Below are 260955 nucleotides of genomic sequence, written 5' to 3' on the forward strand. Positions count from 1 at the left end.
TGTGTGCATGAGTGTGTCACTCTGTGTTCCTTTCTATGTGTGCCTATGTGGGTTTGTGTATCTCTGTGGATGTCGCGTGTCTGCTTTGTATATTGAGTATGTATGCGTTTGTGTGTCTGTGCGTGTGGTATGTTGTTTGTGCGTCCCCATGTGTCCATGCGTGTGTATCTGTGGGGACGTCTATGCATGCCTGCATGTGTGGTGTGTGTCCTTGTGAACATGTAGCATCTGCATGTGTGTTTTCTGTGTCTGTACGTGTAGTATCTGGGTGTGGGTCTGTGCACGCATGTAGTCCGTTTGCTGTCTGTGTGTGTGGTGTGCGTTTGTGTCCCTACGTGGGTCTGTGTGCGCTAGGTGTGTTGCGCGTGGGTGTGGCGAGTCCTGCCGCGCTGACACTCGGGTGAGCCCGGCTGGGTTCCAGGCCTCGTGACGGTCCCCAGGCCGCCACCCCGGGGCGCGGCCTCCCGCGAGGCCGGGCGGGGAGGAGCGCGTGGCCGGGTCCGCGGGCTGTGCCCCCAGCTCCTCCCCGCGGGCCGGGCACACGTGGGCCCCGGGCGCCGCCTCTCCGCACCGCCCGCCTGTCCCGCGCGTCCCCACCCACCTCGGGCCGCCCCCGCCGCCGAGCCGGCCCGGGGATAAAGTGGCAGCGCAGACGCCGCGCCCTGTCGCCGCGGAGCCGGCGGCGCGCAGCTTGGCCCGGCACCGGCCCGCCGCAGACGAGGACCCGCGGCGCTCGGGGAACGCGACAGCGGCGCTTGTGGCCCCGGTAACTGCCTCCCGGCCCCCGCCCCAGCCAGCAAGTGCCGTCCCCAGGGGTGGGGAGCAGCCTCGGGGGTCCCCCGCGCGCTCGGCGTGGGCTCCCGCGCCCCCTGGTGCGCGCGCGTGTGTGCGCGCGTGTCTGTGGTGCGCGTGTCTGTGTGTGCGCGTGTGTGCGCGCGCCCTCCCCTGCTCCCTCGCACCAGCCCCCAAACCAACTTGTCCCCGTCAACTCCATCTTCCCGGTCCCCGCCGTCCCCGTGCACACGCCCGGCGAAGTCTCCTGGTTTTTCCGGTGGCTTTCCCAGTGACAGCTGCAGGGCTCCATTCCCTGCGCTGTCGGAGACAGGCAGGAAGCAAAGTTTGTCAGGAGCCTCGGGGGTGACTTTGCCTCGGGGACCCGCATTTGTGCATGTGCGAGGTGCCTCGGTGTGCGCGGAGCTAGTTTCCCAGTTTCCCGGGGCTCGCGAGCCCCTCTCGTCCCCGAACCCCTCCATCGGTTTGTGCAAGGAAAGTAATGACCTAAACTAGTAGTGGGGCATCTCAGGCGCCTGTTCCCCCGCCCCTGGGGAAGGAGGGGAGCCCCGGAGAGCTTGTCAGTGCGAGCTGGTAGCAGGCTCCCGGGCTCCGCACCCCTAAAGCCCGAAAGGCAGGCTCTGGGGGCAGGGCGCGGGGTAGGGGACAGGGGCTCCGGAGCTGCTTGAATGCTGCCCTGTGACGGCCGAGATGAGGGAACAGCCCTTATTTGCCTGGCTCTGATCCTTCATGCTGTCGTGGTTGTGGAATGCAAAAACCAGGACATGATGGAAACAGGTTTGTCATGGAATCTTTGGAATTTCAGACAGGAGGAATTAATTGGAGTATCATCCACCTCATTATTGTGCCCCTTTGAAACTTCCTTGGGGATTTTAAGATAGATGGGTCTTCTTGCAGCTGGGTCTTTATACCCACAGAGCTGACTGTAATTTCCACTTGATTACAGCTAAAATAGTCTTTAAGATGAAGTTTCCTGAAATGATTTAAAATAAACACAGATGGGAAGGGGGAAAAAGCTGTAATGAGGCACTTAAAAAATAAAGTGAGCATTTTCCTAAGAACAAATGGGATTTTTCAGTCTCGGAGAGATTGCAAGAAATATATGGGTTTTTAAAAATCTTTGAAATGGAGGGTTTTTTGTTTTTTTTTTAACTGCTTAAAAAATATTACTGACACCAAACAAGGCTTTTCTCCCCATCTCTATGTGTTTTGCCATATTTCTGACTTTGAAATATGTCCTCTTTTCTTTCAAGGACTTGCAGATCCTTTCAGAATGCCAGAGGAAAGTTCTCCCAGGCAGACCCCGCAGAGCGTTCCATACCAGGACCTGCCTCACCTGGTCAATGCCGACGGACAGTACCTCTTCTGCAGGTACTGGAAGCCGACGGGCACACCCAAGTAAGTCTGGCCCACAGTGCTGCCCCAGATGCCCACGGGCACATGCTCACCTGCCTCTCCTCCTTCTTCATGTAGCATCTCCTCTGGGGCCACTTTCTTCATGACCTACTTCACGTCAGGCACAGCAGTGCTAACAAAGCTGAGATTTATACTTGATCTTTTTTTTTTTTTTAATTAAGAAGCAGGAGTTCTATTTTCATTATAACAACCAGGATACGGATTCCACCGTATGGCAGTGTTCAAAAATTCCACATGACTTTATTTTTTGTACTGAAATTGATTTCCTGTGGTACAGGCATTCCTTTAAAAATCAAACCCAACAACTCCAGAAAGCCACCTAAGCAGATAAGAAAATCAAAACTGTATCAATAGAGTAATCTTCGTTCTCTTTCCTGCTTGATTATGAGCTTCAGAGGTCTCATACATGTACAACTAGGAAGAAAGGGGCCTGGGTATTTCCTTCTGAGTTCTTGCCAGCTCAATTACTTTGTACATTTTCCATCAAGGATTTGTCTTGCTATTAGAAACAGGCGTTGGGACTATACACCATCAGACAGCTGGTCTCCGGCTGCTCCCCTCCTCTTGTGCAAAATAGGGAAAACCCTGCTTGTTTGTGTTATTCAGGGAAAGAAATTATTTGTGGTAACCAATTGGCCTGGTGACGGGTGAGCATCTCCTGTCCCATGGATATTTTACCTGCCTCGAAGGCCTCTGGTCTCCTAGGGGACACGGTCTAATGTGGATTATGTCTCTCTTTGTGTTTCAGTAATCACCTGACCCTAGCACAGCCAGAGAGTCTCTCCTATATTTTCAACAAGGTAATCCAGGTAGCTGCCCATTAAAAACACAGAGATGGGGACTTTTAAAGACCTGGTTTAAATCATAGCTTCAGGGCAGCTGTAAACTGGCTCTCATAATGGACTGGTAATAATTCCTACCTGTTCTGGCAATACCTTTCTTGAAGATTTCCTCGAGAAGAGAGTGTGTATGTCTGCATACGTGTCAGATGGAGAGAGTGGGGACGGGAGGGAAGGAAGGAGGGAGGAAGCTGGGGGTGGGGAGAGAGAGGGGGAGGGAGGGAGAGAAAGGGTTGTCAAGCATTATCATTAATTCTCCATTCTGACTTATTCTCCACTCTGACTTAACTGGCTGTAGAATTGCATATTCTCAGTTCAATTTTTAAGAACTTTGTGGTATGTGGTGCATTATTTGATCAATTTACAAAAAGAGGACAAAGAATTGGAAGTACACATTTTTAATGTCCAGGTCCCGGACTTTGGGAGCTTTCCTTGGTTGAGTGGGGAGGCCATCTTAGTTCGAGGTCAATGAAATAAGGAGGGCCTTGGGTGTCTGGCTGGGGCCTCGCAGGGCGGTGGGCGAGTGGGTCGGGAATGGCCGAATTGGCTGCCCTTCCTTGGCCGTGAATGGTTTTCACAATCTCCACGCTGACGTGGTGCTGTGGGGAATTCTGTCTGCTCCTTAGCTTTTGCTCCACTTAGAAGCAGCAACACCCCCACACCCCGTAGTTTGAACTGAGCTGTCTCTGGGAAGTCAGGGTTTGCGTTGTAGTGGTTGCCGATGGCAGTAAGAAAGTAGGTGGGTGGCTGAGGCAGTTGGGTCCTGGGAGTTGGGAGAGAAATGTGACTGGGGGAGGGGCCACCCCCCATCTACTCTGCCTCTACTCCATGGAGATGATGCAGATCGTAGGGAGTTGGGGCCAATGTCAGGGGTGATCTTCAAACCATTTCACCAGCAGTCCTGACCAATCAGAAATTCCGGGAGGCCCCCTGTGGCAGGTGTTAACCCTGTGGTGGCATCTCTGGATCTTGAGGAGGGCTAGGGCTTCCTGGAGGAGGGATCATGGCAGCCAGAGTGATGGGGAGTGGTGAGGGCCTCAAGGCAGAGGTTTATACCAACTGCTATGAGAACATGTCCATGTCTTAATAACTGAGAGCAGCTGCTCGGGCAGCCAGCAGCTATTGTGCAGCCCTGCCTTCCTGTGCGCTCTGCAACATCTCCACTGTGGAGTTTCAGCACTGTTGCCTGTTGCTTTCAGGAAGGGGGAGGGGACAGCAGGTCACCACTGGCCTCAGTCTGTACCCTCTGGGGAATGTCCTCAAGGCCCTTTCCCAGTTAAGCTCAGGGCCTTCTCTGTTCTACCGTCTGTGGGGAAAACCCAGACAAATGTCACCTTCTCTCTGTCCTTCCACTCTGCTCCATTAAAAAAAAAAAATCTTTCTCCCAGAGGACCTTGAGACCTCCGAAGCCACCCCAGGTGTCACCTTACACAGAGGGTCTGTGTGCACCCCTCTTGGTTGCACTGCTTTGCATTGGTTTTATGGTCAGCGAGTTGCCTCCAGCTCCTGGGGCCTGCCTCAGAGCACCTGGAACTTTCTGCTCTCACAGGACTTGCTGGGCCCTAACACCAGCCCTGCAGGTGGCTCAGAGCAACACTGGGTCACAGGTGTCAGCCACAGCTGGGAAACTGGCCTAACCTGCTTATGGAAACAGATGATGTCTTTATAAATGCCAGCCTCTCGAACTGGACCCTGAGAAAGAAAGCATTTCTTGGGATCGTCATTCTAACGTGTGTGTCCAAACACGACGCTGTTTTTAATATAGCAGGCCAGAGGCTCAGCCTTGAATCATTTTGTGCCAGAGATTTTTTTTTTTTAAGATTTATTTATTTATTTATTTGACAGAGAGAGACACAGCGAGAGAGGGAACACAAGCAGGGGGAGTGGGAGAGGGAGAAGCAGACTTCCGGCTGAGCTGGAAGCCCGATGCGGGGCTTGATCCCAGGACCCTGGGATCATGACCTGAGCCGAAGGCAGATGCTTAACGACTGAGCAACCCAGGCGCCCCATGTGCCAGAGATTTTTAAGCCTACGTTTGGCAGTGTCAAGGCAAATTCATGCTCCTCTGGTGTTATTTCCTGTGATAACAAATGTTATACTTAAGGTAGAGCAGGATTATATCAGTTGAGTTTCTCATATTAATGGAGTATCAAATATGTTCCGGGGTCTGGATTCGACTGTCTACACACACGATCTCATCTGGACCTCACATCAACCTGTGAGGTAAATGTTACCATGACTCTTTCCATTCTACACGTGGGAGAACAGGCCCAAGATGACCCAGCTAGCGTAGCTGGATTCAGTTCAGAACCCTCTGGCTCCAAGTCAGTTGCTCTTAATGCACCACTGAGAAAGACAGACCTTCGTCTTTTTAAGTAGCGTCTTCCTGATCAATTCTTGCATTTCTCATTAAGGTTGAAGATCACTTCACCCTGCAGTAAAGAGTAAAAGAATAATGAATTCTCCCTAATCGTTTGCTCATATTTACTGGAAGTGGGAAATAGATGAAAGATACGGATCGTTTGGAAACCAAAAATCTTGGGAGGCCCTGGGGGGCGTGGATGCTTTATCCAGATGCGGTATCTCGGACTTTGACGATACCGGTTCTTCAGCACATTTCCAGCCCTGATGTCAGCAGGGAGACAGAGACAGCCCCCCGCCCCTCCGCCCGGTGGGGCTTGGGTTGCCTTGTGAGCTCCTGTGCACTGGAGTAGCATTTAGCCCCTTTGCATTCAGTCTGCCATGTGACCCTTAGTCTATTAAAGGACAACATTAAACGTCAGCTTCGGCATGTTACCCCACCACGCTCAGAACAGTGAAGGTGCGCCTGCCCCACGTGCTCGGAAACCATACTCAGTGTGAGGATTTCAAGGCTTCCTTTGATTCTGTGTGATGAGGAGGGCCAGGGGGCCCCCTGCAACTGTGTGATGGTGCAGCTGCGGTCCCCAGCAGATGCCTAGTTCTAGACCTGGGCCACAGCGTGTTGGCCTGATTATCCGCAGTGGGCGTGTGTTGGCTACATACGTCGGTGCCCTTCATCTTTCTTTAAAGCTGATACTTCCCTCCATGCACTTGGTCTCTGGGCAGCCCCTCAGCTCTGAAGAGCTGACAAGTGTTCCTGTCTCTAGCTTCCATGGTGATAACAACTGGTCTATTAGGGGAGCTGTTCCAAAGTGTGGTTGTCCCTTGTCCCTCACTCGCAGAGGTCCCGATGCACACACCCTCCCTGGAGACTTGCTGGAATTCACAAGGGACTCATTTTTGAAAATTTCATTTAGCATTTTGTTCCAAATTCCCCTACATTTTCAGAGACCTTCCAGAACAGAAGCCCCTGGAGTTCCTTCTCCAGACCTTGCTGGCTTTGTGCTCTTTGCCTTTCTGGCGTCTGACTTCAGTCTCAGTAACCTGGCTTTTCGCCACCAGTCGCCCCGCAGCCACGCCCGCACGTGGGAGCCACCGCCTCTCCCCCCGCCGTTCCACCAGCCTGGGCTGCATCCGAGGTGGTGTGCAGTTGGTGCGGTTTTCAGGACTTTCCTCTTGGTGACATGGTGTGGAGGCTGGAAATGGGGCATATGGCAGGAAAGGGACTAACGAGGGTCACGTGGCATCGTTTCTGGAACCTCCCCAAGTTCTTAGCCTTGGCCATTGTTAGTGGATCTAGAATCAATAAACCCAGGTCCCTGCTCCCGCTACTCCTCTCCTTATCCCTTATTCCCCAGAGAGGGGCTCAGCTGACATCCTCTACCTCTGCCCTGGGTCGCACTGATCCCTTTCTCCACGAAGCCTTCACAACCTGTAGCCGCAATTTTGGGCAATGCCGCTTTAGGACAATTCCTCCCACCTATGCAAATTTACCTGGAGAAGAAGTGATTCCTCAAAGCTGGGATATATTTAAACGTTACAAAACATACTCCCTTCCTGCCACCCTCATAATGTCCTCCTCACATCAACCACCAGCCCCTTGGGCGTGGCGCCAGTGGCCCCAGAAGATAAGGGCTCCTCCCAGCCAACTGGATCCGGACCCTGGGGATGCAGCGTCTCCACCATCTGGCTGGACATAATTTTGATCCCTATTGCCTTCTGGAATTTTGTTCTCATAGATCAGACTGGCTTTTCCTGTGCTCCCCTCCCCCTTCAGTTTTCTAACCAGGTTGTAAGTCAGTTATTTAGTGTCCCTGTCCCTGCCCCCAGCCTAGGGCATTAATCGCGTGTTCTGGGCAAGATTCCACGAGTTCTGCTTATAGCTTTGAGTGTTTCCGCCTCCTCGTATGTCCCCTGCTGCCTCCTGCAGCTCTCATGACCTCTCCCCACTCTGAACTCCTGCCACCTGCGGGACTAGGTGTCACTGCATCACTTACCTTTGGTTGCTACATCCTCAGGGTGGACCAGATCACATCCCTTCTTTGTCCCTACAAGGAGCCATTTTGAACTCCATTCTGTTGGTCTCCATGGGTGTGAGGACAGTCCAGCTCCCCCCACGCCCAGCCCCTGAGACCTGCCCCCTAGCTGTAAGGCGCTAGCATAGCTCTTGGGCTCTTCGGAAGCCTCTGTAACAAGACAGGCTGTTAGGGCTCACCTCCCTGCTCTTCTTGCTCAGCCACAGTCACGCTCCCATTCAACCAGCCCGTTCGGCCAACGTTTAGTTATTGACGTCTACATGCTCAAGGCATTGTGTTGGGCACCAGGGTGGGGAGAGGGTGGCAAAGACCGCTTTGTTTGCTGTAGGGGTGGGGGTAGGCGAACACATGGATAATTGTGATGTGATGTGGCAAGCCCCGAGAGATAGGAAACAGCTGGGCCCTGCAGAGCCTTTGTGCAAATGAGGAAAGGGGGTCCATCCAGGTAGACCCAGCCCTTTGGGTGTGTGGCTTGGGAAACAGAATGTGGGCTGGATTTCAGCTCCTACTCATCCTTCCAGCTAGTGCCCTTGACCTCCAAGAAGGGCATGCCAGGGAGCCGAGGCAGGAATGCGTGGGCTGCATGAGATGTTCAGGAGCCTCAGCAGTGGTATTACTGGGGCAGAAGGCAGGAACCTAATGAAGCTAGAGAGGTGGTAGGGGACAAAGCCCTGGGGGGTGGGGTGGGTGGGGGAGGCTGCGGGCTGAGCTATAGGCTTGGTCTTGAACCTTCAGGGGGTGGGGGCCCTGTTGGTAAGTTTTAAGCCAGAAGTACTGTAGTCAGACTTGTAACTTGGACAGCCAGCTGGTTGGAGGTGTTTGCCATAATCCAGGGGACAGGTGAAGAGGGCTGAGTCCCCACATAGTAGTGGTTCCATGTGATAGCAGTGGAAGAACTAAAGTTGCCCACTCCTGTTGATGATGGCGGTAGAGACAGGGAAGGATAGCTCCCAGGTGCCTCCCCAAGTGACAGGTGCATGGGGAATACAGGGTTCTCCTTCCCCACACACCCCTTATTATCTCTGCTCTGAAGATGCCCGCTCTACTCTCTGACGTTGAGGACAGGTGGGACCCCATGGGACCCTTCCCTGGAGCATCCCTGGAATAAACCAGTAGGAGAAATGGAGGAGAGGGAGCATGGCCAAGCAAACCTAATTCCCAAGAAAATATTAATGACGGGGACAAGTTCATTTTCATGAAGGTGAGAAAGGAATTCTGTCTTACATTGGCTCTCCACAAGGAGGACTCAAAAATGAAGCACCTTTGACTTAATGTGTTGTTTTACGAAATTTACACCTAAACTCTGAGAAAGTGGACCTCATTCTGAATTTATAGCAATGACACAATTTTCGATCAGATCAATCAGCTTTTCCCTAGCAATTTGATTTTCTTTTGCCTATTTTAAGAATTTCCAGAAGTTTCTTTCTCTTATATGAGCTGTTGTTTCTCTTTCTGATGTTTCTGCCTTTGTTATAGCATAGCAAAATGTCTTATTTTTAAATAGGGCATCTCTTCTGGGCGGGTTCTTTTTTTTAAGACTCTTCGAATAGCAAAGATCTTCTGATGGCCAGAGGAAGGGCCGGCTGCTATTCTTGCAGTTGATTTTTCCAACAGCTTCGTTAAGGGATAATTTCTTCCAGTTACTATAAGAATGTTCTGCAGATACAAATCTGGCTTTGTTTTGCAGTGGAATCTTAGAAAAAAATAGCAAAATAAGCTGCTTCCTGAATAGCACCCATTGTCCACCACTGTCTGTTTATCGACACCTTCGAGGTTTAGATCTTAATCCCAGAAGCACTCTGTCCGTGAATGCAAGCCAAACCATTGGTTATTATATAAATGGAGGAAATGGTCTTCAGTGGTGCGAATTTTTACAGCTGAGATTACAAGACAACCCTTGTCCCATATTTTAGGGTCATCCAAGGTTCTTGTTGGTAGGAGGTTCTTTTCATTTCACACAGCCTTGTTCATTGGGGGTGGGGGTGGGGATGTTGATGGTGGTCACTGAGGGACTGGGGGTGACATTGTTCTCTCTGTGTTGGAGACACACACAGCAGGGGGCTGTGTGGAGCCAGGAGGGCCTCGACAAGAGCTGTGAGCCCTGTCACTCCATTTGCAGCTGCCGGATGTGCTGACCATTCATTTCTTCTCTTGGCGCCCAGCAAATTCTCCTGTGTGCAGTGATGAAACACCATGCCTCCCCTTCCTCAAAAAGGTGTAAACAAGCTGTTTCTCATGGGATCACAGCTCTATCCTCATTTCTGGAAGGAAGGAAAGGAAGGAGGGAGGGAGGGTGGGAGGGAGCAGGGAAGAGGAGAAGAGGGATGAACAGAAGGAAAGAAAGAAGGTTTGGAAAAATATATTTTCAGTTGGTGTTAGGATTGAGGGAAATTGGACCTTCCTTTTCCTTGAACAAGTTTCCAAAACCAGAAATATTTACATTTCCATGGGGCAGGATTCACAGTGGTCAGGATGGAAATGGATCACTTTGTGAAGGCACACCTGCGTTACTTGAGGACACTCACGCGTCTGTCCCCTCATGCTGCTCCCTCCAGAGAGCAGATGTCGGGCGCAATGGCCCAGAGCAAGGCTTAGGTTCCTGAGATGGTGGTGTGCTTCTCCCACCAAACGCAGGTGTGCATTGTGCAGTGTTTGGTTTCTCTGCGCATGCGTGTGGTGTCCCTGGTGCCCAGAACAGCGGCCAACCCTCTGCAGGAGCTTGATGAACGTGTGTTAATGAGTGAATGAATCTACTCCAAAAGAGGAAAGGGACATGTGAGCATGTCACTAGCAGAGCTATCTCTCTTCTGGTGGAGGAAGTCAGACTTGAGTGCTAAGGTTTCCTTAGAGTTCCCCAGCTCTCTCTAGCCCTGGGGACTTCCCCAAGTAGGTGGTGGAGAGTTTTAGGGGGTCAGAGTCTGTGGGCCTTTTGACATCATGGGTATGTTAAGTATATGCAGTTTTCTGGAAAGGAAGATGGATTGCAGGCTCCATCAGACTCTCAAAATGGGGGTCCCTGACCCCCAAGGCTCTGTACAGGTGCCAGCATTTTGCAGTTGGGAAGACTGAGGCTCAGAGGGTAAACATGAGGTCACCTAGGGGGGTCGGCGTGGGCCCAGGGGCAGGGTCCTGCCTGCACACTCTCCTCTGTGCCACGTTCTCCCAGGAGTTGCTCCCATGCCTTCTTCTCATGGGTTTGCCGCAAGGTAGCCACAAGGTAGCCCCTTCACAGTAGGGATTTCAATAGATGTCCAGTTTGGGGCAGGGCTTGGAGAGGCCTGAGTGGCCACCTCCCTCCTCACTGCTGGAAGCCTTTCGATAACATCTCCATTTTGGTGGTTCTGTTTTCAGTGGATAGAAGCATGTGGGCACCTAGGCGATACGCCAGGATGCTGAGTAATGGGGGTCGATGGACTGCAGAAAGATGGCAGGAGACTCACTTAGGGGCCCCACGAGAAGGGGGATACATTCTAGGAGGAAGAGAAGCCCAGAAAGCCTCTAGGAGAATAAGAGGAGGTTGTGGCAGAGGAGGTATGGGGCCCCCCAATACAGAGGGGGCAGGAGGAGGAAGAACAGAAGGAGAAAAAGCTTGAAGGCAAGGAGAAAACCATATCTTTGGTCTCATGTAGCCTCTGGTTAATCTCGTCTTGTCAAGGCAGGGCAGTTTCCCCAGGCCACCTGCACGCTACTAGGTTAGAGGTGGAAGACCCCTGGCAAGGAAATTGCTGCCTTTGGATGTTGGGGAAGTTTTGCTCTGTTTATCCTGTTCAGTTGATCTTGAAGAGATACATTTCAGGGAAAGCCGGTCTCTCTGGGATGCAAAGCAAGATAGCGCAGTGAACAGTGTGGGCCAGACCGCAGGGAACAGACCAGGTCCTTGTGGACGAGGCGTGGGGCTCTAGGCCTTCCTTGACCAATCTCTGCATCCCTAAAATGGGGGGCACCAGCACCTTTTCCCTAGGGTGGTTGTACAGGTCAGGTATGTGTCAGAGTTCACGTCGGGCACGTAGTAAATGAGGTGTGAGTGTGGGCTCTTATTACTTAGTTTGATCTCTTTGGCTGCCTCCACCATCAGTCTGGCAGGCTGTGAGGAAGGACTGTGTGGTGGGCTTGTCTGTTACCCACCATTATCCCTTACTTCCCACCACCCTCCTGGCAAGCATCAGCCACATAAGCCCTACAGTGAAAGCAATAATGATTTTTTTAAAGATTTTTTATTTATTTCTTTGAGACACAGAGAGAACATGAGCGGGGTGGAGGTGTGGTGGGGGGGGGGCAGAGGGAGAGGTAGAAGCAGACTCCTCGCTGAGTACGGAGCCCAATGCCGGGTTCGATCCCAAGACCCTGAGATCATGACCTGAGCTGAAGGCAGACGCTTAACTGACTGAGGCACCCAGGTGCCCCGCAAGAATGATTTTTATAAATTCCACCTTTACAGCTCTCCCCTGTGACCACAGGCTACATGCTTTCCCTCAGTCTTCAGCCTATTTACGGTTTTTTTTTCCTTAGCAGTTAAACAACCATTCATTTCTGTTTTGAGGCATCTGGCTGGCTCAGCTGGTGGAGCGTGCAACTCTCGATCTCGGGGTCTTGAGTTGGAGCCCCACGTTGGGTGCAGAGATGACTTAAAACAAAAACGCCTCAGTTCCATTTCAGTGAGATTTCAGACTCCCTAAATAACAGAAGTTTAATAGAAATAGATGCTGGGTGCTTAGTTTACAAGGTAAAGGAACCAAGAAAGCCACAATTGAGCTGTTGGTGGTGAAATTCTTTTTGAGATAATGCATAGTTAGGATCATGAGACACATTTATCTCAAGTGAGAGCTCCGTGACAGTATGTGAAGTACGCTCTTGCCTGGCAGGGAGACCAAACCAGCCTTAGCAAGTAAGGCTGGAAGTCAGTGCAAGCAAACCTGAGTAGAAGCATCTACTCCATTTCCAGTAGTCTGTGTCTTAAGACATTTCTGTCTTGGGCATGTATGTCTCCTTTGGTCCTGATTGTGTATTAGGGTGCTGTGGAAATGTTTCTCTTGCAAGAGACTCGGTTAACTGGTACAAGTGCCATCCTGCCCTTTACTGCATCTGGAGTGGGTGGGGCAGTCCTGGGTGCATTAGTCATCTGTTGCTATGTAACAACGTGTAGTTAGCTCAAGATTCTGTGGATTGGCGATTCGTGCTGGGCTCAGCCGGGCAGTTCTTCTGCTGACCTTGGCTGGGCTTCCTCATGCATCTGTGGTCAGCTGCTGGCTCTGTGGGCCCTGGAGGGCTAGCTAGGGGTTGCTGGTCTCAGATGGTTTTACTCACAGTGCTGGTATCAGCATGCTGTTGGCAGGAGCTTGTCGGTTCTTCTGCATGCGGTCTGGCACCCTTAATCAGGCTAGCTCAGATTCTTCTTAGGGTGGCAATGTTTCAAGAGCAACGAGAGAGCAAACCCCAGTGTGTAAGTGCTTTTCAAGTCTCTGCTGGGGTGCAGCATGCAAGGGTCCCACTGTCAGAGTGAGTCAGCCCAGAGGTGGTATGCGAGGGCACATCCAAGGAACAAGGACAAGGGAAGGACATAAATGAGGTCACTTTTGACATTCTACCATATGGGGAAAAGATCTTTGTCCTAAGAGTCAGAAAACCAGCCTTGAAGTTTTATTTCTGCCTCTGCCTCTGAGTAGCTTTAGACAAGGTACCGTTTCTTAGACCTTCAGGCAAGTTCCCAGAGGGTTTTGCATTTTATATAACTCTAGAACACTGCATCTTATGATAGTAGAACAGCCCCTGAGCTTCTCCAGGGCAGAAGTCATGTTTACATTGTTTTGTTTTGTTTTGTTTTTAAGATTTTATTTATTTATTTGAGAGAGAGAGTGTGTGTGAGTGAGTGGGGGGGTGGGGCAGGAGGAAAGGAGGAGAGAGAATCTCAAGCTCACTCCATGCTGAGTGGGGAGCCAGACACGGGGCTCGATCTAATGACCCTGAGATCGTGACCTGAGCCCAAACCAAGAGTCGGATGCTCAACCGATTGCGCCACCCAGGCCCCAGTCATGTTTAGTGTTATTCTCTCTTCTCCAGCGCTCCCCCCTCATAGAGTTTCATGCCTGACACAAAATAAGGGATTTAAACATGTTTCTTGAATGAATAGATGAACTTCTCATATTTAGAGTCAGATGGATGATTGGGTTAGATGATTCTCCAAAGTCCCTTCTGGCATGGTTTTCAAGGAAAAGAACAGAATATTTCCACTGAGTGCAGATCAGAGGGGCTGACTTTTTGTTCAGGAAATGGAGTGCCAAAATCCAGATGTATCCCTGCAGGCGCTTGTAACACCTAGAATAAGAATATTCCCCGTAGGTAGTCCCCCGAGATACCAGGCGGCTGTGTTTTAGCCAATTCCACTTGGAGGTAAAATTCTGTATGTGAAAAGGCACGTGTGAGTGAGGCCTGCAGGATGGCAGAGAGGGGTTTCCACTTTAGCCTCCAAGTCAGAGTGGATGCCAGAATCTGGACGTGAGGTCTGCCTCCTTGTTTGATGTGGGGAGATGATTCAGCAGGATTAGCTGAGCTCCGGGTGCCAGCTCAGGGGCATGCTAGGCAGTGTCGGAGGGCCCACGATGTGGCACGGAGACTCCGGCCCGTTTGAGTGCACACCTCGAGCGCCCGAGTTCCTTCTGAACACCCTGCCTGTGCTGTACCCCCTTCTAGTCTTAGCGATACAGGAACGAAGCAGCTCTGTCCCCGCCCTCAAACACATCCGCGCACAGGTACCGACGGCGCAGTTCCAGTGGGCGCCATACACTCCGTGTTGGGGTTTCAGAGAGAAGTTTACGCTGGCTCTTGAAGGTGGAAAGGGGCATTCCTTTCCTCCGGGCAGGAGGGAGTCCTTTCCTCCAGGCATGGAAGTATGTTCTGAAAATGACAGGCATTCTTCAGAAACTGTAGTCAAAAGAACATGGCAGAAGATGAGTTTGGAATGGTTTGTTTGGGAGCCTGGGTTTGAATGGCTATTGCATTTGTTGGTTAAGGATGCCGTAACAGAAGACCACAGACCCAGTGGCCGAGACAACAGAAATTAATTTTCTCACAGTCCTGGACATTGGAAGTCCAAGATCAAGGTGCTGGCGTGGTTGGTTTCTGGTGAGAGCTATCTTCCTGCCTTATAGACTGCCACCTTTTTGCTCTCTCTTCACATGGTCTTCCCTCTGTGTGTGCACATTCCTGGTGTCTCTCTCCTTATAAGGGCAACAGTCCTACTGGATTGGGGCCCCATCCTTATGATCTCATTGAACCTGAATTACCTCCTTAAAGGCCTTATCTCTAAATACAGTTATACTGGAGGTTAGGGCTTCGACATCTGAATGCTGGGGGGACACAATCGTTTGTACCAGCTGTCCTTGACACGCTAAGGGAGTTGGGCCTTATTGTGTAGGCTGTGTGGGAACCATTATAGAGGCGGGGGCCAGTGCAGCTGGCTATTGTTTCCAGGCTAGTGCATTCAAAGCAACTGGAAAATCTTCCATGGCTGAACTTGGATGAGGATCCTGGCTTTTCATGTTTTTGCTTCTCTGTGGTTTCATGGTGGATGCCTTAGCCTGTCTGAAGCTGCTGTGGTTTTATCCTTCTCCTTGATGTCCAGCTGGCTAAGACACAGGTGTGGGAGTAGGCCAGGGATAAACTTTGTCTTTACAGAGGCAGGGCGCTATGCGGACCCGGTATTTACCCTCTCTGTAGCCATTCCCGCTTCTTCCTTACTGACTATTGTCCCCAGGGGTACAATTCACAATTGCTTTCTATCAGGTGCGACTATTCCATTCTCCTTACCCAGGGTCATTTGTAGCCAGGGCTGGCTATAGGCCCGGTCTTCCAGCTTATGACACTAGAAAAAGAAGAGCAAATTAAACCTAAAGCAAGCAGATGGGAGGAAATAATAAAGGTCACAGCAGAAATGAATGAAATAGAGAATAGAAAAAACAATAGATAAAAGAAACAAATCCAAATTTGGGTGTGTGAAAAGATCAACAAAACTGACAGAGCTTTAGCTAGATTGATCAAGAAAAAGAAGACTCGAGTGGCTAGGATCAGAAATGAAGGAGGGAACATTATTACTAATCTTTCATGAGTACAAAGGATTATAAAAGAATACTATGAACAATTATATGCTGATCAATCAGATAACTTAGGTGAAGTGGACAAATTTCTAGAAAGATGCAAACTACTGAAACTGACTTGAGAGAAAGAAAATCTGAATCAACTTACAAGAGACTGAATTAGTAAGCAGAAAACTACCCACACACAAAAAAAGCCCAGGCCCAGATGACTTTGCTGTGAAATCTACCAAACATATAGGGAATGAATATCAATTTCTTTCTAAGGGAAGAGGGAACATTTCTTAACTCATTCTAAGTGGCTAGTATCACCTGGATACCAAAAGTGAACAAAGAACATACAAGGAAATAAAATTACAGGCCAATGTTTGATATGCATATAGATGCAAAAATCCTCAATAAGATACTAGCAAACGGAACCCAGCGCCATTATACAGAATTATACACCATTACCAAGGGAGGCTTATTCCTGGCATGCAAGAGTGGTTTGATATCTGAAAAGTAATTATTGCAACACACCATATTGGTAGAATAAAGAAAAAAAAATCATCAAAAATATGTAGGAAAAGTATTTGGTAAAATCCAGCACACTTTCATGATAAAAACATGCACCCAACTAGAAGGGACCTTCCTTAACCTGATGAAGGGCAGTGACAAACAACTCAAGCTAGCATCATACTTAATGAGGAAAGACTATATGCTTTTCCCCTAAAGTCAGGAACAGGACAAGGATAGCCATCTCCCCATTGCTATTCAGCATTGTACTAGAGGATCTAGTCAGGGCAGTCAGATGAGAAAAGGAAATAAAAGGCATCTAGATTGGAAAGGAAGAAGTAAAACTATATTTGCAGATGACATGATCTTGTATATGGAAAATCCTAAGGAATCCACTAAAAACCATTAGAACTAATAAATGCACACAACAAGATTACAAGATACAAACTGAATAGACACAAATCATCTGTATTTCTACATACTTGCTGTGAACAACCGGAAAATGAACTTAAGAAAACAATTCCATTTACAAGAGTATCCAAGAGAGTAGAAATACTTAGGCCTAAGCTGAATAAGAGAAATGCAAAATTTATACTCTGGAAACTGCAAAACATTCTCAGGGAAATTAAAGAAAATCCAAATGAGTAGAAGACATCCCATATCAATGGACTAGAAGACAAGATTGTTAAGATGGCAGTACTCCCCAAATTGATCTACGGATTTAAGGCTTCTTTCTAGAAATTGACAAACTGTTCCTAAAATTCGTGTGGAAACTCAGGGGGACCAGAAAAGCCAAATCAGTCTTGCAAAAGAACAACCAAGTTGGAGGACTCATATTTTCTGATTTCAACACTTACTACAAAATAATAATCAAGACCATGTGCTACTGGCATAAGGATGAAAAAGAATCGAGAGTCCAGAAAAAAACCATATATCTATGATCAATTAATTTTTGATAAAAAGGCCACAATAATTCAATAGGAAATTTAGTTTTTCAACAAATGGTGCTGGGACAGTTGGATATCAACGTACAAAAAAATGAAGTTGGACCTCTTCCTTATACCATATGCAAAAATAAACTAAAAAACCTAAATGTCAGAGCTTGAACTATAAAAATCTTAGAAAAAAACATAGGCATAATTTTCACGACCTTGGATTTGACAGTGGTTTCTTCAGACACCAAAAGCACAAGTAACAAAAGAAAAAAAATTGATAAATTGGACTTCATCAGCATTAAAAACCTTTGTGCTTCAAAGTACACTATCAAGAAAGTGAAAAGACAATTAGAAGAAAATATTTACAAATCATTTATCTTCATAGGGAATCATATCTAAAATATAAAAAGAACACTTACAACTCATGATAAAAAGGCAAATGACCCAATTAAAAAATGGGCAAAGACCTGAAAACGTTTCTCCAAAGAACATCTACAAATGGCCAATGGGCGCATGAAAAGATGCTGAACATCACTAGCCCTCAGGGAAATGCAACCCAAAAGCACAATGAGCTACCACTTCACACCCACTAGGATGGCTAGAATCAAAAAGACAGTAACAATTACTGGCAAGGATGTGGAAAAATCAGGATGCTCACGCACTGCTGGAGGGAATTTGAAATGGTGCTGCCACTTTGGACAAACAGTCTGACAGTTACTCAAAGGTTAAACGCAGTTACCGTCTGACCCAGCTGCTTCATTCCTAGGGATATACAAAGGTAACTGAAAACCTATGTCCACATGAACACTGGTACATGACTACTCATAGCAGCGTTATTCCTAACAGTCAAAATGTGGGAACAATCCAAATGTCCAAATGAATATCCAAATGAATGGATAAATAAAATGTGGCATCTCCAGACAGTGGAATATTATTTGGACATAGAAAGGAATAAAATACTGATACATAGTATGCACAGCAGAAGCAGAGACCCTCGCACTGAGTGACAGAAGCCAGTCACAAAAGACCACATATTATGTGATTTCATTTATACAAAGTATCCGGCATAGGCAAATCTACTAAGGCGGAAAGTAGATTAGTGGTTCTCAAGAGCTGGGGTGGAGGTTGGGGAAGTAGGGGGTGATAGTTAATGAGTATGGGGTTTCTTTTTGGGGCGATGAAAATGCTCTAAAATTGATTATGGTGATGCTTGCACTACTGCGTGAATATACGAAACACCATTGCATTGTACACTTTAGAAGAGTGAATTGTATGGTCTGTGAATTATATCACAATAACTCTGTTACCAACAAATGCAAACACCTAGGAAAATGAGTTAAGGAATATGCCAATATTTTAAATGATGTTTACCATAAAAAATCCAATAGTACAGAAAGTTGTTTAAGAGAAAATGATACATGGGAATAACAATATAAAACCGTGGTCTCAGCCATATTAAAAATATGATCATGGAAAAAAAAAGATGAGAAATATGAATAGTGGTCATTTCTAGGTTGTGGAATTGTGATGGGCAATTTTCATTTTATTCTTCAGACTTTTTTGGTTTTCCCACATTTTCTAAAAGGGGCAGTTTATGGGAAGGCTTTAGAGGACTTCAAACCTGAGCCAGGTCTTGAAGGGTGACAGATTTGAGCAAAGAGGGAAGTGTGTCCCCGGCAGGAATGGGTAGCCTCAGAAGGCATGGTGGGGACAGAGAAAATGGCTGGAGCCCTGAGGGACGAGGCTCTGAAGGCAGGTGGCTGTCCCGCTGGAAGGGGCTCATGTGCCTTGTTTGGACTCTAACTTGCAGGCAGCAGGGAGGCTCTGAAACTCCCTTGTTGGATTTGGTGGGAGTTAATACAGGGAGAAGAGCAGAGACCCCGCTGCTGAGAGATCCACAGCAGATCGAGCAGCAGGAAGCATGTAAACAGAAGACCAAAAAGTAGTAGGTAGTCAGATGGAGAACTGGCAGAGAGCCGTGTCACAGGGGAACAGCAGGCCGCTGGCTTGGGCTCCCGTGGACAAGCAGCTGGCCTGGGAGTCTCCTCCCTCCAACTTGAGTGGTGTCAGCCACAAAGCGTGGAAATGGCTAAAAGGTTGACTCCACCATGGCACTCTTTTTTTTTTTTTTAAGATTTTACGTATTTATTTGAGAGAAAGAGAGAGAGAGCACAAACAGGGGGAGGGGCAGAAGGAGAAGCAGACTCCCCGCTGAGCAGGGAGCCCATCACAGGGTTTGATCCCAGGACGCCAGGATCACGATATGAGCTAAAGGCTGATGCTTAACCAACTGAGCCACCCAGGCGCCCCATGGCCCTCCTTACAGCTATTCTGAAAATGATTTGGGGACTCCCAGAGAGAGGGGTGTTGGATGTCAATAGGCCCCTGGCTTCCATGCCTCAGAGAGAGAGTGTATGTCCTGCAGCATCTGTGAGGGAAGAGACAAACATGAGGCTATCGCCAGCCACCCACACAGCCAGCCAGCCACCCATCCATCCTTCCACCCATCCCCTCATTCACCCATCCATCTGTACGCATCCATCATCTGTCCATCGTCCATCCATCATCCATCCGTCATCCATCCGTCCATCCATCCATCCGATTCACTCAACAAACATTCACTGAGCACCAGCTCTATGTCAGGCCTTTTGCTGGGCCTTGAGAGAGAGAGAAATCATTGAGACCCCATGGTCCCTGCCTTTGGAGGACCCACAGGACAGAGAGCAAGACAGAAAAACAAGCCCCTTGTACATGTGGTAAGGCCCAGTGGGGTCTGGGTTCTGCACCAGGTGCTTTGCTTGGAGAAGCTTGAGAGCTTCGAGGAGTGTTCTCCCCTCACACCCTGCCCGGCCATTGGGTGCATTCAGAATCCCACACACCACATCAGAGATGGGCATTATGAGGTTCCGTCTCGACTGGCACCAGCCAAGAGCTGGGGAGAGAGCCTGGCTCATCTCCGTGGCTGAACAACAAAGTGAAGCAGTGAAGCCAGACTTCCTTGAATATGCGTTTTTGAGCCTGTGTTGTCTTTGAAAAGGGGAAAGAAACAGATCTTCAGAAAGGCCCAAGCCTGAGTCTGACACCTTGCTAGATACTTCTTTGCTTTTTCTCCCTGAATCTCACATCACTGTAGGTGGTTAGAATCATTCCAGCTATGTTATTGATGGGGAAACCGAGTCTCAGAGAGCCACATGCCCATAAAGGGCAGACCCAGGATCTGAACCCATATCTGTTTGCTTTAAAGGCACTGTTCTTGCCCTAACACACAGTTCTGCCTTCTGAAACCCTTCCAGAGCCATTCATATAACCCTGCCAAGTGCATAGGTGCTAGTCAATGCTCACCATGACCCACGGAGGTAGGGATGGTAACCCCATTTTACAGATGAGAATATTGAGGCTCAGAAGGGCACAGTGGCTCTGATGAAGTCCCAAGGTGGGATGACAGGTCTGTGGTGTGAGCCCGTGGTCCATGGTCTATCCACCCCCCATGGGTGTCCAACTCCAGCGTGGGCTCTGATCATGCCAGCTGGGCTGCAGCTGTCCGTTGGGATCATAACTGAGCTCAGAAGCCTCATGGTACTCATAAAATTGTAACCATTTCCCTTAAATTCATCACTGTGTGCCCATCTCACCTCTCCTGCATTCTCAATAAATTCCTGATCGTTTATTGCCATCCGTTTGGCATTTCACCACCCAGAAGAACTTAGAGCCATCTGCATACTTGGAAAGTTCATGCTGTTCTCCTTCCAGGAAAAAAAAAAGTGTTACATAAGATGGAGCCCACTGGTATAGGAAAGTCAGGGAGCCTCATCTCTGACTAAAGGAACTCTTTGCTACCTCCACTCACTGTTTCCTGCTTCATCCAGGACCAAAACCACATCACAGCTGTCTCTTTAAATATTTTCCCTTGCAAAGCCTTTAAGAAGAATCTAAATGTTATCCCCATGCCCACATAGAATTGCTCTCTCTCCAATGTCTCCTTTAGTCTCTCTGAGGAGCGGTTTCTTCTGGAGAACTCTCGGGCCTTCCTCCTGGCGGTCAGTGCTGGCCACTTTGTCCTTTGTCCTTTGGGCAGCGATGGGGGGCATCCTGGGGGACTGAAGGTCCTCCAGGACCCTCTCTGGGGTTCCTGCCTGGCCCGACTCTTGCCATATCTCCCTCATGGAATAGGCTCTTCTTTCACTCGTTCATCTTAGGTCATTTAATTTAGTGGTTGTACATAAAATTTGCTCTATTTTTTTTTTTTTTTTTTGGCAAATATATTCACTAGAAGCCATTGAGAAATGAAGGGAAAGCAGAAAGCTAGGACACCTGACCACCACAGGACAATCGTGTTAACAGTCATGGACTCTGATAAGTTGGAAAGCACCCTAAGGATTGTTCCAACCTTTGGCTCTACAGATGGGGAAACTGAGGCATGGGGAGTTAGGAGTTAGGGTCATGCATTCCCTCTCAGAGATGTAGGTAGCAGCGACAGGCGTTGGGGAGCCTGAGCTGAGTACGCCAAGGTCCTTGTTCCCAGGAAGCCAGAAGTTGGCTGACCAGCCAGGAAACAGTCGAGGGATCAGTGACCAGTGGGGAAATGTGGGCCAGGCGCAAGTGAGCAGAAGGATGGGCTGACTCTGCCGGTGGCTGGGGTGGCTTTGAGCCGGGGTGACATCTGAGCTGGGACTGGACTAGAACCTGCTGGCCAGTGACAGGGCCAGCCTGGAGCTCACGCCCCGGCTTGCCTCATCGGCACAGGGCTTTTAGCTCTTTCCACCTCCCAAGACCACTTTGGAGGTTCGCCTCCTACCTGACCACCTCTCAGTCGGGTCATTTCTGCCCCATGCCTCCTTCCCGCATCTCTAGTCTCGCACAAGTCCTCAGTGCTTCCCAAGGGAGGCAGAGAGCAGCTAGGCAGGGACCGGGGGGCCTGGGGACCCCGCAGGGCCCAGTCAGTTTTGCGGGCCCACCGCAGAGAAAGCTGGCCCGTCCTCAGGAGACCCAGGCTCTCCACACCTCGGGTGTTCACACGTCACCTGTGTGATTTTCACCACAGCCCTTTGAGTTGAATATGATTTCTTCAGAACTGTCTTTGACTCACTTTCTTTTTCACTTCAAATCTATTTCAAGAGGGAACGTTATTCTAACTCAGGAAATATAAAACCGGTATCAGATGCCATCAATAGAAGGAGAGACCACAGGAGATAACCCAGCCACGGTCCTAAATTCCGGTCCCCACTGGGCTGGCCCCAGAGCCCAGAGCCCACGGCCTCTCTCTCTGTCCTGGAGATTGGCTCGCGTTCAAGACTTATTTAAGACAGATCCGCACCTCCCTGAGACCATCCCTTCCGTGCTCACAGGTCAGAATAAAGAACATTCTCCTCATGCGCTTTCATGTTATTTAAGGTTGTCACTGAACCTCCCTCGTCCCGAGCACCACCAGCCTGGGGATCTTACAGGTTGAGAGCCAGTAACGTGGTAGTTTGGCACCTCCAAGATTCATCATACTGACTAGTAAATGTTGACCGTTTGTACGATCCCTCCAGGAGACTGACAGTTGAGCTTTCTTCAACATTTTTCTCCCAGGTGTATACACACCCTTGCAGTCAAGAGTCACCCTATAAATAAATGAGCGTGCCTTCCCCCCTTTTCCTAATGGCACATGCCAGTACAGTGAAACCTTCCCAGATGGCCTGAGCTCGTGGGCATTGGCCATGGGGGCGAGCCTGGCTGGCCCCTGGGAGGATGCAGGGGAGCAGCGGGAGGCCAGGGCCCTCCCCTGTGCACCTTCAGGTGGTCTGCAGGTAGGCACCCCGTGCCCCATTGGGAACAAGGGCAAACACAGGTCCTTTTCTGTGCAGTAAGAAAGAGACCAGGCTTGGAAGACAGAGCTCAGAGCTCCTTCACACAGAAGCCGAGTCAGTCACACCAACATCTGGTCCTTGGGTCTGCCTTTTCTGGAATAGTGGGACAGCTGTGAAGCTCTTCATTAATGGACTGTCCTAAAAATCACGCCATGTGCCTTCCACAGACCATTAGTGATTTCCCAGAAGGCCTGTTCCAAATATTGATCTGGACGGCGGCCTCTGAGGAGCCCTTTGGCATGAGGACCTATTCAGAGCTGGCCACGGCCGTGGCTGCCAGAAGAGGTCTCTGAAGAGACTATGCATGTTAATGAAGGGTCTTAATTCTTGGCCTTTTACGGAACTGCTTTGCCATTAAAAATAAATCATTCCTGGAGGTTGCATCCCTCAAAGTGTCAGGATTTATTTTTCAGGCAGGACAGACCTGATGTTGGAGGAATGACCATTTCCATAGAAGCTTCTAACTTCGTTCACATAAGGCCATTACCTGTCTCACTTCCCTGGAATCGGCATGTTTCCTGCACCTGCAGGAAATTACAGGAAGGGGGGGCAGTGGGAGGGGCTGATCCGGTTTAATTAGGGAAGCTGGGATGTCACTTCTGCTCGTTATTGCATTCTGGACACTGGGACTGCCGGCTGCTAAGTGCCTCCGTGGACCCCTGTATGTGGTCTTTTCTGCATTTTTATTGGCAGCAATAAGGCACTTAAGGTCTGAAGTCCTCTCCGACCCAACTCTTGCTGTTGCTGTCCAGATTTAGTCCGTGTCATTGACATACAGGCCTGTAGAAGTCAGAGGCTGGACCTCTCTGTATGGTGAACCATCACCGCAGTAAGTTCAGCTAGCATCCACCACCTCACACAGCAACAACAAAAAAGTACAGGAATAAAAAAGGTTTTTTCCTTGTAATGAGCACCCTTAGGGTCTTAACACCTTTCCTGTATGTCCCACAGTAGCATTATCTGTAGCCACCAGGCCATACGAGATGTCCCTAAGGCTTATTTATCTTATAACTGGAAGTGTGTACGTTTTGGCCCCCTTCTCCAGCCCCCCTCCCCTCTGGCAACCACAAACTGATCTCTTTTTCTATGAGTTTGGTTTTTTTCTTTTTCTTCCTTTTTTTGGGGGGGGTTCCACACATAAGTGAGATGCTACAATGTTTAGCACAGTGTCCACAAAGTCTATCCATGTTGTCACAAATGGCAGGATTGCCTTCTTTTTATGGCCAAGTAATATTCTATTGTGTATATTGATATATATACCCCACATCTTCTTTATCCATTCTTCCATTGGTGGACACTTAGGTTGCTTCCATGGCTTGGCTGTTGTGAATAATGCTGCAGTGAACACAGGGGTGCAAATGTCTCTTCAACATAGTTTTCATTGGCTTTGGCTATATTTCCAGAAGTGGAATTGCTGGATCCTAGGGTAGTTCTATTTTTAGTGTTTTGAGGAAGCGCCATACTGTTTTCCTGACTGGTGGCCCCAATTTACATTGCCGCCAGCAGCGCACAAGGTTCTATATTCTCGACATCCTTGCCACCTGTTGTCACTTGTCTTTTTGAGACTAGCCATTCTGAGTGGTGTGAGGTAATGGCTCGTTGTGTTTTGATTTGCATTTCCCTGATGACTGTGAGATTGAGCACCTTTTCATGCACCTGTTGGCCATTTGTAGTCATTGGGAAAAAGTCTCTCTGCAGTCTTGAGCCTAGTATCTACTATGACTAGTACTGTAGGAAGCAATTCCGTGTTGTTAGAGGTGGAGCAGAATATCCTTCTGACCCTCCACCTTGACTGTTTTTCTCCAAAGTGCTTGACACAGCTCAGAATACATTTATTTTCTAAGTATTCTGGCTCTGGCACTGGAATGAAATCTCCATAAGGGTAGGGACTTTATTTAATTCACATGTGTCCCTGGAGCCTCAGTGAATGCATGGCCCAGACAATGCGCTCAACGACTCTGTTAGTGAAGAAATGAAGGGCTGAGAGCTGCGTGGGCATCAGGCTGATAACAGGCAGTCCTTCTGGGCCTTTGCGTTGCATTATGGGTGGGATCGTAGCAGCCTTCCAGGCTCATCGGGCTTCATCTTTTCCAGGTGCTTCATCTTTTAAAGATGAAAGGAAGAAAATGGATGCTTTGGGAAATATTCCAGAACCTTGCATGCATCTGAACATGACTCTGCAGTTCTTACTACCATGCTTTTCAGGGTTCTTGCATTGAAATGGATGTGAGGACAGGAAAAGCAGTTGTGGCAGGAAGATCTTAGCTAACCACAAAAGGGACCAACATAAAAGCTACTTCCTCTGGCACAGGAGGCCGGGCCCAGGGTGGCCCGGCTGGGGCTCTACCGGTAGAAAAACATTATGATGTGATGATAAGGACAATAGCCGGCTTTGTTGTGTGCATCCGATGTCATTTAATTCTCCCTGCAGGTCCTGTTGGTTCCCCATTTCACAGAGGAGGAAACAGGGAGGTGAGCAACTTGCCCAAAGTCGTAGACTTAGGAAGGAACAGAGTCTGGATCTGAACCCAGATCAGCTTGCTGCTGCGCATGTGAGGGATGTTGGTAACGAGTCTGCATTTGTTACGGTACAGACTGAGCAATGTGAAAAAGAGACTTCCAAACTTAGTGGCTTATGGAAGATGAAGGTACAGACTCCCTCTCCCTTACCAGTCCAGAGGTGAGCAGGCCAAGCTGGCGGCTCAGTCTGCTCCACACAGTCATTCAGGGACCCAGGTTCCTTCCACATTGTTGCTCCACCACCTCTGTGGGTGTGGGATTATGACCAAAGCTGGGCCAGCGCCATTTCTGTCTTCCAGACCGGGGGAAGAAGAAAGAGAGCCAGTGTCAAACAAACAAATTGTTTCAAAGTGGGTGTCATGGAAATTGCATACATTGCCTCCGCTCGTGTTCCACTGGCATGAATCAGTGATGTGGCCACACCTAAATGGAGACAAGCCTGGGAAGATGGTCTCTGCCTGGGTAACCAGGGGCCCAGGTCAAATTCTATCACTCTGGACAAAAGGGAAGATGGAGCTGGGGGCAGCCCATTTGCAATCTGCCGTGAAGATCATCTCCTCTTTCGTGAGCGTTAGTGCTGGTCTGTTGCAAGGAAAGTGCTATCTCTGTTGATTATTATCACACAGGCGTGTGGTCCTTTATTCATTTAAGAAATGTTCTTAAGGCTTTCTTTGGTGGGCAGCTCTGGGGTGAGCAGTTTGGGGGCCGCCAAGAAACCAGAGTCACTGTTTCTACCTGTGGCATAGGAGGAGGTAAGCCCTCAGCCACAACGGAGCAGAGAGAGGGGATTCATGATTGCATTCATTCACTCTCATTTATTCACACATGTGTCTTTCCAAGAAGGGACTGAGGTAGTGTAACTCTAGCAATGGACAGTTGGCAACTGCAGTTGATACCCACTGTCTCCTTCATCTTCTCCCCCACCCTGGGAGAGGCAGGGCAGGTTCAGAGAAATCACATGGCTGGTGGGGAGTGGAGCCAGGATTAGGAGCCAGGCCTCTAGGGTAGTGTGGTGAAATGGGCATAGCACAAATTCAAGGTCAGGTATATCCAACGTCGAGTTCTGACTCCCCTGCTAGCAAACAGCCTCACTTCTTTGAGCCTCAGTGTCCTCATCTTTAAAACTGGTACTATGCTTTCTTATGACAGAGAGCTACTCGTAAGAATCTCCTGGCAGAATGGATTCGTCTTTGGTTAAATGGATGCTCCCTAGGTAGGCGTGTCCTTCCCTTCTGGCTTCTTCGGGGCACTTGGTCCTGCATGCTTGATGAGGTCCTGAGAATGCACTGGGAGGACATTGAGGCCACAGACCTCTGAAAGCTGGGCAGGCGGCTCTGCCTGTCCCTCCCAGTCCTCACCTCCCCATGGGAGTTGGGCTGCTCTCTCATCCTGACCCTGGCTATCCATGGTCCTGCTTTGGAATTGCTCCCACCTCCTCCTCCCTGCCCCAGATTTATCTCAGGTGCTCCCCGGCTTGGTCACGTCATCCATGGCCTCAGCTCACTGTGGGCACCCTGACCACCCCCACCCTCACCAGGGCCCCAGAGGCCGGAGCACTCTGGGAAGACCCCAGAGAAGAGCCTGCTGGGACAGGAAACTTTGGCAGAGTAAAGAGGCTGGGAGGGGCAGGAGAGGGGCCGGCAAGGTGAGACTGAAGATGGATGAGTCAGTTGTGGGAGCAGAGCCGTGGACGACTTTTGGCTGTGAACACAATAGAAAGCTGGGGTTTGTGTCAGCACAGATTTGAGTGGGAGAGGCTGGGGGCAGGGTGTCGAGCTAGAGGCTGTTGCAAGCATCCAGGTCTGGGGTAGCATGGGCGGGGGTGGCAGCAGAGGGAATGGTGAGAACAAACAGGAGAGGGGTGGGCACTCGGGGAGGGCCTGTCTGGGGGAGTCGGTCCTGGGACTCCCTGTCTGGGGGCCAGCTGCTGGAGCCACAGGCATGGTCACAGAAGTGAGAATGAGGCAGGAGTCCACACCGGGCCCTTGGAGCCAGAGGGGACCCAGGGCTTGGAGCCCAAAGCTAGAGGGGGGAGCTCACAGAGATGAGTACCTGTCCAACGTTCCAGGAATTCACTTTGGGCACTAGTCTGAAGCACAAAGATCTTGTAAGGAGTCCAGACCTGTTTTTTTTTTTTTTTTTTTTTTTAATCTAAATCCAGATTTCCTTTCCCCTAAGTCCAAACTACCCTGTACTGGAAAGAATCAGTTTTTCTCTAAACTTGATGAAATCCATCAGTGAACATACTGAGCAGATGTCCTGTGCCAGGTGTGGCTCTGCAGGATGGAAACAAGGGAACATAGGAAGGCGGTCATTTACTGGCAGAAACAACAAGGAAACAGGTTATTCCAGCCCAGGGTGATCAGGGACTGTGACACAGCTGAGCCCAGGGCCGTGGGAACCCAGCAGGAAGTGTGACGAATTCTGGCTCAGGGAACCAAAAGGATGCTGTCACCCAGAAGGTCCTATTTGAATTGGGTATTGCAGAATGAGCAGGAGCTCACCAGCTGAAAGAAGGGAGAGGGTACTCCAGAATGTCTGTGGTCACGATGGTGCAAGGCAGCGTAGCCCAGGAGGCTTATAATGTGCCAGAGGTGCTCAAGCTCATCAATAATCAGGAAAACAGGAATTAAAACCACAACAAGATACCATTTCACACCCATTTGACTGGGAAATCTGAAGTCTGACATTACCAAATGGTGGTGAGGGTGTGGGCAAAGGAATGCTTATATCTATAAGGAAGAGTGTAAATTGGTCCCACCTCTTTGGAAAACAATTTGTCATCACCTGGTAAAAGCTGAACATCTTCTAGCCCTATCCAGTGACTCTATTACCAGATATACATGCTGGAGGCCCTCTTGCCCATGAGCACCGGGAGCCACACATGAGCGGCCGTAGAAACATGACTTGTAACATACCCACTGGAAACAATCCAAATGCCCATCCATAGGAGGATGGATAAACACATCATAAAATAGCCTTATGGTGGAATACTATACAGTAGTGAAAAAGGACTCTATGGCTCCTTCCCCAAGCATACCGAATAAAAGAAACAATCAAGACCCGGGGGAAAAAAAGTCAGGGTGAGTCTATGTGAATACATAAAATACACAGGCAAAACTAAACAGATCATTGTTTACCTACATGCCTAGGTAGTTAAGCAAAGAGTGATTTCCCCAGGAGTCAGGACGAGTGGTGACTTCTGGATGGGGGAGGAGGTCCACGCGTGCTTCTCTAGTCCAGTGATGTTCTGGATGTGCGTGTACATTTTGGTATGATTATTTAATCTGCACAAGTAAATTCACAATGCGAAATCACGCCAGCCTTGCTGACCTGGCAACACCAACCTTGGTGTGATTGGGATAGGGGCTAGGATGTGCCTGGACACGGGGTTTGGAGACACACTGGGAAGGCTCTTCTGTGCAATATAAAGAATTTGATTTCATGTTGTTTTTGACCTTATGTTGTTTTCCTCATCTGGAATATTTTAGATGAGTGATATTCAGAATAGACAACATCTCAGGTATATAATAAGGAGTTGTAGATAACCATAATAAAAGGATGTTCTAGGTCTCAATCCTTTTGCCCTGGATTTCTGCTTTCAGAGACCTTCCAGCTCGGAAAATAGGCTGTATGCAAAGGAAAGCTAGAATGAGTATTGAAAGGTCAAGAGGAAATGTTATTTAGGAGAGACGATACTCTTGTGCATCTGCGGGACAATTTTCTTTGCCTGCGAAAAGTGAGCTAGTGACTGTGGGCCCAGGAGGAGTCTCGGCCTTGCTCCGCTGCACCCAGCCCTTCACGGGACAGCCACATGGGATGCAGGAGTGAGAGGAGCCAGTAGGGTGGGACTGTCCCAGAGGCTGAGTGGAGAGCAGTCCTGGGATATGTCCTCCACAGAGAAATAAGGACAGTGGGGATGGGGGGGGCGGTGGTGGTGATGTTGACGTGGTCATGCAGCCCACAGCCCACGATGCACTGGTGACAGAGTGGCATGACCTGCTTCTCTTCTGCCAACCCTGACTGCAGGCACCACAGTCGCTCGCAGACTCCCATGAGACTGCCGTGTGAGTAAGGCATTGCCTTCCAGAACTTCTCGGCTTAGCAGGCTAGATAAGGCAGGCATCTGGGTGGCCCAGGGAGGGGAATGCGCTAAGTGACCAAAGAGAGAAATTAGCAGTATGATCAATTAGGTGTTAAAATGCATCAACCTCTTTATCCCCCTCTGTTTCAAGCTGGTTGGTACTGGATTTGCTTTTGCACATTTATATGAAAATACATCGTTGCTGTGGCTTGTAATTTTCTAGTTGAACGGTTTCAGGGCGGGCGCACTTTGGAATTTAATTATCCTTACTTGGGGAAGGCTTTACTGAGATTCAGTGCTCAGGAGACTGGATGGCCCCAGGCATCTAGTGATCCTTACCAAGGAGCACCCGTGGCTTCAGTCTGCTGCTGTTTTTTTTTTTTTTTTTTTAAGATTTTTTATTTATTTGCGAGGAGAGAATGAGAGACAGAGAGCATGAGAGGGAGGAGGGTCAGAGGGAGAAGCAGACTCCCTGCTGAGCAGGGAGCTTGATGTGGGACTCGATCCCGGGACTCCAGGATCATGACCTGAGCCAAAGGCAGTCGCTTAACCAACTGAGCCACCCAGGCGCCCCAGTCTGCTGCTGTTTTGAGAGTTGTAGGATAACGTTCTTTTGATGGTCCAGGAATTGAGATGGACCAGTCTTAAACTAAATTCGGCCCGCCCACTACTGTGTAGCAGAGGAGTCTCTCGTCCACTGGACACCTAACTAGAGCTTTTGAAGCCAGACCCGGATTTTGGCAACCCGAATGCATTAGCTCCACAGTGCTTTGTAGGGAAGGCCCAAACTAAGTGTAAAAGAGTCAACTACTGATTCATGGAATGCAAGAGGCTGGCTGCTCCAAGTAGCAGTGACATCATCCTAGTGGGAAATTGGGGATTGAAGCTCTGCAGGACCAGCCTTCTCACAACCAAGGAATGTAATATGGGTGGGAATATAATATGCAGCTCTCCAGAATAAGGTGCTGAAAAGGCTCAGAAGCTGCCTGGTGTTCAGCAGAGCAGGGAGCTGTGATTGATTAGTAATGTCTGCTCTGGGTTCAGGAGGGGAATAGGGATCCGAATGCCATGCCTAATCACTTCTTAGATACCTCCCAGGTGCTGGGCCCTGTGCTGGGGGCTTTCTCAGGTGCTGCCCCCGTTCACTCTCAGAGTGACTCTGGAAGGAGGTGGCAGTGCTCTTCCTGTGAGCAACTGTTCATGGAAAGGTGCTAAAGAATCAAAAGCAGGATCTGAAATGAAACATGCAGCATGATTATGGTTATAAATTATAATTACAGTTGAAAGTCATAACTATACATGTATAATTAAACTGTCAGCAATAACAAACAAATATTAATATATGTGGAGAGGAAGAACCTGGAAGGAAATATAATGTTCATGCTGGTTATCACTGGATATTGAGGTTATGGATGGATTTTATTTTCCTTTAGGCTTGTCTGTATTTTTCCATTTTTCGGAATGACCCACATTCCCTTTTCAAACATACATAAATTATGTGTGTGGGCATGGGTGTGTGCATTTTAAAATATTATATATAAAGATTTGGTGGCATGCTTTTTCTCTTCATGAATGCACTAAGAACATTAATTACTCCTTCTCAGTGTACTAAGGTAGCTACTTAGAGTAATGCTAAGCCTTTTGCTTTATCTGGACTGAAACCTTTGGGCAAGACCTCCCCCACCCCAAACATCTCCCAAGTTCTAGTACTGAACAAATCTTGACCTTCTTTGGAAAGGCTGAGCAAAAGATGAAAAATCACCAGTGACCCAAAAGACTTAGCAGTCCCAAAGAAGGGCATCGTTCTAAGGAATCACAGAAGCAAGGATCTTATGAGACGGTATTGCTACGAGAAATGTAGAAACTTGCCAGTAACTTCTGGCATGATCCAGGAAGACTTGGCTTCCATAAACTAAGAGTGGGCACTTATGAAAAAGGAATAAACTGACATCTGAAAAGACTCCATGAAATCTAGAGCTCTGAGTTTTTTTCAGTCAGGGGGGATGAGATTGTGTGAATAGAGTGCAAAACCCAGCACCTGGCACAGAGACACGAAAAATATGTGGTTTTAACTCTTTTAAGTTTTTAGTGCAATTCCAGGTAGTTAGGAAACAGTGTCATATTAGTTTCAGGTGTACAATTTAGTGATTCATCACTTCCATACATCACCTGGTGCTCATCCCACATGCCCTCCTGAATTCCATCACCTACTTCACCCATCCCCTACCCATGTTGTTGTAATTTTTAAAATAAAATTACAGTTATATTCTAACTAACATACATGTTACCTATTTTTCTAACGATTTAGTAACTTTGGCTTCTTAGGAATTATGCTAAGTGGGGTTTTTGAAACCATCCAGTTTGTGCAAATCGGCCAAGCCAGGGTCTGCCTACCTTCTCAGTAGACACAGGCAGGCTGCGGCCCGAGCCCCAACCACCGCAGTGGGAGCTGATGAGCCAGCCGGGGCCCAAGGTGACCGCGTCCTGCCATGTGCCAGGGGCTGTTCTGATTATTTCTGGGGGAGCCCTTGTAGTTGGCATGTTGGAGCTGGGAAGAGTTCCATCTGGCTCACAGCCGAAGGAATGGAGAATTCCTCAGACTTAGGTAGGCTGACACTCATCATCACTGCTCCAAATAAAGATGTTTCAAGTATGACCCCCCGGGCAGATGAGGCCCAGTCGCTCGTCGACACAGGTGTGCCTGCCTGATGTGAGTTAGAGATAGAAAAACCCGAACACAAAGACCAGAAACCCAGTAGGTGATCTGGCACGTAACTAAATGGTTGTCTGGAGCATTCTTTCCAAGTGCAAGCCTCCTTTGGGTGTTCTCAAATGACTTGCCTCATACCATCCTGACCCGCATGTAAGGGGAAAGGGAAGCCCAAAGAAGGGAACCAGCACTGAGGCACGTGCAGCGCTAGACATTTTGAGAACATTGTCATTTAAACTTGAAAACACCTGTGCAAGGAAGGGATTCTCGTTCTTCTTTTACAAGGAAGGCACTTGAGGCAGTGAGTGACTTTCTTAAAAACCGAAAGTAGGGTTTGGCCTATGCTGGTACTGAAATGCCCTGGTCCTAGTCCTGGGAGGAAGCTGGGGGTGGGATAATCAACAGTAAAACATATGTAAAGCGCCTAGCTCAACAAATAAGAATTTTTCGGCTTTTGCATAGCGGGACAGCTAAGAGATGCCCAGACACAAACACAAAAAGAACCCAGTGCCACTCTGTGGAAGAGTCAGGACGCACAATTTCAACTGTGGCTGGGCTGTGCTTACAGCGGAGGCTCTAGATTCTTCTCAGAGTGCTTCCAAATAGGAGGCTGCGCAGACAAAAGAGAAAAGAAAGAGAGAGAAGGGAGCAGGGAGGGGTGGCTCTCTAGTTCCTGGGGCCGGGGGGGCACAGGAGGGGCTGGGAGACCCTTCGAGGGTTCTACTCTTTTAGATGGTCCGCGAGCAAGCTCCTGATGGAAGGGCAAGCTCAGAACGTGGGGAACGCGGGAATAAAGCTCAGTGGCCTCCACTTGCCTTGTTTTCTATCTCTGGGAGCATTTTGGTATTGGGAGCGTGTGCTTCCTCGAAAAGAAGAGGAAAGCGGACCAGGTGCTCGGCCAGCCAACCCTAAGCATGCACTTTGGGGACCCCAACAGGGCTCTCCAGTGGGGAGGGGAGGAGAGGGGGGCCACAGCAGGCCCCAGGGGTAAGTAGAGTGTGGGGGAGCACGTATGGGAGAAGGGGTACAGGCTCAAGACCAGAGTCACACAGGAAATGGGCAGGCAGATGGGAGTGGGGCAGAGTAGGGGCCCCGAACTAGAGAGCCAAGCATTCCGTGAGGGGTGGAGTGGGGAGGCTGTGCTGTGGGACATGGGGAGGTGAGAGGAGCTTTCTCCACTCTGACCTCCCTAGAGCCGTAGAATTATCTTACTCATAGGATCCTTAGGTGACTTGACACATAGCTGGTCTGGCAAATCATTGATCAATGAATGAATGGCTCAGTACATTTATTTCAGGATTGTAGAATAGAAGCAGATCTTGGATAGGTAATCTCCAGCCAGTTTGGGGTTACTAATGTCCTTTGTGGCGGCCCCTCCGAGCAGAAGCCACTTAGAGCCCATCGCCTCTCTAAAACACAAAGAGCACCCCATTTCCCTCTCCCGTGAGATCATCGGAATTTAACATACTGGTTATGAAAGAGGGTCCTCTGATCGAATTTTCCTCTCTCGAAGATTGGCATCTGATTGAACATTTTTGTGCTTGTTCCCTAATGTGTAAAGCGACAGATAATAGTAAGTGACTTTTCGATCATGCCCAGTGATATAATACCACTAGCTTGCATGGACTGTGGGGATTCCTGACCTCATCCTCAGGACCCTGGCAGCTAGGTGCTATTGTTGGTGCCCATTTTACAGATGAGGAAACCGAGACAGAGAGAGGCAGAGTCACTTATCCGAGGCCTGTGGCTAGTGAGGGCCAGAGCCAGGATTCAGGTCCAGACAGTGACTCCAGGACTCCAGCCCACTCCACGCTGCCTCCCCGTACTTACCTGTTAGCACTGCTGTTGCTGATGGGGGAAGGGGATGCCAGTTTATCCTCTTCCCATGATCTGTATTGAATGCCTTATCTGCCTAGACAAGCTCTTCTGTTTTATAGCATTCTTTATGATAATAAGTAAATAAATAAGTAAGATGTGGGGGCTGACAGCAGCATCTGAGGTAAATATGCTGGTTGCAAAGCTGTTCTGGGTTCAAGGTTGTGCACATTTCAAAAAGCATGTTAAAAGGCTTAAGGAAACTTCCTCTGTGGCCTTCTAAAAATTATTATAATTTTTTTTCTCCTTGGAAAACAAGGAGATTGCAGATCTGCCTTTTAAATAAAAAGAACTAAGATGGGGTTGGGTTTCAGAGATGTGTAGTCTAATTCCCATTATGCTTCTGAATCTTGAGTTTGCCTTCCAGCCATAGGCGTGTGTCCCTCTCACTTGTCACAACCTAGCCAGAAGCCTTCGGCACGTCCGAGACCCTGAGAGTGTAATCAGGTTCTGTTCCTGCATCTGGGGGCCCCTGCAGTCTAGCTCCTGTCCCCACGGTCCCCACTCGGCTGAGCTTTGCTCCCTCCTGCCCTCCTCTGGGCCACCCCCTTCCTCAGAGTCTCATGAGTCTGCACTGGCACCCTCACACTTCTCATGGGTCACCACCTCCAACGCCCCGCTCGGGTCCTCCTCGCTGTCCTCCTTCTCCTGTCCCTTTGGGCCAACAGCTGTCCCAAGCTCTCGGTTGAAGTCTTTGGATCCAGTGCAGATGACAGAAACCTCCGTAGCCAGGCAAAGAGAAAGGGAATTTACTGGGGGGAATCAGGGGCTTTCAAAGTAGTTGGAGGGCCTGCAGGAGTGGCCTGTGGGCCTCCAGGAACGCTCCCCTGGCTGTTCCAGCCCACGTTTGTCTCTGTCTCCCCTGAGCCACTTCATTCCCTCATTCATTCACTCTGTCATTCATCATTCAGCATTTATAGAACGGAGGCCATCCTAGCTGCTAGGGACAGGACACCAGGACGAATCAATAAAACATAGCCCTTGTCCTCAAAGAACTCATGGTCTACTCACACTAGATGTTGATGAGTCCTGGATAAAAGAGATGGGAACAGAGTGTTGTTAGGGCTTCAGGAGGGAGCAGCTGGCTCAGCCTGGGGGACCCCAGAAAGGCTTCAGAGTTTGGAGAGGGCAGGAGTCGAACCTGAGCCAAATCATGGGCAGAGGCAGAGGTGGTGGGTTGAAGAACCAGATGTCCTTCTTTGGTTGGTGTACAGGGTGGGAGAAGGGGTGGGCTGGGGCAGGAGGCCAGAGGAAGAACCTGGTCAGGGCGAGGGGCTTTGGGGACCACCCCAGCACGTGCCATGACATGATTGCCTGGCATCTTCCTCTCACCAGGCTGTCACGCCGTGGTCCTGAATGCACACCTGAGAGCCAGCCTGGCTGTGTTCAGGTTCTACTGAGTTCTGAACCTACGGGCTGTGTGACCTCAGGCAAGCTGTTTAGCCTCTCTGGGCCTCACTTTTCTCATTGGAAAAATGGGGAAGATCGCTGGACCCACCTCACGGGGGTTGTTGTGAGGGTGAAACGAGTTAGCGCATAACACACTTAGACAAACATCGAGCCAAAGTAAATATCAGCTGTCAGCATCGGCTATTATGTAATGCCTGACTCGGCACCAAGCATCCTGCCGGGTTATTTTCCATAAATTCTCTCAATCAACCCTCACAAAGACCCCGGGAGATAGGCATTATTGATCTGTTTTACAAATGAGAAGTCTATTTCTAGTTCCCCCTCTGAAACTGTAGACCCCTTCGCGGGTTTTGTTCTATTTCGGTCCCCGCCACACACTCTTTGTGCCGCGGGAACCCTGCCAGAGACAGAGAGGAACAAAGTCAGCCTGGTGCTCTGCAAGAGGAGGGCAAACGGTTAAATTTGGATTCTAGCAGAGCCCGTCATGCTTCTGCTTTAGTTATGGGAAATGGGTCCAACTGAGCCTGACAATCCCACTCACAGGCCCGATGACAAACGTGCCGGGTGAATTTTTTTTGAAGTCATAAAATTTGGCAGGAAGGAGTTGGGTGGATGTGGATGATGAAGTGAGCCACCCAGTTGCCTGAGTGGGATGCCTTGGGAGTAAGCGAGAACTCACGGCACATACTGCCCCCAGAACAGGCAGGCGGATGCCCTGCGCCACCTTCGTTTGAGGACACTCTAAGGGTCTCTGGGGCTAGTGTTCTTCCCCTCCCTGGGTCAGATGCCACTTGAGCTGCCGCCTGCTAGTAGGAATGTCCACGGGGTCCACCCGACACATGGGGTTCCTCCCACAAATCCTGGGTTTCCTGAATTTTTCCTAAAAAATGAGCATAACATTTCTTCAGCTGGGCATTCTGCTCTTCCTTTGATGGAGCTTTGCCGTGGCTTTGGAAAGGGCAGGCAAGAAAGAGGCTGATGTTTTCTACTCAGTGCCAGACCACGCCAAGTGCGTGAGGTGGTTCATTTTAACCTCCTGACAGCCTCGTGAGGAAAGTGTTGTGATCCCCCCACAGACATGCACACAGAGGGGAAGAGGTCACAGCCAAGTCCATAGTCCTGCAGGTGACAGATGGCGGCGTCCTTGGTAGAGGGGAATGTTTTTCATTCCAGCACCCGTCCCTGTCTTTCAAGGCGTTGGTGGCTGCGGGCTTGTTTCCCGCCCAATTCCCGGGTCCCTTCCCGGTGTGGGTCCGTGAATGGGCCTGATATTCTGGGGGGGTGCGGGGTGAGCAGGCAGAGTACATGACAGGAAAGTCAGAGGCCTCAGCCTTGAGCCACACAACTTCACATACATTCTCTCATTTCATCTCAGAACCCCAGTGAGGAGGGGCCGTGTCCCCATTTCACAGGTGGAGAAACTGAGGCCCACAGAGATCCGGAAACCAGTTTGTGGGAGGCCTGGAGTGTAAAGCCAGGGCTCTAGACCACAGGCATGCATTCTGCGAAGTTCTGCGGCATGTTCATATCAAGGGCTGCATATGCTTTGCTGGGAGTTGCCCCGCCTCCCAGGGCCGGATGCCAGGCAGGCCATCTGCTCCTGGGGCTGGGCCTCCCCCTCTGACAGCCATTGCCTTCTCCCAGAATGACTGTCTCCCAATGGGCTGCAGCCATTAAAGGAGTTCCAGGAAAAAGATCTTCACCAGCCTCTTCTGCAACCTAATTTCTGCCGCTGTGGGTATTGCCTGGTCTCGGTAAATGGCCCTGCTAGCGTTCTGCTGCTGTTCCCTGCCGAGGTTGCAGAATGCCAGGGTTGAGGGGGGAGGGCGGCGGGAGGGGGAACCACACTGTGCCTGGCACCTGCTGAGAGCCCAGCCTGCAGGTTCCTTGACAAACACCATCCTCCCTCTCTCCCTCAGTTCTCCCCACAGCAGCCCTGGAAGCTTCAGAAGGTCAGATCCGTTCACTGCCCTGTGCTGAGCCATCCTCCGTAAGGAGAAACCCCCCTCCCCGGTTCCTTGCCCCCGGGGCCCTCCAGGCTCTGGCTGCTTCACTTCTCAGAGCCCTTGCCGGCCGCTCCCTCCTGTCCAAATAAGGCTCCCTGCGGTCCCTTCTCTTTTCTGTCCCTGGCGCTTGTCAAATTACACACCTGCAGGTGTCTTCTCCACTGAGCACCTGTCTGTCCTGCCGGACTGTGAGCTGTGTGAGGGCAGGGACAGTGCTGTTTGTCCCCTTTGACATGTGGTAAGCCTTGAGTCAGTATCTCTGGGCGGCCTCAGTCAAGGTCCCCAGTTGCTGCCGTCCTGTGAGTGCAGGTGGCTTTGGAAAGGGCAGGCAAGTGTGTGGTGTGGTGACGCCCGCAATCAAACCCAGTCATCCTGGCTTCTGCCTGCTCTATTCCCAGCCTCCTAGCAACTGGGGTGCTTATTTAACCACATCTCGGTTCCTTGGTGCTGTATGTTTTCAGAGCCGAAACAAGAATCACAACATCTTGTGAAACCCCAAAGGGGAAGTTGCAAGTGGAGGTCAGCATCCAGTGGTGAAGGAGGGAGCTCCATCAGACAGCCCCAGGCAGGGGGTTCCCCTTCTCCAGGAGAGCCAGGGCCTAAATGCACACAGCTTGGGGTGTGGCCAGATGTGCCCCTGGTGCTGGGAGGGGTGGGACCTAGAGGTGGGCCACTGGTGACTGGGGAGCAAACAGCGGGTGTCACACCTACAGCAGGTGTGCGGGGAGTGGGAGCAGGAGTGTCCCGACAAGTGAGTGGGACCAAGCCATGGAAAACCCATGCCAGCCTGACTTCCCGATGTGCCTGCCCCTGGGTGTGAACTCCAAACCCGGGGGGCTGCAGGGTGGGGGGGGGTGGGGGGATCCAAGCCCTGGGGGGTCATCCAGTCAGCCAACAAATCCTTACTAAGCTCCTACTGTGCGCCAGCATTTTCGCCGGCTGAGGATATAGCAGTAGGTGACAGTGTTGCCTTCGTGGAACACATTCTAGTTAGGGGAAGCGGAAGGAAACGTGGTAGTGGAGAAGTAGTTTGGGACAGCGACATGTGCTCAAGGGCCTCTTTCCACTGCAGTGCCCACAAAGGGCCTGAGATCCACATGACAGAGCCACCACCGCGTGCAGATTGGAGGGCGGGGTCCCCGGTAGACGCCTCAGCAAAGGCAGCAGCTCCCGGGTGGGAAGGGGCTCGCCGGGGCTTGCCGGGGTGTGCACTCCCTCCAGGTCCATGTTCAGTGACAGCACGCTAGCCTGAAGCCGGCCGTGAGAGAGCATTTACACTGTGGAGATTGGTAAACGCTGCAAATCAGGACCCTCCCCCCGCCCCGCACCCCACTTGGGGAACGTTTAACAGTGCACCTGAGCATTGGAAAGGAGGCTACAGGCAGAAGGGAGGGGGGAGGGGAGGATGTTATCACAGAGGCAATAGCTTTGTTCTCTTGTGGGGAGAAGTCTCTGAAGGGTTTAAGGCAGAGGAGTAATGTGATTTGACGTTCACTTTGCCAGACAGATTCTACAAAACAAAGACTCTGGGCCAGGGAACAAGTACGTGCGGGGAGGGGGAGGAGAGACTGATTTATCAGAACTGGGGCCCGGGCACGAGCCAAAGGCACAAACTAAGGAGAGCCGCACTTACCACAGGAGCAGCTTAAGACCATGTGTCTGCTGAGATGGCTGGTCTGGCTCGGGGATGGGGGGCGTAGGGGAGAGGGCCGAGCCCGCAGTGCTGCCTCACCATGCAGAGAAGGCCCACAGAAGCCTCAGCTACCTGCCACGGGGGCAGCCAAGCCAGCCGGCTTTGTTTCCAAAGGGAAGGCAGCAGCAAGCTCTGGAAGCATCTGCATCCTACACATAGAAACTGTGGTTGACCCAGCATGTTCCCTGGGGAGATGAGTGGCTCCAAAGTGGCTGTGAGTCTCCAGGCCAAAATGGCTACATTCTTGCCACTGGTGAGTTCCACGTGGCATCTGAGCAGTACGGTAGCCCAAGCCCCAGGCTGTGAGAAGCAGGGGCTTCTCCACCTCCTCTGCGCATTAGAACCCCTGGAGAGCTTTTCCCACCCCTGACCAATTAAACCCAGAGGTTCTTCTGGGGGTGGGTCGGACCCAGCCTCAGCATTGCTGAAAGCTCTCCAGGAGATTGCAAGTTGTAGGCAAAGTTGAGAACCACTGGATTGGAAGAAATTTCTGTAGAGTCAGAGGCCAAGTATTTTTCCACATCGTGTCTCGGGGGTAGATCCTATTAACAAGCAAGTCCGGGCATACTGGCCTTGCGCCACTCCTTTGGGCGCTAAGTGAGACCCTGCAGGCCCTCCGCCGGGCAAGTCCCTGACCGCAGCCAGAGGCTGACTGCAGCCTGGCCCGGCTGGAGCGCTGGTTCATCTACATTAGTTGTGGGCTGGATTAATGCAGCAGCTACAGCATCCCCAAAGGATGTTAAAGTGCTTGTGCCATCCTTTCTGGAAACCCTGCCCCTTTTGCAGATGGGAGTTGACTATTTAGAGGTTCTGGCATAATCCTCAGTAGCTGAGAGAAAAACCCATCAGCCGACCCCAGAAGTGTCAGGTTTGCGCGAGTGGAATCTGCCCGGATTGATGTCTGATCTAGAGCAGGTGGCTGGGCATTCCAGGAAGCAGCGAAGAGGGTGTGAAACGTGTCTCTTACATTTTTCAGGAAAGGGTAGAGAGAACAGATACCAAAGGCAAATGAGGTTAATGCTGGTATTTTGTGCGCTGCTCAAAGAATAAAATGCGTAAGCATGGCAAAACAAACTGGCACAGTTCTGCCCCTTCACAGCCTGGCAGAGAGGAGTGGTAGAAAGAACACAGGCTTTTGAATGAGGTGTTCACTCCCGTCATACACATTTACCCGTCCCTGTTGAGTACCACCAGGCTGAGATACGGCACCAGGGTTCTGCCAGGAGCAAGGTGGACGAGAGGGGGAGAGAGCCAGGAACCAAGCAAACAAGTGAATGGCAAAACGATGGCATCCTGTCTGAGCAGTTACAAACCAGTGCTAGTGATGGTCAAGTGTGCTGTGTGGTGAGGGGCCAGTGCAGGTCAGAAGGGCCCAAGTGGGGGAGGCCACCCTAGGTGGGATGGAGGAGAGGCCTCTTTGAGGTGATGTCTGTCCTGAGACCAGGGCATGACCAGCAGCCATGGGAGATCGGGGGAGAGCACTCAGAGAGAGAGGGTTGGCAAGGCCAAAGGCCCTGAGACAGGCAGAATCAGGTGCTGCCCGAGCATGGCGGGAAGCCCCTCGTGAGGACAGGGAGGTAAGCTGGGGGCGGGGGAGGGGGGGCGGTGGGTGGCAACAAGGAGTGGCAAGGCAGGCAAGGGTCAGGTTGTCTTATATTCTGAGCCCACTGGTGGCCCGCTGGAGGCCCGAAAGCCGGCAAAGACATGCTCAGACCTATATGTTACCAACTTGCTGTGCGACTTAGGCCATAACCTTAACTTCTCTGATTTTCATTCTCAGCTGTAAAGAAAACAAGGCCTAAGATGACGATAGGGTTAGAAATCTTGTATATGGAATTAACAGACGAAGTGATGTGTCGTGAATACTCAGGAAAACGGCAGCTGTGGTGCTCCCCTTCTCCCCCTCCTCCCTCCTCTCCCTCCTCCCTCTTCCACCCCTCCTCCCTCCTCTCATTATTGGCAGAAATTGGATGGGTGTTGCTCACAGCATTCACTCTTTGCCCGAAGGGGAATCTAGCATCCTGTGGGTCTTATGCCAAGACTAGGAGTCTTGACAACTGTCTGAGAATCTAAATGCTCTTTCATTAACCCCCACCACGGGCAGGCTGACTCTGGCTAGTGCAGAAGCTGGGGCAAGCCATAACATGGTGGTGCCACTGTTGGGGTCCCAGAGTCGCCCTGCCACACTGGAGGTTGTCTGGGGTGACTGAGTGCCCAGCCAAGCTCTGCTTCAGAATCCTGGGGCTTCTCCTGCACAGATCCAAGGTGCAAAAGATAGCTGTTTCTTGTAAAACCCCACAACCTTCCTTCATTCAGAGTCTCCACCAGGAGCTCAAAACCCTGCTAGCTACTAAAGAAAAGGCAAAGGTGAAGTCTTTGCAGGTCCTCGAGGAGGTTGTAACTGGAGGTGGCAGTAGGCAGAAAACCCCAGCCGCCCCTGAGTCAACAGAGGGATTACAGAAGCCCCGAGGAGGGGAGAGACTTAGCGGAGCCTGCTGGAGGCTCCAAAATCCTCCTCAGAGGAGGGAACCTTTGGGCTGGGCCTTGAAGGAAGGGGAGGAGTTTGCCAGCCGGAGAAAGGGGGACGAGAGAGAATACCAGGTGCACAGGTGAGGCGAGTCCCAGCAACCCGGAGAAGTAAACCATCCCCCCCCCCCACAAATGGAAAGAGCTGGATGTCAGTTAGGATTCTTGTCATCACCAGTGACAGAAAACAGCCCAACCGAAGGCGGGGGGGGGGGGGGGCGGGCGGAGAGCGCGGGCTTCAGGTCGGGCTGGATTCAGGGCTCCAGCACCCCCTTTAGGACTTGCTGTCCCTTCCTGATACGGTCTCTCCTGTTGGGTTGACTCCTCTGTTTCGGCCCCAAGGCTGGAGCCCCTCGAGGCCCACAGCCTCTGCAGTTCACACCTGGCGGGAAGCTGAAGCCGCTTTCTCCTGGCTACCTCGGCCAGAGCTCTAGGGTCCACTCCCTGTCCCGGAGGCAACCACTATGGCCACGACCACGGCGTGTCCTGGGGGGCTGAGGGCTGGCTCACCGCGATTTGGTCTTCCACTCGTTGCTGGTGTCCTGAAAACTCTGTATTGCTCAGGCCGTGCTTGGTGCTCTGCCGCCTTCCTAACCCGGCTCCCTCTCCCCCCCTGCAGGGCCCTCATCTTTGTGTCTCATGGAGCCGGGGAGCACTGTGGCCGCTATGACGAGCTGGCTCAGATGCTGGTGGGGCTGGGGCTGCTGGTGTTCGCCCACGACCATGGTGAGTACCCCCCAGGCGATAGGGCCCACACTGCAGGCCGGCGCCCGACAGTTTGGGGGACCCCCCTTTCTATCACCCCACCTCCCTCATCCCTCCTCCTCTGTAATTCTCCTGTGATTCCTGCAGTGACACTGGGAAAAGACATTCTCCATGGGATGTTTCTGAGTAAAAAAAATAATATGTAGTTATGTAAACAAAAAAACATGTCTGACCAGCAGTTTCTGTTGAGTCTGGGATTGAATGTAGGCTGATTAGAAATCTCTACTGAAAAAAAACAAAGCCAGAATCTGTTTATACAAGAAGTTGCCCCAGGCCAAGGAATCCTCTCTTGCATTTATAAACCGCTTTCTGCACAAAACAGGCCCCAGTTTTCTCCCAAGGGACTTCAGATGGATGTGGAGTAATCAGTGCAAATACAGTTCAACCCCTTTCACCACAAGACACTTACAAAGCATTTCAAACCAGGAGAATAGGAAAAATCTCAAAGTCCATATCGGTCACAAGAAAACCCCAAACAACACACGCGCACACACACACACACACACACACACGTCCCCGGGCCGATTCTTTGTCCTTTAACAAAATCCACAATAACTGTCAAAATGCAATGTTTATTGCCTAAGCCCGTATGTCATCCCTTCATCATTTTTGTGACATTCTTCATGGTTCGGAAGGCTCCCAATTTAGATCTTCCCTTGCCTAACAGTCTTTAAGAATGAAGTGTTCCCTGTGACTGAATGTGGTGATTTCTCCATAGCTTCCATGTAGAAATCTATTGTCCTGGCTCAGATCCAGCAATGTGGCTGCTATTTTATGTGATTTGAAAATAGATAATTAAGTGGCATTGCTGAAAAGAGGGAGAGGGGACCAGTGACAGGGCCTGGGAGTCCCTGAAAGGGAGGGAACGCGAGGAGCAGGGGAAGAGAAGCTTGCTGGGCTGGGGCATTTTGTATATAAAGAAGTGGAAATGTGGATTTACCAAGAGCCCTTTTTAAGCCAGATACGTGCAAACATCTTCATAACTGGGAACATTGACTAAATTCCTTCTTATTATGGTTGTAATGTTCTTTAGTGCTTTGCAAATGGTTCTTGTAATATTTGTGAGGCTGTTTGAGATGTAATATTTGAGGACTATCCCGATTTTCACTATGGGGACTGTGTCATTATGAGCTTTGGCACTTTGCGAAGCATGTAAAGGCCCAAGACGGAAATGCTTCTCTTCCTGTTGTCTTTGTTTCTGTTAATGTTTGTTGCAATCATCCCCTCCCTCTTCAAACTGAACAACCTAGGGACATGCTGGAAGAAAAGGATAATCAGACTTTGCAAACACCAAACACCTTTACCCAGAATCTCAAGGAGGTATGAGTCTTGGAGTCTGTTACCTTCTTATGAGCGCCTCTTGGCCACAACTGTTGTGCCCTATTTATTTTGTCTGACTGCAGGACTTTGAAAAACAAGTTTAAAAGACTTCCTTGTTGGGCGCCTGGGTGGCTCAGTTGGTTAGGCGACTGCCTTCGGCTCAGGTCATGATCCTGGAGTCCCGGGATCGAGTCCCAACATCAGGCTCCCTGCTTCTCTCTCTGACCTTCCCCCCTCTCGTGCTCTCTCTTTCATTCTCTCTCTCTCAAATAAATAAATAAAATCTTAAAAAAGTAATAAATAAAAGACTTCCTTGTTTGAGGAAAAAGAGAAAAGAAACAACCCACCTTTTGATGTTTCCAAAATAACATCTAGGATGGAGGCATAGCTTTCTGTGACGTTCTAAAGATAGTTCAGAAGTGGTTGTTGATGTTCACCTGTTCTAAGTTCCTTGATTTATTGGCTTCTTCCCGCAACTCATTGGAACTAGTGCCAGAGGGAGGTGTTTTACCCAAGAAATGAATCTGGTTGAATGTGTGTGTGACTTTGGTGGTCGTCTACAGATGAAAGTGACGGTGGTGGGCGCCTGGGTGGCTCAGTTGGTTAAGCGACTGCCTTCGGCTCAGGTCATGATCCTGGAGTCCCTGGATCGAGTCCCGCATCGGGCTCCCTGCTCGGCAGGGAGTCTGCTTCTCCCTCTGACCCTCCCCCCTCTCATGTACTCGCTCTCTCTCAAATAAATAAATAAGAAATCTTTAAATAAAAAAAAAAAAAAAAAAGAAAGTGACGGTGGCTTACTTAGTAGGAGAAGCCGCGTGAGTGGGCCGTCATTGCGGGGTCTTGTGCCGGCTGGAGAAGGGGATCCTGGTGGTTAGTGATCTGTGCTTTATTCCTTCTTGCTGAGACATGTGGAGAAGGAAGGATTCGAACCCAGAACTGCAGGTTCTTGATGACAAGATATGGATGATTTGGTATCCATACCAGGCATGAATACATACAGAGACATATGCAGGCTTCGTTCTTTCCTACATAGATTTTCAATTTAAATAGAGCAGAGAGGGGGAGAATGCTGGGTATTTACTTGGCCAGTTGGAGGTACACAAAGGATTATTAAAAATGTAGAGCTGAGAAAGACTGTTCTACAGCTTGTGGCGTCTCCAGGGCCAGCGTGGCCTCAACCCCCCCCCCCCCCCGGTGTATTCAGGCACATTTTCATCCTGCACTCCTGGGCACTGTCAGAGGTGTGCTGCTAGAACCTTCATGCCAGACAGCAAGTGGGCTCAGGTGCAAACACACCTGGGTCCAAGCACCCGCTGGGCTGCGACTCCAGACCTGAGATCCCAGACATGGTACCGAACTGTTTCAAGCCTCTGTTTTCTCATCCACCAAATGGGCAAGGCAGGGCTGTCACACAGCCAGGATCTCTGTGACATACGCACAGAGAGGGCCCAGCAGAGCACGGTAATGTCTCCCCCCGCACTCTGCCCTCTCCCAGGCCCCCTCCAGCCACCATGCAGACTGCCTGCTGTGCTGGGTACCCACATGGGGGGCTCCAAGGCTCTGAGCAGGAGCAGCTAAGGCAAGGCCGAGAGCCAGGGCTGCTGCATTCTGGGGCCCCTGTCGCTGCCCCGAGCCTGGTCCTCTGTCTGGCCCGGAAAGGCCTGGAAGGCTGGTGCGAAGAGAGATGTGCAGATGCTTACAAAGTGAACAGAGCTACCGCTGCTGATTTCTACAACACAATTTATAGAAATGAGGGTTTCTATAAATCAGCCGCTAACTTGATTTCAGCTTCAATCTCGTTGTCCAACTACGTTAATATTTCATTGTCTAGGCAGTGATCTTGAGATGCTGTGGTTGTAGCAGTCTGGCTGTGTTTCCCAGCGTGCCCGATAGGCTGGCAAGCACAGAGGGTGCTCAGTTAGCTCACTGAATTCTGCCTTTTTAGGATTTTACAGGATGACCGCATGGGCGTGAACAGCTCGCCAGAAATGAGAACTATGATTCCTGCCATTGGTTCAGTGGCACTTCTGGTACATTCTACCCCCTCTTAACGATGAACATTATGACCCTGTTTTAAAGGTGAGGATTCTGAAGCTCTGTTGCCAAGGGAGCCCGTTCTCATTGCACCGAAGCACTCATCCCAGTGAGGGGCGGTTTGCATGCAACAGAAGCCAGACCCGAGTAGCCTCACAAAGTTCTCAGCAGGAGGGAGATGTGGGGCGCAACATGGAGGAGGGGGCTGGGCTCATACCGGGAAAGCTCCCTGGCATATTCCAACTACACCTCCTTGGCCGGCACTGCCTCTCACGGCCACACCCCTAGCTGCAAGGGAGGGCAGGGAAATCTCATTGGTTCCTGGCGCATTTGCTGCTACCAACCAAACAGGCTTCTGTCAGTAAGAAGGAAGCGGAGAAAGGATGTTGCCGGTAGGCATCTGCCCCTCTGCCACGCCACACCCCCAGATCTGTCACGGAAAGGGGCATTTCCCAGCCATTTCTACTGTCTGTGTTTTCTGGATATAACAGCACCTCCTGTCTATCTCATCCATCCTCTGTTCTTTCATAAGGTTTTGATGCAAAGGTCATTATTAGCAGCATCGGTAAGGAGTGGATAACGTTCCCAGTTGTGCAGTAGGCCTGGGTCAAGTGCCATGCGAGGACAGATTCACGGGCACAGAAACTGACGTGCTGATGGTAGAGCGACCTGTCTTCCCCAGAAAAATTAAGCGGCCCCTATTACGTGCTCAGCTTCATTATAGTAATCAGTATCCTGAGTGGTAACTCCTTCCTTTGGAGGAGACTGTCTTACTGAGTCATCGTGTCCGCCCCTTGCTCTCCCCCACAACCTTTTCGTCTGCTGTGTGGGGCCCAGGACTGAGCAGAGGGGAGGCATCATCAGTGTTGGCTGAATGGAAGAAGGAGTTTGTGATCCCAAACCCACCAGACCAGAAATGTTTTAAACATCCACAGCAGAACATCCACATAAGAGTATCCACATCCGCAGGGCACTGTTGGGTCTCATCCCTATGGAGAGGCCCAGCAGAGTGGCCACTGGAACTCGGAGTCTGGTGGCCAAGATTAGGACAACAGTCCAGCGAAGCTTGAAAGCGATGTGGATGGAGGCCGGAACAGAGGAGGCCTGTAACTCAGGTGTGCCGAGGAGGGGGCGGGGCCTCAGAGGTACACGGGCTTTCCTGACGCCCAGAGCACTGGCAGGGTGGCTGGGTCTTGTCGGATGAGTAGGAGCCTGCCAAGAGAAGAAAAGGTGTGGAGAAAGGCACCCATCATTGAGCAGTGGCTCTGACCTCGACTGCCCATTGAAATCCTTGGGGAGTCTTGAAAAGTACGGATGCCTGGGCCCTCTCTCCGGAGAGACTTGGATTTCTTAGGTCTTTGATGTGTCTGGGGTATGGAGACTTTTGAAATCACCCCAGGTGGTTCTCATGTGCAGCCAAGGTTAAGAACCGCAGTTCCAGGCAGAGGAGACCATACGGGCAAAAGGTGATGCACAATCTGACAGGCTTATGTCGTGTTCAGGGAGACATCCTAGCCCAAGGACTCACTGGACCCTGAAGTTTAGCAGCAGGTACCAGGGGGCGGGAAATGGGGGAGCCACCTCCTAGCCTGTGAAGCTCAGGGCTCTGTGTGAGTCCCTTTGGATACTTGGATCATGAGAGAGTTGACACAGGGAGTGACAAGCTGGCTGTTGAAAGCAGGGAGGGCCACCAGGAGACTGGGGAGCCATCAGGAGACTGGACCCAGGACAGGGCCCAGCGAGGGAGAGGTGTGGGCAGACAGAAGTGAAGGAGCTTCTGGGATGTCTGAACAGGTGGAAACACCAGAGGATGGGATTTTCTGTGCCATTCTAAATATAGTGCAGAGAAAACCGGGGCTTGTGCTTATGCCGTCCCTCGGTCACCAGCTGCTCGCGGTGACTCACTGGAAACCCCTCTGCCTTCCACGCAAGCTGAGTGGCTGGTGTGACCAGGAGAGAGGGGGCAAGGCGCTGGGGCGGGCTCCCCTGTCCCACTGGCAGGCACCGCTACAGGTGGAAGGCCTGGGAGACTGACCAGGGTCCCATCTGGAATGTGGGCATCTTGGCGGGCATCTGCTGCAAGGGGGCCCTCCCCGGGGAGCAGCCTCCTGACTCTGGACACGGCCGCTGAAAGAATACATTTGCTGAGGCCAGAGCCACTCTGTTTCTATTTACAAAGTATCAAAGAACCATTCTCAACTGATTAACAGTGAATTAATTATCTGCAAATATTTGAGGGAAAGTGTTAAAGGGGGTTGGTTTGTTTTATTTTTTCTAACTCAGCTGGGGTGTGTGAGAAGAGGAAGTTCTGAGGGAAGATTTGTGGGCGGCAGTTAGGCCCTATTCTGTTCGTGAGGGGACTCTTCCCGGTCCCATGAAGGGTGTTTAGGAAATTCGGGGCGAAAAGATATGTGTATTTTCCATACAAGGAGACAGTTTAAGTCAAGGTCCCTTGCTGGACCTATTCTCAAAATTGGTTGCCATCAGTTATAGTAATAGATTTTTGTTTGAAATGTTTGAAAAATGTGTCAACTTTTCTTGCCTTTAGTAAATATGCAAGTGAGAATAATGGAATGAGTTGCGCTTTGATACTTGAGGAGCTCAGGGGGCCCAGCTCCCAGGACAGACCACCGTGAACTCACCACTGGAGTGGCAGGTGTAGGAGGGTGGGCCGGGCGCCCTCCGTATCCTGAGAGGGCTTTGCAGTTCCCTTCCTCCTTCTCCCCATCCTCTTCCTCCTTCATTCACAGGTAAACACACCCAAACCTTCCATCTTGGATAGAAATATCTGACATGAGTTTATTTGGTCACTTGCTTCTTTCTAGAATAAAACACAAACTTCCGTGGCCTCAGTTTGCTCATCTATAAAATGACATGATAATAATAATAAGGTTATATTGTGGTTGTGGGATAGAATGAGAGGAAGCAGGGTTCTCAAACTCCAGTGGACAGTGGTGTCCCCAGAAGGCTTGTGGAAACGCAGATGGCCGGGCCCTACCCCCAGATGTTCTGATTCAAGCAGGCAGATTGCGAGAAGAAAGGGGGCCAGGTTCACCGCATTTATTTCTTATGTAGAATTTCCTTTAAACTACAGTGCAGATATAGTTAAAATTGGAAATATAATATTTTCTTTTCTTTTTTTTTTTAAAGACTTTATTTATATGAGAGAGAGAGGGTTGAGGGGCAGAGCTAAAGGGAGAAGCAGACTACCTGTTGAGCAAGGAACCCGATGTGGGCCTCAATTCTAGGACCCCAAGATCACAACCTGAGCTGAAGGCAAACGCTTAACCTACTGAGCCACCCAGGCCCCTGATTTCATTTTGTCAGAAATGTAGAAAGTGATTGCTGGGGAAGATTTGCAGGGAGCAATGACTTATTCCCATGTGAATCAGTGTGAATCAGGCACATTGTTTACTCTGCTTTGTGGAAGCAACAAAACCCAGTTGCCCTTTTGAGGCCTACAGGCGAGTTGGTAGTCTGAATCCTGAATCAGGAGTTTGAAATGCCAAATGGATGCTTCCAGAAAGTCAGTGCCACCTTTCTCGTCTCAGTGCTGGAGTTGGCCTGATAATTTGCCATCTGGTTATCTTTCAAAAGGAATTTACCCCAAGGGAGTGTTCATTCATTTCAAAATTATTCACATGGCCCCAGAGATGGAAATATTTAAGGTTTTCTGGTAAGGAGAAAACAGACATCATTCTGTGTCTCTGGAAGGCACAGTTTCTGAAGTGTTCAAATGAGTCACTTGGAGGAGAAAAAAAAGTGAAATTACTTATATGTGATGCTGTGCTTAAAAAAAAGACTGAATAATTCTAGGGAAGGAAATTCTTCTCAGCACCACGGACGCTCTTTGTCGTGGTTCAGGAACTGAGAAAAGATGTACATAATTAGAGTGTATACATAGGTTATATTTGGAAGTAGAACAAAAATGTAGACCCCGGTGTCTGAAAGACCCAGGTTCGAGTCCATTCAACCACTTACTTGCTGTGTGACCCTGGGCAAGTTACTTAACCTCTCTGAATCTCTGTTTTCTCATCTACAGCAGAGAAGACTCAAAGTCTCTACCTATCCCCTAGCATCAGGAGTGGGAGGATTAAGTGAGATCATCCATGGAGAGTGCCTGGCTCACCTTAAGGACTCCATAGATGGCTGTGGTGGGGTGACTATTTAATAGTCGTAGAAAAACCGGAGTTTGGCACTGATTGCAGCTCCTCACTACCGAGTGTCGTTTTCTGATTTGAAAAGTGGATGTCATGTCACATGACTTGTCTCATGGGGTATTTAGAAGTCATCACAGGATGAGACAATATTTATTATTCAATATTAATATTTAATATTTATTAATTATTTAATATTAATATTTATTCATAGTTATTGTACCCCTGACTGTCCACACAAAAAGTTTTTGGAACACTGCCTGTGTGACCCTCCTGACCGCCTGGAGGTAGGTACAGTTATCATAGGTGAGGAGAGCTTGTGAGCAGCCCAAGCGCCACCCGCCCTGTTCCCCGCAACACAGGGCCAGCTGTTAGTTACCATGTGGATGCTAACTGTGGGCCGAGACTGTCCCGGGCATTTCATCTCACTTATTCTGCACGGCAGACCTACAGCCCAGGCGTCCGGAGGCCCGTTCTCCAGGTAACAGAGGCCCGCAGTCCCAGAGCCCCTGTTCTTGGCCCCTCTCCCGCAAATGCGCCACACCTGCTCTTCTTCCTTAGGCTTTACAGAGCCTAGGGAGTCTGCTGTGTGGACGTTCTCGAAGGAGAGTGTGTTCTCCCCGAGTTCCTCCCTTATCACATCAGAGCGGGGTTCCCACATCAAGACAGAGAAGGGAGGACAGCTGGCCCAGGTGAGGGTCACCTCAGCAAACAGGCATGGGCGCTGCCCAGGAGGCCCTGTTCGGGGATGGGACACCCAGAACTCAGACGGACCCTGCCCTTGCTTGAGGCGCAGGTCATCAGGGTAGGGCCACAGGACCCTGCCAACTCCAAGAGAGGCAGGTGGCACTTGAGATACCGGGAGGGAGGGAGACTGCAGGAGAAGGGGCAGGACATCGGCAGTCCTTGCAGAAGAGGCCCCACGCGGGCCGAGGCTTGCGCTGCGTCGGGACGCCCCTGGCAGGGATGGGGCGGGAGAACAGGCACCCGGGCAAAGGTGCAGAGGCAGGGGCAGCACATGGGAGCGAGCTTCCCTGTCACAGGCTGGCACCACGAGTCATAGGCATGTCCTCCCAATTTACAGATGGGAATACTGAGTTCTGGGGAAGCAGAACACCAGGCATGTGGTAGGAAGGGCACACTGGACTCCCTCCATTGTCCAGGGTGTTCATGGCTGAGAAGCCACCATTGAGCTCAGGGGCCAAAGCCTGGGAACCAGGTGACAGGGTGTGGGCAGGATTTGGGGGATGACGGTCCAGCCACACAAGAGGAGGGCAATATGCTGCTGCCAAGAACCTCACCGATGGCCGGGACCAGGGCTCCAAGGCAGGGGTTAGCTGCAGTCAAATGGATTAGCTGCTGGACTTCTATCACCATCTTCGAGCAGCTCAGTGTTGCCCACAGTGGCCAAAGGTATTTCAAGGCCCCAGTAACATACAGCTTTGTGCGGACACTGGCCAATAGCCATGTCCACACCTGGGTTGCAGCTTCTCCGGGGACCTGGCCACCTCCCATGGCCGTTGCTGACCTGCCCGTCCCCACCGAGCCCAGCTTGCCGCCCCGGCTCACGTCTCCCTGCAGCTTTCCTTCCCTTCTTTGCCCTCGGCGCTCCCGTGCCATCTTTCCCTCACTTGAGGATAGCTCTTCTCCCACTGGTATTTTTAGGTATTTGTTCATATATTTGCCTCCCCTGCTAGACTCTTAGTTCCTCCAGCATTTCCCCCAGCATTGGAACCTTGTCTTTTCTTTCGTCCTGTTTCCCTAGCACAGCTGAGATTCTGGTCACTTACTGGAGTGAGGTGTAATGGTTTTGTGAAATAAATGAGCTTAGCAGGTCCCTGAGGACAGCATCCTACCCCCGTGGAGTAGGGTTCCATCTCTGGGAGATTACAGGATGGGGGAGCAATCGGAGGGATAGAAGTGTGGAAGCGGGAAGGAATGAAACTTGAAGAGACCCGGTGGAAGGTAGGGTCATGGTGGCAGAGCGTAGAGCAGAGGAGGAGATCAACACCCCTCAGGGTCTGCACCCGGTCTGCAGCAGGACTTGTCCAGGAGGGCCCTGTGCTTGGATAGCGGAGGTCCCCACCTGGATCGAGGCAGATTCCACACCCCAGGCAGCCTTGGCCACAGCAGGCCCCTCAGGAAGCAGAGGGCACACTCCTGGGTGTGCCTGGAGGCCTTGGGCGCATCCTGAAGGTTCCCATTGCAGCTGAGTCAGAGCTGGCCTTGAGCTTGCAGAGCCCGTGACAACTGGATGCTGGCCAGGCTTTTTTAGTGTCCGGTGTAGCTTCAGGCTGTCAGGAGGACTGATGCCTTTAGCAGTCATTTTATAATACCTTTAGTCAGTGCTCCAGCAGATGCCCCCACTGGTGCCTTAAAAGCCTGTTTGGAGATGACATGCCTTCTAGAGCCTGTTCTTCCCTGGCACACCTGTCCCCTGGCTCGGTCTGCATGTGGGCACGCCTAGCAGAGCGCCGAGGGCGCATCAGCACGTGCCCTGCAGCAGGCTCCTCGGGGTGGGGCCAGCTCCCCCTGCCACGCACCAGACACCTTCTAAATTTAAACAGTCTGCCCCCGGCTTAGGTAACAATTACCTTGGATTATAAAAATAATCCCATCTGCAAATACTGAGTATTTTCCTATAGACATTCCAGTCGGGTGAAACACACACAGGTCCCTAATCAGTAGGGGGGGCATGCGGCCTCTTGAAGCACACGGTGAGACCAAGGCCATGCGGAGGGGAGTGGCCTAACGTGGCTGCCCAGGGTGACCCTGGAGTGACCACCTGGGTTCAAATCCCAGCTCCGGCACTCACCAGGTGCAGGGCATGGCCAAGGACCGGACCCCCAGGGACCTCCAGTTCCTTACCTTCAAGGTGGAACTAGTGATATGGGTCCTGGCTACAGAGCCCCTGTGAGTTACCATCTGAAAAGCACTTAGAGCAGGACCTGACCCAGGGAGCAGGTTAGCAAGCGAGTCCCATTCTTACAGCATGCTCCTAACCGAGGCTGAAATAATGATCATAATGACAGTCACTTATTGGTCACTGACAAAGCAGCAAGCTGCAGCGAACCTGCAAGGAAGGCCCTTCTTCTCTTCCAGGGGGACGGGGATGGGGGCAGGTGTGGGGTCAAGGTCCTGGCAGCAAATGGCAGGCTTGGGCCTGGACTCCACCTTCCCAGGAACGGGTCCTTGTGCATCTCCCAGGCTTGGAAATGGCCACCACTGCCCTTTTGTAAATGAACATTCAAAATAACTCTGGCTGCAGATGGACCAGAAAAAGGAACTACTCACAGAAATTTGGAAACAGGTAGGGCCAGGGCTGGCTGCGTTTGAACGCGTCCCTGGGAGAGGCCCAGTGCCTCTGTCGGGCCCACACCGGAGGCCTCAGGGGACCGCAGGGGCTGCCTGGGGGAGGGGGCATCTCTGGCTTGTGCGCCTTCCTGAAGTGGGAGCTCAAACGGCACATGACCAGGAAGCGGCTGGCCCACCGAGAACTAAAAATAACCGTCTGCCGTGCTGCCAACTGGCAGGGCAGGCCGGGAGAACACAGGCAAGGGAGCGAGGGGTGGAAGCGGGCCTCGTGACAGCAGGCGAGGGGCTTCATCAGCCTCTGGGGGCAGTTTTTAAGTAGGCATGTTACCAACTTGGAAAAAATACGTAACTAGCTGCACTGTTCCAACACCCTTCTTGAGGGTTTTCATAGTTTTTGCTGAATGTCATTTCCACAAGTTGCTTCCAAGGCTGGTGGAGTGGTCTCTGTCTTTGCTTATGGACGATGGGCCAAGCCGGGAGCAGGAGGGCCAGGGGCAGGATTCCAGCTCACAGCTCCATGAATCTTCGCTGTCGGTGCCTTGAGTTCTCTCCTATTAGTGGTAAAAGAAAAAAAATGAAAGCCAACCCAGGGACCCCAACCTTGCCTGTGATGCTGAGGCGCATTGGGATCTCCTTGGCAAGCAGCCTTGGGTGCCATGCACGTCCGATGCTTGTCAGGACATTTGAGAATGAGGAGCCCTGTGTGTGAAGATGGGGCAGCCCTGAGCCTGGAGAGCTGGGCCCCCAGAAGGCCAGCCTTGTGAAGTGAGCGGGTAGGACATGAGAGACCCAAGGTGGCCTGAGCGGCCCTGCCTTGAGCTCTGGAGCCAAGCCCGGCTCGGCCGCAGACCGGCTGTGTGTGGGCCTCTCTGGGCCTCGGTTTCCTCACCTGCAAACAGTGAGACCAACTGCACCTCCGTCCCGGGCTATTGTAGCTGAGGGACTGATACAATCCATGGACCCAGTGGAAAGTGCCAGGGAGGGAGGCTGACTGTGCACTCGGTGCTCCCGGCCAGTCCACAGAGCCATGCGTGCAGACCGTTGCTTCCCGTGCAGCTCCACGGGCTTCTACCCCAAACCTGGAAGCAGGGCCTGGGCAGCAGGTGGCACTGCCTGCAGGAGAAGGGGCGCCCCCTGACTCATAGCATCTCACCCCGGCCCTGAACCAAGCCAGCGACCCCCGTGCAGAGGCTCTAAGAAGACACAGCCCCAGGGAAGAAGCTGGTCCGCCTGCGGAGCTCTAGAAAGCAGGGCAGTCTGGCCATTGGCCTCCCCATGGCTCCCTCCCTCACCGAGCGTCCCCCGCTCGGCCCAGGAAGTGCTCGGAGAACACCACCGGAGGCTTGCAGATGGCTGCGTCCTTCTGGGGAGCCAGGATACAATAGCTGCTCTGTGGGTGCCTGCTGCATTTCAAAGCATTTTGGTAGAAACAGTGGTTTCTCTGGGTTTGCCCCAGTTCAGATGGAGCATTGTATAGGTGTGTGTATGAATTTGGACCAGAGGATGGGTCCTATTTAAAGAAAACCAAATAACACTTTACCACCTGGGAAAATCTGTCATCTCTGTGCTAGTAATTTTTCCATGGATCACCACCCCGGTTAATCCTTGGAACAATGTGGCGAGGCGGACCCCAAGCCGATGAGGAAGCACGCTCAGAAATGCAGAGTCACTTGCCCAAGGCTACACATCCAGTGAGTGCCAAAGCCCATTCAAATCCCTGTGCTCTTTCACCTTGCTGGGATTTTCACTTTTGGAAGACTGTTTTGGGGCGGGGTGCCTACGCAGCAGGCTCTGTCCTACCGGCGAGGCCCCCTCTTGGTGCTGGGGAGAGGGGGAGCTTGGTGCTCCCCGAGGAGCCTGGCTTGTCGTGCAGCCCCCTGCAGGTGGCCCTGGGGTGTCTGCACCATCTGACAGAAGCACAGAGCGGCTCTAGGAATAGCTTGTGACGTGCAGTCTGTCGGGGTGCGGTGCCAGCTCCCCAGTGCGCACCTTCTGCCAAAGCTCTGCTCAGAGATGCTCAGACTCCCAGAGGTGCCACCTGAGCCCAGCCAAGGGACCGACACAGCGGCAAGGGCTGAAGCCAGGAGTAGAAACCCAGCGCTTTCGCCCCCGTGCCTCAGCTCCTACACTGGCAGCCACGCTGAGTGCATCCTGTGGGCCTCACACAGGGATTGGCTCCCTGGTTTCAGCTTGAGCTCAGCCACAGGTGTTCCGTTATGGGACTCCCCTGGATGGAGGCAGAGGGACTTGGGCTCAGGGCCTGGCCCTCTGTTTCTGGTTGTGTGGCTGAGAGCGGTCAGTTGACCTCTCTGAGCCTCAGTTTTCCCATCTGTGTAATGAGCCAGAGAGTTCCCCTAGAAACCTTGAATCAAAGAACCCAGCATAAGCTCTGCATGTCATCAACATCGTTCTGTCCCTTCCCTCCGCTCTGCTCTCGTCTGGAAGGTGGCACTCTCTACCACGTCACTGGCTTCCTTTCTTCAGTGCCCAAAACCAGGCCTGCAGGGCAGGGCTGCCAGCAAAGACTGGGAACGTGAGACGCAGGGGCCAGCTGTCTCCTTTCCTGGAGTTGGGGAGAAGTGCTGGATCATTTAGGCACCATAATAATAATTATTTCTTTTCCCATTATTGTACAGATGTCATCAGATTGGAAAAATCACTTAGAGGGTTTATTCAGTGGAAACTTTCTCTTTTACCAAAAAAGGAGAGGAATCGTCCGCAGCTCTTCATTTGAAGGCCAAAGGGACAGATTCCAAGGCCCCTGGGTGCAGGGAGGGAACGGGGCTCCGGGCTGCTCGGCAGCAGGTGGGGAAGGCCCCCCTTCCTCCCAGCTAACCCACCCACCAAGAGCCCCTAAAGTTATCAGGCTCCCTACGCTCGAGACATCTCAATAAAATGGCACCATCTATTTGAACTAAAAAAGCCTCTCTGAGCAAAGGTGAGATAGTTGTGGGAACACGCCCATGGTCCAGATGTCCAAGTGACCACAGGTGGGCACAGACATCCCACAGGCCCGTTACCCAGAGCTTCACTGAACACCTGCTGCGTGTCAGGCACAGTGCTGGGTTTTGTCACAGGTGCGTGTGTGGTCCAGGGGCCACGAGAGGGGTGAGGACGGGCCTGGAGAGGTTAGAGATGGTGGCCTAAAGACAGCGTTGAGACCTGCCTGGCCTGTGTGTTACAGCCACTGCAGCCACAGAATAGGGGCGCTGCTTTGTAACGACAGGAGCTGTTTGAAATCGCTGCCCAGGGCCTCCCAAATCGTCCTCACCTGCAAGGAGTGACTTTTACACTCACATCTTCAAGGATGACATTTCCCTCTAGTAATAGCTTGTCATTGACATGATATTTTCCCTGGTTTTCCCATAAAATTTATCTGATTCTTAAGGCCTTTTTTAAAAAGCAGGAGAGAAAAGAAAATTGCCACTTCCCCCATTCTCCTCCCTCCATGCAGCAGAATTGTTAAGAAAAGAGACTGACACTTTGTCTTTCAGAGCTAACAATGGAATGCTCCGGAAGGGAGAAGTGTGGCTGTAGGTTTAATTGTGCAAGGCGGCCAGGCAGACTGTGGGGGTTCAGTTTGCTCGGAAGACTTCTTGCTATTGACAATTTGCAATGTCTTTCACATCCCCAAGGCTCACTCGCGGATTATTTGTTCACTCTATAATTTGTAGAGCACTTGCCCTGGCCAGGCTTGGTCTTAAGCATGGGAAATACAGCTGTGAACAAGACAGACAAAAATCCCTGCCCTTGTTAGACCCTAAGCAGAAACGAATGACTTGAGAGTCTATGACTTGGAGGTAAGTGTCAGGGAGAAAAATGAAAAGAGGGGTAGAGCAGGGCAGTGCACTGGGGGCTGGGTGCCGTTCGAAATAAGCTGGTCCCACTGGGAAAGTGGCAATTGAACAAAGACCTGAGAGAGAGGAAGAGGAGCAATGGGTATTCAAGGGGAAGAAGGAATAGCCGGTACAAAGTTCCTGAGGTAGGAGAGTGTCTGGCTCATGAGAGGAGCAGTCCGGAGACGGGATGCAGGGAGAGGAAGGGGAGTGGCAGATGCAACAGAGGAGACAAGGAACAGCACGTGTAGGGCCCAGGGAGCCTCAGTGTCCTCGTCTGTAAAATAAATAAAAGACCCACATATCTGCCATACAGATTTGACAGGGTAACACATACCAAGCACCTGCACCTATGGGAGGCATTGACCAAGTACGAGCAAGTGTACATTCCTCTCCTACATCAGAGATGCAGGAAGCCGGCTGTCTGTCCATTCACAAGGTGTCAGCACCGCGTGGCTGATGCAGCCCAGTCGGGGTGAGCTTGGGTTCAGACCTACCCTGATGGGCATCAGGGGGTACTCTCTGATTAGCAGGACCCCCACCCCCAGCTTTGCGAGACCCTTGCAGCTTCTTCAGCTATCTGCAAGGCTCCTCGGGGGCTTTATCTTTCGGGAAGTTCAATAAAGAGTTTCTTTCTCTGATAGAATCGATTCATCTGGGGAATGATCATAAAATCCTGCTGGAGCTTGCGACCGGGCATCAGGCTAATCTCAGTGGTCTTTAAAAGTGGAGAGGGATTCCAAAGCTAAGATAAAATCCTTGAGGCCAGGAACCATGTCGCTGATGGTGTGTACATGTGTGTGTTGTGTGTTATGTGTTAATATATTTTATATATATTATATATAGGCACTGGGATATGCCTAAGGCAGTTTCTAACAATAAGAAATCAATCAGTATCTGTACACATGATCTTAGCCAAAAGGCCGAGAAGTGATCAATCAGTATTTGTAGATGGCTGCTTTTCCTGACCGAATCAGTCAGCAATCACCACAGTGATACCGTGTAACAACATCTCCCAAAGCTGATTGGCTTAAGGCAACTTTGTCTTTCTCATAGGTCAGCTGATTGCCAGTTCTCTCCACCTGTCTCTCATCTTCCTTCGGCCCGGGATGTCAGGGACACAAGAGAATGGTAGAATCATGTGATGCTTTTTAAAGTCTAGGCTCAGACTGTCCCATCATCAGTTCTGCCCAGAGCAAGTCATATGGTCAAGCCCAACATCCACAGGTTGGGGACATTGTACTTCTCACCTGGTGAGAGGATGCACCATAACCTGTGGTAAAGAGCAGGGATGAGGGACATCTCCCTAGAAAAGACCTAGGACCCCGTCCTGCCATTGACCTAGGCCTAAACCATCAGGGGTGGAATTCAAGGTGATTTTAAATAGTACACAGGCAATCTCTGTTTGATTTAAGTCATATATATTTATGTTATGATTTCTATATGAGTTAGGAATTAAGTTTGGCTGCCAGAACAGAGATTAGTCATGGCGGTGGGTTAAGCAAGAAAAAGTTACTTTCCCTGTCACTGAAAAGAAGTCTGGAAATATTCTGAGCCGATGTTTTAAGTGTAGGTTTTATTATTACTCAGGTGTGGTGAGGTCAACAGGTCAGGAGGTCACCACCATTGAAACGACAGTTTGTCACTCACAGTTCCCAGAGGAGGGGATACTGCACACCAGGCAGGGCCACATGGGGGAGCAGCAGCATGGGTCAGGAGGTGGAGGAAGCGGAGGGAACCTTTATTGTGGTTTCCATGGGAAGGTGGGGTGGGGCAGGGTAAAGTGGGTTTAGGATTGGCTAGTTTGAGTAATCTCCTGACTCTGGGGCATAGGAGTGGTCCCTAGTTGTCTGATACAGGACCCTGGAGTGATTAGGGCAGGGGGATATTGGCCTGGAGTGGGAGAGCCTGATAGAGGAGACTGGAGGCGGTGGCAGGGAGTGGGCTCCGGATTGGTTAGTTTGCATATGAAAGGGGACCTCAAAAACAAGTTGTTTGGTATTCTCTAGGAATTGGCTAGCCCTAGGAGGGGCAGTTTCCCCAGGGTTGGTCAAGCCCCAGATGTCAAAATAGCAGAATAAAAGACATGCTTAACATACCCTGAGATGATGGCTTCATTGTGTTAGCAAGAAACCAGCTTTCTTCTATCTGCTCTGCTCCCCTTAGAGCATCCAGCTTCAAGTTTCCCTCTTGGTCCAAAATGGCTGCTAGAGTTCCAGCCATCACATCACATGTATATTTCAAACATCAGAAATAATGTCTACCTTCTTATTAAGATGCTTTTCTGGAAGTTCCATCTATCAACTTCCTCTTCTATCCTAATGACTAAAACTTGGTCCAATGGCCACATCTAATTGCTAGGGAGACTGGGAGATAGAGTGTTTTAGTCAGGTGCATTGCCAAAATGAATAAAATCGGGTTTAAGTTACTAAGAAGGAGAGAATAGATACTGGATAGGCAAATAGCAGTCTCTGACAGTTACTCTCTGTTTGTGGGAAGTGACTCTAGTTTTCCATTAACGGTAGTGATAGAAAGTGTTTATTTTTTAAGATTTATTTATTTGAGAGAGAAGGGGCGGAAGGGGCAGAGACAGAGAGGGAGAGAATCTCAGATCCCTGCTGAGTGTGGAACTGGACACGGGGCTCCATCTCACAACCCTGAGATCATGACCTTAGCTGAGACCACTGTGGTGGCTGGTGGGTAGGGGGATGAGACATAGGAAGGTGGGCTGGTTTGGGGGGCAGTCTTATCCTTTAGGAACCTGTGAGCAAATATTTGAACCTTTCTATTTTTTTTTTTAACCAACTCATTTAAAGAACAGAGTATAGCTAATGTGCACATAGTTTTAACTTTGGTTTTTCCCGTGTTTCCAGGTCACAATGGCTCATGAGAAGTGAAATTGTTTGAATTAAGGTTTTATCTTCTGCTTTTCTTCTTAGCATTGAGCAACTTATGGGACCTCCCCCATGCAGATGGGGCTGTGTAGGCCAAAAGAACAGCCCCCGTGTCTGAGGGGCCCATCTTAGCACGGTCCCTCCTGGATGCCACCACTTGGTGACCACCCAAACCCAGGTGTCATTGCCCAGAAGCCTGAGGATGCCAGAAAACACTTACAAAAACACACAAAACACCCCAGCATCTTGTCAAATGTTGCGTTCCTCCTAGACAATCTTCTCACTTGGGTTCAAGGTGAATTTGTTAAACAGAATGCACAGAGTCAAGAGAATGTTACCGTCTAAGGGGTTTGCGAACCAGAGGACACACAGTTAAAAATACATCTTACAAGATGCCTTCCCCCAAAACCCCTTTTATTCTGACATTCCCCACTCCATCCCCATGGTTGTCAGCTGCTGAGTTGGGGGAGGGTGTGAGGTCTGCTGGGGAGGGGAGCTCAGGCCTTAGCCTGGGACCCTGACCTTGAGGACGAGCAGTCTCAGGGGCTCAGAGCAGAGCTGGCCAGCTGTGGATTCTGCCGGTCACGTCAGCACTCTGTGCCTCGGTTTCCAGCTTGGTAAAATGGAGACCCATAGTGCTGCCTCTGTGAGAATTAATCCAGTTCGAGTATAGAATGTGTGGGAGGCCATGAGCGGAAATGCGATGTTTCTGCGTCTCCCAATAGCCCTCAGCAAGAGGCTTTGGATTTGTCATCTTACAGTTGAGGAACCTGGAACAGAAGTGAAGCATTTCTTACAGTCTCAGAACGTATCGGAATGGAGCTTTTTATATATTTTTTCTTCCTGATTTTGCCTTTTACGGTTGTGAGGGAAATAGCTGCACTGATTCCCTAGAAGGGAGAGACTTTCTCATTTTATCTAGGCGTCTCCTTGCAAGGACACCGGAGGAACTTGCCGTGACCTTGGTGGGCATGTGGGCGGCCGAGCCTGGCAGGTCCCAGGGTTTGGGGTCAGCAGTGGGCGCCTCATGCAGGCCTGAGTTCACACAAGGAAGCACCAGCGGGAGAAGGAAGCTCAGAGACGCAGAGTGAAACCAGGGCTTGGGGAGGAGGGAGAGTGTGGCCTCCTCTCTGGGGCATGGAGTCCACCCCCACGTGCTGAACCAGCCACCCACCAGAAGTGACCAAAACAGAACACCACACAGGGGAGGCAGGGCCTCCAGAAACAGGGAAAACAACTGAGAAGCTCAGGGGTGCAGTCCCAGCGGCTTAGGCTAGTCCAGGCCAGTCCACATTGGCTTGCCAAGTCAGGGGCAGGGGTGGAGATGGAGAGCCATCACCAAGCAAAGGGGGTTGGGGCCCTGCTGGCTGGGGGTCATGCCCGCATGCCCTGCATGTCCCCCTGGACCAGGTTTTTTGCCACCTTGGAGCATGTGACCTTGATGAAGTCATCGGGTGGCTTGTGGGCCTCATGTTGTTCGCAGAAGGAACCGTTCCATCCCTCCCCCCACCCCAGGACTACATGCTGTTCTTATTAGGGTCACCGTCTGCAACAAGGACGGTGAAGGTCAGAGGGCATTTGTGCACCACTCCCCAAGGAGAGCCAAAACTCAGGCCCAGGAATGTCTGGTGCTGGAGACGCGCTTGGCTCAGCGGCTGACCTGTGTTCTGTTCTCGGCAACGGGGGGGCAGTCAGTGAGATGTGACTGTGCGAGCAGAGCTGTGCCCGCCTGGGCCATTTTGTGTGGGGGCCAGTAGCCTCACGCCTGATCCCTGAGCCCCTGAGAACATCGCTGGGTTCTCATAACCGCCAGAAAACGCGTACATTGCCGTCCACATCATCGGCAACCAACAGCTGCAGCCCTCATGGGTCCAGACCCCTCGCCTGTCCAGACAGCAGGGGCAGCTGTGGGGCAGGCAGGCTCCTGGCGCTGCAGGGTGAGGGTGCTCTGTGCTTCTCCACTGTTCTGTTACCTCTTGTCTTCTTCTTTTCTTCTCTTTGGGTTTCTTTTGTACTTACTCTGTGCATGTTGTGTCTCCCATCTTTGCAGCAATTCCTTTTATAGTCTTCCCAGAAGAACCTGGTGTTTATTCTGTAATGCAATGGTAGAGTTTTTATTTATTTATTTATTTATTTATTTTTTTTTTTTTAAAGATTTTATTTATTTATTTGAGAGAGAGAGAATGAGAGAGCGAGCACATGAGAGGGGGGAGGGTCAGAGGGAGAAGCAGACTCCCTGCCGAGCAGGGAGCCCGATGCGGGACTCGATCCAGGGACTCCAGGATCATGACCTGAGCAGAAGGCAGTCGCTTAACCAACTGAGCCACCCAGGCGCCCGGTAGAGTTTTTTTTTAATGCACAACTGCTGACTCAGAAAAAAAATTACAGGCACAAGAATAAGTAAATGGGGGGTGATTTTGTCCCCCTCTAGAAAAATATAGTAACTTCAGCACACATGCTTTTTAGATTAAGGCAGGAAAGATAACACGATTTAATGAGTCTCATGCTAAGTACACTTGAGGCTATGGGAAAAGAGGAAAGGGAAGGAGCTCAGGAGAGGAGGGAGGTGACAGAAACCAGAAAACACAGGACAAGGGGGCGCTTAGCTGGGTTTTGCCAGAAGGGTGGTTCATTGGTCTTTGGATTTGGGAAGTCTCCTTCTGCCACTGTCTTCCCTTTAAAATGCTCACTCGGCCAGTGAGTACATGTTTCTGCTTCCATCCTAGAGGTACCCGTGAGGTGTGCCCAGAGAGACAAGCCTTGTTCTAGCAAACAGTCCAGAACAACTCACATGTCCACCAACAGAGGAATAGTTAGATAGACTAGGGCACATTCGTATGTCGCTGGATAAAAAGAAAGAGAGACATCTATAATTTGGCTTTGGAAAGGTCTCCAAGGTATATTGTTAAGGGTAAAAATAGACAACTGTTTTTGGAAAGAAAAAGAAGATCATAACACAAAATTACACGGAGGTACAGACCTGAGAATGTGAGTGTGGAAAAGCACACCAAAGTGATCAGGTGAGCAAATCTGAGATTGCATTCAGGTCTTTTGTAATTTAGAAATAAATAACAATTTTAACAATAATCAATAGATGCAATGCTTGTTGACAAGTTATTATTTGTGACCTTTCACGTGCCATAGCGCCAGACCTCCAAAAGGCCCCGCTATGGACCGGGAGACCCCAGACATCCAGCACAGGAGAACAGTTCTCTCAGCCAGAGCCTCACAGTCTAAAACAAAATTCTCTGAGGGCCAGTTTAAATTGAGCCAGGGTTGGGGGACCTGGGTGGCTCAGTCGGTTAAGCGTCTGACTCTTGATTTCAGCTCAGGTCATGATCTCAGGGTCGTGAGATCTAGAGCCCCATGTCAGGCTCCGTGCTCAGCGGGTAGCTGCTTGAGATTCTCTCTCTCCCTCGCCCTCTGCCTGTCTCCACCCCCCCCCCCCACAATAAACAAATAAAGCCAAGGTTTTCTTGCCCAGGGACATTCATGACAGCAATCATTAGCTATTGCTATCAATAAAGTACCCCACGGCTGAGTGTCTTAAGACAACAGCCATTCTTCTAGCTCACGATCCTGAGAGTCAGTGTGTCAGGCCGGGCTCCATTGCAGGTCCTCGCCAAGACCTGTGGCCTGAGGGTCATGGGCTGTAGGCTGGGATGGCCAAGGCCGTGGAGGTGACTGGGCTGGTCTCTGTCAGCCAGCAGGTGAGCAGGCTTTCCAGAAGCTGCAAGACCTTTTTGAGCCTAGGCTCAGACGTGGCTATGTATCACCTTCGCTGCATTGTGCCAGTCAAAGCAAGTCCTGAGCCTGGATTCAGGCCTGGCTGGGAGGACCTGCAGGAGCCCCTGGGAAAGCGGGGGAGACTTGCAGCCTACCACGTGACCAAGATAAGCTTCCAGGTGTGTTTCTGAGAAGCCAGAATAGGCAGAATAGAATGGAAAGCATTTCTCAGAGCTATTTCTGATAAGTGCCTTTTTCTATCCCAGGGTGTCTCGGTGGAAGTTAAGGTCTGGTCTTGATGGCTCTGATCCAAGCCAGCAGAAGCATCATTGCTCTATTAAAGGACCCTTCAGATTGATTGTCACTATATCCTCCCCCCGGCCCCCACTCATTAATTTTCATATCCTCACCACCTAGCCAAGTCCCTGTGCGTTGGTTTAATGCGTGGATGCACTAACTCCAATTACAATCATTTCTCAAGAGCAGGTATGATTGTAGGCTGATTGCAGAGCAGGGTGATTTTGGTTTTGTGCTTTGTGTGTCTGTACACGGGTACAAGTGTGACTTCAAAAAAAAAAGCAGCCTTTATTCCCCCCCCATGACAAAATTAGTTCATTGTACAAATTTTGGAAAATATAAAAAAAGGAAAAACAATTAAATTAACCTTAATCAGACTACCCAGAAACAACCAGTACCCTGTTGTGTGGTATACCCTTTTAGCTGTGTGCACATGTTTATGGAAGTGTGTGTGTGTACACGTCTGTGCATGCGTGTGTGAGTGATGGAGGCCAGTGGTTTTGCCAGCAGAACAGGCTGATGTGCCCTTGAGTCCCTGCAGGTCCAGCTTCCCACCTGCTGTCTGGGGCTCTCTGTTCCCCTCCACAGGGGCACTGGGACTCGCTCCCTTGGTTGTGTACTTCCCTCTACTTTTTTTGTTAGTCGTTTCTGACCTTGGACAAGCGGAGTGCAGAGACTGAAGCTTGATGGGAGCAGATATGGAGACTCTCTCCTTCCCTGCACAGGGATATGGAGACTCTCTCCTTCCCTGCACAGACGAGGAAGCCAAGGTCCAGAGAGGGCAAGGGTCTTGCTTAGGGCCACCCACCAGGCCCCGGGCAGAATGAGGACCCTTGATTGTGTCTCCACAGCAAACCCAGAAGGAAAAGGGCCCTGAGTTCCACCGAGAAGCAAATTGGACACAGAGGTGACTCCTCCACAGGAAGCCTCTGCCCACACCCTACACTTGCGCCACTGGGAATCTCTTCCAGGGGCCCTCCCCTCCCTGCCCCGCTCCAGATCGCTGGCCTCCCTGTGCTCCCCGCCCACAGGCCCCCATCTGGAGCCGTGGGAAATGGGAGCCTGTGTCCCTAGACGTCTGTGTAGCTTTCCCTGTCCCCTCCTTCTCATCTTTACTGAAACATCACCTTCTCACAAGCCTTGGAAATTGTCACCCCCACATCCACACACGCACGTGTGCACTGCCCACCTGCCCCTTGCTCAGCTTCGTCCCACCAGCAGACCTGCTCTACATTTTCTGTGTTTCTCCTCTGATTCCACCAGAATGACAAGAGGCCTGTTTGGGGTGTGGAGGGAGCTCCTCGCTCATCTTCTCCATGGCCCGTCCCCACCCCTAGCACATAGCAAGTGCTCAGGAAACATCTGGATGAATAAAAGATGAATGGAGTATCTTTTTTTTTTTTTAAAGATTTTTATTTATTTGACAGAGAGATAGAGAGCACAAGTAGGCAGAGAGGCAGACAGAGGGAGAAGGAGAAGCAGGCTTCCTGCCGAGCAGGGAGCCCGATGTGGGGCTCGATCCCAGGACCCTGGGATCGTGACCTGAGCTGAAGGCAGACGCTTAACGACTAAGCCACCCAGGAGCCCCTGGAGTATCCTTTTAAAATGGATATTATCTGAATTTATATATTCTAAAGGTGTTGTAATAGGAAAGCCCTCTGGAACTTTCACTTTGGTCCTGTTCAGTTCGGAATGGTCGGAATCCCGGCGTCGGGAGATCAGACTTTGCACCAGATCCCAGGCATCTCAGCAAAGGGCCATCTGAGGGCCGTAAGCATGATGGGGTCTGCCACACAGAGAGGAGGGGCAGCCCCCTGCAGCAGGGGCACAGGGCACCGCGAGGAGTCTGCAGGGGGGTTTGATGGTTGAGGACAAGCTTGTGAGGTGGGCAGAGGAAGGTGGCATTCTGAGCAAAGAGAGTTTCCTTTGCACAAGAACGGAGTCCGTATCTGGGATGTGTGGAGGGAAGGCAGACCATTTGTGGTTGTGGGAGCATAAGGGAGAGGGTGCCACGTACACTAGTTGGCGTGGCTTCCGCTGCCCTAAGAAGCACCATGGGGGGGGAGGGGCTTAAACAACACACATGGACTTCCTCGTGGTTCTGGAAGTCCTAGATCTGCAGGGCTGGTTTCCTCCGAGGCCTGTCTCCGTGCAGAGGGCCACCTTCTCCCCGTGTCCTCGCGTGGTTGTCCCTCTGCATGTCTGGGTCCTACCTCCCCTTCTTGTAAGGACACCAGTCAGATTGGAGAGGGCGCGCTCCTGTGACCTCATTTTAACTTAATCACCTCTTGAAAGGCCCCGTCTCCAAACACAGTCACATCCTGAGGTACTGGGGTTAGGACTTCAGCATAGGGATTTGTGGGGGCCACAGCTTAGCCCCTAGCACCATGATGGGAGCGAGTCAGGCGAGTGTGGCCAGCACTTTGGGCTTTCTCCCGGGCATTATGGAGGAAGGAACAGTGCCAACAGATTGTGGTGTACAACCTGAATTCAGAAGAACTCAGATTGGACTCAGATTTTCCTTTGAATGCCAAATGCTTCTTCTTGGTGTAGAGGGCAAAAATTCCGAGGCCAGGGAGGACAGGCATGCTTTTATGGAAGAAACTAAAATTGCCCTCTGGACACCACATCAGTGAGATCCACAAAGTATGGTCATAAGTCGTTTGATATTTGCTTACAATTACTTTTAACACTTGGCATTTTGAAGAATAGTTCTGAATCTTCTTGTGAATTACTCTTTACCTTTGGCCCCTTCCCTCATGAAATCCTGCTTCTGCGGGGAATGCCCCCTTTCTGGGCTGTGACTGAGTCACAGGCTCAGGAGTCCGTGAGCCAGTCCCAGAGACCTCGTGTGTGGAACAGGGTTCCAGCTCTGTCGCAGTTCTGGGTGTTCCCTTTGAGATAGTCTTTGAGGAGCTGGATAGGTGTCATCGTGGAAGCTGGTGTCTCCAGGGAGCCTGGGACCATGCGTCGCAAGTCTTTGGACAGCCACCGGATAGAAGATACTGTGACTGCCCATTTGGGGCCGGGCTGGACTTGAGATCCTACAGCCAGTTCACTTAGAGTGAACCTCTCATTTGTGACCCAATAAACCAGTCTCTGATTCTGGTTAGTTCTCTTACTCCTGGGAATTTGCTGTGGATCTGGCACTTTCTAGATGCTGGAGACACAGAGATAAAGCACGAGGAGCACACCATCCCTGGGGGGTGTGATTTCACAGCGTGGAGCATAATTACACTGTGGAGTGGGGTCGCTGGGGCTGGGGAGCCTGAGTGCTCAGGGAGAAGCTGACGGCCTTCTAGGGGACAGACAAGATGAACCGAGTTCCTCCGAGTGAGGGGATGGGCAGGGGGTGACAAAGGACCCTCTGGGCCAGCGAGGCGGGAAGACACAGCAGATCTGTGAGCCCAGGGAGGGGAGAGTTTTGCTCTCAGAAGGAGGGTGGTTGCCACCTGCACAGGGGTGATGAGCAGCTTGGAGAGACTTGGAGAAACGTAGCTACAGTGATGTGTGCGGCTCCCATACGAGAAAACTCGGTGCAAGTGGTTGCCTGTATTTTTGTTCGGGTTTTTTTCCCTGAAGCAGAGTCAGGAAGACTTTCCCACTTTAGCGGGACACGGGTTCATGTCGGCAGCCCCAGGAGCCCTGTCTCTTCTGCCCGCCTCCGCCCTGCTAACACATCTGCCCTTCCCGCCTGTTCCCGTCTGGGCCACTCTCTCCCAAGCTCCTGGCTGCCAGGTGTCCCCTTCTATTTGAACTCTGAACAGTCACAAGCACTTTTGTTAACACGGTGGGCAAAAATAGGCAGTTTCACAGCTGGTCTTGTAAGAAGTCAGTGCCCCAGTTAGCCTTCTCCGTTCATCCTCCGTGGCTCATCGGGCCCCGATCACAGGGAGAGCCTGTGACAATCGTCTCTAGAGGGGAGCTTGCTCTGGGCACAGCACCCCTCTCCAGCCCTGCTTGGCCCAAGGGAGGAAGGCTGCGCTGGGGAGGCTGCCCAGACACCACGCTGTCAATAGCTGCCTCTACCTGCCCTCTTGTGTAACCTTCAGCCACCTGCCAGCCGCCTACACCTGTCCCCAAGGGCAGTTTTCACCCATGGGAAACCGGGATCACAGCAGCGAGGTGGCTGGCCCACGCTCACACACCTACAAAGTAGTAGCAGGATTTGAACCCAGACCCCTTCTGTGGTCTTCCAGGAGCTCTGCCAGCCAATGGGTTTACGGTATGCAGTCACATACGTTAGTCAAAACAGTCTGTTTAATCTGTTCCCTAACAAAAATCCAGATGGTCTGAAGGACATGGAGAAGATAGTTTTAACATGAAGTATTCTGTGAAAGCTGGGTCATGTCAGGAGCTTGCCTGATTCGGCACTTTATTGCCTATCCCTTTGGCCTTTTCCCCTTTATCTGCCTCTAAATATATGAAGGTTTTTGAAAATAGATTTAACATTTTTCTGAAGTTTCAAACCCTTGGGATTGCTGATCTCATGGAGTAATCTCGTGGTGTGCTATAATCCGCGTCAAGCATTATTCAGAATTTGCAGTGTCCTGTTGTTTTCTCACAGACTTTTTATTCCTTGATCTCCTCGCATCCTGCAAGTTTCTGAGAGTGAACGCCTCACCCCACCCCACAGCTGTTGCCTGTTTATAAACTTTCTGTATATTCAACCTTCATCGGAAAGATCTGGGTGAAAGGTCTAGTATTTCTGGATGATTTTGGTTAACCCAGAATTTGTTGGTGAGGCAGAAGATGAACAGGAGAATGGCCCCCACAGGCATGGCACGTAGGAGGTGATCGCTAGTCCCAGAGTGGGAACCAGCCTCCCTCAGCTCTCCAAAACCGAGTCGTCATCCTACAGCATGATGCAAAAGAGAGATCCTCTTGCTAGACGACAAGAACCTTAGTTATGACACTTTTTGTCATTCTGTTTTCTCTTATTTATACAGTGGAGAGTAGGATGTTTTCAAATAAACCCTCTAAACATGAAATCCTGAAAATGCATTATTTCTAAAATGCCACACCGTTAACAGCCTTTTAGCTGGTTACATTATAAAGCATGTTGTAACAGCTAAAAAAAAAAAAAAAAATCTGAGCCAAAATGTGTTTCCATAGCCCATATGCTGAATTTTGGCATCTTTATACCTTTTTCAAGCTGTTGTCAATTAGTAAAGAAATTAATTTCTGTCTTTATGTCCTTTGTAAAGTTGAGCGTGTACTTGGATGCTGCAGAGAGCTAGAATGGAAGGCGGTTTCCTTTGGTGGAAGGTAACTCAGCGTGCTGGGGGCTGGGGGCACAAAAGCATGCTGTTCCCAGTGACCCTGCAAGGAAGCCTGGGCCAGCAGCAAACACAAGAGGAGGAAATGGCTTTTGTTGAGGGAAACAAACTGTTTTTCAGACCAACAAGCTGTGATCTTGGACTTTTTGCCAAATGCATGTTTTGTAAAAAGAGAAAGAGCAGGAGACAGAAGCAGAACCTGGTCACACGTTCTTCTTTGCCCTGACGCCTCCTCACCGGGATCACATCGCCTCTGTGGTTCCTTGGCCCTAGGACTTTGAGTCCTGCTTTGTTCCCACACTCTGCTCTTGGAACCTAACAAGGATGTTTTTAGCATGAGCGACATGTGTAGGCTGATGACCGAACATGTTTTGTTTTTTTTCCTTTGGTGGCAGCTAATGGACATATGGCCTTTAGCTTCAGGATGCAGTTCCTTTACTTTTAATTTGTCACTGGTCTTCCGTTCTTACACTTTGGTAGATGCCATCGCTAATGAGGCTTCTGCTATTGGATGTCACAGGAGCACAGAAAGCAAGCCAGACCTGCACTGGAAAATGGGCTTTGAAACCATGATCTCTAAAGTGGGAAGGAAAGCTAGGGGTGCAGGAATTGTCGTTCCAGTAAAGCACTGAGGTGAGCACTGGAGGCAGACAGCACAGCCCAGGGAAATCTGCTGGAACTGGAAAACTGTGGCTTGCTGGTGGAGGCGGCCTCTAGCTGGATTGCTGTCACCTCACATTTGGTTACATTAGATGTGGCTGCCTGCCCCCAGAGCTTCCAAATGAGTCAACCCTGCACCTGGATGATTTTATGAACCATTGTTTGGGTCACATTTATATTCTAAGTTCACTCCCCACCAAAAGTGGAGAAAAGAAAAAAACATGACTTGAGCTCCATGTTCTTCAGCTTTCCCTGGGGTTCTTGCCTGGAAACAAAGCGAGTTTTCCACTTCCCATATAATAAAGACACCGCTCCCTGTGCGGACAAGGATGTGATGAAACTCACATTTCCATACTTTGCTGGGGACGACGAAAACTTTCCATTCGGAAAGCATTTTTGGTTCTACTAATGGGGACTCCCCCAAATAGTCATATCTTTTGATCCAGAAACCCCATCATGGCAAGTTAATCCTAACAAGTCTATAAACATCTGTAACAAGATGTTCATCCCAGTGTTATTTCTAACAGCAAAGATTGACGGCACTCTCAATGCCTCGGCATTGAAAATAGTTAAGTGAGTCTTGATTTGATCCCCCTGCTGGGATAGCAGGCAGTCAGTAGAAATCACAAGTACAAATTATGTAACAATGTGGGGGAGAGGGGGTATTCATATTATATATTAAATTACAAATCAACTCCAGGCCCCCAGTCCCTAGCCAAGACCAGGCACACAACAGGTATTTAGGAACCATTTATTTGGTTGAAATGAGCTGCTTTTCCGTCTTCCTGCAGCAGCCCTGTTAGAGAAGGTCATGTTGGTTCGCAGGACTGACCTCCTCCCCACCCCACGCCCTAGCGCCCGTGCCTCTGGGGACTGGAAGTGGGATAGTGGGCGGTCACTGAGCAAGAGGTCAAATTACGCTCCCTGGCTGTTCTTGCTGGACAGCACATCCTAGGCCACCTCCTCCTAAACCTTCTGCGCCTTTGTAAGGCATGTATCCATGGCGGGGGGGGGGGGGGTCCCAGCAGGAGGCCCATGCCTGACAAAGGGCAGAGTACCTGCATCCCAGGCTGGGAAGAGCCTGAGAAGCCCATGCTAGCCTGCCCTGGCCCTGCCAAGGTCGTCATGTCCAGAGCCTAGTGCAAGGCAGGGGGCCTCCCAGGGGCCATAGGGAATAGTATGATTTTGTGGGTTGTTAAAAACATAAGTGGTGAGCTGTTTAGGCAGCATGCCACAATTTGAGGTTTTTCTCCCAGCGACGTGTCCCAAAGGTCTTCCCAGATGAGCTCACATGGTTCATGTTGGCAAGCAATTGAAATGAGACTGAACTTTAATAATGCTCATTTCTGGTTGGCTGGGGGCAGGAGAGGTTTGTCGTTTTCTGTTCGTTTTTTTTGTGTAGTTTCTTATTTCTGCAGCCAGTACTTACTGATCACTTCCTCTGTGTCCAGAACTGACCTGAGTACTTTACACAGATGATCTCTGTTAATCTTACCAACAATCCAAGTCGGGTAGGGCTATTATTATCTGTACATTGCAGCTCCAAGAAGTTGAAAACCTTACTAGAATGAAGCCAGATTTGACCCGAGGACGTCTAACCCCAGAGTTGCCCCCGCTAACCCCACACTCGGTGGCTACCCCAATGCTTGTCTGGTTTTTCCCAGACAGCTGCCTTGAACGTGTATTACTCTAAGTTTAACTGATACATGTGGCTGGTGGCTAGCATACGGGACAGAGCAGGCATTCTAGCACCTTCCTGCAGTCACACTGCCCGATGGCACAAAGGGCCGTGGTGTCCCGCAGCCAGGATGGCTGGGGGATGCTCACCCCCCAGAGGGGCTGGGCCGGCAGCTGCAGGACCACACTCTATCCCTCTGTGTTGGGAGATCAGTGTGCCCGAGTGGTGAGGGTGGGCAGAGAGGGCCAGATGGCCAGTCTCTAACCTCTTCACAGGCAGGGCCAGCAGGAATCAGGGGCGCAAGTGAGCAGGACCCCTAGGATCCTGGCAGGGGGCTTCTGCCCAAGGCCTCCCTTTGCCTCGTCCCTTATTCTGACAAGACTGAGTTGGTGGGGGAATGCCTGAGGCCGGATTCCGGAGCCCCCAGCCTCCACCCCTCCACCATTACCATGTGGGACTCCTACCCCACTTGCTCCTCAGGAAGTAGAGACTTGATTCAGGAAACAAAGCTTCCTGGGGTGTGGCTTCCCCCCACATCTGCTTGAGGAATCAACAGGAAAGATCCAAATCATCGTTCACAAATTTCCAGGAATCACGGGCACTTCTGACATCATTCTCCCTTGCCTATGCCTTGTGCCATATTAGTACATAATTAATGCCAGTTTTGAGGAGCAGAGGACCTCCCTGTATCCTGGAGGTGGTGATGTGCGGGAATCGAAAGTGCCACAGCAGATGTCCCAGTGTAAAGAATGCAGGGTGGCTTTGGGTCCAGACCCCATCTTCATAATAACCTAATAGCGACAGTAGGCAGTTATTGAGCACTTACTACTTGCCACCCACAGCGCCAACCACCTTACACTCAGGCTCTCACTTAATGCTCACGGCGCCCCATGGAATGGGCTTTGTGAGTGCCCCTTACTCCAGGAGAGGAAGCTGAGCCTTTGGAGGCGAGGTCGCCTGCCCCAGGTCACATGGAGGCAGCGCTGACTCCAGCCCTCCACCCTTAACCCCGGTCCGCTAGTGCCTGGACTCTCTGGCTTTTGCCTCCTCGTCTTTACACTGGATGGTGATCCTCCACGTTAGAGTTGTTATCACCATACCGGAGGAATCACAGGCCCGGGAGGCTGGCACAGGCGCAGGCGTATAATAAAAGCTTAACAAATGAGTCTCTTTTCTTCTTGCCTTCATAACATCTTGTGTGTGCATCTTGAATTTGCACCTCATTTACTTTGTGCGGCTGAGAACATGCTGGCCCACCTCTTGCCTTCTCTGAAAGCTCTGGGACCCTGACCTCAGCTGGTCGTGGGTGCTTGCATCTTTCCAAGGCTTTCAGTAAGCTCCGCTTTGTATATGTTAAAAGTATAGCATCTCACATCTTGGAGAAATGAATCTGCACTTGTTTTAAAGCAATCCACTTTACCATGTGCATACCTCTTTGTTTTTTCAAAGTAGCCCTTGGTCGAGTTGCCACAGCAGCTGAACTTGGGTTGCAGCGTTTCTACGTTTTTGTCATGTTTACCCTACTCTAAGCTCCAAGCAGCTGAAAAGCATCACATGGGGACTTCTGGAACTGGGAGGAGGACATGACAGATCTAATGTTTTGGAACGGGAAAAGGGGTCTGTTACATGTTAAACCTGGGGAATTTTAGTTTGCAGGAAATTGAGCTGAAAGTTTATTTAATGTTCCATCTCTAAGAAAGCCATGCTTGTCCTGAGGATGCAGGCCAGCTGTCCTCCATCTCTTTGGACAGCTGGACAAGAGGAAATCCTTATAAATGTGAGAAATGCAGGTTACATGTGCGGAAGAACGGTGGTGCAGAAGAGTGCTGAGCCCCAAGACAGTTCACGAGTTTTCTCATCTGGAACTGGAGGAGGGCCAGGAGGGTGACAGCTAGCATGCGCCAAGGGCCTGCTGTATGCCCAGTACGTTATACTATTTCATTTATCCCCCCAACCACTTCAGGAGATGGGTACGTGGCTTACCAGTTTTGCACTTGGGCAAGTAATCAAAGTAACCACCATCTTAAACTTTTTTTGTGTAGTTTCTTATTTCTGCAGCCAATACTTACTGATCACTTCCTCTGTGTCCAGAACTGACCTGAGTACTTTACACAGATGATCTCTGTTAATCTTACCAACAATCCAAGTCGGGTAGGGCTATTATTATCTGTACATTGCAGCTCCAAGAAGTTGAAAACCTTACTAGAATGAAGCCAGATTTGACCCGAGGACGTCTAACCCCAGAGTTGCCCCCGCTAACCCCACACTCGGTGGCTACCTCAATGCTTGTCTGGTGTTTCATTCCCTCGCTTTGTTATTTTATGCTTCTATCACATAGGTACGGCACTCAAAAAATACATTGTTTGCTTTTGCTTGGGTGGTTTTTGGTTTTTTGGGTTTTTTTTTAGCTTTTATAGAAAACGGCTGAACTGCACACTTAAGCTGTCTTCGATGACTTGCTTTTGTTCACTTTATATTTTCTTGCTAAGGTTCATCCATGTTGCTGCATGTAGCTTTAGCTTATTCATCTGACTGTAGAGTGATCCCTTTTGCTACAAGATGTCCATCTCTGGCTGTGATAACAGGCTGCTGCGGCCATATGCCTGTCTCCTGGGGGGGCGCACGAGAATTTCTCTTGGGCGTATTTATACCTGGGGTGGAATTGTTGGGTTGTAAAGTATGGAATTGCAATCCTATGAGATGCCAAAATGTTTTCCGAAGGGGCTGTACCGGTTTCTCTCCTTCCTGTAACATACATGAGTCAGTGATTACGTTGGACTTAGAGGCGGGGCCTCACGAGGGCCTTCACCTTGCTCCTAGCAGGGTCTGTTGCACTCTGGCGCTTAGCCGCAGCGGGTTCTCCCTCTGGGTTTGAGGAGCTGTGACACCCACTTCTGGCTCCTGCTGATGCAGCCCCATGATTCTCAAGGCCAGAGGCTCCACGATGATCCTCTCTCTGGTTGGCTTGACCACACATCCTGTAAGGGTCCCCCCCCCAGCCTGGTGCTTGCTGACCTCCAGTGGGTTGGCCAGGAGTGCAGGGCTGGTACCCTAATTGCGGTGGGAGGAGGTGCCTGTCCTCTTACCGGTGGATCTTCCCAGGGAGACCAAAGCCTCGGCTCTGAGTTAGCTCCACGCCCCTCCCATGGCTGCCTTGCCCATGGGAGGAGAGCTCCCCTGGAAAATCTGGAACAGACGAACTCACGAGCTGCTGTGCATAAATACGACAGCCTGGTAAATAGCCAATTGCGCCCTGGATCTCTGTGGGAATTGGGGAGCTGAGCCAAAGCCCAAACCAGCGCCCTTCTCCTTGTGCTTTCATCTCTTCACAGTGTTGGTTTCTTTGGCAGGCCAGCTGTGTGGCCCGTGGGGAAGGCAGCTACCTTGGAGGGCGGGGAGGCACCTCCAAAGGAGCAGAGGTGAGAAACAAGGAGAGCTTTCGGCTTGTCCAGAAGCCCTCACAGGGGTTAGGAGCTAGGAAAACCGAAGCCGTGGGCCCCCGCCGCAGACCCCTCACCGGAGATTCCAGGCGCTGCTCTCACAGGGCAGATGGCCAAGTTGGGACCTGGGCACCCTGAGGTCTCGTGGAAACCGTGTCATCATTCTAGACTCGCCTCACTGACCTGTGCCTTTCAGAAGCCAGGGGAACTGGTCTGATGTTAACACCTGTATTCACAGGCCTGCCTTTTCAATAACACAAGCCCCATCTCTTCCCTGGTGGTAAAGGTAAGATGTGGCTCACTAGCTCCGCTACCCTAAGGCTTCCTGTGGACGTCGCAGCTTCTGTGGGTCTCTTGGTCTGCAGGGACAGTAGATGCTGCTGCAGGCTGGTGTCTGAGCTGCGGGCTGCCCTCCTCCATGTGGGGGCCTAGCGGGTGGAGGCAGAGCCAGAGACCAGGGCCAGGACCGCGGCCAGGACTATGTGTCCTTCTTCATTGAGCAAAGTCTCTGGTTCGCTGCCTCTTCCGTCCACCCCACCCTGGGGGCCGCACCCCACCCTGATGACTCCCTCCTTGCAGCCAGAGATGAAGCTTCCCCTCCTCACTGCTGGCAGCCAGAGCAAAGGCCACATCTGCTGAACCTCCCAGAGACGGGTCACACCTTTGAACACAGGGCGCTCATAGACATGAGGTCTTCCGTGAATGTCTGGTGCCGTTTGCTGTGGTCACTGTAGATGTCTCTGCCCAGCCTCCATGTTCCCACTGTACCCCGCTCTCAAGTGTTTGGGAAGGCTCTCTACAGATGCTTCCCGGGGCCCCCGTGTTTGCACATCCACATGCAGTAAAGAGCTCAGCCGCTTGGCGAGTGCGACCTGCCCCGCGTGAGAGCGGCTGATGGGCGGCTCCCAGCACTCGCCTGCGCCTGCGGTGCGAGCAGCTCCCGGCACGAGCCCGGAGGGAAGGTGCTGGCTGTGTGTGCTCGCCGCAGGTTCTTCACCCTATGAGGAAGGGCTTCTCTTTTCGTCCTACCAGCTTCCGAGCCTCCCGCTTCCTGCCCACGTTTCCCAAAGAGCCGTGACAGTAAAAGCACTGGATGTGGAGTCTGGACCCCGAATCACCGCGGGGCCGAGCTCCATCCAGTCTGCCTGAGGGTCCCTTTCCTCTGCTAGAAAATGGGGCACTGGAACCCTAACTCACAGAGTCGTGAGGATCAGATGGACTAAACCCTGGGAAAGGGGCTTTGTAAATTATCAACTGCCACTCAAGTATCGGGCATTGTTATTCCCACTTTGTGAACCCTTACTCTCTCTTCCCTTACTTCAGGCTGTATGTTACCAGCGTTTTTTTTCTATAAGAAAATGAATACTAAGTAAGACTGGTTCCCTAATAAAAGGCAAGTGGGGTGTTCATTTCTTTCTATTCTAACATTAACAGGATTATCAGCCTTCTGGATACTTCCCAGCGATCTCTTTTGCACATTAATAGTAGCGTGGAAAATAGAAAGATTATGTATGAGACAAAGAGAGACTGGGATTATTTAACCATTCAACAGAGAATTACTAAGTGCTTATTTTTCATCAAATACAGTGCTAGATGTTTAAGACTACCTAAGACTTGTTTTAATCAGGTAGGGTGAGACACACAGACACAGAAATGACTGTCATGAAATAAGAATTATTCACAGAGCCCTAGAAACAGAAGATGTGGCTCCAGGGTCATCAGGAGGCAGAGAGAGTGAGGGGGAAACGTGGAACCAGGTGAGGCAGGGCAAGCAGGTGTAAGATTGACTAGTTTGAATAATTTCAGCATGCTCTGGGGCTCGGGGCTGTCCCTCGTTATCCGGTACCTGGCTCTGGGGTGCTTAGGGCAGGGGGTTAGTGCCCTGGAGTGCGAGCGCCATAGAGGAGGGGTGCTGGGGCTCTGGAGTGGTCAGTTTGCATATGGAAGCCTAGCTCACAGGTAAGTTCTTTCCCATCTCTAGAAATTGGTGAACGCTGGGAGGGGCAGTCTCTCTAGGGTCAGATCTTAAAGCATCAAAATAGAGAAAATAAAAAATAATAAAAAATAAAATAATAGTACATAGAGGTAAACAAAACTCAAAGGACGTGGGATCAAGGTCCGTGGCGCAGGGTTCTTTAAAAAGATACAAGGGAAAGAAGAATCTGAGTCGCACGTGCAAACTGTTGCTCAGTAGGCTCCGTCTACATGGTGGGAAAGGAAATGTATCACATCCACTGTAGCCGGAGTCCTGGAGTTAAATCTCTTTGATGCGTGGCCATTATGGAAATACTGCCTACAATTCATTTCAACAGGCATTAATCAAGCACCTACCCTCTGCCAGGTCTGTGCACAGAGCCCTGAGGCAAGTGCAGATGAGTAAAATGGGATCCTTGCTCGCCAGGACAGCCTGGTGAATATGGGGTACATGCATGCTGGACTTCCTCCTTAGTTCGTGTCCATAGCAGACATCACTAATCACGCACAGCACTCTCTTCTGCCCAGTCCAGCCAGACTCGCCTTAGAATCCTCCACCGCACAGTACAGTGGGGGGGGGGGGGCACTCATCGAAGCTTTTGTCTGTCACCCTGGCTCCAGGGACCCTCAGGGCATGGGGGAGGGATGGTGCTGGAGGAGAGAAAGAAGGGAAAGTCTCATCAACTCACGTGTGACAAAGACAAGCAGTGCTTTGGGGGAAGGGAAAAATCACATCTGCTTCCAGGGGATCACAGCTGACTTCATGGAAGTGATAGGATTGGTGCCTGGTCTTAAAGGGTTTTGCTCCTGGCCTGGCGCAGGAGTGAGGGCTCCGCCGCAGAGGGGCTGGCTGTTCCCTGAGAGGCGCGAGGCAGGAGGTATGGGTGTGCTCTGAGGAACAGTGAGCAGGGGGGTATCAGTGGGGCTATAGGAATGTTTCTCTCAAGGCAGAGGGACGTGTTGGAACCTTTAGTGGAGGCCCCGAATCCTGGGCTGGAATGTGCAGACCGAGTTCTGGAAAGTGGGGGATGTCTGGCCACTGCAGGATCAGAGCAGCTTCCAGAAGCAGAGCAGGGCAGTGCAGAGCCGGTTAGAGCTGGGAGAGCTTGCGGCGGGCAGGGAGGCTAGTCAGGAGGCCGTGGCTGGTGAAACCCAGAAGGGGCCTCCCCCTCCCCCGCGCAAGCGACCGATTCAGGAGGCTGTGCCTCTGGAAATCCAGAAGGAATCGGGGATTAGCTAGCTGTAGGGACAGAATTAAAGTCAAAGACAACAGTGCTGTTTGGGCCTGAATGATGTGGAAAGACGATGGGGCCATGGAGCACCATGTGGAAGCCAGGAGGAGAGCCGGTCTGCAAGCAGTTTTAGGAGCCACGGGACAATCGGGAATCTTTTGGACCAGGGGCTGGCAAGACGGATCTGCAGCTCTGGAAAGAGCCAGGAGCCAGAGACTGTGTAGCTAGGAGACATCTACACTCGCAGGAGAGCCAGAGCATGGGAGCCACGGACAGGAACGAGGGCGAGCTGGGGGAGTGCCCGGGGCCTCCTGCACGTAATCTGTAGAAAGGATAGGCAGATACTGTAATGCTTAATAACAGGAGCTAACTCCCAAATAAGCGGACTGAGCAGAAATCCAGAAATAGACTAGATTCGAGTGAAAATGGGAACTGTCGCATATGACAAGGATGACCTCACAATTCAGTGAAGTAATGAAGGACTTTTTCAGGACTTTTGTTAAGACAATTAAGACCCATCTTCATTTTGCAACTCAATAGAAGTGATGGTTGCACAATATTGTCAGTGTCCTTCAGGCCACTGAGCTGGACGCTTCGAAGTGATGCATATAGTTTTGGGTTATGTACATGTTACCACAAAAAAAGAAATGAAACCATACAAGAACTCACAACGTATGACTGACGACACCCTTTAGAACCCTGAAGTGGAGAAAGCCTTTATAACCAAGAATCAAAATTCAGAAGCCATAAAAAGAAAGGATTTATTATTTGGCTATTTTTTTTTTTAATTTGGCTATTTAAAAATAAGAATCGCCTGCACAGCTAAACACAACATAAATGAAGTTAAAGGACAAAAGACCAACTAATATAGAAGAAGCTCTTAAATATCAAGACAAAATGCAAGACAGAAAAAAATAAGCAAAGGGGCGCCTGGGTGGCTCAGTCGTTAAGCGTCTGCCTTCGGCTCAGGTCATGGTCCCAGGGTCCTGGGATCGAGCCCCACATCGGGCTCCCCACTCAGCGGGAAGCCTGCTTCTCTCTCTCCCACTCCCCCTTAATTGTGTTCCCTCTCTCGCTGTGTCTCTATCAAATAAATAAATAAAATCTTTAAAAAAAAAAAAATAAGCAAAGACATGAATTCTCAGTTCACCACAGAAGAAATACAGCTGGGTCTTGAAGAATGAGATGTTCAAACTATACTTTCTCCCCTGTCTTATGGGTAAAAACCCAAACGCCAGTCGACACGCTTTGTTGGTAAGCCTGAGAGAGACGGCCTTCTCCCATACCTGGGTGATCAAGTCAAGCCCGGATATCCCACGTGGAGGGGAATTTGGCAGAAACTACCTAAGTGACATGGGCACGTACCTTTCAACCAAGGAATCGGCATCTAGACATATACCCCGAGGGCACCCCTTCACCAAGGTGAATTAGAACACCCCCAGGCTATTTATTATAGCCAGCTATTTAATAAACAAGAGATTGGCTAGCACACAATTTTCAACGAGACACTTCTTGCAGAAACTTCCATTCATTCATGCAAAGGGATACCACGCATTGCAACGTATTTTTGCAAAAAAGAAATGCTTCGAGAGAAAACCAGAAAATAATTAAAATGGTTAACCATAGGGAGCAAGAGAGGAGAGGTAGAGTAAGTGGGCATAGAAGTAAGACTACAGGGGTGCCTGGGTGGCTCAGTCATTAGGCATCTGCCTTCGGCTCAGGTCATGATCCCAGGGTGCTGGGATCGAGCCCCACGTCGGGCTCCCTGCTCAGCAGGAGGCCTGCTTCTCCCTCTCCCACTCCCCCTGCTTGTGTTCCCTCTCTCGCTGTGTCTCTCTCTGTCAAATAAATAAATAAAATCTTTAAAAAAAAAAAGAAGACTTCATTGGATGAATCTTTTTATAAATTTCTAACTGTTGTACCAGGTCAATGTGTATCCATTCAGAAAAGAAAATTGAAAACCAAAACTTATAGCTGGAAACAAATTTATTTTGAAATTAATAAATCTAATTATATATCAAATTAGTAACATAAGCACACAGAGGAAATAATTATGACATATCTGCAATAACTTGAAATTTAAACACAAGACTCTGGCATATCATTACTGAACTATATTCTAAGGATAGGGGGCAGGGAGAACTGGGAATTATTGTGGAATGGGTGTATCAGTCCGCTCTAGCTGCCATGACAAAGCACCATAGATGGGGCAGCTTGAACAACAGACATTTATTTTCTCGAACATCTGGAGGCTGGAAGCCGAAGATTGAGGTTTCGGCAGGGCTGGTTTCTTCCGAGTCCTCTCTCCTTGGCTTGCAAATGGCTACCTTCTGTGTCCTCACATGGTCTTTCCCCTGTGCGCATGCCCTTGATATTCCTGTGTCCTAATCTCCTCCGCCTATAAGGACAGCAGTGGGATAGGGTTAAGACCCACCAGAATGGCCTCATTCTAATTAGAATTAGATTTAATTAAATCACCTCTTTGAGGGCCCTATCTCCAAATGCAGTCCCATTCTGAGCTACAGGGGTCTCGGACTTCAACATAAGAATTTGGGGGTAGTGGGGGACACAATTCAGACCATAACAAGGAGTATGGAGTTTCAGTTCGGGGGAGTTCTGGACGTGGATGGTGGTGATAGCAGCACAGCACTGTGAATGTACTCAAGCCCACTGAACTGTATGCTAAAAAGTAGTTGAGATGGTAAATTTGGTGTTGTGTATATTTTACCACAATAGAAAAATAAAAATAAATTTAAGGAGGGAAAAAAACCCTCAGGGGTCAAGGGAGCAGAGGGTGCCATTGAGAAGGTGACAGCTGGTGGGCACCGGGCACCACGTGACGGTCAGAGAGGTGGCAGGGCAGGGGCGGGGCGCATGGCGGGCAGCAGGACAGTAGGGAACTGGAGCTTGCCCTCTGCCCAACGACCTGAATTTGAGGTGCGGGCAGCCTGTCAGTTCTAGGCAGTAAATCCTTACCCTTTCTATCTGTGAAATGAGTGTTGCCATCATTATTCCCTTGACATCTGCCCCCCCCGCCCCCCCACACCGCAGAGGGGGCAGGAAGAGTTTGGGCAGATACCCTGGCTGCGTGGCCCCTCTTCTCTGGGAGCTCTTTCTTTTTTGTGATTTTCAGACAGTCGCGTGAGCTGCTTGCAGCCTGAATAAGGAAGCTGCAGCCGCCAGCACACTGTTTCTATAGCGACTGATGTCCTTCAGAAAGGGAAAACGTGGAGAGACCCTAAGAAAAGAACAAGGGGAAATGAACAGCACAGAAATGCAACAGATCATAAAATCCAGGAGGAATACGCTGTGACCTAGTTTTATCACAGCTTCGTTGAGACTTCTGGCAAACACACTTGACTATTTTATCTCATTGTGTGTTTGTCAGATTGTCATCACTGAAAGCTGTAAAGTGAGGTGACAGGATGCAACACTGTACCTGGTGAAAGGCAAAAAAAAAAAACCCCAAAAAACCCAAACAAACAAACAAAAGAAACACAACCATGAGGATTAAGGAGCTGAGAAAACCCCAAGAAAATTCTGAGTCCCATCAATTTCACTCCCGGCCACTTGGTAGAAAATCAGCCTGGTGAGACTCTGTGCACCTGTCCTTTCTTCCTTGGAAACAGCCACAAGGAAAGCATCCTGGCTGCGTGGACAGGCTTTGCAACGTTTACATCCTGGCTTATCACTTCCCGGCTGTGTGGTCTTGGGCAAGCTCCTTAACCGGTCTGTGCTTCGACTTCCGAAGCTGTAAAACGGGAAGAGAATTCCCACGAGGGACAGTGGTTGGAAAGAGAGGATTCCATGGGATGATACATTCGGGTCCTCGGTCAAGAGTGGCGGGTAACTGCGGCGGGGAAACCACTGAGCTTGCGCAGCAGACGGCCTCCCGGTAACTGCAGGTCTCTCATCTCCCATCCCTTGCAGTTGGCCACGGACAGAGCGAAGGAGACAGGATGGTAGTGTCTGACTTCCAAGTTTTCATCAGGGACGTGTTACAGCACGTGGATACCATGCAGAAAAACTACCCAGGGCTTCCTGTCTTCCTTCTGGGCCACTCCATGGTAAGTAGACCACCGAAGACCCCGCCCAAATCAAGCCCGGTCCCCAGCCTCACTGTGGGTAGGAGGCGTGAGAACCCCGTGATGAAGGAGAGGGGCTCCCCACCCCATCCGTTCTCTGCCTTGCTGACACACCCCCCTCTGCGTGCCCTGTACTTGGAGCTCCCGGGCAGTTTAGTGCTCGGGACAAGCCAGGTTCAGCGTCCTGGAGACAGTCCCAGAGGGGGCTTCCCGTCGGGGCCCAAGGTGTCAGGAGGCTGCCTGCCTGTCCTTCCTGAGGACCTCTGGTGCCGGGCCTCTTAGGAAACCAATCTTTTTTTTTAAGCTCTGTTAGCCCCTCGGTGCCATTTCATAGTGAGGCTCCCAAGGGCACTTCTCCCTGAAGAGCCATTTCTCAGAGTGGGGACGGCTTTCAGTCAGCGAGAAGCCCAGGGAAAGTGCCCAAACCCTGGGTGCTTGCTCCCACTTGTACAGTACAAATGGGAACTGGGGGTACAGTCTCTCCCAGGGAAACAATTCCTTAAAAGTCATTCAAAATCTTTTCCACCTTTTAAATGTATACGATATCCTAAGAATCAACCAAGTATAATCTTTAAATCCTCCACCTGCAAATTGGTGGCACATCTACCCCCGGACAGCCTGACAGGTTGGCTGGCAGAGAATTTTGAACTGATGAAATGTGAAGGTGGGGTGCAGCGGGGGACTTTTCACTCTGGGGCAGGGCTTCCGCCCCCTTTATCGCAGCCTGTCTTGCTTCCTGTGTTTCTCTTACCTGCCCGGCCTCTGTAAGCCTTTGTGATTTCAACACCGGCTTCCAACTACCCTCAGCTTCAGGCCCCCAATCAAGGCCTCATGCTTCTAGCACCATCCATGCTCGCTAAGTATTTTTCTTGGAACCGAAATTTCTGGGACATTGACCGAACCAGGGGGAAAAAAAAAAAAAAAAAAGTAGAGTGATCTCTTCTTATAATCCGATTACAAAAACAAAAATCTCATATTAAGGCTGACGGAATGGATGCATTGGGGGTCTGCCAGCTTTTGGCTTGAAATGAAGTAGGAATGTGTTGTTTAACTTGCAGCCCACAAGCAGGAACCTTATTTATATCTCTCTGAAATGTTTGCTCTTGGAAAACCCAGAGGAAAAAAAAAAACATGTGTAATAAAATAATTGCAGATCCAGTTTATCCAACATTCCATGGTGTCTATTCCAAGGTAGACCTCCCCAGGGCTCCGGGCCAGGCCTGCAGCTCGGAGGAGTGCGTTGATGGTGCCTATTAGAAATACGTGTGCTGGCGGAAGCCGGCACCCAGCAACCCTGGCCTGTTTTTGCTTTGCAGGGAGGTGCCATCGCCATCCTCACGGCCGTGGAGAGGCCAAGCCACTTCTCTGGCATGGTCCTCATTTCGCCTTTGGTTCTTGCCAGTCCTGAGTCTGCAACAACTTTCAAGGTAAACGGACTTCCGGTTCTGGGCGAGTCCTGCAGTGCCTGGGACCTGGGGCGTCCACCAGGACGTCCTTTTATAGCTAGAGTCTGGGGGAAAGGGTCAAAGTCCGTTTTTGGACTTTCATGCATTACTGTGTGAAGGTTTGGACAAATATCAAACATTGTTGCCACTGGGGTTCCATAATTTCTAAAGTCAGGTGTGTTTTGTTCCTTAGAGATGAAAGAAGAATGATTTCCTGTCTGTGCATGTTTTATTGGTGAAGGTTAAACAGGGAAAAGGTGACACGGGTTAGGAATCCAGCAAAATAACCTTTGTTAACAATCTGTGTTCAGGGCTTGGGCTGATTTTCATTGAATGTTTGCCAACTTGAACCAAAAGTGCCCAGGGAGTGGAACTGCAGGCAATTTCTAACGGTGACATAGGGGCGAACTCACGGCAGCTCTGCTCTGCTCTGGCCCAGAGCACTTTTCCCTCTGACTCTAGGGATGGATCCCCTTGTTTTAGCCATCATTTTGTTGTCCCGGTTATACTGGTAGGCAGTGGCAGGCGTGTCCATTCTCTTGGCTCTGGGACTTCGAGCTCCTTGGACACGGCGAATGAGCACAGGCATGAACTACAATGAGCCTACTTATACATGGATTTCATAGTGCTGTAAATATATTTTCTCTTCCTTATGATTTTCTTTCTCTTTTTTTTTAATGATTTTATTTATTTGACAGAGAGAGAGCACGCGCACAAGCAGGGGGGAGGGGCAGAGGGAGAGGGAGAAGCAGGCTCCCCGCTGAGCAGGAAGTCTGATGCAGGGCTGGATCCCAGGACCCTGAGATCGTGACCTGAGCCGAAGGCAGACGCTTAACAGACTGAGCCACCCAAGGCGCCCCTCCTTATGATTTTCTTAATAACAGTATTTCTTTAGTTTATTTTATCGTAAGAATATAATGTATGATACGTACAACAAACAAAATATGTGTTAACCAACTGTTTATATTCTCAGTAAGGTTTCCAGTCAACAGTAGGCTATTAGTAGTTGGGTTTGGGGGGGGAGTCAACGTTATATATGGTTTTCAACTGGGCGGGGGTTCGGCACCCCTAGCCCTCGAATTGTTCAAGGGTCAGCTGTACTACCTAGGAGCAGAACAGGTGCTTTCTCTCTGAGAAAGGAGATGAAAGCATGGCATCACAGGACTGCTTGTTGTGAACGTGGGTTGTGAATGTTATGGACCCATCCTTTAGGGGCATGGGGTTTAAGAGAGTGCATAACTGAATGAGAGTGGAGAATTCCAACCCCATGGATCCCCAGGGAAAGGTTAATCTTATGCCAATGCCAGGTGGGGCTGCTGTCTGAGCCAGTTGTCAGGACTCTCAAAGGACTCAAAGGGTGAGGTGGGGGTCATGGGGCCATGGGGAACTGGGTAGCCATCAGCCCACGGCTTACCCCCCTTTCCCTGGCCTCACCGTCAAACGACGGCAGGACATTTAAATAATTGCCTTAGCTCTGATGCTTCCAGTATTCTCCTGAGGACCCAAATAGGGGAGCATAGGACAGGGAACGAAACCTTATAAAAATGTCTTCGAAGTGTTTCCTCCAGCCCACGCCAGAGATGGGTGGGCAGGTCCTGTGTAGAGGCTTTCCTTTAGATAGAGAGATGTCACCAATTTGAAATGGAGACAGGCTGAGCAAGAGAGAAACCTGGAAGTACCTGATAGTTTAACCAGAGAACAATGATTTACTTAATTTGCAGAAGCATAGAGATACTAGCGTCTTTGAATTTTACCCCATTTGAAGGCAAATCACCACTGACTTGTTGAAATCAACTGTCATTAGTAAATTTCAGGGCTGTGTGGGAGGACAGCAGTGGAGGCAGAAGCCCCCCTGCCTATGCCATGGAAAGAAATGAAGGTAATTTCCAGAACCACAGGTAATGCACAGACGGGCTACTTCATAGTCATTGACATGTGCAAGAGGTTGCGTGACCTCCTGGACGGCTCCCATCATGACTGTGATTATATAGCATGAGGCCAAATCACTCAAATCGAGGGTTCTTTTCCAAGTAGAACAAGCAAGACCAGGGTCACAGCGGAGAGGGGAATTCTCATGGCACCCATGTGCTCTGATTCAGGAAGATTTACTCAGTTCAGTGAGCGCCAAGCATGTGCCCAGCTTTCCTGTGTGTTATCGCCCTCGGGAGAGGCTGTGCCCTTGTTTTGTGAATGGGAGCACTGAGGCTTGCTCAGGGCGAGTGACTCGCCAGGATCACACAACTTGAGTGATTGATCTGAATCCAGGGCTGTCTGCTCTCCATCTAGGATGTTTCCCCACAGAAGAAAATAGGTATTTTCTGCCATGGGCATTCTCCGTTAGAGACCAGCCAGCGACCGTGGGGCTTTCCAGATAAAATGCACAAGGGGGTCATGGCGGTAGGGCCCAGAGCTGGGCCACAAGGCTCCGCCTCAGAGTCGCTAGCAGAGGTGGAACTTGCAGGCGAGGCTGCCAGCGTGACCTCCCGGAGCCCTGCGCTAATAGATCACCTTGTCAAATCAGGAACCAGCCGTCCCTGGGGGTGTTGGTCTCCTCTTGTTAACCAAGACAGATTGGATTTCCTGTTGCCCCCAGACCTGAGGACACATCCTCCCCACCATGAAATCTGTTGCTGCCCCTGGATCTTGGGCGATTTTGACTGACAGAGTCTCTGATTCATTTGCCTCCCCGCCCCCGGGTGACTTGATTACCCTGCGCACATCTAGTCTCGCGTGACAGCCTTCCTGAAAGTGTCTCATAGAACCTTGTGTAAAATTTAAACATCATTAGAATAGTACATTCGCAGCGTTCAAACTCTGAAAGATGAAGAGGGGATAGACAGCAGGCAGTCTCTCTGCCCAGTGGAGGCGGGGCCCGAGTCCATCCACTGGGACGCATGGGCACGCTCCATTTGTTCCTGTGTTTTATACAAATGAGAGTACCTTCTCTGTGCTTTCCGCTGGCCTTGTTCTTTTGGCTGGCTTGTTCGTTTTTGTGCGTTTGGCTTTAATTTGGCTGTTTTACTCTTGTGGCTCCTTCAGGATTATCAGGAATAGTTCATCCCATCAGGATTAACAGGAATAGTTCAGGATAGGTCCTGGATTAGGTGAGGTCTCCGTGACAGACCTCTGAGATGGACGGCTTCCCAGAGACCAACCCCACCTGAGAGAGTGGAGGTGGAGGAGGGGGCCTTCCCGGGGCCAAGCGACAGAGCACAAAGCCGAGTCCTGGCCTCGTGCCTCCTCTCCCGGAGCTCAGCCCGTGGACTGTACCAACGATTTGTTTCATGGCAACAAACTCCTGCTGGAGAGATTCCCCAAATCATCAAAGTGGGCAGCAATGAGGCACCCGAGTCTTTGAGTATAGACAGGCACGTGGAAGGGGACAGCCCCCACCCCCTGGAATGTGGGAACACCGATCCCCCTGCCAGACCGCACCGCCCCACACACACCCTGCCAGACCTGCACACATCTGGTCTTACCTCCATGCTCTTTTTTCAACAAGCTGGGGTATATTTAGCCTGGAGAATAGACAAGGAGGACAGAGGCTTCTGGCCCCCAAAACACTGTCTGTGTAATTAGAATGTGATTGCACAAGGGAAGGGACAGCAGGAGAGATTTGGAAACAGTATCCAGTGTATCAGAACAAGCCTCAGCTGCTTATGAGGCCATTTCCTGGGGATTATCTCCATGTCCCACACCCTGCGGGCAGCAGGGCTAGAGTCATTCCCGGGGAACAGAGGCGAAACCCTTGGCTGCCCAGCTAGTAGGATGTGTGAGTTAGACTTGGGTGTCCTCACTTGGCCTTGCCCTGGCCTAGCATGCAGGACTGGAGACAGGTTGCAGAGCCACTCACTTTTCCAGGCAGGGGTGATGAGGAACACCCGAATTCCCCCTGGGCAGTGCCTGGGGTCAGGGCAGGGGCTCAGCCTGCCAGGAGGGTAATCTTCTAAATGATCTTCTTTGCCCCTTGCCTGGAGGTTGTCCCCTGGGATCCAGGGTCAGGGATGCAGGAGCCCGCCCAGCACTTCCAGATGCTTCCACTCCCCATCAACCTGGCCCTCGGTGCATGACCCTCCCTGTCTCAGTTCCTTTCCGCCACCACCCAGTAAGGAGAGAAAGTCATTCCCAATTCACAGAAGAGAACATGAGGCCAATTGTCTTGCTCAAGGTCAGCTTGTGCCCCAGCCCTGGCCGGCGAGCAAGGCAGGATGCTCCCTTTCACCCCAAAGCATGCCTGCCGTCAGCTTCGCTTGACTTGAGCGCATTCTCATCTGTTTGTAGTCACTGGGCTCCAGAAGGCCCTGGGGACAATCTGGGGGCTGGGGCGGAGGGGAAACAGGAGGCAGCAGGGGAAATTGCCACTCTTTCACACTTGCTGTAAAGTTAGAATCAGGGACCAGGACTTAAACTACCGTCCTGAACTGGCCCGTGAATCTGGCAGCTCTGATGTGCCTGGGGCGGGGGTGGGGGGGGGGGGTTACCTCTGTCCTGCAGCTGCCTGCGCCATCGGAGCTGGGGGGTTCAGACTTCTAGACGCTTGGCATTCAAGGAACGAGTCGTCTCTCCAACACATCTTTGGGGAGCCCCTGCGATGCGTCAGGCACGGGGCAGACAGCAGGGAGCACCGGCTGCCTCCTCCCCAGCTCTGCTTACGGGAAAGGCACAAGGCACTTTCTAGTCCCAGCTGGCCTGAGGGTGCATTCCTCCGCCACCAACAAATTCTGGGCTGACCCTTGCACGGATGTCACCCTCACAGAAGGCCTGGCGTTCTGGCCCTCTTTTGCACAAGTCAGCTTGCCGGAGCCACTTTTGAAGATAGCGATTATAATTCCCTCCCTCATGTCAAGTCTTTCAGTGGCAGAGGCTTAAAAATGATCTTAGGGAGCCATTAAAACCTTTTGGATCAATAGAGGCATTTGTGCAAGTCACTAGTATTTAAAGTGATGGGCGCCGCACTTCATCCAGGAACGCCCCAAGGGCATGTCAAGGGCCGGTGACACACTCTAGTCCCTTGCTCATGGGGAGGTGGGCCTCACTTCTGGGAGAGTTGTCCTTTTTGGGGGGTGCAATAGTTTGGGGTTCTGGCTGTGACCGTGACGTTTGTTGCAAAGCTGCAGGTCACACTTTTCCTGAAACCTTCACTCTGAAAAACATCAGCAGGTGCTCTCTCTTCAGTCAGCCAAGGAGTATTTTTGAGTTTCTCCTGGGGCCAGAAGCCAGAAGGGCAGTTAGGGAGGAGCTCTCTGGGAACCAGGTCTCAGGTAACCTCCCAGCAACGCTTCGAGGTCTGTTTCATTGTCCCCGTTTGAGAGATGAAGAAACTGAGGACCATAGACCTTCTGGGTGATTCAGAACCAGAGTTTGAATCCAAATTTGCCTGGCTCTCAGTCTTCTCTTTCTGGGGCTGGGGGCTGGCAACTTTGGGCCCATTAGCTGTAGGTCTTTGCCCCCAAATTATCCTCCAGTGGTAAGACCTGGGGTCCCTGCTGAGTCAGCACCACTGGGTGGCACAAACCTGACTTAGCCTGAGGGGGTCATGATTTGGGGGGGAGATCACACATCAAGGGGGGCTGTCCGGGGTTGCCCCTTCCCGGAGCTAGACCCGAGGCTCTCTCCACACTCCTGCAGGATTATCCGAAGAGACTGAGGGAACTGGCAACGAGGTTATTCTCTTCGATTCCAACTTCTTTATGGGTGAGCAGCACCCCTCCCTGGCACCTCTGCTGGCTTCTTTTACCTTCCCTTGGAAGTAGATAGGGGGCTCTCCCGGCTGGTGGGGATCATGGTGGGACACAGCAGCAGCCACCTAGGAGCCTGAACAGAATGGATCCTCAGGGTGTGGGCTCTGTCAGGCCCTTTCCAGCCCCGCTCTTTCCTTACTACATGGCCCTTCCTTACTTCATGCCCCCTTCTCAGCCCTTCTGGCTCTCTGCATCACACCAATCAACCCGCTGCCCCTGCTCAGTTCATTTTGCCCTGCCTCACCCTTTCCTCCCCCGTTAGCCTTTAGGCTAAAGGAATAAACAACCCCTGAAAGAACAGCAGGGAAAGGGAGTATCTTTTGCAACTGTTCCAAGCATCCTGCCCCTGCAACCTTCTTGGATTTTTTTGTGGGGAAGAGGCTAATCACCTAATTCTTTTTTTTTTTTTTAAGCCACATTATTGTCATCAAAAGATTTGCCTTTACCCAGTTGGCGTCTTGTTAGAAATGTGGTGTGAAACTTACCATGCAGCTTTAGAAAAAGGGCTGAGGGTCAGGGCCGTCCAAACAGCTTTTATCGTGGCTCCTTCAAAAGGGCAGCATGCCCTTCAGAGATATCTGTGTGCCACCCCCAACCCTGTCCAAACCAGGATGGGACAGGAGCACTTTCTCTACTCTGACTGAACGCTGGAATCACCCAGGGAGCTTAAAAAAAAACAAAACTATTGACACCAGGGCCCCATCTCAGACTAATTCCATCAGAACCTTTCAGGGTGGGTCCTGGGAAGAGGCATTTGTGATGGCTGCCCATCAACCTTCACAGCCCACAAGAATGCCCTGGGGTCCGGTGACAATGCAGCCCTTGATCCAATAGGCCAGAGTCCCCAGGAGCTGCGGTGCTGCGAGTGCTCCTGGTCCAAGGACCACACTTAGAGCAGGGAGGCCACGGACTATCAGGAAGGCAGAGGGCCGGGTGGGGGTGCCGTGCCCACCGCCAGTGTGCTAACAGGATGGAAGGACCAGAAGATTCCAACAACAGTGCTGTCTTCCTGGGAACGCAGGGTGCCACAAGTCGCTTCAAGGGAATCCCTGAAGTCAAGAAGTCTCCCTCACAATTTTCCCTCCCTGGGCCTGTGCCATGAATGGTGTGTCGGGCCTCTCCACGGACTCTCCCTGGTGCAAACTCACACCCAGGGTTTAGCAATCTCTTGGCGCCAAGGGGGAACAGTCTCCCTTCTGTTCTCGGGGTGACGTCCTGCAGAGTTGAGTGCCGAGGCACAACCAGGCTGAAGAGAGAGAAGGCCACAGCGTCTCAGCCTGCCTTCCTGGAGGTCTGCCCCCTCATCTGTGTTGGTGACTGAGTCACTGACTCTTGTTGCTCGGGCACTGGAGTCGTCCTGTCGTGAGCTGGTCCTTTTCGGCGCATTCGCCCATCCTGGACGCACCAGTGCCGGCCCCCTTGCGGGAGCAAGAGTAGCTGCTGCCCTGTGAGTCCTTGTGGGGGGCGCACAGCCAGTCACATCCAGGCCGCCACCGGCCACCTCCCGTCCTGAGCCCGGTGTGCCCTTGCCCTGGCTCCTCCTACTTGTTCTTTGGGGAAAAGGCCTTTGGCAGCTGTGGGAGGGAGCAGTCTCCCCAGTGCTTGGCCCACTGGACTCGGAAGGGGGAGGCACGGCCGCCGACTGATCTGCCCGTAACTGGTTAGTCTCCTCCAGAGACCAGACCCTGCCATTGTTCATTTGGGGATTTTTGTTTGTTTTGTTGTGTTTTGTTTTTTTTTAAGATTTTATTTATTTATTTGAGAGAGAGCACGAGTGTGGTGAAGGGGAGGAGAGGGAGGGGCAGAGGGAGAGAGAGAAGCAGACCCCCCACTGAGCAGGGAGCCCGACCCAGGGCTCGATCCCAGGACCCTGGGATCATGACCTGAGCCGAAGGCAGACACTTAACTGACTGAGCCACCCAGGCGCCCCGGGCATTGTTCATTTTGTACAAAGGAAATACTTCTCCAGAAACGGCCCTCCTCTTTTATTTTTCCTCCAAGACTCTTTTCCTAAAAGCTTCCTTTAGCTGCAGAAAGTTCCTCTGTTAAGAGAAAGTGAAGTGTTCTCTCGGAGAGAGGACAGTGCTCCTCTCCAGCAGGTGGAGTCCTTCCTGGCCCTCTGGTCCCCTCCCTCAGCCCTGTGAATCCAGAGCAAGGGCGGTGCGAGCCACCGCGCTGCCTTTTCTGGTCCTTGTCAAACCTAAACCGTCAGCATCTTCTCCTGGAAATGGGGGTCTTGGCACTTTGGGGCATAAATGTTTTGGTTTAAGAAGCACCAATGGCAGGAGCATAGATTCAAAGATGAAGGTAAGTCTGTCTCCTCACCACTGGCCTGCCCCTGTGGGCTGGGGCCGCGCAGAATCAGGTGATGGCCACAAACATAAATTGTTGGCAAAAAAGGAATCAGGCGGTGGGCTTAAGGCTCTGGCATGGATGCTGTGTGGGCTCCCTCCTTCACTCCGCTGTAGGCCAGCGGGGCTGCAGAGCTCGTAGGCCATCTAATCTGGGAATGGGTAGGAAACTGAAGGGTAGAAAAACAGCGGTGTCCTCAAGCAGACTGGGCCAGACCAGACGGGCACACAGGCCAAATGTGTCTGGTGATTCCGAGGCGTGGCAGGGCCACACACGGTCAACCGTCCGCCCTCAGGCCCGGTGAGGGAGCCGTGGCAAGAGTCACTGAGGACGGCAAGAGGTCTAGACGCCCATTGTGCAAGCTTTGGGCTACGCATTAACTTCTTCCCTAACAATGTCGCCCTTGGGCCAGTCCCACTGGAAGAAACAAGTCCCACAGAGGCCGCGCTCCCGATGCCATCGGAGCCCAGTGGGGGCCATGGGGCACAGCGCTTTACCTCCCCACCATGTGTGGCAATGCGCGCCTCATCTGCTATATTTTCTCTTCATTTAAACTTTTTCTTTAACCTTTAAAAGCACAGATCCCAACTCAGGTTCCCAGAGGAACCTCCAATTCCTGGAGTTCATAGACCTTTGGAAGCACCCAAACCCTTTCCTTTGTCAGAGCTGCCTGAACTCCAAGCTGTCCCGGTCCTGTGCTCGTCTGTGGGGCTGGCCCACGACCCCGCCTTGACTCTTGATCCCGCCCCACAGGTCCTGTCCATCCCATGAGGCCGCAGACTGTGTGGCCGAGTCCAGGCCCTTCCCCAGTGCTCCAAGTTGGATTCCCTTCTATTTCTATGCTAGACGTCACAAGTCAGCTCAGGGCTCGGCGTGGTGCCTGGCACGTCGACGGCAGCAAGTTGACGTGCATGGGGTTTGCTGGCTTGGACCGCAGGGCTTGGGGTGCAGGGAGCGAGGCTGGTCTTTGAGGCAGGGAGCTCCCATCCTTGCCTGAAGCATGGAGAGCTGGCCGTGTAGATCTCAGAGTGGTTTGATGCACCTGTGTTCCTTCAGGAGCAAAGCGGTTTTTTCTTCTCTGCCTGATCCCTGGCCTGATCCCTGGCCTGATCTCCCTGTCCAAGAGACAGTGGTGTGAGGTGACATCCTGTTTGTACAGCCCGAGGACACAGGACATTTTATAGCTCTGAGTGCCAAGGGGGTTGGTGGGGGCATACAGCAATGTCTCCACAGAGAGCCTCAGTGGCCGTCGTGTGTGGTCATCCACAGGAAAGTGGAGGCCCCCACTTACACTCATACGGAGAGAGAGTAAGCAAGGCCAGTGGCCTGAGAGGAAAGCGCAGTCTCGCCCAGACCCTTGCCCCCATTCCCAGCTGGCCGCGGGGTGCACGGCTGGGCCCCGTTTCCTTGTCTGTTCAATGAGGATGAACCCCCACCTCACGGCATCTGTGTCAAGATAAAAAGACCGGGCACCTACAGCTGTATGCAACACACCAAAGATTGTCACTTGGTAGATGTTAGTGCCTCGCCCCCGCCGAGGGTACCGAGGGGACGTCACCTCTCAGCTCTGTGATGTGCGCCTTCCACACAGACCGAGAATTCACCACTCACCATCTTCCATGCGATTCTAATTTCAGCGTGTCACAGCCCACTCGTAAAATAGCATCTCTCACCCCTGAGTGTCTGTGCACAGTGCAGAAACGAGAACAGCCCCCCTCTGCAGGCAGAAGTGTGAGATCCAGGCTCACACTGTTCCTGGGCAAACACCACATCCTGCCGGAGAGATGGGGTGGGGAGGCGAGGCTTGTTCCTGCATCGGGCTCAAGTTCAAGGAGCATGGATTAAGCACCTACTGTGTGCCAGCTTACACAGTGGCCCTCAGGAGGAGTGCCAAAGTCCCCACTGGCAGCTAAGGAAACAGAGGCTCCACTATGTTCAGATCTTGTGCCCAAGTGCTCACGACTGCACAGCCAGGGATCAGATCAGGTCTCTTTCCCTCTGCCACACATCTCCTGATCAGACTGGTGACTATTTCTGTTTCCCTCCAAGAGAAACCAAGGCAATCCACAGATTCTTTCCGATCAAAGCAGGCTCCTCTGGGCTCTTCCGAGCTCCCCCATTTCACAGGTGATCTGGGTGATTCTGTTCCTGCTGTGTATTTTTTTTTTTTTTTAAGATTTTATTTATTTATTTGACAGAGAGAGAGACAGCGAGGGAGGGAACACAAGCAGGGGAAGTGGGAGAGGGAGAAGCAGGCTTCCCGCCCAGGAGGGAGCCCGATGTGGGACTCGATCCCAGGAACCTGGGATCATGACCTGATCATGACGCTTAATGACTGAGCCACCCAGGTGCCCCCCTGCTGTGTATTTTTAGGAACCCCAGAAAAGTGACTTGTGCCTAAGAACTCAGCTGGGCAGCTCCTGCAGAGAATTCCAAACCACAAGCGATGAGGGACTGCAGGGAGGGCAGCCACACAGGATCCGGAGCAGGCAAAAAATAGACATGGCATTCCTGCCGTCAGCCACGGCGGCCCACCTCCCGCCCGGCTCACCCACGGCACAGATCCGAGCCAGACTAAGTAGAGGCTGTCTGAATCAGAGCAGGGGGAGTCCCGGGCTGTTCAGCCTTGGGAAGCGAACCTGGCTGATGTTCAGCTTGGGCGTCACTTTCCTTAATTTATTGTAAACTGTCCCGTGGGCAGACCTGGACGTGGATGCCACTGAACTCACACCCCCTGTTTTCCCCTTCCCACTAGGTCTTTGCTGCGAAAGTTCTCAACCTTGTCCTGCCAAACATGTCCCTGGGCTCAATTGACTCCAACATGCTCTCTCGGAATAAGACGGAGGTGAGTCTTTCTGAAAACCTGGGGGGACCAGCCCCGGTGGGAAACTGAGTGGTAGTTCCATCCATGGCTGTCTCCCACCCTTTCACTGAGGCCCTGCGTGAAGTGATGGGGACATGAAGATGCATGAGGTGCTGTGTGGCTTCAGGATTGGGCGGGAAGGGACAGGTGGTTATGATGCCCCAGCTGTAACCTGAACATGCAAAGGAGCAAATCAGATGAAATTGTGTGAATCAGCCAGGTCTCTTGTGGCTGCAAGTGACAGAAACACCACTCAAAGTGATTCAAGCAAATGAGGTATTTATTGGTGGATGGAACTAAAGGCTTCAGGCATGGCTGGATCCAGGGGCTCAAAAGTCTTGTTCACCATCTGTCTCTCCCCAACTCTCATATCCCCTGGTTTGGCTTCATTCCTAGGCAACCTTTCCCAAAGTGGAAGCAAGGATGGCCACCAGCAGCTTTACCTAAGCAACCCCAGCAGAAAGACAGTTTGTTGAAAAGCCAACAAATGTCTCAGGACTGATTCTTACTGGCAGACTGTCCGGGCCTGACTTATTTTTCAGGAAAAGGAGTGGTGTTGACCCCATCCAACCTCATGGGTTCAGCGTATAGAAGGGCAGTTCCTGGGGGCAAATTGGGATGATGGTAGCAGATTGGATTCAGACCAGGCTGAAAGTCATATGTCTATGGCTTGGGAGGTGGAAGCTGGTGCCAGAGCTGGAGGGGCTTCAGAGGAAGAGGGTTCCCGGCAAAGGTAACTGTGCTGATAAAGACCTGGCACAAAGGGAGGACAGCCCGTTTGCGGAACAGTCAATAGTTCGGTTCAGCCACAGCAGAGAGGGCAGCAGGTGACTGGCAAGGGGTAAACTGAGGTCAGATCATAAGGCACCTCATGAACCCCTTCACCTAAGAGCCACTGCCCTGCCAAGAATCCATCACAGCCCCCCAAGCAGAGCTGGGCTACCTTCTCTAAGAACTAAACCAGCTGAAAGGAGCTCAGAAAAGGCAAGGTGGCTTTGAGAGAGAGAAGCTGGGAGGTTTTGCTATCTGGTTAATGTCACCACCTCTGGGACCAGGCACCAAGGTCAGCAGGGACAAGAGGTCAAGGTCAACTCATGTGCCTGAGATACTGTGTCTGAGTATAGTCCAAAACCCCAGAGATTTGGATGGGTCTGCTAAGAGACTGCTCAGCGAGCTGGCCCACTTCCCATCTAGCTGAAGTCCAGCACCTTGCACTCTGCCTTTGGTTGGGGGCCGGACAGGTGCCGGGAGCTCATCCAGCCACACAGCAGCCCCCTGTTGCAGGTGAGCTGCAGGGGCTAGCCTGAGAGCTTAGGTGGATGTGCTCCTCCACCTGCTCTCCGTGGGGGCAGGGAGCCTGGTGGGCTCATGGCCAGTGGACAGGAGGCAACCCTGGGCTTCTGGAAGATACCAGAATTATCTTCAGGATTAAGCAAATCATTTTGCTACTCTTCTGCCTCAGTTTCCCCTCTTGCCTTAGGAGTTGGAAACCATGGAATCATTGGCTCCCCAAGACTCCTGGAAAATGGAGTGGGGTGCTCTGGTATTCCAGTGGCTTTCCTGGGTTTCCTCAGGACCTGAGCACTCAGGTTGTAACTTCATTGTAAAATGAGTCACTTAGAGAGTAGACAACTAAATGGGGATTGGCCTTAATGTGTGGGAAGAAGTCTTGATCAGAGGTCTGACTCCCGGACCGCTGAGGGCCACCTGTTTGTAAATGACGCTGGCAAGAGACCCTAGGGGGTGGCGGGGCCTGTAGGGGGCCCCCCTGGGATGTCCCATCTGCCTAAGTCATCCACATTCATTTGAAATTTTTAATCCATTTTTAAAATCTACAATACCTCCCAAAGCCGCATTTTGGGGCCAAATTTAAACCCTCAGGATCAAAGAATATTTGAGTAAAGAAAAAAAATTCATTTCAAAAGGCCAATCTATACAGTGAAAAGGCACCACTTTAGGACCCAGAAACACTAAAGTCAAACTCGTGCTGTTCGATCTAATCCTGATGTGTGTGAATGAGGTGGACATTGACCCTGTTTCACAGATGAGGAGACTGGGACTCAGGGGTTAAGTAGGGGTTTACGTTGTCCAAGGAGCACAACTCCTCAGGGCCAGAGCTGAACCCATCTGATTGAGAAGCCTGCCTGGCTGCCTCCTTCCAGCTACCATTGACAATCACTAAGCTTTTTCTCCTGTCTCACAAGAGCAGGTGCACACAGCCCGTGGCTGTGGGCTGTGGCCCGTGTGCGGGGTTCACTTTGTGACGGAGGCTTTTCCACCTGCTGGCATCCCGAATAATGGCTCTGGCTTGAATGTGCGATCTCTAGTAAGACCAATTATCTTTGCCTTAGCTGTGCTAGCACAACAATGAGGGGGAGAGAGAGAGAGAGAGTGCGCACACACTCCCTTTGACAGCTTTGAGATGAAACGTCCAGGTGCAAATTCAAATTGTTTATCTTACACCTGAAGGTACTTGGGCAAAAAGGAAGGGGGAAGAAAAGATAATGAAGTGATTCCAAACCCTCTTTGTTTACAAGGAGCAAATTTCAGAGCTTTTATCTCATTTTTGAGATAATGGAAAATTCCACTGAAGGCCTTACAGAAAACGGGAGTCTGGTGTGAACATAGAGCGAGCAGGCTCTTCCCCTCCCTGCCCCCTCCCCCCCGCCCCCCGTCCAGCCCGCATCCCAACCCTGTGCACCCTCATTTCTCGGGTTTCTGAGCGGTCAGGCAAAAGGGGTGATTCTTTAGAAATGCTAATCCATTTCCCTGCTGAGAAGACTCGGAGGGAAGGCTGGACTCCAGTTGGAATAAACAAGGAGCAAGAGTTTCCATCCCTCGCCGGAGAGAATCAGCCCCTCGCTTGTTGCAGCTCTGAGACTCCCTTTGAACATTCTGCCTGAGCCTTAAAAATAGCAACGCCCAGAGGGAAAATGTGTTCAGAAAAGGCACCTCCCCGGATCTAACATCAGGGTGTCTTAAGGCCCATCTTTAGCTAAGATATTTCCCATGGAACCCTGCAGCTATAAAAGCCCCAAAAAGAAAAGAGACATTCGCCTAACAAGCTCACTAAAGCAGGACCCGGTGGAAGGGGCCGCAGGCTCTTGGAAGATCTGGAAGTCTGTCTCTGGGGAAGCAGGCTGGCTCTGTCGTCCGAACGTTAAAAGCCCGACCTGCGTTTGGGCTTTACTGTGGTAAGTGTCCTCACAACCCAGCCAGGCGTCATGGCCACCAGCCCGCGGAGGGCCGTCTTCCCAGCACGTGCGAAGCCTCCAGGAATACAGGCCGAGATGCCTCATGTTGTCCCGACACCAGCCAGGGCACCACTGTCGTACCCTTCTTCCGAGTCACACACCCTAGCCCTTGTGTCCCGCCACAGCTCCCGGAAGTCAGTCGTACCACCAGTATTTGCATTTGTGGAGCGTGGGCCCAGAGAGGGCAAGTCACTCACCCAAGGACACGCAGCTACTAAGTAAGGATTTGAGCCCAGATCTCTCTACTCTGAGCCAAGTGCCCTTGGCATTAAAATCCTGAGAACAAAGAAGTTGCCACTCGGGCATTTTTTATGTTTGTCTACACATTTCGCATCCTTGGCCAGAACATTAGAGTGCTGACGTATTCACCATTCCACCCTCAACCGTGGGGTTTTCACAACGTGATGAATCCCTCCCACTCTGAGAAGCCTTGGATGTTCTAAATAGTTCTCCGGCCAAGGACACTGGGGCAAGAGGCGAAGAGGGGAGGCTGCTGCTGATCTCCTCACCCTCAAACCACTGATAACCACCCAATTCCACACGCACAGAAGGCACCGCTTTCTCTGAGCTCCAGCCTGTGAACTGGGTGCAGACTGGGAGGAAGACAGGGCTGTGATTATGATCAGACCCTCTACGAGGGGCATCTGCTGTGTGTACATTGAGGCAGTTTGTCTTTGGGACCACGTCTCTGTGTTCTATAAATACTCTGGCTGCCCTCCGAGCACATCCTGGCTGCTGGCACTCCTGCCGGTGAGGCCGTATGGCGAGATCCAGGCACCCGGATTGCTGTGAGCAGTGGCCAGCTCTCTTCCTTTCCTTCCTCCGGGGGGGCGCCGCCCTAGACCCCCGCCCAGCGTTTCAGAGGTGCCCCGCGCTGAGGATGAGGCTCGCCTGCCCCTCTTGCCCACATGGCTCCCAGCCCCGCTGCGGGGAGGCCGTATCTGCCCATGGCCCTCGGAAGGCTCCTGCCAGGTCTTGGAAAGCTCGGCCATCACTGAGGCTTTTGACTAATTGTCACCACAGCTAAAGATAGGCCTCAGCCTCCCACTCTGTCCCCAGGACACAGCCTCCCACAGAAATCCCCTCTGAGAACCGGTTATTAACTTTCCAGTATGCCCGGTTTGGTTAGCTGATTTTATTTTGTGACTCTCCATAATTCCTAGCTTACATTCCCCGCAGAGGACTTGTCTATTTAAAGCAGCTAATAATTCACTAATACCTTAAAAAAAAAAAATAACGGGCCGTTAGAATGTCTCTTGGCGTGTCTGTCTCCATATGGCAGTGGCCAGCAGGGAGCACAGGAATGGGTCTAACTCGGTCCTGTGCCTTGCATGCGAGGGGTCCGTGGACCCGCCCCCCACCCCATGTTTGCTGCTCACAGCTCTCCTCCCGCCACCAACTCTGAGAGAGGCAGGTTCCTGCAGGCAGCGGACAAGCCAGTGAGTCAGCAGGAGTCCCAGCTGCCAGCCAGACCCACGACCACAAGGTGCTCTCCCTGCCCTGTAGCTTCTCTCTCAAGTACCTTCACGTGATCCAAGAAGAAAGAAGCTGCGCGCTCGGCTGGGTTCACATGGGAATACCACCTGGGCCAAGATCTCTCAAGACACCCTCCGTCACCTCGAAGCCACCCGGGAGCTAAGATCTGGACCCCCATTTTCGTGAGGATTGGATGCAGCTGACTTGCTAAGCCTTGGCATAAATGGCCCAGCCAGACACAAGCCCCAAACAGCGGACTCTGCCCACAGGGGTCTCCCTGCCCCAAGCCTACCCAAGGGATGTTTGGCTCCCACTGGCAAACCTGAAAACTGGGAGTGTAGGGAAAGGAGCTTTCTCCTCCAGCTTTAATTATGGAAAATTTCAAATCTACAGAAAAGTCACTGTGGTAGTACAATGCCCTCCCCTATACTCTTCCCTGAGATGCACCAATTGGAAATATTCTGCCATGCTTGTTTAATCCGTGCTTAAATATGAAAATATCAATATGGATATCTATTTTATCTCTTTTAAATTTTATTGTGGTAATATACACAGAACATAAAATTTAGCGTCTTAACCATTTTTAAATGTATAGTTCAGGGTCATGAAGTACATTCACAGGGTTGTTCAGCCATATGCACCATCCGTCTCCAGAACTTTCTCATCTTCCCAAATGGAAACTCTGTCCCGAGTAAATAGTAACTCTCTGCCCCCCGTCCTCTCCAGCCCCTGCCAGCCACCATCCTACTTTCTGTCACTATGAATTGGACTATTCTAGGGCCCTCATGTGAGTGTGATCATATAGTATGTGTCCTTTTGTGACTGGCTCATTTCACTTGGCACCAAGTCCTCAAGGCTCATCCATGTCGTAGCGTGTGTCAGAACTGCCTTTGTAAGGGCCGTTGAGCTGAGCGTGTACAATGGACACCTACATTGCTTCCACCTCTTGGCTACTGTGAATAATGATGCTGTGAACATGGGTATGCAAATATCTCTTCGAGACCCTGCTTTTGATACTTTTGGGTTTATGCCCCAAAGGGATTTGCATTTCTCTAATGACTAATGATGCTGAGCATCTTTTCATGTATTTATCAGCTATTTGTGTATCTTCCCTGGAGAAGTGTCTATTCAAGCCCTTTTCTTTTTTTTTTTTTTTTTTTTTTATTTAAAGATTTTATTTATTTATTTGACAGAGAGAGACATAGTGAGAGCAGGAACACAAGCAGGGGGAGTGGGAGAGGGAGAAGCAGGCTCCCTGCAGTGCAGGGAGCCCGATATGGGACTCGATCCCAGGACCCTGGGATCATGACCTGAGCCGAAGGCAGACGCTTAACGACTGAGCCACCCAGGCGCCCCCTTTTCTTTTTTTAATTAGGCTTTTTGTGTTTTTTTGTTGTTGAGTTGTTGGAGCTCTTTATATATTCTAGATATTAACCCTTTATCAGTATATGGTTTGCAAGTATTTTCTCCCATTCTGTGGCTTGCCTTTCTACTATGTTGGTAGTGTTCTTTGATGCACAGAACGTTTTCATTTTGATGTAGTCCAGCTTACCTACCTTTTTCTTATGTTGCCTATGCTTCTGATATCATGTTCAAGAAATCATTGCCCAATCCAATGTCATGAAGTGGATACACTGTTTTGGCTGAACCTTTTGAAAATAAAGTTGCAGACACCAGGATCTTAAACTCCTGAATACTTCAACGTGTATTGCCCAAGAGGAAGGAACCCGGAGGAGGATATGTACATGTAACCCCATGCCATTATCACACTTTGGACAAGTGACAATAATTCCCTACCCCATTCTCTATCTAGACCATATTCTGATTTCCTTAGTTGCCACCAACTTTTGATTTTAAGACTTGCGATCATGTGATCTTGCTGTTTTGTGACCAGCAGTTAGGGAGGTGGTCCTGTAAGATCCCTGTAATGCCTTCCTGTTCCCCTTACTGTTTATTCAGTTCCCAGGCCTCTGAAGAGGTGGCTGTGGTGTGACCGGGTGGAGAATATGGTGGCTGCTTTTCCCCTTCTTTTGGTGACCACTCAGGAGCTGTGTGTGAGTTCAAGGTCACAATTCAGGGAATGCCACTCCAAAGGAGCAAGCAGGGTCTGCATCACTTGTGGTTGTGAAGACCCTCAGCCCTCCAGAAAGAAGCCCCAGAGACTTGTGGTGGGTTTGTGCAAACCGCCTGCGCCCACGTGCCCAGGGTCATGACCTGCCAGCCCAGCTCATGGCTCCAAAAGGCAGAGACCAGAATGTCCAGGAGTTTAAGCTTTAATAGAAAAAGTAATTCTTGGGAAAGAATGTTCAGTAATTCACATGCTCTTGGTTAAGTGGTAACTCATACACGTAGGCTGATCCTGATTAATCCTTTTTATATCCGGAAGGGAACTGCGGTGTCCTTATTTCTGACGGTTCTTGTCTAGCTCAAGAATTTCAAGCACCAAGGTTGGTCCCCTACTCCAGTAGTCATAGCCTTGGGCCTCCTGCTCAACAGGGCTTTTGCCTTCAGTCGACCGACTTGGGGAGACTTTGGGCCAAGTTAGGCAAGACCCTCATTTCCCCTCTGCCATCCTGCAGGCGGCACGTCAGGTCAGCAAACTTTCGTGGAACCCCTGCTTCGGGCCAGGCCCTGAGCCAGAGGCTGGGAATAGCTGATGAGCCACCCTGTCTTCCAGGGTCATAGGGACAGAAAGAGACACCAGTGGTTCTGGTAGACGACAAAGAGGTAGGCTGCATGCTCGGTGGGGAGGGCACAAGCTTTGCAGCAACGAGGCCTAAGTCCAGACCCAGCTCCCCGACTCTGTCTCTTTCTTTGTGCCCCAGCATGACCTTGGAAACCACACTCAGTGTCACTGGTCCTCAGGTGCCTTGGGGGCCAGGCTGCAGCCTGGTGTAGTGTAGACGCCACAGAGATGGGGGCTGTCATTACCACATCTGTCCTTACAGATACCGGAGCCTTGGGGACAGAAGTGCCAGCTTCCCCAGTGGTGTCTGGGCATGGGTCAATGGGAGGAAACACTTGAACTGGCCCCCAGGAGGGAGCAGGGCTCCCCAGCAGACAGGAGGAAGGACACGGGAAGGGGGATTCTGGAAACTGGAAATGTCAGGGGCAGCCCCAGTCTGTAGGTACAGAAGATGGGCACGGGAAGGAAGGACGGGAGCAGCGATGGCTCACGGGGCCCCAGGGGCGGGAGGCTTTCCAGAGGAAAGGGCAGTTGAGCTGAGCGTGGAAAGAAAAGAGAAACTCTACAGGCAGCCAGGCTGAGGAGACAGGTGTCCGAGGTCCAGAAGTACTTGGGGAGCGGTGGGGGGGGTGTTGCGGGAGGCCGTGGAGCAGTGGCTGGAGCCCATTGCTTGTGGCGTCCCAGGCCATGCCAGGAGTTTGGACTTGGCCCTAAAGCTGGCAGGAAGTGGTGTTCTCCGGGGCAGGGTCTCTGGGTGCTGCAAGCCAGCTGGGGTGGGGCGGAGGGTGGAATTGCTGAGGCCCAACAGGAGAGGACACATGGACAGGCAAGCTTGCACTGGCGGCCCAGGCAAGGCTGTCTTCCACATTCAGTATGTTCCGTATTCAGGCCAATTTCAGTGGTAAATTCTTATTTGCGTTTAGAATATTCCATAAGCCTGGCAGTCATGAGAACACAGCCCCACGAGCCACAGGGAAAGCAACCGCAAGCAGCTCCAGAGAGCTGACCTTTTGTGGAGGGGTGGGTTCCTCTGTCATGCCCAGCCGTTCTTCGTGAGATGAAGTAAAGAGGGACCTTTTCCTCTAGGCCTCCTGGTGTCATTCCAGCTGTGATCAGCGCCTCCGCCAGCTGTGGGCCAGCGAGCCCGCTACGGAGGTTCCCAGCTGCCGCCCAGGGCCCAGAGGGCGGCTTCTCGGGCGGGTGGAGGAAGGTCGGCTTGTTCATCCGTTCATCCGCCCAGTGTCTGCCCTGGGCGGGGGGGGGGGGGGGGCGTGAGGCTTGAGTGCAAGGCGCACAAACACCTGACCGCCGTCGGGGGGCACGTGCGGGACTGGTGGGGGGCCGCGAGCCTGAGAGCCTGGGGAGGAAGGCCTCCCTGAAGGGGTGAAGTCGGCCCGGAGGCCTGAAAGCGGAGTAGACATCAGTGAGGCGAGGAGCGTCAGGCCGGAGAAGCACTGGAGACGGGAGAGGGAAGCCAGTGCATGGAGGACGGGATTTTCCCCACTACAGATCGCCCGCCTCTCCCACCATTCAAGACAAAGATGGAGCATGAATGGATTGCCTCTGCAAAGACCTGCCAGTCCATTTTAGGCTCTCCCAGGGTTTCCCGAAGATCATTTGGATAGAGTTGCCATGCCCTCTCTCTCTCCTGCAGGCCAGAGAAAGTGATCTGATTTTTCCTGTGAAGAAAACAGATGGATTAACAGAGACCTAAACAATGGAGGAAGGAGGTGGGGATCCCAGGATGGATGGGCTCTAAAGCACAGGCGGAAGTGTGAGGCTTCCAGAGGAACAGGGAGAGATTCGAGGGAAGAAGGGTCAAAAAGCCCCAGCCGTAGACACATCTGTGGGTACCTCAGGGGAAATCACAGGAGATTAGGCCTGCGGGGCTACATTTCTCTGTGAAGTGGGAGACCGTGTCCTATGGGTCTGGGCCCTGAGGGTGCCCCCCATCCCCTTCAGCAGCCTGTGAAGGAAAGCAACCTCTGGGACCCACCAGGTCACTTCATTATCTGTCAGGCTCAGATGTTTCTGGTCCTCACCAGGGACCCACCTCTTTCTTTCCTGGGGAGGGCCACCTCCACAGCTCCTGGCCATCTGAGTGCACAAGACCCACCTTTACTTTCTCTTCTCTGGACAGGGAGCATAGCCTGGTGAGTGGTTAAGAAGGCTAACATGGAGCCCAATGGCCTGTGTTCTTATCCTGGCTCTGCCCCTTACTTGCTGTGTAACTTTGGGTGAGTCGCGTTGCCCCTCTGAGCTTCGGGCTCCTCACGTATAGAACAGTGGTAACAATACTAGTCCCTGCATAGGGTTCCGGAGAAGTTTCAATGAGCAAATACAAGTAAAGCACTTAATATAGCACCTGGGACAGAGTTAAGGGCTCAGTATGTGAGTTATTTTTAATATAATTCGAATCAAAAATTAATTTTGCTTTTCATCACAGACTGATTTTCTAAAAATAGGTCAAGAGAGTTGACTGTAGGGGTGGGGCCTATATTTTGCTCAACCAAAAGTTTAAGAAAACACCCTGCTGTGGGTTGCAGCTATATTTACTGTGCTTTAGGGCAAAGTTCTCTTCCCAGAGAGAGACCATGGGCAGAAGTCAGAAGTCCCAGTTGGCACATCCCTCGCTGTCAAGTTCAACTTTGCTGACAGCCCTCAGAGCCTCAGAAAACAGCGAGGTGCTAGAGGATCGCTAAACACACACAGGAGGCCAGGAAAACACTCACAGCTTATGAGATTATAGCCCAAGGAGAATCTTTGAGGTCCCCTCCATGGGGAAACTGAGGCCCAGGAAGGAAAAGGGCCTTACCTGAGGCCATGTGGGTTGGGATCTCTGAAGCAGACTCCGCTCTACTTCTAGCAAAGAGTGGCTCTCCTCCCCTTGCTTCCCAGTGTCAGACTCAGATGCAACGCCCACATCATTACCACCGCTGTAGACCAGACCCTGGGCTTGGCACTGGGGCTTTATCATTTCACTGAATCTCCCGAGGCACTTCCACTATTACCCCATTTCACAGATTGGCAAATTGAATCTAGAAGAGAAGAGCCTTGCCCAGATCACACAGCTAGGAGGTGTCAGGGCTGGTGGTCCTCACTCCTCTGGTCTTCCTTATATTGTTCAGTCGACTACCCCAAGAAAAGGACTTCAAGTCTCAGCCAGTGGAGGTGCCCCAGAAGTCATTCATCTGGAGCAAGAATTCAGTTGCTTGGACTCAGATCAGCCTCTGGCTGGTGTGTCCCCAGCAGACACTGTTCTCAGCTGGAGGGACCAGCTGTGGTCCAAAAAATGGAGGGAGCTGGGTGCGAGAGATAGTACCAAAGACTGGCTCTTTGGTATGTGTTTTTAATTAGACTTTTTATTTGGAGATAATTATGATTCATATGTCCTTGTAAAAAAAATAATACAGAGGGATCCCAGATGGTGACATCTTGCAAATCCCTAGGACAGTATCACAACCAGGATACTGACATTGACACAGTCCAGCCCAGAACATCCCCGACCGCAGGATCCCTCATGTTGCCCTTTATGGCCACATCCACTTCCCTCCCATCTCACCCCTCCCGAGCCCTGACGACCACTAACCTGTTCTCTCATTTTGTCATTTCAAGAATGGCATGGAAATGGGATCATACAGTAAGTCATCTGTGGGGACTGATTCTTTGGTCTCTGGTTTTGAATGGGCTAGTTCTGCTGACCGGTGATCGGGGCTTGGACCTGGCTAGGAGGGAGAGCCCTGTCCATCTCCCTCCTGGGGGTGACAAGACACATCCTTACCCTAAAAGGAGGACTTTGGGCAGATTTAGATCTTAAGCTCTCAAAAAACAAAGTCTGCCACGATTGGGCCAGAATGGTTACTTGGGGGGAGGGAGGGAGGGTTGGGCCCTCTGAGCCTCAGTTTTCCCACATGGTACAGCCCTCCTTTCCCTGCTGGTCCCAGTTTCCCTCTGCCCCTTGCCTTCCACCCAGGTTCACACCAGGGCCTGCCCTTTCCCCAATACATCTGCTGGTTCCTTCCCCGGGCCCATAATAGATCATTGTGTAAACAGGGCCTACGTGATCAAGACATGGAAAAAGGAAGCAGGAAGACATGGCAGGAAGCCACTTGGACTGTCAGAGCAATTAAACCCAGGAGCAGACTCCTGGAGGGCCCTCGCATGCCCGGGAAAGTCTGGGTCAGCAGGGCAAAGTGTCAGGCGGCTTCAGGCAGGACTTAATGGGCTCTGGCCCTGTGCTCTCATTAGCACACATTCCTGGCAAGCAGGGCCCTGCAGCTTCACATGGAGCGCTGTTAGCCCGGGCTCACCAGCCTGCTGGGACCAGACCACACAATGGGGGTTTAACAGGAGAGAGGCTTATTCCTCTGCGCAGTGACTTCTCATGGCCAGTGGCACCCATCTTTTTTTTTTTTTTTTTTAAGATTTTATGTATTTATTTGACAGAGAGAGAGAGACAGCGAGAGAGGGAGCACAAGCAGAGGGAGTGGGAGAGGGAGAAGCAGACTCCCCACCGAGCAGGGAGCCCGATGTGGGGCTCGATCCCAGGACCCTGGGATCACGACCTGAGCCGAAGGCAGACGCTTAACGACTGAGCCACCCAGGCGCCCTGGCACCCATCTTTTTGCTGTTTCCAGGGTGCAGCCCTCGTCTGTGTGGTCTCACCTCTCTCCCTACTCCACCCATGTCCCGCCCTCGCGGGTGGGACGAGGGAAAGGGGCAACAGGAGGACAAGCCTTGACCAGAGGGTGCGCCTGGCACTGCTGCTCACTTCCTATTGGCTGGGATTTGGTCACATGATGACACCACTGCAAGGGAGGCTGGGAAATGTAGTCCTTTCTTCTGAGTGGTAGTATTGCCAACTAAACACCCAGGGTTCTATAGGGGAGAACAAGACTTGGGAAACTAATGACAGGTTCCTCCTCTGCAAAACAGGGATCACGAGAGCCATTCCTCCTCATACAGCATGCTTATGAAGGTCGTGAAGGTGAAACGGGTTGAGCACTTAGTGCCAAACTTGTAGGAGAGCTCAGAATAAATGTTAGCTATCCTTATTTCTTTTTACCAAATGAGATCCTGCATGTGACACCCTGGCCCCATGCTGAGCACAGAGTATGTGTCGGGTCATGGGTGCTGCAGTTGCCATTGTTCCTATTAGCGTCAGTTTACGACAGACTTCCAGCCCAGGGCTCTCTCGTGGACGCTATAGCCCTCTCCCCAAGCAGGTTTCCTCACAGACCCCGAATGATCTCCTGCTGTGGCCATGCGCTGCCCCCACACTGCCCCCTCCAGTCCCATCCTCTCAGCCCTCAGACAGATGGCCCGGCCCTGCAGGAGTCACGCCAGCTCAGCTGCAGGGAGTGGCTAATCCCTCTCATGTGGCTTTTCTGGAATGGTCTGGTTTGCCATGCTCAGTCCCCCAGCATGGGAGGAATCTGGGGATGGCAGGGGCGACCCAGGACAGCCTGTCTCCTCATGGCACGGATCTAGGATTCTGGCTCAGGCCCTGTAGGGGTTAGTGAAGAAGGGGAGATGGAGCCCCCGCGTTCGAAGAATCAGAGTCAGAACACAGTGGATACTCTGGCGGCCTCACGAGACAGCTGTTCCCATACGCCTTGTCCCCATGGCTTCTCTGCTCCCTCACCTGGTCCTGACGCCACAGGGCACTTCTCCAACTAGCTAAGAAAGAACCCATTGGCAAGGAGGAGGAAAGTGGGTGAAGGGGCGTTGTGGTCTCACACCTGCCCATATGGGCCTCAGAGAGTTCTAGAAACTTGTTACCCAGATTCTGACAGATGCCCCATCTCAGGCCATAGTGAGCAGGCAGCTCGCTGTCCCCTCAAAGGCAGGAGGAGTCAAGGCAGAAACTAATCTGGGCTGGAGAGAGCAGGACAGGTGCCAGAGCAGCATGAGCCGTGAACAGGGACAGGGTCAGGGTCAGGTCCAGTGGGCTGATGGTTAGGAGGGAGGATGCGCCTCCAGGCACATCCCACGAGGGGGCAGACATGACTGAGGGTGGCAACAGGCTCCTCGTCAGGGTGGCGGGCAACCTCTGCAGCCCGGACCTGCCGTGAGCTTGGCTGCTCCTGAAGTTCATGGGGCAGGGCCCTGCCGTGTGCCTTCGGGACCCCTCCTGCCAGCCCCGGGCCGTCCAGCAGTTCGTGTGGGCTCCTTACCCACTCCAAACAGGCAGACACTAAGTCGAGGAAGAAAACAAAATCCACACAAACTAACACCAAAACATCTTTAGAGCTATTCCTGAGTGAAATCATCAAAGCAAACAATATGATGCTGCTCACATCTTTTAAATGACAAATGCCTGCTTTGGAACTGTCTGTGGGCACATGTATGAATGTGGAACGCAGTAGAGCCTGGAAGAAGAGGCACCGGAAGTAGTGCAGGTCCGGGTTCTGGAAGGGCCGGCCATGCTGCCCATTCTCGGCACCCACACCCCAGACCGAGCTCACTCGAATGGAATCAGCCGCTCAGGCCGGAGCGGAAGGAAGACTACCAGGGAATAGGTCTGTGCCTCTGGACCGGGAGCCCCCCCGCCCCCCAGCCACAAATTGATGGAACTCTCTCTGTCTTCTACCTGCAGGTGGACCTTTATAACTCGGACCCGCTCAACTGCCGGGCAGGTCTGAAGGTGTGCTTCGTCATCCAGCTGCTCAACGCCGTCGCGCGGGTGGAGCGGGCCCTCCCCAAGCTGACCTTGCCCTTCCTGCTGCTCCAGGGCTCTGCCGATGGCCTTTGTGACAGCAAAGGGGCCTACCTGCTCATGGAGTCCGCCAAGAGCCAGGACAAGACACTCAAGGTGAGCAGCTGCCCCCCACTTCCCCAAGGCAGGGGGGAAGGTGGCACCCCATGGGGCCCCCCTGGGGAATAAGCACCAGGAATCCCAGGCATCTGTGAATTCTAAGGGAGTGCGTGAGCCACTAGCTGACCGTTCTCATGACCGAGCTTGAAAGGAAGGAGGAGAGAACACTGAGAAGTTGTCAGGTCAGGAAGAGCAGCCACAGCTGGGCATTGAGCAAAAGAGGCCTCCCGAGGGCATGTCTTCAGCTCTGTCATGACCAAGGGTCAAGGGCGTGTGTTCTGCCTGGCCTCCCTACGCGCTGGCCTTCTGCACCAGCAGCAACAGCTCCAGCCCAGCTGCCACCCCCAGGGGCTCTGAGCACAAAGGGGCGGGGGCCCTGGTGGGATCTGGTCTGCGAGGGACCCAAGAGCATGTCCCGCAGAGGCGACAGCACCTGTGGCCGTGTCAGACGCAACAAACTGCAAGGGACCACCTCGGTGCGCCTTTCGCGATGGCACATGTAGTCGTGGGGTTAAGATGTGCCCATTTTGTTTGCCTGGTGGAACTAGGAAGAGCCCCCGCTGGAGGAGCACCTGCTGTGTACCCGTCAAGCGACACAGCTGAAGGTGGCTCTGTGCGGCTGGCTGGGCAGACACAGCCCCGGGGTGCCCTCCCGAGCAGACATGTCTTTGACCGTGCCGCCACAGCCTGAGCAACCACACGTGGGGCCCTGCGTCCAGGGCCATTTCCTGCTCGGTTATAAGGAGAGCAGGCAAATCGCACAGAGCCCACACCTACTCAGTGGTGGAGTCAGGATTCGAACTCAGGTCCTCTGCTCGAGCCCCCGGCCCTCTCCACCCCGCACCTCGCTGACAAAGACGCTTGCCTCCCTGCCAACCATCAAGTGCTCCCCTTGTACCATTAGGAAGTGCAGACCCCGGCCCGCACCAACCAGCAGATGCAGATTCGTGGATGAAGAGAAAGGAGAAAAGGGAAAGGAAAGCAGGCTGGTGTTAGTGGCGGAGGGCGTGAAAAGGCAGGCGGACCTGCAGCCGGGGTGGGATCCTCCCGCTGCCCACCTTGGCCTTGGCGCCAGGAAGACCACTCAGTTCATCATTAATTCAGCTACTCATGGGCACCTACTCTGTGCCAGCCGGGGGAACTGACAGGCCAAGTCCGACTCTCCCATGCGGCCTGAGTCCCAGCAGGATGAGCAGTAAACAGAAACCTGACCAGGATGATGATGCAGGGGGTCGGTGCCACGGGTGGGCTGGGTGAACAGAGGGAATGGTGAAACTCTTACTTCAGATGGGGTGCACAGGGAGAATGGCAGAAGGGCATTCCTGACCAAGGGAGAACAAGCCCAAAGACCCCAGGTTGGTGAGATCGCAGTGTGTGTAAGCAGCCAACAGGGGGCGCTGTGAGCCAATCAAGGGAGTGGTGGCCTGTGTCCCTGGAGAGTCAGGACGTTTTCTCTCCGTTCCATGGGGACCGCAGGAGCGTCTGGAGCTGGAGAGCGGCCTGTACTGACTTCGGTTCTCCAGGCGTCCTCACAGCTGCCATATGGAGACAGGAGTAGAGGGCGGAGGCCAGCCGGGAGGGACGGTGATAGAGGGACCAGGGCGAGCCCCGGGCGGTGGGCTTCGCAGCATGTGTTCTGAAATGGGGAACACTGGGAGAGAGAGCTAGGGAATATTGAGAATTCCATTTTGAGCTACCTATTAGAGAGTTCTATTAGAAATTTGAAAAAAGACCAGGGTGTCTGGGTGGCTCAGTCAGTTAAGCATGACTCTTGATTTCAGCTCAGGTCATGATCTCAGGGTTGTAAGATCAAGCCCTGCATCAGGCTCCGCGCTGAGCGTGGAGTCTGCTTGAGATTCTCTCACTCTCCCTCTGCCCCTCCCCCCCACACACACTTTCTCTCTCTCCGGATGGAAGGAAGGAACGAAGGAAGGAAGGAAGGAGGAGGGAGGAAGGAGAGAGAGAGGAAAGAAAGAAAGAAAGAAAAGAAAGAAAGAAAGAAAGAAAGAAAGAAAGAAAGAAAGAAAGAAAGAAAGGAAAGAAAGAAAAGAGATAAAAGAAAGAGAAAAGAAAGAAAAAAAGAAAAGAAAGAGAAATTCAGAAAAAGAAAGGAAAGCAGGGTCTCTAAAAGATACTCACACACCCATGTTCATAGAGGCATTATTCACAGCAGCCAAGAGGTGGAAGCAGGTGTCCATCGATGGTTGAGTGGATAATCAAATGTGGTCTAGACCAACAATGGAATAGTGTTCAGCCTTAAAAATGAATGAAATTCTGACTCACGTCATGACGTGGATGAACCTTGGGGACATTATGCTCAGTAAAATAAGCCAATTGCAAAAGAAAAAGTACTGTATGATTCCACTTGTGTGAAATATCTAAAGTAGTCAAAAAACCGTAGAAATAGAAAGTAGAATGATGATTGCCCAGGGCAGTGGGGAGTGAGGAGAGGGAATTTAACGGGGCCAGAGTTTCAGTTTTGCAAGATGAAAAAGTTCTAGAGATTTATTGCACAACCACGTGAATATACTTAACACTACTGAACCGTACACTTAAAAATGATTAAGATGGCAAATTTTATGCTGTGTTTCTTACCACAGTATTAAAAAAAGGAAATTTGGAGGTGCCTATTAGCAGTCCCACTGGAAATGGCAAACAGTCAGTCAGATATACACATCTAGAGTTCAGAGAGAGGTCTGACTGGAGATAGAAATTCCTGAGTCACCAGCACATGGATGGTTTTCAAACCACGAGAACGGACGAGGTTACTCCAGGGAGGGAGAAGGAGGGCCACGGCCACGCCTGTGGGCCACGCCAGCCTGCAGAGGTCAGCAAGGCCATGGGTAAGCCTAGACTGAGACGGGGCTGCTAGCGAGGCAGGTAGACAACCAGGAGGGTAGAAAGCCGCAGTGCAAACCACAGGGGGAGAGTGTTTCTAGAAGGTTAACTCTGGTCAACTTTTGAATGAAGCTGAGAAGTTAAATCATATGAAAGCAAACAGTGTTCCCTGACCCCTGCGATGTGAAGGTCACTGGAGCCCGTGCCAAGAACACTCGCTGAGGGCTGGTGGGAGTGAAAGTCAGGTTGGAATAAGCTGAGCACCAGATGGAAGGCGGGGATGTGTAGACAGAGAGTAGAAATCACCCTTTAGAGATGGAGGCACAGACGGGTCTGTAGCTAGAGAGAGAAAGAGAGTCAAGGGAGGGTGTGAGTTGATTTAAGAAAGGGAGCGCTAGAACGTGAGGGGACATTTAAATGTATTTGAACCATCGTCTGATCAGAAGGCGACGACAGCGCACCTGGAGCACCGGCGTGCTGCCCCCAGCCCCCTGCCTGCACTGTCCCCTCCTGTGGCCCTGACTTCCTGTCTTTCCCGATTGCAGATTTACGAAGGTGCCTACCACGTTCTCCACAAAGAGCTTCCTGAAGTAACCAACTCCGTCTTCCATGAAATAAACCTGTGGGTCTCCCAAAGGACAGGGGCGGCGGGAACAGGGTCCCCCCCCTGAGCGCACCGGCTGCGTGGCCGGCCCACGGTCGGGGAAGTGGGCAGAGGACGGGCGGAAGCTGGCTTCTCACATGTGGCTTGCCAGGGGGAGGGGGGAGGAAATCACAAATTGGAGGAATCCCTAGCACAATTTTGTCCCATACCAGGCTGTCCGCTTCTGGGTCTACTCTAAGGGGTAGGCACTTTGTGTAAAAACAGAGAAGGCCCACAGGTAGTTTCCCGGGGACGGAATGTGCTCCAATGTCCTTAAAACCAAGCGACGAAGCCTCTGCCCTGCCCTCCCGCACCCCCCCACCCCCGAGGGTTCCCAGGAATTCCTGGTGTTCCTCGGACACCTGACTGCAATAATTGGCGGAGTCTCCTCTCCTGCCCTCCCCGCCAGCCCCCACCCCAGGACCCTCCCCAACTGGCCCCGCTCCGTGGCTTTTCTCTGGCCGTGGGACGAGGTGGCAGGTATCAGCTCCCCCGGGGCAGACACACGTGCCCTCCGAGGCCCAGAAAATGCCCGGGACTTCCTTGGCGTGAGGAGCCTCCCGTGACCCATGTCAGCTCCCGGTCAGCCTGGAGCTGGGCTTTGGGACAGGAGGAGGCTTGGCCCAGAAAGAGAACTGGGCAGGAACCCCCTCCTTGCTGCCAGGGAGCCTGAGGCTGCCCACCGAGTGCTTTACATATATTCAGAGGCTGCCTTTCCTTGCGTGACTGACGCTACCTGACACTATGAGAGGGTAACTGTTGAAGATGAAGTGTCTAGTATATAATGTATCTTCTAAAGCAGAGACTATTTAGGTGGGTGGGTGGGACCAAGGGGGGCTTGAAGGCGTTGGAGCCTGATGCCCCTGCACAGGACGGGGACAGGCTGGCCGCAGGGCCCGAGGTCGAGGCGCTGGGCTGCAGCCCCGGGGAGTGGGGCCCCGAGCCTATCCCTGCCTGGGCCCGTAGCCGCCCTGGGAGCCTCGGGGCCGGCAGCACAGCTACCTCTGGTGGCAGAAGAAGAGAGTCCTGATGCGGGGGTCCTGCCCAGGGCCGCAGGCCCCGGAGGCCACGGCCGCATGGGCCCGCCTTTCCCAGCAGAGGGCCCCGCCGTGCCTGGCCTGCCTTTCTCAGGGGCCAACACCACCCTGCCGCCCCGGGGCCCTCACTTAGCGCCAGCAATAAATGGGGATCACCGCCCACTGCCGGAGGACTTTCACTTTCAAAAGGGACTGTTGTTACCTCAGGAGGCTCCTTAGTGCACATATGACCCTGGGAGGGGGTGGAACCACGAGGGGGCCCCTGCTCGGCCGCGGGGTGCAGTCCAGGGGCCTCGAGGCCCTGGACGAGGCGGCCGCTCCCCTGCCAGGCCCTCTGACTTTGGAGGCTGGGAGTTGGGGCTCCCACCCGTGTTCCTTCAGCGGTGCGAACTGCTGCCTTTCACCCATGCCCTGTTCTTCTGGGGCTTGCTCCGGGTCCCCAGAGAGGGGGGTCCCGCCTGCTCTCCTTCCAGGGGCCCTGCCACACCATAGTGTAGCCAAGCACTAGTCACCCTCCAGCGGGCAGACCCCGGCCCCCAACGGAAAGTCCTGCCGGCCTGGGGGCTGAGGTTTGTGTTCCCCTGCCCCTCTGGTGGGGGCGGGCAGGGCCCCCACTGCCCCATCTCACTTCTCTGGCTTCTCTTTGGATGAGAAAAATGTAAAAAATGCGCTGAGGGAGAAGGCCAGCCCCCGCCTATTCCAACTGCGCCACTGTGTGAATGTTTCTGCTCCTCAGCTGAGGAAAAGCAGAAACGCCACCCACAAACCCACAAAGCCCCCAAACCTCGAGACGTCCCTGAACCCAGAATTCTCCCCCAGAGCTGTGATAGCGCGGGTCACACAAAGTCGCCGCGCCTCCCGCCCCCGCCGCCTCTCCCAGAGCATGTGCCGGCTCGGCCATTTCTCAAATTAAATATCAGGCACACGGTTTGACCAGGAATCATTTGGATTCATGGATTTATTTATATGAAAGCTCTGACAGAGACAAATTCAGTCACCTTTACATATCTTGTTAAAGGTTAAAAAATTGCCTATACTAAAAAGAAAAAAGAATTATTTGGAAGCAGGACTGTCTCCTAATATATGAGGGGACAGGGACGTGGCCACACCAGCCGCTGAATGGGAGCAGGTGTGGGAGGCAGACACCAGCTGTGTGTGAAGTCCCACCTGGGGCCACACCAGGGCCATGGGCCTGCCTGTCCTGGGGGAGCTGTGCGAGTCTCGAGTTCATTCTTAGTGAGGACGGCTCCGTGCTGACACTGGGAGCTTCAGAGTCAGGCCTTCACCACGACAAGGAGCTGAGTTTGGAAAGGAAGCGAGGTCATACCTGGCCTGGCCTCGAGAAGGTGAGAGGAAGGACCCAGGAGACGCGCACCTATCGGGACCCTAGGCCCCAGCACTGACGTGGGTGCATCACCTTCCTCTGGAGTCATGCTGGTCCATACAGAAACCATGGGGTTCATGCCTGACAGTCTCTCTAGGAAAAGATGCCCCCTGCAGCGGGAATGGGGGGGTTTGCTCCTTTGCAGGGATGGGGGTGGTCACGGGTCCCCCCGCCCAGCTTCTGGGGGGCACCAGGGCACGCCTTGAGAGCACCGAAGGATGCCAGGAAAACCCGCCTGCTCTGCTCTGCACCCGTGTCAAGGTCCCACGCTACCTTTTCTCTCTCTCACCAATCACTAACATACACCCGTTCGGGTCACCGTGATCTTCTAAGCAGTTTGCCAGTTACTGTCTCTGCAGCTCAGTCGCATCCCTCCGTGTGTACGGTTACTGGGGACTCACGATCAGTTCAGAACTATCAAAGGAACCATGTATGCCACAGCTAATCCTAATAAACCAGGTGTTTTCTGCACGGTGGTGTCGTCCGTCTGTCCGATCCGAGACCACAGCGCCCCCTGGACAGAGAACAGCAGGCCCTCTTGCAGGCCACTACGGCTGTCTGGGCTGAGCCAGTCATCTGACCCAAGCCAGGGGGGAGGGACTGGATTTTCCCTCCGCCGTTCTGGGGGACTTGTGCCTGGAGAACACTGCACATGTGCTTTCTCCTCCCGACTTGGCCGGGGCCGCCCCCAGCTCTAGACTCCATGGTTGCTGCCCCCCCCCTTGTGGCCCCACCCGGGCGGCTCCACTCGGCCACCCGCCCGTCTCAGCTCTCCTGCTGCGGGGCCCAGGGCTCTGCACGTCCTCCTCCACTTCTGTGTCCGCGGTCGGCTCTGCCTCCACCTCCGCCTCCAGGGTAGGGCTACAGGCCACTTCCCTCCGGCCCTACTGCTGCCGCCTTCCCCTCCCACTAGAGGGCGACAGCGCCCTCCTCAGGGGCTGCCCTTCCTGCCTTCCCCACATGGCCACAGGAGGGGGTGTTGAGTCCGAGGTGGCCCTTCTCGCTCACAACCCGCCCGTGGCCCCCCTGCCTTCACCCTCTTCCTCCCATGTCCACCAGCCCACACACCCCAGCCTCCCTGCTGGCGACCCTGGAGGCCTTTCCTAACCACCCAGTCTAAAGCCAGCACACCCACCCTGGCTCCTTCCCCACCTGCTGTATCTGACAGGGTCTGTGCTCTGCTTGACCACACAGTAGCTCTGTCCCTCCATCAGAACTGAGCTGCAGGAGGGTGTGTGTGGGCTTGCATTAGGCCTCCGGTCTCCAAACTTGTCCAATGAGGGAGGGAGGGGCTGAGGGAGGGAAGGCCTGCTGCACCAGGCACGATGCAGGCCCTGGGGCTGCCCCCCAAAATGAGGACAGAGGGACACAAACCTGCCACTCCAGTGCCCAACAGTTGTGGGGGCAGAAAGAAGGACGATGGGAGCACAGGGGACCAGCCCAGAGGCGGCCCTGCAGGAGAGCAGAAAGATGAACGCAGTGGGGTGCACAGGTCCTGCGGCAAGAGGGCTCAGGACAGGACTCGAGGGTGGAGGGAGCTCAGGTTGGCACCCACAGCAGCACCCAAGGACAGTGCAGTGAAGGTGGTCACTGGGGCTGGTGCAGCATCAGGACCAGCCACAGGGAGCCCACAGCCCTGACTGGAGGGGCTGTCGGTGGAACACAGTGCTGCCCCTGTAAAAGGGGGGCCACCTGTCAGGCTGTAGCCTCAGGTAGAGGTCACAGCCATGAACAAAATGGAGGCTTGCGGGGAGGGGCAGCCTGGCCTTTCTCCTCCCACCTTCCCCTCTGGCTGCAGGGAAGTCTTAAGCACATGGTCCAAGATGGCTGCTCCAGCTCCTGCCACTGCGCCCTCGTTCCAGCCCATAGGAGGGGAAGAAAGGAAAGCCGCAGGCATGTACCTTTCATGGAATAAGCCAGAGACCGCACTTAGTATCTCAGCTGACATCTAGAACCCAGTGGCACAGCCACAGCGAAACGCATGGGAGGCCGGGAGGTGGTGGGCCAGGTGCCCACAGAACAGGACAGGCTCCGGTGTCAGGGGACACAGCAGGCTGTGCCTGAGAACAAGTGCCTGCACTGAGGCTTTCAGGGACAGGAGGCCCAGGGTCAGTATCTGCCTGGAAGATGCCAACAGGGAGTGAGAATGAGCTGGAGGTGAGGCCCAGTCCTGGGGCCGGGACAGGGGACAAAGAAGGGAATCGGTGGCTACTGAAGAGGTAAAATCAACAAGGTTTGGTGACCCTTGAGGGCCAAGGGATCTGGAGGGAACATAAGGAACACACGCACATCTCCAACATGCTACAAATAAGAAAAGCTTACAAAGTATGCCCCAAATTGTCCCTGTTCTATCTTCCAGGAAAGAATGGAAATTCACAGTGAAATTCACATTGGTTGAGCTGCCACTCCTGGTGGGAACTTCCTCCGAGGTGCCCCACGGAATTTCTACATGAGCTTTGGGTGGTTGGTAGTGTTGCTCTCATTCAGACCGGTCAGCAAACTGCAGCTCTGAGGGATTCGGTGATTGGCTCAAAGCCAGTGCAGATTCGGGGCCCCAGCCCGGTGTCCTAGACCCTGGTGCAGGATCCCCCTCCCCCCCAGAGGAGGAAGGCGGGCGACAAAGCCCCAGTTGCAGTGCGCGCAGATGCAATGCTCAGATCTTAAACCACCAGGAGGACCTGGTACAGCCTGAGGGTGGCTTCCTGGCTCAGAAGTAGAAACTCCCAGAAGCCTGAGGGCCCCAGCCCTCCCTCTGAGGCCTGCCGGGTGAGACTTTTCCCAAGTGAGAAATTTTTGTGCCTTCAAAATGTCTGCTCAGGGACGAAGGCTGCTCTTAGTGCTAGCAAGAGCACCCTTAACCATGTGACGCCAGGGCCCAGATGGCAGCCTCCCCCCGCAAGCAGCGGCTCTTGGGTCCTGGCAGTGAGACGGGGCATGAAAGGCTGTGTGGTTTTCCAGGTGGACAAAAGAACATATGCAGAGCGGTCACTCTCTTTTTTTAAATTTTTATTTCTTTGCAAGTGGGTAAGATCTTAATCGATGGTTGAAAAAATGTGTTATATATTCATCACAGACCTGCCTCATGTAATGACTGCTTGGGTCAGGACCAGGACCAGGGTGAGGCCAAGTAAGACACTTGCCTGGGACACAATGTAAAAGGGGCACCAAGAATCTTTATGAGCAAGATAAGTAATACTTTCATGTGATTTAAATTAAAAGTAACATAAAAAATGCATGATGAACCCAATAGCAGCATTTTAAATAAAGACAGGATCGGGACTCCTGATGTTTCTCCGAGCTCCAGCACGACTCAGCACACAGCACCTGAGAACAAAGTGCCTCGCCTGCCCCGCACAGCCCGCCGTGGCTCCTTTTCTCTCCCTGGGGGTGCGACAAGCCGTCCCCACATTACGTCTTACGTACAAGCTGTGCTTGTTGCGTCTTTGGTCAGCGCTCAGCTGATCTATTCTTCCTTCTGTGAAAAATGTGCGAGTATCTCGAGCTGGGATAGAATGCTTAGCTTTCCCAATAAATCTCACAGACATATGTTTCCACTCGGCAGGAATGAATTAAAGTTGCTACCTGAGGGACAGACGTGCTTTTTAATTCTAAATGCAATACAGCCACACTATGAAAACAACACAGAAATCAGATGAAACCCTCAACTCTCGCTCTGGCAGCCGGCCCTGTGTTTCCGAGCCCGGGCTTGCAGGGAGCCCCGCCAGGCAGGCAGACGGCCCCCGCACCCCCGTGTGTACACAAGCCGCACGGAGCATCCTCAGGACCACCGGAAGCTCAGCCACACCGCCTTACTACCATTTCCTTCCCCACCGGGCTCACGGAGGCTGTTCTCATTGTTTCCTGTTTGCAACACCGCACTGAACACCTTCCCCACCGTAGGCCACAAGTAGCCCAGAAAAGGAGGAAGGTGTGATGAGGTAGCTGGTGGATGCCCCTGTGGCCCAGGGGCTGAGGGGACCGGCCGCGGTCCCGGGCACACGGACTCTCCCGGCCCCACCGCCTCCCTGGCCGGCACAGCTCCCCAGACTCGCTCTCTCGGTGACCTGCAAAGTACCACATCCAGAACACTTCCCCTGAAACCTCCTCACTTAGGTTTTTACTTACAATCTATTATAAAACAAATACGCTTTCAAATAATAGCTGTAAAAAAGATGTGTTCGCTATACCAGTTCACTTTTGTCCCTAGTATCTATTTTTTTAAAAATGCATCGTAATTGGGGTGCCTGGGTGGTGCAGTCGGTTAAGCATCGGACTCTTGGTTTTGGCTCAGGTCATGATCTCGGGGTCGTGGGATCAAGCCCCACGTCGGGCTCTGCCCTCAGCACGGAATCTGCTTGAGATTCTCTCTCTCCCTCTCCTTCTGCTCCTCCCCCCACTCGTGCTCGCTTTCCAATAAGTAAAATCTTTTTTAAAAAAAGGCATCGTAATTAAAAAAATTTTTTTTTTAATGTTTAAACTTCTTACTACATACCTTGGTGCACGTGGAGTTAGTGTGCGGTCTAAGGTGGGACCTATGGCTCTTAGGCCACCAGCCTGGGCTCCACCCTTCCTGCCTGGGTGCCCAGAGCGAGTGGAATGACCTTGCAAAGCTGAAGTCAGCCCCTGCTGCACCCTCCTTGTCCCTCCCTCCACACCTTGGGTGGAGCCCAGCATTTCACAAATACACAACAAGCTCACCCCCTGGGCCGGTGTGGTCCCCTCCACAAGTAGCAGGAACTCACTTTTAATGCCCCCAGCGAGGGAGGCAGCTGGGCAAACTGAGGCACGGAGCTGTGACCAGGCAGTAAGAAGTAGAGCCAGGGTGGGAACTCTGGCCCCAATGGGGGCCTGGGCTCTGGCCATGCTGACCTCCTCCAGTCTCATCTCGGGCCTCTTCAGGCTCCCAGGCCCATGCCCAAGCCCTGCCCTCCACCCAGCAGGCCCCGCTGTCCACTTGGCAACTTCCCCTCCCCCACGCTGATCACCCTCTTGCCTACTGGGTACCTTGTTCAACTGACCCCTCCGATCTTACAGCTGACCCCATGTGAGCAACATGCCAGACCAATATGGATGAAAAGCATGGCGGGGCTTAAGGAAAAGATCCCAGAAGTTCTGGAACTGACAAACAAGAGTAAAAAGGCACAAAGGGCAGAACAAGAACTGCAGGGAGGGCCAGGACACCCACTGCTGTTCCCAGGGCAGAAGGGGGCAGGCCTCAGGGTGCTTGCTGCCTGGGCCTCAGGACCCAAGGGACTGTGGTGGGGGGCAGCCTACAGGGTATCCTGAGAAAGCCGCCTCTGACATCCCTGATAATGTCATGGCCCCTATCGCAGGGGCCAGGAGGCCGCCCCAAGAAGGAGGCTGGCCCTGGGCTGAGGGCAGATGGAGGTTAGTCCCCACAGCCAGTGGCCAGTGGGCTGGGGAGTGGAGGGAGCCAGGCTGGGGCTAGCTGGGGTCCCTGGGCTTCCTCCTACCCCTTCCAGCTCCACCCCTCCTCCCTGGCCCTCCTCCTGGGACTGCAGGGCTCGGAAGCCGGTCCTTGCCTGTCTGAGGGGGAAGCAGCCTCTGTGGTCGCTCAGTCAGCCCTCCCACTAAACCTCCCCCAGGACCACTGAGGGCAGGGGGGTGGGTCGGACTTCACCAAGAGGAGCCCAAGGCAAAAGCTGGGCCTGAGGGGAGTCCCACCACTGGAAAGGCTGGGCCCAGGTGGGGAATCTCAGGGGCCCTGCAGAGATGGCCTGCCTACTCAGACCCACAGACACACCCCGCCAGTCCCCAAGAAGCCCCTGTTGGGCACCGAGGCCTTCCCAGCTTGGATGAGGGGCTCCAAATCCAGAGCTTCCTCCCTGGCCCTCCCCAACTCCTGCTCCTGTGCCCGCCCCAGACACAGGCTCAGGCTCCCACAGCGAATGAAGCTTTATTGCCACACACAGACTTTTCTGCTCCCTGTGGGCCAACTCTGCTCCTCAGAGAAGCCTGCTTGCTGGCTTGGCTTGGAAGCAGACAAGCCAGGGCCAGGAGAGCGGGGGTGTGGAGGGGCCCCGGGGAGGGAGGCCCAAAGAGACCCCCCACCCCAGGTTTCCCTGAGCGGTGCCCAGCCCCAGGGCCTTGGGGGCTGGCTTGTGTTGGGGCAAGGGGCTCATCCTGACCCCCCCCGGGGTCCCCAGGCACGGAGGGGGAGGCGAACCCCACGGAGACCCCTCAGCCCACCACGATGCCCTCACCGGAGCAAGAACAGAAAGACGAGCCGTACATGCGCACGCGCGCACACACACGCAGGGCCCACACGTGCCACAAGCTGACGGTCAGCAGTCCAGGCCGATGGACACCAGCAGGTCCTCCAGGGCCCGCAGCCGCTGCTGTGCCTCCTCGATGGCGCTGTAGGTCTGCACCGTGCTGGCCACGTGGAAGCGGATGTCGTCCACCAGCGGGATGGAGTCCGTCTCCTGCCGGGCAGCCACGGCCGCCGCCTCCTCCCGCACGGCCTCCACGAAGTCCTCCCGCTCCACCAGCTGCGGACAGGCCAGCTCAGAGCACGCCTGCCGCCCGCCCTCAGCCTGCCCCGCCCACCCCGGCTCCCGCGGGCCCACCTTCTCGATGACCTTGGCCATGTACTCAGTGCACTGGTCCTCGAGGCGCGCCAAGCGAAACAGCTTGGCCACGCGCCACACGCCCACCACGCTGTCCTCGTCCAGCAGCTGGGCCAGGCTGCGGCCACACAGCCGCTTCAGGCCCGGCAACAGGTACATGTCGGCCACGCTCAGCACATCATAGGCCGCCTCGGGGGGCAGCTGCAGTGAAAGAAGGGGTGAGGGAGGGTGTGCCCCGAGGTCACCAAGGCCACTCAGGGCCCCGGCCGCAAAGCTGGGTGGAGGCTGCAGGCAGGGCAGGAGCTCCCACCCAGGCCTCGGGGGGACCCAGATTGCTGCAGGCATTGTGGGACCGGAGAGGCTGGAGGAACGTGGGGTTCCCGGGCCTCAGGCAGGCCTGCAGGCCTGGTGCAGGCAGGGGAAAGAGGCTGAGCTGGGAATCACACAGACCCGCGTTCTGAAATTCTGCTGGGACCCTAGGCAAGTCACTCCACCTCTGTGTGCCTGTTTCCTCCTCTCTGGGAGGTGCAACCGTGCCTGTCTCAGAAGGCTGTCAGAAACAGAAGATGTGAATGGGGGCGCTACATGAGCCGAGCACAGGGCTAACATCACAGCCCAGCTTGTCCCCTGTGCCTTCTCCCTGACCAGAGGCCACATGTCCCAGCCTGCGTTGCTGGCAAGTACGGCCACTAAGTGAGTTCTCTCCAGAGCCACAGGAGAACTGGGGTGTGTGGCCTCCACCTGGCCTAGGACAAAGGAAACTGCTTGCCTCGTCTTCCTCAGCCTCCTAACGCGTGAGTCGGCCTATACCCCGATCTCCAGGTGCAGAGGAGAATACCACCTCAGGTGCTGTGGACCAGTCCGGGCCGCTCTGTATCTCGTCAGGAAGCGCGAGTGGAACAGAGCTACAGCCGCTCACTTCCACCCCGGCTATGGTGCTTCTGCATGACGGCAGCGCTGGACGGCCGGGACAAAGATGCTCGGGCACACGGCACTTACGCCTAGTCCTCAGAGAAGGTCTGCAGACCCCTGCCCTAGGCCATGTCACAGTGACAAGATGGAGGGGACAGCCTGGGTCCCAGTAAGCCATCTGCCCTGGTGCACATAACTCAGACATGAAGGAGAAACAAACTTCTCTCTGCTTTACCACAGTGGCCTTTCACACACACACACACACACACACACACACACACACACAGTGGCCTTTTACACACACACACACACACACAGTGGCCTTTCACACACACACACACACAGTGGCCTTTTACACACACACACACACACACACACCCCTTCGGCACTAGCCCCAGCTGCCCCGTCACCCACGTTAGGGATGCTCTGGGGCAGCTGAAGACCCAGGGAGGCAACAAGAGAACAGGAGACAGAAATCCAGAACCCTGGGCATGGGCTCCTATCCAGACACAGGAAGCTCAGGGCTCCCCACTGTTGTGGTAATTCAGGGTTACTCTCCCTACCCACCCTCCAACTGGAGAACTCGGGGACCCCAGGTGGCATGTGCTCATGATGTGGCTCCTGCCATTCATCCCTGCTCTGGAACCGACTGAGGTCCCCTCTGCCTGAAAGACAAATCCAAATGTGTCCCACACTTCCTCTCCAGCTTCCTAGAAAACCAGCCCCACGGAGCCAAGCAGGACCTAGGTCCTCCCTTTAAACCCCGTGAAGACCCGGGCTGTGGCCCTGTCCCGACGGTCATGCCCCCCAGCCCAGCGCACACGGCCTGCCTGAGCCCCGCACCTCTGTGTGGTCGCTATAGATGTAGTAGAGCACGTGCGTGAAGATGTCAGGCGAGATGCCGTGGAGGGTGATGGCCGGGAGGCCGCCTGAGGCCTCCAGCTCCTCGTTTTCTCTGAAGTGGTCGTCCAGCAGGGCCTGGAAGTAGTCGCTGCGGCCGCAGAAGAAGGCCTGGGGGAGGCTGGGCTCAGGAAGGGCGAGGGCCAGGGCCCGGGCCCAGACAGCTGGCCAGGGACTTAAGGCAAGGGGGTGGTGGTGTGGGGGGGAAGGGACGGCACCTTGTGGCAGAGAAAGCTGCAACCTTCCACCCGAAAGCAGACATCAGGACAGCTGTTGAAGCCATCAGGGCAAGGGAAGGGCAGCTCCCCGAGATCACCCTGGGGGACAGGAAAAAAGATACCCTCAGAGCAGGTGGGACAAGGGAGAGTGGCCAGCCCCAGTCTAAAGCCTGTTCTAGCTCGATCCCCAAGGGGTGGACTGCTGCCCCATTTGAAGATCTGAGTACAACACAAACAACAAAAGTAAAGTGGGCTCAGAAAAGGGAAGTGAGAGGCGCCTGGGTGGCTCAGTCGTCAAGCGTCTGCCTTCGGCTCAGGTCATGATCCCAGGGTCCTGGGATCAAGCCCCGCATCAGGCTCCCTGCTCCGCGGGAAGCCTGCTTCTTCCTCTCCCTCTGCCTGCTGCTTCCCCTGCTTGTACACTCTCTATCAAAAATAAATAAAATCTTTAAAAAAAAAAAAAAGAAAGAAAGAAAAGGGAAGTGACCGAGGCGCCTGGGTGGCTCAGTTGGTTAAGCATCTGCCTGTGGCTTGGGTCATGGTCCCAGGTCCTGGGATCAAGCCCCACATGGGGCTCCCTGATCAGCAGGTGAACCTGCTTTTTCCTCTCCCTCTGTCCCTCCCACTGCTCCTGTGCTTACGCTCTCTCTCAAATAATTAAAATGTTAAAAAAAAAAAAAAAAAGAAAGAAAGAAAGAAAGAAAAGAAAAGGGAAGTAACTGGCTCCAGGTCACACAAGGGTTGAACCCAAGAGTGGGACTTGTCTACCACAGCTATGTCCACACTGGGCCCCATCCCAGAACGCCATGTGCTTACACGGAGCTCAGGGGGCAGGGCACAGTCGGCCAGCAGGGCCATGTCCTCCCGAAGGCGGGGGTCTGCTGTGGGGGGCTCAATAGTCAGCACCTTCACGCACGTGCCTGGCTTGGATGCCACTGTGGAGGGGAGAGTACAGCTTCAGGGAGCCAAGTGGGCCCCGCCAGTTCCCGCCCGATGCCCTGGACCCTAAGTCTGGACGCACCAAACTCGGACACCTTCTCGCACTTGGCCTCGAGGTCACTGAGCAGGTCCCACAGCTGGCACTGCTTGGCCAGGCGCTCGCAGTCGCTAACATGTTCCACACCGACGTCCAGGCGGCCTGGGTGCAGCATGGGAGGCTCAGGGCCCGAGAGGAGCCCTCTGCTGTCCCTAGCACTGGGACTCCTAGGTCTATTTGCTGCCTTGGTTTTCCCATCAGGAGCCACTGCCTGAGTTCTACAGGCCCCAGGACAGGAGAGGGCTCAGTTTGCAGATAGGACAAGTTCTTCCTGAGCAGACATACCAGCTCATTGTCTCCCAGCCCACCCAGGAAGGAGTTGGAACCGCCCCACACTGCAGGGGATAAGTACCAGGAGGTAAAAGGAGGGCCCAAGGCCACAGCTGGGCCTGCTGCTGGACAGAAACACCCTCTCTGCCTGCCCACCCTGGGCCCAGAGATTCACCTGTGTACAGGTACTGCAGCAGGGCCCCAAAGGCCACGGGGTTGATCTGCAAGCAGAGATAGCCAGGCGGGGAGGTCAGAGGCGGCCACCCAGCACAAGCCCCTGCTGTCCCTCTGCCCCTGGGAGGGACGCACCAGTGGGTGCCTCAGGACCACGACGTTCTTGCCCTTCCATTTGGTGTCCAGCATGTTGGCAAAGTAGGCACTGCGCACGCCCAGGACGCAGCGATGTGCCCGGAAGGGCTTCCCGTGCACCACAAAAACCACGTCGCTATGGATGCCCTGCTCCAGAAGCCTGGGGAGGGGTAGGCGGAGGGGGTGTTCAGCATGCACCTCCCCCCAGTCTTACCACAGCGGCTCCCACCCCACCATGCCAGAGAGCCCTCAGCTCCACATCACCGCCCCCCTCCACACACACCCAGCCCTGCATCCCATCTCACCGCTGCAGGAAGTCGTCATAGTAGTCCCGCCTCCTGCAGGAGGCTGTCACCTGCTTGTAATCGCGCAGGGCCCGGCGGATAGGGTCGCTAAGTGCCCCATAGAGGCAGCGTTCCCCATCAAAGGTGTTGGCCTCACAGCGGGCTCCTGGGGGCAGCAGGGCTCACCAGTCAGCAGGGTCAGGAACATGCACACTGCGGCTGGGAGAGGGTCTGGGGGAAATCCTCATCTCTCCCCCTGCAACCTTCCCACATGTAGGGCCCAGCCCTGGAATTTGGAGCCCCTTCCAAATTACCCTGGCCCACTCTGACACTAGCATCTTATCTGCCAGGGCCTAGGCACACAGGCACATCTGGGTACCACAGACTACAAACAAAGCAGGCTCAGAGACTGCCCTGTTCTATGCCCTGGAGACACAGCCATAAACAGACAAATCCCTGTCCTGACTAAACTGATTCTCTAGTGGGGCAGTGGCCAATAAACAGGTTAATAAATGTCAGGTGCTATGAAGCAAAAGAAAGCAAGACAAATGGTAACAGTGGTTGTGACTGCCACGTAGAGGCCACGGAAGGTCGCTGTGTCCGTGACAACATGCAGAGACCTGAATGGAATGAGGAAGTCGGCCATGCAAAGATCTGAGAAAGGGCAATCTAAATAGAAAGAAGATCAAGTGCAAAGGTCCTGAGGTAGAACACTTGGGAGTGCCCAAGTGCCCGAGCACCGGAGAGGCCAGTGTGGCTGAAGAGTGAGCACATGGGGGAGCCAAAGGAGGTGAGGGCCAGAGGGGGAAGAGCAGGTCACTTAGAAGCACAACGACTGGCAAGACATTCTAGTTTTATGCTAAATGCAACGGGAAGTCTTCGGAGTACTTTAAGCCTATCAGACTTGGGAGACCCACTGGGCTGCATTATGGAGAACAGATTGTAGGTGGGGCAAAAGGGGCAGTCAGGAGACCAGAGGAGGCTGGCTTTGGGGCCAGGGAGAGATGTTGTAATTGGGCTGGGTGGTGGCAGTGGAGACGGGGAAGTGGACAAGGCAGAAAATAGGTTCTAAAAGCAGAACCACCAGGACTTGCCGATTGGGTGTGTGTAGGGGTGACGCAAAGACAGGACTCGAGGACATCTGCAAATGCAAACCACACACACACACACACACACACACACACACAGAGCCCCGGCCCCTTCTCTCACCGTTGGCCAGAAGATAGAGTACTAGCTCCTCGTGCCCACACAGGCAGGCATAGTACCTGAGGGAGGGAAACAAGGAGTACAGGAGGCAGTTACCAGGACTGAAAGCCCCCCCTGCACCTGCCGTGACCACCCACCCACCTGGCACTCACAAGGGGGTGCTGTCCCACTTGTCCCGCACATTCACCTCCACGTCCCGTTGCTCCAGCAGGTACCTAGGCGGGGAGGAGGTCAGAGCCTGAGTCAGGACAGGTTCACTGTCTGTGAGAGGAAACCCACAGAATGGGGAAAGAAAGAAAACATCCCTTTTGGCTGAGGGAAGTCTCCCCTAGGTGAAGACAGATGACAGGCAGACCAAAGCAGGAAAGGCATTCGAAGCAAAGGGACCAACATAGGTAGACAAGGTGTAGAGATGGGAACTCATAAGGCAAACACTGAGCCTCAGAAGCAGGACCCCAGAGCTGAGGAGGACAAGATTCTGGCCTGAAGGCATTTGGGAGAGAGGAGGTGGTGATGCGCATCTGTTCTGCTAGAGCCCCCTGGCTGCTTGGGCCAGCAGATTGGATAGGGGAGACTGGAGGGAGGGAGACCAAGGACAAGGCTGCTGCAGGTGTCCTGGTGGTGTGAAAGCGCGAAGAGAAGTGAACAGATTCTAGAAGGCAAAAGTCAGGAGACATGGTAGCTGATGGCATGTGGGAGGCAAGGGGGGTGGTCATCATGGATGGTGATGAAGCCATCACTGAGGGCAGAAAGCCTGGGAGAGACGTCCAAGCTGGGCCAGGAGTGCTCTTGAGCTGCCCTCAGCTTCTGGGGTTATCAGCTAACTCCTAGGTGACACTTGATGCTGGGGAGGGACCAGGGACGCCGTGGGAGTCAGGAAGCCTGGGACCAGCCCGAGGGAGCTAGTAGTGGGTCAGATACAGGTAATAGGGAGGGAAGGGCCCACGAAGTGAGATGCCCCACATCCCAAATAGGCACCCCGTCACTCCCTGTTCTATGGCGATTTCAGCGCCAGATTTGCTTTAACTGCATTTAGGAGTTTCCAAATCCCGGGGGATCAGAGATTGCTTCTGGGTCCTAGGTGTTTCGAGCGTGCCAGGCCCGGTGCGTATCAGTGCGATGAGCCACGTTTGGAGTCCCAGGCCCGCCCCGGGGTCTGACCTCCCGGTCCTGAGCGCTCGGAGGGCGACCCTCCTCTCCGCCCACTTCTCCGCGGCTCCGCGTAGCAGTCCTCTCCTCTGAGAAGCCCTCCTGGACCCCAGGGAGTAAAACACCCCCAGCACTCCATCCTGGCGCACCCCGGCTGGGAAAGCTGCCTCGGCCCCCTGCTTGGGCGCCCAGGCGCTCTCGGCGGGCGGTCTGTGGTGGGTCCGGCGCCAGGGCTGCGGCGGCGCAGAGGCGTGCGCCTGTCCGGAGCCGGTCCACCGCACGCGCCGGGGCCGTCGGCGCCCCTCCCACCCCGCCCCCCCCCGGGGGCTGCGGGGTCCTCACCGCACTCGGCCCACATCCCCTTTTCTGCAGCTGGCGAAGAGGTCGCTGGTGTCCATGGTGCGGGCTGCTCGGACCCCTGGCCGAACGATCCCAGGCGGCAGTGGCGGCGGCGGCGGCGCGCCCCGGCCGGATGTAAACACACGCGGCCCCGCCCCGCTCCGCAGCGGCGCCTGGCGCCCGGAGGACCTACCCGGGCCGCGCCGCCCCGCCCCCTGCGAGCCCGCGCCCGCCCCCGCCCCGCCCCGTCTCGCCCCGGAGCAAGAACGAGTCCGGCAGGCAAATGAGCGGGGCCCGGCGTGGTCTCCGGGCGGCTTTAATGGGGGTCCCGGGGCGCGGCCGGGGAAGCGGGGCAGTTCCGGGACCGGCCCCTCGGGGCGTCAGGTGGAAATGGGGAGGGCTGTGCCGAGACTGTTCCGTGAGTCGGTGGGAAGCGGGAAGACCCCGCACCGAGGGCCGGGCTGCGGGAGAGCGGCCGGGGCCGGGAGGGGAGGGGAGGCGCGGCTGTCCGCTCCGGGTCCGCCCCGCTCGTCCCGGCGCAGCCCCAACGGGGCGAGGGCACGGTCGCGGGGTCACAGCGGACCAGAGCTGCCGGCGGGCGGGCGCCCTCACAGGTGCGTGTCCTCCTCGAACACGTCCGAGTCCTCGGGGTCCCGCTTGCCCCCCATGAGCGCGCTCCAGCCCCCCGGGCCGTTGACGGCCCCGCCGCCGTTCAGGCTGGGCTGCTTCTCCTGCATCTCCGACTGGCTGTCGCTGGCCACGTCCAGCGTGGGGTTGTCGTGGCAGCCGTTCTCTACGAAGCGCAGCTCCTCGCCGTGTGACTGCGGCGGTGGGAGAGGGCCGCTGGGCGAGCGCCCCGGCCCAGGCCCCCACCTGTCCGAACAGCTCCGGGCTCACGGCACCGGAACCATTCACTGTTCCTTCCCTGGTCTGTGAAACCCTACACAGGGAACCCCCAGCGGACCCTCGACAGATGCCCATTCCCTTCTGTTCGCATAACCAAACTCCTGATGATCCTTTGCACTAAACAACCAGTGGCTTCCCTGACATCATCTGATCTCTCCCCACAGGCCCCACTGCACCTCTAGCACCTATGATGGGGCTGGTGCCCTGCAGATAGGAGGGACAAACTGGGGGCTAGGCTCGGGACAAGCAGCTTCAGGCACAGACCCCCTCATCCCAGGACCATTAATGCCACCCCACCTGCAGTGAGGACAGTGAGTCTCCCTGCTGGGTACTCTGTCCTCCACAGGCACCAGCCCCAGCTCAAGCCCTCCTGCAGACGTGCCCCCATGCTCACCACGTGTTTGAGCTTGGGCAGCCGGCGCTGCCAGCAGTTATAGAGCAGGCCCAGCACGATGATGATGACACAGATGGCCCCGATGACCACCAGCACCACAAAGAGCGTCCCATAGTCGCTGCGCACCTGGCTGGCCCGTGCCTGGCAGCTGCTTGTAGTGGAGTAGTTCTGGATGCCAATCTGGGGGTGGGAGGGGCCAGTTTCCTCAGCTGAGGTCCTGGGTGTCAGGGCTCCCTGTGGGGCTGTGGGGTTGGGGCTCAGGGACAGGGGACAGGCTTTGAGAAGAGCTGGCATACTCCTGACTACACTCTCTTAGAGGCCTGGACCTGTGCTCACCTGGGGCTCTATCCCTGTCTCTGCCCAATCCCTATCCATTCACCCAAGGGCTGCCCCAAGCCTCTCGATCCCATGCCTCCATTCTCAGCCTCTGCTCACATCCCCCCATGGCTCTGCCCTGACCGTGTCCCTGCTGGGGCAGAAGTGTGGCTCCACTACTGATTTAGGTCCCTGGAACACAGCTTCCACCTTGGGCGTGGAGGTGATCTGGCATCATTCTGACCATTGTGGGCTATACAGGATGCTGGGGACAGCCCACATCCTGGGCCACCACCAGCCCTTTTCCCATAAGAGTGGGTGGTCACCAATGGCATTTGGCTGGCCAGTACCCCTGCCACAGTGCAAGCTGTCTTGGGTGGGCTGGTCTTCTCAAGCCTAGAGGCTGCTGTGCCCATACTGGGCCACGCAGGTGCTCTCTCCACAAATCAGCATCTCAAGCAGAGAGCAGGGAAGGGGAGGTGCCATCCTCATCAGATGACAGGTGCCAGGGTGAGGGTGCGGTCTACTAGCTCCCAGTGCAGAGACCTGGGAGCCTCCCTTTCTGCCTTGGACTCCCCTGAGGCCAGGTTTCATCTCTTCTTGGGTGTCTATGAACAACCTATTTCCAGTACTTTTTTCTATTGACTTTCTAGTTACCAAAGATCAGTTTCTCTTGCTAGGTTCACCCACCAATGAAATTGCTAAATTTGCCAGACCAGGTCAGTCTGAATAGTGTCCAGCAAAGCTAGAACACCCAGGGGCCGGGAGAGGCAGGAAGTTTCTGTGGGAAAAAGATGAAGGCCAGCCCAAGTTTCCACCTGCCCCCGCCCCCACCATCCCGTGTTCATGAACCCAGAATTTCACAACTGGAAAGGCCCTTGGTAGCCATCCAGGTAGTAAGGCCAGCATCATGCTTAAAGGCCTGGGCTCTTAAATCATTCAGGCCTGGTCCAAAGCCTGGCTCTGCTTCCTGGCTGTGCGTTCTTGGGTGAATCACTTCCCTTCTCTGGGCTACAGCTCTCATCTTAAATAGGGCACCAATGGTACTCAACCGGGTACCTTATTTAATCCTCACGAGGCCCGGGCTGGCGCTGAGGGCTGAGTGAGAGAACCCAGCACAGTCTGGCACTTAGTAAGCATTCAGTGTGCTTATCAAAAAAACCCCAAACCACCAGCACAACCACCTTTCCGCCTTGCGCATGATAGATAAGGAGGTGGGGTGCACGGTCACGCACAGCTCATCTTTCCCAGCTGTGAAACACTGCAGAGCCTTGGAGAAGGGAGGGGACTGATACCAGGTCACTGGGTTTCACAGTGAGGAGCTGGCATGGTGGCTGTCCTGAAGAAAGGAGGTGAGGAACCCAAGGTCCTCCCCTGCAGAGAAAGTAAAACAAGGAGCAGGAGGACCAAGGAGGAGGACCAAGTGGGGCCTTCCCCTCCCAGGCCCTGGCTCCGCTCAGCCCTACACAGGCGTGGCTGGCTGTGCAGGAGGACAGGTTGGCCAGCCTGCTCCTCAGCCCAGGTCTCCAGGACCTGCCCTGCAGCTGGCCAACTGCACTGAGTCACAGGTGCCCCTCGAGATGGCAGGGCCATCCCCTGAGCCCGAGCCCCATCCCGCCAGATGGTGCCTGGTTGATGGCTTCCAGAGCATGCCCATGCCTGTCGTGCTTTCTCTTGTGGTTTCTGAAACTGCATCACGCTCTCCCACCCCACCAGGCCTCTGCCCAATTCCTAGGGCAATTCCCACCTACCCACAAGACTCCCACTTACCCATCAGGCCCCCTCGGAGGTCCCCTTCCCTCTGAGTCCTATCCTGACCACCACCCCCTCCGGGCCCTTTCGCAAACTGTGCGGTGGTGCATACACACTCCTACGCATTCGTGCACTCTGTCTCTCCCACGGGAGCTGTATCTTAGGAGGACTGAAAGGAGGAGCTGTGCAGAGCAAGATTCTGTCTTCTGCTCCTTTGCACCACCATGCAGTCTATCTCCTACCCTCAGGGAAGGCAGCCCTGCTCCCAGAGCTCCCTGCCTTCTTACCTCCACCAGATTCCTTCGGATGTCACCCAGCATGGAAAGGACATCTTGAGTGGGCACCACCCCTGGGGGGAGACACCATCATCAGCACAGCCTTGGCCATTGGGGCGCCCCCAGCTCCCTGGGAGAGCCTCTGGCCTGAGCTTCCAGAGGCTTGCTTTCCCCCTCCTGATCACATGCAGACCCCATGGTGTGTGCACTCCCCCTTTCTCCTATGCGGCCTCATTGCAAAGGAATGAGTGAATGCCTGCCATCTGACACATGGGACACTGGGCAGTCACCCCAAAGCCCCACACTGCTGCGTTTCTGAACTCGCCCCCTCCGCACCCCACCAGTCAGTGTGCAGGACTCATTGTCTCCTCTGGTGCTGAAACCACACCTCTTCCCCTCCTGGTCCCGACGTTTACACCCTCCTCCTCTTCTCCAGAACTTCAGTTCAACTCCAGTTGAACCCTACACTAGGGGCCCAACCACTACCTCTTCCTGCTATCCTAGGGTCCAAGGTCAAAGCCCTGTCTGTGTGCTTTCCTGTGGTTCTGCAAACCTCCCATGGCCCTCGGGAAACGGTGCTGGTTTAACACTGCCTCCCTGGGCCCCCCCTTCCATGTGCTGCCCCCGCTCACCCTGCTCGCCCACCAAGGTCATTAGAAGGTGCTGCTCCTTCTCGCTGGGCTTGCTCAGGGAGATGTGCCAGTCCCCATGATGGCCACTGCCATGGCGGGGCAGCACCTCCTCCACCAGGGCCAGAAGCTGCAGCCCTCGGTGCTGCCGGAACACCTCCTACAAGGACGGAAAGAGAGCCCCCAAGCCAGTGAGGGAGAGGGGTCTACTGACCCCCTGCCTCCAGGTCTAGCCCCCGCTCCAACCTCCAACCTCCAACCTCCCAGTAGCCAAACACTGGGAAAGGCCATCCGGCTATTCCAGAGGGGACTGGTCTCGTAGCTCTGGAGACCATCGAGAGACTCTGAGCTTGGCCTTTGGGCGGAACTGTGGGAACACCAAGACACATATCCACTGGGCATCCAGGTGCTCCTTCCTGCCTGGGCCTCTCACATAAGGAGGGTGTGGGGCCTGCCTGGGGATACTCACCGTTGAGCTTGGGGACAGATACACTCACGTGCAACAAGTCTGGGAAGTGAGTGTGCAGTGTGTGAAGGCCTACGGAAGTCTGCTGGCTGGGCCTGAGTATTCAAGTGTCCAGTGCAAGGGATGAATATACCGGGAGGCCAGGCGTGCAACAGACCAAAGGTGCACACCAAACCCAGGAGCGGAGGTGGGGAGCAGTAACATGCTCACCTCTTGGCTGTCATTGCACAGATACTGCCCAAAGTTGGGGAGTCAAGAAAGCTATCTGAGTACTCTTATGGTGGCACTGGTGACTGGAGGAACTAAAACAGATATGGTTAAAATGGTAACCCCTGGAAGCAGGGCCGGGGCAGGAGGAGGGATATAAGCAGATTTTGTTCTCATCTGACACTCTCTTGTACTGTTTAGATTTTCCCGACCTTGTGTATATATGATTATGTAATTTAAAAAAACAAGAACAAGAGGCAGGTACTGGCCAGGAACTCAGTGAGTGGCAGAAACCCAGGCAGGCTACCGACCTAGTCCTATCAGGGACTGGCCCTGCGGCTGCTCTCCACCCCCAAGCTCCTCTCCAGCAGCCTTCTCCCTTCTGCAACCAGGAAATCACTGACCCCTGTTCCTGGTCTCCAAATCTTCCAGCAACGCACCTATCCCAGCTGTTGCGCTTTCTCTTGAGTGCCCTGCCTTAGAGCTTTGAGCCAGGGCTGCCTGCAAGGCCCAGGCATCTCATCAGACCATGTGGGGCCCTGACATTCCTATCTCCTTTCTGGTAGAGCCCAAGCTAGCGAGGCTTCCTGGTCATCATCCCAACCTAAAGGCCACCAAGGGGGCTCAGGTTCCTTGATACCATGGCAAGTGCCAGGTGCAAGCTCGAGCCTTGGCATTCACTGGCTGAACAGAAAGCCAACTCGGTTCTGAATTTGGGAGAAAACTGGTACCTGGAGATAGCCACGCGCAGCTAGGAAAGCCCTATTCCCAAAATAGTTCTTACCGTTTTCATGTGCACGTGTGTGCATGTGTAGGGCTGGGGTGTGTAACCTGCATCTGCCTGAGCAACAGGTACTGTACCCAGCAGCCTCCCTGCTTACAAAAGAAGCACATTCCCCCCACAGGCAATGCCTCCCCCCATGCCACAGGCCTATGATCCCCCATGTGTGCAGACCCCACATTCTCTGGGTCAAGATGTCTGTCTGGCTTAAGCCCACAGACCCACAATGTCCATTCTGGCAGCATCTGATGACTACATATTTCACGCCATTTATTCTGTAGATGGGAACTGAGTGTCAGTGGCCTGGGGAGAAAGCCCTGAATTTGGAATCAAATAAATCTGGGTTCAAATTCCGGTTCTGCCATTCATCAGCTCTGTGACCTTTAGCACAATACTGCACCTCTCTGAGCCTCAGTTTCCCCCCCTGAAGAAGGGAACTACTCCAAGGCCCAGCAACATTAGAGTGGATACATAAGTGGAATACTAGACAGAAGCACAATGAACAAACTTCACTATGTGCAGCCATCTAGATGAATCTCAAAAACAGAACATTGAGGGCAAACAGCCAGACACAAAGTACTACCTACTAAATGACTATATAAAGTTCAAAAGCATGCAAAATCAATGTATGGGGTTACAAATCAAGAAAATGGTTTCCCATGAGGGAACAGTGTCTGGAAAGGAGAATGAGAAGGGCTTTTGGCGGTGCTGATCATGTTCCGTGTCTTGATTTGGGGGCTGATTATGTCCTTTTGTGATGATCCATCAAGCTGCACACTTATGATCTGTGTGCTTTTCTGGATGTATACTGTAAGTCATTAGAACTTTTCTTAAGTGCAATGCTATCTTCCCTGCTGACTCCTGGGTGGATGGTCCTTCCCTCACATCACACCATTTCTCCCACAGTCGGGGCTCCAGTTCTCCTGCTACTGTCCAAGCACCCATTTCCAACGCTGAAGTTACATGCAACTCCTCCAAGTGTCTGGTATGGTCCTTATGGTAAACAGGAAGGGACATATGACCGAGCCCATCATTTTGACTTGTGGCAATACAGCAGATAGAGCTGATGAAAGTCCTGCTCGTCCACCTTGCTACAGACACAGAGCAACGCTCGGGGAAAAAATATAGGCAGAAACAGAGGAACTCAAAGCCAGAAGAGTGAGCACGTGCTAAAGCTGCAGCAATTCGTGGGGGTCCAGGGCCTAGAAATGGAACCCAGGAGCTGGAGACTTGGCTTTAAATGCTTACATGCTCTTGGCCCACATGAGATGAAGAATTAGAGCAGAGTACCAGGATGGAGCCTGAAGCCCCAAAGAGCAGCCCTTTCAGTGAAATGGAGACTCAAAAACATTCCTGATCTCCTGGAGGAGCTGTAATGGGCTCTGCCATCTGCCCGGGTCCATGGGTAGGAGAAAAAGATTATCCAAGATCACTTGTGCTTCACCTGGGTTTGGAGTCCAAATGGCAGTCCTTCATGATATAAAAATTCAAGCCAAGAGATTAAGATGAAAGCTGACCTAGGACTCCTGGAACTCCCAAAGGTTCCCTGAAACCACTCTGTTGGAACTCTTTTACAACCCGGGGTTGAAGAGATCACAATAATGAAGAACAATCCATACAAGGAAACAAGGTACAAAGCCACCAACAGGAGACCTGACATCCCAGGATGTCGTGTTACTAAAACAAAAGGTAAGAGATCATGAAATCAATATACTTAAAATAATTCAGAAAATGAAGGAATAGAAACTATAATGAAAGAAGGGAACAAAATGAAGAATAAAGGGAGGGATTGGGAACCAAGGAGAAATTCTAAAAATATAAAACAGTTATCTATACTAAAGATTGAATGGATGGATCAAACAGAAGATTAGACACTGCTGAAGAGAGTTATTAATTTGGAAGCTAAAGCTAGGAAATCACTCAGAATGCATCAGAGAGATTTATTTATTTATATTTTGGAGAGAGAGAGAAAACATGAGCAGGGGAAGGGGCAGAGGGAGAGGGAGAGAGAGAATCCTCAAGCAGACTCCCCGCTGAGCATGGAGCCCCACATGGGGCTCAATCCCAGGACCCCAAAGAGCTGAAACCAAGAGTTGGATGCTCAACCGACTGAGCCACCCAGGCACCCCTCATCAGAGAAATTTTAAAAAGAGAAAGCATAAAAGTGTTAAGAGACATCATAGATAGAAAAATAAGGCCCAATAAACTTCTAATGAGAATGAGAGAGAAATGGGAAATTGGTAATATCTAACAAACTGCATATGCAATCCCACTTCCAGGAATTTACTCTGAAGATACATCCCAACAGCACAAAAGTACATACACACAAGGTTATTCGATGCAGCCTTGTAAGTAACTGCAGAATACTGGAAACCACCCAAATGCCCACACAAAGGAAATTTAATGAATAATCTATAATACATACACAAAATGATTGAGAATAATCTCCATGCACTAACATAAAGTGATTTCCAGCATATACTGTTAAGCAAGAAAAGCAAAATACAAAAGAATAATGTTATGGACTGAGTATGTGTCCCCCCAATAATTCATATGTTGAAGTCTAACCCCCAGTATCTCAGACTGTGACTGTATTTGGAGACAGGGTCTTTCAAGAGGTGATTAACTTAAAATGAGGTCGTTAGGGTGACCCTATCCAATCTGATGGGGTCCTTACAAGAGGAGGAGATGAAGGACACAGTCAAGCACAGAGGGACAATGATGTGAAAACACAGAGGGAAGATGGCCATCTGCAAACCAAGGAGAGAGGCTTCAGGAGAAACTAATCCTCCTGACACCTTGATCTTGGACTTCCAGTCTTCAAAACAGTGAGGGAATAAATTTGTTTTTAAGCTACCCAGTGTGGTACTTTGTTATGACAGCCCTAGCAAACTGATAAAAATATAAATAATATGCTACACTTCCTGCAAAAAATTATATATCTATCTGCTTATTTCTATAAAAAGAAACCCAGAAGGATAACCAGAAACTAATGAGACTGGTTACCTAGAGGGAGTGGGTGGGAATGGAGGGCAAGAGGTGATGGGGGAGAGGAGTGTTTCTTTAAGCATACATTTTTGTGTCATTTAGATATTTAGAACTATATTAATGTTTTACATGCTCAAAAATACAACTAAATCAACAAGGATGAGGGGGGAAAAATCCAAAACTGAATACAAACAGAAACAAAAAAAACCTAACTATATCTCAAATGTGTCTCAACTTACTCTCAGATGGTTTGGAAAATGCTAAGAGCTGGTGATTCTGGCTGAAATATACACAGGATTTCTTTGTAGCAGTCTTCTGAAATTATATCAAAATAAAAAGCTACAAAAAAAAAGAATATGAGAAAATTAAAGACATTCTTTACACTAATAAGGGCTGATATAGATATATCCTTATAGAAAGAGCTGCTAAGGGGTACATTTCAGGAAGAAGGCAATTAAATTCACAAGAAAGGAATGGGGATGTGAAAAGACGTGTAAGCAAAGAAACAAATATATTGATAAAGCAAAATAAGCACTGACTGTTAATAATAATGACTAATGCTCAACATCACTAATCATCAGAGAAATGAAACTCAAACCCATAATGAGATTCTGCCTCATACCCATTAGGAGGACCACTATTAAAAAAAAACAGAAAACGGGTGCCTGGGTGGCTGAGTCAGTTAAGCAGCCGCCTTCAGCTCAGATCATGATCCCAGGGTCTGCTCAGTGGGGAGCCTGCTTCTCCCATCCCCACCACCGCCCCCCCACCCCGCCGCCCATACTCTCTCTCTCTCAAATAAATAAAATCTTTAAAAAACAAAACACACACACAAAATAGAAAACAAGTGTTGGTGAGGATGTGGAGAAACTGGAACCTTTGTCCACCGCCGGTGGGAATGTGAAATGGTGTAGTCACTGTAGAAAACAATACGGATTTCTTTAAAAATCAAAAATAGAGGTACTATATGATCCAGCAATTCCACTTCTGGGTGTGTACGGGTTTTGAAATGGGGTCTCAAAGAGATATTGGTGGGCTCACGTTCATAGCAGCATTATTCACAATAGCCAAGATGGGGAAGCTACATAAATATCCATTGACGGACAAACAGATACACAAAATGTGGTCTATACATACCATGGAATATTATTCAGAATTAAAAAAGGAAGAAATTCTGACACACTGCAACATGGATGGACCTTGAGAACATTCTACTAAATGAAATAAGGCAGTCACAGAACAACAAATACTGTATGATTCCACTTGTAAGACATACTTAAAGAAGCCAAATTCCTAGAGACAGAGAGTAGGATGGTGGTGGTTAGGGGCCTGGGAGAGTGATTAATGGTCACAGAGTGTAGTTTTGCAAGATGAAAAGTTCTGGAGATATGTTTCATAACAATGTTAACATACTCAACACCACTGTAATACCTTAAAAATGGTTAAAATGATCAATTTTTGTTAGATATTTTTACCACGATAAAAAAATCCATCATGAAAAAAATAATGATTAATTAGGCAGAGATCAAATAGTAAATGAGAAAAACTAACAAGACAAAAACAGGGAAAGCAGTGGGGCGCCTGGGTGGCTCAGTTGTTAAGCGTCTGCCTTCTGCTCAGGTCATGATCCCATAGTCCTGGGATCGAGCCCCGAGTCGGGCTCCCTGCTCAGCGGGAAGCCTGCTTCTCCTCTCCCCCTGCTTGTGTTCCCTCTCTCACTGTGTCTCTCTCTGTCAAATAAATAAAATCTTTAAAAAAAAAAAAAAAGGGGGAAAGCAGAATGAAAGCATTTTTATATATGTATGTGTTATTTGGAAAGAAGACAGACATTATCTTTAGACTTTATTGTTCAAATATGCATATACAAAATTTAAGATCTCAAGGACCCATACTGTGGTCTCCAAGTATCATTTCCCAATAAAAGGAATGAGGGCTTGGAGAAATGATGATTTCATGTCTGGGGGAAGGAAAGTATAAGATGAGCCCAAACACCTTATTACACCAGAAAGCAACGAATCTATTAAACACTAACAGGTTGGTCAAAAAAACTTAGAAGCCAACTCAAAGAGGTTCTCACTGGCCAGAGATGGGGCATGTAAGCATCAATAAGAATAAAAAATCACTGCAACAGATTAAAATGTATCAATCATGTTAAAAAAATCCACTTGTTTATTATTTATAATGGGAAAAAAGAAAACAACCTCCTGGGTCACTTTTAAATGAAACACACGCACGTACTTTCATTTTTCCCCAAATCCACTAAACGAAAGTAAAGAATTTTTTCAAGGTCTAAAACCACAAAGACAAAAACAAAACAAAACAGAAGAGGAAACAAGAGCAACAAAGTCTGGGCACTGGAGGCATATGGATGAGTTAGGATTTCCTAATCTAGCAAGCCCCAAAGAGCCAAATCCTAAACCAAAATGGGACAAGCTGAGAAGCAATCACACTTACATTGTCAAACTCCCAACTAAAATGCTCTCAAATAAGCAGCATTGGTTACCTTTGGAAGGGACGATGAAAATGGTTCTAAAAATAGGAAAACTGTTTGAAAGGCTGTTTAAGAAGCAGCTGGATCCGTAATTCCTCTCCCCAGCACTGTAGAGCTGACAAATGTCCCTGTCCCCTGGCAGAAGACTGAAAATTGATTTTGCCAAGAGGGTGAAATAGAGGCCCTCTGACCCAGAGGACATGGGGCACAACTGTGGGAGGGGGCTCACACTCCAAGAGGGAGTAAATGAATTTATCCATGCACACCTTCTCTAACACTGAGGTGAACAGCCCTCTCCCCAGCCTGGCTCCCAGAATGCTGGCAACCAGCCCTTTATGCTCCCAGTAGGACAGATGTTCCTTTTTCAAAGAATCTAGTTGCCCAAGAGGAAGGACCTAAAAATGTTGACATTAAAAACTGTCAAATGGCCCAGCCAGTCCACCCTCCTGAGAAGCCACAGTTAACAAACCCCACTCCAAGCTCAAAGCTTCAACCAGCTTTTTGATGGCCCTCCTTAAATAGCTCTGAAAGAACCCACCAGACATCTGAGGAGCAAAGACATGTGAGAAAACCAAGGCCAAAACTAACAAATAAGGAAAGCAACTTTTTTAAAGACTGTTTCAATATCCTCCAGGAGATGAGACATTGCACACGTGAACAAAACTATTCCTTGAAATTAAATACAGAGTAGGGCAAGAATAAAAGAGCCCTTAGGAATTTAAACATGGGTTTTAGACAAGGGTGGGGGCTGGCTCCTCCCCTAGGTTAGGCTAAGCCCCTCCCCATGCCCCGTGGCCTCCCTCTGCCCACACTCAGCCCGCCCACCCACTCCCATCCTTCCCTATGGTCCCCGCCTAGCTCAGCACTCACACAGTCTACGTTCTCCGTCATGTTCAGAATGATGTAGTTCTTCCCGGCCAGATTGCTCCAGTCTTTGCAGATCACCTCGACAGTGAAACAAAAAGAAGGGCGACAGTTACAAAGGCACAAGGAAAGGCATCCAGAGAAAGCACAGATGGAAACCCTTTGAGAAGCCGGAAGGGGAAGGCCAGCTGCAGGTTCGTGACAGCTAGGTGGGAGCTGACAGCCTCTGCAGGGTGGCATCCCCAGATGTCTCCAGGGACCACACAGATGATGTCTTCAATGAGAGGAGGGGCCTGACAGGGCTTGCCCCAGCTACAGGCCTTCAGTGGCAACCCTGCAGGGGTTTCATGTTCCATAGGTCAAATGAAAACAGGCCTGCAGGCCAGATGCAGGGGCTGGCAATTTGGGCCTCTCTTCCCTTCTGTCCCTTCCCAGGTATGAGCACTGGCCTGGGCATGCGTGCTTGCAGGCGTGAGGAGGAGAGAAGAGGGCGACGCACGTACAGGGGTGGGGGTGGAGATGGGGGTGGGGGCACAGGTCGGGCAGTGGGAAGGCCCCAGGTGGCAGCAGTAGCCGTGAACAAGGCCAGGCCAGGGAAGCCAAGCTCTTCCAGGAGCTTTGCGTGTTAAGTGTGGTGAGAACACCCATGCAGGGCGAGGAGATGTGCATCCCAGAAGTTCTGCTGGGGTTCTACATGCTATACAGGGGCCTCCCACCTCAGCCTGGCAGACCCTCTCAGCCCCACCGTGCAGCCAGGGGATGACCAGGCTCCTTAGAGAAAGCTGCAGCCAGATGGCCTTCATGTGCCGTCACTTTACCTGAGTGGAATCCCAGGGTATTCTGGACTGGGCTTCGGCAGCCTGTCCTTCCTGGGGCTGCTGGCTCAGGTCTTCTTGCCCCAAGGTAGCAGAGGAAGGTGTCAGTTCCACATCTCGGGGGGCCAGGGGGAAAGAGGCTGAGGCTCCAAGGTAAAGGGGGTCTTCATCTGGGCTCTCAGCCCCACTGGGAGCTTCTGTTTGAGGGAATGACGCCAAGGACGGCACCTCCCCTTGCTTGCCAGCCAGCCCCACTGTTCCCACAGTGGCCTCCTCGCTTACTTCCTGAGGGGCCTCAAACTCTACCCCATGCCCTGCGGCTTGCAGCATTGCACCCCCTGCCTCCTGGCTGATGAAGTCCTGACCCCCCAGGGTCACTGTACTTGGGGTGACTGCAGCTGGTGACAGGCTGGGCTCCATGCTGCTCCCCACCTCCACATCTGAGGAGGCCTGGTCCCCAGATTCTTCATGCCTGTGTTTGGCAGCCCCAGGCATCTGGCTGCTGCTGGTGGGAGAAAAGCTGTGGACCTGAGTTTGTGCTTCTTCTTGGGATCCGTTCACAGGCAGCAGCTCCTCTTCTTCCTCTTCCTCTTCCTTCTCTACCTCCTCCTTTTCCCTCTCCTCCTCCTCCTCTTCCTCCTCTTCCTCTTCCTCCTCGCCAGGAGCCATATGCCACGGTGGCTCCACCAGGTTCATCTTGGGCAAGGGGGAGGGCAGACTCGGCACCTCTTGACCCTGGCTGGTGTCTTCTATTGGACCCGCCTTCTCAGTCAAGTCTGGAAAGACGTAGTCTAAGGACAGAGACAGAAACCTCATTTGCTAGTTTCATCATCCATCACTGATCTGTTCAGTATTCACTGAGCAGATAATATAAAGCAACCATGAGACCCACAGGGGGACAGTGGGAGTCGGATTACCAGTCCTTTTGGAAAGGAGTGGGAAATAAGGCTGGACACGGTGGGGGAGTGGGGGGCAGACTGTGGGGTAGACAGGGGCCAGGCTAGTCCTTGTTTCCTTCATGATGACAAAAATGACACAAATCTGCCATAAAATTCTATGAATACAGGAATGTATAAAGTAGAAAGAAAGTATGTATGATTGCACCCCTTGGAGATAGCCCTCGTTAACAGTACACGACGAGAAGTTAACATCTCCATCGTTCTTATAATGCATTTGTGTTTCCTCATCTGGGGATTTCGCCAAGAAGACCCCAGACAACCCACTAGAAAAGGTTCCCTTTATCTCTTTCCCAATGGGTTGTAATAGGAGGCCTCTTAGCAAAACCCTCGAATGAGGTCTGAGAATCTTCTGATCACAGGGACAGATGAGACACAGAGATTATGACAATTGTTCCTAAACTGTGCTCTTTTGCTGAGATTTAAGCTCTGGCTGGGAAATAAAGAAAGATGTCAGGAGAGCTCAATAGCTGAGCCCAGAGCCTCCCAAAATGGCCAGGGTCACTGTTGGCGGTGACAGGGGGGAATTTTATCCTCCCTGCCATTCCTGGGAATCATATCTTGAAGTGCAGAATTTAGGAGGCCTCCTGGACAGCAGGACTTTTCTGGCTTTTCAGTGAAGCCCAGGCCTCTTTAGGGTAACAACATAGCAAAGTCATGGGCCTGTTCTGTTGGAGATTCATTCAAAACACAGAAGCTATTTCTAGATAGCAACTTTAATCGGCTGCCATTTTGTTGCAAAATAAACATCAAAGACTGTTTCAAAATACTCTTTAGATGGGAGAGAGGCAGTTTAAGGGCCTCCCTCAAAATTTCTATCAAATGGTAGAATGGCTTTTCAACTGTCAAATTAAAGTTTTAAAGGTTTAAATAAATTTCTGGGAATGTGGATAGCAGAGGAGATCACAGGAACAAATAACAGCTCAGCCAAGACAAACACTAGAAAAGACAGTGGAGAAGGGAGGCTCTCTTCCCAACAGAATTAAGGAGAAAGAACAACTATGGGAGCAGTGAGGACACAGAACATAGAACATTCAGATAATTTTTAAATTCCAGTTAGTATCTCGGAGAGACCCAAAGATATTGCATCTCTAAAATAAGAACAGGCTATGGGGCGCCTGGGTGGCTCAGTCGGTTAAGCATCTGCCTTTGGTTCAGGTCATGATCCTGGAGTCCCGGGATCGAGCCCCACATTGGGCTCCCTGCTCAGCAGAGGGTCTGCTTCTCCCTCTGCCCCTCACCCCGCTCGTGTTCTCTCTCTCACACTCTCTCTGTCTCTCACAAATAAATAAATAAATACATCTTTAAAATAAGAACAGGCTAATAAGAGAATCAAGTAAAAAAGAAAAAGTTTGTGGAAACTGAAATTAAATTGTCAAAATATAAAAATTCAGTAGAACAGCTGGAAGAAAAAAGTCAAGGAAAAGCCTCCAGAGCAAAAGTAAGAGGACAAGAGAGAAAAGTTAAAAGATACAGATGATCAGTGCAAGAGGTCTAATATCTAACTAACATGATTTCCAAAAAGATAAGAATGCTTAAAATGGAGAGAATAAAGAACCAACAAAGAAGAAAATCTCCTACGCCCAGCAGCGGGAATCTTCACATTGAAAGGGTATATAATTGAGGTAAATGATAAAAGACTCACACCTAGCCTCATTCTCATGATATTTCAGAATTCTAAGGAGCAAGATAAGATCCTAAAAGCTCTCAGGGAAAGAACAGGTTAACCTATAAAGTAATAATAAAGAGATAATCAAATTATCTCCAAGCTTCTAATTCATAACACCAGACTGCAGGAAGGAAATTGAAAATGTATTCAGAATTCTGAGGGAAGTGTACTTTGAAGCCGGTATTTTATACCCAACTAAACTATCATTCAAGTGTGATTACAAAATACAGACATTTTCATATATACAAAGACTTGAAGGTTTTTCAATCCACAGATTCTGAGAGAAGTACTTAAGGAAGTTCTCCAAGAAATCCAAAGAAGACATGGAATCAAGAAACATGAGAGGAAGTCATGAAAATAAATCTCTGGAGAGAAGCTGTGCAATGGGCCTAGAGAATAAGCATTCAAATTAGAACATGGATCCATATGGCTCTGAGAATTAGTACAAAAAGAAAAACTGACTCCCTATAAGAAAAAGTACAATTTTTAGAAGTTGAATGATCTTAGTGATAATTGAAAACCCACTATAATATTTAAATGAATAATTAAAATATTCTTTTGTTAAGCATACTATTTTTGAGTAGAAGTGACTGGTAACATCTTCCACTCCTCATCCCCTGCACACACTCTGTAGGGAAGCTTACCTATTCCCCATGCAAAGCAAACAGCCATGGTGTTCAGGGGAGAGGTATGCTTGTGGAACAGAGAACACAGAATACTGCGGAGACCCACACCAGCCTCTAATACTGAGCAATCTAGTATCACCTTTATAAACATGAAAGAATGATCAAGATTCACAGGACATTAGGGGAAAGCCAGGTTCATGAAGAAGCATGAAGAGAGAAAGCAAAGCAACCCACCTCTGAGAGAAGAGTTAATCTAGTAAACAAAGAGAACTTAGAAACCTTTCTTTTTTTTTTTTTTTTTTTTAAAGATTTTATTTATTTATTTGACAGAGAGAGACATAGTGAGAGAGGGAACACAAGCAGGGGGAGTGGGAAAGGGAGAAGCAGGCTTCCCGCGGAGCAGGGAGCAGGAAGCTAGATGCGGGGCTCGATCCCAGGACCCTGGGATCATGACCTGAGCCGAAGGCAGACGCTTAACGACTGAGCCACCCAGGCGCCCCAGAAACCTTTCTTAACACCTTCAGAGAGACTCGAGGAAATTATACCCATAAAACAAGTATATAAAAGAATAAAAATATTTTACTTCAATAGAAGTAAAGCACTTTTAAATAGATCTGTTTAAAATTGAAATGCAATGCATAAAAACATAATTGAAATGGGCTGGATGGCCACTTGACAGGAAGATGATATAATAGCATGTCACATGGATGCTGGGGAAATGGACATATACAATCCCTTACAATCATGAGATTTTATGGTTAGAAGATTGTCCTGACAGCAATGTGCAAGAATTTGATGAGAGGGGATGAATGAAAGCAGAGAAAAGAGTTGGGGGCTTGCTGCAATTTCCGGGAGAGATAAACACAGGTGATGACATTGGGAATGATGAGAGAACAGGTTCAAGAGATGACCCCAAGGTAGACTTGATACCCTGTGTGCACTGGCTGACTAACAGGAAGAAGGGGGCACTCTGGCTGACTGTGGGGGCAGCCATGCCTGTAGCAGAAATGGTCAAGTCTAGAGGCAAAGTACATGGGAAACCCTCAAGAAGTACTTGAACTAGCCAATAGGTTCAGTAAAGCCTAGAATGTGCCAGGAATATGGTGGATGGTGGTGCACTCCAGCAGAATCCCACTGAGGTAGGGGATTCTGCCCTCCCAAGAGGGCCAGCTGACTAAATAATCCCTCTACTCAATGTGATGCTGACTTTCCGAAAGTTGAGCTCTCTATCCCTCCAGAGACAGCCTGGCTCCCAACAGAATTCCCTCAACTAAGCTGGACAATAACAGGGGTCATGCTGTGGGTGGTGGGATCTGCAGCCAGGGAGACTTAGCCACCAACTTACTTGTCTAAGTGATGGTCAGTTCCTGGGTTTCTCTGGGCTTCCGTTTTTCATAGGACAAATGGATGCTGGTATATATGAGTTCTAAGGATCTTTCTAGCACTGATACTCTGCGTTTTGGAGATAGTTCTGACAAATGTGTCTCACACACCAATGGCATTAAAAACAACAACTCTTCTACTGTCCTAAATAAGAATAATATAGGATTTACGAGACCACAAACTCTGATTGCCGAGCAAGGTGATTTTATTCTCCCTATGTTCCCAGCACCTAATACAGTGCCTGCTTGACCCAGTGCAGAAAGAGCAATGTGTGTTTGGTGAACCCTTGACTGCCATCTTCTGCCTCCTGAACCCAGGACCTGTCCCTTTAGGGAGAGAAAAGAGCCTCCAATGGCACGGACTTCTCCCTCATTAGGCTCCCTACCTGTGATCACTCCCAGATAGCCAGCCCCTGACTCATCATTTCTGCACTCCTTTCTCAGCGAGTTCATGGATCCCAAAGACTTTATCTACTGCCTCTCTGCTAAAGACTCCCAAATTTACATCTCCCACCAAGCCTTCACCCTCTCCAGCCCTGTCATCTTTGGAGACTTGACAAATCACTAAATGCCACACCCTGGCGCTCAGACTCAGCAGGACTTTTTTTCCTACTTTTTTTTTTTTTTAAACCACCTCTCAGCATCCAAAGTTATTCCTTCCTTTCTGTGATCTTGGTTCCACTGCTTGGCCACTGTGTGGCCTCGGACATGCACTTGACCTCCATGTGTCTCCTTTTCTTTATCTGTAAAATAACAACAGTACCTAGCACCCAGGGCTATGGTCAGGATGCACTGAGATAAAACCTGGGCACAGCCCACACTACACAGCAAATGCCTGATTGATTTTAAGTATTCCTTTACCTCCTCCTCCTTATTATCATTAAATTTTTATATTGTAAAATCATAATAGGAAAAATGGCACCATTTTGGGAGTCTGTCCACAGGCTGAGGAGCAGGATAAGCACCTGAGTGATAAATAAGTCAAAGTGAATCCAGGGAAGAGGGCAGGGCAGGAAAGGATGATGCTTTCCTGACAAGCCTAGGTATGATCTGAGTATCAGAAAGGTCTCTTACACAGGAACAAGAATTTAATGAGAGACCCAGTGGGGACACAGACTATGAACCAGAGGTGTGGTGGGAAGTAGAACCTGAGCAGCTGGGGGACAGACCCAGGTGGGATGAAAATGGGGATGCCAGAAGAGTGGGTAGTGGGACTAGATCCAAATATGAGTGTAGCCTAACAAGTAAAGAAACCATGCTCAGTCCAAGAGTAGAACCATGGTCTGATGAACTGTGAAAGATACAACAGCACTTCTGTGATATTCCTGCCAAAAATGTAGAACCTGAATCTAATCATGGGGAAACACTAGACAAAACTGGGGGGTAGTCTACAAAATAACTAGCCTATCTCCTTCAAAAATGTTAAGGTCATGAAAGACAAAGAAAGACTGAAGAATTTTCCAGAATAAAAGTGGCAAATAAGGCATGAAAACAAACGTAGTACATGATTGTGGACTGGATAGTGAACTGTAAAAAATAATTTTGTTTTCTTTTGCTACAATGGACACTGGGGGGTGGGGGTGTGGCAAGTTTGAATACAGTTTGTCATCAAACTCTATTGTATCCATGTCAATTTCCTGATGGTCACTGTACTGTGATTCTGTAAGAGAATATCTCTGTTCTTAAGAAATATACACTGAAGTATGCAGTGTAAGTAAAGGGACACTGTGTTTGTAACCTACTGTCAAATGGTTTAGAAAAAAAAATTGTATGTCTCTAAGTATATACACATATTTGGTAAAATGTTAACACTGGAGGAATCTGAGTGAAGGGTGTATGGGGATTATTCTTGCAAATCTTCTGTAAATTTGAAATTATTTTTTAAATAAGGAATTAGAGAGAAGGAGAGAGCATCACTTTAAGTACTGGCTAGTGAACATGCTAGGGCCACCAGAAGAGAAGTGAAACATGGCAGGGGACAGGGCAGGCCATCCTGGACTAGGAGCTTCCAAAGGCTCCAGGAGGAAGGAACACAGTTGCTGTGAGAGGTGAATGGTCTTAGTGGACGGGGAAAAACGTGCTTTTCCCACTAAGGTGTCCAAGGAAAGAAGACCAGGCTTCCAGAGACTTGCAACACTGGCCTGGGAGAGGAAGCTGGAGCAGTCATTTTGGAGAGGGGATAAGGGGGTGAATTGGCAATGGAGGAAGAGAAGAAAAGCAGGGGGATGGAAAAGGAGAGGGATGCAGGAGAGGATGGCACCGCAGTGGACAAGGCACAATGGGCCCGGCAAGGCAGGTGGCTGCCCCAACCCCTGGTCTCCCAGTGCAGTGACAGTGGTATGTCCTGAGCCCTGTCCACTGCTGTCACCAACAGCTGTGACTCCACACGGGGAGAGCCTGTCCTGCTTAGTGCCCTAGGCTTTGCTTCCTATCCCTTCTACTTCAGCATCTAGAGTCGGGACAGGAGGGTCCCACAAACCCCGAAACCTGTCTGGGACAAAAGCGTACCTGCAGAGCACTCCCTGCACACCCCATACCTGGACACAATGTGAACAAGCAGAGATGCCCAGGAGATACGTTCAAGACAGCAGGAAAGCCGGTCAAAGCCCGTCCCCTGCCCCCAGGAGGGTAGCAACAGCTGGGACACTGAAGAGAGGTGAAAGGTCCCCCACAGCTCAGACCCTCCAGAGGGGGCTCCAGCTTGGCCTCAGAGCATGGAAGGTCAGGGAGTGGCTATGCTGCAAGGACACTCAGGAGGCAGGCAGCTCAGTCTCCTTGCTGTTGGTGAGACAGCAGAGGAATGCCTGGAACCTCTGCCAACCTCTCCCCCCTGCCTCCACAGCTTCCCTCCCTGAACACAGGGTGCCAGCTCTGTGAAGTTGCAGTACCCCCTGGTGGCCTTCATTGGAAACTACATCTTCCCCAGAGCCTGAGGGAAATCAGGCTTCCAAAGGACACAGCCTTCCTTTTACAGATAAGGAAAAGAAAAGCTCACAGAGGGGAGGACACTTGCTCTAAATTGTGAAACTACACTTATCACAGCTGTAAAGTTGTAAAACTCAGGCTTGAGTATGATTAAAGCCAGTCTTTCAAGACACGCCTACTCAGTTAGGCCAACGCCCAGACTTGGCTTCAGACGCCAGGGAGGAGCAAACTACCAGCAGGAGCATCACCTCTCCCCGTCCATCTGCACTGCGGGCCATGGCCCATCTCTTGGAAGCTGGCTTGAATCACCAGACTAGTTGACAGGTAAGGACTCAAGGCTCAGCTTCAAGGTTCTGCAGCCAGGGGCTAGAATGCTGGCTGACCAGCCTCTAGGCCCGCCCACCACCCCTCTGGGACCTTGAGGCTGAGGTGAAATGACATGATGCATTCAAATCACCTCGCCCAGAAGACATGCTCTTCTCCCTGAGGCCATCTCTTAAAGTCGTGCTGCTGTCACACTCCACACCCCGAGCTCACTGCAGGTGAATCTGCAGGCAGGTGTTCCTGCAATGGGACTCCAAGGACCTAGGGGTTCTAGCTCAAGAAGGGACCTGAGAGGCCATCTGGACAGGAAATGGCTAAGTCTAGGTAAGATGGGCTGCCACCCTCTTCAAGAAGATGCCTCCTTAGAGAGGCTTTTCTATGTTGGTGGCTTTTTTTTCTCCCCAAATTCCTTAAACCCAACTGCCGTGGTTCCCTTACAACTTAAGCCCATTTCTGTTTTATCTGCTTAAGTGAGGAACTTCTGGGAAGCATCTCCCTGGGGATAAAAACCTATGTATTTTCTCAGTTGCTCCAATTTAGCCTCCTTTGCCTGGGGCTCAACAACTGGGATTATCCCTCATTCTCAACCCCCTCCCCCTGTCATTCTTCATCTCTTGTGGAAACTCTGGATTCACCACAGTTTTAAGAGTAGTTACAAAATCAGCAGAGTAGGTACACAATAAATATTTGCTGAGTGAATTGCTGAAAAGCGAACAAGATTCACGAGCTAGAAGCTAGTTAATGCAAGCTGGAAAGTAAGGCTTCTTGACTCAGGCAGCATGGTCTGAATTTAACACAGCACTCATGCTGCACTCTCCCGGCTGGACATGATCTGGTGGCTCGGAGGCAGCAGGGGGCCACTCTGATGAAGCTCCAGACCTCTGGACAACTTGGATTCTCCAGGCTTTTTCTTTTTCTTTTAATCTCACTCTGGGGGCTGGCTTTTGTCCCCTAAATAGATCGTGTTGCATCTCCTCTCTCCTATGTTTCATCAGTTTTGTAAGTCTCTTTCCCCAGCTTATCAAGGTCACACTGGACTTCATTTCTGCCTTCCAGGGTAGCCATAATCTCATGGATGACCCTTGGTAGCCACTGAAATATTAATGAACTGACTCCCCTGTTTAAGACGTGAAATTAAGATAGGCACCAAGCCAGTGGCCTTGGAAAATCACTTTAAATGTCCCTTTTGCTTAATGTCAAATCACTGAAAATTGCCCCCTGAGTGCAACACTCAAGCCAGTTATTCAACTGAGTGTTAATACAAAAACACTCACGAAATTCACAACAGACTTGTATAAAACAGAGGTGCAAGGGGAGAAGCTTTCAGTATAATTAAAAATGACTTTTTAATGGTCAACCTCAGTAGTCATCAAAGAAATGTAAATTAAACAAGATGATACAGTTTTGGGGCTGCCAACTTGACAATATACGTATTTATTTCAAGATAATACCGAGTATTGGATAAGTGCAGGAAACAGGCACTCAATCTGCTACTGACAGGAATGGAAATCAGGCCCCATTGGGGGTGGGGGGTTAACATGAATGAAAAGCTTTAAGAACAAACATTCTGAAGCTGTCATTTCACTCCTAGAAATGCACCCTAAGGAAACAATGAAGATGCTCATAATGACTCGGGTTTCAAGGATTCCCATCATGGCACAGCTCACAGAACAAAAAACTGGAGGCCATCCAGCGCTCAGGCAGCAGGCCACCGACTGAAGGGGTGGTAGCCGGGCCAGGCTTGGGAGACTACTCCCGCCTTAAAACTGAGGGTGGACAGCTCCGTTAGCTGACTTGGAGAGATGCTGGTACGTGAAACAGCAGGACCTGTGCACTGTAATTCCATTTTTTATAAAAGCATATTTTACGTATTTCCCATATGGGAGAAATTTCCAGAAAGATATATGCCAAAATGTTAACATTCGCCAATTCTGGCTGACGGGATTAGGAGTGGTTTTTCCTTTCTTCTTTTCTGCATTTTCAAATTTTCACATAATGATACTTATTACTAGTGTAAAACAAAAGTACAGGGATCTTTTTCTTTTTGGAATCTAGGTGCAAGTGCTTCTGTCAGCTGGCCTTCTTAGCAAACATGCCTGATTTGTGTGCAGTGACCCAGAAGGTCAAATCATTCAACAGCAGTTACGATATCAATGCATAAGAACCATTTCCAGGTCCCAGCAGACTGGCTTTGATGATCTGCTTTCTACAAAATTCATCACAGGCAATAGTAATTCAAGGCGTCTAATGAATGATTTCACATGGAGGGGTAGCAGATCTTAAAGAAGAAATCTCAAATTTGAGATTTCGCTCTGCCACTTGTTACCTGTGTGATTTAGTGCCACATTTAAACCTCTCTGAGCCGGTTTCCTTAGTTACAAAACAGTGATCCTAACGATGCCTGCTTTTATGGATTTCATTGGGCTGCTGTGAGGTTAAAAAAAATGATGTGAATATGATTTATATAATAATATAAGCACTCATGAATGTTCCTTTATGCCCAACCATCACTTGGCATGTACTCCCCTCCTCTTGGTCCAGGACTGTGGGGCACTACCCCCTGGCTTCCAGGGGTGCTTGAGAGCCAGTCTGGACCAGAGAACCCAGTCCCTCTGGCCTCAGGATTGGGTCGTAGATGGGTTCATGACCCAGGGCAAACAAACAAGCCTCCATCCTCAGACTTTTCCAAAAGTGCTGGGGAAGCAGAGTTCTCTCTCTGTTGGGGCTGCTGAATGAAAGGAGATGACACGGGAGTGACTGGGGGCTCTCTGAGCCACCACACAGGGACAACGTGCCTGAGAAAGAAGCCAGCCAGGGAAGGTAAGGCATGATGGAGCAAGGCAGGTGCTGATGTCCCGTTTCAACACCTGGATCCCACCTGCCTGGGTTCTGCAGTTACTGAGCCAATCAACAACCTCTTTTTCACACAGGCCTGTGAGCCTGTTTGAGTTGCGTTTCTAGAACTTGCCAACCCCAAAGAGTTATTGCTTTTCTTGTAGAACACTAATTAGCTTGTTCACTAGGAAAATTAAAATTGCATGCAGAGAATTTTATTAAGGATATTGGAGAATGAAAGGGTGGAGGGTGACAGGAGAGACAGCCTTGGGATGAGTGGGTAACCCAGGAAACTGTTCTTAATCATTAACAATCTTGCCTGAATTACTTATCAGGTCTTAAGTTGGCTTGATGCTAGCTGGTGGAGGGGCAATCTACATTCCATTTCTTTCTCCCTACTTGGCTGAGACCACTCTTTTCACCTGAAATGTCAGAAAACCATAATATTTTAAAAGCTGGAGAAGGCTTCGATCTATCATTCCTCACTTACAGAGGAGAGACTGAAGCCAAAATTGGACAAGGAACCTGCTCAAGGCCACACCGCTCGTCACCAGCTGAGCAGAAAGACCAGTGACTATTTTTGCTATGGGACCTCAGGATCGTCACTGTAGGAAAAGGAAGGCTCCAGCTCTGGCTCTTCTAGGTCCAACAAACTAGCAATGAGACGTATAGCAAAGTACTCGTGACAAATGGTTTCCTCTGTAACACATACCATCTCTGTGCTCCCGCAGCAGGCCGCCAGGCCCAGGCGCTCAGGAGCCACTGACTCCAGACTCAGCTCCACTGTGAGCAAGCTGTGCAGCCTCGGTCAAAGCTCTTACCCTCTCTGGGCCTGGGTTTCAGCATCTGTGAAGCAGTGACAACTCCTGCCTGTGGTTGTGAAGTTCAAATGAGCTAATCAAAGAGGAAATTCTATGGAAAAAGATGGTGATATTTATTACATAAGATATAAGACACTACTGCTAGTCTCTAGTAAAATCGTTGAGCTGAGAGGCAACCTAATCGAAAGAGCCAAGGCTATGGAGTCTGAGAACTCGGGTTTGATTCCTGGTTCTTACACTTAGTAGCTAGACTGTTATGCAAACTCCTGGAGCCTCAGTTTGTTCACTGGTCAAATGGGAGTAACAATATATACTTGTTTCTGTTGAGATTAAATGAGATAATATATTGAAACACCTAATATGGCACCTGGCACATGCTAGGTGTTCATATATGGGTCAATATCATAATTACTAGGAAGGTAACGGGTCTGAGATTAGGCCCATCCACAGCATGGCTTTCAACAGTCATTGCTCCTGGGCACGGATGTATCCATGTCCCCAAGGGCTGTGTTAGGACAGCATTTAGCATGGTCACTCTGACCTCTGGACAGACTCCTCCTCCAGGCAGACCCTTTGAAGGTTCCTTGAGTCTCCTCCAACCTGAGGAGCAAACCCCAAGAGGCAATGCCCTCCTTCCTTCCGGAGAACCCTAGATGGAAGCCTCGGACTTTTAGGGTCAGGAGCAGAAGAGGGCAGAGGCAGAGGACACTGCCTCCCCGTACAAATGAGCCTCACACCTGGAACACTTTCTGTCTCTGTTATGGCCTCACACCGTATTATCAAGGTACCGTGAGGGCGCAGGAGCAGGAACAACTAGCTGCACGTCAGGGCCACTGCTAGCTCACAGAGATGCCCCTCTGGGCAGATGACTTAGAAAAAGGCACTCCTTCCATCCAGCCCCTGACCTGGTGAGTAGTGTGCAGGCTGCACTTCAGCCCCAGCTCCCCTGCTCGGCAAGGTGCCCTTAGACAGGCACCACCCGCACAACCACGTGCAGTCCTGCCCCTTGGTAGAGATGAAAAGGGCTCTCAGAGGCTGTGTCTTCTGAGCTGGGTGTTGCAGGATGATGACGACAAGTCTGCCAGGCAGTTGGGATGGAGAAGAGCGCTTCAGGCAGACAGGACAGGAGGAAGGGCACCACAGGCTCAGGGAACAGGCCTGAGAAGACACTGATTCTCAGTCCAGCTCTGTCACATACCAAGTGTGACCTTGTTAAAGCACTTAGCTTCCCTGTGCATCAGTCCCACATCTGCCAAGCGGGGATGATAATAGGCTAAGGAACCGATGCAAGCGGGAGAAGGGAAGGAGATGAGGCCAAGGGGAAAGCTGGGCCAGAACATCAAGAGCATTTTCTGCAGTACTAAGATGTTTCGCTTTTATCCTGTGGGTACTGTGTTTTCACAAATCGCCTTGGGGGTGTATAGAGAAGAGACTGACCCGAGGAAAGGCAAGGGCCCAGCGGGAAGGTGAGTGACGAGGGAGCCTGGCAAAAGCAGCCCTCCTTCCACCCCCTCCTCTGGGGCTCTTGCCCATTCTTCGTGCAGGGCACCTGAGTCCCCATCTCACAGTCGTTCAGGGCATCTAGTAGAGATGAGGAGACAGACCACGCCGTAGAGCTGGCACAAGGAGAGGAATGGACGCGAAGTGCCCAGAATACATATTCAATGAATGGCAGCTCTTTTCACTATTAAGAGACCCAGAGAGGCTAATGGGAGAAGAGAGACGAAGTGAGAGGAAAAGGAGGGGAAGGGAAGGGAGAGGCAGAGAAAATTTGAGTTCATTAAAGCCTCAGGGCCATCCCACTGTGATCCTGAGGAAGGTCCTAGGCTCAGCGCCGTAGCTTTCTCGGCCAAGGCCCTCGGAACGACTGCTTGTCTCAGACTAGAATCTCAAGAGTCTACAGAAGAAGAAAAGCCCAGAGAAAGACCCAAGTACATCTAATTGCTGAGTGCTTCTTTTCCATGACGAGGGGATAGATTTATCAGCCTGTGCTGCTGCGGTAACAGGCTAGCTTTATGGGGGAAATGAACTAAATCCCTATCTTATACCACATACCCAAGTAAATTACTGCTAGAATAAAGGGTTAAATGCAAAAATTTAAGATGAAAAAAATAAAGGAAATAAAGATGCATATATCTCAGGGAGGGAAAGGATTTTCTAAACATAAAGCAAAGAATAACACATAAAAACATTTCATACATTTCAAAAGAAAGACTGTCCAAGTTTGTAAAAAATTAATGTTATGTCAAAAATTACTAAAATAAAAAAAGTAATTGATAAACTGGAAAAATGTTTTCTATATATATCAGAGAATGTATCCTTTTTATATGAGGATTGGTACAGTGGTAAGAAAAAATTAAAGCCTCAATAGAAAAAAATGGAAAAGTAATAATAGGTAATATCGAGTACTTATGATGTACCAAGTGCTGTGCTAGTGCATTAAATGAATTACTGCATTTAAACCTCACAACTCTATGATACTATTTCCTAGATGGGAAATCTGAGGCTCAGGTTGCTCCTTGCCAAAAATCACACAGCCGTTAACTGTCGGTGCTGAAACCTTGGAATCTGCCTGACGCCAGAGCCTGCTCTTCATTACACTATGCCTCAAATTGGAAAGGACTGTAAGTGGTCAGAATATGTACATATACACACACACACATATATGCTAACATTCACTAGCAATCAAAGGCCATTTTAATTTACCTATCAAGTTGACCAAGATTTCTAAATGACAAAATGCAATGGGGGGAAGGGTCCAACAACTTGGCATTCATCCCACCTCTGGTGGGTATGGAAACTGGAAAGACCTTTCTAGAGGCCGATTTGGAAATATTTAACAAAAGCCTGTGGAAAGATTGCTTGCTATCCTTTGTGGCAGACATGCTCCATCCCCTCCAGATCCTCTCTCTACCCTTCTCTCCCCTGTCCTCTGCCCTGGGAGATGGACCCCAAGAGTCACCACAACAGGCCGTGTCCCTGCTTCCCGACCAGACTCCTCAACAGAGGCAGGGGAAGAGAGAAAGACAGGGATCCTGGCAGAAGATGGGAGGAGAGGGGATCAGATATTTCCTCCCCTGGTTTCTCCCCTGCTGGGTCATTGCTCTTGCCAGGATCACTTGCTTTCCACCACTCTCTGTCCCTCCTGGTTCCTTTCATCCCTCCCTCCCTCCATCCCTTTGGGTGTAGGGGCACTGAGTGCTCCGCTGCCACGGGCCCTGGACTCCTCTGTGGTTGGCCTATCACCTGCCCATACCTTTCTAAGTTCCTTGTTCTATAAATAAAGCCTCCCTGGACTATCTCAGTTTGGTCGCGTCTTCTTTTTCCCGGTGGGATGCCGACTGATACGTCTTTACACCTAGCAATTTTATTCTAGAAATCTATCACGAGGGGCGCCTGGGTGGTTCAGTCGTTAAGCGTCTGCCTTCGGCTCAGGTCATGATCCCAGAGTCCTGGGATCAAGCCCCACATCAGGCTCCCTGCTCAGCGGGAAGCCTGCTTCTCCCTCTCCCTCTGCCCCTGCTTGTGTTCCCTTTCTCACTGTGTTTCTCTCTCTGTCAAATAAATGTATAAAATCTTTAAAAAAAAAAAAAATTTATCACTAGGAAACAATCAGAGAAGTGCAAAAATACATAATGATAGTTTTAGCAGCGTTAAAACTGGAAACAACCTAAATATTCAACAACAATAGGGAGCTGTTTTTTTTTTTTTTTTAAGATTTTATTTATTTATTTGACACAGAGAGAGAGACAGCGAGAGCAAGAACACAAAGAGGGGGAGTGGGAGAGGGAGAAGCAGGCCTCCTGCTGAGCAGGGAGCCCAACGTGAGGCTTGATCCCAGGACCCCAGGATCATGACCCAAGCTGAAAGCAGACACCTAACAACTGAGCCACCCAGGCGCCTGGGAGCTGGTTTTATACATATGATGAGCCACATGACGAAATACTATGTAGCCATCAAAAATCAGGTTTAAAAAGAATATTTAATGATGTGGAAATACATTTATTAAATATTTTACGTGAGGTGCGCCTGGGTGGCTCAGTCATTAAGTGTCTGCCTTCGGCTCAGGTCATGATCCCAGGGTCCTGGGATCGAGCCCCACATCGGGCTCCCTGCTCAGAGGGAAGCCTGCTTCTCCCTCTCCCACTCCCCCTGCTTTGTTCTCTCTCTCACTGTGTCTCTCTCTGTCAAATAAATAAATAAAATCTTAAAAAAATATTTTAAGTGAAAACATTCTGATTCCAATTTGGCACATAAGTGACTACAAGGATGTATCCCGAACTATTAATAGTAATTCTCTTTTAGTTGTGAGATTATGGGTGACTTTTGTTTCCTTCTTTGCATTTTTCATATTTTCTACAATTTCCAGGGATTATTTTCATAATTAGAGGACATAAATCCAAAATATTATATACCCTAAAGAGAAAAACTTGAACTACGTTCCGTAACAGCCTGCCACTGTGTGCACGGGCGAGCACACACACCATGCGGCAGTCCAGCATTTACAAACAGGCTCCTGCCGGCCAAGAACGTGCACAGTTGCTGAAGCCAGGAGCATGGCGAGCTGCATCCAGCCCCCAACCGCGTGCATTCCAGCATGGCCCCAGGCCTCGGGTGGCTGGCCCCCACAGGTCCATCAGCCATGCTCTGGAAACCCACGAACCAGCTCTGGGGTGTGACCTTCTGAGAGAAGGGAGGTGCCTTGATCAGGGGTCAGAGAGACCTCAGGAGGGGCACAGGAACCTTCGACAGGGACAATATAGCACAGCAGGGAAACGGCACCCCTAGACCTTGGGAAGCCTCGGCTTGGATCACGGCTGAGCATACGAGCATCTGTATGAACTTAGGCAGGCTTTTAACCGCTCTGAGCAGCAGTTTTTGCATGTTTACATGGGGAGAAAGTTTCGCTCCCAGGCTGTCGCATTATATGGAGTTACATAAGCACAGAACATGGGCTCCCTAAACAGAAGCAAATGTTAAAGAGAAAAGAGCCTCTGGGACCAGTAAGACACTGGGGGTCCCAGAGACTCGGCTCTGGTGTACAGGCAGGCAGCAGCACGGTAAAAGCTGGCGGGAAGAGACAAGAGATGTGATCGGAGCAAGGAAATGGTCCTCTGGCATTTTGCCTAGCCAGCCCGACTCCCGGCTACAATGAGCACCTACTCTTAGGTAAGAAGAGCTACCTGCAGTGGGTCCCAGGTCCAGACTGGAGTCATTCAGCTCCTCCTCCTCTTCCCAGAAGTACTGTGGTGGCTGCAGAATGCGTGACTCTTCACTCTCTTCACTGGGAAAACCCGAGCCAGGGGCTCCCAGGCCAGCTCCCAATCCCATGGCCTCACTGGGCTCCTCTGAGTCCAGTGGCTCCAGGCCCGTGGGTGGCAGGAGGTCCAGCAAGGAGGTGGAGGTGAGGCCCTCTGGGCCAGGCTCATCGGACCCAGCTGCACACGTGCCCAGGGACGCTCCTGCACAGACACGAAAGCCAGATGGTTAGGAGAGGCCGGAAAGGCCAGACTGCCACAGGGTTAAGACACGTCTCCAGGGGCGCCTGGGTGGCTTCATCGGTTAAGTGTCTGCCTTCGGCCCAGGTCACGATCCCAGGGTCCTAGGACTGAGCCCCACATTGGGCTCCTTGCTCAGCAGGAAGCCTGCTTCTCCCTCTCCTCCCCACTATGCTCTCTCTCACTACCTCTGTGTCTCTCTCTCAAATAAATAAATAAAATCTTTAAAAAAAAAAAAAAAAGACATGTCTCCAACAGCAAAGAACCCAAGGGTGCCGGTGGGGCCTTGCGGGGAGACACTCCTGACACCCAGGGGCTGCCAGGGGATTCTGAGATGCTGTTCTCACTCCACAAAGGCCAAGCTGTTTAGCCCTCCCCATGGCAGGGGCAAAGGGGAGACCAAGGGAGGTGGGCAGGAGAGAGTGAGGTTCATCTGACTCAGCACCTGCTGGGCATTTGTTCACTCAGAAACGGCCACCAGTACCCATCTTCGCTACAATTGTGCTGGGTGCTCAGGGCACAAACGCAGTGAAGAACAAGTCCCAGCTTTGAAGGACCTTGTGTGCACTCTGTTCCCCAGGCTTCTGTCCTAAGCTGAACATTTTCCAAAACTGCATTAAGAATGAGATTTGTATTTCAGCAATACGATCTCTGGAACAGTCTTTAAAGACTATGTGAGATTGCAGGTCAGACTCAGCCAGCGTTGGTAATAACATATTGTTTAGCATCTTGGATCCCTCTCTCCTAATTTATAAAACAAACGAACAAAACCCAATAAATTAAAGGGCATCTTTTTTCTGTCTCTCTTACTTCCATTCACTAAGAAGACGAAGACAGCACTATTGGCCAGTTTCACACCTTAATTGCTAGCTTAGTCACACAAATATTACTAACTTGCTCTATGTCTTCTGGAAAGTTGCTTAAAACCTCTGGGTCTATCTCCTCATCCCAAAAAATAAGGAAGGTGGTTGAAATGACCTCCAAATTTTCTTTTCTAAGACCAATGTTCAACGATGCAGTAAAGAGTTACGTCCTGCTCTCCCCGTTCCTCACTGTGCCCTGGCCTGAATAGTTCACGGAAAATTTTCATGATGTTTAAAATAAAAAATGAGAGCTGACGCTATTGGTGCTGTGTGCTAAATGCTCTGCAAGCATTATCTGAAACTGAATCTTCACAACCACCCTATGAAGTCGTGGTAAGCCCTAAGCTCGGCACCCAGAGTATGGTGGAGACTGCGCGTGCTATGTATGCATGGTCGGACAACACAGGACCACGAATACAACATCTGATCGAAAGGAAAGCCTTCCAAGTGAAAGGGGCTTAACACAGTTAAAAGGTGTGGATGAGGATAAATAGGTCTTGAAATCAAACACAGGAGGATGTTCTAGTAGAGAGAGCTTGGGCCAGGGAAGCAGGTTCGCGTTCTGGCTTCCCTGAGTGAGCCACTCTGGGTAAGCTACTTTTCCACAAGGGGCCCCAGTGTCCTCATCTGTAAAGCAAAAATTCCACAGCCCTCAGGGAGGCAGGGGTCTCAAATGAGGTAAGCTCTATGTGAACAGTGCTCCAGTGAGCAGACTTCCAGAAATCTAAGTGTTATTAGCCTTCATAAAGAACAGAGAACTGGGACATTCTTGGCCAGGAAAAAAGAACATTCAAGAGAGACAATGGTCAGTATCTTCAAATATATTAAAATAAAAAGTTGGGGCGCCTGGGTGGCTCAGTTGGTTAAGCGACTGCCTTCGGCTCAGGTCATGATCCTGGAGTCCCGGGATCGAGTCCCACATCAGGCTCCCTGCTCAGCAAGGAGTCTGCTTCTCCCTCTGACCCTCCTCTCTCTCATGCTCTCTGTCTCTCATTCTCTCTCTCTCAAATAAATAAAATCTTAAAAAAAATTTTTTTTTAAAATAAAAAATAAAAAAATAAAATAAAATAAAAGGTTTATGTGAATAATAAAGACCAGAGTTATTCTACGTGACTTCAAAAAAACAAAACAAAACAAGGACTGATGGGTGGAAACATGGGACAGCCTCCAAACCTCAAAAAGCCTTTAACCAGAAACAGGTAATGCCTAGGGCTACCTGCGCCCACCTGCCCAGCTCCTGCTCCTGCTTCCAGCCCCGGCTTCTGAGAATTACTCCGTGGCCACTCCCTGTCTAGGCTAGGCACCACACCTAGTACCACAGCCTTCTGAACCAATCACTGCACTTTTCTCTCAAACTGTAACAGGCCATCTACAGCCTCCTTCCCTCACTCACTGTGTCTCGTGTCTTGGTCTGTCCAGTGCCTCGACAGCCTCTGAAAAATGACAGGAACTCAGTAGGTGTTTGAATAAATGAACAAATAACCGTCTTGTTTCATAGGTGAAATAAGGGAGAGCTCAGGCCCTAAGGTCAAATAGCTAGTTAACAGAAGCACTGTAATTAGCTGGTTTCTCCCCTCAAAAATGACCATTGTTTGAAAAGTGTAGTCTAAGTTTTAAATGTGATACCAGCAAATACAACAGCCCTGTTTTGTAGAAGTGGTACCCCCAAGATTGGGGGAGCCAAATGCGATAAACTTACCTGGAAAAAACTCACAGTTCACAAAGAAAAACGTCAACTGATGAGAAATGTTTATAATAATTATATAAACATTTTACAGATCTCCAGGTCACCTGAGCAGCCAATCTTTGAAAGGGCCATTGGGTGAAAACCTTTATCAACAGATACCAGCCTTTAGCGGGTATGTTTTATGTCAGCCTCTTTAGAAAAGTGCAAACTGGTTTTCTTTAGGAATTCTTGGGATTTTAGCCACTGGAGGCTCAAACTTGCATTGCCTCTTCAAAAACCTGAGAGCTGCCTCTCTCAGAGCTGAACTGGGGTATGGTGGGAGAGAAGTCAGCCCCTTCTAGGCCTCCACGTAGCGTGGATCTTGAGGAAACTACCTCAGCCTTCTCAAGGAAAGTCTGACCAGGAGTCCTGTTGATTTCCCACCTCTGGAAATCAAATACTGTGTAGTCAGTGAAGCTCTCTGTGCAGAGGACTAAGTGAGGTCTGGTGAGTTCGCTGGGACCACGCCCTACCATTTCCACAATGAGGTGAGTTTCTCCATTCTCTGAAGGTCTCTCCTCCACCTGTCAGGCAGAGAAGCCCCTGTCTCCTTCCACCTTCTCCCCCCTCCCTCTTTCTCTTCCTTTCCCAACCAACTGATATGAATGAACAGAGATTTTGATAATCTTGCTGAAAAGCTGTGTGTGAAAAAAGGAATCTGGGTTTTCATTCCTTCTCCAGTAAATAGTTCCATTTTCTTGAAGTTCTTTTTCCCTGTGATGATTATTTTTTCTTTATATAGACCTTGATATTTTCAAAAGCCTTGGCAATGGGTAATTAGGTAATTTCGAGAGGTTGCTTATTTTCAAACTTGCCCACCAAAATAGTAGCTGAGCCCTAAGCATTCTGTGTATAATTGCTTTTGCACTTGATAATTAATCTGCCTTAATTGAGACTCCATCTGATTTAAAATTTCAGAATTACATTCTCTGTGACTGATTTTCTTTTTTCTTCTTAAAGATTTATTTATTTATTTTGAGAGAGAGTATGCACGCGCATGCACACACACATGCGCGAGTGGGGGAGGGGGGCAGCAGGAGAGGGGAGAGAATCTCAAGTAGACTCCATGCTGAGCACGGAGCCCAACACGGGGCTCAATGTCACAACCCAGAATCACAACCTGAGCCGAAACCATGAGGTAGACGCTTAACCAACTGTGCCACCCAGGCGCCCCTGATTTTCTTTTTTTTTTTTCTCTAGCACCTATAATTTTCTGATACTTCGCCACTCCCAACAGAGAGAGGGAGAGAAAAAGAAGGCACATGAAAATGATTTGGGGACCAGCCTCAAAGAATTGAAAATCTGACCCAAACTCAGAAAAAGAGGTAAAGAAAGCAGGCTTGTATCTCAGGGGGTGAAAAAAACAAGGCCTTAGTAATCTGCATGTTTTATCTCCCCTGCAATCTGCTCCCGATCCAAACATCCTTTTCTGATTTCCACCATCAGCTACACCCCCACCCTTCCCCTCATCAGCAGCTTTGAAGTACAGCTCTCCCTAAGCCCTTGCCAGACACCAATACGGGAGCTGCCCAGCAGCATCTGCCACACAGCCCCCACACCCTTAAGTGTCAGCTACAACAGAAATTGTCTAGAACAATCACCCTACCACACACACACTTACACTCATGTGCGTGTCTGGATGTGTCTGAGAAGCAATGCCCAAGGCTTCTTGAAGAGTTTCTACAGAAAAGTATGTAAGAAAGAGACATACCAACAGACACATACATGTCACCAAGAGGAAGGTAATAATGTACATCACGAAGTGTGTAGGGGAGGGAGGAGGTGGGAGGGAACGTAGAAGGAGTAAAGCTGCCCACAGTCATCCATGGCTAGCCACAGCTGGGCATGGGTCCTGACACACTTTGCTTGCCAGTTCTGGCGTGGCTGTTGCACAAAGAAAGAGCAGACTAATCAATATATAATTTATTTGTTGAATCTCACCTCTTCCAGAGGATTCAAGCTATGCAAACATAGACATAGGTGTATGTGAGTGCATGAGACAAATGCCAATGGACATATTTCTGTGCACACCACTTAGGTCCTTACCCATCTCTGGACTGATGGTGGCGAAAAAGTACCCTCGCTGAACTGACCCTTCCCAGGGCATGCTCAGGAGCATGAGGTCCCTTTCCCCTCCCAGTCATTTTCCCTGGGATTCTGTCACTATGGGCCCATGGCAATGGCCCATCTCACTGCCACCATCAAGCAAAGACCACTCTCCCCCTTCAGGCAGAGACCCTTCAAAGGCCTCTCCTTCACTCACACAGATGCACACCTGTGCCTGTGTCTTTGGGGGTTAACTTCACGGGAGGTGACTAAGTAGCCAGTGTCCCAGGTCAACTCCCACGTACACACGCACACACGTTATACTGTGTCCATCACAAGTGGAGTCACTCAAGGCCATCTGATAAGTGAACATGTACACCATACACACACATGGGCGCACACACTCATACCAGTGTGTCTTTCCACCAACACCAATTAGCAATCACCCCTTAATATGTACTCATGGCATACTCTCCCCTCTGCTGTGTTGGCCACATGGAGAAGCTGTTCAGTCATGTCCTTATTTGACCCACCTCTGCAGACAGCACTTCTACCCATCCCCATTCAGTGGTGGTGGCCTATCTGGGAGGCTGCTACATACCCTGTGCCCACCTGCCAGGCACACACCTGAATCCCGTGTCTGCCGCTGGGAAGCTGTTCAGCAGGCTCTGTCACAGGCACATCTATTTCACACCTGCCCCCCACACCCAACCTGTCATCGCCCACGCACACTGCCCTTGTGCACTGCTGAATGGAAACCACATCTGAGTGTCTCTCACACCCATCCCTGCGTGGCAGCTGCGCAGGCTATCCAGCAGTGTCACTGTCACAAGCAGAGACCTGGTTGCTGTCATACCTCTTCTTTTTGTGAGCTCCTAATAAAGTTGCCCAGCAGTCTAGACAGCCATTCACAATGACACACCCCCCCTCCTGTCCGGTAGCACCACACGCGCGTAAACACACCCCTCATTGTCGCAGCAGCTGTGTGTACGGCTCTTTGGCACTTTCCCCCTCGAAGCCGCAAGACACCCGCGCCCACGCTCGCTATGGTGACCCAACGGGACCTGTAAATGCCGTCTCCCCATCCCTGTGTGGCTGTCGCGGAGGTGGCAGCCAGGGTCCGCCCTCCTCTCGCCAGTGTTCCCGCCCTCCCCAAAGGCCCCCTGAGCAGAGCCCCCAGGGAGCGCGTGCAGGCGCGCCCGCCGCCACACTCCGCGCGCCTCCCCTGCGTGTGTGTGTATGTGTGTCTGTGTGGGCACACGCACGCCCCCGCGCCGGGGAGCCGCTCTCACACTAGGCACACGCGGTGGCCCCACGCCCCCCCGGCCCTGGGAGCGCGCGTGTCGCGGACCGCGCAGCAGCCCAGCCGAGCCCCGCGCTCCCGCGCCTCGCGCGCCGGCCCCTTTGTTGGCGGCCGGGGAGCTGTCCAGCACCGCGGCCCGCCGTCACCGCTGCCACCCGCCTGTCCCGGCCCCGCTGCCGCCCGCCCGCGCGGCGCGCACTCACCCCCAGCCAGCAGCAGCAGCAGCGGTGGCAGCAGCGGCGGCAGCCCGGCGGCCCGAAGCAGCCAGCCCATGGTGCAGCCGTCGCCGCCCGCAGCCGCAGCGGCGCGGCGCCTCGGCCGGCGTCAGGGGCCGCGCGGGCGGCGGCGGCGGCGCGCGCCCGCCCCATTGGCCCGCCTGGCTGTCACTCACCCTCGGCCCCGCCCGGCCGCGTGCCGCGGGCGCGCCCCCGCGGAGACGAGGCGGGCGCGCGGGCGGCCGCCCCTCCGCTTCGTCCCTGGCGCCCAGCCGGCCAATCAGCACCGCAGAGGCCTGGAGGGGCGGGGCCGCGACCACGACCACCTGGAGGTCCGGGCCTCGCACCTCGCGGCTTCCGGAGCAGAGGCCACCTGCCCGAGGTGCAGCGAAGGAGGAGGGCACGCAGGAGCCATCTAGTCATCCATTCCACAGGAAACATTTCCTGAGCGCCCAAAAGGCCACGGGTGGTCACTTGCATGGAAGGACACTGATCAGAGAAAACAGGAGTGACCCCTGACTCTGTTGACACGAAGAGTGTCTTTAATCCTACATCAAGAGGTTGAATGCGGACTCTAGGAGGAGTGGGGTCAGAGAAGGCTTCTCAAGGGCACTTGAGCTGGGCAAGCTCTCCTTTGCGCCTTGGTTGCCTCAACTGTTATATATGGGCTTTCCATTATCAGAGCACTGTTTCTTAACTTTTGTAAAGTGTTTGATCCCTTTTGGCGACTAAAGTTCATTCATGTGCCAGGCACCATGGTAGTGAACAAAACAGCCACAACCCTTATCCTCAGAACTTAGTCTAGTGGAGAAGACAAACCTAAAGAAGACCAACACGACATACATATGATTGCATGATTAAATTGTAGTAAGGTCTGTTAAGAAGTATAAAGGAATATGAGACAGTATAGAAGAGAACCTTTACACATGCCTTCCTGAAGAAACGACATTTAAGCTGGCACCTGGATGGATGAATGAGTATTAGGTAGGAAGTCAGGTTAGGGAGAGAATCTTCCAAGCAGAGAGAAAATTGCATTAGTAATTGCTGAGTTAGGATGGGAGCTCAGCCTCTTTAAGGAACAGAGAAAAGTCCTGACCCTTTGGGGATAAGTGAAATTTAAACATCTACAGCAGCGATAATTTCCTGGAGTTTTACTTTATATGTAGTATACTCGGAAAACATTGCTTTAAAATAAATTATTATATTGAACCTGCTTTTTCAAATTATATTCTCATCCCTCTGTCTAAGGGTATATCACTAGGTATTGTAGATGATCCCAAAGGACTCTCCTAAATACTTAGGAGAAATAGGAGTTGGGGAGGAGAGGGATAGGGCAGAAATGGATCCCAGGCAAAGGAAAGAACATGAAGAAAATGTAGCACAGTATGGTAATAGCATATCATACTTAGGGGGATAATGAGTTTCATGATTAGCATGGGGTCAGGAGACAAGATTAGAAAGATGACTTACAAGCTAAATATCTTGATGAGTTCTTGGTTAATCTGTACAAAGTAGTAAGCCCTCACGTTATAAATGAGGAAGTGAAACACAAGGAGAAAGTGACTGGTCTAAGAATATAATAAAAAGCAGTACCATAAAATTAGAAACTTTAGGTAAAGATATTCTCATTTAATTAACAGGACTACATCATTTTATTTAGCCCATGGTCAATTTAAACTCCATAGGCCATTTGAGTCAATGGACATGATGGGCTCTAGAAAAGTAGGTGAGGACCTGATAGTAAAAGATCTTGAACATCATAAGTTTGGGCTTCCATTTCTTCTGTAGGAACAGAAGGCATGTATTTTAGAGAATTCTGAGGGCAGCAGGGAGGAAGAGCAAAATGGCCAGTGGAGAGAATGCTGCAGTAGTCTCAGTGGCAGATGGTAGAAGTCTGACTTACGGCTGGCATAGCAGATTTGAGAAAACACTCCAGAGGCAACAAACAGGACTTGGAGAATGACTGAATTGAGTCATGTTGACTGTGTTTTGGGGTGCTATTTTCTATGCTATTTTCTATGCAAGTACAAGTTAAAGGAGACCTAATTTATAACAGTTCATACAGGGGTGCCCGGGTGGCTCAGTCAGTTAAACATCTGCCTTTGGCTCAGGTCATGATCCCGGGGTCCTGGGATTGAGCCCCATGTTGGGCTCTCTACTCAGCAGGGGAGCCTGCTTCTCCCTTTCCCTCTCTCTCTCTCTCTGCCTGCCGCTCCCCCTGCTTGTGCACGCTCTCTCTCTTTCCCCCTCTCTCACTCTGTCAAATAAATAAATAAAATATTAAAAAAAAAAAAAAGCAGTTCATACAAAAAGCCCACAAATAGGTAATGGCTGCAAAGTGTAAAGCAATTTTGGATTTAAAATGAGTACAGTATCCAGAACAAGGAAATTAATAGTCCTATTATTCTGAACTGTTTGAACTTCATTAACATTATATTTTTATAATAACCTTTTCGTTTTTAGGAAGAACCAAGTAACAGAAGAGAAATCCAGAAAGATCCAGAAATCCAGAAAACCAACTGTTAAAACTAGGAGTATTTGACTTGGAAAAGAGAAAACTAGGGTGCATCTAGACCTGTCTTCTATCTCCTTCTTTCCTCTGTTACAATGAAGGAAACATCCCTTCTTTATCACTGGCCAGTCTCCTCTGTCATTGCATTCTTTATCTCCTCTTCAAGGACTTCCATATTAAGGTATCCCTTTTCTGACAGTGTCAATTTTTCTTTCTCTGGATCATTTTCATTAGATACAAATGTGATCCAGAACCTCCACCTTAAAAAAAAAAAAGAAAAGAAAAAAGAAAAAAATTGAGGGATATGAAATCATGCTGCTGGTACACTGAATACATGTTCCTGCTTTCCCCTCTTGCTCTTGATTCCTAGAAATGATAGGAAAGATAAATATATACACCTAAGTCCAAAACAACACTAGAAAACAAGATGGGATCAATTGGTGGTCTAAAATGAGGAAGAAACGCTTGGAAGATAAAAAGGAAGTGATATGTAATTGATGGAGGAAACCACAACCCAAAATGCATACCTGTCTAAATAATCTTAAGTTAAAGAGTAAATCACAATATAAATTTTAGTCTATTTAGAAATTAATGACGATGTGAGAACACTGCACATCAAAATCCATAGGATATAGCCAACAATTCACAGAGGTTTTATAGCTGTAAATGCATTTGTTAGGGGAAAAAAACACAGGTTAAATGTAAATGTACTAAATGTAAATGAACTAAGAATTCAATTTAAGAAGCTTTAAACTGCACAAAAACACACACCCCACACACAGGAATCAATAAATTTCTATTGTTGTTAAAATAACAACAAAAACCCAGTAGAACTGATTGCTAAAAGCCTGTTATTTGAAAAGATAAATAAAACAGTCAAAGCTTTAGTATAAGATAAAAAAGAGAAGACATAAGTAAATACCATTAGGAATGAAAAAGGGAACAAAACTAGAAATAAGATTTCAAAATTATAAGCAAAACTTGATATTTAACTTAAAGTATAATTGAATACTTTTAAGGAACAAATTACTGAAATTGATTCAAATAGTGGAAAAGCTAAACAAACAAATAACAGTGGAGAAAATTAAAAGACAGTAAAAAATCAACCCTTAAAAAAGACATAAGCCCCTTTTGGAATGAGTGTATTCTGTCAAACCTGCAATGTATAAACTCTTATAAAGCAAAGTTAGAAAGTGTCCCAGTTCACTTTATGAGGTTTGTGTAACCCCAATGCCAAAACCAACTAAGAATAATACAAATAGAAAAAACCCTAAGCCAAACTTCCTTAACACAGATGCAACTTGCATAAAGAACATATAAGCAAGTTGATTGCAGCAATGTACTAAAAATATATTATGATTAAATAGGGCTTAACCCAGGGACATAAGATTGGTTGAGTATTAGCAAAAGTCACTAATATAGTTCTCTGCATTAAGAGAGTCAAGAAAAAAAAAATCTCAAGAGATTTTGTTGTGAATGGGATCTTTCCTCCTATTTTTCTAACTGGTTATTGATGATGCATATAAAGTTATTGATTTCTGTATGTATCTTGTATCCAGAAATCTTGCTGAACTCTTTTTTAAAAAATTATTTATTTGTTAGAGAGAGAGAGCAGGGGGAGGGCCAGAGGGAGAGAATCCCCAAGCAGATGCGCTGCCAAGTGCAGAGCCTGACATGGGGCTCAAACCCATGAACCATGATATCATGACCTGAGCTGAAACCAAGAGTTGGACACTCAAACAACTGAGCCACCCCAAAAGGGGCATGTGATAAGACTTAAAACCTACTCCTTTTAAAAGGAACACACAAAAACTTAAGAAGTAAACAAAAAATAGAAGGAAACTTCTTTCATTCAAAAAGCATATCTCCCAGAAACCTACAGCAATCACCAAACTTAATGAAGAAACATCAGAGGCATTCCCATTTAAGTGAGGAATAAGGAAAGGATAATCATTACTAACACAAATATTGAGTATTTGTAAGTAAGAGACAATGCAATAAGGCATGATAAAGGAAATGGATTAAAAATATTGGGGAAAATTTGGTAAAACTAATTATTTGCAAGTGTACTGAGAAAATGCAAGACAATCAACAGAAACACTAATTGAAAACATTTAATAAGAGTTCAGCATGGGTGCCTGGGGGGCTCAGTCGTTTGAGTGTCCAACTCTTGGTTTCAGCTCAGGTCATGATACCATGGTTCATGGGTTTGAGCCCCATGTCAGGCTCTGCACTTGGCAGCACGTCTGCTTGAGGATTCTCTCCCTCTGGCCCTCCCCCTGCTCTCTCTCTCGCTAACAAATAAATAATTTTTTAAAAAAGAGTTCAGCAAGATTTCTGGATACAAGATACATACAGAAATCAATAACTTTATATGTATCATCAATAACCAGTTAGAAAAATAGGAGGAGGAAAGATCCCATTCACAACAACAACAAGCCAAGAATAAACAAAACTAGGTGTATGAGAACAAAATGGAAAAAATGCTAGAGCTTCATATAATACCAGCACAAAGGCGAAAATGTATCTTGTCCCTGGATAGGATGATTCAATATTGTAAAGATGTCAGATTAATAAAATTTGATGCAATGCCAACAAAAAAATCTTAAGAGACTATTTTATGGAATTTGACAAGATGATTTTAAAATTCATCTAGAACAGAAAACATCCAAGAAGAGCCAAGGAAATTTTTATCAATACATAGTATAAAATATAGAAATTAAAATAGTGTGGTATTAAAACCAGAATAGTGCATAAATTAATGAAATAAAACAGAGAGGTCAGAAACACACCTCAGTACACACGGAAATTTATGATAAAGAAAGCTTTTCAAAGTAGTGGGGAATAGCTACTCACTCGGTAAATGGTGGTGTGTCAATTATACTTGAAAACATGAAGTTAGATCCATACTTCATATCATCGTATCAGTTAGACTGAAGAACTGAATGTAATAATCTTTAAAAGCTACTTTAAGTAATGGTAAGTAATATGGGAAATATATTAACCAATCACAAAATGCACAAATGAAGTGATTGAGTTTTACAACTACATAAAAATAAACACCAGGCATTTAAAGAAGAATTTTTCACAATTTTTCACAATTTTTCACAAACTCTTCCAAAAAAAAGAAAAGGAGGAAACACTTCTCAGCTCATTACATGAGGCCAATACTACTCTGATACCAAAACCAGGCCCAGATATGAAAAAAACAAAAACTACAGACCAATATCTCTTGTGATTATAGATGCAAAAATACTCAAAGTACTAGGAAACCAAATCCAGCAACATATAAGAATAATTTTACACTGTGACCAACTGAGATATATCCCAGGAATGCAGAGTAATTCAAAATCTGAAAATCATCTGAAAATTAACTAATGCAATACACCATATCAATAGCGTAAGGGCCAAACCCACATGATCATCTCAATAGATGCATAAAAAGTATTTGACGTAATTCAACACCCCGTCATGATAAAAAGAAAAAATACTTAAGAAACTATGAATAGAAGGCAAGTTTCTCAACCTGATAAAGGACACCTGTGAAAACCTCCAGCCAACATCATACTTAAAGGTGAAAGACTGAATGCTTTTCTGCTAAGATCAGGAACAACACAAAGATGTCCACTCTTGCCACTTCTATTCAATATTGTACTAGAGGTTCTGGCCAGACAATTAGGCAAGAAAATCAAACAAAAGGCATCCAGATTAGAAAGGAAGAAGTAAACCATCCTCATTTATAGATGACATAGTCTTGTGTATAGAAAATCCTGAAGATTCATCCAGTAAAAAATTATCAGAACTAATAAATGCATTCAGCAGGATACATGATCAATATACAAAATAAAATGTATTTCTATATACTTGTGTAATAGGCAGAATAATGGCCCCCCAAAGATGTCCCCCGTCCTAATCACCAGAACCTGTGAATGCATTACCTCACATGGCAAAAGGGGCTTTCAGATGTGACTAAGTTAAGGATCTTGAGATGGAAAAGTATCATGGATTATATAGGTGGGCCCAATATAATTACAGGTTTCTTACAATTGAAAGAGGGAAGAAGGAGGGGTGCCTGGCTGGCCCAGTTGGTAGAGTATGTGGCTGTTGATCTTGGGGTCATGAGTTTGAACCCCACATTGGGTGTGTGTAGACATTGCTTAAATAGATAAACTTGAAAGAAAGAAAGAGAGAAAGAGAGAAAGAGAGAAAGAAAGAGAGAGAGAGAAAGAAAAAGAAAAAGAAAGAAAGAGGAAAGAAAGAAAAAGAAAGAAAGAAGGAAGGAAAGAAAGAAGGGAGGGAGGGAGAGAGAGAGAGAAAGAAAGAAAGAAAAAGAAAGAAAGAGAGGGAGAAAGGGAGGAAGGAAGGAAAGGAGGAAAGGAGGGAGGGAGAGAGAGAGAAAAGAAAGACAGAAAGAAAGAAAGAAAGAAAGAAAGAAAGAAAGAAAGAAAGAAAGAAAGAGAAAGAGAGAAAGAAAGAAAGAAAGAAAGAAAGAAAGAAAGAAAGAAAGAAAGAAAGAAAGAAAGAAAGAAAGGGGGAAGGGGGAGGGAAGGAGGAAGAAAGGAGGAATGAAGAAAGAGGGTCAAAGTCAGAGAAGGAGATGTGATGATGGAAGCCTAGCACAGAGTGATGCAATTGCTGGCTTTGAAAGTGGACTAAGGGGCCATGAGCCAAGGAATGCAGGCAGCCTCCAGAAGTCAGAAAAGGCAAGGGAATAAATTTTCCCACCAGAGCCTCTAGAAGGAGTATAGCCCTATGGACACCATGATTTTAGCTCAGCGGGATCCATGTCAGACTTCTGACCTCCCAAACTGAGATAATAAATGTGTGTTATTTTAAGCCACTGAATTGCAGTAATTTGTTACAATAGTAATAGAAAACTAATACAAATTGCAATGGAATTAAGAAAATCCATTTACAACAGCATCAAGAAGAATAAAATACTTAGGAACAAATAAGTACAAAGCTTACTTTGAAAACTACAAATGTTATTGAAAGACATTAAAGAAGACCTAAATAAATGGAAAGACATTCCATTTTCATGGATAAGAAGACTAAGACTGTTAAAATGGCAATCCCCAAATTAATCTACAGATTCAACACAATCCTCATCAAAATTCCAGCTGGCTTCCTTGTAGAAACTGACAAGATGATTCTAAAGTTCATGTGGAAATTCAAAGGGTCCAGAATAACCAAAACAATCTTGAGAAAGAAAAACAAAGTTGGCACTGGCACAAAGATAAACACATCCTTGAAAAAAACTGAGAGTTTAGAAATAAACCTTTCCACTGTGGTCAATCGATTTTCAACAAGAGTGCCAAAGCATTCAATGGAGAAAACACAGTCTCCAGAAAATCATGCTGAGACATAGGGATATCCACATGCAAAATAATGAAATTGGACCCTTACCTCACACTACATACCAAAATTAACACTAGGGGAGCCTGGGTGGCTCAGTTGTTAAGCATCTGCCTTCGGCTCAGGTCATGATCCCAGGATCCTGGGCTCCAGCCCCCCTTTGGGCTCCCTGCTCAGCAGGAAGCCTGCTTCTCCCTCTCCCACTCCCCCTGCTTGTGTCCCCTCTCTCACTGTCTCTTTCTCTCTGTCAAATAAATAAATAAATAAATCTTTAAAAAATTTTAACTCTAAATGGATTAAAGACCTAAATGTAGGAGCTAAAACTATAAAACTACTATAAACTATAAAACTACTAAAAGAAAACATAGGGTTCATGACCTTGGATTAGGCAATAGTTTCTGAGATGACATCAAAAGCACAAGCAACAAAAGAAAAGATATAAAAATTGGAAATTGAGAAAATTAAAAACTTCTGTGCTTCAAAGGACACCATCAAGGAAGTGAAAACAACCCACAGAATAGGAAAAAAACATTTGGAACCAAGTCATAAATCTGATAAGGGACTTGTGTCTAGAATACATAAAGAACTCTTATAATTTATTAATAAAGAGACAAGCCAATTAAAAATGGGCAAAAATCTGAATAGGTGTTTCTCCAAAGGAGATATACCAATGGCCAATAAGCACAGAAAAAGATGCTTAACCTCATTAGCCTCAGGAAAATGCAAATCTGGATCACAACAAGAATACCCCACCTGCACTGAGATGACTAAAATAAAAAAAGAAAGACAGCTTGTGTTAGGCAGGATGTGGAGAAATCAAAACCCTCATGCCCTAGTGATGGGAATGCAAAATGGTGCAGCTGTTTGGAAAACAGGCTGGTGGCTCCTCACAAGATTAAAACCTAGAGTTGCTAACAACCCAGCAATTCCAGTCCTAGGTACGGATCCTAGAGAACAGAAAACATATGTCCATACAAAAACTTGTTACAGGAATGTTCATGGTTGCATGACTCATAAGAGTCATAAGCAACCCAAATGCTCATCAACCAATGAGTAGGTACATAAAATGTGGTGTTTTAACCACATTCCATCCAATGGAATGTTATTCAGCCATGAGAAGGAATGAAGCGCTCATACAGGCTACTGTAGGGATAGAACTTAAGAACATTATGCTCAGTGGAAGCAGCCCATCACAACACCGTGTATTGTTAAGATTCCATTTATATGAAATGTCCACAATAGGCATAGCATAGAGACAGAAAGTGGATTAGTGTTTGCCTAGGGCTGGGGAGGGGAGTGAACGGGAGGGGAGTTGACTGTTAACGGGGTATGGGTTTTGGGGAGGTGATGAATATGTTCTAAAATTGATTGTGATGATGGTTGTACAACTCTAAATATGTTAACACCATTGGACTGTACATTTTAAATCATATGGTATATAAATTCTATCTCAATAAACCTGTTATGTAAAAAAACACAAGAACATAAGCATACACTTTGTATTATCTTTTTTTTTTTTTTTTTTGAGAGAGCGAGCGAGCACGCGCGATCAGGGGAGAGGGGAGGGGCGGGGTGAGAGAATCTCAAACAGACTCCATGCTGAGCATAGAGCCCAACATGGGTCTCGATCTCATGACTCTGAGATCATGATTTCGGCTCGGACACTTAACAGAGTGAGCCACCCAGGAACCCCTGCTTTTTATTATCTTTAACACATGCACACACATTAACAGTATGTAGTATCAGTATACTTTTAAATTTTATGTATTTGGGATCACATCCTTTGACATCTTATTTTTTCACTCAGTTATCTTTCAGATTAATCCATTAGTAAACTCTTATTGCATGAATACAAGTTTTGATTATCCAGTTCTAAAATACATAAACTCCCTTAATCCTATACACCTTGACAGCTGCCCATTTCTCTGCTGCCCCTTCAAAGCCAAACTTCTCAAGACTTTTCTAGATATGCAACTTCTATTGCTTTACTACTTACCTCCCCCTTATTCTATGAACAGTGCTCATCAAGGTCACCACCAGCCTCCATGTTACCACAAATACCCCATTTCCACTTAAGATGCGTATCTGAAACAATTCCCCAGCATCTCTAAGCTGGGATGTGTTATGGTTGATGGCATCTAATCATTCTAAATGTTAGCATTTTTGTCTTACCAGCACATAAAATAATGGTGATTTTTATAGTAGATGGCATCTTAGAAGCAATGAAACTTAGTACGGTGGACAGGCTTGTCATTTTACCTGAACTTACAGCTGTTGGCCCCAACTGACCTCAACCTTCCTGAATTGTTTTCTTCTGGCTTCCATAAGCACCCCTCCCTTCATTTTCCTCCCGTCTTCTGCCCACTCCTAAGTGTCCTTTGTTGGTTCAGATAATGGGCCCTCAAGTCTCCTTCAGTGCTCATTTCTCATTGCGCTCTGCTGGATGATTACACCCAGCCCACTGTGACGGCTGTCAGATGATTATAGCTCATGCCCGAAACTCTATCAGCAGTCCAGGCTCAAATCTGCCTGCAGATTCACACTGCTACTTAATGTCTACAAGGCATTTCTAGCCAATACACCCACAGTGAAGCTCCTGGTTCCCCCCACTAAACCTCAACCTGTTTCTCAAGCTAGAAACCTGGTTACCATTATCCAGTTTCTTCTTTTCTCCCACTCCCACTTCTTATCCATCACTGAATTTTGCTGAAATTGCAAAATCCATCTAAACTGCATCCACCTTCCCCTGCCCCCTAGTTCAGACCACTGCCATCTGCTCCCCTCTTCCTCCTTTCTTCCTGCAGTCGACAGGGGCCAGGAGCTCCTGTAATACACGCCGAACCCTGTTACTCCCCTGCTTACCACCCTTCAAGGGCCGGCTCCTGCAATCAGACTCAAGCCCTTATTAGGTCTGTGTGATATTGTTGGGTAGCGTTGTAAAAATATACAGTACAGCATGGTGACTGTAGTTAACAGTGCTGGATGGTAGATTTTAATGTTGCTAAGGGTAAGAAAGTCTTTAAAATTTCTCATCACAAGAAAAATATCTGTAGCTATGTGGGGTGATGGATGTTAACTAGACTTACTGTGATCACTTTGCAACACGTACAAAGATCAAATCATTACGCTGTACATTTGAAACTAATAGAAGGTTATATGTCAATTATATCTCAATGAAAAAAAATTAGATCTCTCATCTTGGTTTCTAAAGAATAGGATAAACAATGTATAGTATATGTATTTTGTCTTCACCCCGGGCTCCTGGTCAGAGCTCCTAATGTCTTTGTAATTTCCTAAGTGATAAGAGGATAGGAGCATCTTTTGTTCTATTTTCTTGGTTTTATCTTGGCTCCTGAAGCTCCAAGTAACAAAAGTGAAAAGAATGTCTTTACTTATTCCTAACAAGCCCTTTCAACTACACCAGAGCTTAAGGAGGTGACTTTTGGAAAACCCCTAAGGATGAGGGCTGGTTGCCATGGGAACCAACCCTGGAATTAAAGGATTGGAACTTTCAGCCCCAGCCCCTGACCTCTGGGGAGGGGAGGGCTAGAGGTTGAGCTAATCACTAATGGCCAATGATTTAATCATCATGCCTATGTAATGAAGCCTCCAGAAAAACCCCTAACTGAAGGGGTTCAAGGATCTTCTGGGTTGGTGAACAAGGACACAGCCATGTGCCAGGAGGGTAGCGCACCCCAAACTCCACAGGGACAGAAGCTCCTGCACACAGGACTCTTTGGGACCCGCCCTATGTCTCTCTCCATCTGACTGATCATTTGTACCCCTCAGTATGTAGCAAGTCAGTCACAGCAAGTCAGCTGCTGCCCTGGGCTCTGTGAGCTGTTACAGCAAATTATCAAACCTGAGGAGGGGGTCATGGGAATCTCTGATTTGCAGGCAAGTTGGACCTAAGTGTGGGAGACCTGGGGTCCCACTACTTGCAACCAGTGTCTGAAGTGGGTGCAGTCCTGTGGGACTGAGCCCTTACCCTGTGGGGTCTGCATGCTGATTCCAGGTCGTGTCAGAGCTGCCTTACATTGTAGGACACCCAGGGGCACCTGGGGGGCTGTTGGTTAAGCGTCTGCCTTTGGCTCAGGCCATGATCTCAGGGGTCCTGGGATCCAGTCCCACATCCATCTGGGGCTCCCTGCTCCCTGGGGAGTTTGCTTCTCCCTCTCCGTCTGTCCCTCCCCCTTGCTCATGCACTCTCTCAAACAACCTTAAAAAAAAAAATTGTGGGCCACCCAGTGTGTGACTGTAAAGTGAATTGAGTGGCGTGGAGAACCCACACATCTGGTGTCAGAAATGCTGTGTAAAGAAAATCTTTCCTTTCAGGTCGCAACTGCAAGGCCCAACTCTTGCCCCAGCTCTTCCCCTCCACCCCTCAAGCTTCAGCCACACGGACTGCTCTTTCCTTGGGGCTGGCTCCTTCCCATTCTTCTTCCTAAAGATCTCACCTTTACAAGGGCCACTTCCTCATCCCTCTTGTCCCCCATTCAGTTTCCCAGTACTTGACTGCTTCCTTAGAGATCTCCCCACATTCCTCAGGGCCTTCCCCTTATTGGACTCCCCAGGATATGTGCAAGGAACTGAATAAGGAAATCAAACATACGAGGTTCATCAAACAACTGCAGGACTTTCACAGGAAGGACTCATCCTGGAAGTTTCCAGAAAGGACATTTTGGACAAGAGAGAAGCCATAAGGATACATTTCTGCTTCATCTCAGGTAAGAAACACTAAGAACTGTAGATGTCCTCCCAACCCAAGGGCAGCTGAGCAGAGCTGGGCGTTTCCAGGTAGAGGCCAGATGGCGATGCTGTGGAGATGAACGACACGGCTCCATTTGGAGGCAGGGCCAGATTACCTCCAGTCCCTCCAGGTGTACAAGTCGGTTGTTCGCTGGTTCTCATGGATTCCATAGACGTCACAGAGGCAGCAACTACCAACTGAATTCCCTAGGCAAAGCCACACCATTTTTGCTTTTTGCACACCCACAAACAAGATAGCTCTTACAGACAAATCTACCTCCAACAAACACCAAAAACGGAAGATGGGAAAGGCCTTCAAGGGGAGTGCTGGAGAGCCTGTGTGATGACATGAAGATATAATTCAGACCAACAGCCACCATTATTTAGATTTTATTAAAAATAAAAACTACAGGAACAAAAACTGAATGTACAACGAGAGGACGGGGAGTGGCTAGTAGGAGAAAACAAAGGAGCACAGCAATGGTGACAACCAGCCCTTGCTAGGCACAACTGGAACCAAGAATAAGCCTCATTCCCGTCTCACGACCACAGCAATCCCTGGCGCTGGGGGTGGGGAAGGCACTGGGCCACGTGTTGTGTGCTCTTCTGCCCACATTTTCTCTACTCACAGAAGCCCAGAGAAACCTGCAGGACAGAGTTCAGAAAAACACTACGAATACCTTGAACTTGCTCTTCGGCCAAAGCGGTAGAAGCATCCAGGACCGGAACTCACACCAAGAGGGCAACAAGTTCTCCTAACACCCTCATATGCTTGGTCATCTAAAACGGACTGCGGTACCCTGAACACAAGGGACTCTGGTCCAAGGAACAAAGTGGAGACCAACCTCCCATAGGCGGTGGGCTGCCAAGCAGGGGAAAGAGGAACACTGGCAAAGCGAGCCCACCCAAGATGGCATGAGGAGCAGTAAGTGGAGCTGAAGAAAGAAACAGCCTCGTTCCCAGCCCAGCCTGAGCCCAGCAAACGGTGGGGGGATGGATGGTTCAGCCCCGGGCCCCGCACGCCCTCTCCGAGTCCCTCAGCAGTTGGGTTTTGTGAGCCTGAGAGCGTGGAGTCGGCCCCACCAGCATCTCAGCGAGCTACTGTGGATGGCCCCGAGCCTCAGAACTGCTGGAGGATCATTTTCCGTTTCAGGTCATGACTGAACCTGTTCATCCTGAAGAGCTCACTGTCATAAAAAGCAGACAGGTTGTGGATGTTGATCTGACGAGCCTGAAAAGAGAAAACGTCAAGTGAGCCACGAAAGTGAGCTTCCACTGGTCTGCCGCAGAGCCTCTGCACGGTGCAACGTCTAAGGCCCATTTGTGGGGGCGGTAAACTGAGTCGGGGTCTGGAGTCGGGACACAGGGCTTGAAAGCTTAGCTCTGCCAGTTGGCTGTGTCTGTCTCCTCTGTGAGACGGGATGGCAGTAACAGGACTCACCACGGTCAAGTGTAACTGCACAGAACGGGGCTCAGCGCATCATGAACACTTCATACATGGCTCCCATCCGAGGCCTGCCCACTTAATGATGGAGCAAGGACTTCTTGGCCCCACAGACGCCGCACAGCTCCCCACGGAGCAGCCCGCCCTCCCATCTGTGCCCATACCTTGTCCACCAAGTCCTTCTCAGGCACTTCGATAGTGTCCTGCTGGGCCCCAAAGCGGTTGCGCTGGTACGTCACCTGTTCTGCCACTAACTGCTTCAGGATGAAGAGCAGCAGCTCATTGTTGTCACGCCGGAATGAAAGGTAGCGGGCAAAAGTCTGCAGGGAACAGCCACAGTCAAATGACGCCCTTCCTCACCAGGACCCTCAAGGCTACTACAGAATGACTAGTCCCCGCCACGCTCCCGTCACGACCTGCCCGAGCAGCCAGGCAGGACAGCAGAGCCCAGATCCAGAGCCTCAGGATGCCCGCCGTGGCCGCCACACAGCTCCCACACACCTTCCTCATGCTGCGCATGACGCTGAACTTTTGCGTGTCGATGAAGCTCTCCAGCATCACGCGGATGGCCATGCTGACGTCATCCTCGATCACGTAGTCCCGCAGGTGGATGCGTGCGTGGGCCTCTGCCATGCGGATCATGGACTCGATGTGCCGCACTGTGATGGGGATGCTGCCTGTGGCCTGCAGGAAGGACAGTGTCCGGCCTTGTCAGTGCGGCCAGCGGCTCCTACATGGCCACACGCTCGCGGCCTGCCGCCATCCCGCCGGCATCTTCTCTGCCCCTGGCACACCGTGGGCAGCCCAGCTGCCCGTTTCTGTCATGCGCAAGTGCTGCACACACCCGTGCAACATAAGTGGGGAAAAAAGCTGTTTGTATAAAAACTAAGTCAAATGCTCTCCAAGGACCTCATGCAGTTGAAAGGTTAAAAACAAACAAACAAAAAAATCAAACCAACAAAAAAAACAAAGAAGCTGCTGTCTGGGTTAGGTGGGTGAGACCTACCAATCTACAAGAACTCTGCAACCCAGGGGCGCTGGGTGGCTCAGTCGGTTGAGCGGCCGACTTTTGATTTCAGCTCAGGTTGTGATCTCAGGGTCGTGAGATCGAGCCCTGCGCCAGGGAGTCAGCTTGGGGATTCACTCTCTCCCTCTGCCCCGCCCCCCGCTGGCTCAAGCTCTCTATCCCTGAAATAAACAAACAAATCTTTAAAAAAAAAAAAAAAAGTTCTACATTCCAGCTGCCTTTATATTTCACTCCACTATGAAAGAACTGATGCTTGTTCAGACCACATGTTTGGGTGAGATTCACAAAGTCAGCACAGAAATTAACCAGCGGCCAACACTCAAGGGACCTTGGCCCCATACCCAGATAGACAAATGCACGCACATTTACGTTCCATCTGAAACAAAATGGCTAAGGTATTTACGTATCATTTTTTAAAGGCGTTCCAGCTCTAGCGCTTCTTAGATTAACAGACTGCACAGCTAAAGAAGCTTTTGCTGAGCTCCCCTCCCTGCATCCCCCCCGCCCCGCCCAGCTGTGCCCTGGGCCCTCACCATGGACTCTTTCCTCAGGTCACTGTACATCTTGGCCACCTTGTCCTGGTCCATCTGGTTGAGCTTTGGGTGGACCCTCTCCTTAGCATAGATGATGTACTTCTTCAGGACTTCCTGCGGCAGGGGCTCCACACCGTACGTGTTGGGCATGGCGGGTTCGCGGGTGCCCGTGCTGCCCAGGCCCTCGTCCTTGTTGCTGGGGTGGTGCCTGATGTGGCTGCCAACCACAAAACGGGCCAGCATCTCATCCTAAGACAAGAGGGGAGAGGGCAAGTCACAGAGTGAGTCTCATGACCTGGCTTGGAGTAAGCTGGCTCGCTGGTAGAAGTGAAAGCTGCAGGTGCTGGAAGATGACATTCCCGCAACAGTATCATCCGATGCCTACTCTGTGCCAGGAAGCTGTGGGTGCTGGGGGTCACCGGTGCACATGACAAAGCTCGAGCTCACCTCTTGGTGAGAGAAGAGCAGACAGACACAGTTTTCAGAATAACCACAGAAAGGACCATGCACAGGACTGAGGGCCTGAGGAGACTCAGCCATACAGCCAACTAGAAAGAGCCTTCCAGGAAGAGCGAAGAGCATGTTGACAAGCCAAGGCCTGGCAGCTGCAAGGGAGGGAAACAGGTGGGGTGGCCAGAGTGGATGAAGTGAAGGGGGCAAGGAGGAGAGGCGAGGAGGAGAGACAGGCCCAGAGGAGGCCTCTCGGGGCCAGTGGATTCTCTGCTAGTTACAGTGGAAGCTGCCAGCAGGTTAAGAAGAGGCATAATCCACCTTATGTTTTCAGAAGATGGGCTGGCTTCCAACTGGAGAAGGCCTTAACTGGGTGTGGGAGTGGAAGCCAAGAGACCGACCACAAGACACGGCAGTCTTCTGGATCTGAGCAAGAGAAGCCAGGACTCGGTTGCAGCAGGGAAGCGGTAAGAAGTGGGTGGGCACAGGTGGTCGGGCCAGAAGGGCCTGGTGGCAGAGACTGGACTCTGCCGGCTGGGCAGCGGACATGGGCCAGTGAAGGAAAGAGAAACCGAGGCTGACTCAAACACCGCGGTCCAAGTGGCATCCCGGTCTCTGCGCCTGACTCAACACAGGCCCCAAGCCTCGCTCAAGGTCCCCGGAACTTACTGCATGAGCCCCGGGACACGGGGTTGTGTACCTGGACTGGGTCCACTGTGTCCCTCACCACACACAGGACATCGAAGCGGGAAATGATAGGCTCCGTGAGGTCCACATTTTCTGAGAAGGTGAGCGAGGGGTCATAGCGGCCTCCTGTAACAAAAAGGCACCTCTCCATCAGGGCTCATGCTCCCTCGATCTGCTCTTCTTCTGAGCACAAAGTTCTTGCCAACCTCAAGGTGCTTCAGGGACGCAAGAGAAAGACGACTTCGGAAAAGGAAGGATGCTCAGTACCTGCATCTGCCAGGCCTTCTCGACAAGACAAGGAAAAGGGCTTTCCTGGAGCATTTGCCTGAAAGAGCCTTTAGACTAAAAGTCTAATCAACTCCCAGCAGGAAAAACCTAGAATAAGGTGGGTGAGGTGCCTGAGTTCCCTGCCCACAGGCTGACTGGGATCAACAACCAACTCCACCCAACCTTAGATAACGCACTAGATTTTTCTGTCTTCTGAGGAAAATGTCCAAAACTGGTTCTAAGAACATGGCTTAACAAAAGACCCCAAGTCTTGCTTCCATGCAGCCCCAGCAAGAACCGTGGAAGAGAGGAAGGTTTTCTGATGCTCAGTTCCTTCCTCAGACCTCGGGACTGGCCGAGGGACGCTGCAGGCTTCTATTCCCCAAGGTGAGGCCTCTCTGGGTCCAGCCCCGCTGTGGCAGACCCCAGCCCCCGTGGCCGTCGTGCCTGGCGTACCTATGGGGTTGGCTGCGGCAATGATGGTGCAGCGAGCCTGCAGGGAGGTGACGATGCCGGCCTTGGAGATGGAGATGCTCTGCTGCTCCATGGCCTCGTGGATGCTGGTTCTGTCCTGGTCATTCATCTGCAGGAGGTTCAAATGTGTGATGCTTGCCCCGACCGCTATCCCGTTAACACCTGTTCCCCCACTCAGGGCTAAGCCAACACATCCCGAATCCCATCGCCATGGGGCCCAAGGACCCACCTTGTCAAATTCATCGATGAGACACACTCCTCGGTCAGCCAGAACCAGGGCTCCTGCCTCTAAGGTCCATTCCCTGCTGACGGGGTGCCGCTGGACATATGCCGTGAGGCCCACGGCTGAAGCCCCCTGGCCGGTGGTGAAGATGGCTCGGCTAGACACTTTCTCAATGTATTTGAGGAACTGAGACTTGGCTGTGCCAGGATCTCCACACAAGAGCACGTTGATGTCGCCTCGCACCTTGTGCTTACCCCCTGAAGGAGGCAGGGATGGAGGTGGGGATAAGAGGGAGGGGAGGGGTGCCAGACATAGCCGGATTATCTCTAATTTCTCAGTCTGCTTAAGCCGATGGCAAAGCATATTTTCTAGAAAGGGATGCAAGACCCTAGGACTAGCAATCCCACTTCTGAGAACTGAACCCAGAGAGATGGGGGCACAGGGCCACTACTATAAAGACGCTCTTAGGAAAGTTAAGAAACTAGAAGCAATGCAGATGTTTTCCACTGAGAAGAACAGCTCTGTATGCTGTGCTATAGGGACCTTGATGCACTCGCTTATGGGAATAAATCTGCTCAGCATGCACCAGTGCAATAAGATGCCCCACACATGCTAATGAGCAGGAAGAGGTAAGCTGAGTATTTTACAGTCACTTACACGCAGGTACAGGAAATACTGTGTTTATGAACAGAAATACACGCATGCCATGGAATTGTATTATTGTGTAAATAGACGTGTAAGTCTATGTGAATGGCCATGCAAAGGTCCACTAGTGCACACACCACACTGATCAGGAGTGACCCACCAGGAGGTGACTGGATTAGAAACGGTGGTCAGCAGGGACTTCCATCTTTCTGTGACTTCTAACAATTTAAGAAGAGGATGTAATTCTCTCTACATATTCATGTATTATTTTTATAGTTAAAACCGCCCAAGGTACCATAGCCACGGGCTACACTCTCCCTACAATGACCGAGCCACACATGGTCTGGCCATCTGCTAACATGTACTTTTTCCCCAGGCACCCAACCTTTAAATGCAAAGTCCTGCCTTGTCTGGTACCTGCAACGCAGAGGGAAAGGGGGTGGCACCCAACGCCACTCACCTGGGTTTTTGGGCTCCCCTCCAAACAGAGCCAGCGCCAGGCCTCTCTTGATGTCTTCGTGCCCATAGATGGAAGGAGCAATACTGGCAAAGATCTGCAAGGGAGGGAGAGCCAGTGAGAACGGGCGCATCTGCTCTGAGTCTGGGCCAACCCCCCACATACGGTAGGTCCCCCACCGGCTCGAATCTCAGGGTACAGGGATGTCTCCAGCCCCAGAATGCCCACACCACGGCTGCCGCAATCCCACCAGGCCCCAGCACCAAGCCCTGCTCTCTGACCTTGGGCGGGGCAATTAGTTGGCTTTTCCTGAGAATCACAGAACTTTAGAGCTTAACAGAATGTCAGTCGGACCCCCTTTCTAGTCAGATTTCAGAAAGGACTACCCAAAGGTCACAGAAAGGAGACAAGACCCAGGCCCATGAAACAGGGCCATGTGTGGGAAGAGGGTGGGCTTTGACAACACAGATGTAGGAAGACACCTCCCACAGGCTCTGTGGCTGCCTGAGCCTCAGTCTCCTCAAATGGAAGACAGGTATCACAACCCAATTCAGAGGACTGGGTGGGCCCTAAGTGAGAGGTTTATACAAGTTTATACAAGTGCCTGGCTCCCGGCTATGCTGTGATAGCCAAATATGATAAATATGGAACATTCAGGAGATGGGCCCACCAGGAAGTCGTCATTTCAACTGGTAAGTCACGGAGACATCTATTTGTGAGAGAAAGAGAGAGAAGAGGAAAAGAGAATCTCAAAATCTGCATGATTTTTAAAGATGAAACCAGAGACAACAAAGAAATGTCTTGCCAGTAGGAAGCAGCTTCCATCTCCTGCACGCTTTTACTGTTCTCGACCTTCCTGCCATCTGCATGGAGGGACTCCACAGAAGCAGTGCATGCCCCTCCTTCCCCCTTACAGGTTACACTGAGGCGGCTTGTACCGCAGCAGGCCCTGCGGGGGGGGGGGGGGGGGGGGGGGGGGAACGCCGAAGCAGGAAAGTCAGTGCTGAAAATCTGGAGGGCACCCACTGGATCCAGCTGTCCTGCCTGCCCACCAGCCAGACAGAAGAACTGCTCCCTCGGGGCTCCCTTGAAGCATGAAGGTGGGAGATGTCCCGTTCTTAAGAGCTGGAGTCAGGGGTCAGCAGTTTATCCTGCGGATGGCCACTCTGCACTGCTGCCAGGGGGCGGCATGACCAGCAGGTCCTTCTGGAAAGAGGATATGCCAATATCACTGGTACTGAGCTGGAAATGCCTCCTGCCGTTACTTTATATAATAAGTCAGGAGTGGAGGTCAGTTTCCACTTGGACACTTTTGCTGGTTCTTTCCTTGGCCCTAACATTTCCTGCAAAACCCAGCCCAAGGAGACACAAACTGCATTAACTGGTGCACAGTGGTCCAAGCCTGATGTCTACAGAGGCTGGCCTCTCTTAATACTATTTCCCACTGAAAGAAAATTCTACTCTCCATGGGGCTATTTGGAGAAATGGCTGATCCCAGGTCTGGGCAGGAATTGTGTAAAAAGAACCTGCAGTGTCTTATATAAGAAAGAAGAAAGCTATCAGAGACCTGGGGTCACGCCAATAGGACTCAGAACGATGGGCTTCATGCTCGGCAACTAGAGGGACCCGCTGGGCATCACCCGGATGGCCACTGCAATGCTGAAGCCTCGATGTTGTTTAAGTCCGCTCATCTGTGAGGACACTCAGCGGTCACCTCAGAGGAGAACCGTTCATTATTTTGAAAACTGGTAAATGAAGGGAAAGGATCAAGCACAATCCTGCTTTTTCTACAGGACCTCTACCTAGGCACAGTCCAATAGTTAATAAAGAGAAGTTTTTCTACGCAGAAGCATTCCAGAAGATAAATGAAGGAGGATTTGGAATTAGAAGACCGTCATTTTGCGACCCCTAATGAATGAGTAGGTTTAGCCAAGGATCGTCAGTGGCTGCTAAGATCACAGAGAGACAAGGAGACGCCAGGTGCTACGGTGGGAACACAAGACCTCTAGCCCATCTCGCCACGGACCCCACCCAAAAAGAAATCAGCCTGGATACTGATTATGCATGTGCATCATTGACAATTCACAGAAAACAGATGGCCCAGGACTACGTTCGACAAAGACCATCTACAACACCCAGAGTGTCAAAATCTCAACAGGACAGATGACCCAGATTCTTCCACAAAAAGAGAGGGAGAGGGGACCTAAAGACGGAGACTTAAGAGACAGATCAACCAGTCCCAACGTGCGGGCCTTACTTGGACATCAACTCCAAGAGACTTTTAAAAAAAGAAAAAAGTAGGATAATCAGGGAAATGCGGACACCAAGGAAATACTTGCTACCACGGAACCGCGAACCCGTTTTTAAAGTGTGGCCTCGGTGCTGTGGTTCGGTGCAGTAGGGAGGGCCTGTTACAGATCCACGGCTGCAGGTCAAACACTGTGTGGGGAACTGGTTGCAGTCATTGAGGGGACTGGGCGTGAGTACAGAGGACACAGGGGTGGCCCGACTCCAGCTGCAGGTGGAGCCCGGGGGAAGGACGTGCAGGGTTCATTGTACCCACTCCATGTGTATGTCTGCAAGTTTCTGTAATAAGGCTTCAATATTCAGACCAGGACTTATACTTGGGTGGCCACAGAACTCACCATAACCAAGTACCGCCCCAACACACACACGTCCTGCCGAGCTGCAGTAACTTAGGGAGAGGGAGCAGAGAGCAGTCCCTGGCGTGCAGACTCAGACTAGACTGTGTGAACAGGGATCCTGGCTCTGCCGTTAGCTGCTATGCTGCATGGCAGCTTACTTAACCCGGGCCTCCGTTTATTCACCAATAACACGGGCACCCGTAACACCTCCATTATAGGATTGTTACTGTTACTACTATCTGGAAATTACCTATGCAGTGTCAAGCAGATGCTTAGCGCTCGGTATGCAGGACTCTTCCATTGCACCCTCACCTGTGCTGGGAATGTCAGGAGAGACAGTCCGCCATGGATGTCTCATCTTCCTGGACGTCTTGTGGGTGTGCAAGGCTGCCCGTCCCTGACCTCTCTTTACCCAGACTGTTTCTCAGAGCTGTTCCCGTGGCAGGCACCCCTGCAAGGATGAGGTAATGTCTCCCTCCAGGACCAAGAGCAGCAGGCCCCCTTCTCGCCTGTTATGCACAGCTGCCCAGGCTCAACTCCCCTCCTGCAAAGCACCCGCTGCATCCAGATGGGCCTCCCTACAGACTAGAAGGCAGGGAAGCAACCATGCTAAGGCTAACGCTGCTGTCGCTGACCCAGCTGGTCTGAGAGAGTAATGGGCAAATGTACTGGCTAGGAAGAAAGGAAGAATCAGGGATGCCTGGGTGGCTCAGTCAGTTAAGTGTCTGCCTTCGGCTCAAGTCATGATCCCAGGGCCTTGGGATCGGGCCCCATGTCGGGCTCCCTGCTCAATGGGAGTCCGCTTCTCCCTTTCCCTCTGTCCCCCCACCCTCTGCTCATGCGCACTCTCTCCCTCTGTCTCAAATAAATAAAATCTTAAAAAAAAAAAAAAAAAAGGTAAACTCAAACCCAGACCTGCTAAGGAATGACACATTTGCCAAGAAGTATTCCACTTAACCCTCATAATGATCCTGGTTCCCCCACATCAAAAAGAAGGAAACAAACCAAGGCTCTGGTCAAACTGTCTGTTCCTAAATGAGAGAGGCAAGACCTGACCCCAGATTCCTCTGAATCTGAAGCTCATGCTCTTAATTCTCAATACACACTGCCCTATCCCCTGCCCCCGCCCCCACCCCGCTCAGAACAGCCCCGACACGAAGTGCGGCCAAGTTCCCACCCACACAGCTACTGTGAGCACAAGACAATGCACAGGAAATGTCTAACGTGCCCTAAAGCTATTTTTATCCTCCTACGGACCTTTATGCTTTCAACATCCATTGTCCCGGGCGGCACGCCCATCCAGTTTTTGTACAACTAGTTTAAATTTTGTACCGACGTGCAAAACAGCTAGCTGCTGAGCATGCAGCAGCGCACCATTCACACGAGCACATCCACGTAATCCTTGTAACAACTCTCCCGTGGGTGCTACCTACCGTCAGCTCATCCGTACAGAGGCGAGCAACTCATCTGATCACACCAATGATTAGGCCAAAAGCCAAACCTAAGGAGTCTGATTCTCCTGTTAGTTCTTTAAAATCTAAGTGTTAGACACGGCACTTATCCCTTGACTATTTCTACCTGTCAGCGGCCAGGGCTCACAAAACCAAATGGGCCGGAAGGCAAGCTGAGTTCATCACACTGCAGAGGACAGAGCAGGGGGTGGCTGGGACAGACAGCAGGGAGCGTGCCCCACTGGCAAGGGCAACCGCCCCTTACTTAGCTTTCCCATCAGTCGTCACTGGACAGAAACAAAGACCTAGCACTGACGGGTGCTTGGACGGCCAAAAACCGGGGCTTCCAGATTTTTACGTGCAATCTCAATTCCTAAAGGATGACAACCAATTCAAAAAGAAAAGCAAACAAAAAAGAAATGGAAACACAGAACCACCTACCAACCAACCAACCAAAACCCCTCAGCAGGCTGCATGTGGTCCACAGGCCACCAAATTGCAAACCTCTGGCTTAAATAGTTCAAATGAGCCCCATCATGACAAGCCTGTCATCCTTTCAGTTTGTCCCCAAAACTGCCGAGTGTGGTTTCTGTCTTTGTCCAAGTTCTTGGTAAAAATATCCACCCTGACAGTGGGCTAAAGCGGTCAGTACAGACCAACGCTCCCTGGTATCACCCAGCCCTCCTTCCCCGACGGGACTCAGAAAGGTGTCCTACAGAGATGTCATCGTCTCTAGAAGGATTCCCCTCTAGATCCTTCTAAAAGACCTCTGTTTAGAAGTCACCGTCTCCAACCCTGAGGGGATCACGGTGTAAGCGTGCAGGTGTAACTGACCTTGAGCAGTCACTACCATGATGCTGGGACACGTCTGCCTGGCAAAGTCAGCTGTGTGGACAAAGAGGCAGACAAAACAGCAGCTATCACCACACCAAAGTGTGGCAGAACCTTCTATGTTAGGGCCATTAGGGGCAGTTCTGGAAGTCTGGGGCACAAGGCACACACAGGGACTGGCCTGTCCAAAGCCTGAAGTCAAGCACATCCTGCCTCCCACGCTCTATCTGCTGCCGCTCCTGTCTCCTCAACAGAGCAGAAGAGCAGTGGCTGAGAACTGTAGCAGAGGGGAATAGGGCATTAGCGAACTGTTCTAGAAGCACACTGCTCCTTCGGCAGCTCGGGCACACGTGCACACAGCTGATGCGTGCCAGGTTAGCGGCGAGGGCCGGGTCGCCAGCCCTGGACAGACTGGCTCAAATACTAGTGAAGAGTCTGAAAACATGTCCATCGTGTTAGTGCTAATCTTCCTCTGGGAAGAGTAGGCAGCAAAGAATCATGGGTTGTGGCTTTCTTCCCATGTTACTGATTAAGTGAAAAGATCCTGTGTTTTTGTTTTCTTTCTTATTATCGGGGATCCTGATTAACTATGAGCCCCAGGAAGGGAAGGACTGTGTCTGACTTCCCACCACGATCCTAGAACACGGCCTACAAGGTATTCAAGGACTGGGTGTATTGGCAGAATGAAGTTCTTGTCCTCCCGAGGCTGGGGAAACCCCTGCCTCTCCTGGTGGAACCCCAAATCTCAGTGGCCCAAGTGAAGGTAATGGAGGTGAGTGCGTCAGATGTGGCCCTGCCCTCAAGGGAAGGATGCCATTTGCTCAGTAAGCCAAATGGAGCCTGCACTGATTGACCTGAACTGAGAGTCTGGCTCTTAAATCCCTAGCTCCCCAACCTTCAGCAAAAATGTCTATAATTAAAAAAAAAAAAATCTAAAACCCTCTTGGGGTAGCATTCTTCCCAGAGAAATGGGTGTTGGGTCCTCCCCTGGTCTGACACCAGGGGATATACCCTCACAAGATGAGTTATTCCTACTGCTCCACCTGTTTCAGCTTTGAGCCTGGGCTCGACTCAATCCACTGACTCCTCATCACAGCCCCATCCCGTCGAGGGGTGAGTCCCCGAAGACAGCATTCCAGCTCCTCCCCCATAGCGCAGCCCCCCTCTTCCCCCCAGATCAAGGCAAGTTGATCGAGCCAATGCTGGGAAGGGAAAGAATGAAGAAACGGAGCCCAGACCCCAAGACCCGGGAATCAGGACCATGGTTCTGGGGCCTCCTCTGGAAGCACGACAATCCCGCCTGGACTTCCACCTGCCTTCTCCCCGATCTGCTGGTCCTTGGAAAGGCTGGTGATCATCTTCACATCTTCGTCCGTCAATTCCCCCACAGCAACCTTGTTGTCCTTCTTGGCTACGTGGTTGGCTAGGATGACGGTGGCGAAGACAGGGAAGCCATTGGCCGTGTTGAGGGAGCCGTCATAGTTGTTGTGGTAGATGCCAGTCAGCTCCTAGGAGAGGGGACACAACCCAGAGAGCCGGGCCGGGGTTAGACTCAGGGCCAGGGTCCTCCCCCCGCTGCCTCCACCATCCGATCTCTCCTCCTCAACTCCTCCCTGCCAGACAGCGAGATGAGTAACCTGGAAGACCAAAGCAAAACTTCTACCCCCTACATTCCGACTGGCCAGTCCTTTACAAGGAGGAAAGGCTCCTCCTCCAGTGACCTCAGCCTACCCTCCCGCTGCCAGCAACCCTCTCTGCACCACAGATGCTCACGCTGATGTCCTTAGCAACTTGGCTCCCTGGCCTGCTTCTGGGCCACTTACTATCTCATCTCCTGGCTTACAGCTGTCCACCAGATCGGCGAGCAGGATAGCATCTTTGGAGCGAGGCAGCCGGCCAGCCGCCACTTTGCCGGGACTCTCCTGAATTCGGATGCGCTGGTAGTTCTGATAAATGGTCTGCGTGGGACAAACAGAGGTCACAGGGGCCTGTCTCTGCATGGCCGACTTCGCGCTCCTCCAAGCACAGACTTATTATGTCACCTGACCCTGGCCACAGCCCCATGAGTAAGGAGAACAGATAGGCTTCCTATATCTCCATCAGCTGACCAGAAAATGGACAGCCAAAGCAGAAAATGAGACTGCTGTGACCAACACATGGATGGTCCCCACTCCTGCCACTACTCCTGTGGATGCCTCCTTACTGCAAGACAGTCAAGCACCTGCTTGTAGCTAAGCCCTGGTGCATATGGACGCCACAGCCATGCTGTCTAAGTTCAAACCCTAGCTCCATGGCTTAAGCTGTGTGATCCTGGGCAAGTGATGTCACCTCTCTATGCCTTCTCTGCGGAATGGGGATGCTAAGGCTCTGAGTGCAACTTCACAGTGAGGGTTAAATCACGTCATACAGGGGGCACCTAGGTGGTTCAGTCGTTAAGCGTCTGCCTTCGGCTCAGGTCATGATCCCAGGGCCCTGGAATCGAGCCCTACATCGGGCTCCCTGCTCTGCGGGAAGCCTGCTTCTCCCTCTCCCACTCCCCCTGCTTGTGCTCCCTCTCTTGCTGGGTCTCTCTCTGTCAAAATAAAATAAAATAAAATCTTTAAAAAAAAAAAGCAGTTGCTCTGGATCCTGAGTTCTAATCTTTTGGGCCTCTTTCTAGCTGGGTGACTTTGGGGTCAATAATATCACCTGCCTCAAAAGGTGTGATGAAAACTGAATTATACATCACCCACCCACTAGGTACCTTGCAAGTATTCCAGAAACTTCAGCTGTAATTATTACTTACGTAGAAGCAGAGCCTGAAACCCTGCTCCTATGTAAGAGCCTTCTCAAGGAGCTTCCGGGAAAGCGGACTCTTAAGGAGGATGAGCTGAACAGGCAGGGGAAGACTCTGGGCAAAGGCATGGGCTCACCCTCCCCAAGGCAAGGTGCACCTGAGCTTTTGAGCAGGTCTGTTTTCGGCTGTGGGCTGCCACAAGCAGAAACTCTCAGGCGCTTTCTGGTAAGGACATCCCAGCTAGGGCACTTCTCAGAGGTGCAGAGTACTGAGAGCTCAGCCACCGGCATTCACGGCAGCAAGGCGGTAAACGGGGTTTGGGCATCCCCCGAAGGTATTGCGATGACCCCGACTCTACAGATGAAATCATTCAAATACAAAGGCAAACAGCCCAGAAGCTTTCAGCAGGGCCTCCTGAATCCAGCACAGCAATGTCTAAGCTAGTTATAATCCAGAGGCCCCCAACGAGAGGCCCACAGAGAGGCAGGTATCAGAAATGCCAAGGGGAAGCCCCATGGGAGTGAGGGATGGGAAAGCAGGTGCCTTACTAAGGAGACAGCTGAACAAGGAATCAGCCCAGTTTTACCAGAACTTCCCTTTTTTTTTTTTTTAAAGAAAAACCATCAACTTTGACATATTAAACAAAATGCCCTGGTTTTAAAATATTGGCTTGAATTTTTGAAAACACCCCACGGGCCAAACTAAACAGCTGGCCAGACATATCTGGTTCGCCTCAGGGCATGGCCAGTGCACAAGTCCATCTTATTTCCAGGGGCTGCCACGCTCATCTAACTGCCTTAGAAGTGGGGCAGGCCCGGTGTAGACAGGAAGGGCAGCCACCAGCAGGCGCGGACTCTCACCTCTTCCATGTTAACTTCAAAGGGGCCAGCCGACTGGCACTCAGGGCAGGAGCCCGGCTTCACCTCCTGGTTCTGGGACTGACAGAAGGGCCCCAGCACGAAGTTACACTTGTTGCAGTTGTACTTGACCATGCTGAGCTGGGGCAGGACGCCCGTGCAGCTGGTCACCACCCCGCTGGTGCGGATCAGCTGGTTCAGGTGCAGCTGCCTGCAGGGACAAGAGGGCCTATCAGAGGCCTGGAGACCGATGACTGACCCATGCCCTCCAGAGGTCAGGCTCTAAGTGAGGTGGATCCAGAAAACTTGGATCCCACCAGATCCACACCATCGCACCTGGTCCAAGCCAGAGTGCCAGGCGGGGAGGGCGCTCCTTGGCCACAGCCAGCCCGCCCAGAAACCTATGGCCCTGTTGGAGCTCCCCTGAACGAAGCTGGGCCACAGGGTGCTGAGGATGCAGGGCCTCAGGTTCACCCTGCCCTTGGCTCACCTCAGCGAGCGCAGCTCCTCTACAAGAGGCAGGTGGGAGATGCGCACGTGGATGTGGCTGGCGATGCGGTCGTACTTCGGGTACATGGCCAGCACGACCTCCAGCGCAGCCTCGTCGAAGATCTGCAGCAGCTCTGCCGGCGCCTCTGGCAGGAAGTAGGCCAGGACGTGCTCCCGGGCCGCCAGGTCCTCATAGTTCACCACCAGGCTCTCGCGGTTCTCTGGAGGCGGGAAGAAAGACTAAGCACAGAGCTCAGCCGGGGACACGGCAGGCAATTTCCCTCTCCCTGTGCAAGGAGAAAGGCCTGCCCCCCACCCCCCCATCCTTGACTTAGAGCTGGAAACCCCAGCCCTGACTTCTAAACCTGCCCTGCTTTAGCTGTGTGACTCAGGCAAGTGACACATCTTAAGCCTCAATTTCCCAATCTAAAATGCGGACATCACACGACATATGAAATCACATTAAGTGGAACGATATGTGCAGGAGGACTGCAAACTCAAAATGCCTAAAAGGACCACGAAGGAAACCTGTGAATAAACTGTATCAAATACAAGACAAAAGGGAGTGGTGTGTACAGCAGCGGACCAAGATCCACGTGCCTCCTTTTAATTCCTGTCCACAGAAATGTGCTATTTTCTGACTAAAGTAGTAATCCAGACTTCTACATTAAATCTGCCACCTTTTAAGCATGTCAGATACTTTTGTGGTTCAGCTGTCCAGCAGAGCGTCCTAGTGCAGACATGCAATGCTTTTTGTATCTGCTGATGACGGACATCTCAGGCTTCAGGTGCTAGCTCCTGTCCAGCAACGGGCAAGTGGCTCAGTATTCCCTGCACTTCATATTTCTATTAAACATGCTGTTAAAAGGCCCAAGTGAATGACGCCCTACGGGAGAATTCTGCAAGGCAGACTGCGGTGAGCAGAGAGGCAGCGGGGACACGTGGAAGCCACACCTTTACACATGTCGCTGATGCGCTCCTTGAAGACGTTGTGGCCGTGGCCATCCACATGAGTGCGCAGGAAGTTCTTAAAGCGGTGGTGGATCTCCAGGCGTGGGCCCGCCATGCTCACCCACTCACGCACGGAGTGGCCCTTAAGGTCCTCCAGGTTCTCGATGCTCTCGATCATGTCTTCGTCCTCCTCGCCGTCCTCTGTGGCCCGCTCTACCTGGCGGCGTTTCCGGGAGGGGCGCTCCTCATCCTCCTCATCGCTGTCTGGGGGCCAAAAGGGTACCCTCAAGTGAAATTTTCCTACCACCTTCCACCTGCCTTCCCCAGAACTCCTTTTCCAGCCCCCTGAGGCTCGGGAAGCTAGGACCAGCCTTGCACCCTTGGAGGTGCAGACATTTGAACCTACCGTACAGGAGCCCGCGACGCATGCGGCCCAGGCCCCGGCCGGCCTCTCGGTCACGCTGCCGCATGGCCCGTTCTGCTGCTTCCCTTTGACTGGCTGTCAGCTCCTCGACGTCCTCATCGTCCAGGGCCAGACCCTCAGCCTCGTAGACATCCAGTTCTGGGATGGCACGATAGTCCCTGAGGGAGCCCCAAAACAGACCCCGTTAGTATCAAAAACAAAACAAAAGCGGGCCTAGGAACTGGGCCTACTCCAGCCTGGGCAGGCCAGAAGAGTCCCCAGGCAAGAAATACAAAGGCTCCAAAAGGATCTCCAACAGAGACAAAGTGTGGTCTGTGCATACAATGGAATATCATTCAGTCTCCAAAAGGAAGAAAGTCTGACTGTGCTACAGTGTGGGTGAATCCTGAGGACAATGGGCTCAGTGAACTAAACCAATCACAAAGGACAAATACGATAGGATTCAGTTTGGGGAGGTGAAAAAGTTCTGGAGATTGGTTGCACAACAACGAGAGTGTACTTAATGCCCCTGAACTGGACACTTAAAGATGATTAAGATGGTAAATTCTGTGTTATGTGTATCTACCACAATAAAAAACAGAGGGAGGGGACCTCCAGACAGCTCTGAGCATCCAAAAAGAAACAAATTTGAAGAACCAGAAAACCTTCAGGCAGAAAGGCCCTTCAGCCAGCCAGCCCCAGCTCCCCAACAGGGCAGAAATTCTCCCTGCACCTTCCCCTCCCAGACAATGCCACGTCAAACCCCTTGAAGTACTGGGAAGGTCTTCTATTGACATCAGCCAAACCAGCTTCTCTGAAACGCCTGCCCACTGGCTCAACCCTCTCAGCTACTCCAACACCTCCAAGGACCTGTTTTCCACGATGTCACCTATCAGGTATCTGAAGGGGAATGCTGTCTGGACAAAGAACCCACTGAGAGCAAGGACGGCTTTCCTCCCTGCAATTCTGGGAGGCAGACATCATTACTCCATCTGAAAGATGAGGAAACAGGATTATGGGGATGATAGGGCTTTTGCCAAGAGCCACTCAGCAGAGCTGGGTGTCAAAACACAGTCCAACCACAACCTTCAGGCTTGTTCTCTGATACCACACTACCTCCCCAAGACGATCCTCTGGAATTCTCCCTTTTTTCAGAGTAAATGGTGATTGGGGGGGACCTGCTACCTTTTTTTTCTTTTTTTGAATAAACTCAGAGTAAGTAATCCCATGTTGCTGATGCCAGAAACAGATCCCGGAGGAGCCAGGTAAATGTGTGGGCTGATCCATTTCTGAATTCTTAAATGTTCTCAGTTAAAACATATTTGTCTGACTCATTGAGAAAATGTTAAGTCACACGAGATGTCCTCTGTCCTCAGTGAAATTCTAATTGGTCCATAAAAAATTAATAAATTGGGTTTTATCAAAATTAACAACTTCTGTGCCTCAAAAGACACCATTAAAAAGGGAGGGGGGGCCTGGGTGGCCCAGTTGGTTAAGCGTCTGTCTTCAGCTTAGGTCATGATCGTGGGGTCCTAGGGGATTGAGCCCCGCGCTGGGCTCCTTGATTGGTGGGGAGTCTGCTTCTCCCTCTGTCTGTGCTGCTCCCCCACCTCGTGCTCTCTCTCTCTCTCTTGCTTGCTTTCTCTCTCAAATAAACAAAATCTTAAAAAAAAATAAATTTTTAAAATAGCAAGACTGAGAAGAAAATATTTGCAAATCACGTATCTGATAAGGGACCTGTACCCAGAATAAATTTTAAAACCTCTTACAACTCGATAATATTAAAAAAAAAAAAAATCAAGCAATCCAATCATAAAATGGGCAAAAGATCTGAATAGACATTTCTCCAAAGATATACAAATAGCCAATAAGCACATAAACAGATGTTCCACATCATTAACCACCAGAGAAATACAGATCAAAACCCCCATGAGACATCGCCTCACACCCACCGGGATGGCTATCACCGAAAACCAGAAAATAACAGGTGTCTGCAAGAACCACAGGAATTAGAACCCTCATACACCACTCGTGGGAATGTAAAATGGTGAAGCTCTTCTGGAAAAAGGTCTAGCGGTTCCTCAGAAGATGAACCACAGAGTTAAACACACGAGCCAGCGATGCCATCCCTAGATACATGCCGAAGAGAATTCAAAATGTGTGTTCACGTAAAAACTTCAGAGCTGGCTGATTTGTCCAAAGGCTCCCAGTTCCTTCCATAGTGTGGCACATACGGCGCATCTGCTCTCATCATCTGGGGTGATGGGACTTAAAGCAAAGATCCGAAAGGTCCAGGGAGCCCTTGCAAGTCCCTCCGGTGGCTCACCCCATGGACTGTGGGATGGCCTGGACACCATGTTTGGAACCCCTGAGTCAGGGTAAAAGAAGGCCCCAAAGGAGAGTCTTCATAAGGCTCTGGGCATTCAAACAATTCTACTACTAGCATTTCTACCAAATCCTGCTTGTAAATACGGGGTAGAGCAGCAGGAGAAATCTAACCCTGCTCCCTTGCAGAGCCTACTCCATTACCTTACCATTAACTCTCATAACCTTTAATACATGTTTCTATTTTTATTAATAAGTGTGAAAATATCTAACTCAGGGCCAGGTACAGATCAGGTGTAATAAATATTTTCTGAATTGCATCGAAATCTTAATTAATCAGGTGCCCCCTCCGCCCCCCCACCCCGGTTTCTTTGAAGTTGCAGAAAAACACTCAGCTGCCTGCTTCCTGTTCTTCCAAATCATCCTTGGCATCCCTGATGTGGTCCACCACAGGAGAGACTCCTTGCATCCCCTGAGGTGCGCATCTTAGAGAGTTGAGGCTTACCCAGGCCTTAGGGCCCAGTCTATGATACAGCAAGTTACTCGGGCCTATGTTGTGGTTCCTTGGACTTGTCTGTTCCCCCTAGATTCTGCATGAAGGTGCACTCATAGGCAAGGATACTGATTCCTCTGCTTCCCCTGTACCCAAAGCAAGGTCACTGGATACACAGTGGGCTCTCTGCAAAACTACCTGCTGAGTAACCCGCTTTGAATGAAAATACCTCTCCATGCCATCTCCGATAAGCTCCTCTCCATCTTCTTCCTCTTCATCCAGGGGTCCCTCTGTACCTAGAAGCCCCTCAGACTCATCCTCAAAGGGGGGAAGATCACGGCCAGGGCTGGAGGTCAGGGCATCCGTGCGACGGGAGCTTCGCCCAGGGCTGGAGGTGAGAGGATCACTTCGCAGCCGCCGGGCTGGGCTGGATGCCACGGTGAAGGACTCAGATGATTCCTGCAGGAGAGGACCGAGAAGGTGAGGGCTGACTTAGCATCCTAAAGGGGGTCCTCTCCACCTGTGACCCTGTTCCCCCCCACTCCACTCCAAACCCCTCCAGCCTCAAGACTTTGCATCTCATGTTCCCTCTGTCTGGAATGCTCTCCTGTGAGCTCTCTGAGCCAATGGCTTCTCAACACACAGGAACGAGCTCAAATATCACATCCTCAAATACTCCAGGCACTGACATTTCCCTGTGTTTTCTCCATGACAAGTCACTAAGGATACCTCATTTGTTTATGTACCTGTTTCTCTACTCTTCCCACATTCCTCTCCTGTGAGCATGGCTTCCCACCCACAATATGCAAGACATTGAGGCAGGAGACAGAACATGAGAGTGACCAAAACATAAGCGATCTGGAATTTACAGATTGGTGGAGAGAACAGACAATAAATAAGACAGAGACAAAAAAAACACTACAATAATATGTGCACGAAGATGCGGGGCCTTATCTGTCTTGTGTACTCCCGGCGCCAGGCATAGAGAGGGCGCCCCACAAGCAGGTGCGGAGTAAAGTAAATGATGGTGGTCGGGTATGCCACTAAGCTCGGGTTAGGGAATTCGAGCTCCCAGCTTGGTGCGGGAGAGGAGGCATCCCCAGGGGGACTGCGGCGGCGTGGGGCCCGCTGGCTTTGCAGACCCCGCAAGGGAGGAGTAAAGGGGAGAAATCAGCTCCAAACCAGAGCCCAGGGACCCAACCCCATCTGGAAGCCCGATCCGGCCGCGGCGGAGCGGGGCGAGGGCCTGAGGACTCGACATGCGCGGCCCCTCGCCCCAGGTCCCGGAGCGCGCCCGCACCGCCCGCGCCCCCGGCCCACGCTGACATGCTGGCTCGCCGGGACCACCCGCCGGCGCCCCACGCCCGCGCCTCCCTCCCGCACGGCAGACGCGCAGGCCGCCGGGGAACACCCGCGCCCTCACCGCCATCGCAGCTCCACGATCCCCGCCGCCACTCCAGCAACAACTAGTTTTCGCGCGAAAACCGGCTCACGTGACCCTCCCGAGCCCGGGAAGCGTCTGAAGGAACACTGCGTCATGACGTCGGCCCCATCGGCGTGCCCGGGGGGCGGGCCAAAGAAGGAGGCCCCGCCCACGCCTCCGAGGCGCCCCGCCTGCCGGCCTGGTGAGCAACCGGGCTCAGGGCGGCTTTGACCTCCAGCAAAGGGGTGGGAGCTGGAGCTGCGGGTGGGGGCAGTGGGGACCAGCCCCACCTGCCGCCTGCGTGACCTCGCTCGCCCTGTGGCTGTTTTACAGATGAGGCAACGGAGGCCTGTTTTCTGAGGTCTCGTGAGCAGAAGGTCTCTTTCAACTACTCCAAAAGCTCTCAGGTTGAATACTTAGAGCACCCAGACAGCTCCAGGATGGTAGAAGGCCACAATTTGATGTTTTAGTAGGAGTTATTTTCACCGAGAAAAGCAAAGATGCGGAGGCGTTCAAGATAGAAAGAACGTCATTTGTAAAGATGTAGAGGGCATGGCACAGCGGGGATCTCTAAGCAGTTCTGTAGTTTTGGTTAAACAGCTTGTGATGCCCAGGAAGGGGGAATCCCTCAGGCTGCTCCTGGGTGGTGGTGGATTGAACCAAGCTGCAGGCTGTTGCTGCTGTTCTTTCTCCAATTATACAAGCACCTCAGGCTAGGGCAGGTCCCTTGGTGAGCAGGGCAGGACTGGAGGTCTGTCAGCCCTCAGTAGTTTTGTGCAGCAAACAAGCATCTCTGGGTGGAACTCCGTGTAGGTGTAGGAGGGATCATGAGGACTGGAAATCTCCAAGAGACATTTAGGAGGTAGAATCTACTGGCGTTGGGTATTGAGGACAGCAAAACGGAAGCATCCAGGAAGACACGGGGATTCTGGCTTGGGAGACTAGGTGGATGATGGCACCACCTCTGAGATGGGGAGTGCAGGAGGGAAAGAGGAGAAGTTTGTTTCCGGCTGTGTTGAATGTGGGCCCTGAGTGGAGATATCCAGGAGGCCATTTAATGTTCAGGTCTTGAGAGAGAGTTCGGGCTGTGGCTGTAGATTATCTTGAGAGTGGTTGCACCGTCCAGCGAGTGAGTGCAGTGAGAAGAGAAGCCCAAGCCTCAGACCTGGGAAACCCGAGCACATAGAAGGCACCAACAGAGGACTCTGGACAGGAGATGGGGTACTGGGAGTTGCTGAGGAGAAGCCAGAGAAGAGATGGTGGGTGGGATTGTATTAGTCATCTATTGCTGCATAGCAGATTATCCTGGAATCCAGCAGGATTTCCCACGAGGGCTTGCCATAAATTTTACACAGCATCTTTACCCACCGCATATGGCTCTAATATGACAGGGTCCACGGTTCCTGTGGCCTAGGGGACAGCCCCTTTCTGCTGTGAGCCTCACTCAAAGCTGGAAGCTTTTATGTTGCCCAGAGATGTATGGGTCAGAGCAGAATCCTCAGGTGTTGAATATACTGCCCCAGAACCCAAAGAGTAGGTTCTGGTATTGTGCTTCCTTCCTTGCAATGGGGTGTGCAAGATGCAATCATTTGTCCTTTGGAAGCGATGTCCTGGTGTGTCCCAGACCGCTAGACTCCACTGAGGTGGCGAGCACCCACACCTTCACAGGGGTTATCCTCCACCTTCTGGAGCACCGATGTCTCACCGAGGTCTTCATTTACTTGTTACTTCTCATTCAGCCAGCCAGATTAGTAGGATGTCATTGATACAGTAAACCAATGGACCATAAGATGACAAAGGTGGGGGAGGGACCACTGGCCTGGGGCGAGACCATAAATGTGAGTGGCTGTCTTTCCCTGTGAATGTCAACAGTTCCTCATACAAATGGTCAGATCTCAGGCCAGCAGATGGGTACCTGAGGCCATGCCGACCCATGCCGGCAAGGACGCCAGCCCGGAAGCTGCAACTGGGGCTACTCCTTGGTTGAGTCTGCAGCAGTCCACTACCATTCTCTGTATTGTTTTAAGGTCAGATTGATGAATTCATTAGGGATATGATGAGGTCCACCCCCAACTCCATATGCTTTAGATCTTCATGGGTAGCACTAATCTCTGCATTTCCCCTGCTAGGTGATGTTGTTTTTTTACCTACTATCTTGGCTGAGGTGGGTGGGTGGGGACAAGTTTCAGGGGCTTTCACTTGACCTTCACCTCTGGGAAAACTCTCCTCGTACAGACCAAGGAACCCACGTGACATTCTGCCAGCCCATCCCAGAGGTCTAGTCAGCCTTGCTGGCTGCTCCTTTGGCTTCGATGGTTATCCAATTGCACCGACTTTTCTTCTGACAGCTGAGCACTGTCGTGTTGTTTCTGTTATTTGCAGATTTCCCTTTTTTCTTTTTTTGCTTTCAAGGAGCCCAGCTCTGTAACAGCCATGGCCCAGAGAGCATGACCACCCCCGAGCCTGGTGTAGAGCAAGGAACAGCACTTAGGAGCGCTGTTTGTTTTGCTTTGTTTGTCAAACTACCATTTCTTGAACTTTGCTGACACCACATCTGTCCTGTGAGTAGGGGATACTGCAGCGAATAAGACCCTGATTCTGCCTTGAAGGGGAGGGGATGAAATAGATACCCTCAGTTATTCCACAAATGAAGTCCTGCAGAAACCTACACATGAGGCCCCAAACTCAGAGTATAGAATGCAGAATTGTCCATTGCAATAGTAATAGCAAATTCCCCGCCCTGGAAAGTCTGTACTGTCTCAAAACACACACACAGACACACACAATTAAGATGGAGGGTAGTCTTTTGGCCTGGTCACAGATATTCCATTTCTTCTTCCTGGAACATGGTAGGAAGGACTGTTTCCTGCCCCCTGGAGGTTAGGAGTGGCCTAGGACTTGTTTTTGCCAATTAAATGTGAGTAGTGCTTCCTGGCAACTCTAGAAGTGACCTTGACTCCCCATAGCCCATTCAGGAAGGCAAGCATCAGCATGGAGCACAGCTCCTCCCGGCTGATACAGAAACTGTGCACGCTGAGCTGACCACGGTCCAGGCTGGGAAAGTCCCAGACAAACCAAAACCCAAATGGTCATGAGCTGGTGACTTCCTTCTCCTGTTTTAGAAGATCGGGGCCAATCTCATTCCAGCCCGACTGTGAAGCAGCTGTGTTATCACGGGGTGTGTGTCTTGGGGTTACTGTGATAATGGGTGTCTACAATTTGCACCAGGCACCAAGTCAGCCTCAGGATGTTGCAGGGAATGTGACAAACATGGTTTTGTCCTCATGACACTAACAATTCTAGTGGAGGATGGCTGATGAACTAGGAAGCAAGTAAATGAATATAATCATGTAAGAGAGATGGTGCTTGGAAGGAAATAAAGGGGCATTATGTGACAGAAACTGCACAGTTACTTTAGCTAGGATGTCAAGAAGGAGGTCATGTGACAAGGAGCCAGCCAGACGGGACAGATGCAAGAGAGTGGGAGGCAGGAACAAGCTTTGGTATATTCAAGGAAGAGAAACAGAAAGCACTGTGGCTGGAGCACGCTGAATGAAGAGGGGATGGGTGGGAGAGGAGGACTCAGACGGGAGGGCCCTGCAGGGCCAGCGTAAGGAGAGCCCGCAGTGAACACAGCCGTAGATGTCAGAAACGCAAGGATGGGGCAATCACGGAAGGCTTCCCAGAGGAAGTTGCCTGAAGAACCGTCGAAGTTAGAGATGAGAGGAGGGTTGGTTCAAACCCCCCGCGTCTAGGCTTTGCCACTTCCTAGTTGTGTGGCTTTGGGCAAGTTATTTAACGTCTCTAAGCCGCAGGTTCCTCCTCTGAAAAGGCGACTAATAATAACCGCCCTGCAAGGTTGTTGTGAAAATTAGTGCCTGAAACCCGGATGCCAGTGCGCTTTGATGGTGGACGTGGAGGCAGCGTGGCGTGCGGTGGAAACGCGTTGTTCCGGGGGAGGGGTTGTCCCTACCCTTCCTTCCTCAGCCAGGTGACCAAAGGTCACCCGGCCCGACTGCCGCTGCGGGGCGCCCGAGGCGGCAGGCACGCGAGGGGGCGGTCCGCGGAGGCTCCTCCCTGGACCGTCGGGCCGCGGCCGGGCCCGGGAGGAGGAGCGCAGGCTGGAACGAGAGGGTCCGTTGACAGCTGCTGACAGCTGGCAGGCGCGGGGGCCAAGAGGCGGCAGTGTCCTCAGCTCTCCGGTCCGCGATCCTGGCCGCCTTCAGGCTAAGGTACGCAGCAGCCTCCCTACCCCGAAGCTGCTTCCCTCCCCCGCAGTGCCCGCTTCCTGTCATTTTAAGAGGTCAGCGGGTGGCCCCGCCTCTTAGGGATCTGATTGGCTTCTTCCGCGGCTTGCGCCCTCTTTTTGGGGTAGCTTCATTTCTATAGGCTACTGGGGCCTGGGGGCGGGCCTGAGTGCTATAAGTAGGGGCTGTGGCTGTTTTCGCAGTTTTGGCCGAACGAAAAGGACGCGCCTGCCTTCTGGTCGCCGCTGCCGGGAAAGGCTGCATGCCGTCCTGGGGGCCGGTGGGCCCGGCGCGCTGACCGCGTTTTCCCTTTCCCGCCGTCCCCCGATTCCTACGGAGCCGGCTGCCGGCGGCTCTTGCGCGACGCTCCCTGGCCCCGCCGCCCGCCCCGGGCGCTGGAGGCTGGAGGCCGGAGTCCCGGGGCCTGTGCCGGGTCGGCGGCGCACCCTGCGGTGGCGGATGAGCGGCCCGGGCGGCGGGGCCTGAGCACGGCCCGGGGCCCTCAGGTAAGGAGGTGACCTTATCCCGCCACACCTGGAAGGGGAGCCCCGTCGCCGCGCGTCCTGAAGCCCTACCGCGGGGCTCTCTCTCTGCCGCGGCTGGGACCACCGCTCCAGGGACGCCCCCTGGCCTCCGCTGCACCTACAGCCCCTCCCCGGCAGGGAGCTCCCAGAGCCCGGGTGCAACTAGTGACTCCCCGAGACAGCTGCGGGAGAGCCGGGAGCTGATCGGCACCTCCACCCCCATCGCCACAGCTGGACCGGGGCCCACCTGTCGCTGCCCCTTCCTCCGGGAGTGACCCCTTCCTGCTCAGGGCGCAGCCTCAGAGGACCCCCTTGGGGAAGTTTCAGAGGGCCAAGGGGCCCCTGGGTGAGGACTCAAAGGGAGAGGCGACGGGTAATTGGGAGGCCCAGAGGGGATGGGGGTGGCAGAGCGCTCGGGGAGGGGGAGTGAGCACACCCATATAGCTGCACGGGGCTCGGACTGGCCAGTTAGCAGGGCTGGTGGACCCTGTGGCTTGAGGCTGTGCAGGAAGAGATCTAGGCTGTGGCCCTGCATCTGGGCCTTGTCCCCGTGTACAAACAGTGGGGCAGGACCTGCCTCCAACTTTGCCGTGGCCTTCAGCAGCCGGAGAGGGGCAGGAGGTGTTGTTTATGCGGCTGGGGCTGCTGTTGCAGGAGGGGCCTTCTGGGAGGCTCCGCAGGGGAAGGAGGGTGGAGAGTAACTTTGCCTTCTGCCTCTGTAGTAGGGATGGGGCTGGGGGTCCTCCGGGGCGATCCTTCTCCTGCTCCCCCGAAGGGCTTGGCTGCACTCTCTAGAGATTCATCTGTCCACATTATAACATTTTGTTGAGAACTTATTCTGTGCCAGGCACTATTCTAGGGGATTGGGTCATGAGCAGCCTGGGGTGGGCAGCCAGTAAACACAAACACCCAGCTAGGGCCACTCACTTCAGATGGAGGCCAAGTGCTGTAAAGAAAACACAGGGCGGGCTAGCCGAGAGAGATGGTTAAGGAGGACTCCGAGGAGGCCCCCTGAATGATGAGACTGGCAGAAGGGCCAGCACAAAGGCCCTGAGGTAGGAGGACGCTTAGCAGCTTGGAGAACAAGGTGGAAGCCGGGGGCTGGGGGACGGAAGGCCTGAGGCAGAGCAGCAGGCAGGGGCCAGATTGGGGGGGGGCTTCCCTTCATCCTGGGGGCTCCTGCCTGGGCTGCTGGCAGTGTACCAGGAGTGGCCTGTCTGGGACAGCGTCCACCTCCCCCCAGCCTCAAGGGTGAAGGATGAAGGGCTGGCCTCGGGCCTATGGAGCCTTCTTAATCTGTTTTGGTTCCAGGGTTTAGAAGCTCAACAATCTGCTAGGGGTCAGAAGCACTGAGGGGTGTTACAGCAGCTATGAAGTATATAGCCTCTCTCTTTTGCTCAGGGCTTTCTGTCTCCCCTGGGGTTTTCCATCCAGGCCTGGTCAATCCCATTGCACAGATGAGAGATGGGAAAGCTGAGGCCCACAGAAGGGAAGATCCTCTCCAGGGGCTCATTGCAGGTCTGGCACTGCATGACTGGCGCCAGCCTGGCATCCTGCCCCATAGGCTGGCTACAGAGGGAGGGTGGGAGGGAGCTGGAGGCCCAACTGGTGGGTGGGAAGATGGCCTCTGGAATGTTAACAAGGTCAGGAAAGTCCCTCCCAGGTGGAAGAAACAGTCTGTCCTAGTTTCCCTGGTCCGGAGAGGTCTGGGGTTGCCTTAGGCCACTCAGCATCCTGGAAACTCCTCTAAGAATTCCCTTCCCCATCCCTCGAGTCTGGGCTCTACCCCTTCTCCCTGCCCTCAGCCAGCCTTCCCACTATCTCCTGTCCCCTGTCCCATCATCTGTCCCCCATTTCCTGAGCCTGCAGACCTCTTAGTTCTCTGTCACTGCCCAGGCTTCTGCCCCCACGCCCAGGAGCTTGCCTGAGGTGGGGGGAGGAGAATGTGGGGCCAGTGACTTAACCCTCTTGTGCCTCTCCTTTCCCCCTCTGTACAGTGGGCACAAGAGTAGTTCTTCTCATGCAGAGGCTGGTGTGATAGTTAAGAACGTACTACATGTAAAGCACTTAGCCCTATGTCTGCGGGTAGTGTGCACTGTTTTATTTTTTATCATTGCTTCAGTTATTTTACAAGGTCTGACACATAGTGGCAATTCTGGTATGGCCAACAGTGCTTCTCTGGGATTGTATTAGCAGTGTGGCCCATCAGCCCTGGCCTAGGCCTGCTGAATCAGAATCTGCACGTTCACAACACTCAGCTGTGCGAAGCATAGCTCTAGATGGAGCCCAGAGCCTTCCATCTATAGGTGGAGCAACTGACGCCCAGAGAGGGGCACTTGGCAAGTCGCCACTTGGGGGCCTGGACACTAGAGACAGACAGCCTGGCAGGTGGCTGGCGGGCCCCGAGCTTTGTCCGCGGGGGTAACAGAAGTACTTCCCTCGTCGGGCTGGGAGGGCTCAGCGAGTATGTCTGCCGCTGTCACCGAGTCAGCAGAGGCACTGGTGGGGGGAGGGCAGTCGGTACTCTTCTTCAAAAGGGGCCCTTGCACTCGGAACCAAACCCTTCTTCCCTCTACACCCCCCAGGCCCTCCTCTGGGAAAAAAAGCAGCAGTTACCTTGGTGTGACCTTTTGTAGGCATTTACTTCTCTGTTCCTGTTTGATCCTCTGGGCAACTTTATTGGGTAGGTGTTATTGTCCCTGTGACACTCCAAGAGGAGAAATGACTCACTCAAGGTCACATAGCAAGTACGTGGCAGAGCCAGAAGTGCAACCCAGAGCTGCCTGGCTCCATAACCCATGTCAGTGAGAAGGTTTTCATTAGTGAATTAGAGAAATCAGACTCAACCGGACCTAAGTAGAGAAGGGAATTTGTTGGATTTTATACCTAAAAAGAAAGTCCAGGGGTTGCACTAACTTCAGGTGTGGCTAGATCCAGGAGCTCACATGGGGCTCTGTCTCCTGAGATGGAGTTCCATCTGTCTCTCAGCTCTACATTCCTCTGTGTTGGCTTTATTCTCAGGTGGGTAGCCATGTGTGGGGTCAAAGTGGTCCAGCTCTGTACAGTACCATGACACTTTTAGCAGAAAACGTATCTGTTTTAACAATTACAGCAAAAGTCTCCAGGCTGATGCTCATTGGCCAGAACAGTGGAGTATCCTGATTGGCCAGGCTTAGATCACGTGTACACTCCGTGGAATTTTGAAGGGCTTGAGTCGGCTGTACCTCAACTTCATGGACAGAGACTGGGGGAGCTGAGATACCCCCTCAGAAAAATGGGGTGCCAGACAGGCAAAACCAAGGGATGCTTCCCCCTTCAGACTCTCAATCTGATTCTTCCTGCTGATGGGCCCTGGTCATCCTCACTGGCTTTTTTTTTGCCACAAGGGACCTCTCAGCTTCTCGGCAGCTGCTGGGTGCTTGGCCTGCTCTCTGGGGCCCGCCCCTTCTGGGGTCGCTTGATACTGCGTCCTAGGCCAGAGCTGGTATTGGGCTGCTGGGACCAGAAGTTCGCTCCACAAGGAATGGTGATTGGGGCAGAGGGGGCGGTGGAATCTCTCTCCTTCAGCTCTAGTCACTTACCAGTCATCCTCTCGTCCTTCTCAAGCAGAAGTCTTGAGGGGGGTGGCACACACCCCTGCCAGCTGTAACGCCCTGTGCTCAGCATGGCCACATTCACACAGCAGACCCTCAACGGCCACATGCAGGTGCAAAGAAGGGGCTTTCCTCCTGGAGGGTGTCTTGATGGTCAGCAAGGAAGACGTTTCTTGGGAGACTTTCCCCATATTTCATCATGTGCCCTTGCTTAAACTTGCCCCCAGCAAGGAGAACACCCTTCCTGACATTGACCAGAGCCTCCTTTCAGGGCACTCTTGGCAAAGACGAAGACGATCATTCATTTGGTGGACTGTCCCACGTGTTGCAGGACATGTGGCAGCCTTGGACTCTGTCCACGAAAAATCATAGCACCCCACCCCCATCGTCCCCGTGTCAAACTGGAGCACCCCTGCGCACTGCTGAGGTGTCCGGTACTGTTCCACACTGCCCCTACCCCAAGGCCCCTGGCTACCGTAGTTGAGATTCAGCTTCTGGCCCAGGGGAGGGGCCCCTGCCTGTGCGGCAGGGCATCACGGAGGGGTCCTGGAATAACGTTGTACCTTGATAGCTAGGGAGAAGGGGGCAGTGTTTGGTGGGGACACATTTGTAGCATTGGCCTAGCTGTTACAAAATATCCAGTGGCCAGGCCAGAAGCCACCACATCCTTGTTCTTCCCGCATTCTCTGGGGGTGTCTCTGGGCTGCTCAGGTTGGCTGACCCTCCCCAAGGTATCCCAGATCCCTCCACTCCACCCCCACTACAACCACTGGTACAGTGGCTCCTCAGTCTCCCTGCCTCCACTCTTGCCCTGCTCCAGTCCGTGTTCCCCAGCAGCCTGAGCGGTCCTCTCCACGTGGACATGGGACCCCGTCACCTGCCTTTGTGACACCCTTCTCTTGGCGTTCAGAATGCAATCACATTGCATGTGGTCATATGGTCCCGTGTGACCTGGCCCTGCCAACCTTTCTGATCTCCCCGCCAGCCACACTGGCCTGCTTCTTGCCCTTTGAACAGGCCAAGCCTGTTTGTACCTCATGGCATTTGCATTCACTGTTCTCTCCCCGGTGTGCTCTTTGTCCAGATTTTTCCAAGTCTGGTTCCTTCTCAATTATTTAGACCTAGTGCAAATGTCAGCTTGTCTGACAATCCAGTCCAAAGCAGTACCTCTTTATATTCATTGGGATTCTGGCTTAGCTGTTGAAACAAAGGTCAGGATAACAAGATAGAAGATTATTCCTGCGTATTGCATGGTGGTCTGTGTGCACGCTGTCCAGGATATGCCTGGAGGCCCATTGGGTCTGGGACCCAGACACTTCTCCTCATTTCTCTCTTATCCTCAACACATGGTTTCAGTTTTGTGGTCTAAGATGGCTACTGTTGTTCCTGCCAGCACATCCCTGTCCCAGGCAGTAGAAAAGGAGATTGCTCGGCCTGAAACTCACCAACCCATTAAATTCACTGCTCATTTCCGATTGGATAAAACTTGGTCATGTGGCCTTAGCTAGTGGCCAGGGAAGCTCGGAAAATAGCCATTATCCTGGGAAGCCATGTGTGCACTAAAATCCATGGGCTCCAGTACTAAAGGGAAGGGTGGATGTTGAGGACCCTGGTAGTCTCTATTGTGTTACCCGTTGTTCAGTTCCACTCCTCTGTTAGCATGGTTTTCATGCTGGCTGCCTGGCTCCCCTCCTGGATGACCGCCCTGGGAGGGCAGGTGTGTCCCAGCCCCCAGACTCATCCCTCGCTCACAGTAAGTGGTGCTGCCACTGGTGGAAGAATATGCATGAAGAATGCATCCTTCCTTCAGACCTACTATGTGTTGGGCATATGTTTTCCCTGTTGGTTTGGCCTCAAGCTGCAGATGGGCATGTGATCCCAGAGCCAGCGAGTGGCCTGTTGAGGAGAAGGACGGAGGAGCCTGAGCCCCAGGTCTCGGCCCATCTGCTTCAGTCTCCTCCCCCTTTCAATCAGAGGCAGCGCTCACGTTTCGTGGCTTGGAATGGTAGCAAGGATGCCCCTGCAGCCCTTGCCCTGCACCTGTTGCTGCTCAGGGCTCGTGTTAGTGACAGCACAAGCACGGGTGCCTGTGGCATTTGCAGATCCTTGCAACAGGGTGCTCAGCGGCCCGGGCTGCTCCTTGCTGAATGGGAGACCTGCGCTTGTGGAGTGTAAACAGAACACATCTTTCTAATTTTTTAAAACTTACTGATGTGTAACCCATACAGAAGAGTGCACAGATCATAGGTGGGTGACTCAATAAATTTTGCCATGGTGAGCACACCTGTGTACCCCCCAATCAAGCACCAGAAGCTGGTGTTCCCCACCCCCCACTATGCCCTCCATCCTCCACAAAGGTGACCCTCACCTGGATCTTTGTGTGGGGTCAGGCCGCACACGTGCATTTGTAACTGGCCCCGTTCAGCCCCATATCTGTGAGGCCCTTTCCTGTTGCTGCCCACAGCAGTAGCCTGTTCTTTCTCTTTCTGTTTCACTGTGTATGTGAGCGCCACCACGTATGTGTGCATACTGCTGATGGTGGGCCTCTGGACCGTTGCTAGCCTGGGGCTGTTACAAATGTACCCACAAGTGAAGACTCTAGGTCATAAGGCCTCATCTGTCCCAGTCATCATTTTAATGCTGGCATCTGTTATGTCCTGGTGCCCAGGCCACGCCTCACTCACCTGCCCTGCACCCCCTGAGCTCCCTGAGGAAGTCCCTGCTGCTATCAGTGTGGGCCCAGCTCCTCTGCTCCTGTCCCTGAGAGCCCAGAGACCTGGGAGCCCACCTTGTCCAGGGTGGCTCCCAGGGCCCCAGGCCACCAGCTCTCCTGTCTTCTAGGCTGGACTCCTAACCTCTCATTCGGAGGTGCTTGGCTGTGGGCCCCCCTGCTGATTCTCGTTTCCCCCCGCAGCCCCCCATCCCTGCCTTTGCAGACACAGCTCCCTCTGCAGTGGCCCCCTCTACAGTGGCCCTCTCTACAGTGCCCCCCCCCCCCACAGTGGCCCCCTCTGCCGTGCCTCTCCTTCCCTCCCCTTCTCTACTTAAAGACCTCCGTGCGTCTTCCTGGCACAGTGCATGTCCCCCCGATTTGCGTCTCCCTTTCCAAGGTGGCAGCAGAGGATGACAAGCGGTGTGGTCTGCCTGAGGTGTGCGTGATGCCCCACTCTGGGGCTCGGTGGCTGTGTGATTGCACACCGTCAGTCACTGGGCCTCCTGTGGGCCTTGCGCCAAGGGCTCCGGACTGTGCATGCGTGGGCTGTAGGAGGCGCTAGACATCAGTGCCCACCACAGCCTCCCAGGGTGGACGCTGTTGTTAGACCCATTCCAGGGGCAGGGGGACCCTGGCTCCTTGCCCTTCTGCTCCCTGTCTGTCCCCGGGACCCCCAGGATCGGGGCGATGAGCTGGGGTCATGCCGAGTAGCTTACTTTGCTGTACCTGGCACAGTGTAAGGCTCAATCACTGGGAGTGGCATTTCCTGTGTGTGGGTCATGAGACAGAGGCTGAGGCAGGGGACTGGGCCCCTGTCCCGGCGTTGTGTTGTGGCATGTGGGGGGGCCACACCTCACCCTCCGCCTGGTGGGTGGGAGAGTGGTCCACAGGCCCACTGTAGGGAGCTGCTCTTGGGTCCCTGAGACCAGAGACCCAAGGCCCTGCGCTGCTCACATGGGGGCTTTCACTCCCCCAGGGCCGGCTGCTGGCGGGATGGGCATCCTGGAAGGGGTGATTTGGGCCAACGGGAGCACAGCCCTGCCCCCACCCGTGGCACCCAACATCAGCGTGCCGCATCGCTGTCTGCTGCTGCTCTATGAGGATATCGGAACCTCCAGGTGAGGCAGGCCGTGGCCCTGAGTGGGTCTCCCCCGTGCGTGCGTGCATGCGTACGTAGGTACGTGTGTGTTGGGGGGCAGGGCTGAGGGGTCGCAGACAGAACCTTACCAGTCGGCTGGTTTCTGTACCCATCTGCTAGGGTCCGGTACTGGGACCTCTTGCTGCTCATCCCCAATGTGCTCTTCTTCATCTTCCTGCTCTGGAAGCTTCCGTTCGCTCGGGCCAAGATCCGCCTCACCTCCAGCCCCATTTTTATCACCTTCTATATCCTGGTGAGTTCACTCCAACTGGCTTAAGTGAAAAAAGGAATTATTAACTGCTTCTGTAATGAAAACCAGCTTCAGACGTGGCTGGATCCAGGGGTAGATGGACATCATTAGGACTCTGTCTCTCTGCCTCTCTGCTCTCCTCTGGCCTTGTCTCAGATGTGCTCTCCCTTGCCTGGTGTCAAAAATAGCCAAGAGCAGCTGTGAGCTAACATCCTGCCTCCCTGCCAATACCAGCCAAAGAGGAGTGGTGCTAGTGTAGACCTGGGACTCCCTCTGACCGGCCCACCTTGGACCCCTGTTGGTCCCTGAGCCAATCACTGTGACTAGCTGGGAAGGGGCACTCTGAGGCTAGGAGGGTAGGGTCAACTCAGCCAGGCTCTGTAGACTGAGGAGGGTGGTGGTCCCTGGAGGAAAACTGGGGAGCCGTTCGTAGAGGGCAGGGGAAGAGATGCTGGCTGGTGGAAGAAATGGCCACGGCCACCTCCATCTGTCTGTCTGTCCATCCAGCCGTCCATCCCCATTGGGTTCTGTGAGACCTCTTTGGAGCAGACTTCCTGCCTGTCGGGAGACCCCGAGTTCTCATCATTCAGTGGAGCTGGTGTGGGCTGCCTGGGAGAGGTAGTAGGGGTGCGGTTGGGAAGGCGGCCCCGGGTATGGGCTCCAGGTGTGGGTTCCGGGTGCAGACTGTCCAGCTCCCGTCCTTCAGGGCTCCGGCCTGACTGACCGGAGTCCTCCCCTCTCTCTGCCTCTTAGTTACCACTCCCTGAGAGCTGAGTGGCTCCTTGGGCCCCCTCTTTGTGGCCTGGCTCAGAACTTCACAGTCAGAGGAGTCGCCAGTGGGCAGGCAGGGGCAGGAGAGGCTGTGGGGAACCCCTGGAGGCTGCTGGTGGAGGCCCCAGGGGCTGCCAGCTGATCGGAGCCCCCGCCCCCGTGAGTTGGTGGTGGGCAGGGGTGGGCATTGAGGCCTGCTTTCTTCTCTCTCCCACTGCTTCTCTGACTCGTTACTGTATTTATTGAACAGGTAAGCAGGCAGGCAGATGCCCTTTCTGGGGGAGCATGAGGGGAGAAGGGACCCAGGGCCGAGGCCTGGGAGCATGAGGCAGGGCCAGGGGACTCAGCACTGCCCCTGCCCTCTTATTCCTGGGGACTTCTTTCTAGAGAGCTCAGGAGACAGTGGTGAGCACGGGCTGTGCTGGATGACCTTGGGCTGGTGGCTTGGCTTCTCTGTGCCTCGGTGGCCCCCTTCCCACACCACGTGTGCTGGGCCTGCTTTAGCTTGCGGCGGTCCTGTGAGCACCGGAGAAGACAGCGTGCATAGCTCTAGCCCGGCGGCAGCCTGGTATACAGTAGGCACACGGCAGTTTGTTGCTTCTATAGCCTGCCCTGTTGAGTGGTGTCAGTCTCCCCAAGGGTTCCATATGATTTTTGTGGCACAAAGGACAGACTGTGCATGGATCTGGACTCTTCTGTTTGCATATGTCAGAAAACCAAAGTGAACTCACAGAAGCTGGAGGGAATGTATTAATGGAGAAACTGACAAGTCCCAGGGCTTCAGGCATGGCTGGATTCAGGGGCTCCACAAGGCTGTGGGGGCACAGTCTCAGTGTCCCTCTCAGCTGGGGTTTCTCCAATGGCCCTGTCTCTCGCAGTCTCATGTTCATGGAGCCAGGCAGCCCCAGCATCTCCAGGCTTGCAACCCCGCCTCCCCCCAGCTTCCTTTCCCAGTGGCTGCGCTTGGTGTCCTGGCTGTGCCTGTCACTAGACTCCCTTGGGTCCCACCCCCATCCCCAATTCAGGGAATGGCATGTGCCGAATGGCTAGCCCTGGGTTACAGGCCCATCCCTGAAGCTGGGAGGGGGGGCAGGCCCCCCACGCCCCACCCCAAGCCATGTGAGAGGAAGGAGGCTGTTGCCAGAGGAAGAGTGGATACCGGGTGACAAAATCTGTCGATGCTGAGCACAGGCACATCTGCAAGACGTGCTGGGGCAGCAGCCTTCCCCAGGGTCTCTGAGGTCTCTTCCCTGCAGCCTCCTTCCCCCCATGGCTTGGGATTAAAAGCGCTAATAAGACGAAGCTAAAGGCAAATGTGTACCTAGCCCTTACCGGGTGCCAGGCTCACTTCCGCTACATCGATTTATGCATTTGCTCCTCCCAACCATCAAATACAGTAGGTGCTAGTTTTACCCCCTTTCATAGATGAGGAAACTGAGGCACGGAGGTGTAGCTTTTCGGCCGAGGTCACAGAGGCAGGAAGCAGCAGGGCTGGCATTCGATCCTGGCAGTGGGGCTCCACCACGTTACCCCTGTTAGCCATTCCAAGGCTGCCGGTGTAGCCAGGAAACTGAGGTCCGAGAGGGGAAGGCCAGGCGGAGGTTACCGGCAGTGGAGGATCTCCCCACCTCCCTGCATCCCACTCCTGACTCTTCTGGTTCTTCTGGTTTGGAATCCTTCCATTCTCAAAGAATCCAAGCCTCCTGCAGAGGCCCTGCAACTCGCAGAGGTCTCGTTCCCTGACCTCATCATGGCATCCCCACTCTCGCCCCACCAGGTGTTCGTGGTGGCGCTGGTGGGCATCGCCCGGGCCGTGGTGTCCATGACGGTCAGCACCTCGGACGCTGCGACTGTTGCCGATAAGGTGTGGCTGGGCCTGCCAACAAGGGCGGGGGGGATGCTGGGCACTGGGGAGAGGGGTGACTGGGCCCCCAGGCTGACACTCTGCCCGCTCTGTGTCCAGATCCTGTGGGAGATTACCCGCTTCTTCCTGTTGGCCATCGAGCTGAGTGTGGTCATCCTGGGCCTTGCCTTTGGTGCGTGTGCTGCTTGGCCAGCGCTCTCCCTGTCCCTCCCTAGCGGGCACCGACCCCACCACGGTCACCCGGCTGGCTCCCGCTGACTGACCAGCACGTTTCTTCCAGGTCACCTGGAGAGCAAGTCAAGCATCAAGCGGGTGCTGGCCATCACCACGGTGCTGTCCCTGGCCTACTCTGTCACCCAGGTAAGAGGGGAAGTGGGGCAGGTACAGCTCTGGGGTCCCCCTGGAGGAGGCCAGGGGTCACTGAAGGCCAAGCATCCCCTGCTCCCTAGTTCTGGGTCCAGGTTTGAACGTTTATTAGGTGCAGTGTTCTCAAACTTTAAATGCGCCTAAGGAATCACCTGGGGTGCTTGTTTACAAGGCAGGTTCTTCCCGCCCTCCCCACTATTCCAATCCACTTCCAATTCCAGGCTGGGGTGGGAACGGGGAGGATGCCTAGAACCTGCTGTTGTAACAAGCAGCCCAGGTAGGGCACATACAGGTTTGCAGACCACACACAGAGCTGCACATCTAGAGGCTCCTTCCTTAGGAGGCTGCTCCGGGTGTTGGAGCTAGGTGGGTAGGGAGCAGGGCAAGGCCAGGGAGCAGTCCGGAACAGGGAACTCTGAAGACCAGGCTGGGGAGCTGGGCTTGGTGTGGTGGAGGGCTCTGGGTACTTTGTATCAGGGAGCCCCCTAGGAGTGGGCTTTCCATGTGGCAGGAGACTGAGGCCCTCCCCTGCCTGCCCCTGCAGGGGACACTGGAGATCCTGTACCCTGACGCCCACCTGTCGGCTGAGGACTTCAACATCTACGGGCATGGGGGCCGCCAGTTCTGGCTGGTCAGCTCCTGCTTCTTCTTCCTGGTGAGGCGTAGGGTGCCCCCACCCCTTTCTGGGTCTCGGCACCCTGGGGGTGGCCACATGAACCTAGAGCCTGAGGCAGGCCTGGATGTCTTGGTCCTGGGCTTAGCTCTGGGCCTGGTGTGCCCAGCATCCTTCTCAGTCCTGCTCTGTCTCTGCAGGTCTACTCTCTGGTGGTTGTGCTCCCCAAGACCCCGCTGAAGGAGCGCATCTCCCTGCCTTGTAAGCAGCTGGTGGGTGGCTCTGGCACAGGGCTGGGTGCAGGGCAGGGTCTGTTTGGGCAACTGTGACTCTCCTGCTGGAGAGCCCTTGGTGAGAGGGAGGGGTCCTCCTGGGGGCCCAAAGGGCTCAGGTGACACGCTGGGGATGAAGGGCGGAGGCAAGGGCAGGGCCTCACGGTCCCCAACCCCCCAGCGCGAAGGAGCTTCTACGTGTATGCGGGCATCCTGGCGCTGCTCAACCTGCTGCAGGGGCTGGGAAGCGCGCTGCTCTGCGCCGACATCATCGAGGGGCTCTGGTAGGTGGGGCGGGGCACGGGGTGTCCGCTGGCTCGGGTGTGGGGCGAGGCCTGAGTGGGAGCGGCGCGCAGGGGGAGGCTAAGCCCAGGTTCCATCCAGAGGGGGCCCCTCCCTGACCCGCTCCTCCTGCCCCCCAGCTGTGTAGATGCCACCACATTTCTCTACTTCAGCTTCTTTGCGCCCCTCATCTACGTGGCCTTCCTCCGGGGCTTCTTTGGGTGAGTCTTCCCACGGGGATGGGGGGCGCGGGGAGCCGGGGGCGGCGCGGGCAGGTAGGGGGCGTGGGACAGGGGTGGTAGCTGGTGCCTGGCTTGCCACCCAGCGGCTGGTGGATTGAGGGCCGCGGGCGCCCCCGCGTGGCTGCCTATGGAACTTCGCCTCCAGCTCCCTGCGCATGCGCATCCTCAGCCTCAGGGTCCTGCGCCTCCCTCCTCCCAGTTCAGGCTTGGACACCGGGAAGGATGAGGCAGATGAAGTGTGTATGTCTGTACTTACACATGCATACACACATATATACATATGCACACATGCGTACACCTACATACATATACACATTTTATATGCAACACACACAGATATATATATATACTTTCCCCACAAGAGAGTGTATGCACATGGCTCTACACTGGCTTGCTTTTCATTTTAGAATACTTGGCTCACTCTTTCAGCAAGCATTCATTGAGCACCTACTAGGTGTTGGGCACTGCTGCAGCTGCCACACACAACAGGGAACAAAGAAGACACAAATCACCACGCTCACGGATTCTAGCTGGGAGTGGCCGGGGAGAGGAGCAGGGTTGCGGGAGGCGGGCGTGTAGTGGAGCATAGCGTGAGGTGCACGTTGGTGCCCGTGTGTGTTTGGAGGCGTGGCAGGGAGATGAGATGCTAAGGACATGGGGGATTGAGGGTTGGATCCTGGGCCCCTGATGTGGCAGAAGTGCTGGGTCCGAGGAGGTGCGGGGGATCTGAGGGGGGGGAATGCCGGGAGAGGGCATCAGAGGTGGGGTGAGAGGGGCTAGACTGGCTCTCAGCCCAGCCCTGATCTGTGTGGGACCTTGTACACGCATTTATGTCTCTGGCCTTGGGCTCCTTTTTGTAAATTGGGTACAGCGCTTCCCCGTCAGAGTTATCCTGAGGATTGAGGGACTAAGTAAGTGCAAAGTAAGTGGTCATAAAAGCTGCAAGGGTGGAGGTTGCAGCTGGTGTTTGCTGAGCACCTCAGGCCAGAATTTACCTCTGTTTACCCTCTGCTAAGAGCCTCTCGAGGTCAGAGTTATACCCATTTTACAGTGAGAAACAGGCAAGTGAGAAACTTATCCTTGTCCGAGCTCACACGTGGGCTGAGTTTTAAAACAAGTCCCACTGGACTCCAGAGTCCAAGCTTTGGGGACCTCCTGGGGTGGCCGTTAGGCAGCAAGCCTTGTTCAGAGAAGGAAGCCTTCCTGACCAAACAGTGGGGCTCCCCTGGCCCTCTCCCCTCCCCACCAGCTCGGAGCCCAAGATCCTCTTCTCCTACAAATGCCAAACGGACGAGGCCGAGGAACCGGACGTGCACCTGCCCCAGCCCTACGCCGTGGCCCGGCGGGGAGGCCCCGAGACAGCAGGGGCTGCTAGCACACAGTTTGACTCGGCCGGTGGGGCAGCCTGCCTGGACGACGTCGCGTCCATGCCCTGCCACACGGGCAGCATCAACAGCACAGACAGTGAGCGCTGGAAGGTTGTCAGGGCCTGAGTGTGACCACCGTGGCCGGAAGGCCTGCTGGGGCCTGTGCAGGCCAGGCTGGAGAGACGACCAGGGAGTGCCAAGTCGCTGGGGGAGGAGGACGAGGTCATGGGACCTTCTGTGGGCAGCAGCCCCACGCAGGCCCTGTCTCGCCTTCTGTGCCCCCAGTTGCCTTTGGCCACCTCTGCTCTAGCTGGGGGCTGCTTCCCCCTTCCACCTTCCACCTGCCCTCTCCCTGCTCAGCAACATGGCCCAGACTCTGATCTCTCAGGGCCAGGCCTGGCTAGGCTGGCTGAGGGCACCTCCTTTCTCCAAAGCCTGGGCACCCAGGACCGGTCTGGCCCTTCTCATCCCTCTGCCTCCTCCCCATGGCGCTTTGGCCTCCTCAAAGCCCACTCCGGCGGGTGGGCTGAAGTGTGTATATTTTCTTGATCTATTTTTTAATAAAAAAACCAAAGGAGCAGAAGGTGTGGCTGTGGAGGTTCCTCTTAGGAGCCCGAGGGCTGGGGTGAGAAACTGCGACAATCAGAGGTCCTGGCAGGTCCCTCTGCGTCCCGAGCCCTGGGAGGTTCTGGGCTCCTTCTTTTGCTCAACGGAGAAACACTGGCTAGTGCACAGGCCCTAGGCTGGCTGCTGGGGAAGTGGGGAGCAATCGGATCCCAGTGCTCCGTGTCCCGGGCCCTTGTCCGAGCAGACAAGAGGGACGTGGAAAGGGAACCATGGTTCTGTGAGCGGCTGTTTCCCCACCCTGTCGCGGAGAATGGGGTTTGGAGTGAGCCCTGCAGGTCCCGTCCTTTCTCTGTGCCTTCTGCTCTGCCCTCCTGGACTGGCCGCTTCCCCTCCCCCAGCTCCAGCTCGCCATCCGTGAAATGGGGATAAGGAGGCCTGTCTTGGCAGGGGCTGCTATAAGGATTAGGAAGTAGTGAAGGGCCGGTAGATGCTTATGGAGCAGTAGCGATAACTCGATTGTTTTTAGCCCCTAGAGTAGTGCTTGCCACATAGTAGGCACTCAGAAGGTACGATGACAGGGACTGACATGATCAGAATCGATGTGATAAGCTAAACATGGGGCTAAGTCAGAATAAAGCAAGCTGTAAACAAGAGGAGAGAGGTGCCGTGTGTCCATGTCACTGCCATTGTACCTAAGCTTGGCCTTGAGTCTTCGGGCAGCTGGAGAAAAAGGGCGTTAACGGTTATGTCATTCCCACCGCCAGAGAAGAGGCAGTCTCAGTGGGACCACGGTGCTGAGGCTCAGGCCTGGCACCTGCCTGCATTGCCAGCCCTCTTTCGTGGCAGGACACCAAGGGCACTAGCTCCAACATGGCTTGTGACTGTGGGGCCAATGTGCCATGCTCCCTAGGATCCAGGGCCCAGAGGGCTGTCAGTGGGCCAGGAGGTTCCTTCTCAGAGCTTTCCTGGAAGATGGTGGGCGGGGGCAGGAGGCCTGCAGGGCATTCCAAGCAGGACAAGTGTTGGGGGACAGGTAGGGAGGCCTGGACAGGCCATTCCAGAGCCGCACTCAGTACCAGCGGCCTGGGACGCCTGTGCCGTCTGAGAGGCCGGAGTGACAGCCTGGGTTTGCTCAGTGCGATACCTGAGCCAACAGCCCTGTCGACGGGGAGGCACGCACAGAAGAAAAGAGGCTAGAAGCCTGCTGCCTTTTTGTTCTCATCTTAAAGTTTGTTTTTTAATAGGTAACATGCACATGGCAAAGAAAAGTTCACGTGGTGCAGGGAGGTGCACAGTGGAGCATGAATCTCCTCCCTGCCGTGGCATTCGCTTTCCCCGTCCCTGCCCCAGAAGCACCGCCAAGGCCAGGGGCTTCGCTGCCCGCCCGAGTGCCCGAGTGCCTATGTGTGTTCACACGTGTGTATGCACATTACCCCTGTTCCGGGAACGTAGACGTTCTGTCGGTTTTTTCTTCACTTCACACTTGATCTTCGGATCGTTCCGTGTCAGGTGGCGGAGCGGCTTCACTCCGGCAGCTGCATACATTACGGATATACGGCAATTTATTTAACCAGTCCCATTGGGATGGATTTTTGTTCCCGATACGTTTTGCAACAACAGACAATGCAGCGACAAACATCCTTATAAATATGCTTCCGGTAACTCACGCACGTGGAATGACGGGAGCACACGGTCTTAATTAGTTTTGTCTTACCGTCTTCCGGCAGGGACTAATAGCTGTCCTCCAGCGTGTCCCCCTTTTCTTCCACTGTAATAGAATCTCGGAGTTTTTTTAAGCTGGGCACACAGCTTCCTGGAACAAGACTGCATTTTCCAGGCGTCCCTGCGGGTGGGTGTGGCCATGTGACTGAATTCTGGCCAATGGGATGCAAGCACGCATGCGACTTCCTGGTGGAGAGGCTAGGCTCCGTGCCTTTCTTCCAGCGGGCATGTGGTAGGAGGAGCCCTTGTCCTGACGCTGGTGCAGCCACAGTTGCCTTGGACTGTCCACCTTAGGATGACTTTGAGGATGCGTGAGAAATAAACGTCCCTACTTGGCTTAAATCCCTTTGGATTTTTCTTTTACAGTTGAACCTAATCGGAACCAACAGGCTCTTCAGAGAGGCTGTACTCGTGTTAACTTCTCCCGGCACTGTCTGCCATTCAAATTTTTGATTTTCCTGAAAGACCTGCTCACTTCTGTTCTGCTAGGACCACATTCTGTGTGCTGTATCTGGATGGTAACAAACATCATGCCGAAGAGTGGCCAGAAAGTGGGGGTTTCTGAAGCCTTGGTAGGGTGATGGAGTTCACTGTATGTGGCCCAAGTTCCAGTCCTACCTCCCTACCGCTGCTGCTCACGGGCTGTGGACTGGGGGCAAGTCATGTCCTCTCTCTGACCTTCAAGTTCCTCCGAGTGACTCAGGGTATCACATGACTGGTTGCCACCTAATACCTATTTTCCCTCCCTTAGTGACCACACCTGATATTTTGTGGTTCAGGGAAGCACCTGGATATAAAGAGACATTCCCTGCCCCTTTGCAGTGACTCATGTGACTAAGTTCTGGTCAGTGGGATGTTAGGAGAAGTATGATAAACTTTCTTTAGCACAGCTAGGAGCTGTGCTCCCTTTGTCCTCCTGCCTTTCTCCTTCCTGCTTCCTGGAATGCAGATATGATGACTGGCTCTCCAGCAGCCATCCTGGATGATGAGGTGACTTGGGGAAGCTCATTGTCATGCATCGAGGAGGCTCAAATAGACAAAACAGTAAGCCCTGTCCCTAGTGATGGTGGTGCTGCTGTATCAGCCGTGGGCTGCTACCAACAGGCTTCTTTAACCCGAGAGAAAAGCTATCTTGTTGACATCAAACTTGGCCCTAATGGAAACACGTGAGGATCAGAACATGCCCCTCAAGGGGTCACTTGCAGGAGACAGGATAATATTTTGAGATGGTGATTGTCTTTTCCTTCCTGAACTTCACCTTCTACTCCCTCCCATGTCAGTGCGAGTTTGGTCTTGTCCTTCCTTGCCCAGGGAAGCCCACAGCTGGTGGATGAGCTCCTGACTTTGTCCCAAATGCCTTGGGCTACAGAAGGCAGCAGGGGCTGTGGAAAGAAACAGGTGGGGATTCCCTTGGGAGTGAGGTCTATGTGTCCCTGAGTATTGAGGACCCAGGCATGGGTAAGGCCAGGCTCCAGATAACACAGTACCCTTGTGAACTTAGGGAGGAAGACCCTGGGCACAGGGTCCTTGGCTGCTGCAAAGGGGTCTCCTGGCCCAAGTGTGATACGGACACAGCAGAGCTCCGAAATCTGCAGGTCCCCATGGCCAGGAGCACTGGAGGCCTCAGTGATAACAGGTGTGAACACAGGACCATTGGTGTGCCAGCCTGCTGGGCTTGCCGTAACAAAGTACCACAGACGGGGTGGCTAAAACAAGATGATTATTTCTCCCAGCTCCGGAGGCTGGAAGTCTGGGATCAAGGTGCGGGCAGAGTTGGTTTCTCAGGAGGCCAATCTCTCTCTGGCACGCTTGTTCTGTCCCCAGATGGCCTTTCCTCTGTGCATGCGCATTCCTGCTGCCTCTCTGGGGGCCTACATTTCCTCTTCTTCAAAGGCCACCTGATGGCCTTATTTTAACTTAATCAGTTCTTAAAGGCCTTGTCTCCAAATACAGTTGCATTCTGAGGTGCTGGGTGTTAGGGCTTCCCCATGTGAATTTGGGGAGGACACAATTCAGCCCATAACAAATGGCACTAGAGCTTTTCTCTCCTGACATCCTGGCACTGTGCCAGATCCTGGGAACTTGACCAGAACCACAGACCAGGCAGAAAGCCCCCAAGAATAACAGGGGTGTAATCTTCCACCTACTCAGCAGGATAGGGCTAAGTAGGACATTAAGTGGCATTCTAGAAAGTCACTTGTATGTGTGTGGACTGGGATTCACAGTGCCTGTATAAGGGGGGGGGGTTCTCTGGAGAATTGCCCACACATTCTGCTTCTCTTCCTTCTGGACACACCTATAGGATTATTGTCCTCCCCTGCCCCCCTCAGGGAGAGGGGTAATGCTGCTGTGTGACTTACTATGATTAGTGAAATGTCAGGAGAAGTGACACGTGTCCCTTCTGGGTAGAAGCATTTAACTGCTAGTATGTGACTTGGTCCTGCCACGGTCATGGAAGCACCTGTCAAGATGGGGATGCAGGTAGAGGCTCTGCCTCCAGACTCTGCAGGGGCCAAGACAAGGCTCTTCTGGATCTTGGGGTGGGGTGCTCTCTCTCCGAGAGCTGGTCTGCTCTTCAGCCACAGGTCATCCACAGGAGGCAATTCCGCTAAAGCCCTGAGAAGTACCCGCGAGATGGGCGTGCTTCTGTCACCCCCACTTACAGGTGAGGGCACTGAGGCTCTGACTGGGCCAACTGCTGTCTCGTGGGAAGTGGAGCTGGGAGGGAGGCCCCAGGACAGTGAGCTGCCACACCGCACCCCACCAGCAGCAGGTATGAAGGGTGTGAAGGGGAGCTGACCGGCAGGTATTATGTTGGAGGGAAAGTCGGGGCCGTGGCAGGGGCCGTGTGTTTTTGGCTGGTTGTCCTGGGGGGAGAATGACAGTCATTTGTTATGCAGAGCCCTGTGATAGCGGCACTCCCTGACACTATCTGTGTGCAGGCCGCATTCTGGACGCTCCACGGGGAACAGAGTCCCACGCTGTTAAGATGCCCACTTTACAGATGGGGAAGCCAAGGGATAGAGAGGCCACATGGCCAACACAAGGCAGGGCAGGATGTGACCACAGGCCTCTGACCACTGCACTCCACTGCAGAGACTCACAGAAACACCTCCCACATAGAAAGGGCTCTGAGCCTGGTGGCTGGGGCCATTGGACCCAGGAGAGGGGCCTGGAGTCCCTCCACACACAGTCTAAGGGTGCAGTGAAATCCCCACTGGATTGCCCTGGAGGGGAGAGAGAGCCCCCTGGGGTGCTTATGGCAGAGCTGGGTCCAGAATGCACACTGTTCAAGCATTCCTAGACCCAGGTCAGCCTTTCCCTCGCATGTGACCTTGACCCAGTTCTGCCTTTCGCTCATATGTGACCTTGACTCAGGTCGGCCTTTCCCTCACAAGTGACCTTGGCAGGGCTCCTTGCTCTCTATGCCTCAGTTTCCCCACCTGCAACGTGGCACCGACCATGCCCACCCCCGATCCTGCACAGGACCTGGCACCAAACAGCTTCTCTGTCTCGGGGGCTGTCCACCTTCTGTTTCTAAGCAGGACCTTCCTGGGGGAGGCGCCGGGCCTGCTTGAGGGGAGCGGCCCATGTAATTGGCCCCGTGGATCAGGAGGCATCTGCTGGCCATCCGAGCGTGGCCAGCGTTTTATTTCTCATATTGTTTGGGGACAGTGACTCAGCTGAACACATCCAGCAAATCAAGACCCAAACACCTGCTGTGAAGAATGTTTAAAGCCAGGCTCCAGTCAAGATCTCGTTAGGAGCTCCGGGAGGCTGAGATGCAAAATCAGTTCCACTTGGCCAGTGTCGAATGGCATTCTGGGGAAGATGAGTCTGATTCGAGGTGGAAAATTGGAGACAGCCTTCCCAGTGGGCCAGGGTCTGCTCCTGGCCGTGGGGCTGGCCCGGCCCACACCCTCACGTGGTGGGCCTGCCCCCCTGGGGTCGGTCCCAGAAACCCCTGACTCCCAGAGCGGTGTGGGGTGACAGCACTCTCATGCAGCCATGGGAGCAGCCTCTGTGAAGGTGGCCTTCCAGAAGCTTCTATTTTTCCTTCTTGTGCACATTTCAAATACCAACTCTCGTTATCCTCATGAACAGGTGGCCCATGGCGTGCACGATGTTTAAAAAATGTTTTCTAATCAGTCATCAGAACTTAAATATTAGATATCACACACACTTCCAGATTTTTAGCTTCTCAAAAGAAAATTCACAAGATGCAACAATCCCAGTTTGGGTATCCGCCCCCCCCCCCCAGTTATGACAGGTCCACCTGGCCTACATCGATTCTTTGCGTCTCCAGTCTGGCATATGGGGGTTTGAAATAGCTGAGAAACTCTGAGGTGTGGCACCGAGGTGACACGTCCAGGCCTCATCTAGTGCTTCCCATCCATGTTATCCTGCAAACATTTACTGAGCACCTACTATGTGCCAGGCTCCCATGTTTGGCTGTCTGGACACAGAAGGGACACGTGAAAACGAATTACAAGCTCACATTGTGGGGGGCTTCTGTGCCAGCTCAGTGTACTGATGAAAACCACCCCCTCCCCCCTCTCCAGGACTGGCCCTCCCATATCATCAAGGCTCCCATGGTGGGCACAGGTGCAGGCCTAGCCCATGAGAAGCTGCAGTGAATGGCTCAGAGATGAATGTGACATTTGGGGAAGGGCCAATCAGAATCACAGAGCGGCTTCTGGCCCTCAAGAACAAGATGTCTCTTTCTGCCGGGTTGGTTGAATTAGTGGGCTGTGGTCCTGGAGCTGCTGTCACTCCCTTGCTAGAACCTCTCTGAGGATCAAGCCACCCCAAGCCACTGCAGAGGCTAGACAGGGAGCAAAGCACAGGAACAAAGCATCATCCAAGTGCCTGGATCCAACTGTGCCTGAGTGCAGCTTAGTCAGGGTTTCCAGGCACCAGAGCTAAGGCAGATCCTTCTTTGCTCAGGCTAGTTTGAATTGGGTTCTTATCCCTTGTAACTAGAGGAGTCCTGGCTGATGTGAGTGAGGAGGGAGTTACTCTGGGGAGATGCTGGGGGGCTGTGGGAATGGAGGAGGCCCAGTTCTGCTGGGGGCAGGGTCCTTCCAAGATGGAGACTCTGGGCAAGTTTGAGGGGTGAGCTGATGTTAATGAAATGAAGGGAGAGCAGAGCAGGAGGACATTCTGGACAGGGGAACCCATGAACTAAGACTGGTAGATCAGTGTTGATTTAAATGAGACAAGAGAGGGGTGCCTGAGTGGTTCAGTCAGTTAAGTGTCTGACTCTTGATTTTGGCTCAGGTCATGATCTCAGGGTCATGGGATTGAGCCCCACATTGGGCTCCCCGCTCAGTGGGGAGTCTGCTTGTCTTCCTCTCTCTGCTCGCTCGCTCTCTCTCAAATAAATAAATAAATAAATAAATAAATAAATAAATAAATAAAACTTAAAAAAAAAACGAGACAAAAGAGTCTCAGAATCTTGGTTCAAATAAAGAATCTAACAACATCTTAGCTTTTATTAATTTTTTCCTTTATGCAAGTGGCAATGATCCTCTTAGGTTTTGACCCAGAAATTCCAGAACAAAACAGATGCCAAGTTAAATATTATCGGCAGGGCGAGAAATGCTCCCATAAGGCACCCCCCCAGTCCTGGGCCTTGCAGCCTGCGAGGGCTGAGGTCACATTTCACAGGTCACGGCAGGCAGGCCCAAAGGTCAGGCATCTTACAAGGCTCCTTTGTGCAAATAACCCTTCTAAGGACACATTCATACTGACAGAAAATAGAACAGGGCTTTACATTTTCACATCAGTCTCCACACTGAAGAGGAGAACATGCATGGTTTTTTTGGTGAACATTTTCAATCCACCACTTACTGGAACCAGCTCTATGATTCTGAGGAGCGCCTGTGTTTTTGCAGCTGTAGGGGAAGCGGGAACATTTTTTGCTTCTTATCTTGCTGAGATTTCTTTTACCAGCAGTTAGAAAAGCTTAGAGTTTTCAAGGCTAAGTACTGAAATTTCATTATTTGGCACGAAGAGGAGGGAAAAAAAAGCAGCTCAACAAGATGGAAACATAGACTATGAAAAGGCAAAGAGTAGAGGGGGATTAACAAGTAAGGGAATTGGGGCAAATGCCATTTGCATCTGTGGTGAGAGTCAGCTTGCTCCCAGCGTGCTTGGGGAGCCATGGGTGCGGGACGTCGCCTCGCTGTGAGTGGACATAACTGGACTTGGCTTAAATAAAGAGGGATTATTTTTCCCTGACAAAATGTGAGGTCAGGAGGCAGCAGACAAAGGCTGGTGCAGGACTCCATGGTATCATCAGTGCCCAGGCTCACCCTACCTTTATGCTGTGCCATCTTGCCTTCCATCCACACAGCGGCCTCATGATCACAAGAGGGCTGCTGTGACTCCGATGGTCTTCCCCACCCAGTTCTAGGTAGGAAAAGGGAGAACAGGATGAACGTGAGGGGTGAAGAAAACAGTGCTGTCGGTTGTCATCCTTCATCTTTGAGGATCTTTCCCATGAGATGCATTGAATAACCTCACTTTCACCTTCTTGGCCCAATTTGCTGATGTGGCCACTACGGTGCAGGGAGGCTGGACTATGCAGGGCTTTCTTTTTCTTTCTCTCTCTCTTTTTTGTTTTTGAGCTGGGCACATGCTGCCCCTGATAAACTGGTAAGAAAGAAGGAAAACAGATATTAGGTAGGTGGCTGGCACACTCAGTCTCCACTACACGTACTCACAAATGCGAACACTCAGTTGATGAACTGGTGGTGACACCACCACCCACTTTTCCCAGTTTTACGTTTCCCCACAGTCACTCAGGTACTTTAAAAATAACTTTATGAATTAAACATCATGGATAAAATGAAACCCCCCTCTGTAAACTTCCCTTCCCATTTCTCTCCCCTGCCCCCACAGTAGGGAACCACGGCCTTGAATGCTGAAATCTTGAATTTCGGGTTTATCCATGCAGCAAAGATGAGAGTAGCCCCAAACAACATGCAGCCTCGTCCTGTGTGCTTGAAGTTCATCGAGTGCCTTCATACCGATCCTTTCCCTCCTCAACGTGTGTTCTCATTATTGTTTTTTTTACAAAGATTTTATTTATTTATTAGAGAGAGAGAAAAAGAGAGCATGAGAGGGGGGTGAGGGACAGAGGGAGAAGCAGGCTCTCCGCTGAGCAGGGAGCCCGATGCGGCGCTCCATCCCAGGACCCTGGGATCATGACCTGAGCCGAAGGCAGACGCCCAACCGACTGAGCCACCCAGGTGCCCCTCAATGTGTGTTTTTCAAGCAGTTTTATTTGGGGGACTTCTGTGTGTTGATACCGCTAGACACTGGCTAGGGTTCTGTCATACAAACAGCACATCGTTTACTTGTCAATTCTGTCCTTCAGGTCGTTTCCAAATGGTGGAGGCAGATGATGAGGTCAGGCACATTCTTGTGTCTGGCTTTCTGGCTCACAGGTGCGTGTGGGAGTCTCTCTAGGGTGTATCTGGAGGGAAAGAACTGCCGGGGGTCACAGGCGGACGCATCTTCCACTTCTTCCAAGTGGTCGTAGTGATCCCCGGAGCAGGGACACGGCATACGCCAGGGGTTCTCCCCCTGGGGTCCGCGCCCCTCGGGGTTTCTGAGACCCTTTGAGGGTACCCTTGAGTTCAAAGCTGTTTCTATAATAATATAAGGTATTATTGGCCTTGCTCACTCTCATTTGTCCTGAGTGCACAGTGGAGTTTTCCAGACCTGACATGTGATGATGTCATTGCTCTGACAGCCAATGGAATGTGTGCTTTAATTTTAATTAAAATTAAAGTTTGAGTACAGTAAATGTTGACAGACAAAATTCCCGTCCACAAAAGCTCTTTGGGGCCCTCGATAATCTTTCAGAGTGTAAAGGGGTCCCGGGACCCGAAAGCTTAAGATTGCTGAGAGACAGACACACTGGGTGGGACCGAGGGAGGGACCCTGCATACCTGAATTGCATCAGGGCTGTGGCAGCTGCGTGACCTTCTCCTCCCTCCCCTGCCCTCCCCTGCCCTCCAGATCTACTTCTTGGGATGCTGCTGATGAAGTGATTTCACAAGGTGCAGATGGAAAAAAACCCTGGTTGTGCCTACTGGCCCTGCCCCCTGGACCGTCAGAGGACAGCTCATGCGTCAGGAATGCTACCCTTGAACTTCTCAGTGTGTCTCAGAACTGCAACCGGCAGGTGGCTGCGGCGGCTGGCCAAACGTGCGTCACAGGTCTCTGACCTCTCTGATTCCATCCCCACTCAGGGAAACTTCACATCTGAGCAGAAAATTCTTTTCCAGGCTGGGAAGGGCAGAGGAGTGCAGCAGGAGGCCAGAAGCCGGAGAGCCTGGTATAAGTCGGACTCCGCCTCTAAGAGGGACCGGAGGCAAGTCATTTTACTCTCTGGCCTCAGTTTCAGACACACAGAAAAGATAAAGACAGGACAAAGAGCTCTTATTGCCCAGACAACCGGAGAGCTGCAGCCAACGTGATGCCCACCACCTAGAAGACTTTTTTGTGTATTTCCCTCAGATAGACCATTCATAGCACAGCCCCCCAAATCTGGAAAGCCACACTGATAGGACGCCCTGGTCTGATCCACAGACCCTGTTCACATTTGCCAATTGCCCCAGTAATGTCTTTTATGGCAAAAGCATCCAGTTCAGGACCATACACTCAGGACCCTGAGTTTTCCTATTCCTCGAGTCTCCTTTAACCTGGAACATTCTTCAGTCTTTCATTGATGTTCATGACTTGGATGCCTTCGAACACTATTCTGTTTTATAGAATAACTGCTTCCTAATGATTAGATCCAGCTGATGTGTTTTCAGGACGGATATCACAGAAGCGATGCTGCGTCCTCCCCACCGCAGCCTGTCACAGGGCTCCTGATGTCATCTTGTCTCTTTGTTGGCATTAACTCTCCTCACTTGAATATGGAGGCATCAGCCATGCTTCTTCACTGCAGAGTTACTCTTTTCCCCTTTGTAAGTCAGGCGACTGTGGGGAGGTACTTTGAGCCTCTGTAGACACCCTTGTCTCCCTCTACCTTTTCCCTGCTAGAATCTTTTGATTCTTGCCAGAAACAGTGGTGCCCAAGCTGGTTGCCAGATGGTGACTTTCCTTCCAACTGTACCATTTAATCCTTCCACATTCACAGGTTGGCTTCTGCTATCAAGAAGAACATCCCTTCTCCCTGTTCATTCATTCCTTATTTATATTTATTATATTTATTTTTATTTATGACTCAGAGGAAGACAGGGACCCCTCTGAGAGTGAAAGGGGGCACGATTAACAACAATGCAGGGATGATATGCATAAACCAGGACTGTCCCCAGAACTGGCAGGTGTGCCCACCTATGCCATCCTCCCTCCCCAACGTCAGGTGGCTTCCTGCTGAGGAGAGCGCTGCTGAAGCCCTCCAAAGGGGAGCCCTGCCCACCCAGTTCTGGGAGCCAGGGCTTGAAGGTCCTCCTGCTGCCTCCTGCCCCCACACCCCCGACATCCATTACCAAGTCCTGTGCATTTTATTTCCAAAATATAACCTCAATCTACCTGTCCCTTTCTCCTGTGTCAGCCTGGTCCACGCTCACCCCTCAGCTCTGGAACAATGTTGTCATTTCCATCCTGCCCCTGTGATCTTCCCTTTGCAGATTGAGGCCAGAGACATAAATGCAGCTCTGAGTCTGTGGCTCACTGTGCCCTCCTCCGGCTTCCGCAGCATGACTCCCAAAGGCCCCGCCCTTCACACCAGTCTTACCTGGAGCCACACTCCCCTGTCTACACTCTAGAACACTCCACTCTGGGCCCCTCTAACTTAGCTTTCCAACACTAACCTGCAAGCTATTGAGGGTAGTAGATTTTCATACCGGTAAATTTTTATAGTTATAAAATCACTTCTTTACAACCACTCGATTAAATTCGTTTGGAATGATATTGAGACATTATTTTGGCACTCCCTGCAATTCTACTTCAGTCCCAGAGACTTGGCCTTGTATGCCTCGAGCCTGCCACCAGAGGGCGCTCTGTAGCGCTCTCGCCTCGCTGCGCCCCCAGCCCTCCCTTGCTGTCACCTGCCCCTGCTGTTTCTCACCCACGAAAGAGCTGGTCAATGAAACAAATTCTTGGTGACGCAGCATATATAGCCATCTCAAGGATGAAACCTGAAACAGTGGTGTGAAAACGGTCATGTTTGTAGAGGCCGACTCAAGATCACTTGCATATTTGAAAATGTTTTATTTGGAAATTTAGTGCACATCAAACACTGAATATCTTCCTTAAATGCTTTGTATCTTGTTCCTTTGTATCCTGTTCCTTTGGGGCTGAAGGTCACGCTTTATGATAGAAAGAAAGGGTCATCCATTTTCCACCACACACCTCATGGAGGTTGCCTTGCGCCCCCTCCCCCCATTTCCTCTTGTCCAGGTGAGCCGTGATGGGCTCGAGGTGGGATGTCCACCGCACGACACCAGCCAGTCAGCGTCTTTGCACGCACAGGCTCCTTGTGCTTGGAATGCTCCAAGCAGAAGGTTAATTCCCAACTATCCTCCAGCCTCCTGCTCACACACTAGCTTTCCTTGACCCACCAAAGAAGGGAGGCATGCCTGCTACATATGCTCAGGAGTTTGCTGTACAGATGTGTGTTCGTTCCTGCTACGGGCCACGCACGGCTCTCGGGCACTTTTTCTCCAGTGACCCATTCAATCCTTCCAGTGGATGAAAAGGGCAGGCACTGTGGTTATCCCTATTTTACAGATGACAAGACTGAGGCTCAGGGAGGTTTAGTGACTTGGCCACATTCATCCTGCTGGTAAGTGGTGGAGCTATGTTTCAGACCCAGACAGTCTGGCTCTAAGCCCATGTTCTCAGCCGTTGTATAATGTTGTCTCTCCTTCACGCATTGTCCCTTGTAATGCTGCATTTATTTGTGGTATTATTTGGTTATTGTGATATCTGTCGGGGCACCTGGCACAGGCCTGGTCTTTGGTAGGTGTTCAGTATATATTGGCTGAATGAATGAATGCATGAATGAATGAAAACAATTTTTGTTCCTTTAGCTGATCAAAATATCCTCCTTACCCTAAGCTCCTCTTTCATGGAACAAAGGGATATGAGGCTGGGGGAAGTCAGAAGCCCTAGATCAGACCCAGAACCCAGGGTACTGATGATGGTGGATACTCAGCGGGCAGAGACAGGTCACTCTGGGCCAACTTTGCCAGAGGGAGTGAGGGAAGGCTTCCCTGAGAAAGTGACTTTGGGAGAGGTTTTGCAAGATGAGTAGGAGTTTGCTGAAGCACGGAAGTCCAGCCTGATAGGACCTCGGGTTGGAAGCATCACCTGTGGTGAAGGTTCAGTCTCAGCTTCAAACCGCTGCCCTTCATTCAGGTTGGGAGGGCCAGTGCAGGAAAACAGGAACAGCAGTGGGGACCAGTGAAACAGTCCACTGTTTTCTAGTCACCCCTTCTGCCAAATCATTTGGTGCTTTTCAAAGACAAGCAAGTCAAGCCTAGTTTCCTTTGACTTCTGTGACGTGAAATAACTGCTTCTCGTCCCCAGTTCCTCTCCTGCTCTGTGGCTGGAAGCCTTTGGATATCTGGAGTCCTCCCTTGAGACTACAGCTATCTCAGGAGTGAGGCAACTGGCGAGAGTTATCGGCGCCGACCCCTTCATTGTTGGCTGCTGGACGAGCAGGCAGGGGCAGGGATGCGGGAGCCCGGCTGGGCGGGGTGGGGCCGGAGAGCTGGCTCCAACCTTTGGCTTGTGGTCCCATGGTCCCTCGGATGCCATGATAGTTCAGGCGGACGTGCGATCTTAGCTGGGCCATCCGAGGAAATCCCAAGCCATGTCTGGAACGGCAGGGAAAAGAGAAGGAATTGGGGTCACAAGCGAGGAGCTGGACGCCTGGAACTAGTGGCAGGCTGTCTCTGCCTCCACGCGTGACGGCTGACCCGAGTGCTGCCGGCACAGAGCCAACCAGAATCAGTTCTGAATGGATGTCTTTCAACGCCTGCATCCACCTGGGCCGGAGGTCCCGCACTGCCGATGAGTCAGATGTCTCCCCCGCAATATAAAGCCAGTCTGGGTTGGGCTTCTGACCCTGGCTACCGGGAGGATCCAGGGAAGATGAGACTTAGCTCAGGAATCCGAGTGAGGTCTACAGACCCTCCGCCAGCTGAGTTCAGAGGGCAAGCATGGCCCTGAACACGGGAGACAGTCCCTCACTTCCGCAGATATTAGGCAGAGGAGGGGCAGTGCCGAGTACTCCTAGAGACTAAAGGTGGAGAGAGAGCACCCCCCCACACCCCCCCTTTATGCAAATCCACGCAACAGATTTGCTTTGGTACCTGCACGAACCTACGGGCACAAGCCCACAGACACACAACAGGGACACACACACACAAATACATTTCAAATGGTTTAAAAAATGTGCAGTCTCCCCCCACCCCCCAAAGTACACACCCTCTGACCTAGAAATTCCATTTCTGGGAAGCTGCCCTAAGGACAGAATAGAGGATGTGTGCCAGGACTTAGCTTCAAGGAATTTCCCTGCAGTGCAGCTTGTAATAACACAAAGTTGGCAACAATCTGGATTCCAATAAGGGAGTGGTTAAATCCACTGTAGTAGGAGAGCACACAACGGCATGCTATTCAGCCCTCAAAACCAAAAACAGAGCTATTTACTTACATGGGAAGATGAGCATCATTGATTGTCGAGTGAAGGAAAAAAGGAGCTGCTTGCAAAATAGTCTGAATGCTATGAACCCATTTGGGTGAAATAGAAGTCAGAATCTGCATGCACTAGAGTCTGGGCATAATTGAAATTGTTTCTGAGTCTGTAGGATTAGGGCACTTTTCCTATTCCTGTAGGATGCCAGTGTTGCTTTGTGGGTGGGAAAAGCCAATTTGGATTGGAAAAGGAATATGAGTTCTAAGCCCATGTACCCTCCTATGTGCAAAAATGAGGCATGTATATACATTGAGGTGGCACTGTTGCTTCTAAAGCATAGGGTTGGAAACAACCGCGACGTCCAGCAATAGGGGATTGATGAAAGACATCAAGGGCGGTCATTCAATATGACAAAGATGAGGAAGCTCGAGATAAGCTCTGATAAGAAACAGTCTCCGAGATACAGCAAGTGGGGGAGAAAAGCAGAACAAGGTTTATGGTATACGATCATCTGTATAAAAACAGTCTTATACGTACATAAGCATAAAATACCTCTAGAAGGACCCACAGGAAACATAGCAGTCTGGGTCTGGGGAAGGGAACTGGTGGTCTGGGATCAAGGTGGGGGAAAGGGAGGCTCTTGTTGCTGCAAACCCACTTACACCTTGAATTTAAACACCATTTGCATGTGTTCCCTATTTGAAAGTATGGCTTAAACATAAAGAAAGAGAAAGCACAGCCATGCTTAGGTAAGCACACAGCAGAGAGATCCAAACATGCTGGCAGAAGCACCTGCTCTTCCTAACACAGAGACACCGCTCAGTCCCGCATGCGTGTCTGCACGGACAGAGGCTCAGCTCTGGCGCTCCCGTCCCTTGTCCAAGCCCTGCATGAGAGTGACGCCTCGTGTGGGGCTGGGGGTGGTGGTGCAGGGGCAATGGGCTGGCCGGGATCAGTGGCAGTTCAGTGCTCTGCCTCTTTAATTCCCTCTGGCTGAAATGCCGATTTTCTGCTAGGCTGGCCTGGCTGCTGCAGAATCGCTTCTGTTAACAAACTGCACCGAAGAGCAGAGCAATTAGGCAATTAAACTGTTTTAAATTGAATTTAGAGCCCTGATATTTCTCTGGGAGGGTGGCCTCTTGGCCTCACCTCTGCCCTGTGCAGTGGATGAGAGAGCAGAGGGGCGAAAGGGCAGAGACTGATGACGGTGCCTGGGTGGGGGCCGCTCAGGGTGGACTCCAGAGATGGATAGTTAGACCTACAGCCCTGTGGGCACGCAGCCCCTCCTGGCTTGTCCCTGCAGGCTAGAGAGGCCTCTGCATTCATCCATCCATCCATTCATGTGTCAAACACCTATTATATGTCAGGCACTGTTCTAGACAAACAGCAGCGAATGGAGTAGACAAGGGCCTTGTCTGCTGGGGCTCATATTCTATTACAAGAAAAGCAACACATAAGCAAGATGATTCCAGAGTGAAATGGAAAGATGGGAAAGAGAATGGATGAGAGCTACGTTAGCTAGAGTATTCAGTGAAGCCCTGTCGAAGGAGGTCACATTCTTGCTCAGAAACTGAGGATGAGAAGATGCAGTCATAATGAGAGCTTTCCAGATAGAGCCAACAGTAAGTGCAAAGGCCCTGAGGTATGCCCAGTCTTGGCTAAGACCAAAGGCTAATATGGCCAAAGCACAGAATAAAGAGAGCCAGGAAAGACTGGCTGGGGCTCCCTGCATGTGGGCCCTGGTCCTGTGAAGCTCACTGCAACCATGTTTAAGGGGATGTGTTATGCACATTGCTTCACAAAGGGAACGGGACCGGCCTGCATCACCCGACAGGGGGAGCCAGGGCTGCTCAGCCTGAGAAACAGCCCTAGGTGCCCTGATGTTTGTGGGCCCATGTGGCTTTCCTTGGCAGGCGGAGCAGGTGGCTCAGAGGGCAGAGCCAGGGGCAGGGAGGCACTCCTGCTGAGTGAGGAGGAGTTTTTAACTGAGCCACCTGGCCATGGAATGCCCTGCCTGTAAAGTGGTGAGCTTCCTTTGTGGGGAGGTATTCAAGCAAAGGCTGGGCAACAAGTTGAGTGGATTTTACAGAGGGAATGCCAGCGTTGAGCAGTGAGTGTTTGCTGTTTTCCAGCTGTGGGCCCATGGGTCCCCCGGGGACTCAATGGGCCACGTGCCTGTCCATGCGTGGTGCGGGGCACGGCGCCCCCCTCTTTGGGCCTCAGTTTCCTAGGCACTTGCTAGGTGCATGAAAGGAGCAAATGCATGTAAACACTTGGAACAGAAGGTGGCTCATGGCAAACACCACGCCTGGGGAGCTACTGTATTATTTTAATGGCCCGTAGGCTCTCATCTGCCTTCTTCTATTTTTCTTTTGATTTGAAAACTTCAAATCATGTATATGGCAGAAAAAAAATAAAAAAATAAAAAAATAAAAAAAAATTAAAGAAAATCCAGCCATCCAAAAGGATCAATAATGAAAGGTGAGTCTCCCTCCAACCCCCGGCCCCGTGCTCCTCCCAGAGGCCACATTTGCGGACATTTTTCGAGGGGAGGGGGTTGTCCTTCCAGATACTCACACATAAGGAAACATGCATTTCCCCATACAAACTGTAGCAAGCTATATATACTCTTCTGGCTTCTTTCCCTCACTCCGCATCAAAGCCATAGTGGTTGATTTAAGAATTTTAAGTTTCTGAAGAGAAAATATATTCGTACAGCGTTTAAAAACTTCAACGATCTATACTGAGAATTCTCTCTCTCTCCTCCCTGCCCCTGACCACTCATTCCCCAGACGGGTAAGCACTTGTACTCGTTTCTTAGGGACCCTTTCTGTGTTTCTTCACACAAGTACAAACACATACAAATAGGCTCTTATTCCCATATCCTGTTCCTACACAAAAGCCTTACTCTAAATACACAGTTCTGCACTTTGCTTTTTTCCCTCTCAATGTCTGCCAGCGTGCAGATTTTCCATATCAGCCTTGGAGCCTCCTCCCTGCCGTTAACAGCTGTGTGATATTCCTGCATGCACCCAAAGCAAGGTTTCTGTAACTGGCTCCTGGGTGGGTTGTTTTCAAACACTGCAGCAGTGGCTCTCTGGCTGTAACTTTGAATCATAGCAGGGGACCCGGGTATGCCTGCGGGATCATGCTCGGCCGCGGGGCTGCTGGGTCAGAGGGTAACCATGATGCACAAATGCACACAGCTTCCCCTGGGGAGGGTGTCCGCTTTGCACTCCCGCCAGCAGCACGGAGTGGACCTCTTTCCCATGGCATCACCGACAGAGTGTCTTGGCACTGGACAGAAGTGCCGTTCAGATAAGGGACAAATGAAATTTTCATTTCTTTTCTATGTGTGAAGCTGGGCATTTTTCATATGCGTAGGGGCCTTACAAGTTTTCTTTAAACTGTCTCTTCATGTTCTTTGCACATTTCTCCTTGGGTTGTCTTTTCGTGATTTCTAGGAGCTTTTTACATATTGGTTAAATTAGACAAACTAGGGCTCATACAGAGGCTACATCAGGCCCACTGCCTTATTTTTTGTAAACGCAATTCTATTGGAGCACGGCCACACTCATCGTTTGGGGCTGCTGGCAGGCTGCAACCTCAAAGTTGTGTGGTTTTGACCTTACGGCCTGGAGGATGAAAATGTTTACCATGTGGCCCTTTACACAAAACGTTTGCTGACTCCTGTATTAGACTTTTGTGATAAGAGTTGCGAAGATTTTTCCTGATGTGTCATTTATCTTTTGACTTCCAAGGTAGGTCCTTGCACATGTTTAATCGAGCTACAAACTTGAATTTGGAGGGTCTTGCTTCTTGAAAACCATTATCTTTAGTTAGGAGACCCTATAGTTCAACCTTACTTTTGCTTCATTCCAGAGCTGAAAGGAAATGCATGAATGAGACAGATTTTTTTTAAAGATTTTATTTATTTATCTGAGAGAGAGAGATAGAGAGACAGAGAGCATGAGCAAGGGGGTGAGGGAGAAGCAGGCTCCCCGCTGAGCAGAGAGCCAGATGCAAGGCTGGATACCCGGACCCGAGACCATGACCTGAGCCGAAGGCAGACCCATAACCACCTAAGCCAGGCAGGCGCCCCAGTAAGGCAGATTTAAACTAAAACGATCTAGAAATTGCTGGAGAATTTAGCTTGGAATCTAACTCCTCAGATTTAATGGTTTGAGAGGTGAGATTTTAAGCTCCTTGTTTTACAGATGAGGAGACTGAGGCTCAGAAAGTCGTGCAGCCTGCTGGCCTGCGCGGACAGCGCTGCCAGACAGCCCTGCAGGCAGGCCCGGCAATCTAAATGCATGACCTTGGCCATGTCGCACTGCCAAGTGAGATCCAGGGTTGGGGGGCTATCAAGGTCACAGGAGGGTAGCCAGGGCTGGGGTTGAGGGTGAGCCTCCTTCCCCCGTGCGGCTCCCCGCACTCCCTCTCTGGCGTTCTGCGCCCCCAGCTCCGGCCCCCAGGCTGCGCGGACTCCAGCTCCCGTCCCACCCGTGCAGCCCGCGCAGCCCGGGCGCGGCGCAGCCTTGGTGCGATACTCGGCGCCGGCAGCAGGGGGCGGTGCCGCACCGGGCACGGCGCGCTCGGCCGGCGGGGGGCGGGGAGGGGGGCGCCGTGGGGATGCGGCAGGCCCCCCTCGGTGGCGCTCGGTGGTTGGGGCGGCGTGCGTCCTGCTGCCTGGCTCCAGACGTGGGGGAGCGCTCGCTCAGACCTGAGCCCACACTGCCCGGCTTATAACCCCCACCCCTCCTCTGGACCCCAGCTCCGGGCCCTCGGGCACATCCCAGCCACGCCCCACCCCCAGGCCCCACCTCGTGCCCCCCACCGTAGACCCCAGCCCGTCCCCTCCCCCAGCCCCTGCTCCCTCCGCCCCGGGGGGGGGGCGGGGCTCCCTCAGGCTTCATTTTCTTGCCCTGAGCTGTGGACTTGGGCCAGACTCCTAGGGTAGGAGTTGAGCGCTCGCTGGCCTCACTGTAAGATGGAAAGCCCACCGCTGAGCTCGACTTCAACCGTCAGAGGCTCCTATCACCTTAAAATAGAATCCCAGCGCTGGGTTTTACCGCTGCTTCGAGGCCTGCGTGAACGCCCTGCCGCCTGGCTGACACCATCCCCCAGCACGGTCCTCTCCGGACAGGGCGCGCATCCATCTTCTTTCCCTTCCAGCCAGACCTCGGGGCTGTGACTGCCTCCAGGCCCACGGCTTGCAGTGCCCTCCACTGGGCTGCCTGTCCTGCTGCCCCCCTCCCTCATTCCTAACCTGTCTTCCTCAGAAAGCTCTCCCCCGACCACCGGCTCTGGAGGAGCCCTAATTCCTACCCGGATGTTTCTGTTCCACTCCTCCGCTTTATTCTCCTCTCCCGCCGCCCCTAAAATGTCAGGGGCAGCCCCCTCCAAAGACCGAGAGCGCCTTGTTCTCCACTGGACCTCTCTCCAATGTTGACAAGGGTGCCTGGCACACGGGAGGGACTCAGTAACATGGGAGTGAAGGGTGACCTCAGTCTGGGGCTCCACTGCTCAGATGTTGGGACGCCGGCTGAGGTAGCCTGGAGCCTGGCCTTCTCTGGAAGCTGGCCTCCGTGCCAGCCTGGGACATTGTGGGGTTGGCCATGACCTTGGCCTAAACCCTTGCAGAGGGGGGCACTGGGCAGCTCACATTTACTGAACACTTACTGTGTGTTAAGTGCTTTTCTGGAATCATCTGATGGGATCTCACAATAACCTCATAAATTACATCTCCATTTTATGGATGAAGAAACAGAGCCTCAGAGAGGTTAAGCCACCTGCCCAAGGTCACACAGACAGAAGTGGAAGTGGCTAAGTTTGATTCCAGAGAGGCAAGCTGTTTCTCTTCTCAGATAATTAAATGGGTGCTTGAGATATGAGAGGCCTCAGAGAGCATTACAATGAACCCCTTAGTGAACAGATGGGGAAACTGAGGCTTGTTGCCCAAGTCTCACAGTTGAACAGAGGCAGGGCTGGGCCTCTGAGCCAAGGAATCTAGGTAGAATGCACTTCTTTACAGTGTATCTCCAGAGGGTCTCCTGGGAAGACTGACCGTGACCCTGAGCCCTGCCAGGCCTCAGTTTCCCCTTGAGGGATGGTTTCATCCATGGTCTCTGGCTGTGAGGACTTCTGAATCCATTTCTTTAAAGCTGGGCTTGGGTGTCTCTGCTGCTGGGGCAGGAAAGTGAGGTGATAGTTGTGGAATCAGGGAGTGCGGGGTGGGGGTGGGGTGGTGGTGGTGGAAATCCCCTTAGAGAATTCCTGATGTATTCTCCCCTCATCAGCTGAGCAAGGGAGGGGCTTACAGTGCCAGTGGGCCCAACCAGAGGCCACGAGGATGTCAACCTCCGATGCTGTAGGGCTGGGGGGACACATCGAGGGATAAGACCAGCTGTGATACAGTTCGGAAAGGGGATCTGTGCCAAACCAGAGTGTCCCCCCTCCCCCTGTCTGAAGAGGCGGCCACCGTCGACCCCGTATAAGGCTAGGGATTAGTGCGGCCATAGACTGACTATCCAAGAGACACTGGAAAGCCGAGAAATAGTTTATGTGAGGTTTTCTAATTTTTCAATGTTAGCCACTGATTCACATTTTAAAAACAGCAGGGAAAACGAAATATCTTTCTGGGCTGGATTCAGCTGGAATGGCTGGACTCTGAGTCCCTGCTAACGTCAGCTTCTGATCCTTATCGCTTTGGTTCAGTAACTTCAACTTCCCGAGCCTGTTTTCTGACCTGTTAAATGGACAAGACCATACCTCCCCGTAGGGGGCAGTGTGGGCCAGTGGAAGGGCTTGGGGGCAAGGGTTGTGCATGGGTGGGTGGCACCGTAGCAGAGGGAGTGGCTCACAGCTGCTGGGGATGTTTCTGCCCTCACCTACCCTTCACGGCTCCCAGTGCATTCTGCAGAAAGTCTAGATTCTTCCTACCTGCTGCGTACCTGCTGACATCTCCCACCTTCTCTCCTTCCGCTCCCTCCCCTGCCCACTCCGTTCAGCCACATGACCTCCTTGCTGGTCCTGGGACGGCCCCTCACTTGGAGCAGGTCCTTTGGCTTTTACACCTGGCATCCTCTCTGCCTAGAGCCCCGTCCCCTGACACCATGGCTCCATCTGGCCATTCAGGTCTCAACCTAAATGTCACCTCCTCAGAGAGGCAACCCCCCCATCCAACACTGTTACTGCACCCGTTTAACTCTCTTCTTGCCACGTATTGTGTTGGAGCTCTTCCTGTGCACCATCGCGGCCCTCCCCCAGCGGCGTGTGAGCACCATCTGTGCAGTGCTTTATCTCGCTCACCACAGCGTCCCCAGAGCCGAGCTCAGTGCCCTCATCCACACTGCAGGTTCTCGATGAATGAATGAGTGAATGGATGGATGGAAGGATGGATGGGTTGGCTGGGGATGGTGGCCGTTCTTCCCCTGGGAGCCAATTAGCAGAAAGTCCCTGAGTGCCAGCGTGGCAGCCGGCCGGGTTAGCGCAGCAGGCTGTCCAGCCCTCCCTAGCCACTGAGGTCCATCTGGAGGCTTTGTTTAAAGATGCTGGAATCGGCAGCTCAGCAGCACCACCATCACAGACATGGCTCCCCCGAGGGCTGCAGGCCGGCCCTGGCTCAGTGTCGCTGGGCTCTGCAAGAAGTGTGGATTTAGGAGTGGCTGGCCCAAGATCAGGAGTCCTTGGGCTGACAGACCCTGGGGTCCGGCCCTTTCCTGGAGGCTCAGAGAGGGCAGGGGACTTGCCCATGGTCACACAGTGAGGCTGGGACCAGGGCTGAGTGAAGAGAGGGGCAGGGGGAAGTTCAGCAGGAAAGGGCAGGATAGGGGTCCAGTGGGGGTCTAAGCGGCAGGGCATGGGGGACTCTGTCCCCTTGGGGGAGTGTGTGGCAGAGGAGCCTTCCTTCTGCCCTCGCTCAGGCCAGGGCCCCCCTTCCCCACCACAGCCCGGTCCCTCCAGGCTCCTTGCAAGCGGCTGCCAGGGGGCGATGTCTCTGTCCTTCAGTGGCTGCTGGAGGCCACGGGACCAAGTCCACATCCTCAGCCAGGTGGTCGAGGCCTCTCAGGTCCTATAGCCTCACGCCCAAGCCCCCTGTTCCTCTCCTCTGGCAGGCCAGCCGCAGCCTGGCTGCACCTCCCCATCTCTGCTGCAGCCTTCCCTTGGTCCCTTCGTCCTCCAGGACTGGGCTTGCTGTCACTGCCTCAACGGGCACCCCCAGTCTGGTCAGGGGCCGCTCCAGCTCCACCCCTGTCCCTGTGGGTTGGGCGGGGCTGTTTTGTCTTGGGGCCTCAGGGCCACATGGCTCGGCAGGGTTTCTGGCTGGAGAAAGAGGGACGGATGGATTGAAAACTCTCCAAAGACCTGAACTTCAGAGCCGCTCACTCCTCTGTTGTATGGCTGAGCCACAGTTTACTTCTTACCCCATCGTTAGGGCCAGTATCTTATCTCCAACTTTACTCTTCTAATTAATGCTGCAAAGAACATCTTTGTTTCTCCCTGGGTCCCTCCCTGTCAAAAATAAAAGAAAAATACACGTATGAATAGGTGAATGAATGGGGATGTCTAGCATTATTTGGGAAGCCTGTGATCCGTGGGGTTCCCTCATCCCCACATCTGGTCTCTAAAGAAATCCTGCCACCTCTAGCTCACAAATACTTGCAGGTCTGACCTCTTTCCCTGCTCCCAGCATTACCACCCTGGCCGGAACTGCCCCACTCCCTCCCTCCATTGTCAGAATAGCCTCCCTGCTTCTGCCCTGGCTCCCTACAGTACTCAGGGACATCCTGTTAAGACTGAACCCAGATCCACACTCTCCATGCCCCCACCTTCCTCAGAAGAAAAGCCCACACACTCTGCCCCAGTACCTCTCAGGCCTCAGGGCTCACCTCTGTCCCCAGCCCTCACTTGGCTTTAGTCACGCTCATCTCTTACAGGTCAGTCCCTGAACATGGCAAGCATAGCCTTGCCCCAGGGCCTTTGCATATGCTATTCCTGATGGTTAGATGCTATTCCCTGGGATTCCCACTTGGCTCCATCACTTCCTTTGAGTCTCTGCCTCAGAATCTTACAGGTGCCTTTCCTGACCACTCTCTGTCACACTCTATCCCCCTCCTTACCTTGTGGTTTTTCTTCTTAGCCCCCAGGCATTTTGTATTTTTGTTTATTGTCACCATCCCCAATTAGGATGTAAATTCCATGAAGGCACGGCTTTTGGTTGCTTTGTTTCCTACTGTATCCCAGGCCCCAGGATTCTGCCTGGCACACAATAGGTGCTCAATTAATATTTGTTGGATGGATAAATGGATGCCCGTGTATGCTGCCTGCTTCCTGCCCGTGTGTGTGAAGCCTGAGCGCCCGAGTGTGGCCATGGACCTGAGTGCGCACCTCTTCCAGGCTGGGAGGTGTGTCTCATTTGGCGGCGGCCGAGGCCTGTGTTTGTTTAGGCAGAGCGCTCTGCCTGTGTTGGAAGGAGAGGCTCTGCTGTGGCATACAGTGCCCCCATTGCAGGCTGCCCCTGGTGACAGCCAAGTGTCGCCACTGTCCCCGAGTGCACAGAGCAGGCCTGTCACAATATTTGTTTAACAGGCGGCAGCACGCGAAGCCAGGCTGCAAACACAGCGCTGCCAGGAGGGAGCCTCCTGCTGCCGCGGGGCCCCTCACGGTGCTAGGGACACGCTGCCCCGATTCCAGTGTCTGGCCTGACGGCCCGGCTGGGGAGCGAGTGACCCTCACTGCCCCTGCCTCCCCGTCTTCCTTCTAGCCCAGGCCCACCTGGGCCCCAGCTCTGACTACCGTTTGCTTGGGCCCCTTTGAAAGACTCTTGCCTCCTGGCCCCTGGCTCCCCAAGACCTGCAGCCAGGGCTGGGGTGCTTTCCCACAGCTGCCAGCTTCTGAAGGCTTCAGCAAGTACCTCCTGCCACGCAGGGTCCCTTGAGACTCGGGCAGGCCCTGTGCCACCTGGCAGCCTCAGACTTCCAGCCTCTCAAAACAAGACGAGGGCAGGTAGGACCTGCTCTGGACAGGCTCCTGCAGGACCGGGAGCGGGGAGACTCGGATCCAGCTGTTTGTCTATTTGGCCGTGTCTTGCTTGTCTGTGTGCCCGTGTGTCTGTCTCCCTGTCCATCCGACTGCTCCCCTGTCTTCCTGACTGTGCATCCCTCTGTCTGTGTGGTAGCCTGGCTGTTTGTCTGCCTGGACCTCCCTGGTGTCCCAGACCCAGGCTGTCTTGTTGGGTATGCGGGCAGCCCATTTTACAGATGAGACCCCTGCAGCCCACGGAGGTCACCTGGTGCTCACCCAGCACAATCCGGTGACCCTGTCCTCCCCTCCCCCGCTTTGCTCTTGTGGGGCTGGGGGGCTGCCTGCCTGTCCCCCTGCTCCTGTATGGCCACCCCACTTGCACAAGCCACCTCCCCAGCCACTCCAGCCTGGCACGACTCCTTCCACCTAGCGCTCCCGCAGTTCAGCGAGTCCGAAACACACAATTTAGCGCTTAATTATACACTCTGCTCACTAATTATTTTGTGCCTTATCTCCTCAGCTCGTGTGAGCTCTGCGAGGCAGAGCTGCGCTCTGGGGCCCATGCGGGCGGGGGTCCCCGTTGCCTGGGCTGGGGCAGCGGCCATGCCCAGAGCCTGGAGCCCCCCGCGTTGGCACTAGTGGGCAGGCAGAGGACAAAGGCGGCGCATCCGCTAGCCTCACATCAGGTGTTCCCAGCCCTGTGGGCGCAGCAACACACAGGGTTGGAAAATGACCTGTCCCCTGCCTCCTGGAGCCTGCTGCGAGACACAGGCTGAAACCGACTGTCGTGGGTACATGCGGGGTCCGGAACGGGGCCCTGGCCACACCCTCATTCCCTCCTGAGTCCTCTCAGCCCTTTCGAGCACACAACCAAGCCACTGGGGGACCGTTGATTCTGCCTCCAGACTCACCTGCCACTACCATCACCCTGCACCTGGATGGCAGTGACTGCCTCCTCACCTTGCCTCCCCTCGGGCCCCCAACAGTCTGTCCTCCCCCAGGTGGCCAGAGGAAGCATCCCTCCCCTCCCACACCCGGCTCCGTGCAGAGCCAGTGCCCGTCTGTGCCCTGCTGACTGCTCGGACTTTCCTCACCACTCAGGCCCTTCTTGTTGTCCTGCCCCTGTGTGTACATGGGTGTGTGTGTGTGTGTGTGTGTGTGTGTGTGTAGAGAGATAGAGATAGACTTAGTTCAGGGAATTGGCTCACGTGATTGTGGGAGCTGGCAAAGTCTGGAATCTTTCGGGCAGACTCCAGGAAGAGTTGATGTTGCCAGCCTGATGCTGAAGGCAGCCTGCTGACAGAATTCAGGCCTTCGACTGATTGGATGAGGCCCACCCCCATTCGGGAGGAGAATCTACTCTACCCAAAGTCTATTGGCCTCAGTGTTAATCCCCTCTAAAAAATACCTTCCCAGCAACATCTGCACAGGTATTTAACAAAAAACTGGCTAGCATGCCCCAGTCAAGTTGACACATGAAGTGAACCATCACAGAGGCCTTCTTAGTGAAAACAGCACCTACGGGGGAAGCTGTGGCACGCTGCTCAGACAGCAGCTTTGGGGATGGGGGCCTCGTGCCCTCAGATGCAGAAACCTGCCTCCTGGAGGTCACCCCCCTCCCTGTGAGCGATTGATGTGGGGGCTTCTCCCCACGCAGGCAGCTCTAAAGGCCCAGCTGGCTGCAGAGGCTCCCGTAGGTTTGGCTGGGCTTCTGAGCAACTGTATCACAGCGTGCTTCCCCCTGCCCAGTTCTGCCTCCTCCTCTTTCCTTCTGTGTGGACTGAGTGTGTGCCCTCCCACCCCCCATTCATATGTTTAATCCTAACCCCCAGTGTGATGGTATTTGGGGGTGGGGCCTTAGGGAGGTGATTAGGTCATGGAGGGTGGAGCCTCAGGAATGGGATTCTGCCCTTATAAAAGGGACCCCAGAGAGCCCCCTCGCCCCTCCCCCCCACCTAAGGACACAGCCAGAGGAGGGCCCTCTATGAACCAGACACTGAGTGTGCTGACACCTTGACATTGGACTTCCAGCCTCCTGAACTCTGAGAAGTAAATGTTGGTTGCATATGAACCACTAAGACCTGGCCCACCAGAGTCCGCCCTAATTAACCCCCTGCATGCTCTTCTCTATCTCAGGGTCCTCTTCCCACTCCCAACCTGTAGTAGTGTCCCTCTTCACTGCCGCTGGGTCTTTCCTTTGCTGGCGTTCATCTACTGGTTTGGTTGTCATATACTGTTGGTCTCCTGCCCTGGGACGTGGGTTCCACGAGGGCAGGGCTGTGCCCCCCAGAACTCTTGACACCTGCCGTGGGAGTACTTGCCTCCCGACGGGTGGATGAGCAGTCAGCGGTATCCACTCCAGGCTCTGGTCCGGATGGACGCCTGCCTCTGGGTGGCCTTGGGGAAGCTGGACTGTCAGGCACGCCATCGAGGCCAGACCCCAGTCACCGGCAGGCTTGGGTTCCGGAGTGGGATGGGCTGTGAGCTTTCTGAGGGGCTGGGTCTGCCGGACAGCCTCCCGGTTCCAGCTGCAGGAGGGGGAGGCTTGAGGAGGTGCACAGAGGGAGGGCACTGTGTGAACAGACTAGGGTGGGTGTGCAAAGTGCAAGGAGGCACTCACTCCCCCCTGGGCCTGGGGCCAGAGGGTCTGAGACCCAGAGAGAAGAACCCGTTCATTCAAGGTGGTGAGGCAGGTCAGGGGCAGGACTGAAACCGGAACGTAGGGCTGTCTGACTCCAAGTTCGCCCTCTCAGGGTGGGGGAGTTTGTGTGGCCCTAGTTGAATGCAGAGACCCAGCCCAGGACAAGCAAAGGCCTTCAAGTTGCTTTGGGGAAGGGGGTGGCCAGTGGGAAAACTGAGGGTAGAATGGATTGGGCCAACACTGTGCAGTGGAGGCAGGAGTGGGGAGGTGACCCTGGGAGCAGGAGCCTGGGCTCACGCAGACATGGGGGCTGAAGGATGTGGGGCTGGTCTCTTTTCCAAAGGTAGTCCCATAATACTCTCCTCCGCCCCATCCCACAGGCTCTTCTGCTGTGTGACCTTGGCCCACCACTGCCCCCATACCCCTGACCTTGAATCTGGGTGGGCCTTAGTGACTCCCTTACCATCTGTAGAATGTGGTGGGAGAGCAGGTCCGAAGATTCCACCTGGATTCTTGGAATACTGCTTCTCAGGATGCTCCTCTGGGAACCCAGCCACCACCCAGTGGGGAAGCCCCAGCCCCATGGAGGGGCCACATGTGTCTGCCCCCGTCCATAGCCCGGCCTTCAAGTCGCCCCAGCCCGGGTGCCAGGCTCTCCAGATGATTCCAGCCCCTGGTGGTCTGCGTCACCACTAGCCTTCAATCTTCCCAGCTGAGATCTCAGACTCGTGTACCAGAGGCAGACCACCCCACTGGGCTCTGGCAGACTTCCTGACCCATAGACTCTGAGAACAGAATCAAATGGTTGCTGTTTTATGCTAAGTTTGGAGTGGTTTGTTAACACAACAAAAGATAACTCAGAATATGCTACCCACACACACTCCACCCCTGGGCCAGCAGACTTCTCGGGGCTGGTTTTGAAGGGGTGGGGAGACTGGAGGGCCTGGAGGCCCTGGGGTGGACAGAGGAGCGTAGCCTGTCCGCCTCATGCGACTGGGGCGGAGGAAAAGGCCTGCAGGATTTGGGGAAAGATTCGGGCTTTTGGCTCCACCACGACCCCAGGCCTGGCTGACTGACTGTGTCCCCTGGGCTAGCGTCCTTACCTCCCTGAATCCCCACACGGGGATCACCAGGCCCAGAACGCGGGGGAGCCCACCAGGCGGCTGCAGGCAGCTGGTAAGATGCGGTTTGTTTATGCACTGGCAGCGGGAGGTGCCTCCAGCTCTCTGCAGAGGTGGGGTGGGGTGTGGAGGGCAGATGACGTCCCCAGGAGAGCAACTTTTAAGACTCTCTGCTCCTTCCAGTGAGAGAAGCACCACTCCCAGAGGCTTCTCTGTCTTACCCCACCCTTGCTCTTGAATTTCCCCCCTCTTCTCTCCAGCTCCAGCCCTGTCACCTGGACATCACTGCTCTGGCCTCCCTGCTGCCCCCTGCATCTTCCCTTGCCCCTGGGCCCTCTCTGCACACAGGCGTCATCCCTACGTTAACAGCTCATGGCGGGCCCTGCTGTGCCTCTGCCTAGCACTGCTCAGACTCCCTTTCCCTCGGAGAGAAGGTCCGAGCTCACAGTCAAGGTCACCTATGACCTGGTCCACGCTGCCTCTCTCCCCACTCCGGATCCCTCCACCCCTGAGAAACTTCACGCTGCTGGAAAACCGGCTACAACTGGACAGTGGGGGATCCTGGCAGACACCACCTCAACCAGTGCTCAAGGTCAGCAGCATCTGCAACCATCAGCCGTATGGGTAGCAGGCACCCCCTGATGTGATGTGATGAGGGGGCGCCCACCTCTGTGGTCTTCTCCCTCCAAACCCACAGCTCCGGTGTAATCATGAAGAAGCCACAGACATCCTGCAGAGGAACTGGCCGCTGCTCTTCAAAAGGGCCAAGGTCGTGAAAGACAAGGCATGCCAGAAGAGCTGTCCCAGACGGGGGGACCCTGGAAGACAAGATGACCAAGTGTGATACAGAGCCTGGACTGGACGTTAGTGGGTAAGCTGGGGAAGTCTGAACGTTCGTGAATGCTGCTGACCAATGTCTATGTCTTAGTCCAGTAAACGCACCATGGTTATGCAGCATGCTCGCGTGGGAGAAGCTGCGGGGAGGGTGTTCGGGAACTCTCTTTCATCTTTGTGATTCTGGAGTAAATTTAAAATTATTTGAAAATGAAGCATTAATAAATCAGATGCTTAACAATTCTTTATTGTGTTTCTTATTAAAATTGTCATACGTGCTCATTGTAATGATTCCAATCAGTGGAGAGGCTCGGTGCTGACAGCAGCTTCCCTCCCCTGCGGAGGGGAGCCTGGACTGGTGTCCCTCCCTCTGCCGTCTGTGCATACGTTAACATATATTATTCTCATTATTTTGTCTTTTATCACAAATGGGACTTAAAGTACACTCTGTCCTGCCACCTGTGTTTTCACCTGTTATTCCCCCGGGATGTCTTCCAGGTCAGGCCGGCGTTGACGGTCGCAGATGTGAACCCACATTGCGAATAGACTTCTCCGGGAGTTTTTTTGTGTGTGTGTGTTAGCTTCTCGTCAGAGCCGATTAGGTGGACACTGAGTTCACTGAGTAATGTGCTCCCTACATTCCTTCCAGGAGTGAAGGAAAATGCCTGCGTTACTATTTTTTTTGTCCTGCTCACGCTTGTATTAAATTCAGTCCGCATTTCCTTTGCGGGAAACTTCTTAAGCTACTTGGTCATTTTGTTAGGGTTAGTTTAATTAAAACCAGAGCCTGTAATCCACAAATCCACTTACCGCGGCAGTGCGCTGAAGGAGGATGAAGCTGTGTGCGCATGCCCTCTGCCTTTCAGGCCACCCCTCCCGCCTCTCCCCTCCTCTGCAACACCTGGGCCTTGCAGGGCCACACGAAGGTGAGAAGGTGACATGTCACTTTAGAGGATGTACTGATAAGCAGATTATATTCTTTTTTTTTTTTTTGAGAAACATACATTCAAAATAGAAGTTCTAACATTTTCTTCTCACACCCTGTCGGTACGCACAGAGGTTCTAGCTTACTTCTATAGCATTTGCTATGGTTTGGCCAGCACCGAGGATTGGGGTTCCATTTTGGGGATGACAGACCCCAATCTTTACCAGGCTAGAGTGCCCACTAGCCACTAGGTAAGCAGCCTGCTCCCCAGGAAGCCTTGCCTGGTTTCCCAGACTGCGTCAGGCCCCCACCCCTCCCAGTCTGGTCCCGTAGGCGCCAGCCTCCCTTAGGACAAGGCGCTGACCAGAATACAGGTCAGTACGTGCGAGTTGCCCAATGGAGGGCCGTAAGGGCAGGGCCCTGGTCCCTATGCTTATGTTGCCAGGCACGGGGCTTGTGCTGAAGGAACGGAGGAAGAGTTTGGATTTGCTGGGAACACAGAGGTGGTGGTCCCGGTGGGGAGAGGCGTGACACAGGCCGGGCAGGGAAGAGTCCGGGATTGGCCTGGCCCCAGTCCCCAGCCCCTGCAATATTTCTGTGTCAGTGAGCTCCCCCCCCAATTTATCCTGTTGCTTGAGCTGGAAACCTAGAGCCCCTATGAATGCTGCTCCTCCCCCCGCCCCCCTACATATGCCCAGGCACATGATCTCACGCCAGCCATGTAGTCATGGGGCTCAAATCTGCCCCTCTCTATTCCTGCTGTGCCTCTACTTCTCCCCCCACGCCCCCAGCACACAGTGTCCCCTCTAGACTTTCACCCAGAACTCACAGCACTTGCCTGCCTAGATTCATCCATGGCTCCCACTGCATTTAGAATAAATTGAAATCCTGACCAGGCGCCAGGCTCACCTGCTGATCCCAGTTTCACCTCAGCCCTGTCACTCTCTCCTTGCTTGCTCCTTGTGCTCTGGTCTCTGCTCTATCCTTTTCACCCCCACATCCTCTTTGTCCTCAGGACCTTTGCACATTCTTGGAAACTCCCCACTTCTGCCCTATATACCCCAGCTCAAATGTCACCTCCTCAGGGCACTGCCCCAAACTAGGTCAAGGCTTCCTGTTATAAGCATGATGTGTTCATTTTCTACTAAACTGTGAATGCCACAAGGGCAGGGCTTTCCCTCACAGCTGTGTCCCCAAGTGAATATTCATTGAAGGCACACGGAAATGAACAGATGGGGTGTAGTGAGGAGCTGGCCAACGACACCGAGTCAAGGCCCTGGGTTTGGGCTGGAGGTGGCCCCTGCAGGTGGGGCTGGCATCTGAGACCCAGACTGGGGTGGGAAGTGGACCTGGAGGGCATGACAGTGTGGGCAATGTTGGAAGTGAGTTTTCTTGGGTGTCCCAGGTTTCCCTCCCCTGGGGGGGGTTCCCTTTTGTGTGTCCAGCCCCGGCCAGGGCAGCATGGTGCGGCCCCTTCCCTCCCTTCAGCTCACACGTGTCCAAGAGCGGGCAGCTGTACCTGCGTGTTCGTGTGAATCAGCCCTGTCTGTCGCGGGGAGCTTTGCGTCTGTCTGGATCCGTGCGGGGGTGTGTGTATTTGTGTACGAGCATGTGATTGTTTTGGTTCAGTTTGATGGGTGTGGGTGTGATTCTGCAGGGGGGCTGCCGGTGCATCTGTGGGGGTGTGTCTGCGATCGTATTAGCCTGTCTGCCGTGGGGTGGGTGTGTCCCCAAGTGCCTGCAGCGCTGTGAGGAGGGGGTTTGTGCATTCCACCAGGGTCTGGAGAGTCAGGGCTCCCTACTATGGGGCCAACCAGACCCTGCCCTGCTCCCCATCTTCCCCTCCCCACAGTTCCCATCACCTAGCAACGGAGGGACTCCAGGCAGCGGGTGGTCTCAAAGACAAAGACGTGTCTCTGTGAAGGAAGAGCGGTGCTTGGAGGGGGAGGGTCTCTAGACTCGCCTCAGAGCGGAGCCTCGTTCCTGGCCCACCTCAGGCCCCCCGAAGGGCTGCCTCCACCAGCTCATCCCTTATCACTGTAGAGCTCTCTCTTGGTCAGCCCTCCACCCCCACCTTCTTCTTGGGGCTGGCACACTCGCTGCTCCCACACACCGCCCCCCGCCCCCCCAGGGAGCCTCGTGTGGGCCTCTGATGGATGGGGTGCGAGGACAAGATTGGCGTGAAAGCTGGATGCACCATCCGGTGGGTCTGGGCTCCACAGCCTGAGGCTTGGCATTGAGCATGTCTGGTGAGGACAAACCCATCCTGCAGCGGACCGGTGGATACTCCCGTCTGCTCCTCCAGGGATGCGCTTTCCTTCCCCAGAAGGCAGAGGTGAAGGGCATTCATTTGCAGCTTTGGGGCAAAGGGTTGGCCATCCTGGGGGGCCAGGAGAGGGAACAGCTCTCAATGCTCCCCGTGGTTCTCAATGCCCCATTAGACCTGGCTTCTTCTGGGGACCCCCAACCTCCTCTCCAGTGCACTCTTTCCCCATGCTCCAGCCACGCTGGCCAACAGGGTAGACCGATTCTTCCTCAGGGCCTTTGCACAGCCCTTCCCTTTGCCTGGCACATGCTTCCTCTAGGGCTCTGTGGAACTTACCCCACCATTCAGGGTATCACTCAGCTGCAATGGCTTTGGCTAGGCCTGCCCATCTAAGGCAACTCCCCTCCCAACCACCTGCATCCCACCCGTGCTTTGTCCTACCTGCAGTGCTTCTCCCTCTCTAAGATGACCCTATTGAAGAAGTTATTGATAAAATAAAAATATTAATAAATAATAATAATAAAACTCAAAGCGCTTTTATTTAGCACTTACTTTGTGCTGAGCACTGTTCAAGCCCTTGATGCATTTTAACTCTGTTACCCTTGGAGCAACCTTGTGATATAAGAGCTATTATAATCTCCTCTTTACCCCTGAGGACACTGAGGCAGAGGGAGTAGCTCAGCATCGTGTCATGGCCACAAAGGGACTGTCCATTTTATTTGCTGTGTGTCCCTAGCACTTGGCTCATGGAAGGGGCCCAGGGAATATTCTAGAAAGAAAGGATTGTGGCAGGGGAACCCAGGGCCTCCTAGCATCCAGGGAAGGGGCCCGCTGCCTCTCTGCCTATATAGCTCTTGCTGTAGCATCACTGGTGAGGGTCTCAGGCTGTTTCATGGGTCCGATCAGGCTTTGGAGAGAACTTGCCACACCTCTGGCTTTGCTCCTCTGAAAATAGTCGGACCCTGGAGATAGCACTCACTCATGCACTTAAGAGAAAATGTCTCTGACCCCCACTTCTTTGGCTAACTTCAATGCTGGTTTCTGGTGGTACAGAGAAATTGGACTAAGCCCCCACCTCAAAGGGCTCACAGTCTCAGGGGAAGACAGAAAGATTGCAGTGGCATCTCCCAGTGACCTGTCTTTTATTCACAGTTAGCAACATCCTGAGTGGGACGTAGATAGAACCAGCTTCCAGGATGTGTTCAGGTCTGTCACAGGCAGCCCACCTCTGTCTGGTAATCAAAACTGTAACATGCAGCAGAGATACATGGAAATGTTTGTCTAAAGTTGGTGATGCCTAGGAGTACAATGTTCATGGATATCTTTGGATGTGAACTCTAGTCTGCCGCTTAGAATAAAAGTTGATATTGTGGCACTTCTTTGGGCTTCTCCCTTCAAGGAGGGTATTCCCAGCATTCTAAATAAACCACCAAGCCGCCCATCTCCATCTCTGGGGAGAGCCCGGCCTGGGGTCTGCTGTCCAATCCAGCCTTATGAAGGCCAGTGTGGGTTCGGATATGGAGGAATACCTGTGCTGTGGGGAGCTGAGCATCCTGCCTGGGTTGGGGGGCTTGCAGAGGAGGTGACACTTGCTCTGGATATTATCTTGGACATAGCTCAGATCCTCATGGATCCCATGCTCATCTCTGAGCACCCCTTCCCCGGCTCCCTTGTGCTTTTGTTTCCAGAAGCTGCACCTGTGACCCTTCTTGGGAAGGTTTCTCTTGAGCTCCTGGAGCTGCTCTTCCATTATGTGCAGAGAGTGGCAAGGGTCCAAGGAGGCCCTCAGCCAATGGTGATGGGTGCAGTAGGAGGAAAACCCAGCTCCCTTGCCTCTGGCATAGCAGACACTCCAGTGTCTCCAGGCCTGGCCCTGTACTTTGCTTGCTTCCTCACCTGCTCTGTTTCACATTCCCTGCGCCCTTACTGTGCTTCCCTGGGAACACTTAATACATCTCATGCACTTAAATGCTTCTTCAGAATCTGACCAGAGACAGATTGGTTGACTGTGGAAAAGGCATAGCGAACAGCATTCTGAGCAGAAGGAAAGGCAGAAGCAAGGCAGGGAGTGGAAAGAACCTGGAACTGCCCTGAAGGGGGCACAGGGAGTTCAGGAGATGAAGGTGGACAGGGAAGGATGTTCCCAAGTTCCCAGTAGAAGGATGAAGGGCAAACAGGAGCCTACATGGTCCCGTGAAAGGGGATTGGCACCATCAGATTTGTACTTTCCAGTGGTTCCCACCCTGGTGCAGGCTATGTTCACACACATCATGTCTGGATGATTTGGGTGAGGTACCCCTTTCCCTCCCAAGCAGAAAAGGATTTAATATGGGGAGTGAGGGGCTTACAAAATCGTTGGAAGGGCTGGAGGATCAACAGTTAGGGATCGCTTGTGTACTGATAGCTTTCTGAGAAATAGGGGGTTGCTGTTGCATCTCAGGTTGGGAAATTGCTGAAAATTGCTGAAGATGCCAGATACTTTTTTCTTTTTTGGTACTCAGTATTTATGGAATGAATAAGTGAATACACATATGCTTTCATTTACTTGTGTACCAAATGGAACCAATTTTTTTCCAATTTAATAGTGTTTCATTACAGATTGACAAAATAATAAACCATGAAAACATCTTCACTGTTAACTTTTTTTTAACCTAAATACAAATCTTTGGGCTCTCCTCATTATCTTTATGAATACATATGGATGCAGTCAAAGTAAAGAAAGTAATTTTGCATTCTAATCTTTTTCTTAACTTTTTATTTCAAAATAAATGTAAAATTAAAGGAAGTTGCAACTATAATATAAAGAGATCCCTTGTACCCTTCACCCAGCTTCCCCAAGGCAACATCTTAACATGACTATAGTATAATACTAAACCCAGAAATTGACATTGCTATGACGTGTGTATCTAGTTCCATGTTCTTTTTTCACGTGTAGATTCGTGTAACTGTCACTGTGATCAAGATACAGAACTGTCTCTTGCCACAAAGATCCCCCTCATGCTGCCCCTTACTGTCATGACCACCCCTCCCTCTACCATTTCTAACCCCGGCAACCACTAATTTAATCCCCATCTCTACAGTTTTGTCATCTCACAAATTTTATATAAAAGGGATTACGTAGTATGTGAACTTTTGAGATTGGCTTTTCCCACCCAGCATAATGCCTTTGCCATCTACCCAAGTTGTTAAAGGTATTAATAGTTTGTTCCTTTTTTTTTTTTTTCATTTATTTATTCATGAGAGACAGAGAGAGAGAGAGGCAGAGGGAGAAGCGGGCTCCCTGCCGAGCAGGGAGCCCGATGCGGGACTCGATCTCAGGACCCTGGGATCATGACCTGAGCCGAAGGCAGATGCTTAACCATCTGAGACACCCAGGTGCCCAAGTAGTTTGTTCTTTTTTACTGCTGGTGCAGGTATGGCACAGATTGCTTAAACATTCACCTGTCGTAGGACATCTGGATTCTTTCTAATTTTCGGCAATTATAAATAAAGCTCCTATGGTCAATTATGTACAACTTTTTGGGTGTACATAAGATGTCTTTTCTCTGGGATGAATACCCAGGAGTATGATTGCTGGGTTGTACAGTAAATGTACATTTAGTTTTATAAAAAACTGCCAAAATGTTTTCCAGAGCGGCTGTACTGTTTCACATTCTCGCCAGCAACTGATGAAAGTTCTTATTGTTCCACACCCTCTCCAGCATTTGGTATTTTCACTATCTTTGCTACACTTTTACTTTCAACCTACCTATATCATTAAATCAGAAGTGAATTTCTTGTAGACAGCATGCAGTTTTTGCTCTTGTTGTTGCTGTTGTTTTGTTCACTATACCAATCTCTGTCTTTTAATTGATGTGTTAGACCTTTTATATTTAATATTATTATTTATATGTTAGAGTTTAAGTCTGTCATTTTATTTTTTGTCTTTTGTTTATTAATTTCTGTTTTCCTTTTTCTGCCTTCCCATGGGTTACTTGAAACTTTAAAAAATTCCATTTTGACTTATGTGTAGTGCTTTTCAGTGTATCTGCTTATATAGACTTTTTGGCATATTCCAGGTATTATACGAAGCATACATAATTTATCAGTTCACTGATGTGGCCATTTTATCAGCCAGAGTGCAGAGACTTAAATCCCATTACATCCCTTTAGTCTTTCAACTTCTGATATAACTGTCTTACATTTTTTCTTGGCATATATTGAGAATCACATCAGATAGTGTTGATTTTTGTTTCAATTGCCAAACACAATTTAGAAAACTAAAGAGGAGATAAAGTCTATTGTATTTCTTCATATTTTTTATTACTATGCTCTTTCTTCCTAACTGATGTTCCAAGAGTCCTTCTTCTATTATTTTTTCCCTTTTTGTTTAGAGAACTTCCTTTAATAATTCCTTTAGGATAAATCTGATGGTGACAAATTCTCTTAGTTTTCTTTCTTCTGAGAATGTCTTGATTTCTTCTTCATTCCTGAAGGATATTTTCATTAGATATAAGATTCCGGGTTAACATTGCTTTCAGCACTTGAAAAATGTTGTGCCATTTTCTGCTTGTCTCCATGGTTTCTGATAAGAAATCTGCTGACATTCAAATTTGTTTTCCCCTTACATGTAAGATGTCATTTCTCTTTCACCGCTTTCAAGATTTTGTTCTTTGTCTTTAGTTCTCAGAAGTTTTAATATGTTATGTCTTGGGCGCCTGGGTGGCTCAGTTGGTTAAGCGACTGCCTTCAGCTCGGGTCATGATCCTGGAGTCCCCGGATCGAGTCCCACATCGGGCTCCCTGCTCAGCAGGGAGTCTGCTTCTCCCTCTGACCCTCTTCCCTCTTGTGCTGTCTCTCATTCTCTCTCTCAAATAAATAAATAAAATCTTAAAAAAAAGAAAAAGGCTCAAACCTTAAAAAAAAAAAAAAAAAAATATGTTATGTCTTGGCGTAGATTTCTTTTGGTTTATCCTGTTTGGGGTTTTCTCAGCTTCCTGAATCTGTAGGTTTATGTCTTTTACTAAATTTGGGAATTTTCATTTTATTTTATTTTTTTTTAAGATTTTATTTATTTATTTGACAGAGAGAGAGTGAGAGAGAGAGAGCATAAGCAGGGGGAGTGGCAGGCAGGCAGAGGGAGAAGCAGGCTCTCTGCTGAGCAAGGAGCCCGATGCGGGACTCGATCCCAGGACCCTGGGATCATGACCTGAGCCGAAGGCAGCCGCTTAACCGACTGAGCCACCCAGGCGCCCCAAATTTGGGAATTTTTAAACCATTGTTTCTTTGATAGCTTTTTCAGTCCTGCCTTGATTTCTTTTTTTTTTTCTCCTGGGATTTGGATCACACAAACACTAGATTCTTCCGTTATAGTCCCTTTCTTAGGTCCTTGAGTTACTGTTCATTTTTTAAGTCTATTTTTTTCTCTGTTGTTCAGATTGAGTAATTTCTATTATTTTATCTTTAAGTTTACTGATTCTTTCCTCTGTTCCCTCTGTCCTGTTGAGCCCATACATTGAGTTTTAAATATGGTTATTGTATTTTCAGTTCTAAAATTTCCATTTGGTTCTTCTTTATAGCTTTTTAAAAAATTATTAGTTTCAGAGGTAGAGTTTAGTGATTCATCAATTGCATATAACACCCAGTGTTCATTACATCAAGTGCCCTCCTTAATTAATGCCCATCACCCAGTTATGAAATAAGTCTTCTTTACAGCTTTTATTCCTTTGCTGAGACTTTCTATTTTCTCACTTGTTCCAATCGTGTTCATTGCTGAAGCATTTTCATATTGCTGCTTTAAAATTTTTGTCAGATAATTCTAACATCCATATCCTCCGATTAGTTTCTTTTGGTTGTTTTTTCTCATCCAGGTTGAGATTTTCCTGGATCTTGGTACGAAGAGTGACTTGCGATTGAAACCCGAACATTTGGGGACATATGCTATGAGATTCTGAGCTTTATTTAAAACATCTCCTCTGATGCTGTTCTGGTGGGGATGGTGGGATGTTACCTCATTATTGCCAGGTGAGGGTGGAAGTCCAGTGCCCCACTAGGCTTCCTTTGATACTAGGGGAAGGGGAGGTTCTTTTTTTTTTTTTTTTTAAAGATTTATTTATTTATTTATCTGAGAGAGAGAATGGGAGACAGACAGCATGAGAGGGGGAGGATCAGAGGGAGAAGCAGACTCCCCGCTGAGCAGGGAGCCCGACGCGGGACTCGATCCAGGGACTCCAGGATCATGACCTGAGCCGAAGGCAGTTGCTTAACCAACTGAGCCACCCAGGCACCCCGGAAGGGGAGGTTCTTATTCCAGCTGGCAGGTCTGGGCTTTCCTCTGCTAGTGCAGCCCTTGCTAGGAAGAACACCTTGTTACCATCCCGTCATGGCCTCCACTGACATTTCAGGGTGGCTGCCTTGTGCTTGCTAGGCTGTGGCAAGAGTCCCAGCTCCCAGTTACCTTCTGATGCCCCCTCCCCCGCAGTGAGGAGAGGGCTCACCTCATTACAACTAGGTGAGGGTGGAAATGTGGCTTCTTCTGGCCAGAGTGGAGGTGAGACCTCATTTTTTTTTTTTCTGTGTTGTTTGGTGGTGCGGTACAGCTATTGCCTATAACTTTTCTGGGTTTCTTCTTTCCTGGTTGTTGGACTGGAGGGAGCAGGCTTCTCTTGGGAATTTTTTCTGACCCTATTGGTGTTTCTAGTTTACCAACTACCCCAGCATCCAGGCTGGGATATGTGAGGAGTAAAGAAGACTCAGAGAACTCACCACCATTTCATTCCTTGGGCCCTGAGGTCCCCAGTGGGTCTGCTTTATTCTCTCCACTTTTCAGAGTTTATATATAATGTCCATGACTTTGAGCAGTCCTTAGTGGGAGGAACAGGGAAAGTACTTCTACCCTCTTTCCATATGTGGAAGTCCCAAAGGTCAGAGGTTTTTGCAACTGCCCAGGGTATCCTTTACCTTGGTTTCCCTCAAGATTCTGATATATGCATGACTGGTATTCATACTGGGTTTCTGCTCTATTTATTCAATTCTTATGCCAAAATATTCTTGTGAAAATTTTGAACATGGCCTACTTTGTATAGTACCCCTAGGGTGCATAGAGCAGAACTGAGCTCTTGTGAAAGGTCCCTTGATTCCCAAAGGCTGCATGGGGGCAGGGGGGCAGCTGGGAGGTGGCTGGGCTGGACAGGCTGGTGTCCAGGCCACAGGCAAGCCAGTCCTTAGATTCACTGGTAGCCACATCTAATTTAGGCTAACTCAATGCATTCACTGATTGTCCTCTCAAACCTATGGATTTGTCCTCTTCCCAAATTTCCCAAAGACCCTTTCCTCCATCCAGGCCAGTGTCCATCCTATCCCACCCTGCCATTCTCATGCTCATTTCTATATCACTGACCAGGACATTCTGCTTTCCAGGAAAGCCCTTCCTCCTCTTCAATGCCCAGATGCTACACAACTCCTGCATCACCTGCACTGGACCAGACCTCTTTCCCATTGAGCCTGAAGTTCTGAGGGCATTTCAAGCCATCACAGAGTAACAAGCATGGTGACTGCCTTGGGGTCTCTGGCCTGCCTTGCTGGAGTCCTGCCAGGCTCACACTAAATTTACATGAATTCACTGTTCTCTTTGAGAGGGACAGATCTGTTTCTTTACCTGTTGGGCTTTTCCTTGGTCCTACTAGGTCTCTAACACTCCAAGGAAAGGAAGACCACACCCCAAAGCAAATAGAAACACAATGAGTTAATTAAGAAGAGTTAATTTAGAATTAAGAATTTCTAACAGCCCCAGACCCTACAGTTTAAGGGATTTTTTTTTTCCTCCCTGGGCAAAATTAGGTAAAACTCATCACATATGGTTTCATTTAGAATTTTGTTCTCAATTTACATATGCAAATAGTAAGGTTCTTTGAGGTAAGAGACTCACTGCAGTAAGCCATGATGAGCACAGACAATGAGCATTCAGCTCAGGATACATATGACAGCTTTATGTTTGCTTTGCTATTCTGTGGTCCAAAGTGGCTGCTCTAGCTCCAGCCATCACATATGCTTTCCAGTCAGTGGGAAGAGGAAAGCATGACCCTTCATTTTAAGAATGCACTCAAAGTTGCACACATCATTCCTGCTTATGCTTCAGTGCCTAGCATTTAGGCACATGACCACAGCTAGCTGCAGGGGATGCTGGGAAATGTAATATTTATTCTGGGAAACCCAGTATCCAGCTAAAAGTCTAGAGTTCTATTTCCATGACAGAGAGGTGAGAGTGGATATTGGGGGGACAATGAACGGTTTCTTCCTCATCTTCTGGTAAGTGTGATGAGTGCTGCATTGGTCATGTGTTGTGTATTGACTCAATCCAGAACACACTGAGCACATATTGCATGTGAGACTTTGGCTTGAGCCCCATGGGAAATAGAAATACGTGTAAGGGTCAGAAAAGGGGAAAAACAACATTTATTGAAGACTTACCATGTTCTTACCATGTAAAGAAGATTTGCATGCCTCGTCTCCTCACCTTTATGACTGTATGGCCGCTGTACATCTGAGGAACTGTATCTCAGAGATGGAGTGTGTCTCAGGTCAGGTTTCCTGGGAAATGAACTATGAGATGTGGGAGGTTTATCAGGGAGTGAATGCGGGACCGACACCATGGGGAGTGAGGCAAGCGAGGCTGGTCAGAGTAAGCAGTTGGGCTGTGATGTGGCTGCCATACAGTCACAGCCAGGGCCAGCTGGGGATGACCCTGCAGAGTGGTCCTTCTCTCCTAATTAGGGGCCGGGATTTCGGACCCCTCATCAGCTAGTTCCTGGATGTGGGATGCCCACCCTCATTTCCCCCTCCTTTCTGGGAGGCGCATGATCTTGGGCAAAGCAACTGCCACCATCCAAGGATAATTCCTAGGGACCCGGCCACCAGTCATCCACCTTCAACACCTCAAGCTTCTGGGGGGATGAGTGCCTCGGTCCAGAAGTGGGGATCTGGGTTGCACAGGACAGTGTCTCCTACAAACTGATGTGCTCAAGGCCACATAACTTGCTGGTTCAAAGCTGAGATTCCAATCTAGTTCTGTCTCCAAAATTCATGTCCTTCCTCATGTCTTTTGCTGCCTCCCAGGGGGCAATCCAGAGGTGGACAGCGCTAGCAGGGGAAGGGCCTGGGGGCAGGATTCTTCCCAGCATGTTCTCCTGAGGGTGGGATAAGATGAGGCCCTCATTGCTCCTGGGACCTGAGATGGCTCCACCCTCATCTCCCATTCTCCCTTACGCTGTCAGCAATGCCCCACACTGCCCTCCTTCCTGTGCCTTGGACCTCCCACGCTCAGTCTAGCCTTGGGGATGTCTCTTACTGTCCTTTCCACCCGGACCATGCCTCCTCCAACCTTTCACGTGGTTGGCTGCTCCAGATCATTAGGGTCCCAGCTCAAATGTCACCTTCTCCGACCACCCTATCTCAAGTCACCTCCTGCCACAGCCCCTCTCTATCCCATCGTTTGTGTTATTCTAGCATTACAACTCCCTAAAATGATCTTCTTTTATGAGATTACATGGGTATATTCTGTCTCCCCTAGAATGTGAGCTCTGTGAGGGCAGAGATTTGTTTTTCTCATTCACTGCTGTCTCCCTAGACCAGTGCTACTATGTCAGTAGGTGCTCAATAAATATGAGTCAGGTAATGGAATGAATGAATACATGAATGCAAAAGGTACAAGTAGCCCTCATCCAGGCCTATAAGGGACCGCCCAGAGCTGGGGGTGTTTGAGGAGAAGGGAGTCTTTCCTTCCAGCTGCTCTCAAGAGGTGGAGCAGTATTGAACTTACAGAGGATGTCAACCCCTGTCTCACTTTCCCCAACTATAAGCAAGGGGACAGTGCAGCCTTTCCACCTCCTAGGAAAAGTGTCAGAGTCTTTTTCAGAAAGTGTATGCAGTGGGGAAAACACAGTTGCCAAAGAAGAGCTGACCCAGATTCGAATCCCGACTCCAATCCCTCTCTCCACACATACCCCCTGACCTCCTGGAACCCCTGTGTCTGCATCTGTAAATGGGTTTGATCATGACGCCAGCTCCCCATGGTGCTTAGGAAGTGAAATGGATGATATGGGTACATTAGTTTCCTCTGGCCGCCATAACAAAATACCACAGGTTGGGTGGCTTCAACAGCAGCCGTGTATTGCCTCACTGTTCTGGAGGCCAGAAGTTCCAGATTAAAGTGTCAGAAGGATCGGTTCATTTGAGGCCTTTCCTTTTGGCTTGTAGATGGCCATCTTTCTCCCTGTATCTCCACATGGTCTTTCCTCTGAGCACGTGTGTGTCCAAATTTCCTTTTATAAGGACACCAGTCACATTGGATAGCACCCACACTAATGACCTCATTTCAACTTAATTACCTCTTTAAAGGTCCTATCTCTAAGTACAGTTAAATTCTGAGGTACTAGGGGTTAGGACTTCAACATATGAATTTCGCGGGGGGACATAATTCAGCTCATAAAATGGGAGAACAGGCCCTCTCCAAGGCTGAGAGAGTCACTTCCAGTTTTTGTGTTTTTATTTTCTTTTCTTTTAGGATCTTGGCATGTTAAAACATGATGGCATGCCTCAATGGTTTAAAAAATTAGTCTATATTTTAAATGGTTATTTTAACAAATTAGTACTTTAAGCACACTTCACACAAATAATGTTCCTCGATTGTGCTCATAACAAGATAATTCCAATATTTTAAATAAAATATTCATTTAGTGCATTACAGATAGTTTGGTCTGGCCACGGGACATGATTTGTAAGTTTTGCAATGCGCAGCTTATTCTTTGAGTCTTATCACACATCTCCATATTTAGGGATGAAATAGTCTAAACTTCTGACTCCTGGAGTCTGGGTGGCCAGCCCTCTGGGACCAGGCCTGCCAGGCACATGGCTGGGCACTACTGTGCAGACAGGAAACTCGTCCCTGGCTCTCTTGGGGCATGAGCCTCCCTATACCTCCTTCCCTGCAGCCTGCAAAGGCTTTGCTTGGGCTGGTGGCCCCTGGGCCAGGAAAGCCGCTCAGCGAGTGGGAGGGGAGCCAGGCACCGCTTGGGTAGCATCGCCATGGCAACGCTCTCCCCACTCCACTCCTCGCTGAGACCCGGGCATCTGTGGCCATGGAGACTGGTCGCGCCACTGGCACATCTGCATGGCAACCAGAGACGGTGCCGAGCGCAGCTGGGCCCTGCTTCAGGAAAGCAGGTACACTTAGAGCTTTTATAAATCATTAAGGAGAAGATGGGCGCCTCGATGGGAAAACAGACAAAGGGCGCGGACAAAAGATGAAACCACAAGTGCTAATAAATATATGACAAGTGCTCAACATTACCAGCGATCATAGAAATGCAAATGCAAACACAATAAGACACTTTTTTTTTTTTTCCTAACCAGAGCAATTGGCAAGAGATGAGGAAAACAAAGAGATAAGACCCGGTTTTGGGGGGTGTGTAGGGAAATTGGGATTTGCATACCCTGCTGGTTTGAGTGCACATTTGTAGAACATTTCTGGGAGGGCTATTTGGCAATATGTATCAAAAACCTTTAAAATGCGCATACCTTTTGAACAAGAATTCCAGTTCTAGTAATTTATTCCAAAGTAATAATTAAGTGAGTAAAGATGTAGCTACAAGTGTGCTCCCTGTAGGGGCAATTATAATAGCAAAAGTTAGAAACATCCACAGTCTGGAAAAAAAAAAAAGAGATGGCAGTTTATGGGGAAAGAGTGCTTAGGAAATGTGGTGGGCAAGTCCTCGGCACCCTTTGTGCCCAGGGAAGAGACATCAAGGCTCAGGAAAAACCCGCCCACAGTTCCTAGACGGAGCTTCCAGAAGTTTCTAAGCATTTGAGAGCCTATTTGAGTATACATCATGGGAGGGACAACACAATGCAGGGGTTGTGGGGACTCTGGAACCCAGGTTGAATCCAGCCACTGCCACCCTTTGACCTGGGGACAGCCTTCCTCGATCGAGAGCTGGTCATCAGGCTGAGGGAGAAGTTCCAGTTGGGTCAAAGGGATAAATCATGAAGGGTCAAAAAAAGTTTTTTTCAAGGTAACTATCCGGATTTGGGAACCTTGCTTGCATGAGAAAAATCAGTTTCCACCTGGGGCATTTAAAAAATTCAAAAAAAAATTGGGGTGCCTGGGTGGCTCAGTCGTTAAGCGTCTGCCTTCGGCTCAGGTCATGATCCCAGGGTCCTGGGATCGAGCCCCGCATCAGGCTCCCTGCTCCACGGGAAGCCTGCTTCTCCCTCTCCCACTCCCCCTGCTTGTGTTCCCTCTCTCGCTGTGTCTCTCTCTGTCAAATAAATAAATAAAATCTTTAAAAAAAACTC

At 51.5% G+C, this 260955-nt stretch overlaps 5 protein-coding genes across 13 annotated transcripts; 2 read left to right on the forward strand and 3 right to left on the reverse strand.

Moving 5' to 3' along the window:
* Positions 1-623: 623 nt before the first annotated feature.
* MGLL (monoglyceride lipase) lies at positions 624-115333 on the forward strand. Of its 2 annotated transcripts, none has more exons than XM_032412055.1 (8): positions 624-766; positions 2046-2190; positions 42254-42360; positions 82172-82308; positions 83643-83753; positions 94620-94709; positions 108742-108957; positions 112344-115333. In XM_032412055.1, the coding sequence occupies exons 2-8, from the start codon at positions 2066-2068 to the stop codon at positions 112467-112469; spliced, it is 912 nt and encodes a 303-aa protein (XP_032267946.1). In that variant the 5' UTR covers positions 624-766; positions 2046-2065; the 3' UTR covers positions 112470-115333. The 2 variants fall into 2 exon arrangements, with proteins under 2 accessions (XP_032267946.1, XP_032267945.1); XM_032412054.1 differs by lacking the exon at positions 624-766 and adding an exon at positions 1043-1569.
* A 5379-nt stretch (positions 115334-120712) lies between these two features.
* On the reverse strand, positions 120713-128224 carry ABTB1 (ankyrin repeat and BTB domain containing 1). Of its 5 annotated transcripts, none has more exons than XM_032412059.1 (12): positions 128079-128189; positions 126775-126802; positions 126591-126646; positions 125403-125547; positions 125098-125257; positions 124964-125009; positions 124504-124620; positions 124299-124417; positions 123483-123581; positions 123208-123375; positions 121453-121653; positions 120713-121374 (listed from the first exon to the last, which is right to left on the reverse strand). In XM_032412059.1, exons 1-12 carry the CDS (start codon positions 128092-128094, stop codon positions 121168-121170), a joined length of 1362 nt encoding a protein of 453 aa, XP_032267950.1. In that variant the 5' UTR covers positions 128095-128189; the 3' UTR covers positions 120713-121167. The 5 variants fall into 5 exon arrangements, with proteins under 5 accessions (XP_032267950.1, XP_032267948.1, XP_032267949.1 ...); XM_032412057.1 differs by having other exon boundaries at positions 126740-126848; XM_032412058.1 differs by having other exon boundaries at positions 120716-121374; positions 126740-126802; positions 128079-128224.
* Positions 128225-128377: 153 nt separating this feature from the next.
* Positions 128378-164250, reverse strand: PODXL2 (podocalyxin like 2). The gene is made up of 8 exons (XM_032412062.1): positions 164136-164250; positions 157680-157958; positions 140962-141749; positions 140150-140224; positions 132350-132506; positions 131730-131791; positions 129376-129555; positions 128378-128896 (listed from the first exon to the last, which is right to left on the reverse strand). The coding sequence occupies exons 1-8, from the start codon at positions 164203-164205 to the stop codon at positions 128684-128686; spliced, it is 1824 nt and encodes a 607-aa protein (XP_032267953.1). The 5' UTR covers positions 164206-164250; the 3' UTR covers positions 128378-128683.
* A 12896-nt stretch (positions 164251-177146) lies between these two features.
* MCM2 (minichromosome maintenance complex component 2) lies at positions 177147-197703 on the reverse strand. Its single transcript, XM_032412238.1, has 16 exons — positions 197615-197703; positions 196421-196650; positions 193377-193552; positions 192974-193234; positions 192021-192240; positions 191534-191741; positions 189721-189855; positions 189214-189405; positions 182974-183067; positions 181875-182125; positions 181628-181754; positions 180918-181030; positions 179768-180016; positions 178709-178891; positions 178372-178527; positions 177147-177994 (listed from the first exon to the last, which is right to left on the reverse strand). The coding sequence occupies exons 1-16, from the start codon at positions 197618-197620 to the stop codon at positions 177884-177886; spliced, it is 2712 nt and encodes a 903-aa protein (XP_032268129.1). The 5' UTR covers positions 197621-197703; the 3' UTR covers positions 177147-177883.
* Positions 197704-201600: 3897 nt separating this feature from the next.
* Positions 201601-226227, forward strand: TPRA1 (transmembrane protein adipocyte associated 1). 4 transcript variants are annotated; one of them, XM_032412067.1, is made up of 13 exons: positions 202081-202367; positions 209668-209809; positions 209950-210082; positions 210587-210697; positions 212628-212714; positions 212814-212886; positions 212995-213074; positions 213625-213735; positions 213894-213954; positions 214147-214249; positions 214388-214468; positions 225530-225599; positions 226177-226227. In XM_032412067.1, the coding sequence occupies exons 2-12, from the start codon at positions 209685-209687 to the stop codon at positions 225555-225557; spliced, it is 993 nt and encodes a 330-aa protein (XP_032267958.1). In that variant the 5' UTR covers positions 202081-202367; positions 209668-209684; the 3' UTR covers positions 225558-225599; positions 226177-226227. The 4 variants fall into 4 exon arrangements, with proteins under 4 accessions (XP_032267955.1, XP_032267958.1, XP_032267954.1 ...); XM_032412064.1 differs by lacking the exons at positions 202081-202367; positions 225530-225599; positions 226177-226227 and adding exons at positions 201601-201846; positions 215739-220035; XM_032412063.1 differs by lacking the exons at positions 225530-225599; positions 226177-226227 and adding an exon at positions 215739-220035.
* The last annotated feature ends 34728 nt before the right edge of the window (positions 226228-260955 follow it).

Source organism: Phoca vitulina, unplaced genomic scaffold (genome assembly GCF_004348235.1).
Source record: "Phoca vitulina isolate PV1807 unplaced genomic scaffold, GSC_HSeal_1.0 scaffold13, whole genome shotgun sequence".
Classification (NCBI taxonomy): domain Eukaryota; kingdom Metazoa; phylum Chordata; class Mammalia; order Carnivora; family Phocidae; genus Phoca; species Phoca vitulina.

Excerpts from the sequence above, each read along its gene's own strand:
- MGLL (XM_032412054.1), top strand. The coding sequence starts at position 1,461 with ATGCTGCCCTGTGACGGCCGAGATGAGGGAACAGCCCTTATTTGCCTG. Across the intron at positions 2,191-42,253 it reads AAGCCGACGGGCACACCCAA|GGCCCTCATCTTTGTGTCTC; the intron begins GTAAGTCTGGCC and ends CCCCCCCTGCAG. Across the intron at positions 108,958-112,343 it reads GCCAGGACAAGACACTCAAG|ATTTACGAAGGTGCCTACCA; the intron begins GTGAGCAGCTGC and ends TCCCGATTGCAG.
- ABTB1 (XM_032412057.1), bottom strand. Across the intron at positions 125,010-125,097 it reads TGGTCCTGAGGCACCCACTG|ATCAACCCCGTGGCCTTTGG; the intron begins GTGCGTCCCTCC and ends CTCTGCTTGCAG. Across the intron at positions 124,621-124,963 it reads GCTGCAGTACCTGTACACAG|GCCGCCTGGACGTCGGTGTG; the intron begins GTGAATCTCTGG and ends TGCTGCACCCAG.
- PODXL2 (XM_032412062.1), bottom strand. The coding sequence starts at position 164,205 with ATGGGCTGGCTGCTTCGGGCCGCCGGGCTGCCGCCGCTGCTGCCACCG. Across the intron at positions 141,750-157,679 it reads GGACCTGGGACCCACTGCAG|ACTACGTCTTTCCAGACTTG; the intron begins GTAGCTCTTCTT and ends CTCTGTCCTTAG. Across the intron at positions 128,897-129,375 it reads TGCCCAAGCTCAAACACGTG|TCACACGGCGAGGAGCTGCG; the intron begins GTGAGCATGGGG and ends CCACCGCCGCAG.
- MCM2 (XM_032412238.1), bottom strand. Across the intron at positions 191,742-192,020 it reads GAGGAGCTGCGCTCGCTGAG|GCAGCTGCACCTGAACCAGC; the intron begins GTGAGCCAAGGG and ends TTGTCCCTGCAG. Across the intron at positions 181,031-181,627 it reads TGCCGCAGCCAACCCCATAG|GAGGCCGCTATGACCCCTCG; the intron begins GTACGCCAGGCA and ends TTTTTGTTACAG.
- TPRA1 (XM_032412064.1), top strand. The coding sequence starts at position 209,685 with ATGGGCATCCTGGAAGGGGTGATTTGGGCCAACGGGAGCACAGCCCTG. Across the intron at positions 210,083-210,586 it reads TTATCACCTTCTATATCCTG|CCGTCCATCCCCATTGGGTT; the intron begins GTGAGTTCACTC and ends CTGTCCATCCAG. Across the intron at positions 214,250-214,387 it reads GACATCATCGAGGGGCTCTG|CTGTGTAGATGCCACCACAT; the intron begins GTAGGTGGGGCG and ends CCTGCCCCCCAG.